Below are 231,748 nucleotides of genomic sequence, written 5' to 3'. Positions count from 1 at the left end.
GCAAATTGATTGCCAGAACTGTAAATCTTTCAATTATTTGAAAGATTGTCTTTGCGTGTAAATGAGCTTACAGCGGTACCAGAAAAAATTCAAGCGCAGCTTGTACATGTGAGGATGGGTAATTCAAGGAGCCTCAGACCCAGTTCTTCCAAAGCATATAGGCGTTTATTTAAAGCAGTCCATCTTTACATGGCAAACAGAAAAGTCCATGGACCTGTTCCTCACACCGTCCTGGCTCAACTAACAACAGAACTGCACTGAACTCCACACTAATTGCTCAGGTGAGCATTTATAGCAGTGAATCCTCCCACAGTCCTTTTCAGGAGTCCTATAAATTCATTAATTTGCTGCTGGTCTGCCTCTATATCCTCAGAGCAGACACCAAACTGCAGCTCCACACGTGCAGGTAAGTACAAACATAATGCATTTTACTCAGAACATTTCTCTTAGCTGTAGTACATGGTTCCCAGGAAAAGAAAAGGATGGATCAAGCATTAGGTGAATGAGAAAAGCAAAGAAGCATTCACACAAGAGTGTTGTATAAGTAAAGGAACGCATGCGTCACAACTAAGGTTATACATGTAATGCTAATAAAACAAAGGAAACCACCTACGTCTTCACAGTACATAAGTATACATCACCGTTGTATACTGTAGTCTTGTACACAGCAGTTACACTACCCAGTTTTCATTGGCTTTCCTTTTGAGATCAGGGCAAAAAAAGAGTTGCCACATTTATGGTTATATTGCAGCACTGCAACATATATAACCACGTGGGCCTAATGTCTTGGAACTCCTAAGGACCAAATGGTTCTCAAGGTTCTTACAGCTGCAAAAGTAGGTTTTCATGCAGCAATCTTGGACAGGACTGAAACTATCTCCACCAATATAACAGTTGCTTTGCATGGCTTATCTTTGTCATAAAACTACACTGAAAGGGGAAAAAAAAATCTTAGTCTCATCTATTTGATCATCTGAACCTTCCCTGCATTTTATGATTATGAGAGCATGCACATATTAAGGCTTAATTCATAGATCTAATAGGACAAACAGACTTGGCAGGCAACTTGTAGGTTTTCTACCTGTGTTAATCCCCACACTTCATTCTTTTGCCTTAACCTCTCCTTACTTGAAGCTTAACCCCTTAGTGACGGCCCCATTGGGAAACTACGTCCTCAGTAAGTGGGCTTTAATCCTAGAGGACGTAGTTTTATGCATCCTCTTTGGATTAATGCCCACTTGTCTGAGGACGTGACAGCTCCATGCGGTCGGTGCCCGCAGGTAGCCGACAGCATGGAGCTGTCATCCCAGGATGCGGGCAGTCACCCCCGGCATTGCGATCGGCGCTATCCAATGGATAGCACCAATTGCAATAAAGTAGTAAAAAAGTTAGATATTCAGCAGTCCTGATGGATCGGATCCATCAGGGCAGCTGAAAATACTCACCCGGCTTGTCCGTGGTGTCCCCCAAAGATCGGGTCCTCCCGGACCCGCCGCCGGGCTTTTGCGCATGCGCGCCAGACGATGACGTCATGCGCAGAAGCCCGGGAGCGCCCGGCAAATTTAAAATCTGGCTCCCGGCTCCTGAAGGTAGCCGGTAACCAGGAGATGTTACCGGGCCCGCGATGGCGATCGTGCAAAAGTTCAAAAAGTAAAAAAAAAAGTGTCAGTTTCACCTCCCCTCATGGATCGGATCCATGAGGGGAGGTGAAAATACTCACCGAAGTCCCCGTCTGCGCATGTGTGCCCGATGTCAATCATCGGGCGCGTGCACAGAGGGGCTCGAGCCCCGGGAAATTTAAAATCCCTCTGCTCCTGGCTGCCATGTGTAGCCAGGAGCAGAGAGCTTTCACCGGAGACATATCACTGCTATCCAATGGATGACAGTGATCATGTAAAGTAAAAAGCAAAAAAAAAAAAGTTAAAGACCTTACCCAAGCTTCTGCGCACGCGCCTGTCGCCACAATGGTAGGCGCAGCGCAAAAGCTGTGGATTGCCAGGACAATTTAAAATCTCCCTGTTCCTGGCTACAAAACTTAGCCGAGAGCCTGGAGATTTCACGGAGAACAGCGGTGAGCGGTTCCTGATCACGTGTTCGCCATTATCCAATGGATAATGGCAATCACGTAAAAGTAAAAATAAGGTGAAGGTTCATCCCCCCCTCACCGATGCGATCGGTGAAAGGAGATGAAACTTTTTACCGGAGGCCTCTGTATTTGCACCCCGACGCGATCTTCCTCCGTGAACTTACCCGGATTCTGCACATGCGACCGCCGGAAAAACACCAGACACATGCGCAGGAGTCGGGGAGCCCAGGAAATTTTAAAATTTCCTTACTCCCAGCGACCAATGGTCGCTGAGAGCCTGGAGCAGTGACAGGTGGCCTTGTTGAGCGGTCCCCAATTACATGATAAAAAGGTAGCTATCTACCTTTGGCCGGTCTCGCATGACTGGATAGGAATTATGGATTCCGCATGCGTCTGATCCGCGGTAATACGCAGACCAATCGCATTGGATTACACAATTCCGCTCACATTAGCGGGTCGGAATTGCGTAATCCACTCGCAGAAAAGACAACGCAGCAGGTTCTATTTTACCGCGGATATCCGCAACGTAGAGCCCATTGTGCTCTATAGTCGTGGATATACCCGCTGCCCATACGCAACTACATTGTATACGGGCTGCGGGTACCCGCGTCATCGCTAAGCGACGGTGCGGGAAATACAAACAACAAAAAATGTACTGCGCATGACCGCTTGTGTGAGTAAGGTGCAATTTTTATTCCGCTCAAAAGAGCAATGCGGCCTGGGATTTATTCAGTTGTGCCCTGCAATCCAGGCATTACAGGCCTTGCCATGTGTCCTTAAAGTAGATTAGGGCCACAAGGGGTATGTTTTTGAACACGGGACAAACGGGGGTATCCATTTTGGGGTGAAAGTCTTCATTCCTATGTGTGCTGTACAAAAAAACAGTTTTTAAATTGATACAATTTTCAAAATGGGGTCACTTGTGGGGGTTCTATTTGGTTTTGGCCGCTCAAGAGCTCTACAAAAGTGCTATGGGGCCTAGAACGCCTTCAAGCAAAATTTATGTTCTGAAAGACACCGACTACTCCTTTCATTTTGGGTCCCGTTGTGCATCCAAGACATAAGATTAGGGCCACAATGGGTATGTTTCTGAACACGGGAGAAACGGGGGTATCCATTTTGGGGTGTAAATCCTCATTTGCATGGGCACTATAGGAAAAAAAAATGTCTTTAAAATGACATATTTGCAAAAATATGAAATTTTATTTTTTCTCCTCTAAATTGAATTAATTCCTGAAAAAAACTGGTGGGGTCAAAATAATCATGACACCCCTCAGTGAATATATTAAGGGGTGTAGTTTTTAAAGTGGGGTCATTTGGGGGGTGGGGGGGATCTATTATTCTGACACTCATGAGCCTTTGCAAACTTGGCTTGGTGGAGGAAAACAAAGGGTTCCTCAAAATGCTGAAAAGTAATGTTAAATTTATACGTCCTCTAAATGGTTAAAAAAAAACAAGTTTTACAAATGTGCATTCAGAATAAAGTAAACAGATGGAAATATATATCCTATCAAAAATGTGTACAGTATGTTTGATCATATTTGAGATATTACAGTTGAAAATGTGAAAAAATGAAATTTTTTTCAAAATTTTTCCAATATTGGTACTTTTAATAAATATACGCAAGTTATATCGGTCTCTTTTTACAACCAATATGTGGTGAAAAACAATGTCAGAATCACTTGGATATGTAAAGCCTTTACGGAGTTATGCTACGTTGAACGACGCATGTCAGATTTCCAAAATTTGGCTCCGTCACTAAGGCGCAAACAGGCTTCGTCACTAAGGGGTTAAGGGCATTACAGCACTGGGCAAACCGACCTTGCTCTACTTCAAATGGCTGTAGCTCCAGTTCTAGCACTGCTACCATAGGTTTATCTCAATTTAAGGTCTCGTTCACACGAATGTGGTTTTATCGCAGTATAGACTTGTTAAAAGATCGTGGCTATACTGCACTTTAAAAAAAAAAAAAAAAAAAGTGTGAATTGATGATTTCCAGCTATTAAGTCTTGAGTTTAATTAGCAATGAGATTGCCCATTTACACGATCGGGAACTGCGTGCCATCCAGCTCCCATAGAAGTCTTTAGGCCTCATGTCTACTTGCACGCACAGATTCCATTTGCTGAATCCCGCAGCGGAATCCAGCTGTACCCGTAGACATGGACAAAGAAAAAAAAAAAATGTACCTGTACAGATTCAGCGCGGGTCTCCTCCGTGGTGGCCGAATCTTCCTTCTTCACAGCGGATGCGTCTGGACTCGCTCGCCAAAGTGGCCCATGAGCAGTGCAATTTTGTTTTTTGTTGCTGTGCCGCAGATTGGGCGGCTTCCATTTACTTCAATGGAAGCCGTCCCTGCGAGTTGCGCAGAAAAATGGAGCATGCTGCGATTTCGTCTTGTGTGTGCAAACCGCACGCCGGGAAAAAATTACATCCGCGTGCTTTTAACTGTGTTGTGGATGCTAATGCATCCCTATGGGTGGCTGGATTTGTGGGTTCTGCAAATCAAATCTGCCTGTGGACATTGGGCCTTAAACTCCTGCGCAGCATGCATCAAAGATAGGTGAGGTCCTATCTTTTCTTGCAGCATGGAGCTTAGATGCAGGCATTGTAGCCACGCATGTCCTGTCTTAGGCTGGATTCACACGAACATATATCGGCTCGGTTTTCACGCCGGGCCAATATACGTCGTCCTCATCTGCAGGGGGGGGGGGGGGGGGTTATGAAAGAGCCAGGAGCAGGAACTGAGCTCCCACCCCCTCTCTACCTCCTCTTTGCCCCTCTGCACTATTTGGAATGGGGGAGAGGTGAGACAGGGGTGGGGCTAATTTGTGAAACTTAGCCCTGCCCCTGTCCCGCCTCCTTTCATTGCAAATAGTGCAGAGGGGGCGGGAGCTCAGTTCCTGCTCCTGGCTCTTCCATCCCCCCCCCCCCCCTGCAGATGTGGACGACGTATATCGGCTTGGCGTGAAAACCGAGCCGATATACGTCCGTGGGAATGCAGCCTAAAACTGATCATTAAAATGGATCTTGGCAGAGGAAATAAACAGAATATAACATGCTATTCTTACTGCAGCTCACAGCAAGAGATGAGTCCAGCTTATTCATGAGGTGCTGCTAATCTGCCCATTCACCCTGATTAGCAGTTTTATCAGTTTGCAGTTAGAAAACTGTCAATCATGACAGGTGGGCAGGGCTAGCAGATGACAATTCATGCACCCGTATTGCAGATTTTGGTCTGTGAATATATTTACCTGCGTAAAAAAACTAACAAAATCACACTGATTTCTTGCATAAAAGCGCAGCAAATACGCAGGTTTCCCGGGCATTTATGCATGCCCATCCACTTTTATTAACTATTTAGTTGCTTAATATGCAATAAGATAGGACAAGCTGCAGAATCAGGAGTACCAATTATTTCTTCTAATTGGGTTGAAACTCCAACCAATTAGGCTGCTTTCACACCCGCATCAGTTCAGAGTTTTGATCTCTCTGCTCTGTTTTTGGAGGATACAAACTAAAGTAAAATGGAAAAAAAACTGATTTCAATGGGTTTTCAAAAACCAGAAAGCAAGTGGCAAGGCTTCTGTTCCCTTAGGTTTCCGTTTTTTGTGGACAGGAAAATAGTGCAGTCTGCAGCGTTATTTTCCATCCCAAAAACGGAAACCTGATGGAATAGAAGCAAACGGAAGCCTTTCCATTTGCTTTCTGTTTTTTAAAATTCCCATTAAATTCAATGGGGAAAAAAAAGTAGTTTATTTCCATTTTACTTCATTTTTTCTGCTCGCATGAGTGAAAAACGTGTGAACGGGAAAAGTTTTATATATGGAATGCATGAAACTGCGCTTTTCCTGGAGCAGCTGCGCTTGGAGAAATGCAGCTGCTCCATGAAGATCGTCTCATCACTGAACACTGTGACAGTAATGTCACAGTGTTCAGTGATGATGGGACTCCCTGTGGGGACGAAAGAATCCCCTGCCACAACTGTGGCAGAGGAGTGCAATGCTATCCCATTGCTTTCAATGGGCCGACGCTGCAGCCGCCCCATTGAAAGCAATGGCATGAAGGCAATCCTGCAGGGATGATTTTTTTTGGGTGTGCTTTGAAAAAATTGATATTTTATTTTATAAGCCTATTCTGTGAAGGGTTATTTTCGGGGTAGGGCTTGTATTTGAAGCCTCTCCCAAAATAGCCACAAATCAGGGTAGGGCTTATTTTTAGTGTAGGTCTAATTTTGGGGGAAACACGGTATGATTGATAGATTATCCCAGGGGAATACGGTGCAGATTGTAGCAAGACGCAGAGCATGTGACTACATTGGTCAGTGTGAAAAATGTGTCAGCCTCAGCAGCTGTTATGGGATTGTGTGCAGTCCATGGAATACATAGAGAGCACATAGCCTGAATATACTGCCATGTGAATAGGCACTAAAACACAAAATAATGTTATTGCAGTCATTGATTTTTTCGTGTCTACAGTATTGCACCATATTTCTCCATTGCAGTTTCTGCAGTCATGTGTCGCTCCGCTTGGGACATTGGGATGACAAATAATATGGCAACAATTACAGCTTCCAAGGAGATTGTCTACAAGCATTCCTAGACTTATCAGTGGCAAATTTGACTAGTTCTACAGTGGGGCGGAGAGGAGGCAGAGAGGGGGCAGGAGCTCAGTTCCTGCTCCTGGTTCTTCCATCCTCCCCCCCACCCCCTGCAGATGGAGAGGACTTATATCGGCTCGGCGTGAAAACCGAGCCGATATACGTTCATGTGAATGCACCCTGAGGGTGCTTTCACAGGAGAAAAAAAAACTGCGCCAAAATCCGCATACCCATAGAATTGCTGTGGATTTAGGCTTAAACAATTTGGCTGGGTTCACACAGGGCGGATTTGTGGCGGTTTTGCCGCAATTTTTCCGTCGTGGTTTTGCCGCAGAAGAAATGCTTCTGCGGCAAAACCGCTTCAAAGGTTAATTTTGGCTTGCGGATTTTCCTTTGTTTTTTTTTGCGGAAAAATCCGCAAGCGTTTTTTTCCGCAGCGTTTTTTGCTTTTTGCCGCAGATTTTGCTGCGTCCATAGAGGTCTATGGACAAAAAAGCGCTGTGGAAAAGACAAGAATGGACATGCTGCATCTTTGAAAACCGCGCCGCAGTTGCATTTCCGCACTGCGGCTGTGCAGAAAACATCCGCCCTGTGAGAACAGCTTTTTTGTAAAACTCATTTGTGCTGCATTGCACTGCAAACGCAGCGGTTTTGCCGCAGTGCGGATATGCAACGGCAATCCACGGCAAAACCGCAGCAAATCCGCCCTGTGTGAACCCAGGCATACACAGGAATTCTGCCGCAAAATCTGCTTGTAAAACATTATTGAGATTTATGAAAAACATCTGAGAGAACGAGCAGTTTTCAGTTTTCAATAGCAGAATATGCAGTGAAACCTGCATTGTGATTGGTCAACAAAGACATATTCTTTTAAAACGTATCATAAATCTGCTATTGTCACGATGGATAAGCCCCGCCTCCTGCATGTTATACTAGCGGTTAAGATTCCATTGCGCATCATTTCCATCTGCCACCCAAGGAGAACAGATCGTCCGCCACTCATCTGTTGCCGTAAATGTGAAGATGAAGAATAAATTCTCGCCAAGGTGAAGGTGCAGTGAAGGTCATACCTACTTGTAGCTGCAGCTAGGATTTCTGTCACCAAGAGCAAACATTTAATTCTCTGCCCCATCTCAGGTGTAAATACCCCGACCGGGGTCTGTTGGTGCCCCTCCTGGCATTCAATACTGGGGGTACTCTATACAATCATGGAAGCCCCCTGCTACACCCGCCTCTGCCCCGACCTACCATCAAGGCCGGAGGCTATACCTCTCTGATCACATATTGCATACTCTAGTCCATCATTCATATCAATGAAGTTATCTCTATTAGGGAATTTTAGTGCTATCGCGCCATTTATATAGACTTGTTTGTTTCTGTGAAAGTAATAGAGATTACCCTGGGCAATAAAGCCCACATATTGGGTAATTGTCTATTGCACTGGAACACCTGCAATTGCCCATGGAGCATTGACATTACTTTATTTAATAAGGAAAGGAGCATCTCTATTTATACGTTTGGGGCTTTGACAAGTCCATGTTCCAGATAGCAGTAGACAATACTTCATATGATATCTTTCCAGGTTAAAGGGGTTGTCTCGCGCCGAAACGTTTTGTTTTTTTTCCCACGTGACAGGGCGGAGCTACGATGACCAGCTCTCCGGCACGAGTGGCCCCATTCACCAGGCAGAAGACCGCACAGCGCAAGCGCGTCTAAAAACGCCAGAAGACAGCGAAATTAGATGGAGCCATGGAGACGGGGACGCTAGCAACGGAGCAGGTAAGTGAATAACTTCTGTATGGCTCATATTTAATGCACGATGTACATTACAAAGTGCATTAATATGGCCATACAGAAGTGTATAACCCCACTTGCTTTCGCGAGACAACCCCTTTAAGTGGTTCACCGCAGTCATCATAACCCAGAAAAGAAAACATAATTTGTCAATTGTATATCCAATCCAAGGGCACTAGAATATGCTTATCTCTTATACATCACGGCTCTCGTTAAAAATACTCCTGATTAACCGCCACACATCAGCGGGGAAACGTGTTGAGTAAAATATAAGATCAAGAGTAAATTAATATCAAAGCTAATAAATATTAGTCGGGTTTACTTACTATCACCCGCTATGAGCAGACACATGGGCTGCATTCACACGAACGTATATCGGCTCGGTTTTCACACCGAGCCGATATACGTCGTCCTCATCTGCAGGGGGGGGCTGGAATGAGCCAGGAGCAGGAACTGAGCTCCCGCCCCCTCTCTGCCTCCTCTCCGCCCCTCTGCACTATTTGCAATGGGGAGAGGCAGGACTGGGCGAGGCTAATACTCGGAGCTTAGCCCCGCCCCGCCCCACCTCCTTTCATTGCAAATAGTGCAGAGGGGGGTGGGAGCTCAGTTCCTGCTCCTGGCTCTTCCATCCTCCCCCCTGCAGATGAGGACGATGTATATCGTCTCGGTGTGAAAACCGAGCCGATATGCGCTCGTGTGAATGCAGTCTAAGAGCGTACTTCAGTGTATCAAGTTTGAATACAACATCCTAGGTTATCACTGAGAAGTTTAATAATATATCAGTCATCACAACCTACAGTATAGTATCGGAGAGTATTGACACCTCTGTGCACACAAAATAAAAGTATCTGGTTATCAGCTGGTTGTTCAATCATAGATTGACAACAGAATTGATACTCATCAGCTGTCGTACACATATGGTTTATGTGTTGCCTGATGGTCCCTAAGATATCAGTTTTTGATTCCATGCACTCGTATGTTCAGGCACTGGAAGGTTGCTATATGTTTACAAATATAACATCAGTCTTTGTATCTCTATGTGCACACAAACAAGAATCCCTTTATTAGCCCAGTCTTTAAGGCCGGCTGCACACGGCCGTGACGGGCTCCACCGCGGAATATTCCGCGGCGAAGCCCGTCACGGCGCCCCCCCAGAGACCCCATACTTACCAGCGGATCCGGTGTTCCCGCTCCCGCATGACGCTTCCCCGCCCACCGCCGCCACATCACGTGACACGCCCACCGCGTCACATGACGCGGCCGGCCGTGTCATATGACGCGGCGGCGGTAGGCGGGGAAGCGTTTTCACGCTATCTTCCGCTGTGCTACAGCGGGAGATAGCGTGAACGGACGGCTTCCATTGACTGCAATGGAAGCCGTCTGCGCGTACACCTGCGGCAAATAGAGCATGCCGCGGGTGAGGACGGGACATTTCACGGTGCGGAATTCCGCGGTGTAATTCCGCACCGTGTGCCCTGAGCTATTAGGTTCAATAGAACCTAATAGCTGCGGGCAACGCAGCGGATTTTCGCCGCAAATTACGCGGTGGAAATCCGTTCGTGGGAAGGAGGCCTAAAGGTAGATTAATAACAGAACTGATACTCATCAGCCTTTGCACATAGCGAGTCTGTGTGTTGTCCTGTGGTATTTTAGATACCATCATTTGTTTCCATGTACTTGTTACTTCTGGTACTGGAAAGTTTTTCTATGTTTGTGCCCCTATTTAATGTATTTTAACGACATATTAATAAAATTGGATTTTTAATTTAGTCCTAACTGTGAAGGGCCCCCTGCTACACCAATTCCAAAGAGTACATGGAAATCTTTGTTGCCCCTAGCAACCAATCACAGCACAGCTTTAATTTTACCTCAGCAGTATAAATAATAAGAGCTGAGCTGTGATTGGTTACAGATTTGATAAATTAGGCCATCAAAGTTAACGACAGCCACACCGCCAAATGTTCTCTATCCAGAGGGGCAGTCAGAGAGCCAGTATGGGCATTGTTACCACAATTACTATGGTTGCACAGCCATTTTGTTACAGTCAGTTACAGTGAGACCTGAATGTAAGCAGAGAGCCGATAAGTCAGAAGTCAGAAAAAGATGGAACATAAAATAAAACACAATAACTGGAGGGTAAGGAGATTTATTATATGAAGTAAATAAAACGTGATTAACCCCTTAGTGACGCCCCCATAGTCTTTTTATGTCCTGCCATTGCAGGACGTGTATGGAGGGAGATAGCGCCGCTATCTCCCTCCATACAGTGCAGTCGTCAGCTGCTTATTACAGATGACACCCGCGGGCAATAGCTGCAATTCTGACAGCGGCATTTAAATCTCCTGATCGATGTTCAGGGTCCTGTATGCCCCCCCACGGTGAGATCGAGGGAGCCGTGCAGGTGTCATGGCAGACGGGACCCTTCTGAAAGGTCTAATGGCTGTTTTGGCAGTATGCCCATCAAGTCATCCACATGGGGTGGCTTGGTAGGCTGCCTGTCAGAATGCAGTATGACGTAATGCTATGCCATTACATCATACTGCAGGAGCGATCAAAGCATCACTGGTTGTTGTCCCCTCCGGGGGCTAAAAGAAAGTGTAAAAGTAAAAACAATAAAGTTGTATTAATTAGTAAAAAAAAAGAAAAAAGAAAAGTAAAAAAAAAAAAAAATTGCCATATTTGCAATAAAAAAAATCTAAATAATAAAGCAAAGATATTTGTATGGTATCTTTGCGTCCGTAAAAGTCCGATCTACCAGAGTAATTCTTTATTTACCCCGCACGGTAAACGACGTCCAAAAAAAAAAAGAAAGAACGCCAGAAATGAGCTTTCTTGGTCATCCTATCTCCAAGAAAAAATGTAATGAAAAGCAATCAAAAAGTGGTTTGTATTCAAAAATGGTACAAACGGAAACGGCAGGACATACTGCACAAAATGAGCCCCAACACAACGATATTGATGGAAAAATAAAAAAGTTATTGTGCTCAGAAAATGGAGAGAGAAAATAATTTTTAAAAATGTTATATTTTTGAAAAAGTAGTACAGAAAAAAAAAACCTAGATACTAGAGATGAGCGAGCGTACTCGGATAAGCACTACTCGCTCGAGTAATTGGCTTTATCCGAGTATCGCTGTGCTCGGGGCTAAAGATTCGGGTGCCGGCACGGAGCGGGGAGCTGCAGGGGAGAGCGGGGAGGAACGGAGGTAAGATCTTTCTCTCTCTCTCTCCCGCCCGCTCTCCCCTGCTCCCCGCTGCGACTCACCTGTCAGCCGCAGTGGCACCCGAATCTTTAGCCCCAAGCACAGCGATACTCGGATAAAGCACATTACTCGAGCGAGTAGTGCTTATCCGAGTACGCTCGCTCATCTCTACTAGATACGTTTGGTATCATAGTAATCGTACTGACTAATAGAATAAAGTTATCAGGTCATTTTTGTTGCAGTTTGTGAAAGCAGGACGCACTGAAAAATGGTGGAATGTCATTTTTTTTCCATTTCTCTCCACTTAAAATTTTTTAAAACTTTTTTAGTACATTATAAGGTGCAATAAGTAGTACCATTGAAAAATACAACTCATCCCGCAAAAAACAAGCCCTCATACAGCGACGTCAATGGATAAATAAAGGAGTTATGATTTTTTAAAAGGGAGGAGGAAAAAAAATGGAAAAAAGCTCCGTTACTAAGGGGTTAATGCAAATTACTGAAACCTCTGGAAAAAGTTAAAATATGAGAAAATGATACAATTCTGATTGTCTATGTAACGACTACTCCGCACTGTACATTGTATAATGGGGCAAATACAGACCGCAATGCCGTATGTTACACATAATCTAAGTAACAGCCTCTTCCGTCAGCCGCAGTAACAGGTCCTCTGGTGGGACTCACAATAAATAGCAAAATATATAATAGAGATGGTACTGCAGTGTAATCAGTGAAAGCTGCGATGTGATTGGCTGCTAGATAAGGTCACAAATCTCCCATTGTCAGTATGGATAAGCCCCGCCCCTGTGTGTTAGATTACATATTACATCCCATAATGCATCATATTCAACTGCCAACCATGGAACACAACAGATCATCCGCCATTTATCTGCCACGGTATAATATGCAGAAACCCGTGTGGACCTGTGAGTACAAAGTGCTGACGGTGTGAAGGTATTGTACGCTCGTACTTGCGCAGAATCGGAATTAGGCTTTGTGTCACCCAGTAAAAAAGATTTTATTTCTTGCCCCACCCCCATGTCTACATCAGGGCCGAGGTTTGTTGGTGCCCCTTCTGGTACCCGATATTAGGGACACATACTATGCAAAGCCCACCAGCTACACCCATTCCCTGGAAGTCACTGTCAGCCATACTACCAAATGTGTTATATCCATAGCAACAGTCAGAGAGCCAGTATGGGCGTTGTCACTGCTGTTGCCATGGTAGCAGCAGCCATTTTGAAAAACGTGCATGCAGCTACTGGGCATAAATAAAGACAGTAAGAGGATAACAGGGTAACTGATAGAAAATGATAGAACATAAAGAGAAACCACCACCTGAGAGGAAGGAGAGAAGTGTTATATAGCAATGTGTAATATGAAAGCGCTCAGCTCCACGCCAGGCAATGTCTCCCTTCCTTCATTTCTCTACGGTAGCGGCTCCTCATGAAAGCATGCTTCTCAGCCCACAACCGGCCTCTTGTATCATGTGTCTAATAATTGTCAGGAGCTTCGGACTTTCATAAAGTGAGTTTCGTGCTTTATTAAATTGTTGTGCAGAGGGACAGTCAGAGAGCCAGTATGGGCCTTGTTACCACGGTTACTATGGTCGCAGCAGCCATTTTGTTACAGTCAGTTGGAGGGAGACCTGAATGTAAACAGAGAGACGATAAGTCAGAAGTCGGAAAAAGACGGAACATAAAATAAAACACAATAACTGGAGGGTAAGGAGATTTATTATATGAAGTAAATAAAACGTGATTAACCCCTTAGTGATGGCCCCATAGTCTTTTTATGTCCTGCCATTGCAGGACGTGTATGGAGGGAGATAGCGCCTCCATACAGTGCGGCCATCAGCTGTTTATTACAGCTGTATCAAGTGTATAATAATTCTCAAGAGCTTCAGACTTTGATAAAAGTAAGTTTCATTCCTTTTTCTAAATTGTTGTGCTCCCCACATCATGGTTTCCAGGTGTTTCTGGAGTACGCGTTTCGATCTATAGTTTAGATCTTGATCACCTCCTATTCCCATGGTGCAATATGTGTCTTTAAAACCCTTCATCTATTAACCTTCACCTGATGTGTTAACCCCTTATCTCTTGCTCCCAGGCAACCAGCACACTTTTCTTTTTTCTAATTTTGGATTCTAATACCGGTAGTTATATATAAATATCTTGTACGTGTCCATAGAGATACTTTGTCCGGCTAAGTAATAATTAATCTGTTGTGGTGTTTTATAATTCATCATATAATTAGTGCAAATCCCATAAAGCAGCGAGAACAGAAGAGAAATATGAGCCGACTATATAATTACTATTATTCTGAAGTTATGAAGCGCCAACATACTACACAGCGCTGTACAAGGGTAAATACAGTAGTACCAAGAGCACAAAGTAAAGGAAAAACAACTATCCGCGCTCCAAGGAATACGGGGCTCCGATGCAGGATAATAACGTCCTTCTTTATTAGTAAACCATCACTAGTTTCGCGAGCAACGCGTTTCGGTAAATATAATACCTTTCTCAAGCTCTATACATTTACAAAAGACTTACAAACATAAATAGGCCCTCACATGTCCTCAGAATTGTCTACAGCACGGTGCAGGGCAGCTCCGTAATTAGAGGGGGCGTAGTACAAGCCTCCCAGGTAGCTCACACGTCATACAGGTAAGATGCTTGGAACGCCCATCCGCGTTCCATGTTCTTCAACAAAAAACTTTATTTGGATTGCTAATGAACAGCAATCTCCATCAAAGCTACGTGCACACCCGCTAAACGCTGGTTATAGAATAGTTAAAATTTCAATAAACATACTCAAATATACACAATATTCATATAAAACCAATGAATAAAATGTGCATAAATAGGTTATCTACAAATAACTTCATTCCATATTATCAATCAGCATAAAAAATGATTGCATATTTACCTACATTTACACGGCACTTCTCTATACATACATTATCAATAAATATCATATATATATATATATATATAAATAAAATTAGTTAACCCTATAATAATCTCTACTAAAAAAAACACAGTAATTTATTTAATATTACATATCATATTTCATATTTTTTCGAGTACTTCATTTAAGCCGTGTGGACATAAGGTGTTGAGTCTGTGAATCCAAAACATTTCATGCTTCCTTAGTTCACTAACTGAATCCGTTTCTAGATATTCTACTGGGGTTACAGACATTTTTTAAAAATCGGCACTATGAACATCATTGAAGTGCCTTGAGGCACTTCAATGATGTTCATAGTGCCGATTTTTTATTTTTATTTATTTTTATTCATTGGTTTTATATGAATATTGTGTATATTTGAGTATGTTTATTGAAATTTTAACTATTCTATAACCAGCGTTTAGCGGGTGTGCACGTAGCTTTGATGGAGATTGCTGTTCATTAGCAATCCAAATAAAGTTTTTTGTTGAAGAACATGGAACGCGGATGGGCGTTCCAAGCGTCTTACCTGTATGACGTGTGAGCTACCTGGGAGGCTTGTACTACGCCCCCTCTAATTACGGAGCTGCCCTGCACCGTGCTGTAGACAATTCTGAGGACATGTGAGTGCCTATTTATGTTTGTAAGTCTTCTGTAAATGTATAGAGCTTGAGAAAGGTATTATATTTACCGAAACGCGTTGCTCGCGAAACTAGTGATGGTTTACTAATAAAGAAGGACGTTATTATCCTGCATCGGAGCCCAGTATTCCTTGGAGCGCGGATAGTTGTTTTTCCTTTACTTTGTGTATCTGTATTAAGCCCCGGTCATCCGGTGTAGCTTATCTGGAACGGTCCTGCGGCTCTCTGATCAAGGTCGGATGGAATAAAGGCTTAACTATAGGCGAACGTGGATCACGATGTCAGCGAGGTGCCTTTTGAAAGGTATCCTCGTCTGGCACCAGGTGAGTTAACACTCATTTTTTGTTACCTTTGTTATATTTATATAACATATCTTGAAAAAAACATTGAGGTGCCTCCTTATAACATATTAGTAGTACCAAGAGATCCTTACAGCAGTGGAGCTTACAATCTATGGCCTGCACCGGCTATAAACGGCCACATACATACAGGCATTTCATAGATCAGGCATTCTGAATTCTCTAACAGCGTATTTCTATTGTGATATTTTCTCATAACTTTTCTGCATTTCTTCCTAGGAGGGCTTTCATTTGCTACAGAAACATACAACACCTGGAAGCAACAAAGTATCAGCCGACAAATGGAGCTCGATGTGAAGATGAAGATGCAATCCTGCCAGTACTTCGTGCCAGGTAAGTCATTAGTAGTTAGGGCTGCCCCAATACCAATAGTGCACCTCCTTAATGACCACAATAGCAATAGTGCGCCCCTCTTAATGCCCCCAATAGCAATAGTGCACCTCCTTAATGATCCCCAATAGCAATAGTGCTCCCCCTTAATGACCACAATAGCAATAGTGCGCCCCCCTTAATGCCCCCAATAGCAATAGTGCGCCCCCTTAATATCCCCAATAGCAATAATACTCCCCCTTAATGGCCACAATAGCAATAGTGCACCCCCTTAATGCCCCCAATAGCAATAGTGCACCCCCTTAATGGCCCCAATAACAATAGTACTCCCCCTTAATGGCCCCAATAGCAATAGTGTTCCCCCTTAATGGGCACAGTAGCAATGCACAGTGCACCCTATTATTGGCCTTAACAACAATAGTGTGCCTCCTTAATGGCCGAAATAGAAATAGTGCGCTCCCTTAATAGACCGAATACCAATAGTGCACCCCCTTAATGGGCCCAATAGCAAAAGTCCGCCTCCTTAATGGCCCCAATAGCAATAGTGCGCCCACTTAATGGCGCCAATAGCAATAGTATGCCCCCTTATTGGCCCCATTAGCAATAGTGCCCCAAATAGTGTCTACAATGGTAATATTGCACTATTATTTTTAGAGGCATTAACTATAGTGGCCTGAATACTAATAGTGCACTCTCTTAGTGGCCTCAATAATAGGGCATCCCCAATAGTAATAGTGTTTCCCCTTAGCGCCCTTGAGCAACAATCATGGCAAGTAGTTTTACTCAATGATGACGATTGTGTATGTTAAATCTGATTTGGCCCGATGCTTATCTAAACTGATTACCCATTACTGACTCCAGGGCTTGTTGTTTTCTTTGTTGCCTGCTTACTCCACCAAAAATGGCAGCTGGAACGTTCAGGTGCAGTAAAACAGGTATCAAAATCTTTATTCCATCTTCAGTAATCACGCAATGTTTCGGCCGTTACAAACAGCCTTTGTCAAGCTGTTTGTAACAGCCGAAACGTTGCGTGATTACTGAAGATGGAATAAAGATTTTGATACCTGTTTTACTGCACCTGAATGTTCCTGCTGCCATTTTTGGATAAAGTTTTGTGATTTTGGAAAACTTGGATCCGCTTCCTGGTTAACGGCTGTGCAGGGAGAGCCTCCCCTTGGATAAGGGTTTGCTGTAGTGCTGCAGGCACTTATGTGTTGTTGGAGTGCTTACTCCACCAGTCAGCGACTACTCTGGAGTTGCAAGCTAGGGATTCATAGCAGCAGAGTCCAGATCCCTGTACAGGGGTTAAAGGGTGAAAACCTGCGGTCCCTAGCCTCTGCTACCCAGAGTAGCCAGTGCCAAGTCTGGCTGTGGTAGTGCAATTGCTGAACAGGCAATTCCGAACACAAAAATGTAAGAGGAATTTAGCATTATAGAAAATGTATTTGTAAAAAATTAAAAGTTAGGTTTGAGAGGTTATATGGGAGAGGGGTGGGGTTTGTGGGATAGGGAGGGAGGTGGTCGGGGTTTGTGGAATAGTGAGGGAGGTGGTGGGGGTTCGTGGGATAGGGAGGGAGGTGGTAGGAGGTAGTGGGGTTTGTGGGATACGGAGGGAGGGAGGGTGTGTATGGGTTATTTATATTTTAAACTTGGCAATGTCTTAAAAGGGTATTCCGTTTCCAACATGTTAGCCCCTAATGGCCCAAATTGCAATAGTGCACCCACTTAATGGTCCCAATAGCAATAGTGCGCCCCCTTATTGGCCTCAATAGCAATAGTGCTCCAATCGTAATATTGCACTATTATTTTTGGAGACATTAACTATAGTGGCCTGAATACTAATAGTGCACTCTCTTAGAGGCCTCAGTAATAGTGTGTCCCCAATAGTAATAATGCTCCCCCTTAGTGCCCTTGAGCAACAATCATGGCAATTAGTTTGACTCACTGATCCTGATTCTGTTTGTTAAATCTGTATTGGCTCACTGCTTATGTAAACTGATTACCCATTACTGACTCCAGGGCTTGTTGTTTTCTTTGTTACCTGCTTACTCCACCAGTCAGCGACTACTCTGGAGTTGCAAGCTAGGGATTCGTAGCAGCGGAGTCCAGATCCCTGTACAGGGGTTAAAGGGTGAAAACCTGCGGTGCCTAGCCTCTGCTACCCAGAGTAGCCAGCGCCAAGTCTGGCTGTGGTAGTGCAATTGCTGAACAGGCAATTCGGAACACAAAAATGTTAGAGGAATTTAGCATTATAGAAAATGTGTTTGTAAAAAATTAAAAGTTAGGTTTGAGAGGTTATATGGGAGAGGGGTGGGGGTTGTGGGATAGGGAGAGAGGTGGTGGGGGCTTGTGGGATAGGGAGGGAGGTGGTGGGGGTTCGTGGGATAGGGAGGGAGGTGGTAGGAGGTAGTGGGGTTTTGTGGGATAGGAAGGGAGGGTGTGTATGGGATATTTATAATTTAAACTTGGCAATGTTTTAAAAGGGTATACCGTTTCCAACATGTTAGCCCCTAATGGCCCCAATTGCAATAGTGCGCCCACTTATTGGCCCCAATAGCAATAGTGCGTCTCCTTAATGTCCCCAATAGCAATAGTGCTCCAATGGTAATATGTCACTATTATTTTTGGAGACATTAACTATAGTGGCCTGAATACTAATAGTGCACTCTCTTAGTGGCCTCAATAATAGCGCTTCCCCTTAGCGCCCTTGAGCAACAATCATGGCAATTAGTTTTAGTCACTGATCCTGTTTTTGTTTGTTAAATCTCATTTGCTCCGATGCTTATCTAAACTGATTACCCATTACTGACTCCAGGACTTGTTGTTTTCTTTGTTGCCTGCTTACTCCACCAGTCAGCGACTACTCTGGAGTTGCAAGCTAGGGATTCGTAGGAGCGGAGTCCAGATCCCTGTACAGGGCTTAAAGGGTGAAAACCTGCGGTCCCTAGCCTCTGCTACCCAGAGTAGCCAGTGCCAAGTCTGTCTGTGGTAGTGCAATTGCTGAACAGGCAATTCCAAACACAAAAATGTTAGAGGAATTTAGCATTATAGGAAATTTGTTTGTTAAAAATTAAAACCTAGGTTTGAGAGGTTATATGGGAGAGGGGTGGGGTTTGTGGGATAGGGAGGGAGGTGGTGGGGGTTTGTGGGATAGGAAGGGAGGTGGTGGGGGTTCTTGGGATAGGGAGGGAGGTGGTAGGAGGTAGTGGGGTTTTGTGGGATAGGGAGGGAGGGTGTGTCTGGGATATTTATATTTTAAACTTGGCAATGTCTTAAAAGGGTATTCCGTTTCCAACAGGTTAGCCCCTAATGGCCCCAATTGCAATAGTGCGCCCACTTATTGGCCCCAATAGCAATAGTGCACCACCTTAATGGCCCCAATAGCAATAGTGCTCCAATGGTAATAATGCACTATTATTTTTGGAGACATTAACTATAGTGGCCTGAATACTAAGGCCTTAGTCAGACGGGCGTTTTTTCGCGCGATTTGCGGATCGCATGACGGATGCGCATCCGCAAATCGCGTGACCGGGGCCCGAAAATCTGCTCCTAGCCACGTTTCATTAGAAACCGGCCGGAGCTGTCCAGCGCATTGCATTCAGTGGAGCCGGCAATATAGCCGGCTCCATTGAAAGCAATGCGCTGCGGGCGAGTGTGGGATGAATTGTCAGGAAGGGCTTAAATATATAAGCCCTTCCCTGCAATTCATCCAGAAATGTGTTAAAATAAAAAAAATATATATACTCACCTTGTCCCGGCAGCCGGAGTTCAGCGCGGCCGGCCTGCAGTGGGTGTGAAGGGGGTGTTAGTCAGGCCTGCCCCTGATTGGCTCAGCGCTGAGTTGGTTGTCGGCGCTTGCTCGATGCCCAATCACAGCCTTTCATTGACTGTCTCAGCCAATCAGAGCTTGCCGGCGCTGATTGGCTGAGACAGTCAATGAAGGGCTGTGATTGGACATCGAGCGCGCCGATAACCAATCACAGCACTCTATTGCTGGAGGCGGGGTTCTTAAACCTGGCCTATGGCAAAAGACTTGGGAGTGTTGGAGAAGCCCGAATCAGCGGCAGAGACCAGCGGCCGCGACCCAGACTGCAGCAGCTAGGTGAGTATTGCTTTTTTTCCCCCCTCTACCTAGCTGGGACTGATTTTCGGGGTAGGGCTTCTATTACAAGCCCTCACCCTGAAAATCGGTGAGCGGTTAACGCTGCCAAAAACGTGGCACCAAGTGTTGCCGCGTTTTCAGCAGTGCTTAAACCGCTGCCCATTCATTTCAATGGGCGACGCAGGGCTGAAAACGCCCCAAAATAGAACATGCATCGCTGTCAAAGCGCAGCGTTGGAAGGCGCTGCGTTTTAAGCCCTGTGTGAGCAGCTCTATTAAAATGAATGGGAGTGTTGTACAGCATTTAGCGCTGGGCTGAAAAGGCAGCGCTAAACGCTGTACAAAACGCCCTGTGTGAGGGAGGCCTTAGAGCCTTTAACATTTCCCAAACTGCTGCTAACTCCTTGTAGTTTGAGGATGTTCCTTGCATACTCGATCCCCACAAGTCCTGTACCATTTTGACTCCTAAATGAATCCCCCATCCGATTTTTCTGGTATTTGTAGTTATCGCCGCAGGATTGGGAAAAAAACATTGAACCCCCAAGGAAGATTCTCCTTCTTTAGCCACTATTTTAGTGATTTCTTCATGGAGGCTGGATCAAATTACCGATTCTTGTTTTTTGTCCCATTTTGAAAGGAGATAGTCTTGAATGGGGGTCGGGAATGAGCCTGAGCCTATTTGACTGCCAGAATGTAGGAAGTAAAGAGACTAAGACAGCTCATAACCTGGCTTATGGAGACAGATGATGTTTTTTTCCTGAACAGCCCTTACTTTGATCTCTGGAAGGAATGATTTTTGAAGAAAAGAGTTTAATTGAATTCCCAAGAAAATGTTCACTTGACCTGATACAAGATGTCATTTTCCCAGATTCAAAATCCAACCCAGAAAGGATATGAATTCTTGAACTTGCTGAACTTGGCTGCTGACTTTTCTAAACAATGAAGAGATCATCCTGCTATGGCACTAACAGAATCTCCTAAGCATGAAGGTACCCAAAACACCTTCGCTATAATCTTTGTGAAGATTCTAGGGGAGGTGGTGAGACCAAAGTGGAGAGTACAAACTAAAAATAACGAGTACTGTCTCTTATTATTACTGCTATATGTACATATTTTTGATCTGACGAAAAAATAGGTGCATGAAAATAGGCATTCTATTAGAAGGCCTATTCTTGGAAGATTTAGGGCTAATGCCCACGGCCGGATTTCTGCCGCAGAAAACGTGGCGGAAATCCGCGGCATTATACCACAGCTATTAGTTTCTATTGAACCTAATAGCTCAATGTTCGCGCTGCGGAATTCTACCGTGAAATTCCACAGAGTGAAAGAAACCGCGGCATGTTCTAATTGCCGCAGAAGAACACATGGCCGGCTTCCATTGTAGTCAATGGAAGCCGTCTGTCACAAAATACTTCCGCTGTGAGCACAGCAGAAGTATCGTGTGATTTCGTGCCACTGCTGGCGTGTCATGCGCTGTACTGCGCCTGACAGGACGTGCCCGGCGGATCCGGCGAGGGGAGTATGGGGTCTTTGGGGACGCCGTAACGGACTCCGTTGCGATATTCCACTGGCAAAGTCTGTCACGGCCATAGGCATGAGGCCTTACTGTTAACATAATAGTTTACATTTTAACTTTTTGCACATAATGTAATAAAATAAGCCCCCACAGATTTATAATGACCTGAAATGTGCAGAGAATGTTATGGGTTGATGGATAAGCCCTCTCCTTCCTTTATTAAAGCTCACTCGACAAGAGCTGTTGAAGGGACTTGGGCTGAAGGTGTGGCAGCCTCTCTAGATCAGATTTGCAGGGTTGCAATCTGATCTAGCCGGAATACTTTCTTTAAGCATTCTAAACTAAATGTTGTTTCAAACCAGGATTTAGCTTTTGGGCTGAAAAGTACTAGCGGCAGTTGTCCCTCCCTAGACTTTTTTGTTACTATACTAATCTTTCTGGTAGTGTTGTTGTGAAGGTGTTAAGAGTAATCATCATCTTTTCCTATTGGTTAAGCTCCATGACAGCAGAGTGTTATTTTCCTATCCGAAGATAGGGTAGTGTTTATCTTTCTTATTGTGGTTTCACTATCTTTTCAGGTTCTTGAGGTACTAAATGAATTACTGGAGAGGATACCTCAGGGTGCCTATTTAAAGGACTTCCATGTTGTTTCCTGTCCCTAAGGTGGCAGTGATATCCTCCCCTGATCCTTGGAATCGTGACCCGGACTTGCTTGAACTCTGCCTGCCCCGACCCTCACCATTGTAACGCGAATGTCGTTTATACACCGCCTGCTCCGACATAAGGTCCGTATCCAGACACTACACTTTGGCCTGTCTCCTGATGCGTTGCACCAGTGTTGCCGACCCCATGGGTCAGCTGCCAACTACACCACGACTATCTCAGGAGGTAGTGGCCTGCTTGGTTCCCTGCAACAAAGGCCAGATCCCTGTACAGGGATTAAAGGGTAAACACTGGGAAACCATCAGGATAACGCCCTTAAGATTAGGCCATGGTCAAACCGGTTAGTTGACACAATGGGTCTACACTTGCTGGTCGTAACAGTTACATTGTATAATTCTGGTATAATTTGAATTATCATTTAAAAAGCAGCATTTTAATAGCAGCACCAAAGGCCTATTTACACTTATTTAAAAAAGGGTTGATCCCCAGATATTCCAGGACTGTTAGAATAGAGCATAGCCTTTCTATGTCCACCAAGAGCAGGTTCTGGCATACCTTCACAGCGTAAACGCTCATCTGAACACCATTACTACTACCACAGCAGCATTGCAGTCCTCCTCTGCAGCAACTCTGGCACTGACCCCGTAGGCAGCCTCCGTAGCAGGAGCTGGTCCTCGTTTATTGACTTCTCTACGTTATGATGGAGATCCTAAGCCCTGCCGTGGGTTCATTAATCAGTGCGCTCTTTCGAACTGTTGTCTCACCTGCTCTCTACTGACCGCACTAAAGTGGCTTTTATAATGTCACACCTCTCTGGACAAGCGCTGACCTGGATAAATCCTCTCTGGGAGGAAGACGATCCAATAGTTAATAGCCTAATTACATTTGTAGAGACATTCCGGAGGGTGTTTGATGAGCCTGGTTGTACTACTTTGGCTATTTCCTCCCTGCTGCATTTACGTCAGTGTAGTCTCACTGTGGGGCAATATGCCATTCCGTTCTGAACCCTGACCTCAGAGTTGGGCTGGAATAATGAGGCCCTGGTAGTGGCATTTTAGGCGGATATGGCATGTCGCATTAAGGACGAGTTGGCAGGTCATGAAATTCTGCCTTCCCTGAACGCTATGATCTCTCTGGCTACGAGAATAGATTTTGGTTTTGAGGAAAAGATCAAAGAGGCAGCCCAGGAAAAGAGATCTATCCGACTGGCACCCAAGTTTCAAAGGCTGCTTTCTTCTTCTCCTCCTACCTCCTTGGCTCCTGGTCCTGAGCCCATGCAGGTCGAAAGGCTCACGTTATTGGAGAAGTGCATGCTCTAACATTCTAAAGATCTGTGTATGTATTGTGGAGGCCAGCAGCATTACACTCTTAGGCTGGGACTTCTGAGCCTAGGGTCAGTAGGAGAGGCTACCCTAGGAGATCAGTACTCTCCAAGAGTGAGTATACCCGTGACTTTGTCCTTCTCTGGTACTCAGTTCACTGGATTATGGTTTGGCAGGGAACTTCTTGCAGCAGGCCGTGGTGGACTGTTACCAAATTGCTTTAAAGCAATGTGCTGCTCACTTCTTGATCTGCCAGAGATCTACTATGGGTTTGCTGATGTCTTCGACAAAAAGTTCGTGGAATGTCTGCCACCACATCGCCCCTATGACTGCCGGATTGATTTGTTGCCAGGTATCCTACTTCCTCGAGGCAGGGAATACCCGCTGTCGCCTCCAGAGACTCAAGCTATGCAGAATATGTCAAACAAAATCTCAACAGGGCATTCATACGCAAGTCTTCTTTCTCTGCTGGAGCCATATTTTTCTTTGTTAAAATTAAAGACGGGTCACTTCAGCCTTGTATAGACTACTCGGGTTTGAACGCAATCACTATTAAAAACAAATATCCGCTACCCTTAATGCCTGAACTGTTTGACCTCTTGCAAGGTGCATGTATCTTCACTAAGATTGACCTATGAGGAGCTTACAATCTCATCCGCATCCACAATGGTGATGAGTTGAAGACTGCCTTTAACACTAGGGATGGACACTATGAGTATTTGGTAATGCCTTTTGGACTGTGTAATGCTCCAGACGTCTTTCAGGAATTTGTGAATTACATCTTCAGGGATCTCCTTTACGAGTGTGTCGTCATGTAACTTGAGGATATTCTGATTTTCTCACCAGATATCCACTCACATTGTAAACAAGTCCATACAGTACTCCAGGGGCTAAAGGAGAACCGACTATGCCAAATTCGAGAAATGCCTCTTTGAAAAAGCTCTCTTCCCTTTCTACAGTACATAGTTTCTAATCTGGGCCTGCAGATTGACCCTGGCAAAGTGTCCACTGTGCTGAACTGGTCTCGTCCTTCCGGTCTTCATGTTATTCAGTGGTTTTTGTACTTCGCAAACTATTACCGGCAGTTTATCCCTCGTTTTTCCACTTTGACGACGCCTATCTCTGCCCTCACCTGTAAAGGGGCAGATGCCAAGCAGTGGCCTCCGGAGTTAGAGGGTGCATTCCAAGCTAAGAAACAAGCCCTTTTTTCAGCACCCGTTTTGCACCTGCCGGAGATTTCGAAACAATTTTTTTTAGAGGTTGATGTATCTTCCTCCAGAGCAGTCCTGATGCAGAAAAGTGCCTCTGGGAGAATGGTAACAGGCAGATTCTTCTCTAAGTCTTTCTCTGCTGCTAAAGGGTATTAGTCCACAGGAGACTGTGAACTCTTGGCTATCAAAATGGCTCTGGACTTTTGGCGTTTCCTACTTGCGGGAACCTCTCAGCCTATTTTTTTTTTTTTAAACTCGTTTTATTGAAAATTAAATAGCATAGAGAAACTTACAATCGCAGGAAGGTGCAGCACGTAGATAATACACATAACTGTATAATTAGGTTGGTATAAAGGTTCAGTCAATGCAGTACAACATAGATAACACATTAATTCTGTAAAACCTGATCAGGTACACAGAAGCCAAATCTCCGAGGCCACAGGTCCCGCTCCAGAACATGTATCCACTATGGGGCACGTCTGAGCTCCAGAATGGATGAAGCCATTAATTGTGGTGAATATAACGTGAGGGGGGAATCGCACCACAGACCCCACACTTTATCAAATTTCTCAGGACACTTGCGTCCCTTGTAGACTATATAATTATATGGCACCACCGAGTTGACCAGCTTCCTCCACATTGAGAGTGAGGGGTTCTTACGATCCATCCACCGCAATGCAATCGTTTTTCTAGCAAGGAACAAAGATTCCCTCAGAAAAATCTTTTTATGGTGTTGCCAGCTTTCTTCATCTAGTATTCCAAATAAGCAGATCTCTGGGCTCGGTGGAACAGGGACTTCCACAAGTTCAGAGAGGAAACCTGTGACCTCCCCCCAGAAACTTTCAATAACAGGACACTCCCACATCATGTGCCAAAAATCTGAATATTCGCAGGAACACCTAATGCAGTTTGTAGACTGTATTCTGCCCATTTTGTACAATCTCGCTGGAGTGAGATAGCACTGATACACTATATACAGCTGGATCATTTTATTATTGGCTGCTGGGGATACATATAGAGGAGATTCCAGGAGCTCTTGGAACGTATCGTCTGTTAGTGTCGGTATCAGTGTCCTCCATTTTGTTAGGGCAGAGGGTATATCCTGAGAGGCTCGTATTGAGATGAGGTGGGAGTATAGTGCCGATATGAGGCCCCGGGGGCCTTGGGAGCGAAGGATGCCTATTAAGGGGTAATGAGAAATAGCAGGTCTGGGTGGCGGGAACTGCGCCTCCAAAGCGTGTCTGACCTGGAGAAATCTATAAAAATGGGAACGGGGCAGATCATATTTATTTTGTAGCTGCTCAAATGAGGACAGGGTGTTCTGTGGATAGAGGTCTGCCAGGGTCCGGATGCCATATTGTTCCCAAATGTGAGCGTCCTCCAGTCGGAGTAATTCTGGGAGCCCATGATTACGCCAAAGGGGAGTGTCAGCTATTATGTCCATAAAATTGCCAATTGACTTGGCCTGCCGCCAGACCTGAGAGGCCAACCTATGAATTGGTAGCATTTTGCCTGTTAGGGTAGAAGGAGATTCCAGCAGGGGCCACAATCTAGGGATTTTAAGATAATGTGCCAGATGCGCCTCAGAGTTGGGGAGAGGGTCATCACTCAGCCAACTTCTCAAGTGAATTAGCTGGCCTGCCACATAGTAAATGAACAAATCTGGCAGGGCAGCGCCCGCGTCTTGCTTCGGCCTCTGAAGCGTAGAGATTCGTAGTTTGGGGCGGGAATTTCCCCAAATAAAGGAAGACATCAGGGACTGCATGGATTTAAAGAAGCGGGACGGGATATGCAGCGACGCATGCTGCATTATGTATAAGCATTTTGGTAATACTATTAGTTTGATAAGATTGATTCGCCCCGCTACCGAGAGCGGTAGGGAGCCCCATATTTTAAACTTAGACCTGAATAAATCTATGAGGGGGTATACATTTAGCTCTAGAGACTTTCCCACATCATTGGTTATCTGTAACCCCAAGTATTTAAACTGGTTTGAGATCCGGAGGCCGCAAAGTGAGTCAATATCGCCCAGACGACTCTCACGAGAAACAGGCATCAGGGCTGATTTAGTCCAGTTGATTTGAAGGCCCGAGAATTCACCAAAAGTATTAATAAGATTTATCACATGGGGGAGGGTTGCCTCAGGGTCCGCCAAGAAAAGCAAGAGATCATCGGCATATAAAGCCACTCAATCTTCCCTATCCCCCACTGTGACACCCCTATATAACTGGGTTTCTCGTAGAATCATTGCCAACGGCTCAATGGCCAGGGCAAATAGTATGGGGGAGAGGGGACACCCCTGTCTAGTTCCTCTATGTAGTCGGAAGTAGGGAGAACAGGATCCATTAATGGAAATAGCTGCTAGGGGGGATTTGTACAGAAGAGTGATCCAGCGTATAAAAGTCTCGCCGAAACCAAATCTCCGTAAAACTTGGAAGAGAAAGGGCCATTCAATGGAATCGAATGCCTTTGCTGCATCTAAGGAGGCCAAGGCCCAATCCTCTTCTCTGGCCGCCCCTATCTGCGTCACCACTTGGGCCCTCCTCAAATTCTCTCTAGTGGATTTTCCGGGCATAAATCCAGTTTGATCCGGGTGGATTAAATCCAGTATTATGGTATTGAGACGATTAGCCAGCATTTTAGTTAGGAGTTTGTAATCAGTATTAAGTAGGGAAATTGGCCTGTAGGAACCACAGTCTAGGGGATCTTTATCCGGTTTTAGAATTAATACTATTGTTGCTTCGTAGAAGGATGGAGGGAGATCTCCGTTCTCATAGGCCGCATTGTATGTTGCAAGTAATGTAGGGAGCAATATGTCTTGGTATTTGGCATATACCTCAATTGGAATGCCATCAGGGCCTGGCGATCTACCGTTGGACATTCCCGAAAGCGCTTCCGTTAATTCAGTCAGGGTAAAGGGTGCATCCATAAATGCTTGTTGGTCCTGTGTGAGTGTCGGGAATGTAGGCTTATTTAGGAAATTGTTCAGGGTGTCCTGAGAATGCTGGAATTTGGTGTTGTACAACTCAGTGTAGAACTGTTGAAATCGCATCCCAATCTGATCCCCGTCAATAAGGACTTCTCCGGAATCAGATTTGATACGTAGTATAGAGGGAGACGCTGAATTCTGATGGACTAACAGAGCCAGCAAGCTGCTGGATTGATTACCTTGTTCATAATATTTTTGCTTAGCAAAGAAAGTAGACCTACGGGCCTTCTCCTGCAGATATATAAGATATTGTCTTCCCTGACTCAACCACCTTGTTCTATTGTCATCTGAGGGGTCTGCGACATAAGTCGCTTCCAATTTGGAATATTCGGATGCCATCTCCTGCTCACATCGGGAAGTATTGCGTTTAATAAATGATATAGAGGAGCGAAGGCAGCCTCTGAGAAAGGCCTTAAGGGTCTCCCAGAGTAGTGCCGGGTCAGTATCAGGGCTATTTATTTCAAGAAAGGTGGCAAGCTGGTCGGGAATACGATCGTGTGGGTCAAATAGACTTAGCCAGAAGGGATGTATTCTCCAACCATGTCTATTAGTCTTACTATTTGCTATAGCAAATTCAGCCCAAAGGGGAGAATGGTCCGACACACCCCTAGGAAGGTATTGTACTTTCGCTACTGTTGAACAAGCACGGGCGTTACCGAAAATGTAATCAATGCGTGACAGAGAGTTGCTGCCGGCTGAGTGGCACGAAAACTCCCGATCCGCTAGATGTTTAGCTCTCCAAACCTCCTGCCAGCCTACCTCCTGAGAAAATGTAGTTAGTGTTGTAGGGTGTGGGTTAATAGAAATTGGCAGAGTAGTGCTAAATTTATCTAATGTTATGTCAAGCAACATGTTAAAATCACCCATACAGACAACAGCAGCGTTTGGGAACTGAGCCGCAAACTGGGCTGCCTGATGAAGGACAGTCAGGTTTGCCGGTGGCGGCAGGTAGACCCCAAGGATAACATATGGATTTGACTCAACCCAGGCCTGTATAAAGACATATCTCCCCTCAGGGTCTCTCAGGGTCCGACCAGGCTCCCATCTAAGTCGCTTGTGTATCAGGATGGATACTCCCCTGGAGTATGAAGTGTGGGTAGCGTGGATGGACCACTGGACCCAGGGCTTACGCAACCATGATATAGACTCTGGAGTCAGATGGGTCTCCTGGAGACATGTAATATGCGGGTTACAGCGCCTCACCTGTGAGAAAACCATAGAGCGTTTTCTGGGAGAGCCCAGCCCCCGGACATTCCAGGACAGCATAGTGAAATTAGACATTAATATTATACTTTACATGTAGTAGTAGGATAATCCCTAAGTTAAAGAAGGTGGACCCCCAGTAGTGGCCCAGGAGCATCCCAACCTCTACAAATCCCCTCCAATCACATATCCATACATTGTGCTGCACCAATCCTTGCAAAACTTGAAAAAAAACATAACTAAACGTTATAAACCAAACTTGAAGTTGCATGTGTGCCCGATTACTTAGAATGAGGAGAACATTGGTATTTAGTTCATGCAACATAGTAAATATAGGGGGAGAGAGTGCACCTTTCAGATGGCAATATATAGGGCACAATCTCACATTTCGCACCAAGCATAAAGTCCGTGGATCCCGGAAAAACATATATAACCGTTATAATGATAATTCCCTGAGGCGTGGGAGAAGAAGTCCCAAAAGGTCTCTGTCATGTAGTACTGCCCAATCCACACAGGGTAGGGGAACAGAAGGGAGTTGAAGGTGTTAAATACGAGGTAGAGAGGGCAGACCTCCGACAGGGTTACAACGCTTAGGTTACCAGTTCCTGAACTCCTGGAGCTCCAGGTCAACGTCTGGGCGATCCCGGGAGTCGCTCCAACCAGGTCTCAGCCTCCGCAGGTGTAGAGAAGAAGATAGTGCGGTCGCCATGAATGACTCGCAGACGGGCAGGATACATCATGGAATACTGGATAGCAGCTTCTCTCAGCCGACGCTTGACGTTGACAAAGGATGCCCTCGTTTTTTGAAGAGTGGCCGAGAAGTCGGGAAAAATGGAGACGGTGGTGTTGTTGAATTTAAGTGCCCCTTTACGTCTAGCAGCTTGTAGGGCGGCGTCTCTGTCCCTGCTACTGAGTAATCGTGCCAGCATCGGTCGCGGTGGGGCACCCGGAGGTGGGGGCCGAGATGGAACTCTATGTGCCCGTTCAATGGCGAAGGCCGAAGAAAAGGCCGCCTCTGGAAGAAGGTCTTTCAGCCACCCCTCCATAAACGCACACGGGTTTTGTCCCTCAACACGCTCCGGCAGGCCTAAGATTCGAAGATTGTTTCTTCTTAGTCTGTTTTCGAGGTCATCAGCTCGTTGAGACCATAGACCGGCCATCTTCTCCACTTCGGTCAATTTAGCTGGTATTGGAGTTAGAGTATCTTCCACCTGTGAGATGCGGGCCTCAGTCTCTCCGACTCGCTCCCTAAGATTCTGCATATCCTGTCGTAGGAGGCCCACGTCAATTTTAACTTCCTCAATTTTGCTCGTTAATGAGGTAGTAGAACCTTTAATGGCATCTAGCAGTTGGGCCGTAACTTGCCGTAGTGTAGGTTCTGAGTCAGAGGGTAGAAGCGTGCTAGAGCCTGGCGAGGGGGGTGGCCGTTTCAGTGGATCAGAGGGTGCGTGGCTAGCATCATCAGGTTGTTCGTGAGCAAATTCACGTAGCCGCTCTGCTATTGGTATATTAGATTTGCGGCTCATTTTTGAGGTTCTACGGCTCCCTCGCCGGCAGGACACCGGTGTCGATATGATTGCGGTCAGCAGGACCCACCACTAAGTCTGATGTCACCCACTCTACTGGGGTACACTAAAGGCATACACAGGTCTTTTTAGGTAGAAAGTGTCACTGGCTCCAGCTGGGTTGTGATCACCAGGAGTGGTAGTACTAGAAAAACTATCTCCAGCTGTGGTATGACCGTTTGGAGTGGTAGTAGTGGTGAAGTGACACTATTTCCAGCTGCGATGCGTCCGCTAGGAGGAGTAGTAGAGTGACTATTTCCAGCTGGGTTGTGTCCTCTAGGAGTGGTGAAGTGTCCCCTCTCCCCAGCCGTGATGTGTCCGTTGGGGGGAGTAGTAGTAGCAGAACAGCTCTCTCTTCCACTGTGTGCGTCCGCTAGGATTAGTAGTAGAATGGCCCTGTTTCTAGTTGTAATGTGTCCGCTAGGAGTAGTAGTAGCAGCAGCAGAGTCACTCTATCTGTAGCTGTAATGCGTCCACTAGGAGTAGTAGTAGCAGAATATCTGTCTCCAGCAGTGACGTGTCCGCTAGGAGCAGTAGTAGTGGTGGCAGAGTGGCTCTATCTGCAGCAGTGACGTGTCCGCTAGGAGCAGTAGTAGTGGTGGCAGAGTGGCTCTATCTGCAGCAGTGACGTGTCCGCTAGGAGCAGTAGTAGTGGTGGCAGAGTGGCTCTATCTGCAGCAGTGACGTGTCCGCTAGGAGCAGTAGTAGTGGTGGCAGAGTGGCTCTATCTCCAGCAGTGACGTGTCCGCTAGGAGCAGTAGTAGTGGTGGCAGAGTGGCTCTATCTGCAGCAGTGACGTGTCCGCTAGGAGCAGTAGTAGTGGTGGCAGAGTGGCTCTATCTGCAGCAGTGACGTGTCCGCTAGGAGCAGTAGTAGTGGTGGCAGAGTGGCTCTATCTGCAGCAGTGACGTGTCCGCTAGGAGCAGTAGTAGTGGTGGCAGAGTGGCTCTATCTCCAGCAGTGACGTGTCCGCTAGGAGCAGTAGTAGTGGTGGTAAAGTGGCTCTATCTGCAGCAGTGACGTGTCCGCTAGGAGCAGTAGTAGTGGTGGCAGAGTGGCTCTATCTCCAGCAGTGACGTGTCCGCTAGGAGCAGTAGTAGTGGTGGCAAAGTGGCTCAATCTGCAGCAGTGACGTGTCCGCTAGGAGCAGTAGTAGTGGTGGCAGAGTGGCTCTATCTCCAGCAGTGACGTGTCCGCTAGGAGCAGTAGTAGTGGTGGCAAAGTGGCTCTATCTGCAGCAGTGACGTGTCCGCTAGGAGCAGTAGTAGTGGTGGCAAAGTGGCTCTATCTGCAGCAGTGACGTGTCCGCTAGGAGCAGTAGTAGTGGTGGCAGAGTGGCTCTATCTGCAGCAGTGACGTGTCCGCTAGGAGCAGTAGTAGTGGTGGCAGAGTGGCTCTATCTCCAGCAGTGACGTGTCCGCTAGGAGCAGTAGTAGTGGTGGCAGAGTGGCTCTATCTGCAGCAGTGACGTGTCCGCTAGGAGCAGTAGTAGTGATGGCAGAGTGGCTCTATCTGCAGCAGTGACGTGTCCGCTAGGAGCAGTAGTAGTGGTGGCAGAGTGGCTCTATCTGCAGCAGTGACGTGTCCGCTAGGAGCAGTAGTAGTGGTGGCAGAGTGGCTCTATCTGCAGCAGTGACGTGTCCGCTAGGAGCAGTAGTAGTGGTGGCAGAGTGGCTCTATCTGCAGCAGTGCGTGTCCGCTAGGAGCAGTAGTAGTGGTGGAAGAGTGGCTCTATCACCAGCAGTGACGTGTCCGCTAGGAGCAGTAGTAGTGGTGGCAGAGTGGCTCTATCTCCAGCAGTGACGTGTCCGCTGGGAGTAGCAATAGTGGCAAAATGACTCTCTAGCTACAAGTGTCCACTGGGAGTAGTAGTAATACAGTGCCTACCTCCAGCTGATGTCTGTCCACTGGGAGTAGTAGTGCAGTAACTTGATTGCTAGCCGTGCTGTGACCTCAGGATGCTGTAAAGCCCCCCACAGAGCTGGTCTGTTTGAAGCTGGAGAGAGCCGGCCCGGGATTCTCAGTCTCCCGCTGTGTGCTGTAGCAGTTTTCCTCCCCCACGCTTCAGCTAAGCAGCAGCCGCCTGTCAGGATGGAGGAGGGGCCGTCTCCTCAGCCTCGGCACCCACTCTCAGCCTCCGCAGCAGTAAGGGACTCCCGAGGAGAATCCCAGCCCCGTCACCGTTCACCTCCCAGCCTCCACGTCAGTGTTCTGCCTGCAGGGCTGGTGAGTGCCCGTCAGCGTCCCCGCGCTCCCCCGCAGCCTCTCAGGCAAAGGTGGGGGAGGTGCCGCACTGCACCCGACACTCAGCTCCCTGTCCGTATCGTGAATCTCACCCACCAGTTGCTTCAGGGATGCTCAGCAGGGAGGGAGCCGCAGCGTTATCTCTCCTGCCGCCGTGTTCCACGTGGGCCGGTCTCCCAGCGCGCGGCACGTGTAGCATGCAGGCCCAGGTCCGGACCTCCCGCCTCTCACTCAAAACAGCCCAGAAGTTGCACCAGGGACCCCGCCAGCACGACCACCGGCACCAGTGCAGTCTCCGGGCGCCAGTACTTAAGTTTAGTGCCTCAGGGAAGGAAGGATGTGACAGGATTAATGGGGTCTCCACGGAGCTGCCTTTAGGTGCGACTGTTCTTCATGGCCGCTTAGCCACGCCCCCCTCTCAGCCTATTTTGATCTATACTGATCACAAGAATTTTTTTTTTTTTTTTTGCTGTTTCAATAGGAAAAATTTTCTTTCAATATATTTTATTGATTTTACAGTATATATATAACTTTACAATGTCAAGAACTGATAGAGTCGTGAATTCCACTTCTCATCTTGTTGTTGTAACCATTAAAAGAGAACTTATGAAAACCACTAAGATATAATTGTTACATTCTATTACTTGACAGACAAGGGCAGGGGGAAGGGTAGGATGTGGGGGTTGGGGTCAAGGGGAGGGGGCGGGGGGGGAGTGCTCCAGGTTGGACCCCCTGGTTAGCTTTACCACTTATGGTGTGGGCCATCACTCATAGTTGCCGATCACAAGAATTTTTAACCTATTTACTGACCGCACAGCGACTCAACCCTTGACAAGCCCGCGGTCCTTATTCTTCACTCGATTTGATTTTGTTTTGTACTTCTGGCCCGCTGATAAGAATGTCAAAGCAGACGCACTGTCAAGATTCTTTGATTCCAGTGATCTTGAGCAGAAGCCGCAATACATTATAGACTCTGCCAAGATAGTAACTATGGCTCCTATTCAAAAAAGAAACATACCTCCTGTGAAGACATACGTACCCAAACCTAAAAGAAGACTAGTTTTGGCCTGGTGACACTGTTCTAAGGTAGCTAGGCACCCACATCAACTTAAAACTACTAAGTTAATTTGTCGTCATTACTGGTGGCCCGGCTATGGTGAAAAACATCCAGAACTTTGTTTCCGCTTGCAACACTTGCACTCAGAATAAGTCCTCAAAACAAAAACCTGCTGATCTCCTTTTGCCCTCAAACCATTGCCGAGGCCGCATGGCAGCACATAGCCATGGACTTTATCATGGATTTGCCCTCATTTAATGGGTGAACAGTCATCTGGGTGGTCATCGATGGGTTTTCCAAGATGACTCACTTTATCCCATTGCCTGGATTAACCTCTGCCTCGGTCACTCTCAATTGTGTCTGGTACACCATACCTGAATACCACCTCAGAGATCAGTTCTTCGCGGTGGCATTGTGAGCGGGTAGGCCTGATTGGCTACTCTGAGAACAGGTCTAAGCAGACCAGAACAAACTCGTACCTGCCCACCCTTGGCAACTGGATGTAGTCTATTTGAAGACGCTGGAATGGGTAGTCGGGACGAGGGGTGCACTGCACGGGAGTCTGTATGGACCTACCCACATTGTTCTGGCCACAAATCAGGCAGCCCTGTGTGTACTTAGCTGCCGTGATGCTAAATCCTGATGCATACCAGTGACTAGCGAGCATGTGTCATAGCTGTCTTTTGACAGGTGTGTATTTCCATGGGAGGCTGGAGTCATGATAGGATAGGGGCCTGTGGAAGACCAGGCTTTTTGGATACCATCCATTTATTTTTAGGCATCTGTCCCTCCCACTGGTTCTCATTGTTCTTTTTTCCCTCTTGGTTACCTGCTTTTGTAACTGTATCAACAGGTCATAATCCACCAGTGTTGACATCTGAGGTACCTCTACTGCCCCAACTCCTGAAGGATCAAGTCTGGGCTTCTGTGTGACTGTCTTCACAGCCTGATCAGTTGGGTGATTTTCGGTTGCCTTTGTGCCATCCTTGGAGTGGCCTTTTGTTATGCTTTCAGGCCACTCTCTCGGACAGCAAGAGGGCTTCCATCAGTGCCTGTACACCTTTACTGTTTTTAATTGCTTTTTCATTTGCTGTCAAGAATGACCTTGCTCTGCAGATGGGGCTGTAGTCATGAACAATGCCAAAGGCATAATGTGAGTCCGTGTAGATGTTAGCCGTGTTCTCTTGAGCATGCTTGCATGCTTCTTCCAAAGTTTGCAATTCGCCTTTCCAAGCTGACATGTGAGATGGAAGGACTTCGGCCTTGACCACATCATATAGGGAGAGCATAACATAACCTGTATAGAACCTGCCTTCTTGACCATACCTCGATCCATCCACAAAGAGTGTAAAATCAGGGTTGTCTAATGACTGATCAACAACAGGACTGAATTCCCTGACGCCTGGGCCATTAGCTAATGTATAATCATGTTAACAGGCTGAAAGGAAAACTATCACATAATTATCCCCCTCCCTCCTTTTCCAGATGCAGGGCTGACACATAGAGTGACATGAACAGAGCGCACGGTAAGCAAAGGTGACGTTTGGTGAAACAAAGTTTGAGCTAAACCTATAATAGTGTTGACCGGAACATCATAGGGCCTAATACTGTCATAGGAAAATTGAAACCAATCTCAAAACTTTTGTCCAGCTGCTGCTACTATTTCTAACACAAGAGGGCACACCACAAGCAACATTGAAGGGCTTGGTATTCCCAGGGCGGAAAGAAAAAAAAAAACAAACTAGAGCTGAATTTACAAGTTGTATAAAATTTTGTGCTTGTTTTTTTTTTCTGCAATGCTTTGTCAGTGAAGCAGAAAGATTTACTGCCTAGGCATTCCTCTACAAAGAGTGCACTTCAGCACGGCATTTATTATTGCTTATCGTGAACTTCTGAGTTCATGAATATCCTCCCAGAACTGCAGAGTACACTGACACGTAAATATGCAAAGGCATAGAAAAAGGAAAACAAAAATGTGGATGAAATTCACATCCCACACTGAGCGGCCAAAGGGAGAGAAAGTTTTATCCCCAGTCAATATCTTCATTAACACTTGTCATGAACTTTCATCGATCCGTGCGGTCAAGTCTTTCTCTCTTATATAAATATTAATAACCAAATAATTCTCTACACACAATGCTTACTGCATAGCATAAAAATTCACGCAACTACTACTGCTCCCCTGTTCTGCAGTCTCTTCTGATCCTCCAACCTAAACAACCTCCCCTTCGGAATTCCTCTTATCAAAGAGAGTATATGAAAGAAAATAAACAAAACTTGAAGGATGATGTCTGATGCTTAGGATGTCAACCAAATCAGGATAATATTTACTCAAATACAAGTTGAAAGCCTGACCGAGAAAATAATGCTTTCTTTCCCTCTTTTTATGCTGTAAAAGTATTCTCAAGTAAATAGCATACTCCATTGTATATTATACAGTGATTTGTGTGTTTAGTATTATTTGTATTTGTTGAGAAGGAAGATGTGTGAAGTAGGGAAGAAAGGGAAAGGTTGTCTTAATACAAAGTTTTTATTTTTGAAAAAAAAAATTTATTGAAAATTTCATACAAATTTGATTTAGTTTTTAAACTATATCAGTGACCTTTCAAACACACTTGTTGTATCTCATATACTTCTTTGGGACATTCAGCTGATAGAATCAAGGGAGACTGTTCTGTGATCACAACATCGTCTTCAATGCGGATTCCTATGCCTCTGTATTTTTCAAGCACTTCTGTGTCATCCTCAGGAATATAAAGGCCTAATATAAAAATAAGTAGCATTAGTTCAACATTAAAAAAAGAATGTGGAATTCCTTAATTGCCCATAACCAATGTGCATAAACCATGAAAAAATAAACTTTGCCATTCTTGTACCTTGATCTTCCCTTTGAACTCTGCTGATATCTATAATGTTTTTAATTATATTTTCGAGAACAGATACAAAGTATAACCCTAAATATTTAAAAACAAAATAGTTCAATTTCTTCAAAATAAATAACTGTTAAATTCGTTTATAAGTTGGCCCTACCCTCATAATGGACACGCACTACACAAAACAAGTAAGCTGTGTCAAGAGTGCTATATGGTGCACTGCAGTATTTACATTTCTATAATCCAAAATCACAGAAGAGCTCAATGAAATAGACCTACAAGGCCTAACCATGCATTCTTGTTATTTTAAATTGCACTAATTTCATTTATGATTGTAAGGCCATAGTTGTAATGGTGGCTTATAGAGCACTGCATATCATGGCCATAATACAATTATTCTCACAGCTTCTCTCATTGGTATACTTGTACCCTCTTGTGTCCCAAGCATTGTGTATAACATTTTTTTATTCTCCCTGCACAGGAAAAGCACCTCCACTTTAGGCCCAGTTCCACCACTGGGTCACATGGTATGAAGTTCTCCTTCCCCCTCTTGCTGTTCATGATGTCATCGCAGTAGACTGTTCAGTTCCCTTCAATAACTAAGCCAGCTCCCTTCTTGGTCTCTGAAAGAGAAAAGGGCTGGTATAGCCATCAAAATGAGCCTAACAGCAAGCTTGCTGTATCGCCAACAATGAGAGGAGGGGTAGAGGAAGACTCTATACCATGTGACTAAATGTTGGAACCTAGCTGAAAGTGGAGTTGCTGGCACTGCTGGACCTGGTCTGGATTGGGTATATTTCTCCCCAGATAATCCCTTGGAGTACTCCTTTCTCATTATTGCATTCCAAGTGCCATGACTCTAACGTCTGTTAATCTAGTTGAGGCCTTGTTTTTAATCCTGTAGTGGACAGTCAAATGTCTTTTTATGGAGGTCAAGAATGAGCCTAATTCTGCATTCTGCATGCATCTTTTACGGGATAGCATTAGAATACTGACATGGATCTCTCTTTCTAGTAGGAGTGGGGACTGTAATGGCTGGGACAGGAGAAACATCCAATCCCAATCGTTTAAACCTTCACATACCACGGTCAATACAACTGTGGCATGTAGGCTGATCGTGTACTGTTGACAGAAAAAAAACATTAGAGGTCTTTAACCCCTTAACGACTGCCCCATCGGGAAAGTACGTCCTCAGTAAGTGGGCTTTAATCCTAGAGGACGTAGTTTTATGCATCCTCTTTGGATTAATGCCCACTTGCCTGAGGACGTGACAGCTCCATGCTGTCGGTGCCCGCAGGTAGCCGACAGCATGGAGCTGTCATCCCAGGATGCGGGCAGTCCCCCCCCGGTATTGCGATCGGCGATATCCAATGGATAGTGCCAATCGCAAAAAAGTAAAACAAAGTGCCTAAAAAGTTAGATATTCAGCTGCCCTGATGGATCGGATCCATCAGAGCAGCTGAAAATTCTTACCTGGCTTGTCGGCGATGTCCCCTGGAGATAGGGTCCTCCCGGACCCGCCGGCGGTCTTCTGCCCATGCGCGCCAGACGATGACGTCAGGCGCATGTGCAGAAGCCCGGGAGCCCCCGGCAAATTTGAAATCTCCTGGCTCCCGGCTCCTGAAGGTAGCCGGGAACCAGGAGGTGTTACCAGGGACCGGTGAGCGGTCCCCGGGCACGTGATCGCTGCTATCCATTGGATAGAGGCGATCGCGAAAAAGTTAAAAAAAAAAAAGTCAGTTTCACCTCCCCTCATGGATCGGATCCATGAAGGGAGGTGAAAATACTCACCTAAGTCCTCCCCGATGTCACGGGACCCGAAAGAGATTATACCGGGGACATGATCACTGTTATCCAATGGATGACAGTGATCATGTAAAGTAAAAAAAAAAGTGTAAAAAGTGAAAAAAAAGGGTAAAAGTAAAAAAAAAAAGTTTTAAAAAAGTTTTTAAAATGTTTTAAAAAGTTTTAAAAAAGTTAAAAAAGCTTGCGTTTCATCTCCCCCCACGGATCATATCCGTGAGGGAGGATGAAATGACGTACCTAAGGCCCGCGGATTTATCCGCGGACCTTATCCCAGCTTCTGCGCACGCGCCCGTCACCAAAATGGCGGACGCATGCGCAAAAGCCGTGGATTGCCAGGATAATTTAAACTCTCCCTGCTCCTGGCTACAAAACTTAGCCGAGAACCTGGAGATTTCACGGGGGCCGCGGTGAGCGGTTCCTCGTCACGTGTTCACCGTTATCCAATGGATAATGGCGATCACGTAAAAGTTAAAAAAAGGTGAAGCTTCATCTCCCCTCACCGATGCGATCGGTGAGAGGAGATGAAACTTTTTACCGGAGGCCTCCGTATTTGCACCCAGACGCGATCTTCCTCCGTGAACTTACCCGGATTCTGTACATGCGACCGCCGGCAAAACAGCGAACACATGCGCAGGAATCGGGGAGCACAGGAAATTTAAAATCTCCTTGCTCCCAGCGACCAACGGTCGCCGAGAGCCTGGAGCAATGACTGGTGGCCTTGTTGAGCGGTCCCCGGTCACGTGATAAAAAGGTAGCGATCTACCTTAGGCTGGTCTCACATGACCAGATAGGAATTACAGATTCCGCATGCGTCTGATCTGCGATAATACGCAGATGAAGCGCATTGGATTACACAATTCCGCTCACATTAGCAGGTCGGAATTGCGTAATCCACTCGCAGAAAAGAGAACGCAGCAGGTTCTATTTTACCGCGGATATCCGCAACATAGAGCCCATTGTGCTCCATAGTCGCTGATATACCCGCAGCCCATACGTAACTACATTGTATACGGGCTGCGAGTACCCGGGTCATCGCTAAGCGACGGTGCGGGAAATACAAATTTTAAAAAAGTACTGTGAATGACCGCCCGTGTGAGTAGGCAGTTATGCGCAGTACAATAGGCAGCCGTACGCAGGGACACAGCCGGGATCTGCTGCAGGCCTCCGCAAGCGGATTCCACCCACGGCCGTGTGAGCCCGGCGTTATTCAGACCGCTACCTGTAATACGCAATTTACAAGAAGCCCCGGGAATGCTCGCCTTCATGCAGTTCCAGGAGCAGCTTGTTGAGTGTCTTCTGTGCGAGACCGCCGCACCTCATCAAGCTTACGGAGACTCACAGAGCGCCACTTTTTACACCCTATACCCACCACTGAGGTCAAGAAATGACCCCCAAAAAGCATGAGAGGAGGGGGGATACACGGTTTTATTGCCCCATGTACCCATCCCAACCAGCCTCCGTAATTACCCCTGTCTTCGGAAATACCACACAGTTCACATTATTACTTTTATCTAAGATTTGGGGAACGCCGAAAAGGGTGCGGAGTGTGTGGGGGAGGGGCGGGGGATTTTTAGGGAGTCAATTTTTATTCCGTACAAATGAACAATGGAGCCTTGAATTTATTCAGTTCTGCCCTGAAATCCAACGGGTGTTCCCTGCATTACAGGCCTAACCATGTGTCCTATAAGTAGATTAGGGCCACAATGGGTATGTTTTTGAACACGGGACAAATGGGGGTATCCATTTTGGGGTGAAGGTCTTCATTCCTATGTAAACTGTACAAAAAAACCAGTTTTTAAATTGACAAAATTGCCAAAAAAATGAAAAACGTTATTTTTTCCTTCTGCTTTGCTTAGATTTATTCAAAAACTGTGGGGTCAAAATATGCAGTACTCCCCTAGATGAATTCATTAAGGGGTCTAGTTTTTAAAATGGGGTCATTTGAGGGCCGTTCTTTATCGTTTTAGACGCTCAATGGCTCTATAAGTGGGGAATGGGGCCTGGAATTTATTCCGTTGTACCCTGAAATCCAATAGGTGCTCCTTCCATTACAGGCCTTGCCATGTGTCCTTTAAGTAGATTAGGGCCACAAGGAGTATGGTTCTGAACACGGGACAAACAGGGGTATCCATTTTGGGGTGAAAGTCTTCATTCCTATGTGTGCTGTACAAAAAAAACTGTTTTTAAATTGATATAAATGGCAAAAAAATGAAAATTGTAATTTTTTTCCTACTGCTTTGCTTAGATTTATTCAAAAATTGTAGGGTAAAAATACACAGTACACCCCTAAATTAATTCGTTAAGGGGTCTAGTTTTCAAAATGGGGTCATTTGTTGGGGTTCTCTGTCGTTTTGGCCGCTCAAGGGCTCTACAAGTGTGCAATGGGGCCTAAATCACCTTCATGCTAAATTTCTGTTCTGAAAGCCACCGACTACTTCTTTCATTTTGGGCCCCGTTGTGCATCCAGACAAAAGATTAGGGCCACAATGGGTATGTCTCTGAACACGGGAGAAACAAGGGTATCCATTTTGGGGTGCAAGTCTTCATTCATATGTGTGCTGTACCAAAAAAGCAGTTTTTAAAACGACAGAATTGCCAAAAAAACGAAAATCACATTTTTTTCCTTTTGCTTTGCTTGAATTCATTCAAAAACTGTGGGGTCAAAATGGGTAGTACACCCCTAGATAAATTCGTTAAGGGGTCTAGTTTTCAAAATGGGGTCACTTGTGGGGGTTCTCTTTGGTTTTGGCCGCTCAAGAGCTCTACAAAAGTGCTATGGGGCCTAAAACGCCTTCAAGGAAAATTTATGTTCTGAAAGACACCGACTACTCCTTTAATTTTGGGTCCCGTTGTGCATCCAGACATAAGATTAGGGCCACAATGGGTATGTTTCTGAACACGGGAGAAATGGGGGTCTCCATTTTGGGGTGTTAATCCTCATTTTCATGGGCAATATAGGAAAAAAATATGTCTTTAAAATGACATATTTGCAAAACTATGAAATTTTATTTTTTCTCCTCTAAATTGAATTAATTCCTGAAAAAAACTGGTGGGTCAAAATACTCATGACACCCCTCAGTGAATACACTAAGGGGTGTAGTTTTTTAAATGGGGTCATTTGGGGGGGTATCTATTATTCTTTCAAAGTATTTTTATTGCTTTTTTGTTAACATCACATATGCGATTATTTCGAATATCATCCAAACATGGATTCTACTATGAAAATACAGCTTGTGGAAGTTAGACTGCGGTTATACTGTATGCATCAACAAATAAACTTCCTTTCGAATTCGATTTCTTTAACTGTATTGTAACTTATAGTTAACTTTAACAGCGGGAGATGGGGTGTGTGAGGTAGGAGGGAGGAGGGGAGACGAACAGGGGGATGCGGGGGATAGTGCCGGGGCACTAGGTTGTGTACGTTGTTTTGTCATAGGTACTCATGATCCATCCTCGTCACTCGCATGAACCTGTGTTTAACCATCTCGAGAATCCAGGTGTATTTCGGATATCTATCCAGGCAGCCCACGTTCGGTAGAACTGGTCGTATCCTGTCACATCCTCTTTTTGCCTGAGTCTCTCCATGCGTTCTATCTCGTCCATCGCCCCTATCCATGCGCTTCTGGGTATATCTAAGCTCTGTTTCCAGAATCTCCGTATCACCTGCCCTGTGGCCATGATAAAAAATCTCAATAGGCCTTTATGAAGCGATGGAACATCACCTGAAGGAATGGATAGGAGCGCCAGCTCGGGTGTTAATGTGAGTGGTTCTCTGGTTACTGTCACATATAGACGTTCCATATCTTGCCAAATGGGTGTCACCATGGGGCATTCCCACCAGATATGTATCATCGATCCCACTCCCGCCCGGCATCGCCAGCATACATTCGGGGATGATGGGAATAACGCGTGTAGTTTCTCTGGGGTCATATACCATCGTGATATGATCTTAAAATTTAGCTCCTGGAGCCTACTGGAGATAGACATTTTATGTGTAAATTGGAACGCTCTGCTCCAGAGCTCCTCGGGGAGCGACCTGCCCAGAGTCTCCTCCCAAGCTCTTATCCACCTGGGTTGGTGATTCTCCAGACTCTCATTCAGTAACTGATTATAAAGTAATGAGACTGTGTGTCTGGGGGTTTCCGAGGCACAGCATAGTTTCTCAAAGGGAGTGTAGCTCATGTTCCATCCCTGATTGGGTCTTATCCTTCCCAGGTAACTACGTATCTGAAGGTACTGTATCCATGAGCCCGGGGGGACCCCTTGTGTTCCTCCCAGGGCGATTAGATCCCGTACACCTCCGGGCTCCACCACCTCTCCCACCTTGGCCTCGGTGCCTGTTGGTGTGAACCCCAAACTGCGTACCGATAATGTTGCCGGGAGTTGCGGGTTCCCAACTAATGGGGTGAGGAGCCCCGGGACTGCGATCCTGCATCCTCCCCTCCACGCGCCCAGCAATGTTCGTACCATGATTGATGTATCTACTCTCTCCTAATTGATGCTTCCCGGAATCCAGAAGACCCCCCTTGTCTCGACGATGTTGTTGGGGGTATCTATTATTCTGACACTCATGAGCCTTTGCAAACTTGGCTTGGTGCGGGAAAACAAAGTGTTCCTCAAAATGCTGAAAAGTAATGTTAAATTTGTACGTCCTATAAATGGTTAAAAAAAACACAAGTTTTTCAAGTGTGCATTCAGAATAAAGTAAACAGATGGAAATATATATCTTATCAAAAATTTGTACAGTAAGTTTGGACATATTTGAGATATTACAGTTGAAAATGTGAAAAAAATGAAAAATTTTTCAACATTTTTCCAATATTGATACTTTTAATAAATATACACAAATGATATCGGTCTCTTTTTACAACCAAAATGAAGTACAACATGTGTCGAAAAAACAATGTCACAATCACTTGGATATGTAAAGCCTTCACGGAGGTATGCTACGTTGAACGACGCATGTCAGATTTCCAAAATTTGGCTCCGTCACTAAGGCGCAAACAGGCTTTGTCACTAAGGGGTTAAATGCAACAATACAAAAAATACATTTTTTTAAAGTGTAAAGGCTGGACGATTATCGCTAAAAATTCGCTAATCGGCGATCGCTGTAGCGATAATCGGTGCGTGTAAATGGGGCGGGGCACCCGCATTTCAGGCACTTTTTGGTGATCGTTAACATCAAGCTCACTTGATTTTATTTATCACTTTTATCAGTCTTCCTCCATGTGGAGAACAAAGGATCTGAGCGCAGATAATAGCCTCAGGCTATTAGCCTGTGCTCAGTGAAGGCTTCATTTACATACATAATTGGTATTTAAGTAGCTGAGTAGTTACTTGAATACCAATAATTTTTTATGCAAAATAATTGCTCAAAGCTGTCGCTTAAACAGTCGTTTGAGCGATTATCTGCTTGTGTAAATGGGCCTTAAGAAAGTAGCAAAAAATAAAAGTTATCTAAATTTGGTGTTGACATAATCATACTGACCCGCAGAATTAATTTAACATAGTATTTATTCTGTGTGGTGAATGCCATTAAAAAAAACCATGCCAGAATTGCAGATTTTGTTAATATTGATCTTATAACATTTTGATCAATTTTTATTTCATTTTTTCTATGTCCTTAAAAATGAGATATATGAAGATTAGACCTAAACTGGCAATAAACAAGCGGTCGTAGAGTTTAGTTGATGGAATAATAAAAACGTTGGAATCTTGGAATGCGGAACGGGATAGATGTAAATATATGCTATGGATATTCCATACCAAGAAGGGTCAAAGTAAAAGTCATAGTATATTGCTTAATAATTTGTAATCAAGGGTACACATTTTTTCAGCCCACGAGTAAGTTTGCTAAAAGAGTATGCACACTTTAAGTTTACTTTAAGTTGAGTCGTAGCAGCATTTCCAACCATTATATGGACTTGTATGTTTCAACAGTTTCCCCTTCTGCAGGCTGTATCTCTGATTCTCAATCTTCCCTCAGCTGATAGGTAGAGATTAGCAGCTATGATGGCTGTCATATACTACACATATAGGAGAGCAGGATATCAGCAAATAGCAGCATATCTGTATGATTTTTCTCTCTTTTACTAAGGAATTACCAAGTGAGAGATACTTTACAATCATGACAAATGTTAAAGCAATATCGTGATCCTTTGTATGCTGTAAATATACTTTTATTACCTGGTTCTATAGTTATTACCATGCCTGGCTGCAGAGGCAAAGATCGGGTCACATCAGGAGTATCATGCACATCCATGCCTAGATAATGGCCAACGTGGTGTGGGCAGTATCGACGTGCAGCCTGCAAATAGAACAACACAATCAGTCAGAATGTTTTTTTTTTTTATTTATTGTACTAGAAAAAATAGATATTCTTCTAAAAGTTTTCTTTTAAAGGGGAACTTGTCAACAGATTGATGCTGCCTGAACCGTGAACCTAAGGCAGGTATGTGCATTGTTGGCATGCATGCCTATTCTGAAATGCTACAGCATTTCAGAATAAACATACTTTGAAGACTTGCGCCGAACAGAGGTTGGAGTCCTGGGGTTGGCACCGTGCTGGTCTCTCCAAGACTACATCATATAGAGTAACCATTCTCTTTCTCTATATACAAACAGGTGTGAGCTGTCACTCTCAGCAATCCAGGCAAGGAGAGGACTACATAGACACTCCCCCATGACTTAAAGCTCCATTCAGAGTGGATCTTCAAAGTTTGATTATCCTGAAAAGTCACAGTGTGGCTTAGAACATATGAAGGCTACTATATTAAAAGGCAAACTTCAAATCTCAATGTCATAGAAGGATTTGTGAGTACAAATTTATAACCATGTTTGATGCTCTCAAGACCGGAATTAACATCACAAGTGGCCTAATGCATCACTGGAAATTATGAGAAACCTATATCTATTTCCTCCCCCACGTAGCATTTTGTCTTTCTGCCTACAGCAGAAAACTGGTATTCATACCTGCCCATGTATCGTTGTATCAGTAAGTATGGCCTCTTTCAGTGATTTGAGTATGGATTTGATCACTTTTTCAGTTATTTTCTCTTTTATTGTTAGTGTAGGAACCCGCAAGATATGACAACCCTTGACATAATGGTCCATGCTGCTGCCTAGGATCAGTGGGCTGCAAGTGCTACCCGCTGATCTTCTGGCTGAATTTAAAGTTAATTGTATCTTCGCCTTTAAGACACCGATACAATTAAGAGGCAGCGCAGGTGTAGGTGGTGATGCAGGTGGCGCAATTATGTGTTCATGTCACCTTTGTCATTTCACTGGATGTCAGAGAAAAGAGTCCAAGAGGTGGACTCTAAAGTGATGGGGGTCTGTTACACTGGATTGGTGTATCGCAAATGTGATGTCAGTTTTTAAAAAGATTTCTAAGACATGCTATCCTGGGAAAATAGCTGTATAACTCTAGATCAAAATGGGTTTATGAGGGGTCACTTCTATAAAACGAAATCTGATCAGCTTCCAATAGGAAGTAAGTTCTAGATTGGACTGGGGAGAGTCATTGGATTGCATATATATATAAATTTTTCCAAAGTGTTTCATACTGTGCCATATAAAACGTTGGTTGCACAAATCAAAGATTTGTCTGATAGGCTATCAAGACTCATTCCTACTAATACACGTAGGGACAAATGACACTGCAAAAAAAGGACTTTGCAACTATCTGCAAAGACTTTGAAGACCTCGGCAGGAAGGTGAAGGAACTAGGAGCATCCTCCCAGTGGATGGCCATGGAATAAGAAGATGGAACAGGATTCTAGAGATGAACAACTTGCTACGTCGATGGTGCCGTCAGCAAAGATTTGGATTTCTAGACCATGGAGTGAATTACCTATATGATGGACTGCTTGCTAGAGACAGGTTGCACCTTACAAAAACAGGTAAGCATATATTTGGTGGGCGCCTTGCTACACTCATCAGGAGAGCTTTAAACTAAAATGTTATGGGAAGGGAAGTGAAATACAATTTATTTATAAGAAACAAACCTAAAAAAAGAGGAGGAGGTATTGCGTTGTATGTTAGGAAGGCATACATATCTACAAAGATTGAAGCTTCAACTGTAGTTCCGTTTGGGTAAGAATACAATGAGAGAACAACAGCTGCCATTGTAGGCATTTACTATAGGCATATAGTATACAAGCCGAAGAAATGGATGAACTTTTTCTACATCAGATGGCCAAGCTCTCAAAAAAGGACAATGTAGTGATCATGGGAGATTATAACTATTTGTTGGGAATCTCTCTCTCAGACAAAAGTAATGGGTCCAACAAATTCTTATCCGCTCTTGCTAATAGAATTAAGTGTCTGCGCTCCAAATATAGAAGGAGTATAATAATGTAATACCAATATAGTCTTGAGAGAAAAGAGGACTTACTTGTTTGCTGTGGAGTCTGTCAACAAGCAGAACTCCACACCATATAGGTCCACTTCAGCCCTAAAAAAGTCACTTAGGTGGTAATCCTAATTAGGAGAGTAGCAGGAACCATAAATCCACGGTGTTCAGCCTTGGGGATGAATAATAGAAAGCAAATAGAAAATGTGCAGGTTCACTTGCACTACAGTACACCAATCTTAAAAGTAAAAAAGTCACAAGAATGTATACACTTACTTCACTTTGGGGACCCGGAGCCAACCATTTCCCCCCATTCCAGTGAAGTAAGTGTATAACTTCTTGTGACTTTTTTACTTTAACCCCTTCCCAATCCAGGACGTACATTTACGTCCTGGAGCGTCGGGGTATTTATCCATTTATCCATATTTAAGGGGGGGGGACGAAAACGGAAAAGGGCCGTGTCATGAAGGGGTTTAAGATTAGTGTAGTGTAGCGTAAGTGAACCAACACATTTTCTATTTGCTTTCTATTATCCGATCTTGCTGACAACTTTGTCTTCTAAATCAGTGTTCTCCAACTCCAGTCCTCAGAGACCACTAACAGGTCATGTTTTCAGGATTTCATCAGTATTGCCCAGGTGATATAATTATTGTTGGTGCCTCAGACATTGTCACAGGTGTTCTTACCATAGGATATCCTGAAAACATGACCTGTTGGTGGTCCCTGAGAACTGGAGTTGGGGACCCCTGTTCTAAAAGGTAGAAGAGAAAACTAACTTGGACTTAACACTTACCAACAGCGAGAAAATGGTTGAGGAAGTATGGGTGGCTGGGATCTTAGGAGGCAGTGATCATGCTATCCTTGAATTGTGGATAGCAAGGGGACGAAGACCTGAGAAGACTCAGACCTCAAGGTTGGATTTCAGAAAGGCAGATTTTAATGGACTCAGAAAAAGGGTAGGAAGGATCCAATGGCTGGATGTTCATAGGGCAGAAATGGTGAAGAAGGTTATGTAATATTGCAAAATTTGATTTTTAAAGCACAATCTTTAACAATCCCTAAAAGAAGGAAGAATGGGAAGCTCACCTCGGAGACCTGTCAGCACTCCCCCCTCCTCCCCCGTGGCGGAATATCGCTAGCGATATTCTGCCTTGGTTGTGAACAGGGGGCCTAAAGCATTTGACAAAGTATCTCATAACCATACTTATTGAAGAAATGACCAAATATGGCAACTGTTAGGTGGATTCACAACTGGCTGAGTGATTGTACTCAAAGAGGAGTTAAATGGCTTTACATCCAATTAGAAGAGTGTGTCAAGTGGGGTACCATAAGGCTCTGTCCTAGGCCCAGTGGTGGTAAACATTTTTGTAAATGATCTATAAGTGGGAATTGAGAGAAAACTGATCAAATTTGCAGACGACACAAAGCTAGGAGGGATATCTAACACTAGGGAAGAGAGAGAGAGGATTCTAAAAGATCTAGAAAGAAAAGCGGAAGGAAGAAACCCAGCAGAATTTTTTGAAACGTGGCTGCCCGAGCTGTTCGGAAGAAACACCCTAACGACGATGTTTGCAATTGAAAGAGCCCATCGTGTACCTACACGACCCCTCCCTCCGGGGGCTCCCGCTAGGCCGATACTCATCAAAATACTGCACTACAGAGACCGAGACATCATACTCCAAAAGGCCCGAGAAAAGGGTGAAATTCAATATAATGGCGCGAAAGTCTCCTTTTTCCCAGACTTCTCTACGGAGATACAAAAGAAGCGCGCAACATTTATAGAAATAAAAAGACGGCTGCGAAACCTGCAAGTGCCTTATGGAATGCTGTACCCAGCCAAATTGAGAGTGGCGGCGCTGGGTACGACGCACTTCTTTGAAAGCCCAAAAGAAGCCAGCGACTGGATAGATGAAAGTAAAGAACAAATTCGGAGGGGAAGATCGCCGCGTAAGTTACCATGAAGAGGCAACGCCAAAAGAAACGCTTATTTGAAGGGAACCCGAAACTTCTGAAAGGCGCTCCTGGGACGACAGGATACATCGCGCAGGAGAATGGAGGACTGGTACCCCGATCCGATCGGAAGACAACGGATCAGTGAGTTACATGTTGGGGGTGTTTGTTGTTTGGTCTCTCTCTCGTATAGTTGGGAAATGTTAAACAAGTTACAGGTAGAAGGGATAATGTTATACGGTAGAAAAATGGTTCAGGGAGGGATAAGGGGAAGAAATGTCAATGTAAATGTACAAATGAAAAGTGTAATGCAAATAACAAAAATATGCTTAGTAAAGGTGGATAAATGTATGTATTGGTGGATACGGGGGGCTAGACCAAAACTTCGCTGGAGAGACTCATTGCTGAGAACTGACAGTAGTACATATACATATGCATATACACGGAGAGACGCGGGCGAGTCACAAATACAGAGATACGGATCCTCCCAGTGCGACTCACTCACAAAAACAAAAAGGGGTGGTGCCGCTCAGAAAATAGTAACCCTGAGGAAGGTAAAAAATAAGGAGAATGAGTAGTAAGGTCAGGATCGTCTCGTGGAATGTGAGAGGTATGAGTGACCAGACAAAAAGGTCAGCAATATTACAAGCCATTAAGGAGCAAGGTCCGGCTATTATTTGTTTGCAGGAGACACATCTATCAAAAGAAAACACGGACACGCTTAAAGTAGGGGGGATGGGGCAGAGCTTCCACTCCACACACACGAGGTATTCCAGGGGGGTCAGCATAGTAGTACACAGAAACATACCGTTTAAATGCCTAACACGAAAAATCGAAGGCCGCTTTATATGCCTACACTGTAGAATCTACAACTATACATGCATTATAGCTTCAGTATATATCCCGCCACCATATAATAACACGATAATGCGGCAAGTAATAGGATTCCCAGCAGATAAACCGGACATTCCAGTCCTTATAATAGGCAACTTTAATTCGGTCATTAACCCTACACAGGACAGACTACGGGCAGGAAATGTAAACGAGGAAAGGGACCTGACATCACTTGGTAAATTAATAAATGAAATATCATTGATAGATATATAAATGGAGAACACGGAACCCCACACATAATCAATACTCCTGCTATTCAACTACACATCAATGTTTATCTAGAATAGATCTAGCAGTGGGGAATATTCAGATATACAGGGATATAACCTCAACAGAATACCTACCAAGAGTTATATCTGACCATTCCATGCTACGTTTGGACCTACAGCACAGTAACACTGATAGTCATCCCCAAAAGAGATGGAACTTGAACCCGCATTGGCTAAATATATTAAACAAGGAAAACGTGAAAACAACACTAGAGGAATACTTTGTCCTAAACAAAGATACTACAAGTATGACAGTCTGCTGGGAGGCCATGAAGGCATATATGAGGGGGGTATACATACAACAAATCACCCAGGCAAGGAAGGGACATAGAGAAAGAGGTCAAAAATTACGGGAAAAATTAAAAGAAACGGAAGAAAACTACATAAAAGAGAAAACTATAATAACACTCAACCTATGGAAACAGGCCCAAGAGGCCCTTAACAAATACTCACTAGACACAGCAGCCACCAAAAATGGGTTCCGGAAGCAGGCATACTACGAAGAGGGAGAAAGAACGGGACATATGCTGGCAGTTATAGCCCGAGCACAAACTAGCCCCACATATATCATTAAACTAAACGACACACAGGGTGAGATTGTTAGAGATGCAACATCCATAAGAGAGACTGCGTGGGAATTCTACTCCTTCCTGTACTCCTCGAGACTGGATAAAACGATAGAACAAATTGAGGAATACCTGGCGGATATAACAACACATAGATTGACGGAGGAACAGAGAGAGTTCCTAGATGCACCAATAGACTTGGAAGAGATGCAAGAGGCGGTAAAAGACATGCAAAATAACAAGGCCCCAGGGGAGGACGGCTTCCCAATAGAATTTTACAAACAACATGCAGATATTCACTGCCACAACTTCTAGAGACAATGACGGAGGCGGAACAGAAAGGGGAACTGCCACGGACAATGCGAAAAGCAAAAATAATAATTCTGTTAAAACCGGAAAAGGACCCCCTGTTGATGGACTCGTATAGGCCAATATCGTTCTTAAATGCGGACGTTAAAATTATAGCTAAAATCCTAGCCAATCGGTTATCAAGAGTGGCATCCACCTTGGTGCACCCGGACCAGAGCGGGTTTATACCAGCAAGGTCAACGGCAACAAATATTCGTAGGGTATTACTAAACCTACAAATACCTGTAGACAACACCGGAGGTAGAATCATATGCTCGTTAGATGCGGCCAAGGCGTTTGATAGCGTCGAGTGGCAATACCTGTGGAAGGTATTAGAAAAAATGGGATGTGGCCCAATATTTGTGAGACGGGTAAAACTTTTATATGCTAGAGTGGAGGCGGACGTGTCCATCAACGGGGGATCCTCAGAGATATTCCCACTACATAGAGGAACGAGGCAGGGGTGCCCATTATCGCCACTCCTGTTCGCGCTAGCAATAGAGCCCCTAGCGTGTAAAATCCGATCACACCAGGGAATAGTGGGATTCCGTAGAGGAAACATGGAGGAGAAAATCGCCTTATATGCGGATGACATGCTATTATTCTTAGGGGATGGGGAAAAATCTTTGAAAACCATGATGCACGTAATAAAAGAATTCGGAGCATTCTCGAGACTCACCATCAATTGGACTAAATCCAAAATACTACCAACAGACACCCCAGAAATGCAAATTGCTAATAGAGAAATAACCCTGAAATGCACCCAAACAATTAAATATCTGGGAGTTAAAATCACAAAAAAGGTTAGTGAGTACAGGAAAATAAACCTAGAACCACTCATGGAAAAATGGAACCAAAAACTTCACATATGGCGCAAACTACCCATGACAATCATAGGAAGAATGAATCTTATAAAAATAATATGGATGCCACAGCTGCTATATTTAATACACAATTCCCCACACTGGATAACACAAAAATTCTTCCACAAGGCCAAGGGACTGTTTAGAGAACTCATATGGGGAGGGAAGGCACCTAGGATAAAACTAGAACTACTATACAACCCAAAGGAAAAAGGCGGACTACCCTTGCCCAACCCGTTCTCATATTTCATGGCGTCCCAGCTGCAACACCTCAGGGGATGGGAGACAGAGGAGACACAAGACGCCAGTTTCAGAATCCTTAAAAATCTTTTCACCGGGTCACATCTGTTCGAAACTCTGGAACGCGGAGCGCTTAAAAAAAACGGTCAAAACGCCCCCACGTTATTATTGACACATAAAGTGTGGTGGAAGACCAGAAACATGTTCGATATAAAAAGCTGCACACAGTATACCCCCATATGGAATAACCCATACCTACCAGAAATCAAAAAACTACAAGGTTTCCAAGAGTGGAAAGACAGGGGAGTTAGGAGAATGGTCCAGATACTGGAGAGGGGAGAGCTGAAAACCCTTGAACAGCTAAAACAGAACTACGACATCCCCAATAGTGACTTCTATAAATATCTACAGCTCAGACACGCCATACAAGCGGAAAAGAACTCGGAGGAAATAACAGTGACAACGAATATAGTAGCGGACATAATAGGGACGGCCACCACCACAGCGGGGAAAATATCTGTAATATACTCCCACATACAGGACACGATTAACGCACGCAACCTGATACCAACAAAAGCAAAATGGGAAGCAGACATAGGGCCCATTGAGGAGTCGCACTGGGAGGAAATCCTACAAATGACACCCAAACCATCTCTGAGTGAGTCACACAGAGTTTCGCAAATATTCCTAATACACAGAGTGTACTGTACCCCGGCCTTCTTGTACAATATAGGAATAAGAACCTCTCCGATATGTGCAAGGTGCAAAACCCACACGGCGGACCTAATCCACATGCTATGGAGGTGTCCGAAATTGCATAGATATTGGGTGGAAATAAGAAACGCAATAAACGCGGCATTTGGCATACGTATGGACTTTACACCATACGTGTGCATTCTGGGATATACACAAGACCTACCGTTAGACGACCATGAAAAACTGGCGGTATCCAGACTATTATACATAGCTAGAAAAACAATAGCACAGAGGTGGTTAGATGAAGAACCACCCACGCTGGGAGAATTCAAAAACAAGGTCAACCAAATTTTACCGTGTGAGAGGAGTATATACACCAAACGCAAGACCAGCCAAAAATACCAGGACATATGGCTGAGATGGATACATGCCCAGAGCCAAACAAATGATGGCGGACCAGGCATATAGGGAGTGGGATGGTGAGCCGTGTGGGGTGACACCTGTAAACCGGGGACTTAATGTATAGAATTAAAAAGTCATAAAGAAACACGTACTTGGTATATATAAAGTTTATTAAACAAAACAGAGTTAATTACAAGTTTGCTATGATGTAAAATAAAGTGGAAAGGTCTAACGGGGTAGGACAGGATAGGAGGGATTAGAGAGAGAGAGACCAGACAATGGACAGAAGGTATATGGCTGCCCCTTGCAAGCAGCAAAAACAACTATCTCTGAACCAAAAAGAAAACAGAAAGAAGACAAGCAACATGAAGACTAAAGAATACATGTTCACCTTAGGAACTGATACTATCGTCTATATTGAAGGACTGTGAACACACAAAGACAAGTCATCTAAAGGACTAAATGTTGGGAGAGAGACCACGGGGGGGAACCAGTTGTATACAAAAATGTTATAAAGATATGTAAAAAAGTGGAAAAGTTTAATAAAAAATACTTTTAATCAAAAAAAATCCATTAAAGGGATGGTAACACAATAAAGTAATTCAACACAAAAACAAACAAAAAAAAGATCTAGAAAGGCTTGAACATTGGGTGGTGACTAAAGAATGGTATTTAACAAAGAGAAATGCAAAGTCCTACATCTGGGCAAGAAAAATGAAAAAAAAAACATACAGAATGGGAGAAATTGGGCTAAGCAGCACATGTGAAAAAGACTTGGGTATACTAATAAATCACAGACTGAACATGATTCAACAATGCGATGCAGCAGTAAAAAAGCAAACACAATTCTGGGATGTATTAAGAAAAGTATGAGTCAAGATTACATGAGGTCATTATCCCCTCTCTACTCTTCCAATGTCAGACCTCATCTGGAATATTGTGTCTAGTTGTGGGCATCCAATTTAAAAAAGACCTCAACAAACAGACAAGTTCAGAGAAAAGTTACCAGAATGATGAGTAGTCTGGCAAATCATGTCCTATTAGGAACGGGTAAAGGATCTGGGAATTTTCAGCTTGCAAAAAAGAAGGTAGAGAGGAGACTTAATAGCTGTCTACAAATATCTGAAGGGTTGTCACAGTGCAGAGGGATCAGCCCTATTCTCAGTTGTACAAGGAAAGACTAGAAGCAATGGGATGAAACTGAAAGGGAGGAGACAGATTAGATATTAGAAAACAACTTTCTGACAGTGAGGGTGATCAATGAGTGGAACAGGTTGCCACTGGAGGTAGTGAGTTCTCCTTCAATGAAAGTCTTCAAACAGAGGCTGGACAGACATCTGTCTGGGATTATTCAGTGAATCCTGCATTGATTAGGGGGTTGGACCAGATGACCCTGTAGGTTCCTTCCAACTCCACGTTTCTATTATATAAAATGAGAATGCTTGGTCTGGGCGAGAATGTGTGCAAGTGGATAAGTAACTGGTCAGTGATAGAAAGCAAAAGAGGGCTATTAATGGTACAAACTCTGATTGGGTTACCATTACTATTGGGGTAACACAGAGGTCAGTATTGGAGGGGTTACCAGTGGGGTACCACTGGGGTCAGTATTTACCCCTATTCATTTAAATATATTTATTAATGACCTTGTAGAAGCATTGTACAGTCAAATATCAATATCTGCAGATGATACAAAAGTATGTAAAGTAATTAACACAAGAGAGGACAGTATATGGCTGCAAGTGATCTGGATAAGACAGAACCTTGGACAGAAAAGTGACAAATGAGGTTTAAGACTGAAAAATGTATAGTTCTGCACATGGGGAGAGGAAATGCATGTCACCATTACACACTAAATGGGAAACCACTGAGTAAAACTGACATGGAAATGAACTTGAGGATTTTAGCTAACGTTTAATATAAAGTAGCTGCTGTCAAGGCAAATAGGACTATGGGAGGCATCAAAAGAGATCTAGGGGAACATGATGAAAACATTGCTCTTACTCTTTAACTCCTTCCCGCTCCTGGACGTACCTGGTACGTCATGGCAGCCTGGTACTTCCCGCAACATGACGTACCTGGTACGTCCTGGGGATAGCGCGGGATCACATAAGATCCCGCGCTATCCTGCAGCGGGAGCCGGCTGTCAGTCACAGCCGGCGTCCCGCTCCAACAGCGGGGGGACATCGGAGATGCGCCCGCTGCTGTTAACCCCTTCCCTGCCGCGATCTAAGTAGATCGCGGCAGGGAAAGAGTTCACAGAGGGATCGCGATCCCTGTGTGTCTCCGGCCGGAACTCGCGATGTTATCGCGAGAGCCCGGCCTGTCACCATGGCAACAGGACGCCAGACACTGGCGTCCTGTATTGCCTGTGCCTATAATCGCTGTACAAGCGATAAGGCATGGCAGAGCAGTAGCTCTGCCATGCCTTATAACAGCGATCATAGGCACAGTGATGTAAGTCCCTCAGAGGGACTCAAATAGTATAAAAAAAAGAAAAGAAAAGTGTAAAAAAAAGAAAAATGTAAAAAAAAAAATGTAAAAAACCCCTTTTTTATGCTTTTTCTAATATTAGCATAAAAAAAGGGAAAAAAAACTAAAACCCCACATATTGGATATTGACGCGTCCGTAACGACGTGTACAAAAAGTTGAACACGCTTTTTATTTTGTACGACAAAAAGCGTAAAAAAACCGCTAAAAAACAGAGGCAAAATGCTAATTTTTAGCATTTTGCCTCACAAAAAATGCAATAAAAGTGATCAAAAAAGCCATACATTTCCCAAAATGGTACCAATAAAAACTACAGCTCGTCTCGCAAAAAAAAAGCCCTTAAAGAGCTCCGTACATAGAAAAATAAAAAAGTTACAGGACTTTGAATGCAGCTATAGAGAAAAAAAAAAGATTTCCAAAAAAAGGGGGTTTTATTGCAAAAAAGTGTAAAAACCTAAAAAAAATATAACAATTTTGGTATTGTTGTAGCCGTACCGACCCGCAGAAAAAATTTAGTGTGTCATTTATGCTGCATGATTAACGCCGTAAAAAAAAAAAAAAAAATCTATGGCAGAATTGATGCGTTTTCTCTCCCTGTTATCATAAAAAAAAAATTTGACGATATTGTCTATGTACCCAAAAGTGGCACCGATAAAAACTACAGATCGCCACGCAAAAAACAAGCCCTTATACGGCCGCGTCCACGGAAAAATAAAAAAGTTATGGCTTTTGAAAAATGGAGATGGAAAAATACCAAAAAATCGCTTGGTCCTCAACGCCAAAATAGGCCGTGTCATTAAGGGGTTAAAAATCACCAGTCAGACCACAAATGGAATACTGTGTAAAGTTTTTGTAAAGAAAAAAAGAATGCAATAATTTGGAAATCTCATATAACCATAATAAATTTACAATAGAATATTAAACCTGTAGAGGAAGAAGGGAGACAATTTTCCATTTCATTTTTAAAAACAGAAGGCAGCAACATATCTCAAAAAAGTTGGGACAGGGTTTACAAAACGGCTGGAAAAGTAAGTGGTACTAATGAAAAACAGTTGAAGGGTGAATTTTCTACTAAGTCACATGACTGTGTATAAAAAGATCTTGTTGAGGGGCGTGGCCTGGCCATGGCGGAGGACAGCAGCAGGCTCTAAGAGCTCCTGACACCGGAGGCGCCGGCAGCCCATAGTGCGGCTACATAATAGGCAGCAGCAGGAAGAGCAGACCCCAGCGGCGCCCTGCAACTCACTCTCGGACCTCCACAGGACGGGGTTTGGAGGCTTTCATCTTCGGTGGGCAGCGGAGAGAGCCCAACAGCGGGAAGCTGCAAGATGGCGGATCGGGGGAGGAGCCGCGGGGACACAGTGCTTCCTCACAACAGCCAGCAGAGAATGGAGGCCCCCTTCTTGCTCCTCCACCGCTGCACCCACGGAAGACTGCGGCAGCGGGGAGAGGGTGGAACAGGGTCAGGGGACCGGCGGCAGCTCACCCGGCCCCAGCACTGGAAACTCCACGTGGCAAGGAGCGGCCATTACAGGAGGGGGAGCGGCACAGCCCACGGGAGGCGCGCAGTGCAGAAGCGAAGGTATGATAGAGGGGACAGGGAGGGGAACACAGCTACCTCTGAACCGTTTTGCCTAGCTCCCTGAGGAACCACCCCAATACCAGGTGGAGATGCAGGCCTCCACCATCATGCGGAAACTGTCCCCACCGATACATGTCAATGCACAAGATGGCGGCCCCCGTTCCCCGCTGCCCTCCACACAAGTAGCCGCTTCCCAGCCCCACAGCCCTGATCCTGCAGTTAAAGGGGCACCCCTCACCTCAGTTGGAGGATCGAAGAGTGAAGTGAGGGGAGCACAAGCAGGCGCTGGACACTTGGAGATTGGACCCCAACCCCTGGCGGAAGTGCAAGCCACTGAGGGCAAAAGAGGACTGTCCCGATTAGCCCACCAAGTTACAAAAGCTGGAGCTGTGGGCCCTGTCTTGGCCCCCAGCGCATGGGCATCGACTCAAAACACAAACATGGGTCTAGAACACAGGCATGGCCTGCCTCCCCCACCTGGAGGTGATCACAGCCCAACACAGGAGGCACAGGTACCAGACGCAAGCAGGCCATTTCTAAACATGGCCATAAGAAGGGGCAGAAGAGCGGAGATGCTACAGAGAGTGGAGAATACAGCATGCAGTTCATATGTTTCCAGCATCTCTCCCCCCCCCAGCAAGGGAGTCATGACTATATGATTATTGAATTCCGTGAGTTACGTGCTCAGTTACAATGTATCCCTACTAGGGAAGATATGGAGGCGTACATCTCACGACTAGAATCAGCATACAAGGCCGAGATCTGCTCCGTCCGCCTAGATGTACACCATCTGGGAGAGAGGGTATCGACGACCGAAAGCGATGTGGCTTCCCTTGCTGATGGAGTAGAGTGCCATGAAAATACCCTAGCCACTGTATCTTACATTTTACACTTTCTAATGGACTCTCTAGACGACATTGAGAACAGGGGTCGCAGGAACAATATCCGAGTTAGGGGTCTCTCTGAGGATATTGAGCCCTCCAGAATAGAGATGACTGTACGGAACATCTTCAATGACCTACGAGAGGTCCCACCCGACACCCCACTGGAGATGGAAAGATGTCACAGGGCCCTTGGTCCACGGTCTAGGGACCCTGACAGACCACGCGACATAGTGTGCAGAATTCACAAATTCCAACTGAAGGAAGCCATAATGAGAGGAGCCCGTGAGCAATGAGACATACAATATGAGGGGGCATGGCTTCAAATATTGCCGGACTTATCCAGATTCACACTGGCTAAACGACGGGCCCTTGGCCCCCCGCTGGAGGAACTCTGTCGCGGAGAAATCGCTTACAGCTAGGGGTTACCCTTTCACCTTCAAGTCCGACACAGAGGAAATATGAGAGAGCTGAGACACCCGGAAGAGGTGCTGGCCTTCTGCGAGATGCTCAACCTCCCGATCCCTGACATTCTAGGTTATCCAACCCTACCCTCGTTGCCTGGGAATGAGCGTTTTCAACAGCCATACAGGGGACCTAGAAGGAGGAAAAGACGCCGAGAGGGACGAGGTGGAGCGCGCTCGCCACCTGACTCCCCACGTGGCTGATCCAGAGTAAAGGAACTCTGCTCATATCCCTGTTTTACAGATTTCATAGGCTGCTAGCATTATGTTCCTGCTGATACTTAGTTAATGGTTTCCCATAAAGTTGCATAACGACCATTGTTGCTGCGCGGTGGGCTGGGGGCGCTTTCCGGGGTGGTCTCTCCGCCAGTGGAAAGCGCTTCCCAGACTGGGGAGCCCAGGACTGACCTTAGGTCGTCCCACGGGCAGTTACTAGTTTTTTTTCCCCTCCCCCACTGTTTTTCTTCTAATTTTTTAGGGGTGCAGGCGTCTTCCCTACTTGAGGGGGGGGGGGGGGGGGATGGCGGGTGCGCTCCAACTGTTTGGCGGAACTTGCCCCACTGAAGGGACTGCCGACACTATAGTTCGGAGAGAACTGCATATTAGTGCTTGAGTTGCTTGATGTTTGTCCCCCCCCCCCTTTTTTTTCTTCTTCTTTCCTTCTTCCTTCTCTAATTGAGACTTGGGTGGTTGATATCTTTTGGTATCTTCCCCTACTCCTGGCTCTTAGAGGCCGAAGCTTATCTGTAAGTGTCTCCCTGAGTCCTATTTCTCCTGCCTTTCTGTGTCTTCTGCCGTGTGCAGGGGGTGACCTCTGTCGTGCCGTCGCTACTGTCTACAACTATGGCCAAACTAAACTTATGTTCCCTAAATGTTAGGGGCCTCAATGTGGTGCAAAAAAGAAGTCAGATATTGTACCAAATGCATAAACTGAAATTGCAAGTCTTATTCCTGCAGGAGAATGAGAGACCAGCGCTTTGCGGCATGGTACCACAGCACGAACCCCACTACTAAATCGAGAGGAGTGTCAATAGCGATACACAGAGCAGTACCACACGAGGTTTTAGACGCAGAGCTGGATCCAGAGGGGTGGTTTGTCTTTCTGAAGGTCCGTATGTAGGGTAAGCTCTTCACTCTTGCGGCGTGGTACCTTCCCAATCGAAGTCCTGCACAAGCGGCGACTTTAACTTCCCACTAGACCCTGAGCGGGATTGCTCATCAGGGAGGGCATCAGTCTCAACTTCACAGCTCCGCATGATCCACAGGGCCCTTAGGCAGCTCCAGTTAGTAGATGTTTGGCGGGTGACTCACCCCACACATAAGGCATCATGCTCTGTCTGGATTGGAACCCAAAGGTATCTATTTGGTCAGCACTCTGGTCAGACCATGCACCGCTTCTCTCTCTGACAGTCCCAGGCGTCCTGGAGAGACCATGGTCGTGGAGGTTGAATGACAACCTTCTGAAAGACACACTGTGCTGTGCAGATATACGAAGCACCATTGAGAATTTCCTCACTGACCACTCTGCTGACGCAACCTCTAAGCCGGTTCAATGGGAAGCACTTAAATGTGTCCTGAGGGGGTTTGTCATCAAACATGGGGCATGTCTGATACGGGACAAAGCGGCCAAAATAATCTCCCTGTTAGATAAAATAGCAAACCTGGAGAAAGTGTTCCGCCAGTCAAGAAACCCATCCACGCAGAATGAGCTACTGAATGCAGGGGAGGAATTGAGACACCTCCTAGACCAAAAATATCTGTGATTTAGGGATAATATGAAACGATACTCCCATGAGCATGCTAATAAAAGTGGACGTTCGCTTGCGGGTTTTCTCCGTAACAAAACTAGTTCCGCATATGTTCCTCATTTGGTGGACGGTACAGGCCAAAAGAAGCACGATCCTAGGGGAATCACAGAAGCCTTTAGGATCTAGTACCATGACCTCTATAATATACAGGGTCAATTGGCTGATATGACCCCTGCCAGTCGGAAAGCTAAGATAGACGCTTATATACAGAAAACAGCCCTCCCGGGTATCCCAAGAGAAATTAGGGAGTCCTTGGACTCTGAGTTCTCGGCGTAAGAAATTAACGAAGCTATTAAGACCTTGCCGGCCGGGAAAGCCCCGGACGGGCTTACCCCCTGATTCTTCAAACAAATTCTCACCCCAATCCTACAAGAGGCGTTTAATCAAATCTCACCCTCAGCTCCTTTCCCCCCTCAGTCATTTATGGCCCACATCACAGTACTTCCCAAACCAGGCAGGGATGCTGGAGTATGCTCCAGTTATCGCCCTATCTTACTTCTTAATATTGATGTTGTTATTTTCCAAAGCATTAGCGGGCAGACTGGCTCCCATACTTCCATTCCATATCCATAATGATCAAGTGGGATTCATAAAAGAACGGGAGGCTAGGGATAATCCCAACAAGACCCTTATCCTGTTGAGTCAGGCCCAACGCTTGCCGCAGCCATTCTGCCTCCTTTCAGTGGACGCTGAGAAGGCCTTTGATCGTGTTAGCTGGGACTTCCTGGGTGCCTCATTGGCACATCTGGGCCTGGGAACGATTCCTGAACTGGACTCTGGCGCTGTATGGGAATCCGTCAGCGTGGATTCGAGTGAACAGCCTCCTGTGTGACCCAATGCCTATTAGGAACGGGACGAGACAGGGATGCCCCGTCCCCTCTCCTGTACGCCATTGTTATGGAGCACTTGGCTGTGGCACTGCGAAGCAATCTGGATGTACGGGGTCTACAGGTTGGGAGCCAGATCTGTAAGACGGCCCTTTATGCAGATGACCTTCTCCTATTTGTATCTCAACCTCGTACCACATTCCCAGCGATCTTGCAAGGGTTTGCTCATTTCGGTCATCTGAGTAACTTCAAGGTCAACCTGCATAAGTCTGAGGCTATGAATGTCTCGCTTCCTCCCAGTGAATTAGCCCACCTTGCAGACCAATTCAATTTCAAATGGCGCTCAACCTCCATCCAATATCTGGGGGTGCATATAGCGACGGATGTTTCATCTTTATACCACCTTAATCATGTTCCCCTATTAGAAAGAGTGACAAAGGAACTGAAGGGGTACGCTACTAAACAGTTAAGTTGGTTGGGGCGGATAAATGTATTAAAAATGGATGTGATCCCAAAGTTCCTCTATCTTTTTCAGACTTTGCCAATTAAGCTACCGGTACAGTATTTTAAACAGATTCACCAACTGTTTTGAGGATTTGTGTGGGGAGGGAGAAATAGCCGTATTAGTTACCGAACCATGTCGCGCTTAAAGCCCAGGGGAGGAGTGGGTCTCCCAGATCTTAAAACATACTACTCTGCGGCTGTTCTCACCAGACTGGTAGACTGCCATCATCATGCAGCCTCAAAACAGTGGGTGGGAATGGAAGCAACACTGATCTGGCCCCACCTGCGGCTGCTACCTTGGATCAAGAGAGAGAACAGGCCCACAGCCTTGCCTCCTACTCTGTTGACGCTGAACTGTTTAGAAGTATGGGACAAATTGATGACCAGAGGGGATGTGGCGATCCGCAGGGGAGCCCTAACTCCGATATTTCATAACCCCGCACTCCCACCAGGGTGGGAGAGACGTAATTTGCTGGGCTGGAGTGAGGAGGAGGATACTCGTTGTTGTCAGATTGTGGGCTCTGGGGGCCTCCCATCATTTAACGAACTGCAGGCGTCCCGACCTGAGCAGAGATTGCTGTGGATGGAATACCTCCAATTGTCCTCATTCTGGAGGACCCAATTGGGGTCATGTACTTTTGGGAACCCCCCTAAGCCCATTGAGGAATTGTTCCTGAGAGCCGATCCCCCGGTTCGGGTACTTTCTCGGATCTATAGATTCTAGAGAAGCTCACGCAGGGCCTGCCGCGTTATGTCAGGGGCTGGGAGAGGGATCTGTCAGTGGAGTTGCAGGACTCTGATTGGGAGAGGGCCTTCACGTTCGTGCACAAGCTACCCCTGGCCTGCGCTGCGCAAGAAGAAAATTTTAAACTTCTCTCCATGTGGTACAGATGCCCTGATGTAATTCATCGCATTTTCCCTTCAGTCCTTGAGAAATGCTGGAGATGCGGGTCCGAGCGGGGTACCATGCTGCACATCTGGTGGGAATGCTCACTTATCCAGCCTTTCTGGAATAAGGTATTTGAATTATACGAGGGGGCATCGCGTTGCGCGGCAGAGGTCACCCCGCAACTGGCACTGCTGTCAATTATTCCTGGCCCATTCGACACCATCAAAAAGGGTCTTCTATGGCATTTCCTTACCGCAGCCAGTGCGGTAATCCCGCGCCACTGGCATAGCAACTCAATCCTGCAATTTGTTCAGGAACTGAACCAGCTAATGTACATGGAGGAGCTGGGTGACGAAGGAGTGGAAGGACCCAGGCTAAGTGATCAGGCTTGGGCATTATGGAACACGTACCGCGACTTAACGCCGTTGACAGTGGGATAGTGATGCGGTGGGCTTCGGGAGGCGATGGGGAGTTGGATTTGCGACACAGACATAGCTGGACGGCTATAAACAGTGTGAACCATGGAGGGTTCCTTCCCTTTACCCCTGAGTAGTCTTCTCTTCCCCTGAGATTTTCTTTTCTTCCTTTTATCTCCAGTTTTCTCCTAGTTACCATGTGTGTCTTTTTGTCTATTTTAATGTTGGTTATCAATTTTTATCTTTGCGGATTCAGATAGTTGAGAGTTGAACCGATTAAGTAGGCATAAGAAGGTGTATGATACGAGGGCCCAGTGTCATGTTTTAATAGTTTTTGAAGGCTACCCTTAAGGCGATATAAGAGGGACTTTCAACTGATGCTATGGTTTGTTCAACTGCTGTGACATTTGTTTTCAAATTCCTCAATCTCATGCTGCGGTCCTGCGTGACCTGCTATAAAATAGATGTTCCCTTTTTCTTCCCATCCTTGGTTTTGTTCTGTATGTGATTAAATATGTAAACATTTTCAATAAAAACATATAAAACATAAAAAGATCATGTTAGAGAGACAGAGTCTCTCAGCAGCAAAGATGGTCAGAGCTTCATCAAATCTTTGAAACACTGTGTCTAAATATTGTGGAACAATTTCAGAAAATTTTCCCCAATATAAAATTGCAAAGACTTTGAATATCCCCCCCATCTATAGTACATAATATCATTAAAAGATTCAGAGAATCTGGAGAAATTCATATGCACAAGGGAAAAGTCCGACGGTCAATAATGGATACTTAAGATCTACGGGTACTCAGGCGTCACTGCATTAAAAACAAGCATGATTCTGTAATACAAATCACTGCATGGGCTCAGGAATACTTCCAGAAATCATTGTCTGTGAACACAGTTCACCGTTCAATTTGCAAATGCAAGTTTGAGCTGTATCATGTAAAGAAGAAGCCATATATCAACACAATCCAGAAATGCCAGCGTGTTTTCTGGGCGAAAGCTCATTGAAAATGGACTAAAGCAAAATGGAAAACTGTTCTGTGGTCTGATGAATCAAAATTTGAAATTCTTTTTGGAAAGCACAGACGTCGTATCCTGCGGACTCAAAAGGAGAGGGACGGTCCAGCTTGTTATCAGTGAACAGTTCAAAAGTCTGTACCACTGATGGTATGGGGTTGCAATAATGTCTATGGCATGGGCAGCTTACACATCTTGAAAGGCACTACCGGTATCAATGCTCAGAAATATATAGAGGTTTTAGAATAATATATGCTCCCATCCAGACATTTTTGCTTTAAAGGAAAGTCTTGCATATTTCAGCAAGACAATGCTAAACCACAGATTGCATCCATTACAGCAGCATGTCTTCGTGGAAGAAGAGTGAAATTACCTGCTGAAATTACCTGCCTGCAGTCCAGACTTTTCACCAAAAGAACACATTTGACACATAATGAAACGAAAAATCCAGCAAAGATGACCCAGGAATGTTGAGCAGCTAAAGTTCTACATCAGACAAGAATAGGACAACATTCCTCTCCCAAACCTCCAGCAATTGGTCTCCTCACTTCCCAGACGTTTATAGACTGTAAAAAGAAGAGGTGATGCCACACAATAGTAGACATGGCCCTGCCCCAACTTTTTGAGATGTGTTGCTGCAACCAATTTCTATATTGCCTAATTTTTTTTAATGAAATGGAAAAATGTCTCACTTACAACTTCTAATATGTGTTCTATTGCGAATAAAAAATGGTTAAATGAGATTTAATTGAAATCATTGCATTCTTTTTTTCTTTCTTCTTATCTACGATTTAGACAGCGCCCCAACTTTTTAAAAATTGGGGTTGTACATCAACATAGAAGTAAGTTCTTTACTGTAAGAGCAGTGAGACTATAGAATTCTCTGCCTGAGGACGAGGGTGATGGCGAAATCGCTAAAAGAGTTCAAGAGGGGCCTGGACACCTTTTTTGAGTGCAACAATATTACATGTTGTGGTCACTAGCTTAATTTAGAAGGATCACTAATCCAGGGAGCGATTCTATATTTTTTATCTGACATACGGAAAATTAGCTTTTATCTCATGGGGAAATTGCCTTCCTATGGATCAACATTGCAGGACAATAGGTTGAACTGAATGGACATGTCTTTTTTCAGCTTTACATACTATATTGCTATGTCACTATGTTAAAAAATCCAAAAATCCAAAAATCATCCAATGAAAGCAACATGGTACCACTGAGTCTAAGGCCTCATGTCCACGGGCAAAACTGAATGGCAGAATCCAAGCGGGTCACTCGCGTGGACAATCCGCAGTTCAATATGCCTATAAACAATCATTGGGCATCCACAGGTAATTAAATACCCATGGATGTCATTTTATCCCAGTGTGCGAATCATACGCGTGGGATAAAAAAAGTGCAGCATGCTCCATTTTCTGCGGATTCCCGCACAGACGGCTTCCAGTGAAGTCAATGGAAGCCATCCGAGCCGCGGCACACCTGCAGCTGACACTGACGCGGGAAAGCAGGAGACTTGAAAGAAAAAAGGAATTGGGCGTGGCACGCCGCAGTGCTAAAGAAAAGATCCGTCCGAGACAAAGAAGACTCAGACCGCATCCGGACAGGTCCATGGCTGCAGGCATGGGTGGAATCCGCTGCTGGATTCTGCACTTGGAATCTGCGCGTGCCCGTGGACATGAGGCCTAAGTCAAGGCTATACACATATTCTTAAACACGTAATTCATCATAGCAGGCCATCTTTGCTAGATGTGTAATCATCTTAACTTCCGGCAATGTGCTGAATATTTTGTGGTGCAGATCTATATTGTAAAACAGTATGACAGAACTTTGGTTACACATCTATAGTACTAGATAAATTAACAGCAAAAGCACATTCATCCATACATTTTCTTAAAATTTAGTCAGAAATGAATATTTAAAAAGAAACACTTAGTAAAATACTGTATACAAGCAACATCAAAACACATATTTCAATGAGTAATCAGTGACTATAACATGTAACACTGCTACAATCAAGAAAGGTATCCAGGACTTAAACCCTTTTCATGAGTTCCCCATCACTACATCCTCAGGTAGAGTTTCATAGTCTCATTGTTCTTACAGTTTAGAACCCCCTTCTATGGGTGTAGAAACCTTCTTTCCTCTAGACGTAGAGGATGCCCTCCTGCTACCGTCACAGTCCTTGCCACAACTAGATCATGGGAGAGATTTCTGTATTGTCCCCCTAAGGCTGTTTTTTTAAAAACTAAATATCCACAATTTTGAATACCTCAAGGAAAACAACGGTATAACTCCTCATCAGCACGGGTTCATGAGGGGTCCATCATGTCAGACCAATTTGATCAGCTTCTACAATGAAGTAAGTTCTAGGCTTGAGCTGAGAGAGTCCACTATTGACTATTGATCTTGTATATCTAAATTTTTCTAAAGCATTTGACACCGTGCCGCAAAATAGGCTGATATATAAAATGAGACAGCTCGGTCTGGGTGAAAACATGTGTATCTAGGTAAAGAACTGGCTCAGAGATAGAAAGCAGAGGGTGGTCATAAATGGATCATACTCTGATTGGGCCACTGTTGCTAGTGGGGTGCCACAGGGTTCAGTATTGGGCCCCATTCTGTTAAATATATTTATCAATGACCTGAAAAGGGGACTGCACAGTAAAATATTAATATTTGCAGATGATACGAAATTATACAAGACTAGCTGATATACCCGGCTTCGCCCGAGTTAATTTGGTACTGGTGTTTAACTGGTGTTCACACGGAAAAACTTATGAAGTCGTGGTTACTTAAGAGATACTGAGGAAAAACATATGTTCACCATTTTGCATAGTTCTCTGCGTTACCCAGGAAACACCACGTGGAGGTAACCATGCGACGTTTCCTTCATATAAAATGACATCAGGAAGTGAGAGAATTAGATTACGTACATAAAATTTGGACACTAATTCTTTTGCGCTTAGAATTGAATAATGGAGTTGGGACCTATTAACTTTTCATATTTATGACACAATCAATGCTTGTGCCAAATTTCATGTTTCTATGACATTGGGAAGTGAGAGATTTGGATTATGTACGTAAAATTTGGACGCCAATTCTTTTGCGCATAGAATTGAATAATGGAGTTGGGACCCATTAGCTTTTCCTATTTATAACATAATCAATGCTCGTGCCAAATTTCCCGTTTCTATGACACCGGAAAGTGAGAAAATTACATTCCGCACGTAAAATTCGGACGCTAATTCTTTTGCGCATAGAATTGAATAATCGAGTTGGGACCCATTAGGTTTTCCTATTTATGACATAATCAATGCTCGTGCCAAATTTCCTGTTTCTATGACACTGGAAAGTGAGAAAATTACATACCGCACGTAAAATTTGGACGCTAATTATTTTGCGCATAGAATTGAATAATGGAGTTGGAACCCATTAGCTTTTCTTATTTATGACACAATCAATGCTCGTGCCACATTTCCCGTTTCTATGACACCGGAAAGTGAGAAAATTAGATTCCGTACGTAAAATTTGGACGCTAATTCTTTTGCGCATGGAATTGAATAATGGAGTTGGGACCCATTAGCTTTTACTATTTATGACATAATCAATGCTCATGCCAAATTTCCCGTTTCTATGACACCGGCAAGTGAGAAAATTACATTCCGCACTTAAACTTTGGACGCTAATTCTTTTGCGCATACAATTGAATAATGGAGTTGGGACCCATTAGCTTTTCCTATTTATGACATAATCAATGCTCGTGCCAAATTTCCTGTTTCTATGACACCGGAATGTGAGAAAATTAGATTCTGTACGTAAAATTTGGACGCTAATTCTTTTGCGCATACAATTGAATAATGGAGTTGGGACCCATTAGCTTTTACTATTTATGACATAATCAATGCTTGTGCCAAATTTCCTGTTTCTATGACACTGGAAAGTGAAGAAATTACATTCCGCACGTAAAATTTTGACGCCAATTCTTTTGCGCTAGAATTGAATAATGGAGTTGGGACCTATTAACTTTTCCTATTTATGACATAATCAATGCTCGTGCCAAATTTCATGTTTCTATGACACCAGAAAGTGAGAAAATTAGATTCCGTATGTAAAATTTGGACGCTAATTCTTTTGCGCATGGAATTGAATAATCGAGTTGGGACCCATTAGCTTTTACTATTTATGACATAATCAATGCTCGTGCCAAATTTCCCGTTTCTATGACACCGGAAAGTGAGAAAATTACATTCCGCACGTAAAATTTTGACGCCAATTCTTTTGCGCTAGAATTGAATATTCAAGTTGGGACCCATTTGCTTTTCCTATTTATGACATAATCAATGCTTGTGCCAAATTTCACGTTTCTATGACACCGGAAAGTGAGAAAATTGCATTCCGCACGTAAAATTTTGACGCTGATTCTTTTGCGCATAGAGTTGAATAATGGAGTTGGGACCCATTAGCTTTTCCTTTTTATGACATAATCAATGCTCCTGCCAAATTTCACGTTTCTATGACATTGGGAAGTGAGAGATTTAGATTATGTACGTAAAATTTTGACGCCAATTCTTTTGCGCATAGAATTGAACAATCGAGTTGGGACCCATTAACTTTTCCTATTTATGACATAATCAATGCTCGTGCCAAATTTCCCGTTTCTATGACATTGGGAAGTGAATGATTTAGATTATGTACGTTAAATTTCTACGCCAATTCTTTTGCGCTAGAATTGAATAATCGAGTTGGGACCCAATTTCTTTTCCTATTTTGGAGATAATCTATGCTTGCGCCAAATTTCATGTTTCTACGACATCGGGAAGTTGGAGAACTTTTGGCGAGTCAGTCAGTCAGTCAGTGAGTGAGTGAGTCAGTGAGTGAGTGAGTCAGTGAGTGAGTGAGTCAGTGAGGGCTTTCAGCTTTATATATATAGATAATACAATGGAGGACAATGTACGGCTGCAAATGGACCTGAATACGCTGGGGGCGTAAGTAGAAAAATGGCAAATGAAGTTCAATATTGATAAATGTAAGGTTATGCACATGAGAAGGAGGAATGGACGTCACCAATATACACTAAATGAAGTACTGCTAGGGAAAAGGGATATGGAAAAAGACCTGGGGTACTAGTTGACTGTAGACTTAACTGCAGCAATCAATGCCAGTCAGCCGCTGCAAAAGCAAATAAAGTCTTGGATTGCATTAAAGAGAGATAGGGGCGAGGGACGAGAACATTATTCTACCACTATATAAGGCACTGTCAGACCTCACATAAAATACTTGTATACAGTTCCGAACAGCGCTGCTCAGGAAAGATGTTGCAGTGCTTGAGGGGGTTCAAAGGCAACTAAATTAATAAACGGAATGAGAGAACTAGAATACCCAGAGAGGCTATCAAAATTGGGATTATTCACCCTGAAAAAAAAGATGATTAAGGGTTAACCAAATAACTATGTATAAATACATAAGGGGAAAATACAAGGATCTCTCCCATGGTCTATTTATACCCAGGACTGAGATGGTAACAAGAGGGCATCTGCTACGTCTAGATGAAAGAAGGTTCCATCACCAGCACAGAATGGGGTTCTTTACTGTAAGAGCAGTGAGACTGTGGAACTCTCTGCCTGAGGACGTGGTGAGGGCAAAATCGATAGAAGAGTTTAAGAGGGAATTAGACTTCTTTTTAGAGTGCTATGATATTACAAGATATTAGACATTAAATAACAAACGGGGTTGTTGTTCCGGGTCATGGAGTCAGGTAGGACCTTTCAAACGTTGATCCAGGGATTATTCTGACTGCCATTATGAAGTTGGGAAGGAATTTGTTCCCCCAAAATGGGCTAAATTGGCTTCTGCCTTATTGGTTTTATTTTTGCCTTTGTCTGGATCAACAAGGGAGGGTGGAAATAGGCTAAATTAGATGGACATTGCCTTCCTTCCCCCTAACATACTATGTTACTATGTAATCGTCTTGTGTAAATGGCGCTTAATGCTACAGGACGTATCTTTATGCCTTCTAACTTCAGGGTATGTATGAATGTTTGCCCCAGGTGCAAGGAAACCTAGCTACACCTCTGGACTGTGCCATCCTGAATGTGTGAAGGCGCAATTATTCTATCAGTGATGAAATGCTACAAGGAAATGCTTTCCATCTGTAATCTGAAAAGACAGCAACCGCAGCAACCATATGCATGTTTCCGATTATGTAAATTCAGAGCAGTTTCTATGCACAAAATATCTCTGTTTATTGTGAAAACAAACTTACTTTGAAATGTTGACTACTGCTGCACCTTTTCTTCACAATGCCCAGGTCTTGGAGTTTATTTCCCAGTTGAGCCAACATATGGCTATAGAGGTTCTCGAGGCTTGTCCCTGGAATGCAAAGATTTAGGCAAGACTTTTGCACCTCCAGTACAGACTCATAAAGTTCTTCTTGTGCAGCAGTAAACCTTTAGAATGAAAAAAAAAACACAAGAAAAAATCTAGTGGATTAACAAGATTTTACAAACATAAAGAGACTCTCAATTTAAAATATGTGCAAAATAGTATGCGGAAGAAATGAGTGACAATTTACACTCTTATTCGCCAGATTTATAGCTTATGGCCTGAGTTTTCAACAAGTTTTTAAAAATATAACAGGTTCTCCTTACACACATTTGCTGCTATTTTGCACCGTTTTATATCTGTGCATTCTGATTTTCTGGTGCTCTAATTTTTCTGCTCTCCTGCTATTTGCCGTCCACTATCAGGCAGGGGGCATGGAGCAAGCCCAGCATTTTGTCAGTAGTTCACTGTCCTCTCTTCTTTGCCTTGACTTTCTATGTTGAATTGCATAGTCTGTGGTCCTATCAGCAGGAGTTCAGAATCTGACTGCCTGCCCCTCTACCCTCCCAGGATGCTTCAAGCATTCTTGCCAAATGGTGAGTAAATGCAGTATAATGTGTACACACACACATAAAAAAGCAGAGATTGTGGGGATGGTTGTCACAGTGTCTGCACATCTGTCAGCCTGTAGCCTGTAAAGCCTCTGTAAAGGCAGCTCCTCTCCCCATTGCCAAGGAAACATCCCTGTGTCTTTGTTGTCCGCGCATATTACCATCCTTTTTGCGTACGCAGAACCAGTTCACAGGCTTGCATGACACACCCTTTCCGTGGATGATTAAAAGGCTAATTAGCCTAATAGGGTCCAGATCTGTTCTTTCCCCCTTGCTTTGTGCAGTGTTGTGCGTATTTTAACACCTCCCATAGACTTTCAGGGGGGCCTTTGCTGTGCAAAACGCAGAAAGATAGAACAGGTCCCAATTTTTTCCTTGTGCACAAAAATGGGTTATATTCTCTGTGTTTTGCGCCTGCAGTTTTTGCATGCGCAAATATCACACAAACACGGCCACATGAAGAAGCCCTAAAGCCTAACTGAAAACATACTATTAGAGATGAGCGAGCATGCTCGGATAAGGCAGTTACTCGAGCGAGTATCGCTCTTCTTTAGTAACTGCATTCTCTACATGCTATAGATTAGACAAATTCAATAAAACTCCCAATTAAAAGAACCTATCTCATATAAACATAAACCAACAAAAATATAATATGGAACCAAAGAAATAGCAATAAAAGCATTATATTTGTTGTAAAAATTAAAAACTGACAGATAAGCAAACAACATTCACAGAACATATAGGAAAACCATGCACATGGAAGTAAACAAGTGGTGGGCAGCCTGAGAATAACCAAACAAATAATACACATACCACCTGCTGTAAGTTGCATGTAGGGCTGAGCGATTAAATGAATTACCTCAATAATTTTAGTGCTCTACAATTTTGATCAAAATCGCAAAATAAAATTTAGTTCTGCCCCCATAGCGGCCCTTATCGCATGGAGGAGAGAACGCTCCAGGAAGAAGTATTGAGCTGCAGAACACAAACAGGCAGATCTGCAATAGTGATCCACATACCTGATGGTTTATTTGTTAGGTTGGTAAGTGAAGTCCTGTACAGCAGTGACAGAGTTAGGGCTCCTACGCACTGGCGAGGGCGATATTGGACTGATTCAATGGGCGATATTGCAAAAACAAAGGACATGCTGCGATTTTTTTTTCCACATAGCATCGCAGGAGTGAAAACATCACAAATGAGAATTAACCATTGAAAATCAGTGCTGCGATTTTCTCACCAGTGTGAAGGCACCCTTAAGGGTACTTTACATGGCACAATAGATGTCAACAATGTTATGAGTTTGTCAGTAGACCTATAGTTGGGCTTGTCCATAATATGGGTGCATATGACAAGGGTGCCATGAATCAACCTGGCTTCATTTTTACATTTTCCATAGAGGAAAGATAAAAAACACAATTTTAGTTTAACATTTAAAGACTTGAGATTAAAATCGAATCTATAGTTATGAAAAAAACTAAATTCTGTACTTGAACCAAAAGAACACAATGATTTTAAAAATGGCTAAAAGCACAAAATGTTTAAAGAATTACAGTGAAGCCAGTCTAATAAAAGGCAGATACAACCAGAAGTCTTTATCTAGATTATTTAAAAATATCACCAGGTACCCAGGGAGTTCCATCACATATAGTATATATCAAAGCATACATAGAAGTAGGATGCGGTGAAGCTCATAAACCCAACGAAGCCCAGTACAAACAATGCTCACCAAAGTGCATAGTAGGAAAAAAAAAAAAAGAGTATTGTGGCATCTAATAAGCGTCAAGTTGTTATAAGTCACAATATCCAAGTAATTGGAATACTACGGGGAGCCAAGGTCACACAAAATAAAGCTCCCAGCTGCAGGAAAAACCTCATGTATATTGCTACAAGCATAGCTACATCAGCGGATAATATACCTAATGTTACGTCTTCCGTTAAATAGCCAAATAACAAGTGATATACCAACCCAAAAAGGCAATGAGTGAGCATCCCGTATGCTGGAAATGAAACACTGAATGAAGGCGGAAGCAGTCTTGTGGATTGCAATGCGATTGCACATTAAACATTAGGTGGCACTGTCAAAAATGGAGAATTGGGTGAGGCATGAAATTAAAAAAATATACAGGTCACCTTCTACATGCTAAATTCATTTTTGAATTATGGGCTGTTATCCAAAAGGATCCTTCTTTAACTGGACTTTTTTAGTAGTTTTCAAATTCTAGAGCAAAAATAGAGTGTTACCGTGCTAGCTAGGCAAATCCTTTAATATTAAATACTCTTGTATAAAAAAGACAAAAGTATTATAGAGGCGATACTTTAATTGGCTAACCAGAAAAATTCTATATGCAAACTTTCGGGGCTACTTAATGCCTATTTAAGCCTATTGAAGGCTTACATTCGGAATAGAAAACCATCTGGTGCTGGGCACAACTCTCCAAGAAGTAGCAGTAAAGTTTAAATGATATTCTTTATTAAAGTTAAAAGCACAGCCTGTTATGCTGGGGTAAAACACCATAGTCAATCATATGAAAGGGAATGGGTTACAAAGCAGAAAAGTGGAAGAAACAGAAAATAAAATAAAGTGAGAAATAAAGAAATAATGTCGGATAACAGCCTGCCACTTGCTCTAACAGCAGGGACTGAACAAACCTCGGATCCCTAGTGTTTAACCCTTTACACGCCGCGATCAGTGTGACACTCTATTTAACCATTGGACCCCTGTTATGTGATCACAGAGTCCCGATGGGTTGCTATGACACACGGAGGCTTGAATATATCTAAGGTGGCCTATAAGCTTCAGCCTCTGGCTGAGTTTCATAGCCTTTATAATACACTACTAAACTGATGTAAAGTAGTGTATTAGAAAAGTCATAAAAGATGCTAATAACATTTTTGTCCTAGTTGAACAAAAATAAAAAGTTTAAAAAAATATAACAAAATAGTAAAAAAAAAAATTAAACGCCAAAAATCACACATGTGGTATCACTACAATTGTAATGATCTAGAGAAAAAGGTTAGCACTAGAGATGAGCGAGCGTACTCGGAAAAGCACTACTCGCTCGAGTAATTTGCTTTATCCGAGTATCGCTGTGCTCGTCCCTGAAGATTCGGGTGCCGCTGCGGCTGACAGGTGAGTCGCAGCGGGGAGCAGGGGAGAGCGGGCGGGAGAGAGGGAGAGAAAGATCTTACCTCCGTTCCTCCCCGCTCTCCCCTGCAGCTCCCCGCTCCGTGCCGGCACCCGAATCTTCAGGGACGAGCACAGCGATACTCGGATAAAGCAAATTACTCGAGCGAGTAGTGTTTTTCCGAGTACGCTCGCTCATCTCTAGTTAGCACATTATTTAACCTGCACGCACGCTCGGCATGAAAAAACAATAAATACATACAACAAAACATGTGAAAATAGCTACATTTTGCCTGTCTTGTCTTACAAAAAAACAGAACAGAAAGTGATCAAAATGCCACATTGATCAATAAATGGTACCATCAAAAAGTACAACTCATTCCGTAAAAAAAAAAAAATTCTTTTACCACACTCTTGACAAAAAAGGAAAATTTTCGGGGTCTTTGAATGCATCGATAAACAAAAATAATAAACAAAATTCAAACCCACATCCCCTGAAAACTATAACAATTTGGTCTTGACTTAGGGCTCAGACGAGCAGATATCCGCACGGAAAAAAAACAGCACCACATGTGTGGGTGCGCATTTTTTTCCGCATGGATCTCCGCTCTTCTGACTGAGCCCATAATCGTACTGGCCTGCAGAATTAATTTAACATATATTGGATAAATGAAGACTGGAGTTAATCCCGTGAAAAACAAGCTCCCTTGATGGAAAATAAAAATGCTGCAGCTCTTGGAATCCATTGACACAAAAGTAAATCTTAATGAAAAAAAGTGTTTTTTACATACAAAAATAGCAATCGTGTTGACGCAGAGATTATCATCATCACATTATTTATGTCAAACACTGAAGCCACAAAAGTGAAAAACAAAAAAATAGCAGAATTTCTTTTTTCCCAATTCCCCTAAAAACAGAATTAATAAAAGTTATAAAATACATTATATATACCCAAAAATGATGCTATTAAAAAATACAACTTGTCCTGCAAAAAATGGCTGTGTCTATGGAAAAACTAAAAGGCTATGGCTCCTGGATTGCAACAATGAAAAATAAAAATATTAGTTGGTCATTAAAGGGGTTGTCCCGCGCCGAAACGGTTTTTTTTTTATTCAATAGGCCCCCCGTTCGGCGCGAGACAAACCCAATGCATGTGTTAAAAAAAACAAACCGTTTAGTACTTACCCGAATCCCCGCGCTGCGGCGACTTCTTCCTTACCTTACTAAGATGGCCGCCGGGATCTTCACCCACGATGCACCGCGGGTCTTCTCCCATGGTGCACCGTGGGCTCTGTGCGGTCCATTGCCGATTCCAGCCTCCTGATTGGCTGAAATCGGCACACGTGACGGGGCGGAGCTACGAGGACCAGCTCTCCGGCACGAGCGGCCCCATTCACCAGGGAGAAGACCGGACTGCGCAAGCGCGTCTAATCGGGCGATTAGACGCTGAAATTAGACGGCACCATGGAGACGAGGACGCTAGCAACGGAACAGGTAAGTGAATAACTTCTGTATGGCTCATAATTAATGCACGATGTACATTACAAAGTGCATTAATATGGCCATACAGAAGTGTATAACCCCACTTGCTTTCGCGGGACAACCCCTTTAAGGCGCAAACAGGCTTCATCACTAAGGGGTTAATGCCTTTATATACCTCATGTGTGCTGGTTTGTAAATGTATGGTGAGTGTGTGTATATGTTTGTGTAACGGTGTATGTAAACAGATAGTGTGTGGCAGTGCTATTGTGTTGTTGAAGGGGTTAAAACAAAGGGCTAAGGGTTCATTCACATAACTGTGATTTCGGCGCGTTTTACGAGTCAATGAAAGTACATGGATTTTCATTGATCTTTTCCCATTTGCATGTAGATACCCATGGTAAAAAGATTGCAGCATTTTCTATTTCTCCTTGTACCACGCAACGTGAGCCATATTCTTTTCTATGGGTAGTGTATGCAATGCTGTCTGTATGCAATACACTGCACATGGACACCGATACATACGCGACCCACTATGGAACAGCGGGGAATAAAAAAAAAACAACAAAAAAGACAAAAGCTCACACTGCGCATGATCTCGTGCATGAGATGCGTTGTCATGTGCAATGCACTCATTACCACTTCGGATTGTGAATTTGCTGTTTTTGTTCTTCGTTTTGCACGATTTCTGTGCAAAACATTATATATTACATTATTATAGCTATGAACAATACAGAAATTAATTATTACTTAAAATAAAATGTTTATTAAGTTAATTTTGACAATATTTGTTTTTTCACTAAAAGATTATATAGGCTAATAACAAATGTATTCTTTTGACCGCGTTTATATAGGAATTCTGGACGGCCAGCTGCCTAGCATACGGCCATATCGCCGATTATTGTAAGAAACTAATCGGATTCCTATTCGGCATCCCCGAATTAGTAAAACTACCAATTTTGACAAATAAATTTGACTTTTGTCCAACTTTTAAGGTATGCTGGCCCACTGTGCTGTGCTTGGATTTGCTGCCACCCGGGGTCTACGGTTGGGATGGTGTTCTTTAGATTGTCTCTCCCTTTTTCCCCCATATGTAGTGATGGTCAGTATGACCAAACAGTTTCATTTTTGTTTCATCAGACTTTTCAGACATTTCTCCAAAAAGTCAGATCTTCTTCCCTATGTGCAATAGCAAACTGTATTTTGGCTTTTTATGGCTATTTTGGAAAAGTGGTTTATTCCTTGCTGGGTAGACTTTAAAGAGAACCTGTCGCCCCATTTAAGCCCCATGGGTGTAACTTCCAGGATGGGTCACTGTTCAATGGTTCAAACACTACTGGTACCTCAGAGGCTCGGCAAAAGTGATATATAGCACCTGAAACGAACCCACCAAATTTGGTATTCTTTTCTTCTGAGCCCTGCTGTGTGCCCAAGCTGCAGACTACAACCACACATAGATAATTGCTGTCCTTGGGAGAAACCCATTAACAATCTACAGGGAGTGTGTCTCCAGTGACACAGGCTAGATTGGGCACTGAAATAATATATCTGTGGAAAAATTGCTATTTTCACTGAGCACCATTGTCTGCATATTAATTTCTGGAGAATACCTGCAGGATCTAAATGCTCCCTAGATAAATATCTTGAGGTGGGGTGTAGTTTCCAAAATAGGGTCATGTTTTGGGGGTTTCTTTTATTCCAACTCAGAGCATTTGCAAATTGTGGGCCAACGCTGTGTAAATCATCAACTTAGCCTCTTCCACTCCAGAGCCTGTTGTATTTGTAGCCAACAGATTAGGGGCGCATGCAGGCTGCTTCTAAAAGCAGGAAAACAACAAAGCTGTTTTTTAACCCTTTCCAATCCAATTTGTATCCTGGTTTTCTTAGGGGGCTTACTCTTTTTCTGCCATTATACAATGGCGCTATATGCTGGCTAAAGCCAGTACTGCACGAGGTGACACATTGGATAGGCTCCAACAGCAGAGAGGCTGGCAATATACAGTAAGAGAACCCCGACGGACGTCTTCCAGCATCGGAGCTGTACAGCCTTAAATCATAATGTCTTCAGAGGTCAGACATTGGATTGGAAAAGGTTAACAGTTGCACAAATGGCATAATTTTGGAAAATTTGTAATTTGCACTTTGTTTCATTCACTGCACATTAAATTCAGGAAAACACATTTTCCTGAAAGACCATAAAAGACCTTGGTGCTGCATTCCTTATGAGCTCTGCGTGTGCTCAAACGACAGATCCAGGCCACATGTGGAGTGTTGCTAAACCTGAGAGCACCGGCATTACAACTTATGGGGTGGGTGTCTCTGATAGTACAACCCTGGCACAACATATTAGTGTTGGAAAATTTGCAATTTACACTCTACATCATCTACGGCATATTGAGGGGTGTAGTTTTCAAAATGGAGTCTTTTGGGGTAGTATTTTTTAGCACTTCCATACCCGAAGAACGCTTCAAACTTGAAGTGGTGCTTGAAAAGCATCCTAGTAAAAAGGAGGACCCAAGATATAAAAAGGTGCTTCTTGTGCATGCTGGGTACAGTTTATTTGTTGAGATTTGTGCAAAAAGTACTCCTTTCACTCTACCGTCTATATGTGAACTTTGTTTAACCCTTTCCAATCCAATTTGTTTCCTGGTTTTCCTAGGGGGCTTACTCTTTTTCTGCCATTATAAAACGGCGCTATCTACTGGCTAAAGCCAGTACTCCATGAGGTGACACGTTAGGTAGACTCCGACAGCAGAGAGGCTGGCAACATACAGTAAGAGAACCCCGACGGATGTCTTCCAAGATCAGAGCTGTACAGCCTTAAATCATAATGTCTTCAGACGTCAGACAGTGGATTGGAAAGGGTTAATCACTTTAATAACACAAACATGGTTTCCTTCTATTTCTGTCTGATGTACTTGACATATATTCAGATACTTTTGTAAAGAAGATTGCAAGACCTTTCCCTCACATAAATGTGTGGCCAGACAGCTTGATGAATATGGACTTTGTCTTAGTATTAGTAAATAGAATTTGTATTAACTGTTATTTACACCTTGACTAAATTTAAGAGTTACATATAGATTACCAATTAATGGTCTCAGACAGCGTGTGACCAAGTGACCAAAAGACCGATGTCACTGCACAAGCTAAAAGGAGTAACAACTTATGCATATGCTGAAACAGGTGACTCTTGGTCACCTGACTTCAATGTATTTTGTCTTAAAGGACTATATATTTTCTGGCTATTTGTCAAATAAACAGAATCATTTGTGATTTACATAAGTGGCGTGTCAATGATTCTGCGAATGGAATATGGAATAGCAAGAATATACATATAGCACTACATTTCGCTAACAGTATATAAGCTTGTTTTGAGCACTATATTTTATAGGTTTTGTGATGACCATTTTGTCACTTCAGCATAATCATAAAGACAAAGTTCTAGCCCCATCTCTTTAATGGCAAAGTGCTATACACAGCAAGAATTATCATTACAGTGGAGGACAAATATATACATTCTAGCTGCACAGCGTATTGACAATTAGGACAAACATACACACACATATTATATATATATATATATATATATATATATATATATATATATATATATATATATATATATATATATATATATACATACAGTTAGGGCCAGAAATATTTGGACAGTAACACAATTTTCGCGAGTTGGGCTCTGCATGCCACCGCATTGGATTTGAAATGAAGACTCTACAACAGAATTCAAGTGCAGATTGTAACGTTTAATTTAAAGGGTTGAACAAAAATATCTGATAGAAAATGTAGGAATTGTACACATTTCTTTACAAACACTCCACATTTTAGGAGCTCAAAAGTAATTGGACAAATAAACATAACCCAAACAAAATATTTTTTTTTCAATATTTTGTTGCGAATCCTTTGGAGGCAATCACTGCCTTAAGTCTGGAACCCATGGACATCACCAAACGCTGGGTTTCCTCCTTCTTAATGCTTTGCCAGGCCTTTACAGCCGCAGCCTTCAGGTCTTGCTTGTTTGTGGGTCTTTCCGTCTGAAGTCTGGATTTGAGCAAGTGAAATGCATGCTCAATTGGGTTAAGATCTGGTGATTGACTTGGCCATTGCAGAATGTTCCACTTTTTTGCACTCATGAACTCCTGGGTAGCTTTGGCTGTATGCTTGGGGTCATTGTCCATCTGTACTGTGAAGCGCCGTCCGATCAACTTTGCAGCATTTGGCTGAATCTGGGCTGAAAGTATATCCCGGTACACTTCAGAATTCATCCGGCTACTCTTGTCTGCTGTTGTGTCATCAATAAACACAAGTGACCCAGTGCCATTGAAAGCCATGCATGCCCATGCCATCACGTTGCCTCCACCATGTTTTACAGAGGATGTGGTGTGCCTTGGATCATGTGCCGTTCCCTTTCTTCTCCAAACTTTTTTCTTCCCATCATTCTGGTACAGGTTGATCTTTGTCTCATCTGTCCATAGAATACTTTTCCAGAACTGGGCTGGCTTCTTGAGGTGTTTTTCGGCAAATTTAACTCTGGCCTGTCTATTTTTGGAATTGATGAATGGTTTGCATCTAGATGTGAACCCTTTGTATTTACTTTCATGGAGTCTTCTCTTTACTGTTGACTTAGAGACAGATACACCTACTTCCCTGAGAGTGTTCTGGACTTCAGTTGATGTTGTGAACGGGTTCTTCTTCACCAAAGAAAGTATGCGGCGATCATCCACCACCGTTGTCTTCCGTGGACGCCCAGGCCTTTTTGAGTTCCCAAGCTCACCAGTGAATTCCTTTTTTCTCAGAATGTACCCGACTGTTGATTTTGCTACTCCAAGCATGTCTGCTATCTCTCTGATGGATTTTTTCTTTTTTTTCAGCCTCAGGATGTTCTGCTTCACCTCAATTGAGAGTTCCTTTGACCGCATGTTGTCTGGTCACAGCAACAGCTTCCAAATCCAAAACCACACACCTGGAATCAACCCCAGACCTTTTAACTACTTAATTGATTACAGGTTAACAAGGGAGATGCCTTCTGAGTTAATTGCAGCCCTTAGAGTCCATTGTCCAATTACTTTTTGTCCCTTGAAAAAGAGGAGGCTATGCATTACAGAGCTATGATTCCTAAACCCTTTCTCCGATTTGGATGTGGAAACTCTCATATTGCAGCTGGGAGTGTGCACTTTCAGCCCATATTATATATAATTGTATTTCTGAACATGTTTTTGTAAACAGCTAAAATAACAAAACTTGTGTCACTGTCCAAATATTTCTGGCCCTAACTGTATATATATATATAAATATATATTCAGTGGACATGAAAGAGTTAAGTTAGATCTCATGAGCATGTTAGTAAATAGCAAAATAGGATACCTTTCTTACTAAACTTAAAGGCAGAAAAATACATGACTCTTTACTTACTTGCCGTTCACAGGCCATGTGCGGGTAATATCACTGACATAGCAGGAGGCTTCACAACCACCGTCCAACAGAACCATCTCCCCTGGCTAAAAATAAATAGTAAGAAGGTTATAAACATACCCTAAGTCAGCTTGAGGTATGCTGCCACGTGCAGTGGCCTCACTAGTTATAATGTCCCCCACAGTGGCCCCAATAGTAATAGTGACCCCCACAGTGGCTTCAATAGTAATAGTGTCCCCTATATCAGCCCCAGTAGTAACAGTGACCCCTATATCAGCCAAAGTAGTAATATTGATCCCCACAGTGGCCCCAGTAGCAATACTGACCTCCACATTGGCCCCAGTAGTAATAGTGACCTTCATAGTGGCCCCAGTAATAATATTAACCCCCCAGTAGTAATATTAAACCCACAGTAGCCCCAGTAGTAATAGCCCCCCAACCCATATACTTGTCTCCTCCTTGTAGTCATCTCCCCTCCTCCTTTTCTCGGCGCTGATCCTAGGGGCTCACACTGATCGCAGAATGCTTCCTCCCTTTTCCTCTTCTGCGGAACTAAGGAGGAGAGGTCAGCGGATGAGGATCCCGGTTGCACACAATGACGTTAGAGTGTGCACCGGGATCAGTGCCGCTGAGTGATTACCAGCCGGGAGCTACGGCACTCCGGATGGTAATCACTATCGTAGTGAGCAGCCGGAGGCACGCGTGCCAGCAGAGAGGGCTCTGTGTGCCCCCTCCAGCATACATGCCATGGGTTCGCCACCACAGGCCTAGGTCATACTCTACAGAGAACAGCTCAGGGAGAATGAAGGAGAAATAAGACCTGATGAGTATGTGTATTCGAACTGCCCCGCTCAGTAAAAGTGTGTGTGCATACTATATATGTGTGAATCACATCAAGTGTGTCTGTCTTTATAGCTTTCAAAGATGCACAAAATACAGTACACACACAGAGAAATGCTATGGAAGGGAAGCACATTTAAGGTATGTCCATCTGGAGTTCCTGCAGTACACCCACACCATTTTGTTGAAAATGTGATTGTGGATTTAGTAATGTAGTATGTTAAGAAAAGACATATGTCTATCCAGCTCAGCCTATTAACCCCCAATGTTGATCCAGAGGAAGGCAAAAAAAAACAATTAGGTAGAAGCCAATTTTCCCCATTTAGGGAAAAAAACTTCCTTCCTGACTCTAATCTGGCACTCGGAATAATCCCGGACCATTGACCCTTCTGAAATTATTAATGATTATAACATAACATTGTATCGCTCAAGAAAGACATCTAGGCCCCTTTTGAACTCTTTTATCGAATTTGCCATCACCAAGTCCTCAGGCAAAGAGTTCCATAGTCTTACTCCTCTTACAGTAAAGAACCTCATTCTATGTTGTGTAGAAATCTTCTTTCCTCTATATGTAGAGGAGGAAAGAAGGTTTCTACACTGACATAGAAGGGGGTTCTTTACTGTAAAAGCAGTGAGACTATGGAAGTCTCTGCCTGAGGATGTGCTAATGGTCAACTCAACTTCTTGTATAGCTCAAGAAAATGCCTTTCTTGAGCTATACAATTTGCGGCTGCAAATCAGTAAAAAAAAAAAGCATACTCACCTTTCCCATCTTCTGCTTGCTCCTGTGAAGCATCTTGCCTTCTTCCCTGCTGATTACCATCCACTCTCCATCTCTGACAACTCCTCATGTTTTTCACCACTTGTACGATGGTGTCTGCAACACTCTTGCACTTTAAATATGTGTCAGGAGTGGGCCAAGCATGATGCAACAAAAAAAGACGAGAAATCTATGCTGATTAGCTAGTAATAGGTAACGACTCACCTGGTGCACGGTGGGATAACCCTGGTCGGGGAAACCCACCGGCACCTGCTGTCCTTGTTAGCGTATAGAAAGTCTTTCATCCACGACCCATAGGTCAGGAGAGACGCAGGAGGACCAAGCGATCCAAATGGGTGCTTGAAAAGTAAACTGGCTGGATAAAAGAAAAAGTTTCCGCACTCATGTAGATCAGACTGACTGGACTCGATTTTCTGGATGTCCATTAACATCAAACTTTTATAAAAAAAAACATTGAGCAACGCGTTTCGGCTGGTGTGCCTTTCTCAAGTTTGTAATTACAATACAAAAAACAACACAGATATATATACACTCACATATTCCATGATATTACTGCTAGAGGACGCCGTGCATGGACCTCTGACGTCACAGTGGGAGGGGAATCCCGCTGTGGAAATTGTCACATGATCTTTTGCTACATGGAGCGCATGTTGCGTTCCATCTTCTAATCCAACTTTATTGCACTTAATCGACGAGACAAAGTGTCCGTGAAATGCCGTTCCTGGGAGCTCTAATCTGTACCCCCCGATATATACTCAATTAGTCACTAAAATCACTAATACTGAAATCACTTTAAATAAATATTTCATTATGAACAAAGACAAGAACTATGAAGAGACTGCAATAGAATTCAATGTGGAGGAACCCATTTCGAAATATTTAAAACCTATTAGTAAATTCTACCCGACAGAAGTTAAAGGACCACATACATATAGAATCATTCAAGATTTCACAATCATGTGTGACAACAATAAAACCAATCCCTTTTCCCAAAACCTAACTTATAAAGAAAAAACTACCCTCAAGGAAATAAGTAGTGAAGATGGGCTAATAATAAAACGTGCTGACAAAGGGGGGGGGGGGGGGGGGAATACTATTAATGGATTCACATCGTTACCATAAAATTAATATGGACATATTAAAAAATGAAAAACGAGGACTTCCGCACAAGACACAGAGGGAGCAGGACGTGCCTCACAGAGCTCCTGCCAGCACTACTCCCAGACCCATCGGGACCCTCCAATGTCCAAAAAAAACAGCAGCTGCAGGGAATAGATATCACCCCCGCTTGCTAGGCAGAAGACCCCCACATCTGAGGGACATCGGAAAGCCCCCAGCGAACCACCCGATCCGACCCGCGGGAAAAAGAAGAACCGGGACGCGGCCGGGAAGAGCAGAGAGACCCTGAGCCCAAAAGCCACCGGGCCCTATCTGCCCAGAACGTCTCTGGTGAGACGCGCCGACTCCTTCCCGACCCGCACCGGGGGCACTTGTGGCACCGCGGCCTAGATTTCCGGCCGCGAGAGCCGCGACCACCGCCGACCAGGCCGCAAGGCAGGAGAGGGCATTGGGGAGCAGCGGAGAGGCACGGGAGCCCCCGCGGGGGTAGCGAGCCACACCGGGAGGACGCCAGAGAGCCGGGACCGGGCGGCGGCAGAGGCTGCGGCCCTGCTCCCCAGCAGAGAAGGCCCCGACTCAGCGCCAGGCAGAAAGTGAAGCCTTGGGAGGTGTCCGGACGGCCCGAGAGACATCCCCGCAACAGCGACCCCGCAGGAGAACGGTCGGAAAGTTGCGGCCTAGCGGCGCCTGAAGCCGCGGCCTAGATTTGCGGCCATGACGTCAGGGACAAGCCCCGCCCACCACAAACGCCAGGGGGAGGAGCCGAACAGAAGCCACAGCAAGGGGAAAACCCCAAACACCTGCACAGGAGACGCAAACCCCCCAAACAAAGGAGATAAAAACTACAGGAAATCATAGCCCTCCCCCCAAAGCCCATCTTAAGCACAAACAATACCCACAAAAAACAAAACAAAAAAAGTACCGGGAAAAAGGGAAATCGAGACAGAATTAACAAAGGAAAAAGCCGAGACCTGACATAAGGACACTAGATAAAAAAGACATGAACAAATAGACCTAGGACAAAAAGCCACATCCACAACAAAAAATAAACCGCAATAAAACACCAAGAATCCGGATACAGGAAACAACTTCTAATACAACAAACTCGCACAAAACACTTGACACCGAGAGGTCATTAAAGAAAAATGGACAAATATCTAAATGAAAGAAGCGCAGGCACCCCAGCACGAGCAACACGCCAGTCAGACATAGACAAAACAACTGCAGGAGGAAAACAAAAAAGTAGACCCGTTAAAAACATCAAGGAAAAAGAAAGCAAGACCGCGCATCAATCTGCATCCCCTCTAAAAAAACACTCCACCACGTGCCGCGGTTTCACCAAACCCTGACCACGAAGCAATGGACACTTCTTCTACACAAACTAACGAACAACAGTGCGGAAATGACGCAGGCAACACTAGTGGCACAAGAGGTCTCAAAAATGCTTCTCCCTTTATTTGACAACAGACTTGAGGCGTTGCACAAATCCATAAACTCAGCAATGTCACAAATAACAGATAACACCCAAAGGCTGACAGAACTAGAAACAAAAAAACAGAACATAGAACAGACTATCACAACGCTAGAAACCGCGCTACAAAGAAGCCAGACAGAAACCGAAATGCTCCGGGAAAAAGTCGACGATCTGGAGAATAGACACCGTCGCAATAACCTACACTTCGTGGGAATACCAGAGACAATATCCAACAGCCAGCTTATAACCTACTTAGCCACGGAACTACCACAAGCGCTCCAGATCGATTTACCCAATGACCCCCTAACAATAGAAAGAGCCCACAGACTCGGCCCACCAGGGGATGGACGTAACAACAGAAGCAGACCTCGCCCAGTGATAGCAAAATACATGCACTGGACAACAAAAGAAGCAATTCTACGAGCCTACAGACGACAAGGAGAACTGATAATACAAGGGGCAAAGATCCTGCTGTTTCAAGACTTCTCGGTGGCGGTGTCACAGAAGCGCAAACTGTTCACCCCGATCTGCCAAATCTTGCATGAACGAAACACACGCTTCCAATTGCTGTATCCAGCAAAACTCCGGATACAAGACGGCAACAAGTCCCTAATATTTAACACTCCGGAGGAAGCAAGAAGACATCTACAGATGGAAGAAAATGAAGAACAGGGTTGAAACAACCAGGAAAAAGGAACTGTTTTGTTGCTCCTCACAACAACCCTGATCCAAACACCGTGGATGTGGCACTTGCCACGTGAAAGGCGAATTTAATGTTAAATGCTTATATGTTTATTATTAAGTTTCACATGTTTCTCATGATGTTTTTTTTCTTGACCCATTTGACCTCTAGAAAAAGGACCAATAGGAAGATCGGAGAGCCCCGCAGGCACGGCACGACCAACACTCAGTCACATCCGCTGGGACCGAGGGATGTGACAACGATAAAGAGGCAAAAGTAACGGTAACTATAACCAACACAAACACACCAACATGCCTATAGACACAGAAACAACCGACTATCAAACACCCACCATAATACAAACACTATCTTGGAATGTAGATGGACTAAACACGCCAATCAAACAAAAAAAGTACTTGCGCACCTCAAACGATACAAACCCAACATAGTGTTTCTACAAGAAACACACTGGAAAAAGGAGAGAAGGGGCGAACTAAGAGCACCATGGATAGAAGCATGCTACACGGTCTCACACACATCGGCGTCACGAGGAGTAGCCACCCTGATCAGGAAAAACATGCCACACACGATACTACAAAACATAGCTGATCCGCAGGGCAGATACCTGATAACAAGAATAAACCTGGACGAGCAAATTTATGCCTTGGTGAACATTTATGCTCCCAACACAAACCAATCAACATTCTACACCACACTAATAGAGCAGCTACAACCGTATCTAAATGACAAAATAATCATGGGAGGAGATTTCAATAGTACACAAGATGAAGCATTGGACAGAACAGGACCATCCACCCAAAGACTAGCAACCACACATGCATTATTAACACTAAAAGAACAACTCAGCGTATGCGATCCATGGCGTCTCCTGAACCCCACCAATAAGGAATACACATGCTGCTCTAACACCTATCACTCATTCTCACACATAGACTTCTTTTTAATCTCAAACAACATCTTTTAATATCACCACGAATCGGTAATACACCCAATATCCCTTAGTGATCATGGGCCAATAGCAATGAGACTGCAAGTGATCGCACCGCGAAGACTAACCAAAATATGGCGCTCCCCCTCATATCTACGGGAGTTAGAAGATTTTAGAACATACATAAAAATTAACCGGAACAACTATGTAGATGACAATAGGGCACACATAGACAATATAAACCTATTTTGGCAAGCCTCAAAGGCAGTAATGAGGGGACACGTCATAAGTTACTTATCTCACAGAAGGAAAAAATTCCAAACCGAATTCGAGACACTACACCACTCCCTTCTGACAGCACAAAAAGAACATATGAACTCACGAGACAATAACTTGTTTCAAACTTTCACCACAGCAAAACACTTACTAAACACGTTCGTACATACCCATGCGCACTGGCAAACCCAATTAACAAAAAACAAATTTTACAGATGGGGAAACAAGACAGGACGTCTGCTAGCTAACCTGACAAAAGAAAGACAACCACACAAACCGTTAATGACTTTAAGACACAACAATGGAGACAACCTCACAACGAGACAGGTCAAGATAGCCCAAATATTACAAGAATATTTCGAAGACCTATATAGAGCAGAGCCAACAGACATACAAGACATAAACAACTTCCTGGACTCCGTAAACTTACCAAAACTAACTGAAGAACAAAAATCCTTACTAGACGCCGACACTCAGGAAGAAGAAGTACGGGAAGCAATAGCGAAGGCACCAGGGGGAAAAACACCGGGCCCTGACGGATTCTCGACAGAATATTATAAAATATTAACAACAGACATCGTGCCAATACTGACTCAACTCTACAACACAATATACACAAACGACACACAAACAGAAGACTTTGGCAACTCCAGAACGATCCTGCTCCCCAAACCAAACAAGGACACAACAGACCCAAAGTCCTACAGGCCAATAGCGCTACTGAATTGCGACTACAAATTCCTATCCAAGATACTAGCAGACAGACTTCAGCAAATTCTTCCGTCCATACTAGACCCGACACAGAAAGGCTTTACACAAGGGCGAAGTGCCATAAAAAACATCAGAGCCGCCATAGCGGCGACGGTCGTAGCACAAAACCCTGAAAGCCAAACGACGATGTTGCTGAGCCTGGACGCAGAAAAAGCTTTTGACAAAATGGCCTGGCCATTCTTAAATTCACTGCTAGAAAGACGGGGCTTCGGACAGACATTTAGGAACTACATAGACACAACACACACAAACGCTACCACGACCCTTACAATTAATGGACTCAACACCCCCAGAATAGATCTATTTAGAGGGGCTAGACAGGGCTGCCCACTCTCTCCGCTATTATTTAATTTATCGATAGACCCATTACTCAGACACTTAGCACAGACATCGCTCTTCACAGGAACAAACTACGGAGACATAAAAATAAAGACAGAGGCATTTGCAGACGACCTGCTCTTGGTGGTAAACAACCCCAGGGAAACACTAACACCTTTAATACAAAATATCGAGAGAATTGGCAAACTCTCGGGATACACTATAAACTTAGACAAAACAGAAGCCCTACTCCTGAGAGGCCCAGTCAAACCCTCATGGGCGACAAAATACCCATTCAAATGGGAAAAACACGCCATACAATACCTGGGAATACAAATTACAAGGAACCCTTCCAAACTATATAACACGAACATAGAACCCCACATTAAAAAGCTAGAGACAACCCTGAATACGTGGAAAAATTTCACGATCTCTTTTCTGGGGAGGGCGAGCCTAATAAAAATGATAGAATTCCCACGTCTATTATATATACTACACTCACTACCCATACTGCTAAAGTCAAAAGACGTAAAAAAAATAAATTATCTATATAGGAAATTCATATGGGGGGGAAAAAGACCGCGTATCGCATTCAAAACGCTGAACAAGCATAGAGAAAACGGAGGAATCAACTTACCCAATATCCGAGACTACAATCTAGCAGCACAGGCGCGAATCATACATGACTGGATTCACTCCAAGTCATATTTCACAAACAAATCTCTTGAGCAGGAAATGGCTGGCTCAATTAGACTCCAGAATATACTACATAGCCCATATACAGAACTCTCAGGAAAAATCAAAAAGAACCCCCTGATATTAATGGCCTGGAAGTCATGGAACAAGCTACGTAAAGACAGTCAAGCTTTACCACAAGTATCATTACACCTGTCACTAATAAATAACCCCAACTTTCAGGACGGTAACCCTCACAACATCTTTGCTGAATGGGAGGCCCAGGGAATAGATTCAATAGAAAAACTACTGCACATAAGGGAACAACGTATAATGACATACAATGAAGTGAAACATAAATACCCGGAACTTCAAATTCCGCTGTTCTCATACCTACAAGTCAGGCACTACATCACGGAACTTATACCAAAACTCTGAGAATTCGACTGGGCACAGACAGGACACACATGGAGAACTAAAAAAAACAGGGCCACGGGGCATGATCTCCAAGCTGTATGGGGCGATAAGAAACATGAGAGAGCAAGATGACATAGACCTGGGGATTGGAAAATGGGCCCTGGATAACCCAGACTTCACCCCAACACTGATAATGCAATCACTGACTTCAGCACACAGATACCTACCATCGGCAAGGTTTCTGGAGATGAGGCTACAAATTGCCCACAGGTCATACATAACCCCAAGCAGGGGATTCCATATAGGAATTTATGCCACTTCAAAATGTTTCAAATGTCAGGCACCTCATGCAAACTTGTACCACAGCCTGTGGACATGCCCCGTAATACAGGCTTTCTGGACACGAATTAGCGAATACACAAAAACACACCTGACGAATTTCTGCCCACAAGAGCCAACATGGGCAATATTTGGGTACTTAGACCCTGAAACATATCGGTGCTCTAGAGGCGTTAGGAAATTATTAAATTTCATAGCAGCGGCAGGTCTAAAAGCCATCTTACAAACATGGATCCAACCAACAGGGCCCCCGTTCAGGCTGTTCCTGGACAAACTAGCGTTCCTGTTCCAGATGGCGTGGGCGGAGACATCACTTTTCAAGGAAAAGATGGTACAAGCCTTTTTTAAAACCTGGGGGAGTTTTATTCAATTACTACCACAAAGGGTAAAAGACAAACTAAGAGACTGCTTTTGTTACACTTGCTGGTTCCAGGAGCAAATGATAACAGGGGACATACCTCTAGGGTGACACACCTAGGTCGTGCCGTAGCCATGTGGGGACTCCACGATTTTGAAGATCTTGAAGGTACAGGTCAGTAGACCAAAAAACATCTGTAGTCATAATGGGTCAAGAGTTTGAGTTAATGTATGTAAATTACCTGTTTTAATGTTTTGTTTGTTATGTTTAACATAAATAATATAAAAAAGGCAGGCTATGACAGCACACCCATGTAAAAAGAAGACACTCAACAAACTCACTGTAATGCCAAGTGTTTGTCATGACCTGTTCAATAAAGACAAAGTTAAAAAAAATAAAAATGAAAAACAGTATATGAAACTTACTCAAGATCAGACCACAGAAATCACTACAACATTAAAGAGCCTCTTTAAAGAAGGGGTCCGACATTACGGATTAACCAAAAGGGAAGGAAATTACATCAGTTCGATAGAACCTGAAATACCTTACATGTATCACTTACCTAAAATTCATAAGGACATTGACAATCCTCCGGGAACACCGATAATCGCAGGGATTAATTCTATCACTAGCCGTCTTGCAGTATATATTGATAAATTGCTCCAGAAGTACGTGGTTACACTGCCCACATGCTTGAAGGATACGGGTCACCTACTCGAGTTAATCAAAGAAGTTGAATGGAAAGAAAACTATACACGGTGCACCCTCGATGTTGAAGCACTTTATTCCAACATTCCTCACGATTTAGGTATTTTAGCTGTACAGACATTTTTAGATGATGATGCTCTTATGCCTTCTAACCAGAAACTTTTTATCCTTAAAGCCATTGATTTTATTTTTTAAAAATATTTTTCGTATAGAAATTTATTTTACCTTCAAATACTAGGTACCGCGATGGTCAGTAAATTTGCACTGTCTTTTGCTAATTTGTACATGGGTAATTTTGAGAAGTTTATTTTTCCTGATCCAAGTATTGTCTTTCATTGTAGATTTATTGATGACATTTTAATTAAATGGGAGGGTTCAGAAGATAGTCTTAAACAATGTATTTATAATCTTAATACTAATATTATGAATCTTAAATTTACTGGCACCATAGATAAAAATCTAATAATCTTTTTAGAACTTGTTCTTACTAATAAAAATAATATTATTACTACTAAAACCCATTTTGAAAAAATAGACAAAAATTGTTACCTGGATTACAGAAGCTGTCACGCTAAACAATGGAAGAATAACATTCTTTATGGACAACTGAAGCGTATTAGAAGAAACTGTACTACCGACAAAGATGAAGAACATGCTGCCCTGATCAAAAAACGCTTCAAAGAAAAAAACTATTTGTTAAAAATAATAGACAGTGCCTATAAAAGAATATCCAAAGAAACAGAAGATAAGAAGAGGAGTGACAAGAGTGATACCATCTCCAAAAACAAAACAGATCACTATAGAAGAGGAGGGAAAAGGGAATCTTTCATTCATTACAAAATATAGTAAGAACAATATACAAATTAAACATATCCTAAAAAAACACTGGTCTATACTTAAAAATGATCCACATTTGGTTGATATTATACAAAAAAAAACTTTGATTAATTTTTAAAAGAAATAAAACCATTCAGAACTTCATTGCCCCCTCTAATCCAAATAAAAAAAGAAAAAGAGAGCATAAACAAATACCCCCATTCGATCCCCTAAAAAATCCTGGAGTGTATAAATGCAAGAAAAAGAAGTGCAACTGTTGCCTATACTTAATGCACAAAAGAACAGTGCTTGATCATGATACTGAGGTGATCAAGATAAGACAACATATGATCTATGAAAAGGAACGGGCAATTTATCTAATTGAGTGTCCATGTGTCTTGAAATACGTGGGAAGAACTAAAAACAAATTAAAAACACACATAAACAGCCACAGGCTAAATATTAAGAAGAACTTTCATTTGCACAGTGTATCAAGACATTTCAATGATCATCATAGTTCAAATCATCGGGACCTAAAAGTGACTCCGCTAGAACACATACCCTCTAAATCCACAATTAGTTTGCGGCGTAAAGAAATGTTTTGTATTTATAGACTGAATACTTTGGCACCTAATGGTTTAAATGAAGTTTTAAAAAAGATTTAAAGTTTTAAATAAGCATCAATTTTTTCTATTATAAGGTTGTTTAAGTAGTTTTTATATTTATATCTAATTGTATATTTATTGATCTGACCTGTCAGTAATATTGTATGCTAATTATATTATTTCATTGATTTATCGCTGCATTCATAAGTTTTATTGGTTTCATCATAATTTTACATTTAATAATGGTATTGTATAGATTAGACATATTCCTTATATTACTCGCTTTTTATTATTATTTAATATGTATGAACATCAATATAACAATTGAATTATCTATAATTATTTATAGACATTATGTTTATTGATGGAAGGTAATATATATTTTAATTCTAATTGAGTATATATTGGGGGTACAGATTAGAGCTCCCCAGGTACGGCATTTCATGGACACTTTGTCTCGTCGACTAAGTGCAATAAAGTTGGATTAGAATATGTAACGGAAAATCACGTGACAATTTCCACAGCGGGATTCCCCTCCCACTGTGACGTCAGAGGTCCATGCACGGCGTCCTCTAGCAGTAATATCATGGAATATGTGAGTGTATATATATCTGTGTTGTTTTTTTGTATTGTAATTAGAAGCTTGAGAAAAGCACACCAGCCGAAACGCGTTGCTCAGCGTTTTAATAAAAGTTTGATGTTAACAGACATCTAGAAGATCGAGTCCAGTCAGTCTGATCCACATGACCGTAGAGACTTTTTCTTTTATCCAGCCAGTTTACTCTTGCACTTTGCTTTTCCACTGGAACAACAACAGTTTGTTTGGGCTGATTGGCCTTTCTTGCTACTTGGGAAATAAAAGAGCGTGACACTCTACATAGAGGCTACATAGAGTAGCCTATTCATAAATTACTTCCTATTCTGTTCCCTTAGGACAGAGGCTCATCTGCTTTTGTTGTCCTTCAATAGGCACAAAACTATGGTTAACATCAAAATGAAGTCATTCTCATCTTTGTCTCTGGTTTGGACAGCAGATCTACTTGGTTGAATATTTGAAAGTGCAAGATTCCAACTATCACGGCTCAAACCCATGAGCTTCTGTACTCTAGTCAGTAGCTCTCCCCAGTGAGCTATCCAGCTTGCTAAGCAAGTTCTGCTGCATACTTCAGCCTTGTTCCCTGATACATAAGTCTTTTAGATACATCTCAGGTTTCATTTTTGGCCGCTAGAGCCAATGAACATTGCTTTCTTTAATACTCAAGCTCTTCTTCTGTTTCTTTTAGTTGTTTCTTCTTGTCTTCACTCTGGTCATCAAATTTTTTGTAGATCTCTCACAAATTCAGGTTAATTTGTGCAACTTGGCAATTTCTGTGGCTTGTAATTCACTTTTAAGTTCCTCCACCCAAATCTTTATTTGCGCTACTTGCTGTCGCAATGCTCTCTTAGACTTTTCCAATTCATGAACATTCTTTTCAGCATCGATATTGGAACTTACCAAGTCTTCTATTTTAGAGTGCAACAGCTTGGTGAACTTTTCGAATTCATCCTTTATTTCAAAGGCCTTTTTTATCCCTATTTTCACCTTGAACAACTCATCTTTAGCTGTTTTTTTTTTTTTGCCTCAGGCAATTAGTCAATTCTATTGCCAGATCAGATTAGTTAGCAAAGGCCTTCCAAGTATTTTTTTAGACTTCATATCTCTTCTTCAGTATTTTGTTTGTATTGAGCAGTCTGCTCTTCCAGTACTTTCTGTTGATAAACTTCATCTTTTGAGATGCTCATTCTTGACTTCTGTCTTCTAATTCAGTCTTGGTCTCAAATCTCCTCTTCTGCTAATAGCCATTGCCTGTTCTGAAAGCATGTGTAAGCAGGCAGATTCTTCTTCTGCTTTGGCTTTTAAAAGAATTTTGATTTCAGCATGTACCTTGATATGTTCTTCCTCAAGTTCTCTTTCCTGATCTGCCTGACGTACGTCATTTTTGAGGTGGAAGAGATCTTCCTCCAGAACAATGTGCTTCATTGCCATGGTGAACACCAAGATCTTCAATGATTTAATCATCTGCCCCCAGAGAACTATTTTTCTTTTTCTTCTTACTTGCCTTATCTTTAGGGATAGCAAAGATTTGGTTGCCAGTAGCAAACACATTACTTTCACAGTCAACTGCACTGGCAATACCATTCCCCGGATTGGCATTAACCACTAGTTATTTTTACCCACTTAAACTACAATGACACTTGAGAAAATTCCTTTGCGTTTTGGCAGCAGTTTCGGTAACAGCTTGTTCACAGTCTGCTACGAATAAAAGGCATTTTATGCACAGAACAGGACATTACAATAACCTCATCACCTAACTATTGAGTAATTTTCATCAAACACTAATGCAGGTAATATATTTTTAACATTTGGTTCATCAGACTTTTAGGTTTATGGTTTGCAACCTCAGCAGACACTAAAATGGCCTCACCACTCTCAGGACTCTTCTCATTGAAATGCAGCACCTCCAAATGAACTTTCAACCCATATAGGTCTAAATTCAGATGGCCAGACAGAGAGACTGCATCCACCGACAGCTCAGACTTTTGCTGTCACTCCCCTTTTAGGCAGCTGAGCAGCACACTACTACATATGGCACAGCAAATCACACATATAGTGCATTTTTAAAACATGACCTAAGCATTCAGTGTCCTTTGCTGAACCAGTCACAAGACCTACTGCTCGCAGCCCAAAAACCTTGTTATTAGGCATGTATTTTACTTTGATGTGCTAGTTCACACAAGCTTTTGGTTTACCCTGCTTTTCCCCCCTACATTAGAAGCATTGTGGCAAGAGTTAACACCTCTCCTGGAACTCACATTAGCAGCCAAAATGCAGGAAACCTCCTTTCCCTGCTGACCAGTTTTCTACACTTTGGCACCCTATTGGCACAAACATGCCACTATAGTGGTCACGCTGCCATGTAAGATAATAATAATAAACTTTATTTGTATAGCGCCAACATATTCCGCAGCGCTTACATAGACAGGGGGGAATACAGAAAGACAAAATACAAACATTACAGAACCACGGTTACATATAGTAATCAGTTGATGGAAACAATAGGGGTGAGGGTCCTGCTCCAACGAGCTTACATTCTACGAATGGTGGGGTGATACAGAAGGTACAGGGCTGGAGATGTGCACGGTGTGGCGAAGTGGAAGAGTGAGCGATGTTATACACATAGACAATGATATATTACAATGTTTCTTATATTTACTTTTACCACGAATTTATGAAAAAAAAATTAAAAGTTTAGTTACTCTTTAATTGTGTAGAATAAAAATCCTATTGACGTGTCAGCTGTGCTTGGCTGTGACCATCAATTCCATAAGCCTTGAATAGACCATCAACACACATTCCCCATTGCAGCTCCATTTAAATTCCTCTTCACATAGGTCATGCAGATGGGGAAGAATAGGGGACTTGAGACCCGTTCTAGATACGGGTCCATGCAGTCCTTTCCCTTCCAGGACTATACTGCTGATGATCTTCGTGGGTCCAACACCCAGTACTCCATTGATTTTCAGTGCCAATCTATGCTGGAACTAGCAAGTCTCCATACACTTAGCAGCCGCCCGGGCAGTCCGAGAAGCTTAGTCTTATTCAAGTGAGCTTGCAGTACCTTTCTTTGCTACTACAGTTTACATAGCTTTGTTGGTTCTAGACCATAAGGTCTCTGGCACTGGCCCCGGGATTACCATACATGAAAAAAATATGCGGCTGTGTTGGGGTCACGGCCGCAAGTCTTTAGGGGCAAAGAATACAAACCATGTGACAGGTGGACTCCCAATAAAGTGGAGCGGAGGCACACGCACGTTCTCTGCTGCGTCACACATTGGTACATGCCGGGGCCGTTTCCAGGTATGAGATGTGGTGAGACAACACCTTTAAATTATAGAAGCACACTAAAGGTGACCATACACATTAGATGTATATCAGACGAACCCACCGATTTCAATGGACCAACTGACCATCAAATGTGTATGGTGGTGTCCAACTTTCCCCCTTCGGCAGTTGTCCCAGGAAAAAAAGGATCAAGGCATTTGCCATAAAACAATTTATGGCCTATCTGGACCACCACTACCAATCAGTGGAATCAAAGCATTATGCCAGTAAACAACACAGCCCCTTTGTTATTCAAGCAGGCACAGTATCTTGTCCATCCATGTGGTGTGGCTGTGCCTGGTACTGTAGATCAGTCAAATTTGGTGAAAATCCTGGGCTTTGGACCCCCCTTTTGAGACACCCTGAACAGGATGAAGGTAAAAAAACGCCCATATAAAATATAAACTGTTTGGTGGATGGTGATCCAATTTTGGACACAAACTGGGGAAACTTGTTAGGCCATGTCACAAACACGATAGTCTTTTTGAGTGCTGCTATCTTAGCTTCAACTCCAGTTTTTCAAATGGAAAGGTAGATGTGTGATATATCAGACTGGAAGAAAATGTTGCCAGAAAAACAACAGTGTGCTTCATATTGACATAACTTTATTTGTTCTGATATGTGACAAGAATAAATCAATACCAATTGTCAGTATAGGTTACATATTTGTTAATGCCAATATATTGAGAGTTTTATATATTCTGTTACTATGCCTATATATGGTGGTTTGACATTTTGCCTATATTGGCCATCATTGAATGTTAATCACATAATCTAACATAAACAAGGTATGTGGAAACATTAGTCTTGGGAATTCAAAGTCCTCTGTATAGTTATAACCAAAACAATCCAATGTGACATAGGGCACTTTTACACGGGACTGTCCGACATCTGTTGCAATCCCAGCGTATTCGTTCCTTTTACACAGGAACAAGCATCACTGGTGAGTTAAAGGGGTTGTCCCGCGAAACAAAGTGGGGTTATACACTTCTGTATGGCCATATTAATGCACTTTGTAATGTACATTGTGCATTAATTATGAGCCATACAGAAGTTATTCACTTACCTGTTCCGTTGCTGGCGTCCCCGTCTCCATGGTGCCGTCTAATCTTCAGCGTCTAATCGCCCGATTAGACGCGCTTGCGCAGTCCGGTCTTCTCCCTTCTGAATGGGGCCGCTCGTGCCAGAGAGCGGCTCCTCGTAGCTCCGCCCCGTCACGTGTGCCGATTCCAGCCAATCAGGAGGCTGGAATCGGCAATGGACCGCACAGAAGACCTGCGGTCCACCGAGAGTGAAGATCCCGGCGGCCATCTTCACAAGGTAAGTAAGAAGTCACCGGAGCGCAGGGATTCGTGTAAGTACTACCCGTTTGTTTTTTTAAATCCCTGCATTGGGTTTGTCTCGCGCCGAACGGGGGGGCTATTGAAAAAAAAACAAAACCCGTTTTGGCGCGGGACAACCCCTTTAAGGTGGACTGGGTCGGGAATCCTTCCAATCAACCACCTCCATTCACAGTAAGCAGGCAGTTGTTCATAAGGTATACTACCTGTTTACACGGAATGATACGTCGTTCAGTTACAGCATGCAGAAACTGAACAATGAACGAGAAATGAACGTCTTCTCCTTTGTCGTTTACTAGGTGCAGCATTTACACTGAACGATAATCTTTCAGATTTTTGCAAGTTTGCAAAAATCCAAACAATAATTGTTGTGTGTAAAAGCAGCTTATAAATATAATAACTTATGAATGACTGGTCAAAAATGGGCCAATCAACATGAGAGGTGGTTTTCTTCTTAAGTACTTTTCATACTCTGAGGAAGTTAATCTTTTGATTTTGTAGTAAAGCCATGCGGACACACAAATATCTGCACGGACTATTTCACCCCCGTGTGAAAGATCACTTATAAGCAATTGCCACAATATGGTGTGTGTGTGTGGGGGGGAAGGGGGGGGGTTATCCTGTAGTGGCCTCTTAGCTGGGATGTTTGTGATCATGTATGTGTCTTATCTCTCGAATTACCTGTACTTATTTATTACTTTATATTTAACCCTTTCCAATCCACTGTCTGACGTCTGAAGACATTATGATTTAAGGCTGTAGGGCTCCGATGTTGGAAGATGTCCGTCGGGGTTCTCTTACTGTATATTGCCAGCCTCTCTGCTGTCGGAGACTATCCAACTGGCTTTAGCCAGCATATAGCGCTGTTGTATAATGACAGAAAAAGAGTAAGCCCCCTAGGAAAACCAGGATATAAATTGGATTGGAAAGGGTTAAGGCCCATTTACATGCAATGATTATCACTCAACATTCCTTCAAACTAATGAATTTGCACGATAATCGTTACATGTAAATGTGAAGCCATTGCGCACTATTCGTTCATTTATCATTGAGTTTCCGCCTGCATAAAAATGGTTGTTAGTTTGTTTGCTTTTCGCTTCATTTGAAGAGTATGAAAGACTGAACAACTTGAGGGGATGGGTGATTGTTTGCCTTTCCAAAACACAATGACTACTTGTTTACTCATGCCATCAGTGCACAATGGCTTATCTTCACATTAATTAAAATCCTCCTGACCATAAATTCCTCGCATAAACACACGCACACCTAATCAAAGAAACATATACAGTGTTTACTTTAGCTAATGAGAAAATGGAGGAGATTTCACAGGATTATCTGTATGTTTAAATGCTGAGCATTTCTATGCTAAAAAAGTCATTAACCCGTTCAGTCTTTGGTTTGTCCAAACGATAATTGCTGTGTGTAAATGGGGCTTAACTTATTCTTTGTAATACATTTTCTAAAATGTTACAGTACATCTTATATTATTACAACTCCCATACGCTCAGGGGATGATTGGGGATGTGTATATGTATATACAGTATACTGTACATGAGATGTACAGGGTTATTAAACAATTGCTATAATTTTTACCCATCACCAAGCTGAATTCAATGTTTAAGCTGTGTTTCCACCCGTCAGAACATATGTCTTGTTTGTTCCTTGCTGCGGAGGATGTAATTCAGCATGACTTTTTATTGGAGGTTCTCTTTCATCTGCAATCATCTGCCTTGGCATTTGGGATACGATGTGGGAGAACAAGGGGTTCCCATATGGAGCCATGTTCTTGCTCCCAGGCTTTTGCTCTGCTACCTGGTTGCTATGTCTCAGATTGTGGCACAAGTCACAAAAGAAGGGAAAATGATAAAGGAAATTCATGATAATAGATTCTCATCTCTGCATCTTATAATGTAAAGTAAATCTGACACATTTCTAATGAGATTCAGGGAATGAAAAGGACCTCCCAGAGTCCCAGGGTTGGATGAGGTTCCAATACATACTGCATGCCACTTCTAAAGGACAGTTGTTGGTTCAGCTAGAATCTTATTAAGGGTGGACACCCACTGGCGATTTTTTTTCTCTCTTGTGCTGCGAGAGCAAGTGAAAACACTCGCCTCGCAGCGCGAGAAAAACGCTGAGGTGAGGCCGGGATATCGCCAGTGTTTTCAATGGGGTCAGCGGCAGCAGCACTAGCCCCATTGAAAAGATTGGGAGAATGAATAGCTAAGCACTAGCTGTAATTGGCTGAGCGATCAGCCAATAGCTAAGCACGAGCTGTAATTGGCTGAGCGCTCAGCCAATCAGCACAGCCCTTTCAGGAGGCGGGGAGTTTTAAATTCCCGCCTGCTGAAAGTGCTGGACAGCAGTGTCGGGGAGCCAGCCGGAGGACGTGTCTGAGCGGCGGAGAAGTGAGTAATTTTTTTTTTTCTTTTTTTAACCAGTTGTGAGGTACTGAGGGGCATGATAGTGGATGGTCGCTACATAGCCCCTAAGTTCCGCTATTATGCCTAGTGGGGCTGGAGGAAGTTCATGTCCCACTGTTTGAGACATGAAAAGCCAGGAGTGCAATGTAATCTCCAGCAAGTACTTGCTGGAGGTCTTTTCTTTAAAAGTATCTGGGCCTGTTTTTTTGGAATGGATGTCAGGTTGGTAGTGGGGCCATCCATTCCACTTCCTCCACTCCAGGGTGTGTGCAAGGTCAATCAGCACAGGTGCTAAGGCTGAGCCAGCAGGAGGTGTGCATATAAATAGCAGTGTGCACTGACACAGGGGGGAATAAGATGGCTGCTGGACCCTGGCAGCCTGTGATACCTGCTAGAGCTGAAAATCCTGCTGTGTGTGCACCTGCTGAGCGTGACCTGTACAGGCAGGGACTGCCTGATATCCGATTGCGGGACTGTTATTTTCTTGCCTGAAGCTAAGGCTGAATTTGTGTTGGTTTTTCTGGACTGAAATAAACGCAGGTCACGCCTGCACTTGGACTTTATCCACTTGTTTCCGTCTTTATCTGCCACCAACCCGCACTCTACCGAGCTGTCCTCCCACACAGTAAATGATGATTTTTCAGGGAAGGGCTTATATTTCAAGCCCTTCCCCGAAAATCATACTGCGGAGTTTGCCACAAACAACTGCTTTCAATGGGACCGGCAGCAGCGCCGATCCCATTGAAAGAAATGGGACCCGCAGCAGCGCCGATCCCATTGAAAGCAATGGGATAGCATGCTGCACTTCTTCCCCGATCCTAGCGGGGATAAAGGAAACTCCTGCCACAGCTGTCACAGCCGTGACATTAAAAAAGTCCCATTGACAATCGCGTGAAAAAAACGCAGCGATATTGCGTGAAAAAGACGTGCAACAAAAACGCAAGTGTGCAGGAGCCCTATGAAACAAAAAGAAGGGATGATTGACCTGATGTAGTACGCACCCAATTTACTTATGCCAATTATATCTGACATGTTAAAAGTTTACCGAAAACCTTGAAAAGCTCCTCTGAAACATTTGCAAAAGTGCTGTATCTACTCCAAAGGCTACACATTTATAAACTGACTTATACAACTACTGAAGTGTGAACTGTATGGATGTGTGCTGTGTCTATGCATGGTTCTCTGATTGTGTGGCTAGTACCAGAGGTAATAGACAGCTGTTTTCACATAGGTTGCTCATGTAAATGTTTCTAAATTTACTTTTGTAGAATATAATTGCTAAGGTTTCAAAAACAGAGTTAAAATGGATGCATTAGACACAACTGTACCAAGCTGGAAGACTATGACATCCAGAGTAGGGTCCTAAGAGACAGATTTATCGAAAAAAGTTACCCATGTAAATTTGTAGATATGGCACAAGAGAAAGCCAGAAATGACCCTTCCACTCCCAAAGCCCAGGACTCTAAAACTGAGAAGGATAAATATAGGCACAATTTTATGACCACATACAATCCACACAACATAATAGTACGGTCTATCCTTCAGAAGCATTGTCTGATTTTATTACAAGATCCGTATCTGCCCAAACATATGCCGCATAAACCATCAATCGCCTTCAGAAGGGGACGCACACTAAAATCTATATTAGCATCAGCAACAAAACCCTCCTGTGCTCATTTCTTACCCTCCCTAATGGGTCTCTACCACAGTCTGCAAGTGATGCACCTATAGTTATAATGGTTGGAAGAGATTTATCAGAAATGTTACCAAAGACATTTTCCCAACTAAATCCTTTCTAAACTGCTCCTCAAACTTTCTTATTTATCTATTGGGATGTCCTAAGTCCTAAGAAGCCGGACCAACAAAATTAGATCCGATTCCACCAACGGCTTCCTGAAACACAGCATCTCCAGACATGCCACTATCTCACACAACAAGGACTTTTCTATTTTCTCCATCACTATATTGGAACTGATTCCATGTAATATAAATACAATATTTTATAACGCTGAGAAACGGAGCTATTTTGGATATTTAAGTTAAATACCATCACCCCCCCCCCCCCCATGGGCCTTAATGAAAGTCTTCTATGAAGGCTAACCCGCCCTGCATCTCCATCACTTGCTTTTCCACCCAATCCCATAGTTGCTGCCGGTTGCCAGCATTAATCCCCGATTCTGCAGACGAGTTTTCATTATATAATATTTCTACCAACTGAATGGATTTTTTCCGTGTAGTATTTTGACCACCAGCACTCCTCTTTTCTAGTTATTATTATTAATTTACTGTTCACCTTAGCAACCTGTAGTTGCATCACTCCATATTCTCATTTCATTCATACACCCTCACATACTCCATAACATCATGCCCTTACTGAAGTCTTTTGTTTTATCTTCAATCATCTTCATTTCCCACCTAGGATTTTCCCTGCTATGCCCGGTCCATCTCCACAATAAGTACCCCCATCCCACTTCATCTCAACCACCCACAGCGCCACTACTTATCGACACCCCCCCTGCACATGCTCCACCCCCGCTCATCACCATCAACATACTGCCCGCCGACTCCCTCGCTCCACACTATGCGTGATCCGTACCTCGGCACAGTTTGATCCTCTTTCCCTACCCAGAGCCTGTGCAATGGTCTCCACTATGCCCATGGCAGTTTGTGCATGTGCCGGCCAGCCATCCAAAAAAATCTAGTACCCCAGGTAATCCACCCACTGCCACTTCTCCTGGTGTTTACTAGTCCTGCATTCCACGCTTCTGGTAAACCATGTCCTGTCCCCTTTTTCTCCCTTTTTTCCCATTTCTCCCTTTTTTTTGCCTGATCATCATTTTTTGTCCTTATAGCTCTGTATTCCTGCAACTCATCTCCTTTTTTTCTCCAGGTACCACCAGTACTTTTGTGTCATATTCCCCAGCTCCGAGAGTGATGGTAAGGCCTATCAATACTTTCTTCTCCCAGTCCAATTTTATACACTTTTTTCCCACTTACCCAATGGTTAGGCTATCTTTTATAGGCATATCTGTATAAATGTCCCCTGTGAATGATCATTCCTTTTTACCTCCCTTTCACATATTTTATTATAAATATTTTATATGTAAACTTATTATTATGCCACATAGCTACTTGTCGCCCATTGTTTTGAAATACTCTGTCAGAAATTAAATAAGTGCACTTTCAATATGCTCATCTTGTTTTTTTTTCATATCTATCATCACCTTATTAAGTGAGTATATATTTTTTGCTATTTTATTGCATTAGCATACATTTTATATATTTTATGCACATACAAATATATTGACGAATATACATAAATATTTTATATATCTTACATAGCTTGCGTACATGTATTAAAAAAAATATTTGAATTGTTCACATGTCAAACAGATGTATTTACAGTATGTGTTTATTGCTCCAGTTTCATGCCATATATCATTTGGACTTCATCAAAAATGCACCATTATTTGCATTTTTACGCTTGCATTTGTTTGTACTACACACTTATTTATCATATCACTCATTTGTCTTCATTATGTTTTTGTTCTTTCTTTGCCTTGTTTTCTCCTAATATGGCAATGCAATAGTTTCAATTACTACCAATTATTTTTGCTTATTTTCTGTAAACTCGCATTTGTGTTCTCTAACACTGGTGGGAGTGGTTTTGGGTGTGTTGCTGTTTGAGTAACACCTGGGGGCTATTTGGGAGGGTTTTTATTTCCTTCTCACCCTGGGCTCTGTGCTATTCAATTGTTTTTGTAGTCTCTTTCTAGGAGTAAGTCCTCGTTTACACGAGCGACAAAGTTACGCAATTTTGTCACATTGCGACAATTATTTCAGACGTGCAATGTTTTGTAGCATGTGACATTCCGACACAAAAACATTGTGGATGCCGCAATATGCACTCAACTCGTGAGGTTTTGTAGCCCATGTTTCCCTATGGAGCCCTCCTCTCTGTTGCATTGCATGAAAATGCGATTTTCGGATTTTCGTGCGGTGCGATGCAACTATGACAGTAGGAAATCCTACTGTCAAAGCCCTAATCTAAGCCCTAGCTGCAGTAAAAAAAAAATTTTTTTTAAAGTATACATCACATTAGAAGTGCTGTCAGCCCGGCCGCATCTTCTCCCTGGTCCCCGACACAATTCTTCTTTCTCTCTTCTGGCTGGGAATTGAAACATTCCCACCTCCTGGAAGCACTGCCCTTGATTGGCTGATGCTCGATGAACCAATCACAGCCATTCATCGAGCGCTGGCTCTGACTGGCTATACGTCAGCCAATCACAGCCAGTGCTTCCAGGAGGCGCAGATTTTTCAATCGCACGACTTTGTAGCACCAGATGCAACTTGTATCACTACAAAATTGTGGTATCACCACAAGAAACAGCAGTGATATTGCACGGACCAGCGATGCGATATTGTTGCAATTTTCTCGCAACAATGCTGTGTCGTCTGTGTGAACGAGGCCTAAAGGAGAACATAGCTGTGTGCAGTGGCTCATCCAGAGTTTTGGCAGTCTAAAGTAAGTTCTGTGTTTTGATTTATACTGGAGTGTGTTCACTGAGATAGTGGCTTTCTTTATCTCTAGGTCAGGGTGAGTACCCCAGGTTCCAGCGTGAGTGCGTTCTTATTGGGACGGTTTACTCGTTTGTTTTCTCATAACAACTTTCTGTTAACTTCCTGGGTTCTGTGATCTGAACAGTACCCAATGTTTATTTCAGGAAAAACAGTTACTGCATGTTGGCAGCTAACGTGACACCCAGCTTCACTGATGAAGGGGCTAACCCTGAAACACGTATCTGATTTTAATTGAATTAATGAAAGAAAAGTTGGATAATTTATCCTACTGTCTCATTCATTGGAGCAGTGCCAAAATACCATTTTTTTATTCTCACTTCCCAAATTGACCACTGTCAGTGGATCTGTCAGGTGGGCAGCACCTCCCTAGTGTATTTCAATCTACATATATACAATTTTTCTTCAGCCCAATTTAAGGTTTCTGACCTCTGGACATTGATCTGGACCTCAGGACCTTGACTCCATTGGGTTTGCTCCACCCATTTTCTGTTTCTCTTCTTAAAATGGACTTAAAGGGGTTGTCCGGCCTTAAACATTAGGTCTCATTACTTCTGTTTGCCCAATACAATGCACTTTGTAATACACATTGTGCATTGTAAATTAGGCAAACAGAAGTTATTCACTTACCTTTTGGGGTCCCCCCCCGTGTTGCTCCTCGGTTGCCATGGGTTCCGACAAGTCTCTTGTCCTCTTCTTGTCGGGACGACGGGGACGCGCTTCTCCAGCCCAGCTCTGCGCATATGCAGAAGAACTTCAGCTGCTGGGAAGCTCAGTTCTGCCTGCAGGGGAGGCGTGGCTGCTGGCTCTTCATCTCCAAGGTAAGAATGAGTGGAGGGGCGGGCTCTCGCAGGGGGGGGTGGGGGTGGAGAGGGAGAGATGGATGGATGGATGGATGTGTGCAAGGGGGGGGGGGGTGCAGTGATGTGTGTGTGTGCTAGTGGTGTCTGGAGACCTGGCTGTCAGAAGTCCCGGGGAAAGGGGGGGGCGGGGGTGCAGTGATGTGTGTGTGTTTGTGCAGGGACCTGGCTGACAGAAGTCGGGGGGGGGGGGGGGGGGAGTCATTGTGAGAGGGGTCGCTGTGGGAGGGGCACTATGAGGGCATGTGTGTGTGGGGAAATGTTTTGTTTTACTTTACTTTAGCAGGGTGGGGGGGCAGTAGGTAGCCTTGCAGTGGGGGGCTGCAGGAGAGTTCTCTCTCGGCTCTCCCCAGCCCCTCTCCATTCACTATACACTCATGCCAGGATTTTATCCTGAACCATGAGTGTATAAGTGTCCCCTGGCTACAACCCCTCTGAGTATAGTATGCAGCAGGGGGTGGGGCCTGGGCGGGGAGAGACTGTAGAGCAGTTCAATAGAGGTGGGCGTGTCGTGGGCGGGGCTAGGACGTGAGCTGAGGGAGGCCATGAAATCCTGCCTTTTCATGCCTCTTACTGCCATCGGGAGCGCGCACACAGAAGAGGGAGAGCACAGAGCATTGTGGGAAGGCAGCACAGAGGCGCCATCTTTGAAAGCTGCAGTGAAGATCAGATTCTAAGGTAAGAAACTGACATTCCAGCTGATCTGCCTGCCGGTTTGAGCCCCTGTATGCTGTGTGTTACTATCCTTACTGAAAGGAAAGCAGCAGCATTATAAAAAATTTTACCCTGTGTGGCCGGACAACCCCTTTAAGCCTTGAGTTTGGCACTAATAACTATAAAACGCGCACTTTTTCTGCTGCCCAAAAGCCGGGCGCCTGAATGGAAACCATCAAGAATCCCACCTCGTTCCACACTTTCGACTACCAAAAGCTCTACCCCTTCTCTGCCAAGAGAGCTCCTGTGATCTGGAGTAAAACGTCTCCTGGATCCCAAATTGATGTGGAGGGTGGGAGGGTGCTGTGGGGTCATAATAATACCCTCTCCTCGGTTTCTCTGCTCAGCCAGCTGCTTATCAACTAAAGATTCAAACTACTTGTCAGCTTTCCAAAATGTGAAGAATGGCTATTTCATTGTGTGTGTAGATTCCTCCAATACTTTCTAAGGCTATATGGATGGACATATTAGGCTTGTATGTTATGTTTTGCCTATTTCTCTCCTTTTTAAAAATTCTGTAAAAGTAGCTATGTAATTCTATGTAATTTATACAGTTATGTGTGTTAAATATTATCAAAAGGGGGAACGGATAACAAAGGGAATATTCAAGATATTACCCTGTTTCCCCGAAAATAAGACGCGTCTTATATTAATTTTTGCTCCCAAATATGCGCTACGTCTTATTTTCAGGGGGTGTCTTATTTTTCAATGAAGAAGAATTCCCATTTATTGTTTAAAAAAAAAAAAAGAACATTTATTACCGCATATAATGCACAGTACCGTAGTTGTCACCACAAACCAATATAGCTAGACAAACTGTGAAAACAAAGCAAAAATTACTCAATGACAGTCATGTCATCATTTTCTGGCACAGAAAATTTGCCTGACTCACATACAGGGCCACAAAAAATAAAAGCTGTAAAGTACCTGGCTCCCACACACTGTCTGGAGACTGTAATGCTCACCCCCTAAGGCTGGAAATACACTCCGTGAGAACCCAGCCTTAAGAATCACACACAGGTTGCCTGACTCACACACCGAGCCATAAAAAAAAATAATCACTGTGACAGTAGGGTTCTTTTTAAACTTAATTATTTACACTTTGTCCACCAACAGAATCTATTGATATTGGAACTACAATGTTGATACTTTACTGATCGTAAATTGATCATTTAGATTGATATATATCTGTGTATGTTTGTCAGTGAGCTCAATTTTTAACAGAGTGAATAAAAGTTATATTTTATGTTTAAAATTAGTTAGTGGGCTCTTCCCAGTGTAAATAAAAAAAAATAAGGGCTGTAATTTAAGTAACGTACCTGTCTGCAGACAGAAGTTCCTGTACCACTTGTAAGCAGGGATGGTATTGCAGCTGCCGGCCACCAGGGGGAGCTCATCACAGCAGACATGTACAGCAGCAACAGAATGACAGTATGGACTTTTCCAGCCAGCAAGGGGAGCTCACAACAGCACACTCGTACAGCACAGGAGGAGGTAGGAGACAACGGGGATGGCAGCAGGGGACAGGCCTCTCGACTTGCCTGCACACTTTAGTATGCCTTATTATTGGGGTGTACCTTATATTTGCGGTTTCTGCAAATTTCTTAATGTGTCTTACTTTCGGGGGTGCCTTATTTTCGGGGAAACACGGTAGTCTTAGAAATTCAAAGACCCCTGTATAGTTATAACCAAAACAATCCAATGTGACTAACAATGTGTTAAAATGATTAACTTACAAATGAGCGGCCAAGAAGGGGCCAATCAATATGAGAGGTGGTTCTTGTTGGCAATTATCCACAACTTCTCCTTATAAGTATATTCTATGATATGGTGTGTGTGTGTGGGGGGGGGGGGGGGGGGGCGTTTGACAGGGGGTAAGTCACTGTTGCTGCCCCTCAGCCAGGATCTCTGTGATCACATATTCTTAATTCTCACTTAAATTACTCGTACTCCTTAGTTTGTATTTATTTATTGTTTGTAATGAACCTTCTTCAAATTTTTACAGTGCAAACAGATTATTGGAAGTATTTCCCACATCAGTTTCCATGTTAAAACAGTGATTTTTCTTCTATCCAGGTAATGTGAATGATTGTGTTATCCCATGCAAAACATGTTAAGCTCATCCTCATTTCTAGTGAAAGAAGCCCATAATTGCAGATGATTTCAATCAACGCCACCCAAACAGACCTCCCATTACCCATAGTGCAGTTGCCAAATTCCAAAAAAAAACAGGTTTGTCATCAATCAACCAAAAGATAGCTGACCAAAAACTGCTAACTGGAAATTGAACGGTCTCAACACGTTCTGCTTTGGATAACGACATCATTCACTGTGCCTGTAGAGAAGAAATATCACTGTTTTAACATAAGAACAGATACATTTATGTTACCATTAAGCACACAGTTGTTTTTCTGGTGAAGTTTTCTCTACCTTTTCACTTAAAAAACAAAAGTTGATTCCAAGATGGCGGCATTCAAGATGGCCATGATGTGGCTGCCATTGCCTAGCAGGTTTCGCCCACAGCCTGTAGCTAAAACTGGATCATCATCTGTAAGTTTTCATTTTATATGGACGTTTGCTAACTTATAAGACACCCTGTATTACCTGGAAAACCCATTTAAGACTCATTGAACTATCCCTGTTAAAACAGAATCTTATATTGTAAGATGTAAGATAAAATAATAAAAACGTAGTCATACAATATGTCATAAGTTTGATACCAACCTTGACTATCTGATTATTGTTCACATAGTGCAGCGTATTCGCTCTATTTCCTCCAGCGACCACTGGTGGGTAAGCAAGAATTTCGGCACCTCTGGTTCGACACTCAAAATCAAACTGTGAAGGAATTAAAGATAGTGATAATGATGGAAGTTTGCACTTTTACAATTATGATTTTGGTAATCTCTGTATCTTCAAAAGCAGAAAAACTACTAAAACGTTTTAAATCCTTGTTAATTTATGCAGTGGATTTTTAATGCGAATTCCCCATTTTCAAATAAGGGGGTGAAATCTGCACAAAACTCTGTGTGTTACATGCAGAATTAGGCATGGATTTTGGTATAGATCCACACCAAAATTCTCAGCATATTTTCGAATGTTCTAACATAGCTTCAGGGCTCCTTCACGCGGGCATATGTGCAATTACAAGCAACTCAGCACAATGTTTTAGCGCTATGAACAAAGTGTTTTTTGTGCACGTATTGCCATATTTCACAGTACTTTTAGCGCCTGCAGAGCATGGATTTTTTGCACACGAGACACAACCGCACCCCAATTCAAATGGCTATTTAACCTAATGAGTTCCAGCTTTGTTCTTTTTCCAGCTCAATTGCGCATCTCCTTGCACATTGCGCACGCAACCTGTATGACTTCTATGGGAAGCCTTGGTACGCAAATGCACAAAATAAATAACTATGAGCGAACCCATAGAAATCAATGGCTTCTATTCTCTGCATGTTGTGCACACAAATTTTTTGCATGCAAAAAAGCATGCAAATATGCCCATATGAATCCGCCCTCTGAGCCTAAGTCTGGGTAACAGTGATGAGATATCCCATTACAGACAATAACCTGTGTGAAAGTCATTTTTCCAAAAAATACTTATAATTATGGACTTTGGCCGGTCTCACATCTGCGCTGTAATCTCTGGCCGGAGGCTCCGTCACAGATCTGGCTCAAAATAGCGAAGGAAAAAAGGCTACAAGCAGCACTTTTTCTTCTGTTAAAAGCCGAGTGCCTGAAAGGAAACGGAACGGACCCGATTATAGTCAATCTGGGTCCATTTGGCGCTGTTCGTTTCCATGCTGAGATGGAACGGTTCGGTTGCACGGATTCCCCTTTCCTGCTCCTTGAACCGAGTGCAGATGTAAAACCACCCTTACATCCAATAAAAATAAAGAGTTTAAAACTAGAGCAGCGTAAATTTAAAAAGTCACATTTTTTTGCGCAAGTAAGGTCTGCGCCAAAATCTGCAATATTTTATATCTGTTTTTACAATGATAAATCTCCATGATAGTAGTTCAGGGTGAAGTTCTTACCTTGGCATATATTAAAGCTTCATCCACAGGAGGCTTACTCCAATGCATAGTTTCTATGAAAGCCTAAACAATAAAAGGCAAGAAAGCGTGTAATAAAGTATCTATGTGCATAAAGACGAAAGCCCTCACTGACTCACTGACTGACTCGCCACTAATTCCCAAACTTCCCAATGTTGTAGAAACATGAAATTTGGCACAAGCATAGATTATGTCCAAAATAGGAAAGTAAAGAGGTATAAAAACTTGAAATTTGTCACGAGCATTGATTATGTCATAAATAGGAAAAATTAATGGGTCCCAACACGATTATTCAATTCTAGCGCAAAAGAATTAGCGTCCAAATTTTACGTACGGAATCTAATTCTCTCACTTCCCGGTGTCATAGAAACATGAAATTTGGCACAAGCATTGATTATGTCATAAATAGGAAAAGTTAATAGGTCCCAACTTGATTATTCAATTCTAAGTGCAAAAGAATTAGCGTCCAAATTTTACGTATGTAATCTAATTCTCTCACTTCCCAGTGTCATAGAAACATGAAATTTACCACAAGCATTGATTATGTCTAGGGATGAGCGAACGTGTCCGTTACGGACACATCCGCACCCGGACACCGGCTTTGCCGAACACTGCAGTGTTCGCGCGTAAGTGTCCGGGTGCCGCCGGGGGGCGGGGAGATGCGCGGCGGCGCGGGCGGCAGTAGCGGGGAACAGGGGGGAGCCCTCTCTCTCTCCCTCTCCCCCCCACTCCCCGCCGCACCCCCCCGCGCTGCCACGGCGGCCCCCGAACTTTTTCGCCCGAACACTGAAGTGTTCGCAAAGTTCGGTGTTCGGGCGAAAAAGGGGCGGAGCCGAACGTGTTCGCTCATCTCTAATTATGTCATAAATAGGAAAAGCTAATGGGTCTTAACTCGATTATTCAATTCTAAGCGCAAAAGAATTAGCGTCCAAATTTTATGTACGTAATCTATTTGTCTCACTTCCCGATGTCATAGAAATTTGAAATTTGGCAAGAGCATTGATTATGTCATAAATAGGAAAAGTAAATAGGTCCCAACTCGATTATTAAATTCTAAGCGCAAAAGAATTAGCGTTTAAATTTTACGTACAAAATCTAATTCTCTCACTTCCCGATGTTAGAGAAACTTGAAATTTGGCACGAGCATTGATTATGTCATAAATAGGAAAAGTTAATAGGTCCCAACTCGATTATTGAATTCTAAGCGCAAAAGAATTAGCGTTTAAATTTTACGTACAAAATTTAATTCTCTCGCTTCCCAATGTTAGAGAAACTTGAAATTTGGCACGAGCATTGATTATGTCATAAATAGCTTTATTTATCTCTCATTGTTTTCCTGATCTCTGAATGTAATTAGCTGCCTACTGAAAAGTGATCCAAGCGAAAAATGAAGCATTAACCTATCATGTCACTCAGTTGAAAATTTATATAATATGGTAGGATTTTTTTGAAATTTAAATAACCAGAATGCTCTAAAAATATGTTTGACATATAATCTTGATTTAAATAATAGTTCATTTCTGACACAGGATTCCATTTAAGCGCTTCCTAGCAAACCACAACAGTGCTACCTAGCAATCAAAAAATTAAAGAAAAACCTGAATACTTTATAACATTCCAGAAAAGATGTTAAAGCAACCCTCTGGTCCTTAACAACAAAGATGGCCAAACCGCTTCTCTGACTACCTGATGCACATTGTGCATTAACCCCTTAGTGACGGAGCTTTTTTGCTTTTTTCCATTTTTGTTTTTTCCTACTCCCTTTTAAAAAATTGTAGCTCCTTTATTTATCCATCGAAGGGGCTTGTTTTTTACGGGATGAGTTGTATTTTTCAATGGCACTATTTATTGTACCATATAATTTACTGAAAAACTCTTTAAAAATTCTAAGCGGAGAGAAATGGGAAAAAAAACGACATTCCACCATCTTTTGGTGCGTCCTGTTTCTACGGCGCACAAACTGCAACAAAAATGACCTGATATTTTTATTCTATGGGTCAGTACGATTACTACGATACCAAACTTATATAGTATTGTTTTTGCTGTAGTACTTGTATTTTTTTTTAAAGATATTTAATTTTTTTCAATTATTTTCTGCGGTCATTTTGTGCGCGCAATAACTTTTTTATTTTTCCGTCGACGTAGTTGAGCAAGGGCTCATTTTTTGCGGGATGTCCTGTAGTTTCCGATAGTATCAATTTGGAATACATACAACTTTTTGATCGCTTTTTATTGCGTTTTTTCCGGGAGACAGGGTAACTAAAAAAATGCATTTCTGGCGTTCTTTATTTTCTTTTTCGGACGACGTTCACCGTGCAGAAAAAATAATGCACTACTTTGATAGATCGGACTTTTATGGACGCGGCGATATCAAACACATATTTTTATTTTATGATTTAGATTTTTTAATAATAGATATGGCAAAAATGGGGTAATTTAAACTTTTAGAACTTTTTTTTTTTTTAACAATTAAAAAAACTTTATTGATTATTTTTTTTACTTTACTTTGAAGTCCTCCTGGGGGACTTTAACATGCGATGCTTTGATCGCTCCTGCAGTATGACGTAATGCTATAGCATTACGTCATACTGCTTTTTGACAGGCAGTCTTTCAAGCCACCCTGTGTGGATGGCTTGATAGGCAGTCTGTTAAGGCAGCCCTGGGGCCATTCATTAGGCCCCCGGCTGCCATGACACCTGCACAGCTCCCCCGATCTCACCGCGGGGGGGCCGTGCGGGACATTTAAACAGCGTTCGGGGCATTTAAAGGGTTAATAGCCACGATCGGCCGAACGGCCGAGCGCGGCTATTGCCCGCGGGTGTCAGCTGTAATAAACAGCTGATGCCCGCGCTGTATGGAGGGAGATTGCGCCGCTACCTCCCTCCATACACGTCCTGCAACAGCAGGACGTAGTTTTACGATAGCACCGTCACTAAGGGGTTAATATGCATTGGTAGTCTAGGACACTACATGCTGCTCTGACTGGCTAGTGCTACTTATGATCAGTACTGGCCAATCAGAGCAGCTAGTAGTGTCTTACCGGATGGTCGCTGTAAACATAAATATATTGTTGTAAAGATTGACTAAAGTTCCATACATGAGAAGAAATATGTCCTGCTTTCTTCATAAGCTTAATTTCAGCTTGAGTCTTTATTAAACGAAGCTGTTGCATGAGTAGTTGCATAGACTTGATCCTATTTTTGAACTTTTGATTTGACTCTAGAAGAGGTTGTATGAAGTTAGAGTGTAAAGAGTGATGAGAAGGTCTGATGTGGTCATACCATAACGTCACTGTTTCATCTGAAATAAGATAAAATACAAAAAAACAACAACACAGTAAAACATACATCACAACTTTAAGACTTTAACATAGCAGTGTCTTGACTCTTTGGTCTATTTGAATTACTTCAAAATAATTAGCCATGGATCATATGAAAACATAATAAAATTAATTTTGGTTAAAGGGACTTGCCGGGCTTTTACTATTGATGACCTCTTATCAGAATAGGTCATCAATTGTTGATTGGTGGGGATCAGCCACTGATCGTCCGGCCTACTGTCATTGATTGCAATAGGAGTGAAGACGGCTACTACACTTACAACTCCGACCTCTATGACGACATCCAACTCTGCTGCACTCCTATGTGCCGAACAATCAGCTGATTAGCGGGGATCCCGTGTGGCAGATTGACATGACTAATAATAAAAGTCCAGAAAACCCTTAATATATCTTAATAACTTTGGATAACATCACAAGCATTTATGATATCAGGACTATTAATGTAAAGTATGGCTTCTTGCCATTTTTTTTCTGGTGCCTCACCAGTAGAAGATTGCATTTGAAAAAAATTGTCCTAAGCACAGTTATACTTATTTTAAGCTAAGTATAGTAAAGTTAATCATTTTATGACTGAGCGTCATTGCTGCTCTTGTGCCCAGATCACTTTCTGCAGTTCTGGAATTCACAGTTTCAAAAAAAATCTTTTTTTTTTATTGATAGGGCTGTGTGAGGGCTCTTTTTTTGTGGGGCGACATTTTGTTTTTATTGGTAATATTTTAGGGTTTATATGATTTTTTAAATTGGTTTTTTACTTAATTTTTTTCTTGAAGACAGGGAGACCAAAAAATGCAATTCTGGCACTGCATTATTTATTTTTTTGACAGGCAGGAGAGATATAGAGGAAAGAGATCCAGCGAGGCTAGTGCTGGACTGGCACAACCCAACAAGTTTGCAAAGTTGGCAGATGAGAGGGATGCCATTACAGGATTAGCACTGCTGTAGCACGACATGGCCTTTGACCGCCAGGCTGTCTGCTCTAATAAGAAGGGGAGCACAGGGCAGGCTGAACAGATCCTGGTAGTGAAGGACTCAATTATTAGGGGGACAGAAAGGGTAATCTGCCACAAAGACTGGGATCATTAAACAGTGTGTTGTCTTCTTGGTGCTCCAGTTCAACAAATCACAGACTGGGTTGACAGATTACTTGGAGGGCCGGTGAGGACCCAGTGGTCATGATGCAAATAGGCACCAGTGACAAAATTAGAGGTAGGTGGAAGGTCCTTAAAAATGATTTCAGGGACCTAAGATGTAAGCTCAGGGTGAAGAACTCCAAAAGTAGTAACTTCTGAAATACTACCTTTACCAGAAAGGCAGCAGAGAATTATGGTGGTAAAAAAGGGGCTCAATAGCTGGTATAGGGGCTGAGGTTTGGATCCCTTGAGACCTGGGCTGTCTTTGCTGTTAAGCTACGGTTCTACTGAAAGGATTGGTGCATCCAAATGGGGAGAGTGCAGCCGTGCTGGGGGAGAAAATGGCTAGAAGGTTGGAGGAGTGTTTGAGCTAGGGACTGGAAGGGAAGGCAACCAGAGAAATAGGAAGGGGGAAGATAAACAGTGACCTGGGACTAAGTAATAAAAATTGGGGCTGAATTGTGGGAGGGCTTAGAATAGTTAATTTGTATACGCTTTAAAATAAAAAATAACCAAAAACCTCTAAACTGCATGGTGACGAATGCTAAAAACGTGATCAATGAACTGGAATAATAATGTTTGAGGAAAACTATGACTTAGTAGGAATAACAGACACCTGCTTTGATAAAAGAAATGCCTGTGTAGTTGATTTACAGGATTTCACAAGGGATTATTATTCAAACACATTTTTTGAAATGCTAATAATCAGAGTATTTTCTAGCTGTCTTTGAAAATGTGTTTTTTTTTCCACAACCACGTTCTTACTTTAACAGTCCTTCAGGGAGATAAATTATAAAAGCTATTGTTGGTCAGGGTCCAACCTTTGTAGCACTGTCCCCTCAGTGTTGCATGGAAGGTAGTGCAAGAAATCCCCATTCTTTAAGTGGGACACAAATGGCCTGTTCTCTACACAAATGGGAGAGTGTGCAGCAAACAGATGAGGAACTGATCTCCACCTAACTTATAACCAGTCATAAAGGTAAAGGAAAGGGGTTGTTGTGGCATGAACGCTATTAATCCCTTCCCTGTCTGTAATGTACACAGGGCTGCGGGTAGGTATCAAGAGGGCGTGGGAGCCAAGTCCGCTGCGTATTTGGTGGGTACCGGCTGTTTGAAACATCTGACATCCACTGAAAACAATCATGATCTGAATTTATTAGCACTCCAAAACAGCAGTCTAGAGAGTACCGTTAGAGACTAGTAAGTCTCCTATTACTAAGTCTTTTATTTCTGTAAAGTATGAACTGTTGATAGTAATTAGGATGCTTTTAAACGTTTCCCATTTTTTGTTTGTACTCTTATTTTTGAGGACATTATCCCAGTCAATAGGGTTAAGGGCATCACTAAACTGAAGTTTAGTATTTTCATAGCTCCCCTATAAAACTCTCTCTTGAGAGACAAGTAGAAATGTATTATATTATGGTTACTATTTCCTAGGTGTTCCCCAAGCTGCACCCGTGTTATTCTATCAGGTCTGTTGGTTTGTATTAAGTCCAAAATGGCTGTCCCTTTTTTTGGGTGAAGGGATTATTTTTATTGACAGAAACTTGTTAGCTTTATGATATCCGCAGGTTTCTGCTTCCCAGTTTATATCCGGATAGTTAAAGCCCCCCATAATAATTACCTCATTGTGATTTTCTGCTTCATCTATTTGCCTCAGTAATAGATTTTCAGTAGCTTCTGTTATATTTGGGGGTCTATAGAAAATCCCCATGAGGATTTTATTGTTGTTACACTCTCCATGTATTTCCACCCATAAACTCCACATGTTCATGTCCCTCCCATACATCTTCCCGTAATGTGGGCTTGAGGCCTTATTCACACAGGCTACAAAATCGCACAACTTTGTAGCGCTACAGAAACGCATGTATGTCAAGCCCATGGTTTCCAATGGGTTCTTTCAGGCTACAAAACATATCTCATGTGAATGAACATTGGGCTTCTCATAAATGCATTTTTGTAGCGCTACAAAATCGCAGAATTTTGTAGGCCGTGTAATAAGGCCTTAAGCAGGATTTTACATAAAGACAAACCCCTCCCCCTTTCCAGTTTTTACGATCCCTTCTGAAGAGACTGTTTCCCTTTAAGTTCACCAGCCAGTCACAGCTTTCATCTAACCAGGTCTCAGTTATTCCCACTATGTTGTAGTTTTCTTCAGACATTATTACTTCTAGTTTGTCAACCTTATTGGTCAGACTTCTAGCATTAGTAACAATACAGTTTAGAAGGTTTGAGTTATTTTGTATTTTAAGTGCATCTCTACTAAGTGTTCTGCCCGTTCTATCTGTACTAACCCCTCCCACCACTGCACCCTCAATTCCATTACTAAATCCCAGATCACTGTCTACGCTATCTTCCCCTCTCTCTCTTTGGTTGCCACCCAGTCCCTAGTTTAAACACTCCTCCAACCTTCTAACCATCTTCCCTCGAGCACAGCTGCACCCTCCCCACTAAGATGCAGCCCATCCCTACGGTAGAGCCTGTAACCAACAGCAAAGTCAGCCCAGTTCTCCAGGAACCCAAACCCCCTCCTTCCTACACCAACTCTAGAGGCACTTATTTATCTTCTGCTGCCTTTCTGGTGTGGCACATGGTACAAGTAGTATTTAAGAAAATACTACTTTTGGAGGTCCTCACGCTAAGTTTATATTCTAGTTCCCTGAAATCATTTTTAAGGACCTTCTATCTGCCTCTATCTTTGTGATTGGCACTAACGTGTAGCATGACCGCTGGATCCTCACCAGCCCCTCCCAGCAATCTGTCAACCCGATCTGCGAAGTGTCGAACTCGAGCACCAGGAAGACAATACACCGTTCAACGATCCCGGATTGCCCTGTCTGTCCCCCTAAAAATTGAATCCCCCACTATCAAGACCTGTCTAGCCTGCTCTGCTCTCCTATTCTCTTTCTTACTGGAGAAGACATCCCCTGGTGGTTGGAGAGCGTGTCGTGCTGCAGGAATGCTAATTTTGAAATGGCATCCCCCTCATTTGCCAACTTTGCAAACTTGTTGGGGTGTACCAGTTCAGGTTAGCCTCAATGGATCTTTCCCCTCTACTGCTCCTCCTGTTGCCAAGATAGCTGCCTGATCATCCTGCTCTCCTAAATTACCATCCACCCCCCACATCTACTCAGTGAGCAGCAAACTACTTTCTAGGTTGTCAATCAATCTCAGTGTTGGAAGCTTTCATTTAGATCCAGAATCTGGGCTTCAAAATGCGCAACACGCTCACATCTCGTAGAGCAGTATGCACCTGGCTGTTTAGGGGCTGCATAGATGTAAAAAGATGGACACTGAACGGTATTGTCAATCATGGAGCACATTGTAAATGGGAATTGTACAGATAAATTAGATAGAAGTGTAATATGCAAGTGAAAATTAAAATATACAGGCAAAAAATAAATATAAATGACGTTTAAAACAGTCCCTGAACTTAGAGCGCAGGGAATGCATGGGAGAGTGGTCAGCTTGGATCCTTTTCTTGGAGATGGCAGAGTTCCAGGAATTCCTAGGGTAGGCAGATCAAGGTAGTCTCAAACATTGATTTAAATGAGCGCCACCAGACAGGATATGTTTTATCCCCATACGTCCTTTTTACTACCACTTTCCCTGGAACCTCTCACCTCCATCTTCCCCCTCTTTCCTTTCACTCCCTCCTTTCTTTTTTCGCTCTCTCTCTTTGAGTCTATTATTTCTTCCATTTTACTATATTAACCCCTTAGTGACCAAGCCTGTTTGCGCCTTAATGACCAGGCCAAATTTTGCAAATCTGACATGTGTCACTTTAACATGGAAAAACACCAGAAAGGTTTTGCATATCCAAGCGATTCTGACATTGTTTTTTCGCCACATGTTGTGCTTCATTTAGGCGGAAAAAATAGACCGATAGAAATTGCGTTTATTTATTAAAAGCGCCAAAATTGGGAAAATTTTGAAAAAATCGTCATTTTTTCACATTTCCAACTGCAATATCTTAAATATGTGCAAACATAATATAGAAATTTTTGCTAAGATTTATATTTCCACCCGTTTACTTTATTTTGGGCGCACATTGGAAAAACTTTCGTTTTTTTTTAACTATTTAGGAGACGTACAAATTTAACATTACTTTTTAGCATTTTGAGGAACACTTTGTTTTCCTATACCAAGCCGAGATTGGAAAGGCTCATGAGTGTCAGAATAATAGATACCCCCCCAAATGACCTCATTTTAAAAACTACACCCCTTAATGTATTCACTGAGGGGTGTCATGAGTATTTTGACCCCACAGTTTTTTTCAGGAATTAATTCAATTTAGAGGAGAAAAAGTAAAATTTCATATTTTTGCAAATCTGTCATTTTAAAGACATATTTTTTTCCTATAGTTTACATGAAAATCAGGATTTACACCCCAAAATGGATACCCCTATTTCTCCCGTGTTCAGAAATATACCCATTGTGGCCCTATTGTTATATCTGAGTCCACAACGGGGCCCAAAATGAAAGGAGTAGTCAGTGTCTTTCAAAACAGAAATTTTGCTTGAAGTCCTTTTAGGCCCCATAGCACACATGTTCTTAAGCGCCCAAAACCATAGAAAACCCCCACAAATGACCCCATTTTGAAAACTAGACCCCTTAAGGAATTTATCTAGGGGTGTACTGCATATTTTGACCCCACAGTTTTTGAATGAATTCAAACCAAGCAAAAGGAAAAAAGTGTGATTTTCGTTTTTTCGGCAATTCTGTCATTTTAAAAACAGCTTTTTTTGTACAGCACACATATGAAGGAAGACTTGCACCCAAAAATGGATACCCCTGTTTGTTCCGTGTTCAGAGACATACCCATTGTGGCCCTAATCTTATGTCTGGATACACAACGGAGCCCAAAATGAAAGGAGCGACCGGTGGCTTTCGGAACACAAATTTTGCTTGAAGTCCTTTTAGGCCCCATTGCCCACTTGTAGAGTTCTTGAGCGCCCAAAACCATAGAGAACCCCCACAAATGACCCCATTTTGAAAACTAGACTCCTTAACGAATTTATCTAGGGGTGTACTGCGTATTTTGACCCCACAGTTTTTGAATAAATTCAAGCAAAGCAAAAGGAAAAAATTTGGATTTTTGTTTTTTTGGCAATTCTGTCATTTTAAAAACAGCTTTTTTTGTACAGCACACATATGAAGGAAGACTTACACCCCAAAATGGATACCCCTGTTTGTGCTGTTTTCAGAAATATACCCATTGTGGCCCTAATCTTATGTCCGCATGCACAACGGGGCCCAAAATAAAAGGAGTAATTGGTGGCTTTCAGAACATAGATTTTGCTTGAAGTCCTTTTAGGCCCCATTGCCCACTTGTAGAGTTATTGAGCGCCCAAAACCATATAGAACCCCCACAAATGACCCCATTTTGAAAACTAGACCCCTTAAGGAATTTATCTAGGGGTGTACTGCATATTTTGACCCCACAGTTTTTGAATGAATTCAAACCAAGCAAAAGGAAAAAAGTGTGATTTTCGTTTTTTCGGCAATTCTGTCATTTTAAAAACAGCTTTTTTTGTACAGCACACATATGAAGGAAGACTTGCACCCAAAAATGGATACCCCTGTTTGTTCCGTGTTCAGAGACATACCCATTGTGGCCCTAATCTTATGTCTGGATACACAACGGAGCCCAAAATGAAAGGAGCGACCGGTGGCTTTCGGAACACAAATTTTGCTTGAAGTCCTTTTAGGCCCCATTGCCCACTTGTAGAGTTATTGAGCGCCCAAAACCATATAGAACCCCCACAAATGACCCCATTTTGAAAACTAGACCCCTTAACGAATTTATCTAGGGATGTACTCTGCATATTTTGACCCCACAGTTTTTGAATAAATTCAAGCAAAGCAAAAGGAAAAAAATAGGATTTTCATTTTTTGGGCTATTGTGTCAATTTAAAAACAGTTTTTTTTGTACAGCACACATATAAATGAAGGCTTTCACCCCAAAATGGATACCCCTGTTTGTCCCGTGTTCAGAAACATACCCATTGTGGCCCTAATAGACTTACAGGACCCATGGCTAGGCCTACAATGAAAGGAATACCCGTTGGATTTCAGGGTACCACTGAATAAATTTCAGGCCCCATTGCCCACTTATAGAGCCATTGAGCGGCCAAAACTATAAAGAACCCCCTCAAATGACCCCATTTTGAAAACTAGACCCCTTAACGAATTCATCTAGGGGTGTACTGTGTATTTTGACCCCACAGTATTTGAATGAATCTAAGCAAAGCAGAAGGAAAAAGTTACGTTTTTCAATTTTTTTGGCAATTTTTTCAATTTAAAAACAGTTTTTTTGTACAGTGCACATAGGAATGAAGACGTTCACCCCAAAATGGATACCCCCGTTTGTCCCGAGTTCAGAAACATACCCATTGTGGCCCTAATCTACTTACAGGACGCATGGCAAGGCCTATAAAGGACGGAACACCTGTTGGATTTTAGGGCACAACTGAATAAATTCCAGGCCCCATTGCTTATTTGTACAGAATAAAGATTGACTCCCTAAAAATTCCCCCCCTCCCCCTCCGCGCCCTTTTTGGCGTTCGCAAATCTTAGATAAAAGTAAAAATGTGAACTGTGTAGTATTTCCGAAGACAGGGGTAATTACGGAGGCTGGTTGGAATGGGCCCATGGGGCAATAAAACCGGGTATCCCCCCCCCTCCTCTCATGCTTTTTGGGGGTATTTCATGACCTCAGTGGCCGGGTATGGGGTGTAAAAAGTGGCGTTCCGTGAGTCTCCGTAAGCTTGATGAGGTGCGGCGGTCTCACACAGAAGGCGCTCAACAAGGTGCTCCTGGAACTGCAGGAAAGCGAGCGTTCCCTGGGGCTTCTTGTAAAATACGTATCACAGGTAGCGGTCTGAATAACGCCGGGCTCACGCGGGTGCAGGCGGAATCCGCTTGCGGAGGCCCACAGCGGATCCCATCTGTGAGCCCGGCTGTGACCCTGCGTACGGCTGCGTAATGTACTGCGCATAACTGCCTACTCACACAGGCGGTCATGCACAGTACACCTTTGTTTGTATTTCCCTCACCGTCGCTTAGCGATGACGCGGGTACCCGCAGCCCGTATACAATGTAGTTGCATATGGACTGCGGGTATATCCGCGACCATGGAGCACAATGGGCTCTATGTTGCCGATATCCGCAGTAAAATAGAACCTGCTGCGTTCTCTTTTCTGCGAGTGGATTACGCAATTCCGACCCACTAATGTGAGCGGAATTGTGTAATCCAATGCGATTGATCTGCGTAATACCGTGGCTCAGAAGCATGCGGAATCCGTAATTCCTATCCGGTCATGTGAGACCGGCCTAAGGTAGATCGCTACCTTTTTATCACGTGACCGCTCAACGAGGCCACCCGTCACTGCTCCAGGCTCTCTGTGACCGTTGGTCGCTGGGAGCAAGGAGATTTTAAGTTTCCTGGGCTCCCTGACTCCTGCGCATGTGTCCGGCTTTTTGCCGGCAATCGCATGTGCAGAATCCTGGAAGGTCCACGGAGGAAGATCGCGTCGGGATTCAAATACGCAGGCCTCCGGTAAAAAGTTTCATCTCCTCTCACCGATCGCATCAGTGAGGGGAGATGAAACTTAAAATTTTTTTTTTTACTTTTACGTGATCGCCAGTATTGGATAATGGCGAACACGTGACCAGGAACCGCTCACCGCGGACCCCCATTAAATCTCCATGCTCTTGGCTACGTTTTGTAGCCAGGAGCAGGGAGAATTTAAATTATCCTGGCAATCCACAGCTTTTGCGCATGCGCCCGCCATTTTGGCAACGGGCGCGTATGCAGAAGCTGTGGTAAGGTCCGCGGATAAATCTGGGGGCCTTAGGTACGTACTTTCATCCTCCCTCACGGATATGATCCATGAGGAGGATGAAACGTACGCTTTTTAAACTTTTAAAAACTTTTTTTTACTTTTTTTTTTTTAACTTTTTTACACTTTTTTTTCACTTTACATGATCACTGTCATCCATTGGATGACAGTGATCATGTCCCCGGTATAATCTCTCTGCTCCTAGCTACACATGGCAGCCAGGAGCAGAGGGATTTTAAATTCCCCGGGGCTCGAGCCCGTCTGTGCACGCGCCCGATGTCAATCATCGGGCGCGCATGCGCAGACGGGGATTCGGGTCCCGGGACATCGGGACACCGCTGAGGACTGGGGGTGAGTATTTTCACCTCCCCTCATGGATCCGATCCATGAGGGGAGGTGAAACTGACTTTTTAAAAACTTTTTTTTAACTTTTTCGCGATCGCCGCTAACCATTGGATAACGGTGATCGCGGTACCGGGGACCGCTCACCGCAGTCCCCGCTGACATCTCCTGCCTCCCGGCTACCTACAGGAGCCGGGAGCCAGGAGATTTTAAATCTCCCGTGCCGCCGGGCCTTCTGCGCATGCGGCTGACGTAATGCCGCCTGGCGCGCATGCGCAGAAGACCGGCTTCGGGCCCCGGAGCGGCAGGAGAGCGGGGAGCAGCGTGCCGGACCTGGGTGAGTAATTTCAGCTGCTCCGATGGATCCGATCCATCAGAGCAGCTGAATCTTTAACTTTTGTGTACTTTTATTTACTTTTTTTGCGATCGGCGCTATCCATTGCATAGCGCCGATCGCAATGCCGGGGGGGGGCTCCGAACAGCCCGGGATGACAGCTCCATGCTGTCAGCTACCTGCGGACACCGACAGTATGGAGCTGTCACGTCCACAGCCCGAGGGGCACTATTCTCTGCAGGAAGCATGTTTTTACGTCCTCAGAGAATAGAGCCCACTTCGGGAGGACGTAAAAACACTATGGGCTGGTCGTTAAGGGGTTAAGAGATTGTTTATTACCTAATGTTTGTTAAAGGTCATATTGTTTATGCTATACTGGCAAATATAAGATTGTTGCTATGGATATGTTTGTGTTTATATCTATTATATGAGCAACCTGGGGATCCTTAAGGGCTTTCTCCTAAGTTTTCAGTTCTAGACAGCTTACAATTACTTGACTGATATCTCATCACATATGGATACCCGATGTGCTGTGTTCAGTATATACGGGTGTTGTATTTATGTGTAGCAAGATAAATCTTTATGCCATATGTTGTATGACTATGTTACCTAATACCAATAAAACAGTTTAAACGTAAAAAAGTCCCTGTATCTAAAGTCAGCATGTACTGACTAAAATATAGCACACTTATAATACATCGCACACATCAGCTCACACACTTGATTTTGTTTGCTTTTATACAGCTCCTCTCTGTAATACTCCTGTTCCTCCTCAGTTTAATGAAAAATACGATGAGTACTGATGAATGCAAAGTAGTAGGCCGCCTGCACACGAATTAGCCTGATTCTGCATGCAGGAGACCATAGCGGAATCCGACCCTGTACCCGGCTTGCGTCCCCGTGTAGCTGTCATTTTGTCTTTTCTTCTGTACTGTGGATTGTCTGCACGGCTCGCCTTCATACATGTGCAGTACAAATTAATTTTTTTTTAAACTCCTGTTTTACATTTCAATTGTGGAAGGGACGCATGTCGGACAGCTTCCCTTGACTTCAATGGAAGCAGTCTGTGCGGAATCCGCGCAAAAATAGAGCATGCTGTAATTTTTTTTTTCCACGAGCAGAGATTTGAAGCAGATGCTCTATTGGTTTGAATTTGTGTGGAATGCCGCAGATCATTCGCACGGGAGGCGATCACGGATCCCGCAGTTCAATCACGGTCGTGTGCAGGCGGCCTTAGTTAATAATTTGGCCAAAATGAGTAAGCTTGCAACACACACCACTGCCAGCGGCTATACTTACTGATATACTTATACAAAGATACACAAAAGCAGGTATAAAGCACAATATATAGGTAAGTATAGTCACCGGAAGTGACATGATTGTAAATGTTAGTTTAGAATCTCGTAAGAGAATGAGGGCCCTTGATATGGGTTGCGAGCTTGTGAAAAAACTGCAGCACAGTATTCTGCTTGTTAAGCCTAAAACTATTTTTATGGTTCCTTAATATTAATTAAAAATTCAAGTTTCACATACCAAGTAACCCAGGTAGTACATGTTTAAAGTCCTCTATAGGGTAGGCTTTGTCTACACCAGTCAGTGCAATAGCTCCATCAGGGCCCGAGCGGGGTCCGTCCCACAATTCCCGGTCAGGGTGTCTTCGTGGTACGAAGAGTGTGGCTGTGTGAGACGGCATAGCATGTCCTGGTGTGCTTTGTAAAAGGAGGATGCTATCTGGCTCCAAGAATCCACACAAGTACAGAAAATCATTGTTCTGATGAAAAGGAAAGGGAATGTCATTTGACATATACATTACAGCACTTGATAAGAAGACTGCAGCATGATCCGTTTCCAGGCCAAGAATGTGAGACTCCTTCTGTATATTAGACATCAGCTTATGACGACGAAGCGCATACTCTGTCTGCGTTAATCCGGGCGTCACCTCCCCTGAAAAGAAACATGCACAATTTACTGTTAACAACTATAGAGTTAGTTAACCATTATGCTTTAGTTTTGGGGTGCTTTGTTCCGACTTTGCATTTTCATACAGTTTTTTTGCATTTAATTTGATGTAGATTTATTAAACATAAAGCTTGTATAAAGGTGACAATGGCCTCAAAGCATGCTCAACCTATTCTCCCACGTATTTTAGAACTCCCGACCGTACTTTGTCAAGAAGAGTGGAATCACCGATTCACAGCGAGGGTTCCAGTGCTGGAATCTTCAATCATAAATTTATGGTATGACATGCTACAAAGGTTCCATGTGGATACATTCACACAGACCTTTTTTTTGTATAGATGTGTACATTTTCTTAATGCACCACAGCTTTTATTTTAAAAATGGCCAAATCAAACTAATATACAGCATTTGAATATTGATATAAATGGAATACGTGTACTTTATCTCTTTGACGCACATCAAGTATTTTACTTCTGCTAAGATTCCGGATAGCCTCTCTGTTGGAATATTACAGCCATCTCTTCCTGACAGATGTGAAATGGAAAGAAGGGGGTAGAAAATAAATAGTCCAAAATGGAGATAAGGGATGTGATGGTTGGAAATGTGCCAGAGGATCTGGATGGGGCTGTCGACCAAAGAACGCACCACCTAAATGGGCGTGAGTGTATAGAGGAGTATAAGTAACAAAAACTGGTGGCTCAGCACCGAACTCCACAAAGTATTCAAATACTTAAAAAAACAAATGGATGAAAATTTCTTCTCTAATTAATATAGCAGACAATCAGCATAAGTAAACTCGTTTCGGGGAAAAACCTCCTTCATTAGTTAAACTGGATTAAACATAGTTGGAGATCTGAGCAGGGATAGGTCCCAACTGTGGGGATGACAGTGGGATACCAGTGGGAAACGCAGGAACAGGGGCGAACAGGAGAAATGACCGAGCTGTGCCACACCACCAGTATGTTTCTTTTTACACTCCTCTATCTCTTCCTGATGTCTATACTTTTCTTGATGATCCATGATCATACCCACCTTCTGAAACTGACTTTTGGGTAGAGCTCTAATCCTGGAATGTGAGTAGAAACTATCATATCGTAATAAGGAATTCCTATCAGTACTTTTTGTAAGAAGATCAGTCAGGAATTTCCCTCCAGAGACATAAACCCTTGAATCTAGAAAATGATATTTCCATTTGAGATTACTGAAGACGCAGGTCAAGTTAATGTGCAATTCAAATTCATTAGTCCGTGGTGTGGGACAGGATTACAATCCTTTATTAACCTCTTAAGGATGCGGCCCAATTTTTTTTTTCATTTTTGATTTTCACTTTCAAAAAATCACAACTTAATTTTTTTATTTACATAACTACATCAGTGATTGTTTTTCCAGATAAATTGTACTGTTCAAAGGTACCATTTAACGTATCACATAATTTACTGGAAAGCTTTTAAAAATTTCCGCATAGGGGACATGAACTTGCATTTTGACAGGGATCTAGTCATGGCAGCCCAGGGGGCCTTCAGAAGGACTACGGCTGATATGGAAACTGAATGGCAGACTGTGATTGCATCATGGAAGGAGGCCATTTAGCACATCCTGAAAAACGATTAAGGCATTTAAATGCCGCTGTCAGAAATGAAAGTGACATTTAGAAAGTTAACAACTGCAATTAGCGTTAGTGCTGATTGAGGCTGCTGTGTCAGCTATTGCAGACAGCCAGCAGCTGCCTTGTATGAAGCAGGATCGGCTCGCAATCTCACTCAATATAAACCCCGCACACCTATAACGTAAATGTGTACCCTGTGGTTTTAAGGACCATCTAACCGTACTAAGAAGGAGCGAGAGGATTTAAATAATCTACTGGTGGATATATCTGTTATTTATATGCCACCGGACAAGGACAGGGCTCTGCTGGTGTTTGAAAAAGATGCCTGTACTGCAGAAATTGACAGACCATGTCAGACAGGGAAATGTATGTTCCCCTATTAAGAGACCCTAAACAGGATATTCTTAAAGAGATTACACTGATTGTTGATAAAACATTACATCTGTTATTGATTCTGAATTAAGGTCTCTTCTGACATAATCTAACCTTGTCACACCTGTACTGTACATGCTATTCAAGATCCACAAGGGGCTGGAAAACCCACCGCCAGGCCCATTGTTGCAGGAATGGAGTCTGTATTCAGCCCCTTGTTGATCTTCCTGGAAACTATGCAAATTATTAAGAGCAGAATCAGTTGCTCAGGATGGATTGGATTTGGGTTACAATATACTATTTATTTGAGGATTATAGGGTTTTGAGTTGGAAGGGACCTCCAGGGTCATCGGGTCCAACCCCCTGCTCAGTGCAGGATCACTAAATCATCCCATACAGATATTTGTCCAGCCTTTGTTTGAACACTTCCATTGAAGGAGAGCTCACAACCCCGAATGGTAACCTGTTCCACTCATTGATCACCCTCACTATCAGAAAGGTTTTTCTAATATCTAATCTGTCTCCCCTCCCTTTCAATTTCATCCCACACATTGTTGATTCATATTCAGATCTATTAGTATACTCAAGTCTTTTTCATATGTGCTGCTGTTTAGCCCAATTCCTCGCATTCTGTATATGGTTTTTTCATTTTTCTTGCCCAGATGTAGGACTTTGCATTTCTCCTTGTTAAAAAGCATTGGGTTAGTCGCCGTCCACTGTTCAAGCTTTTCTATATCTTTTTGAATATCCTCTCTTTCTTCCCTAGTGTTAGCTATCCCTCCTAGCTTTCTGTCATCAGCAAATTTGCTCAGTTTTCCATCAATTCCTTCCTCCAGATCATTTATAAAAATGTTGAACAACACTGGGCCTAGGACAGAGCCTTGTGGTACACCACTTGATACATTCTTTCACTTGAATGTGCAGCTATTTATGACCCTCTGAGTATGATGACTCAGCCAGTTGTGAATCCACCTAACAATTGCTTTGTCAATCCCATATTTGGTCATTTTTTTCAATAAGTATGGTATGAGATACTTTGTCAAATGCTTTACTAAAGTCAAGATATACTATATCCGCCTCATTTTCCTGATCAACCCAGTCAGGGATTCTGTCATAGAAGTAAATTAGATTTGTCTGGCATGACTTGTTTGTTACAAACCCATGCTGGCTCTGGTTAATTACTCCATTGTTATCCAAATACTTGCGTACATGCTGTTTAATAACGTTCCCAGTATAGAAGTCAGGCTCAAAGGCCTATAGTTTCCTGGATCCACCTCCTTTCCTTTTTTGAAAATAGGGACAACATTTGCCCTTTTCCAATCTTCTCGGACTTCTCCTGTTCTCCAGGAATTTTCAAAGATTATGGCGAGTGGCTCAGCAATTACCTCCGCTGCTAATCAAAATATGGCTAATCAGTATTTTATTTCTGGGCCTTACTTGCTCTAAATCTAGGAGCAATAGAGCTACTGCTGGGTTTTTAGGTATCGGGTGCTCTATTAACTTTTCTTTTGCTTTTGACATCCCTCCAAAATCCTTTTCTATTGGTTTTGGCCTCTATTGCAAGCCTCAATTCATTATTAGCTTTAGCTTTTCTGATACTTGCCGTACAGTTTCTGCATACCGCATTATATTCTTTTTTAGATAAACCCCCCTTTTTCCATTTGATAAACATATTTTTCTTCATTTTTAACATGTGTGCAAGTTCTGTGTTCATCCATCCTGGTCTCTTTAAATGCTTCCTTTTTTTAGGGGTTATTAACGATTGTGCTTTGAGAATCTCATTTTGCAATATTTCCTAACCATCTTGGACATTTCTGTCCTTAAGAACATCCAGTCATTGCATTCTTCCTACCCTTTTTCTAAGTCCATTGAAATCTGCCGTTCTGAAATCCAACCTTGAGGTTTGAGTCATCTCAGGTCTTCCTCCCCTTTTTATCCAAAATTCAAGGATAGCATGATCACTGCCTCCAAAGGGCCCAGCCCCTCTTACTTCCTCAACCATTTCCTGCCTGTTGCTAAGAATTAGGTCCAAGATAGCAGATCCCCTTGTTTTCTCTTCTACATTTCGGGAGATGAAGTTCTGAGCAAGAGCGGATAAGAATTTGTTGAATCCATTACATTCACTTGAGAGAGATTCCCAACAAATGTCTGGATAGGTAAAATCTCCCATGATCACTATGTCATGCTTTTTTGAGAGCTTGGCCATGTGATGTACAAAGAGTTCATCAATATCTTTTCCTTGTCCAGATGGCCCATAGTAAATGCCTATAATCGTGTCCTTTCTGTTGTTCTCTCCTTGTATTCTTACCCAAACAGTTTCTATAGAACTACCAAGCTCTGAAGCTTGAATCTCTGTGGAGATGAATATTTTCCTAACATACAATGCAATACCTCCCCCCTCTTATTAGGTCTGTTTCTTATAAATAAGTTGTATCCTTCAAGCATTGTATTCCAATCATGTGTATTATTCCACCAAGTTTCTGTGATGCCTATGACATCATATTTTTCTTCTTGTGCTAGGAGCTCTAATTTGTTCTCCATACTCTGGACATTTGTGTAGAAACATTTTACTTTGTAATCGGTGTCTCTTGCTCCTCTACTTTCCACTTCTACTTTATTTTTCGTCTTTGTTCTTTCTTTCCACTTCTAATAGCAAGATTCTCTTAAATGTATTAATTACCTGTATATTTTTACCTGGCCTTTCACTTCCCTGCCCATATTATTCTGGTTTAACGCATTTGGGTAATTAATGACTGGGTGAGTGTAGGTAAGTATGGTGTTTTGTGGTGGGGCCCCCTCTCTGCTGAGCATTATTGATGGGCTTAGTTCGGCTCATGTGGGATTATTCCCTGCATGACACCGTAGCCCCAATGGTGATGCTAGAGTATCTAACCATAGTATTACTTAGATAGTATGGGCCTGAAATTTGAAGTTTGTTCACTGGATGGATGTGTGCCCATCCATATGCTATTAGGGTGTGTTTGCATATGGCTACCCTGCTGGGTGTTCCATGGTTGGGGGGGCTACATCAGGCGCGCTAGTGTTTACATTTTTTGGTGTTGGCGCAGATCGTAGTACTGTGACGGATTTCACCACTGCAATTGTGATGTGGGGTGTGCTGCGTAACCATACCAGGAGGTGTGGATTTGAGCATGGATCTGTTGGGATTATGTGATGTTCAGCTTTGAGATTAGCCTATATAAACCCAGCTGGGCTAAATGCCTCATATTTGGCAATAATCTTTTCTTGCCCAAGTCTTGGGAATATAATGCGTGATAATGCATGCTGGAGACCTTCTGTGGTGAGGTCGAAGCACAGCTACTACATAGAACGTGAAGCGCTGAGCGAGGAGTCAGCGAGTACCCAGCAGTGACCTGCCCGTCTAAAGGCTCTGCTTGAGCGCTAACAACTAGTGGTGACGTCACCTGCTCATGCAGTCGTCCCATACAAACCCTACATCCGTGCAATCAGATGAAGAGCAACGCTAACAGAGGTAGGGTGAAGTGACCATAATCAACCATATAAACAGTCAATGTCCCCCCACAGGAGGGACGTATTTCTTCTATAAAGACTTGTGAAAAACATTATGAATCCTCCATGTTTCTGGTAACGTCAACTCAAAAGCCACCGGATTAATGACTCTGGTGACAGGGAAGAGTCCCACAAAACGTGGGGCTAATTTCATTGCGGGAACCTTTAACCTCAAATTCTTGGAGGAAAGATACACCAACTGACCAACAGGGAAGGCATCTGAGATGGTGCGTCTGTTGGCACCACCTTTCAACATGTCTCTCCTGGCCTGTTCTAAATTCCGTCGGACCTCACCACAAACATCCTCAAGCTTGGCAATTCTAGCATCCGCTGCCAGATTCTCGGAAACCGAAGATACCCCCAAAGAACATCTGGGGTGAAAACCCACATTACAGAAAAACGGCGATGTACCAGATGCAGAATTGCAATGATTATTAATGGCAAATTCTGCCAACGCCAAAAATTCTGCCCACTGCTGTTGCCGATCGCTCACATAGAGCCTGAGATACTGAATAAGTTCTTGGTTAATGCGTTCCGTCTGCCCATTGGATTCTGGGTGAAAGGCAGTGGAGAACGACAACCCCACTCCAAAGTTCTTACAGAACGCACGCCAAAAGCGGGCCACAAATTGTATCCCATGATCTGACACGACATCATCGGGAATGCCATGCAACTGTACAACTTCCTTAATAAAAATGGATGCCAATTCAGGAGCTGACGGTAACTTCCTCAATGGAACAAAATGAGTCATCTTAGAAAAACGGTCAACTACCACCCATATTACCAAATACCCTTGGGAAACGGGCAAATCAGTAATAAAATCCATGGATAAGTGCGACCATGGTCTAGATGGAACAGGCAGTGGCATTATGGGCCACTTGGGACGTCTCCTAACACTCTTCCCACGAGCGCAGGTGGTACAGGCTTCTACAAAACTCCTGACATCCCAGACCATCCGCGGCCACCAGTACAAATGTTTACATAATTCTAATGTACTGCGGATTACCGGGTGCCCCGCTAAGACCGATGTATGGACCTCCTCCAGTACCTGCAACCACCAGGTACTGGGTACAAAAAGCTTTCCTTCGGGAAGAAAAACTGCAGCATCAGCCTGGGCTGCCAAAATCTGATTAGATACGTTTGACGTCAAGGCCGCCACCACTATCCAAGGCAACAGGATCCCTTCAGAATGGGAATCCTCCGGCTCAGGGGCTCCAAAACTACGGGATAAGGCATCAGCTCTAACATTCTTTGAACCTGGAATATACACTACCGTTCAAAAGTTTGGGGTCACATTGAAATGTCCTTATTTTTGAAGGAAAAGCACTGTACTTTTCAATGAAGATAACTTTAAACTAGTCCTAACTTTAAACAAATGCACTTTATACATTGCTAATGTGGTAAATGACTATTCTAGCTGCAAATGCCTGTTTTTTGTGCAAAATCTACAAAGGTGAATAGAGGTCCATTTCCAGCAACTATCACTCCAGTGTTCTAATGGTACAATGTGTTTGCTCATTGGCTCAGAAGGCTAATTGATTATTAGAAAACCCTTGTGCAATCATGTTCACACATCTGAAAACAGTCTAGCTCGTTACAGAAGCTACAAAACTGACCTTCCTGTGAGCAGATTGAGTTTCTGGAGCATCACATTTGTGGGGTCAATTAAACGCTCAAAATGGCCAGAAAAAGAGAACTTTCATCTGAAACTCGACAGTCTATTCTTGTTCTTAGAAATGAAGGCTATTCCATGCGAGAAATTGCTAAGAAATTGAATATTTCCTACAATGGTGTGTACTACTCCCTTCAGAGGACAGCACAAACAGGCTCTAACCAGAGTAGAAAAAGAAGTGGGAGGCCGCGTTGCACAACTAAGCACGGTTGGCACATTAGAGTCTCTAGTTTGAGAAACAGACGCCTCACAGGTACCCAACTGGCATCTTCATTAAATAGTACCCGCAAAACACCAGTGTCAACATCTACAGTAAAGAGGCGGCTGCGGAATTTTGGGCTTCAGGGCAGAGTGGCAAAGAAAAAGCCATATCTGAGACTGGCCAATAAAAGAAAAAGATTAAGATGGGCAAAAGAACACAGACATTGGACAGAGGAAGACTGGAAAAAAGTGTTGTGGACGGATGAATCCAAGTTTGAGGTGTTTGGATCACAAAGAAGAACGTTTGTGAGACGCAGAACAAATGAAAAGATGCTGGAAGAATGCCTGACGCCATCTGTTAAGCATGGTGGAGGTAATGTGATGGTCTGGGGTTGCTTTGGTGCTGGTAAGGTGGGAGATTTGTACAGGGTAAAAGGGATTCTGAATAAGGAAGGCTATCACTCCATTTTGCAACGCCATGCCATACCCAGTGGACAGCGCTTGATTGGAACCAATTTCATCCTACAACAGGACAATGACCCTAAACACACCTCCAAATTGTGCAAGAACTATTTACAGCAGAAGCAGGCAGCTGGTATTCTATCGGTAATGGAGTGGCCAGCGCAGTCACCAGATCTGAACCCCATTGAGCTGTTGTGGGAGCAGCTTGACCGTATGGTACGCCAGAAGTGCCCATCCAACCAATCCAACTTGTGGGAGATGCTTCTAGAAGCGTGGGGTGCAATTTCTCAAGCTTACCTCAACAAATTAACAGCTAGAATGTCAAAGGTGTGCAATGCTGTAATTGCTTCAAAAGGAGGATTCTTTGACGAAAGCAAAGTTTGATGTAAAAACAATGTTATTTCAAATACAAATCATTATTTCTAACCTTGTCAATGTCTTGACTCTATTTTCTATTCATTTCACAACGCATGGTGGTGAATAAGTGTGACTTTTCATGGAAAACACAAAATTGTTTGGGTGACCCCAAACTTTTGAACGGTAGTGTATGTGACAACAAAATTAAAGCGTGAAAAGAACAAAGCCCACCGGGCCTGTCGCGCGTTTAGACGTTTGGCAGACTCTAAATATATCAGATTTTTATGATCAGTAAATACTGTAACTTGATTCTTAGCCCCTTCCAGAAAATGTCTCCACTCCTCAAACACCCATTTGATAGCCAATAATTCTCTATTGCCAATATCACAGTTTCTCTCTGCAGGACCGAACTTCCTGGAAAAGAAGGCACACGGTTGCAATTTGGCCAGGGAGGCGAAACCCTGCGACAAAACCACCCCCACACCATGTCTGGACGCATCTACCTCCACCACAAAAGGCAAGTTAAGATCAGGTTGTACCAGTACCGGGGCCAACGAGAATGCCTTCTTCAAACTTACAAAAGCCTTTATTGCCTCAGGTGACCAGTTAACCAATTCAGCGCCCTTCTTGGTAAGGTCCGTCAATAGTTTGGCCAAAGTTCCTGATAAATTTACGGTAAAAATTTGCCGCAGTGCCTTGAGACTGGTCGGTTGGCACCATTCAGTTATGGCACGAACCTTTTCTCGGCATCCATCTGTATAGCGGAAGGAGTTATCACATAGCCCAAAAAGACACCTTCTGCACCCCGAACTGACATTTCTCCAATTTGGCAAAAATTTATTGTCTCGAAGGCGCAACAGCACAACATGTAAATGCTTCACATGAGATTCCCAATCGGGAGATAAAATTAATATGTCATCCAAATATACCACCATGAAAACCCCAGAGATATCGTGAAAAATGGCGTTCATGAAGCCCTGGAAAACAGCCGGAGCATTGCATAATCCAAACGGCATTACAAGACATTCAAGATGTCCAAACGGGTAATTAAATGCGGTCTTCCATTCATCCCTTTCACGAATTCTAATCAGGTTGTAGGCTCCCCTGAGATCGAGCTTGGAGAACCAACTAGCCCCCACAAACTGATTAAGTAAATCGGGGATCAGTGGAAGTGAGTATTGATTTTTTTACAGTAATCATATTTAATGCTCGATAATCAATACCAGGCCGGAGACTGCCATCCTACTTCTCCACGAAGAACAGACTGGCCCCAGCAGGAGACTCAGAATGGCGTATATGGCCCTTGGCCAAGTTCTCGGTTACGTACTCCTTCATAGCCTCGTGTTCAGGCACCGTGATATTGTACATACCCCCCTCGGGATCTTACTTCCGGGAAGGAGATTAATCTTGCAATCCCACTGCCTGTGAGGGGGTAAAGCTTCAGAAAGCTGTTTGGAAAATACATCTGCGAATTCTTCTAAATACTTAGGTAGGCCGGCCAATTCACAACCAGAGGAATGCAACTGGACAGTAGTCAAATGGTCCTTGCATCCAGTACCCCACTGTATCAACTCGGAAGTGGCCCAATCAATAACGGGGTTATGTAGTTGCAACCAGGGTAACCCCAACACGACATCAACCGATAGGCCTTCCATCATCAAAAATGTACAGATTTCTGAATGTAAAGCTCCCACTGAGAATCTGAGTTCCGGTGTAACCTTCTTTATCAAATCCGTAGCCAGTGGGGTAGCATCAATTCTAGAGACCTGTAAATGAGGATTTAAATCTAGCAACTTGGAAGCTATCGACTGGACAAACTTGAAATTCACAATATTAACTGCTGCCCCCGAGTCGACAAAAGCATGACCAGAAATGAGGCAGGAACCCAACAGAATGGAACAAGGGAGAAGCAACTTGGAAAAACCCGGAAGTACCTGAGCTCCTAGGCGATCCTTCCGGAGATCGCCTAGGAGCGGAAGTTTTCCTGTTGCCGTCTCAGGTGGTGACAAAATGTCCAGGGTTCCTGCAGTAGAAGCACAACCTGTTTCTTTGGCGAAGGCCTGGCGCTCCGGAGCTGCCATGTATCCCAGTTCTGGGGAGCTGATCTTTACACGCCGAGGTGAGGTTCTCTGGTCTGGTGACCCTTCTAGCCCTCAGATGTTGGTCAGCCCGTACAGATAACATCATTGCCGTCTCTAACGTCTTAGGCTCCGGGTGACCCAACAGCAAGTCCTTTAACCACCCAGAGGGTCCGGTCAAAAAGAGGTCCTTTAAGGCCCGGTCATTCCACCCTGAATCTACACAAAACTGTCGGAATTGTGAACAAAACTCCTCGGCCGTCCTCTTACCCTGACGCAGGCTCAATAATTTAGACACCGCATAATCTGCACGATCAGGCTCATCGTATATCTGACCTAAGCAGAGAAAAAGGCATCCACCGACTGACGAGAAGGGGAATCTGATGGTAATGAAAAAGCCCAATTCTGTGGGTCCCCTTTTAGTCTGGAAATCACAATTCCAACCCTCTGATGTTCTGACCCAGAGGAATGTGGACGCAAACTAAAATATAGTTTACATCCCTCACAGAATGCAAAAAATGCCTTACGGTCACCGGAAAAAAGTCAGGTAAAGTCGCCTTACGTTCATAAATGGGTATGGGCCCCCGTGATACCATTGCTGAAGTCCCCGCCACCGCCTGTTCCTGGTGCGAGAGATGAGCCGACAAGTCCTGTACCACCTCAGTCAAATTCTGGACCTAATTTATGACTGCAGTAACAGCCTCCATAATGCACAGATACTCGGGGTTCACCTTCAGCCCCGAATCTTTGTATGGCCAGTGTTTCTGTCAGGGTTGGTTAGGAACGAAAGACTGGAAGACCCTACAACCAACCCTCTCCCCTGTTCCTACTCTGCACTGATGGGATCCCAAGGAAAAGGACAGGCAAGACCAACTAACCAGAGAGACAGAGTGTAATAAAAATCGATGACTAGAACGCCAAGTAACAAACAAAGGATAACAAAGAAAATGCTAAGGCAAGGTCAGAGCAAAACCGGGTCAGCAGACTGGTAGAGAAACCTGAGCAGGTGACAGCTGGAAAACAAGCAAACACTGGCAGGGACTGACAGTGTCTGCGGAGCTAAATACCAAAAGCCCCACCTAGGTCGGGGTGGGACTTTGTGAAACGCTGGCTGGTAATGCATATAGACCGGCCCTCCTCTGGCCGTGCCCCCTAAAAGGGGAACTCCGAAGCCCCGTCCAGCAGCGCCGCGGACCCCACGCCTGACGCCAAACCGGACGCTAACCCGAGGAGGCGACCCCCGGACGACACCACCACGGCCCCCGACGGTCCCAGGCACGCTGCCGCGCGTCCCCTCCAGCGACCGCAAGTCTCCTCCTGACAGATAAGGTCTTTGCTGCAAAGCCATTAATGATCCAGATAGCCCTGCTACAGTGGATGCTGGTGCTGCACAAGGCCGACAGGCTGTACTTGTGGCGTTTGTGGCGTAGTGGTTAGACAGGTATTTGTCAGGTCTGGAGGCACAGAAGTTAGAATAGTCGGGAGTCAGGCAGGAGTCAAAACTGGAAACACACAATCTTGCTTTCTTGATGAACAATCCAGGGATTAGTTATAGTATCTTGATCCTTCCGTTATCAAGTTTAGAATTTTTTTTTTTAAATATAGGATCATAACAAAAATGCAAAGCATGTACAGAGAAGGAACATGTACGAAGTCCCTTTCTGTCCCAATCAGCTGGTATTCCGCTCTTCCCCGCCTGCTCCCAACTTGTCTCCTGCTGCCCAATCAGCTGCTACTCAGCGCTTTCCCGCCCGCTCCCTACTCCTCTCCTGCCGCCCAATCAGCTGGTGCTCAGCTCTTGCCTGCGCGTTCCCTACTGATCCCTTGCCGCCCAATCAGCTGATACTCAGCTCTTTCCCACCCGCTCCCAACTCGTCTCCTGCCGCCCTCCACTTTGTTGTTGTTTACATTCAGCCTGTGACTTACCTTAAACCTGTGTGCTGCAGCTAATAACAGCGCTTAGCCATGTTTGGAGAGGTCAAGATACAGATTTATTCCATACTCCTACACATTTATAAGTTGTACATAAACGTAAAGAGAAAGAGTCCAGAGCCTCAATGTATGCAAAAATGTCTGCATTTTATCCAGAAATCCCATATTTTAAGGACTTTTGTGTCATTACGGGATTTCCAATGTGCCAGTTTCTCCAATTTGCACAGGTTATGGGATTTACCTACCCAGCAATAACTGGAAGGTGCAATGTTTTCTCTAATAAAGAAAGACCACATAGCGTGCTGCGTCTAACGCAACTGTGAGGAGTCACTTCCATTTTTTGTATGAAGCTTTCCTGCGATTTTGTTTTATTCCATTGATCTTAAAAAGGAGTGGTCCGAGTTATGTAAAGCGGCTTCTAATGAGTCCTCCATGCTGTAAAATAACAATCAGCTAATACTCACCTCTTCCCCTGCTGCTCCCTACTCGTCCCCTGCCGCCCAGTCAGCTGATATTTACCTCTTCTCCGCCCACTACCAACTCATCCACTGCCACCCAATAAGCTGATACTCAGCTCTTCCCCGCCTGCTCGCTACTTGTCCCCTGCCGCCAAATCAGCTGGTACTTTGCTCTACCCTGCCTGCTCCGTACTCGTTCCCTGCCACCCTCCACTCTGTTATTGTTTACATTCAGCCTGTGACTTACCTTAAACCTGTGTGCTGCAGCTAATGACAGCACTCAGCCATGATAGGTTGGGGGCCTCAATAAAAGCCACTTTATATAGCTTGAAACAACCCCTTTAATACAGAAAACATTTTTATGTATATGTTTATATTGTAAGATTCTGAAGACATTCCTAAAATGTTACTGAGTAACTTACCTTGCTGTAAGAGATGTGCGTGGGTAAAAGGACTCGGTTGTCCAAGATACCTTTTAGGTAAGTTCAAAGAAAGCTTTTGTGTTCTTGTAAAAGATCTGTGTATAGTATAAGCAGCAGAAGCTACAAAAAAAACATAATTAGAACTATCAGTGCAATTAGTTACAAAATAATCATCTAGTCCTTTTTCAAATGCTCTCATAGTCTCTGCAATTACTACATCACACTTTTACACAAGCTGAGACTCTCACAATTCTCATTTGCCTGAGCAAACAAACTAGTGACGTCATCACCGGCTCATCCGCCTGTTTAGACTACATGACTCTTGTTGAGAATTGTGCAGTTATCATTCACTGATCATTCAGTGTTTCACATGCTTATGTACAACACTGAATGATGAGGGTCATTCCATGTCAACTGGCCTAATAGTCCCTGCTCGACCACCTTCAATTTAGCTGATGTTTTTACAGAATGTTCATCCACCGCCTGTATGAAGTTCTGCAGTTTCAGCTTGCTGTATAGCTTGGTTGAGGCGCTAGAGCCATTTGCATAAAAGTCACTCTTCCCTCGCAGATCGTTTAAAAAAAACATTCAAGTTTGTGTTACCAATATTACTGATCTAAGCAAGCCAACTCACTGAAACCTGTTGCACTTGGTCAACTTTTTGTGTAGAATTTGAAAATTGTACAAGCGGGTGTCGCTAAGGATTGACTTGGTGTCTATTAAGGCCCAGACGTGGCTGCTGAATGTTGTTGCGACAAAATTGCCCACAAGTTTAGGAACCTACAACTTATTAAGAAATAGTTTAAATAAGCTGGAATTTGGACAAGTGCCAACCAAAGCACTGTCCTGGCTGCGTTTTTGCTTGCATACTTACTGTTTAATACCGCACTGAGATTGATTTTTTTTTAAAAGTTACTTTTGCAATTTTTACCATTTTGTTTTTAAAACGCCAGTAACTTATAGAGGACACTTCCAATTTTATTTTGCTTTGTGCCATTAGAAAGATCAGCTTTTACTCTATCTGTTCCTCTAGTTTCATGATGATATCTATTAACATCTTAGGACGGAGCTTTTTTGCTTTTTTCCATTTTCGTTTTTTCCTCCTCCCTTTTAAAAAATCGTAACTCCTTTATTTATCCACCGACGTCGCTGTATGAGGGCTTGTTTTTTGCGGGAAGAGTTGTATTTTTCAATAGTACCAATTATTGTACCATATAATGTACTGAAAAACTTTTTAAAAATTTCAAGTGGAGAGAAATGGAAAAAAAACAACATACCGACATACTTTTGGTGTGTCCTGTTTCCACGGCGCACAAACTGCAATAAAAATGACCTGATAACTTTATTCTATGGGTCAGTGCAATTACTATGATATGAAACTTATATAGTTTTTTTTTTTTGCTGTACTACTTTTAGTTTTTTTCAAAGATATTAAGGTTTTTAAAATTATTTTCTCTCTCCATTTTCGGCGCACAATAACGTTTTTATTTTTCCATTGACATTGTTATGTGAGGGCTCAGTTTGTGAGGTACGTCCTTTTCATTTCCAATGGTACCATTTTTGAATACAAACACCTTTTTGATCACTTTTTAATACATTTTTTCTTGGAGATAGTGTGATCAAAAGAAGCGCATTTCTGGCGTTTTTTATTTTTTCGGACGTCGTTCACTGTGCGGGTTAAATAATGCATTGCTTTGATAGATCGGACTCTTACGGACACCGCGATACTAAACAAGTATTTTTGCTTTATTTAGATTTTTTTTATTACAAATATGGCAACAGTTTTTTTTTTACTTTTATAACTTTTTTTTAAATTAATAAAACTTTATTGTTTTTACTTTTACACTTTCAGGGGGGACCACAACCAGCGATGCTTTGATCTCTTATGCAGTATGATGTAATGCCTTAGCATTACATCATACTGCATTCTGACAGGCAGCCTAGCAAGCCACCCCACGGGGACGGCTTGATGGGCAGTCTGCCAAGACAGCCATGGGGTCTTTCAGAAGGCCTCTGGCTGCCATGACACCTGCACGGCTCCCCTGATCTCACCACAGGGAGAGGGCGTATGGGACCCCTGAACATTAGTCAGGGGATTCTGACAGCGGCATTTAAAGGGTTAATAGCCGCGATCGGCTGTGCGGACAATTGCAGCTATTGCCCGTGGGTGTCAGCTGTAATAAATAACTGACGCCCGCACTGTATGGAGGGAGATAGCGACGCTATTTCCCTCCATACACGTCCTGCAATGGAGGACGTAAAAAGACTATTGGGCCGTAACTAAGGGGTTAAAATAATGTGAAGAAGTTCGCACAAAATATGTAAAGCCTTGTATTCGCCAATGGTGGAAGTGCCACTACCAATCTGTAAGATTGGAATCACCAACAGGCCACACCCAGTAGCCAGTTAAGGCCAGCCACCGGATAGGTTTCTTTGCCACAGGTTCCCAAGCCTGAATGTGGTTGCCTTTCAAGTTCCCAAGTCTAAGTGTGAGTGTCTACCAGGATCTCAGACCCAATGTAGAGCCTTTACTTAGGATTTCAAGCCTTGGTTGGGTTTCTTCATGGTCCCCAACCCATAATGCTTCCATTTAATGTTTAAAGGCGTGAAATTTGCTGCTGCCAATTGCTATTATTACTTCTGAAAGATGGTATTTTTGACACAACATAATTTATAGCAAATGTTGATCAATGTGCAAAAACGGCCTTTCATTATGTGGCAGACCTCCAACTAGGTCAGTATGTAGCTTGTGTTTATGATGATCAGTGGAGGATTGTGAAATTTTCAGCGAAGAATGTGATACTTTTATAAACTTCCTGCATCCGCATGGGCCGGCCCAGTAATTTTATTGGCCAGCTGGAAAAGACACTTGTTGGATACCAGAACAATATATACTTTCCCGTATTCCTGTTCCTTCAACGACAATTATGGTTCAAAAATACCATTTCCCTTAAGCTAACTTCACACGGGCCAGTGTTATATCGGATCGTGTATTGTGGCCCAATATCGTGCTCTCCAATATGAGATTTCCCAACGCATGCAAATCGTTTTTATGTCAAAACCACTTTGCATCGGGGAAGTCTTGATCCTCGGTTGTGGCTGGGGATCACAGAATGTCTCCCATTCTTTTCGATAAGGAGACCTTGCATTGCGATGCGTGCGCCTAGCACGTGGTGCGTTGCTGCCACCGGCCCCAGTGAAAACAACAGGCGATGTGAGGGCATGACCAAAGATAGGACATGTTGCAATTTGTTTCCTTCATCACATCACGGTGCAATGCGGGATAAAATTGTTTATGTGTATCACCCCATTCAAAAAATAGGGTACATATTTGTGTGAGATTCGTGTTTTTTGGCCGTATGTAAACAGCCTCAAGTGTAAAAGAAACCAACATGAAACTATAGGAACAGAAACAGTAAAAGCTGCTCTTTCTAATGGCACAAAACACAAAGAAAATTACAAGTGTCCTATTTGAGTTACAGGTGTTTAAAAATGGTAAAATTTCCAAAAATAACCTTTTTTTCCCCCATGCTATTTTCAGTGGGGATAAAACTGTAAGTATGCAAACAAAAAAAAAAGCAGGCAGTGTAACAGTGCTTCAGTCGGCACTTGTACTACTCACTGGCCAAATCCCAGCTCATTAAAGTGATTCGTTAATAAGTTATAGGTTCCTAAACTTGTGGACAATTTTGTTGCGATAACATTTGCACCAAGTTTCAGTGAGTTCGCTTGCTTAGATCAGGAATAGGAGCAACACAAACATGGATATTTCTTTGTAACAACTTGCGAGGGAAGAGTGACTTTTATGCAGATTGCCCTAGCGCCTCAACCAAGCTGAAACTGCAGAACTTCATACAGGCGGTGGATGAACATTCTGTAAAAATAGGAGCTAACTTGAAGGTGGTCGAGCAGGGATCATTAGGACAGTTGACATGGTATGACCCTCCTGTGAAGACAGCTCCTTCCACGTAGCGAAGAAAATGTCTTACCATTCCAGTTGTTAGGGAATCTGAGTGCCTAAATAACAGTAGTGGATTGTAGAGGGGCTGCACTTCAGCCATGATTTTTAGCAGTGAAGCAGCCAAAAAAAATTGAATAAAAGTATATCACAAGATTGTTGAGATATCACTGCCAGTGGCCATATTTCCCAATACACTAATCACACAAGGGCAGGTACAGACAGCACTTCCCAGATGAATGTAGAGGGGAAGATTCTTGCACGTTTGAACACTGTACAAGTGCAAGATACTGATGAACAGCCACGCACACGCTTGCCACATATTGGGGAGTGCTGCTTAGTATTATACTCGCACAAAGATAACACATACAAAAGTTTAATTGCTACGTGTAGTGCACAAGGATGCCACAAATGCGCCAGCCGGAAGGGTCTGCCTGCAATTCAGAGTGAGCCGCAGTTTCTGACCCCCCCCCCCCCCCCCCGCCCCTAAAGCCAGACTGCTTACTGCAGGAAGTAAGTATGAGGTCTTAGTTAATATTTTGGCCACAATACACAAGCTTACAACCTGCGACAAGGGCCCTCGTTATCGTGCACGTGCCTACACTACATATACATACTTCCATTTAATTGTTTGCAGCCTGTAGACAAACACTGGAAACAGAGGACCGAGCAGCAACAGGGGCACAGTGGGGAGAGGAGAGGGGAAGCATATGACTGGTGTTTTGTGCTATGTAGGAAAAAGAACATCTTGTACAACCCATTAAATTTTTGAGGGTACAAGGAGTTGATAAACATCAATTCTGCCTTTTTATGGCATTCTCTGTGCAGTATAATACACATGAAAACTTTTTTACAGTATGATTAGGACGATACAAAAAGTAGAATTTAAAAAAAGCAAGCATTCCCACTTTTTTTTTTAATAATTAGTTTTGACAGCATTGCATTGTGACCTGTAATTTTTTTCCCCATTGCCTGGGCTGTATGCAGACTTGTTTTTGGCATGACGGACTGTAGTTTGTATCAGCACCATTTTTTGATCACTTGTGTGTTTTGGAAGATGAAATGAATAGTATTTACAGGCAGGATTAAAAAAAAAAAAAAGGGTGCAGTCTGTTTGTGTTGTTAAGGATCTGGTGGTGCAAAGTTTTTTTTTACTTTGGATAAAAAAAGGGGTTTCGTTTTATTTATTTTTTTACCTTTTTGCGTGCCCCTGCAGGGGATTTGAACCTGCAATCCTAGAACTGTTCTGTTAACACACTATAGTACTTTTGTATAGTAGTCTATTATCTCTTATTTCACAAGACCAGCCATGACGTACGAGCGTTTGACAACATCAGGTTGTTCGTGCAGAATGTTTAGACAGCAGATCATCGTTGATAACACTGTGCAACAAATTTTTTTTAAAGTTTTCATAACAAAGTAGTTATGTTTCTGTAACATTACACCTGCTGATCCCACTGGTAACATTGAATACTAGCAGCACGTCTCACTTCATGTTACAAACCATTTCCTTTATTAACAATGGTAAAAATTTGGACGCGCTGTAATATTGCTATTCAACTGTTTTTGGTGGAAAATGATGCTTGGATCTTCACTTCCGCCTGTAAGACGCATTACTTTCCCTCTGTAAGAAGCAGCAAAAGTCGCCCATCATATTGGGATTGTACCTCCCTTTGTAATGGTCTTCAATGATGGAGATGTCTTGTGTGCGTAATATGCAGTTAATAGAAGCCATTGATTTCAATGGGCTCATTCACGAGTGTATTCTTTCACATCATTTACAATTGCGTGAAAAAATACGCAGCATGACCTTGTTGGGGCGTATTACAGCAGTAAGCCATTGAAGTGAATGGGCAGCACAAATACGCAGTGAGTACGCAGGAAACCTGCTTATTAGCACAGCATTTCAATGAGCCCGTTTACATTCTTTTTGCACGCGCAAATATGCTGTGTATTTGTGGTCTTAAGAACATGTCAGAGCAGGTGAAAAATGTGGGCGTGATTTTTGGTCATGCAAATACATATCACTTTTGCACGACTGAAATGTGCTTACGTCCATGGGAATGAGCCCCAATAGTAGTCCCAGTAATAATAGTGACCCCCATAATGGCCTCATTAGTAATAGTGACACCCAGTGACCCCAGTAGTGACTACCATAGGTACCCCAATAGTAACAGTGAACGTCATAGTCCCAGGGATGCTGCCCAGACAGCCATGTTGTTATTACATTTTGAAAAATAGTCCCAGTCTAACCAATGACCTGTAAAAACACAGTTCATTAATTACAACTTACTGGCGGATGATCCACAGCGTTTCTGCCACGTGGAAACATACCCTATGTGTTACATAAACCTACCCTTATAGTGTTCAGCCAGCACGTGGTGTGTAACGGCGATTGCGAAATAGTTGCACAATCACTTTTGTTCTTTTTATTAAGCAAGGTTAATGGCGAGCCGACTGGATTACCCTTTGCAATCCAATTTTGGATTCAGGGTTTCCTAGGGGGCTTTCTCTTTCTGCCATTTTACAATGGCACCATCTGCTGGCTAGAGCCAGTACTGCAGTATGTGACATGTTGGAGAGGGCTCCGACAACAGAGCGGCCAGTAATATACAGTAAGACCACCCTGCTGGATGTCTTCTGACATCGAAGCTGTACAGCCTTCAATCAGAATGTTGGAAGACATCAGACAGTGGATCGGAAAGGGTTAATTGTACAGGCAGATTTCCAAAAAATACATTACAAAGGCAAATGAATTACATTATTCCCATAACTGGAAAACCTTATGTGGCAGAAAAAAAGGATATCATATTTGAATTCAGTGCACTAAATCTACTATAAGCCAATTATCTGCTATTAGGTTACAAAAATTGTGTTGCACAGTGTAATCCTTCGCTTCTCGTTCAGCGCTCACATTCCTATGTATACACGGAGCGGGGAGCATTTAACCGCAACGAGAAGTGAGCGAGCCGGCGATTATTTTCATGCCGGCTGAAACTGAATGACGAACAAAAAGCGAATGATTCTCGTACGTCTTTCTGTCATTGGCTACATTTAAACCAAACGATTATCTCCCACTTTCGCTCCTTTGGACGATTTTTTTTACAATTGTTACGTATAAACGCAGCATGGTAGCTGTGGCTGCCATGGCAACCCACTGGCCTTCCGTGATTGGATGGTGAAGGGCTGATTATGTCAGAGGATTCACGGGAGGAGATACTGCTGTGGAGAGCTACCTAAACAGAAAAGGGAGTGTGGGAGCTGACGAGGGGGGTTGTTATTAGTGTGCGAGACTTAAATCCGGATGACGTTAGATTCAGGGACTTTAGAAGGGAGTCACCAAGATCTAACTTATTATTAGTAGTGTGTTGTCTTCCTGGTGCTGCAGGTCAACACATCGTGGATCGGGTTTACAGCTTAATGGAAGGGACTGGTGAGGACCCAGCGGTCATGGTCTACATTGGCACAATGACTAAGTTAGAAGCAGGTGGAAGGTCCTTGAAAACTATTTCAGGGACCTGGGATGTAAACTTAGGGAAGGACCTCCAAAGTAGTATTTTTTGAACTACTACCTGTACCACACCAGAAAGGCAGCGGGAGATTATGGAGGTAAACAAGTGGCTCTAGAGTTGGTGTAGGAAGGGGGGGGGGGGTCCAGGTTCCTGGAGAACTGCTCATGTAAGCTGTGGGCAGTAGGGGGTTAAGAAGGCATTGGCATAACACACAAACACAACATGGATGTCGTTAGCCTCACTCATGCATCAAACAGCTCAAGTGTGCAGCAAGAAGGGGTCAGTTCAAGTGCGCCATTGGCAGCAGCAGAATACAGGTGGCCAAGCCACTTTAAAACCCGCGCCGAGCGGTGCGGGTTTTGAAGCTGCCTTTCTGCTGAGGATATGTTGCGGAATTTCCGTACAGTCCCGCTGCAGACATTCTGCAAGATTTCAACTCCATATGACCGCAGCCTAAGGCCGGGTCACACAAACGGGTCTGACTGCTTGTGGATATCTGCAGGAGGGGGTTCCACAGGGTTGGGCTATCACCCAGGCAACATTCTCTTGCACTGTCGCAGTGAGATGTTCTGACGTGACGGGATACGGCTCTCCGGGCTCAGCTGGCTTATTCTTATTCTGGAAGTAGTATAACCCACTTCTTGTGGAGGAAGAGCCCGGAAGAACCAGCGGAGGTGGCAGACAGTCTGGATGGTGTGCTGCTCCCCAGACTACCCTGCATTGTCTGCCCTCAAACTCTTGCTTTCTTTTATTTGTTCCTGGTTTCCTAGCAACGTCTATTGCAATTACATATGCACTGTGGATCGAACGCATCTATAGAGCATCAGGCCTCACCACACGGGCGGTTTAACCCTCCATAGCATGTTATGGAGAAGTGCCCACCAGTGGAAACCAGTTGCAGAGGGAAAAAATAATCTCAGCATGCTCCATATTGGTGTGGATTGAGCTCAGACGGCTTCTATTGAAGCCAATGGAAGCTGTCTAATCCGCGGCCTGTCCACAATTGACATTGCGTAAAGTTTGGAGGATGTGAGAAAAGCAGTTTAAAATATATATATATATATCTGTACAACGCATATTGAACGACTTGTGAGTCGTGCGGCCCATCGGCAGAACAGATTGAAGAAAAGCAGGTAAGCGCGAACGCTGCTGATGCCAGGGCCATATTCCGCATGCAGAATCCACCCAACCCGCGTGCATGCAGCCTAATGGAGTCCACACATGCGGAATCCGCCATTAAAAAACGCCAACATTTTTATTCCGCTCTTGGAATCCGCAATCCCTACCTGCAGCTGTGTGAAAGTCCATATATTTCAATGCCCGCCTATTTCTACATATTATATCGTGCGGCTGGCAATTGCTGAATCCGCAGTTCAAACCCGCTTGTGGGAGACCGAAGGCCTCCTGCACACGGCAGGGTCGGATCCGATCCTGTGCCCAGCCAGTGACCCCGCTCATCTGTCCGGGTTCTTCTTTATCTGTACTGCAGGAGCGCCGTCCATTCCGCATGCGCAGTACAGATAAAGCTGCGCCGTCGCTAGGCGATGACTCGGATCCTGCAGTCTTTAGGAAACCACATAGAAATGGAGCATGCTGAGATTTTTCTGCCATGAGTGGAAGCTGCAGTTGAAACAGGGGCTCTCCATAGGAGGTTACGAGCGGTATTCGCTGTGGAATCCGGGGACAGCCGACGGCAGGAGCCCTAACACAGCTGTCTAAGCCAGAGAAGCGGCCGCCCTAGCTGTTCTACGGACCAGGGGACTCCAGGCCGGGAGCTCGTGGAGCTGCTGCTGCGCGCTAACAACATACTGCAGTAATGAAGAGAAGCCGCTGACCTGCGCCGCGGCCTGACAGACACTTGTGACCACACGGCCACCTCATCCCTGCACGTCCTACACACAGCGCAACAACAGCAGGCGGCGCGGTGAGCGCGTCACACAGGGAGGCCCGCGCTGATGACGTCACGAGCACGTGGCGCATAAAGATGGGCGTGAAACACAGGGTGTTCCCTTCTCATTGTCATCCTTACTACTCCACTCTTCGATCCGACAGCTGTCTGGGGCGGGACTGTACTACCTCACGTGACTATCAGCGGGCCGGCCTGTACTGCCCCACGTGCGAGACTGCACTGCCTCACGTGACCAGAAGGGGCGGGACTAAACTGTCCCACGTAACAAGCAGGGGCAGAAGAGCCTGCCTCACATTACGAAAAGGGCTCTGTGTGCGGCGTACTGTTCGGCTCCCAAGCTTGAGGGAGCTGTTACATGAGGGGGACGAGCAGCCAGAGAGCTCCTCCCTCTGTGGGGCCTTGCAGGCAGTGAGGGGGGGGGGGGGCTCTGGATCCATCAGTTCTACAATACATATAATAGCCCCCTCTAGGAGCGCTGACCCCGTCATGTACACTCTTAGGCCACTCCCACACATGCCGTCAGTAAACGGGATTCATTTTACCGCAATTGCGAGAGGCATTGTTAAACACGTTACGACATTTGACAGCGCTTTTTAACGCACCCCTTCATTGCCACGGGTGATGAGGTGCCTTAAAAAAAGCAAAAACGTGGAAAAAAACAACAGACCTATCAAAAAACTCAGTGTTACAGATGTCACGTTCAAGTGCAGGCCTGACAAGCCCCTTTAAAACCAATGGGAGTGTTGCACAGCGGCTCGGGGCGCTGCGCTAATTGTGGTAAGAAATGGTGTGAGTGAGAACGGCCTTATGCCCAATGTCAACGGGCGGAACTGAATCGCGGAATCTGCGCAGACAATCTGCAGTTCAAGCCGCCCATAGACAATCATGGGCGCCCGCAGCTGAATTTAAGCATGTGGATTATGATTTGCAGAAAACGAATGGCAGCATGCTCCATTTTTCTGCAGTTCCCGCATAAACGGCTTTCATTGAGGTCAATGGAAGCCGTCCGATCCACGGCACACCTGCAGCTGCCACTGTGGACGTGCCGTGGATCCGGGGGAAAGCAGGTGATTAAAAATAACTCCACTGCAGGTATGTGGTGGTGCGCCATCCATCGTGCCCGCCCACATCCGCAGTGGAGAAGATGGAAGACCTGCACAGCCACACAGATGATCCGGACAGGTAAGTAATGTCCTCTTGCCGCAGTCAGGGCTCTTTCTCACGAGTGTATATCGGCCGCCGTTTTCACAGCAGGCCGATATATGCTACGTTGAATGAGATAAAACTGGTGAGCGGGTGCACAAATCAAACATTTGTGCGCCCGTTCAGACAGCATGGGTCCCGACGCATGTATGCCGAGTCTACCATGCTGTCGCCCCTTTCCCCTCCATTCCCCTCGCAGGCTCACCTCTGCTCTCCTCACCGCTGTCTCTTTGCAATGGGAGGGGGCAGAGCTAAACTTGGCCAGCCGGGCGCTTTTATGTCTCAGGAATACGGCCATGTGATCTGATGCATTGGAATCCAATCCATCAGATCACAGCGGATATATTAGCTGGCCGTGAAAATGGCGGCTGATATACGCTCGTGGGAAAGAGCCCTCAGGGTGAGATTCCACTGTGGGCTCCCGCCCGCGGAGTCTGACCCACCTGTGGACATGAGGCCTCTTACACATGGACTGCGATATCGCTGCTAGAAGATCACGGCGATATCACAGCTTTGTACACATGATTTTGTAGCGTCAGCGCCGCTTTTTCTTGATGATCTCGCAACACTGCTGCCCACAATAAAATCACACGATTTTTATCAAAAAAGGCAATAGTAGTTTCTAATGTTAAAAACGTATCAAGCAGGCTCCATTGGGAAACATGGGAGATAAAAATAATTTCACATCGCAGAAAGATAGCGCATACTGGGATTTTGTTTCTCGCCACATCGCTTAAGTGAAAACATCGCTAATGTGAATGAAACTATTGAAAAGCATAGGCTTCACAAACGTATTTTGTAGCACTGTCGCATCGCTGGAAATGTCACATGATTTTGTAGCCCGTGTGAAAGCTGCCTTAATTACAGGACCGCTGTCTATAGAGCTCTGGGGTTCAGTGATGTCACAATGGCAGCCCATTACTCTGCATGTGGTGATGGCAGAGTGCAGGCAGAATAGTGCTGGGTTACATAGGACCCCACTAATCTATCAGTTTTCACCCGTCCAGCGGATATAATTTCATATGTGAACTAGACAACCCCTTAGTGACCAAGCCTGTTTGCACCTTAAAGGGGTTTTCCGTGGAACTACTATTAATGACCTATCATTAGGATAGGTCATTAACAGTTGACCTTCACAGAAAAGACTTATATTAAAATATTAAACTTTATTAAATATCTCTTCAAAAACATTCACAAAACGGGCACAGTAGCCACAGTAACGGATAACCTGTGATTAATGGTGGGCTAGAACAAATATGACATACCACACGCGTACAAGAACACACCGAATTATCGGCCAATAGGGTAGTGTGTCAACGATGAATATTTTGATTATATCTTAGATAAATCTCTGGTATATCAAGAGAAGGTACTGTCGCATGTATGTGATATGGGCTCATTAATAGTGTATAGCAGCCTATATGCTCTGATAAATACACTATTCAGAAGCTCATCCATGTAGTGAACGGCGCTGGTATCTGCAGGCATGGCTCTCATTGATTTCAAATTTTGGAAATCTGACGTGTCACTATAACATAGAATAACTCCGTAAAGGTTTTGCATATCCCAGTGATTCTGACAATGTTTTTTCGCCACATATTGTACTTTATTTAGGTGGTAAAAATAGACCGATAGAACTTGTGTATATTTATTAAAAGTGTCAAATTTGGAAAAAAATTGTAATTTTTTCACATTTCCAACTGCAATATCTCAAATATATGTAAACATACTGAACAAATTTTTGCTAAGATATATATTTCCATCTGTTTACTTTATTCTGCAAACACATTAGAAAATATGGAGAGGAGAAAAAATAAAATTGCATATATTTCCAAATAGGTCATTTTAAAGAGTTTTTTTTCTATAGTGCACATGAAAATGAGGATTTACACCCCAAAATGGATACGCCTGTTTGTCCTGTGTTCAAATACATACCCATTGTGGCCCTAATCTTATGTCTGTATGCACAACGGACCCAAACCGAAGACTGAATGCACACGGTGGAAATTCCGCGGTGAGATTTCACGCAGAATTTCCGCTGTCACGCTGCCATAGGATTATGCAATCCTATGCAGACAGCCACAACTTTGTGTAAAACTCTCGCAGAAACAAAATCGTGGCATGACCTATTTTAATGCGAGCCTCGCACTGCCGCGTTAGTGCCAGCTCTGCACTGCACATGTGCAGCTGTGGGCCAGCCGGCAAATCCGCAGAGCAGAGCGAAGACGCCAGACTGGTAAGCTGTGGGTCACGAGTCGCATCCCGCTGGGAGAATCTCGCAGTAGGAATCCGACCCAGCCGTTGAAGACACGGGTAATTACAGGGGCCTGGTTGTAATGGGCACATGGGGCAATAAAACCGGGTATCCCCCCTCCTCTCATGCTTTTTTGGGGGGTATTTTGTGACCTCAGCGGCAGGGATGGGGTGTAAAAAGTGGCAATGTGTCAGGCTTTGTATTGTTGCTGAGGTGCGGCGGTGTCACACAGAAGGCGCTCAACAAGCTGCTCCTGGAACTGCAGGAAGGCGAGCGTTCCCGGGGCTTCTTGTAAATTACGGATTACAGGTAGCGGTCTGAATAATGCCGGGCTCACACAAAGGAGCGCTGCGTGCGGCCGCGTAATACACTGCGTGTAACTGTGTACCCAGAGGCGGTCATGCGCAGTACAGCTTTGTTTGCTTATTCACAGAATTATCGCACAAATATGAACCCTATTCTTTGGAATAAGGTCACACATGAGCGATGCAGGGAACACATCGCGGCACGTTCTGCTTCCTGTGTGCTCACGTCTCCCATTGTTGTCCGTGGGGCCGGCGACATCACACCATGTGCTCGCAGTGCGAGATCTTCTATTGAAAACAATGGGAGAAACTTCGCGATTGTTACAAAACCGCCTCGCAGCCACAGGGATATGGTATGTTGGTGTGATATCGCACTCAGCTGTGTGAAGTTCGCCTTTACCTCCTACGAAGTCCGGCTTCACACTGGTGGAGCGGATGCCAGCCGTCTGTTAATATTTGTATTTCCTGCACCGTCTCTCAGTGATGATGCAGGTACCTGCGTCCCATGTGCATACTATTTACGTATGGGCTGCAGGTCGGATGCCTGCGGTCATTATCTGTTGCCTGGTCACAAGAATTCAGGTTTTGTCAGGGATTAGGTAAAACAAAATCTCCTTTCACGATGCTGTAAAACAGATTGGTGCTTTACAACCAACTAAGCTGTTTGGGTGTAAGTGGGCGTGGCTGTCCCCCGGCGGGGTGTAGCATCATGGCGGACTTCCGCCGAGCTGTGTGACGGCCGTTAACCACGCCCCGTCACCTTTCACCCCTGCTTCTAGTTCCTTCCAGCGAGCTTGTCCGCGGACGGTCTGTATGAGCGATGGACCCTCAAAAGCTGCGAGAGCTGCGGGAGTTCGTCAGCCTGTGTGAGAGCAACCCGGCGATGCTGCATCGTGCGGAGCTCGGCTTCTTCACGGAGTGGCTGCAGAGGTGAGCGGGCGCCGCGTGGGGTGGCTGTGTGCAGGAGCTCATGTCACACCGCCAGGGGGGATCGTGGGGTCCCCAGGGGGCATTCCGCGTGTTCCTGTCACGCTACGTCTGCTGATCACCCGGACGGACGGATGGAAGATCTGCAGCAGAAGTCTTCACCGACCTCGAGTGCCATTAAAGTCTTCAGTGACCCCCAAATCCGCCTCTCCGCGGAGGTTGCAGAGCCGTGGACAGGCAGCCCCTACTTATGGCAGTCCTCAGTGTTCATGGACATCCTGTGTGGTTCATCTGTCAGACCCCCTAGGCGGCAGTCTAGCAGGCGGCCTGTCGCTGGTTGTGCTATCCGCATGACCACTGATTGCGTGTCCTGTGTTTGTCCGAAGCGCAGATGAAAAATTGGACATGCTGATAAAGTTGGGCAGCACACGGATGGGTGACTGCGCGGGGCAATGCCAGCTGCGCCTGAGCCTCTTGCGTACAATTCGCGCACGGTTCTTAGGACGTGATCACGGGCGTCTTGGGTGTAGATTTGTGCCAAATCTGTGTCTCACATGTCAGTCGGCGGTGCAGTGTCACAGCACGTCTTTTTGGAACACTGGTGTAGAACAGAAGTGACGAGTCAGTTGTGAACGCAAATCCATGTGGAATCTGCGCCAGGAACTCGCACGCTGATTTTGCCTATTTACAAGGACTGAATCCGCATAAAGTTCACGGCGAAATAAAAGACGTAGCCGCCGCGGATTCCTGTTGCAGTTTTAGGGGACGCGGCCTCTAAGAAAAGGTGTTGAATCCCCCTGTGCCAACATACTCCACACTGACAGATGCAGTGCAATACAGAAGTAACGCAGTGTATTGTAAAAACGATCAAGTCCTTGTAGTTCCCAGCTGGGACTAAAAAGATGTTAAAAACATTCAGTCAAGTTTTAGAAGTACATAAAAAAAATTTAAAAAAATTTAAAAAATCCTCACTAAATCGTTTTTTTCTAATGAAAAATCTAATGGCTGTCAGTTTTGCTTCACAAGAAACCTCACAAACTGCGAGCAAAAAGTAGTTGTCCCCCAACGTGGAAGTGATAAAACTAGAAGTTGTCCTGCAGTATGCTGGAACAACATTGAAGGGGAGGCAGGCGGCGACCTGGGGAGCCTCAGGTAGTCCTTGCTGTGTTGTCGTCATGGGCTGTCCGCACGGAGGAGGGGACCAGCAATGTAGAACCAGTCCTAGTCGCGGTCACGCCCCATGGACAAGGGCGCAGCTACAGCCCCTTCCACTTCTCAACACTTGAGAGTTTTACAACCTTGCTGCTACGTTATATAGTATGTAAGGCTGACCAGACACAAGGTCAGCTGCAATGTGGATCCAGAATTAAGAAAAAAACATGATGTAGAAGCCAAATTTCCTCAATTCAGGAAAAATAATTTCTTTCCAACTCCAAATCTGGCTGTTGGCATCAGTCTGTGCTGGGTTGTCAGATACATTCCTGCTGTGTGGGGTGTCAGGCTGCTGCAGCCTCTCAGACCTCAGCATTTGTGCACTGACATCCGCGGTTGGCTGCGGCAGCCCCTGACACCCATTTATAATGTGGCGCATCAGAGCTGCATCGCGTCAGCACTGTACTAGAGAGGAGTATAATACAGAACAGACTGCCAAGCAGAGAGACCGTGAGCAACCGGGGAGGAGCACAAGAAACCCCCGCAGCGCCCCTTATAGGAAGAGTCAAGAGTAGGACTGTAGCAAGTGGGCTCACATACGCCGCTCTCACCAGGCGATATTTACAGTGTTTTAGCAGGTGGGGCGTCTCAGATGAGCGGTTTGGCGCAGCCTTTTTATGGCTGCGCCAAACAAACGCTGTTTTATTTCAGCGCGTTGCAGTGCTTTTTAACGTATCGCATCACCCAGTGCAATGATGGTGTGTGTTAAATAATGGGCCTAGAAAACCACATAAAACCCTTCCCACACCGGAAGAGGAGGGAAACGCACGGGGAAATATACATTACAATAGCAATACAAACTTCGCTAACATAGAACAAAACTCAGGGATTATGCAACCCCCCCTTCTGGCGCAGCCATATTTATTGACTATACCCACTTGACCTCCCTTTGTGCCCTCGCCAGGGGCACACATTGCCCTGAATCTCAGTAGTAATTGGCTCATCTGTGATGGATTTTGGAAGGTTTCGATCAAGTTTATACCTTGGAGAGTTCGGAGTCCTCCGCTGAGCCGCGGCGCAGTACGTGTTCCCTGATACGTTGTCTAAATTTTCCTGTCAGGCCAATATATATAAAGGTAGCGGGCGAACCGCCAAATACACAACCCCGCGATGTCACAATTGTGGCTCCTGTAGATGCAGTTACACGTGTGAAGATCCGCTTCTCTACATGGATGCCGGCGTTATAAATTCTTATTGGATCCATATATTGTGTTAATAAGGGACGTGGACGGATGACACGTGACGCTGGGCTGGCGCTTTCTTCCTACGTACGCCTGAGACTATAGACCCTTCCAAATTAGTACTGAACCTAAGGCCCGGCTCACACGAGTGCCTGCGTAAGATGCTGCTTGTATAAGGCAGCGTCCTCCAGCTGTGAACCGGCGGCGAGCAAGCCATCGCTGCGTAGGCAGGCGACTTTTCTGTCCTGCGCGACTTGTCTTTTTTTAAACATCCTGTTGTTTAGTGACATTGTGTATAAACGCTGCACACATACAATGTAACTATGTATGTACAGTGTTTATTACATACCTACAGAGCACAATAGGGCTGTATCGTGCATACTATGCGGTAAAATAGAACATGCTGCATTCTTTTTTGTGTGTATTAGACACCATAAAGAAAAACCGCTAGTATGGGAGGGTGGATGAAAATCAATGCACTTTCATTGACTCCATTCACCGCGTAATACACAATGAAATTACGCTTGTGAGACATCAAAAAAAAAAACCTGAATAAGCATATTTATGTTAATCTGATGATGTTATTATAATATGTATTTATTTTAAGTGCTCTATAATTCCAGTCCATCTCTGACTCCTGCCGGATGGTGAAGAGATCTATAAAGTGATAACACATTTGTATCATCCCAATTAATAGCATCGGGTCCGTAAAGAAAATCCTTCTCTCCCACAGCGCCAGGAAAAGATTGGCGTAAGAGGTTGCACGGCCGCCTCCATCCCCGTTCCCTGGAGCTGTAGGTAGGATCCGTTAAAACACGACCCCAACAAATCAAAATAAGCTTGCCAAATGGTGTGTCGGACGCACAAGAAGATCTCCATAGCTCCTGGACCCTTGTGCCGTACTGATGTGTATGAAGTGTCGCTACCAGCGAGAATTCGCATCCAGTTACTCCATTCACTTTACCTAAAATATCCGTTGTGTTTCTCAAATCTGATGTCAGCGATTCCACCCATGGCCACAACACATGGTCTTTTAGTTCGCCACTTGGCTCACACAAACTGTTTATCTCGACACGATTGGTCGACCCGGTGGGTTACTTGCATTTTTGTGTATTTTTGTTAACCAATGAAACGGTGGGATAATTCCAAAACCAATTCGTTCTTTCCTAGCAGACCATCATCCTAAGCCTCCCGCAGGATAACCTCCAATTCCTGCCTATACATATTCAGAGGGTTTAACCCTTTCCAATCCAATTTGTATCCTGGTTTTCCTAGGGGGCTTACTCTTTTCTGCCGTTATACAACTGCACTATCTGCTGGCTAAAGCCAGTACTGCATGAGGTGACACGCTGGATTGGCTCCGACAGCAGAGAGGCTGGCAATCTACAGTAAGAGTACCCCGACGGGCGTCTTCCAACATTGGAGCTGTACAGCCTTAAATCATAATGTCTTCAGAGGTCAGACAGTGGATTGGAAAGGGTTAAGGTCAGTTTCGTATAGTTGTTACTTTCACGCAGTTGTCTGAGAGCTTCTTTGCATACATTTTATCGTACGGATAATGGCATCAGACGGCGTGGTTAAAATGTCTTTCATCTGACCCAGTTCATACAAGGCTTTCCTCTGACTTGCTGAACAATTATCATTCAGAATAGTTTTTGGAACTTTCTTGAACTCCTCATTTATAATTTTACAATTAAGTCAGTATTCGGGAATAGTGACAGAAGGAATTTTTTTTTTAACCTAAGGATAAAGATTTTGGAAACTTTACCCGTAAGACTATCCTCCTCCTCCTCATTTAGAAGTGCCATTAGATCTTGTGCCGACATTGCCCGGCCTTAAGAGTGCCATTGATAAAATTCCACCTTCCAGGCAAACATATGCAAATCATTTACCACTAAAAAGCAATAAACAGACAGAAGGGAAAACCCCACTAAACCCCTACTTAATACTTTTAGTTGAGGTGCACTCAAAAGCTTATTGGATAAATGACCCTTAATGGGGACCTCTAGATTTTCATCATCAGCCCGTCTTTTTGTTTGCGTGCATTTTATAGGGTTCAAATTTTCGCTTGTAGCCCCGCGCAGAGCCCCGTTTACATGATGTACTCTACTCCCCTTCTGTATATGCACAGGATGAAACTGACATGGTTTGCTCCTCCCATTACACGCCATTAACTTCCATTGAGATACTTTATTTTCTGGAACATCCTTGCCTTCCCTGCTTTTGTTTCTCCCAATCCTTAAAAGATTCATTCAGCTTTCCTTTCCAAATATCTGATTCAGCCAGACTAAGCAAAGTCAACAATCAATATTTGTCTCCAATATATCCTTAAAGGTCCTTTTACACAGGACGAATGTTGGGCAAACGATACCTGACATCGCCTCTGTGTTTCCTCGCTCCCGTGCTCCTGCACAAGAGCTAGCCGAGCTGTCTCGCCCACAGAGCGGCCAGCAGGGGGGCGGGGCAGTGCAGGAGATTTCTCTCCTCTCGCTCCCCCGCACCTCTCCATTGAGATAACACAGCGGCCGTTTACTACTGAACAGCTGCTCTTTAAACTGAGCCCATTGCTGATCTTTTATGCTGCATAAACAATGAGCTCATCGTTCAGTTTAAACAGCGGCTGTTCAGTAGTGAACGGCCGCTGTGTTATCTCAATGGAGAGGGGCCGGGGAGCGAGAAGAGAGAACTTTCCTGCACTGCCCGGCCCCCTGCTGGATGCTCTGTGAGTGTGACAGCCCTGCTAGCTCCCGTGCAGGAGCATGGGAGTGAGGAAACACAGGGGCGAGTGTCAGGCATCGTTTGCCCAACATTCATCCTATGTAAACGGACCCTAAGTCTCGAATACATTAGTATTATTATGCCCAATGCATTGCACGAGCGCCCATGAGCAATTATTACTGATCTCCTCCCATTTTGCGCAGATGGGAGTCTTTGTTCTCTATAGTTGCCCACGTTGAATTAAAATTTTGCACCAAATATCTCTGGTCTACTTTAAAAAAAAAAATTCTGCTGACCTAAGTATTTTTGCTGATTACGCAAATGAAGTTCAAAAATATGTAGTCCGTCAAACAACGGTTTGATTAGAGGTTAAAAAGTCTAAAATCTAGGATAATAAGTTCTGTAGAAGCAATAGCACGTAATATATTTGTTTCAAGTCAAAAAACGAGTATCGTCTCACCAAGAGAGCAATAGTTGTGTTAATTGTAATTGTCAGGGAGAGACTTTCTTTCTGGGTGCTCTGGAATAGTTCTGTCCAGGATTGTCACACTGTAATCACCAGCCATAGTCTGCCGTTATGTTTGTGTCCAGTCTGCCATGAGATCTATGTTCCAGGGGTTTGATGTCTTGCTGAAAGTGTTCTTGTTTCTCACTCATAGTTCCAAGATTTGAAGGGAAGTAGTTCAGGTGGCTATGAAGGAAATACAATTTGTCCGTCATGTTTGCTCTCAGGCTTTGAAAAGCAATCAACAATTGTTGAACTTGCCGGTTATGGTTTTCGGCCCTAAAGTTGCCAAGAAAATCTGTAACCGTGTCAGAAAAGGCAGACTAAGCATCCTTTTTCTATGGTTTTCATGGTACTAATGAATTCTCTGTCTTTTGATTTAGAAGTCTTATTTGTGGGTCATCAAATATGCCAGTTTTTAACTTCTTGTGTGAAAGAGCAGAACATTTGGTACGGATGTACTTTAAACACTCGCTATTTCGATCCAAAGCCCTTACGAACAGTTTCATAAGTCCCAATTTTATATGCCGTCAGGGATCAACACTTTGAGGATAACAAGTGGTTCATTCTAGATTATTCTTTTCACCAATCGTAAAATTCTCTCTAGCTGGCCATTCTGTCCCTGTATAATGTTCTGCCTCTGCTTAGCTATCCCAAATGGACAAGAAGAAAGGTAATTCTGTGTATTCAGTTTGCTGTCCTTGAAGAATTAATATAACTTTCAGGTCAGCACATAAAATCCAGCAATGATAGAGAGTGTAGCAAACGGGCTGCCCTCGCCTCAGGATCGCTGACCTCTCATGCCAGAAATGGCGCACCACATGTGTAAACACGGCTCAGGAGTTGCGTATCTCTTTGCCTGGCTCCTGCCAGTGTTCATTTCACAGCACATCACACAGTGTCCATATACATGTCTTTCAAATAAGCACCCCAACTTGGGTGGTAGTCCAGGGGCGTTATCACTTTCGGACTCTGGCCTTTGCTAGGCCACCAGCCTGCAGCACCTTTCTATGCTGCACTGGTCCTCTCTCTAATGCTTTTGGCAGGAACTTGCTTTTATCTGGTTCCTGCACCACCCCTTGGTTAACCCTTGCACCAGAAGTCCTGTCTTCGGCCCTCTATCGCCCCTTCTGTGTACTGCACTACTACAAGAGATAGATATAGATATATCTATCTCTGTTTTTTTGTTTTTTCCTGGAGAATAGTTTTCATGGATTCATAAGTTTCTTTCATATTTACCGAGTGAGCAATAGGAATTGAATCCAATATATTGCCATTGTGAAACACACACTTTAGACTGACGATAAAGTCTCTACTCTGCAGGTAGATAACTATCACATCCCATTGACTCAATACGTCCTTTGATGTCAATGCTGTATACAAGCTCCTTGCCCATATGGAAATATTTCAGAAGATCTTTATCTCTGTTATGATACATAAATGTGGAACTGGGAGCCAACAGGTTCTTCTCCTTTAGCTTTGAACCAAGTAACTCTGCCAGGTCATTCAAACTTGGCTTGAGTGAATGGTTGGCACATTCTGCCATCAACTTCTGAGGTCCCGAAATCTTTGTCATTAAAGGGGTTGTCCCGCGGCAGCAAGTGGGTCTATACACTTCTGTATGGCCATATTAATGCACTTTGTAATGTACATTGTGCATTAATTATGAGCCATACAGAAGTTATAAGAAGTTTTTCACTTACCTGCTCCGTTGCTAGCGTCCTCGTTTCCATGGAGCCGACTAATTTTCGCCGTCTAATGGCCAAATTAGCCGCGCTTGCGCAGTCCGGGTCTTCTTCTTTCCTCAATGGGGCTCCGTGTAGCTCCGCCCCGTCACGTGCCGATTCCAGCCAATCAGGAGGCTGGAATCGGCAATGGACCGCACAGAAGCCCTGCGGTCCACTGAGGGTGAAGATCCCGGCGGCCATCTTCAGCAGGTAAGTAAGAAGTCACCGGAGCGCGGGGATTCAGGTAAGCACTCGCCATTGTTCTTTTTTAACCCCTGCATCGGGGTTGTCTCGCGCCGAACGGGGGGCGGGGGGTTGAAAAAAAAAAAACCCGTTTCGGCGCGGGACAACCCCTTTAATGACTTCAGGAAAATCGCAATGACAAAGTTCATAATTGTTGGATATTTCCAAAGTAGTGTAGATGTAGATAATAACAGGAACTTGGTTGCAGCGAGCCTCCAGTCTCAGATCTGAGGAGAGATTTGGGTACTGGATGGAAGATTTTGTCCTTGTGTTGTACATGGTGAATATTAGCAGTCCTCAACATGGTTTTGAGGTTCTTGCCACACCATTAGAACTCCAAAGCTTAGCTGTTTTCTTTGACTCTTAGGCCGGCTTCACACGAGTGTGACGGGCTCCGCCGCGTAATATTCCGCAGTGAAGCCCGTCACGGCGCCCCCCAGAGACCCCATACTTACCAGCGGAAGATAGCGTGAAGACGCTTCCCCGCCGTCGCGTCATGTGACACGCCCACCGCGTCACATGACGCGGCCGGCCGTGTCACATGACTCGGCCGCGTCACATGACTCGGCCGCGTCACATGACGCGGCGGCGGTAGGCGGGAAAGCGTTTTTTTACGCTATCTTCCGCTGGTTACAGCGGGAGATAGCGTGAACGGACGGCTTCCATTGACTGCAATGGAAGCCGTCAGCGCGTACACCCACGGCAAATAGAGCATGCCGCGGGTGAGGACGGGAGATTTCACGGTGCGAAATTCCGCGGTGGAATTCCGCATGGTGAGCATTGAGCTATTAGGTTCAATAGAACCTAATAGCAGGGGGCAACGCAGCGGATTTTTGCCGTGAATTTACGCGGCGTAAATCCGTTCGTGGGAAGGAGGCCTTAGTCCACTGTCTCAGACTTTCAGCGCATCTCCTGCCCTTCGTAGGTTTTCTTGGTCACCCAGTTTAACCCCAAAATATGCGTGATAAGCTTTACACACAAAGTCAGATATAGTTGTCCTTTGTTTTGGTGGTGTTTTACAACCACAAATGTAACAGAACATAGCAGGATCCTTTCTGCACCGTTCACAAACTGTTCGAATGTCGGATGACCTATTCAACAAAAACATTCGTATAGTCTGTTGACTGAATTATTTGAATAATGAATGAACCGGTTCAGCTTATGATACACACAACTGCATGTGCAGGTCAAAAAAGAGCATTTATATCAACTCAAAACTCAACCAGTTTTATAGTATGTTGGAACATCTTACATAGTATAACTTTTGTGGGCAGGAACCACTTTTTAGCCAACACATCTTATTTTTATTTTTTCCACATTTTTACTTGAATTTTTTAAGGCATAAATGAAAATCACAATTATAGTATTGAAGTTTACAATTGCATTGAGAATAGGCATATTAAGCATTTGTGACAACCATAACAATTTGTCTAGCCAACATATTTTAGTCACAGTGTAACATGTGCTCTTGAAGAACATCCCTGTATACATTCCAGATGCGACATGCATACCCATGCAACAATAAATTATAATTTTGCTCACATTACTGTAAGACCTAATGCCCACAGATGGATTTCTGCTGCGTTTCATGGGGCGGAAATCCGCAGCGTTATTCTGCAGCTATTAGGTTCTATTGAACCTAATGGCTTTTTGCCTTGCAATGTTCACACTGCGGAATTCTATCATGGAATTCTGCAGCGTGAAAGAAATCGTGGCATGTTCTATTTGCTGCAAAAAAACTCATGGCCCTCTAGTCAATGGAAGCAGTCCGTCACGCGATACTTCCGCTGTAAGCACAGCGGAAGTATCGCGTGAGTACGTGTCACCGCCGGCGCATCATACGCTGCACTGCGCATGCTCGCAGGACGGCACTCTCGCGGCAGATCCGTAGAGGTGAGTGTGGGGCGCTGTGTCGGACTCCGCTGCGATATTCCACTGGCGGACTCTGACACAGCTGTGAGCATGAGGCCTAACAGTGTATTAGTAAGCAGCGTTTTGCGGAAATGGACATGATTTTTGGATTCAGCACACCAAAATACATAAAGATCACATGTTAGGTGGGACAGCTATCACCCTAAACACATCAAAAAGACTGTCTGAAAACCATACTCCCGGACCCTCCGCTTCTGTGTTCCAGGCAACCTCCAAACTTGAGGAACTTTATTGTCAGGAGTGCATTGACTTCCAATACATAAAAAGGAACGTATCACAGTAATGTAAGGAGCTGCCAGACCTGCTCACATGTACTAACCGCGGACAGGATACAAATCCCCAACACAGAGCAGGACTACAAGATCCCGGAACATTCACATAGTCCACGTCCAATGTTATGTACCTGATCCTGTACAGTGAATGTCCTGTTGGGGGCCTTTATGTTGGAGAAACAAGGCAAAAACTTAAAGCGAGGGTGAGATCTCATCACCACACGATTTAAACAGAGAGAAACAGAATTACCTGTGGGCAAGCATTTCTCTAGTCATGGATACGACATAGAAGATATGAAAGTTATGATACTTAAAGGCAATTTCAAGTCCCAAAGCCATTGAAGAATTTGGGAATATAAAGTTATAACAACTTTTGACACTTTTAATAGAGGGTTAAATTTTTCACGAGGATTCATGTGTGACTGGAAAGTATGAGACATCTATAGCTCAGATAACACTGCTGGCCTGGTGACCCTGCCAACACTAATTCAAGAACCATTAAACCTTCACTCCCTTATCAGTAACTATGCTTTTAAGTGCAAACTATCCACATGCATGTCTGTGCATTGTCCTAAGTATGTGTGTAGAAGTATGCATGCTTCTTCAGATCCATTTCATTTTGCTTTGATGGACTTCAGTAAGTCTGAAAGCTTGCTAGAACATCATGTATTTTTGTTAGTCATTAAAAGGTATCAGATCTACAAGATTACTTGTTTTCTCCTGCTGGAAACAGTCACATGCTAAAGCCGTGATGCCTTGTGCTCGAAAATCCAGTATGATAGATGGATCACACCTCTCTGTGAAGTTTTGTTCAATTTTTGTGATGTTTAGCCAAGTCTGTATTGATATTTTTATGTATATTTGCCCTTGCGTTTCCCTCCTCACCCGGTGTGCGTAGAGTTTTATATGGTTTTCTAGTCTCTAGATGAGTCTTGGGTACCTCATCAGTTGGAAATAGTTCAAATTTTGGATTTAGGTGGCACAATATACAAACAGATGTGGGACTCCTCAGAGTAGAACACTTTACACATTCAACTACATGCATCTTATAAAATAGTTATAAAATTAGTTTTTCTCGTCTGTATCATTGGGGACAAAGATAAAGACGGTGGGTATAGCAACTGCCACTAGGAGGCGGAGACTATGCAGAAAAAGTCAGCGCCTACCACCAGCTGTACTCCTGCAGACCCCAAGCTAATCCATTTGTGTCTGTAGGAGGCAGACCTGTTATTGCCGGTCTTCAACTTCAATTGGATTACAGGGAATACAGGAAGGCATGACTCCCCCTGTTATCCCACCGAAGAGGGCAAACAGAATGGAGTTAACAATTCTGTTGTCTGACCCTGCCGCAAGTGTATTTCCACAGGGGATATCTGGTCTTAGGCCCCCGTGGCCGCTGGCTTATGCATTATTCTTTATCACATCACCTGTCCTTTTCTACAGGAGGGTCTGGATATGGGTTTGAGCCTTAATTCCTTAAAAGGACAAGTATCCATACTTTTCCAACTCCCACTGGCCTCCAAGTCGGTTGTACATACATTCCTACAAGGGATCGCTCATGCCACTCCTCCATACCATTCGCTGTGCTTCCTTGGGATCTTAATCTTGTACTGTATGTGCTAGTCTCATCCATTCCAGTCATTGAGAGAGGTTCTGTCTATTTATTACATTACTTGCACCCTTGGGTTCTAAGGGAATTATGCCATAACAACCAGTCTGTTTTGATCCCTTTTTTTAAAATTTTTTTAAGGCCGCTCGGCACTTCGTCCTTGGTTAGTTTGATGACCTTTAACCTGTTCCAGGCCAGATGCTGTAAATACATGACCCTTGGACCTAGACTTTCAACCCACACCATTGTAAATATATGGCGCAAGTTTACGGATCCTAACATCTAGCAGAAGCAGGCCAAGTGGTCAGCTGTAGGAGATGCAGACTCTGAGGAGAAGGTGGAAGCTTTTTATAATTGCTTCTGTCTTCTCTTTTCCGCTATTGGTCCTAGCAATCACATGGTCGCCAGTGACCCCTGACATGGCAGAGCTGCTAGGTTTTAGCAGACACATCTGAGCTCTGCCAGTGAGTAATGTCTGTCCACTGTCTGTAACGCTATATCCTCTCTCTACCTGAAACTGAATCTCTCAAAAACTGAGCTGCTTATGTTTCTGCCCTCTACTAACCGTCCTCATCCTGACATCTCCATCTCAGTGTGTGGCACCATAACTCCCAGCACAAACCGCTGTCTTGGGGTCATATTCGAGTCTTATCTCTCCTTTACCCCCTATATCCAATCTCTTGTCTGAACATGTCACCTGCACCTCAAGAACATCGTAAGAATCCACCTCTTTCTCACCGTGGACACGCTAAAAACGCTTATTGTTACCCTCATCCACTCTCGGCTGGTTTATTGCAACTCTCTGCTGATTAGTCTCCCCCGCACCAGACTCTCCCCTCTTCAATCCATCCTGAATGGGGCAGCCAGGCTCATCTTCCTGTCCAGCCGCTACTCGGACACCGCTGCCCTGTGCCAGTCACTTCACTGGCTGCCCGTCCAATACAGAATTCAATTTAAACTCACTACCTTCATCTATAAAGATCTCCACAGCGCAGCGCCCCCCCCCCCCCCCCCAGACTGCTTTCCTCATCTCAATCCACCACCCAGCCCGTGCCCTCCTCTCCGCTAATAAAATCAGATTAAGCACCTCTTGAACTCGAACCTCTTTGCTGCCTCCAAGAGTAATCCAGAGCAGCACCAGTCCTCTGGAACGCACTACCCAAACTATCCGGGCAATCCCTGATGCACAAACTTCTGGCAAACTCTAAAAACACCCTTCAGGGAGGCATACCACATCCCCTAAACTAAACCCCTCTGTACTTTGCCCGATAACATGCTCCCTGTCCCACAGACTGCAATCCCTGCTAGCTGCAATCAACTGCCCGCTGCAGTCACACTGATTCAGCCACTATACAGTTTGTCTGACCATTGTCTATGTGTATAGCACCCCTCAGTCTCCACCTCACCATACCGTGCACATCTCCAGCCCCTTTAACTTCTGTATCACCCCATTACTTTCATTGGTTTTTTTTTACCAATGAAAATCAAGTTTGAAGCAGCTGCCACTAGGGGTCTCCTGTCAAACAGTTTTGCAATCTTGTCATTAGGCATTTGGCTTCTCTAGTAACAGGAACATGGGGACACTGCTGGATACGGTCAGCATGAACACAAGGCAAGGATGAATCTTGATCCCTGGGTGGTGGTGGTCTGAAACACTGCGGTGTTTCAGAATAAACAAACTTTGGAATTCCGCTGGAAGGTGAGCCTGAGTCGCGGTGGTGGCTGTGCCAGTCCCTCCATGCCCGCAGCATGCAGAGGGACAACTCTTTTCCTATACAGAAGCAGGGGCAATAGCTTTCAGACTTCATGCCGCCAGTGGGGAGAGGCTGACACAGCTCAGCAAATGTGAATCACAGCTCAGCACACATGGGGGCAAGGAGCATCGTCAACTGGGCTTCATCCTGCCCGAACATGAACTTGATGACAGAATCCCTATAAAGTGGGGTAGCTGCTATATATGACAGTAATAGAACTATGCTCGCTATAATGATATGTTAACGGAACCAAGTCACATAATGGTGCCGTGGCTTCACAATGATTGTATTGCCTTGCATTGTTTGGGCAAGAGTCATAAGTGGCTATGGTTCTAGTAGACTTGAGGTCTTCTATTATATGGGCAACCATTCATCTGACTGTTACCAAGTAATCGCACATTTCCTCTGCAGTGGTTCTGCAAGGCAAACTCCTCGCTGGCATTGCCCCAGTGGGCACATTTTAACCCTCTTAAAACCAGTTTCCCTGCCCCTGCACACTTCCCAGCTCTTATTTGTTTTGGGTGGGAAAACATGTAGTCGATTCCTTGAAATTACTCAACAGAAATGCATAAAAATGATTTTATTAATCTTTTGAAAATTGTGTGTGAGAAATATATAGAACGCCCTGATGACTGACTCGACACTAATTCTCTAACTTCCTTATGTCGTACAAACGTAAAATTTAGCACAAGCATTCTTTAGGTCGTAAATGGGAAATGTAAAGGGGTCCTAATTTGATTATTCAGTTGTAAGTGCTAAAGTAAATGACCCCCTATGTAATGTAATTAATACACATCTGTACCACACAAACGTGAAATTTACCACAACTATTCTTTATGTCCTAAATAGGAAAAGTAAAGCGGTCGCAACTTCAATTTTCAATTCTAAGCGTGAAACCATAAAACCTAGGGAAATGATCTGTATACTGAGGAGAATCTACCTCACCTCTATATGTCTATGCTGAGGAGAATCTACCTCACCTCTGTATGTACACTGAAAGACTGTAAAGTACATAACGAAGTGGCCATGGACTGCAGAGATGGAGCATGTCTTCAAGGCTAAGAAGGGGCTGCAACCTCCAGTCTGGGGGTAAATTTTTATAAAAATAGGCATTACCTTTAGGCTGCCTGTCCACGGGCAATGGTCCAAGGGTGATTTATCGCCTGCGGATCACGCTCTGTGAAGCTTTCCATAGCGCTGCTATGGACAGCGCATCGCTGGCGTCCACAAGCAAAGAATCATGGGGATTCTCCGCTCGCGGGATTTAAATCGCGGCATGCTGCGATTGCCGCGGTTAGCCAATCTATCAGATGGGCTCATCTCGGAGAACTGTCAGCATGCCTCTGCGGTGGAATATCGCTAGCGATATTCTGCCTCTGCCGTGGACAGTGGGCCTTAAAGGTGTAAAATGAGGAGAGTGGGAGGGGTGGCACATTCTGCAGTGGGACATCGGTACATGCAGTCTGAGGAGAATCTAACGCTCCTCTGTGTATACGTATTTTATTCCTTGGTTCCTCTTATGTGACCACGACTTCATAAAATGTTTCGTGTGAGCAACAGGTAAAAACCCGTACCAAATCAACTCGGGCAAAGCCGGGTATATCAACTAGTAATATATAATGTGTGTGTATTTTACAGTATGCAGTTGACAGGTTGTATGTCATAGCTCTCCTTTGCATAGTGTTAGAAATGTGTCAGACCTTGCCTGACATGGGAGCTATGTAGCAAAATCAATGTTGAACGAGGTCCGACACTGGATTGGAAAGGGTTAAAAGGGGTTGTCTTTAACAAGACCAGCTATTTTTGTAATGTTTTGTTGTCATTTTGATATAATTCAGTTATTAAAATCAAATCATGTTTTGTTTATTTGTTCTTTTTTGTTCTGCAGCATGGGGGCATCTATTCCGTCTCCACCTCCCAAGGAATCCCCCGAGGAGCACAGCCAGGTAACAATCACCAGAAAACTGTTGTCTTAGTTTGTCATGTTAAGATTTAAAGATTATGTACACCTTTTGCATTATTTTTTATTCTATCAATGTGTTTTGGGAAATGAATTTTTGATTTCCATTCTTGCATTATTTTGCAAGACACTGCAGTCTGAAGAGCTGAAATCTTATCAGATTCTGTCAGTAAACTGATGGGTTGCTGCTCAGCTCCTTCCATAGTCTGCTCCCCTGTCAGATCAGGAGGACAGAGAGCAGAGCAAACTACTATTACAGAGGGCTGTAAAACCATGCCTGGAGGTGCTGGAGGAGATCAGGAGTTATCAACAGTGAGAGGTAAAGAAACCTGTAGTATGTTGCTGGTTGTGATCAGTTGGGCAACAAAATCAAACAAATTTTTGCAAAATTGGATTGGGTCATCCCAACCCGATTTTTAGCAAAAAAAATCAACTGAAAATTGTTTTATACATAAAATCAAAAGAGGTGCCATGCAATGTCTTATAAGGTCCCATTGCCATGCCATGTCTTAAAACGATCGGCAAGGCATTTGGGAACACCAAAGACAGAATGTGCTGCTATTTTATTATTTCCCCCACAGCATCACTCGTGTGAATGAATCCATTTAAAAGAATGGATTTCATATTCGTGTGAGTTTTGTGTTCATCACATTGCACAAAACTTGCATGAGAATATCGTTCCTGTGATTAAGCCCTTGGTCAGACCTCACCTGGAATATTGTGTCCAGTTCTGGGTACCCCAATTTAAAAAAAGACATCAACAGACAAACTGGAGCAAGTTCAGAGAAGAGTTACCAAGATGGTGAGTGGTCTGTAAATCATGTTCTATGAGGAACGGTTAAAGGATTTGGGAATGTTTATCTTGCAAAAAGAAGGTTTAGAGGAGACTTAATAGTGGACTACAAATATGTGAAGGGTTGTCACAGTGCAGAGGGATCAGCCCTATCATCTGCTCAAGGAAAGACTACGAGCAATGGGATGAAACTGAAAGGGAGGAGACACAAATTAGATATTGGATAGTGAGAGTGATCAATAATTGTAACAGGTTGCCAAAGGAGGCGGTGAGTTCTCCTTCAATGGAAGTCTTCAGAGGCCTTTGAATGGGGTCATATACATGTGCAATGTTTACATGGCACCACGATGTGGAAATCAAATTGCAGCATGTCCTATCTTGCTCTTACATCGCACTGCCCATTGTTTTCAATGGGGCCAGTGGCAGCATCTCACTATGTGCAAAGTGCACACCATACGGGGTCTCTTATTGAAAACAATGGGAGAGACTCCTGCATCCCTGAAGTGTTTCAAGACTGTGTTTTTACATGAAAACGCCTCGCGTCCTCGGGACTTTCACATGGATGGCGAGGCCGATATCGGGCCGTGATTCACCTGTGTGAAGTTAGCCTTAGTAAGATGTGTGGATATTTTTTTTGTGTATGAAGGTTTCCATAGCCTTTAAAGCAGTACTAGGCTGGAACCACAAGTAGTTTTTTTTGTGTTAATGTTTGGTGCAGTCTTTGCCAGGAGTGAGTTCAAGAAGAAGCTGTAAATGGAAATCTAAATGGACTGATGGTTCTCCTCCCACTCTGATCTACTTCTTGCTTTGGCTTACAAAAACTGTTTCCAGCTTTAAACTACAAATTTGGGATGTGTTCCTTTTTAAAAATGCAGGTTAGATATAGCATGTTAAAGAGGAGCTGTCTTCTCACCTGGCATGTCAGTTTTAGTAAATGCCTGCGTTCCTCATAGAGGAATGCATCTTTTCTTAAACTGTATCTGTTCTGTAAATCCTCTTAGAAGCATAAGAACAAAATTGTCAACTAGGTGTTGTCATTCCCTTTGTCAACGGGATGTGTCCCTACAAAGTCTGACCCTATCCAATCACTGCTGACGGGATCTGATGGTATTGAAGTACATCCCCCCCCCCCTCCCCGATGTCAACAACAACAGGAGACAAGGTAAGTATTATGTTTTTATGTTTTAGCAGCCATTAAAACATGGGTTCCCTGTGTCCATTAGGCAGACCAGGGAACAATGGCTGCTGAAGCATAAAAACATTATTCATGTCAGAACCCCTTTAAAGCAATGTAAGATTTAGCACTCAAGTAAATGGAAATAAGCAGCAACACCAGAAAGTGATATGTCACAGGTGAGCAAGGAATGTCCTCAATGCAAACATTTAAACCGCCTGCGACTCATGCCGGCCGACGCTTTTCATAGCATTGCTATGGAAAGCGCCGGCCCCTGTCCACGAGCGGAGAATCATTGCGATTCTATTAGATAGGGCTGACCGGTGGAGATTCGGCGGCGATCTGCCGCAGGACTTCGCAACGCCCGTTGCCAGCCAGCCTTAGAAGACCCCTTTAATAACTGCTGAAGGACAAAAAACCTAATAATTGTTCCGATGTGTTCGTTTTTGTTGTTATTTTGTTAAACTCTTCTCACTCAGCGATGTACTATCACGCTGTGGAGCTGTATTGCTGCTACGTAGGACAATAATAGTAGGTTGTCGTGATTCAGTAAAATTTGATACAAGTTAAGCAATACATTATATGTACCTTAGAGTGCTGCTATTTCAAAAATACAACTTTTTCTACAACACATAAACCCTCATATGGCTATGTTGATGGAAAGATTAAACTAACGTTTTTTGGAATGCAACAATTAAAAATGAAAAATATTGATTTGTCATTAAGGTGAAGAATTGGTCAGTGACTTGGGGGTTAATTTTTAAATGGGAACCTATACATGTCAATATAATGCCTTCAGTGGGTTTTGTAAATAATTCTCTTCCAATATGCCATGAAAATTTGGGTATATTGTGGGGTGAATAGTTTTGTCTCCCGTCGGCATACCTGCCTTTTGTTAGCAGAGAATTATTGAACCAAACATAGTGAGACAAAATTCTATACATTCTGCCTTGTACTTTGTTCCTGTTCTAGAAGCTGATCTTCTATAAGAAAAAAAATGTACACCTTCATTCCCTTTAAACTTTGGAATTACAGATAAAGAATCTTGACTTTAAAACCAGATGAAGATCTCTTCTCTTGGTATGATCTGGCCTGAGATACAGCAATTGAAAGTGAGCAAGCAGATCACTTCGCCCTTCAGGGTGAAGGGGAAGGGGGGAGCTGATGCTGCAGGAAATAAGAGACAAAGACTTAATCCTTTTGCCTCCCTGCACAGTTGTAGATCAACACAAGGGTCAATAGCACCGACTTTCCTTTATTGTAGCTTGTACCATTCTCAATCAGAGAGGGTACAGTTGCAATCACAATTATTGCACTCAACGTCAATTAGATTTATTTGCCAAATTTATGAGCTTTCAGCTGTATGCAAGGAAAAAAAAAATTGAACCCAACTTTTACATTTTTGTTTTTCCTCCTCCCTTTCAAAAAATCATAACTTGTTTTTCGCAGGATGAGTTGTATTTTTTCAATGGTACTATTCAATGTGTCATATAATGTACTGAAACCACAGGGGGCTTGAAATAGTGATTGCTCGATTGTAAATGACTGGCCCATTTCCACACAACGATTATCGCTCACTACGTTCAAGCTATGCTTTATTAGGTGATAATCGTTGAATGTAAATGCTACAAACTGGAGCTTTTCAGTTCAGCATAAAAACCGTCATTCGGCCGGCCAGCTGATAGCAGGGGCTGCACGCTGTGATTCCCTTCAAGAGCGCTCATAACATTGTTTTCAGCTGCTGTCCCGCGGGCGAATAATGAAGTGAAGCTAATAATAGGCATTCGTGTCCATTAGTAGTTTATGCAAAATGATCGCTCAAAACTGTCACTCAAACTGTCTTTTGAGCGATCATCCTTGCGTGTAAATGGGGCTTTACAGTATGTGTTACATTATACCACATTTTGACAGGCAGTCTATGAAGGCATGCCTTAGAATGGTAGAATTGGAAGGAACCACCTGCGTAATTTTCTTAATAGATTTTCTATTTAATTTAAATTTTAGTTTTATGATTTTTTTTTTTTTTTTTTTTTAATTTTTAATGGTCCTCCAGTTCTCCTTCCGTTCTGATAAGTTCAGCTTAGTATGGTATTATAGCAAACATTCACATATTTCAGGGGCAGAACTAAAGCAGGCCGCCCTATCTCTGTAATCTCAGGTTGCCACTTTAACTACATGACTGACCTAAATTCCTGTTCTCACACTTCCTACAGTATTTATGGGACATCTTCACTCTTATCTACTTTTTAAAAATAATTTGCCTTAATTGTACATATTTTACACTTACAGGAAGAGCCTGTGCAGGAGAACAATGTCCCACCTCAGAAGCCTGAAAGTGAAGAAAGTGACTTGGGTAAGCACTTTTGGGTGGCAATTGTGTTGTACAGCTGTAACACTGCTCTAACAGAATTGGAAATAACTAGAGATGAGCGAGCACCAAAATGCTCGGGTGCTCGTTATTCGGGACGAAATTATCGCGATGCTCGAGGGTTCGTTTCGAGTAACGAACCCCATTGAAGTCAATGGGCGACCCGAGCATTTTTGTATATCGCCGATGCTCGCTAAGGTTTTCATTTGTGAAAATCTGGGCAATTCAAGAAAGTGATGGGAACGACACAGCAACGGATAGAGCAGGCGAAGGGCTACATGTTGGGCTGCATCTCAAGTTCCCAGGTCCCACTATTAAGCCACAATAGCGGCAAGAGTGCCCCCCCCCTCCCAACAACTTTTACTTCTGAAAAGCCCTCATTAGCAATGCATACCTTAGCTTAGCACCACACTACCTCCAACAAAGCACAATCACTGCCTGCATGACACTCCGCTGCCACTTCTCCTGGGTTACATGCTGCCCAACCCCCCCCCCCCCCTGCACGACGTAGTGTCCACAGCGCACACCAAAGTGTCCCTGCGCAGCCTTCAGCTGCCCTCATGCCACACCACCCTCATGTCTATTTATAAGTGCGTCTGCCATGAGGAGGAACGCAGGCACACACTGCAGAGGGTTGGCACGGCTAGGCAGCGACCCTCTTTAAAAGGGGCGGGGCGATAGCCCACAATGCTGTACAGAAGCAATGAGAAATATAATCCTGTGCCACCGCCATCAGGAGCTGCACACGTGGGCATAGCAATGGGGAACCTATGTGCCACACACTATTCATTCTGTCAAGGTGTCTGCATGCCCCAGTCAGACCGCGTTTTTTTATAAATAGTCACAGGCAGGTACAACTCCGCAATGGGAATTCCGTGTGCACCCACAGCATGGGTGGCTCCCTGGAACCCACCGGCTGTACATAAATGTATCCCATTGCAGTGCCCATCACAGCTGAGGTAATGTCATGTTTAATGCAGGTGGGCTTCGGCCCACACTGCATGCCCCAGTCAGACTGGGGTTCTTTAGAAGTGGACACATGCAGTTACAACTCCCTGTGGACCCACAGCATGGGTGGGTGCCAGGAAGCCACCGGCGGTACATAAATATATCCCATTGCATTGCCCATCACAGCTGATGTAACGTCAGCTTTAATGCAGGTGGGCAAAAAATTAATTGGATTACACTGTAGGCGAGGGCCCCAAAAAATTGGTGTACCAACAGTACTAATGTACCTCAGAAAAATTGGCCATGCCCAACCAAGAGGGCAGGTGAAACCCATTAATCGCTTTGGTTAATGTGGCTTAATTGGTAACTAGGCCTGGAGGCAGCCCAGTTAAAATAAAAATTGGTTCAGGTGCAAGTTTCAACGCTTTAATGAGCATTGAAACGTATAAAAATTGTTTAGAAAAATTATATGACTGAGCCTTGTGGGCCTAAGAAAAATTGCCCGTTCGGCGTGATTACGTGAGGTTTCAGGAGGAGGAGCAGGAGGAGGAGGATGAATAGAATACACAGATTGATGAAGCAAAAAGGTCCCCTTTTTTGATGGTGAGAGAGAACGATGCTTCCATCCGCGGGTGCAGCCTACGTATTGCTTAGGTATCGCTGCTGTCTGCTGGTGGAGAAGAGAAGTCTGGGGAAATCCAGGCTTTGTTCATCTTGATGAGTGTAAGTCTGTCGGCACTGTCGGTTGACAGGCGGGTACGCTTATCCGTGATGATTCCCCCAGCCGCACTAAACACCCTCTCTGACAAGACGCTAGCCGCAGGACAAGCAAGCACCTCCAGGGCATATAGCGCGAGTTTAGGCCACGTGTCCAGCTTCGACACCCAGTAGTTGTATGGGGCAGAGGCGTCACCGAGGACGGTCGTGCGATCGGCTACGTACTCCCTCACCATCCTTTTACAGTGCTCCCGCCAACTCAGCCTTGACTGGGGAGCGGTGACACAGTCTTGCTGGGGAGCCAGAAAGCTGGCAAAGGCCTTGGAGAATGTTCCCCTGCCTGCGCTGTACATGCTGCCTGATCTCTGCGCCTCCCCTGCTACCTGGCCCTCGGAACTGCACCTTCTGCCACTAGCGCTGTCGGATGGGAATGTTACCATCAGTTTGTCCGCCAGGGTCCTGTGGTATAGCATCACTCTCGAACCCCTTTCCTCTTCGGGTATGAGAGTGGAAAGGTTCTCCTTATACCGTGGGTCGAGCAGTGTGTACACCCAGTAATCCGTAGTGGCCAGAATGCGTGTAACGCGAGGGTCACGAGAAAGGCATCCTAACATGAAGTCAGCCATGTGTGCCAGGGTACCTGTACGCAACACATGACTGTCCTCACTAGGAAGATCACTTTCAGGATCCTCCTCCTCCTCCTCCTCCTCCTCCTCCTCCTCCTCCTCCTGCCATACACGCTGAAAGGATGACAGGCAAGCAGCATGGGTACCCTCAGCAGTGGGCCAAGCTGTCTCTTCTCCCTCCTCCTCATGCTCCTCCCCCTCCTCCTGAACGCGCTGAGATATAGACATGAGGGTGCTCTGACTATCCAGCGACATACTGTCTTCCCCCGCCTCCGTTTCCAAGTGCAAAGCGTCTGCCTTTATGCTTTGCAGGGAACTTCTCAAGAGGCATAGCAGAGGAATGGTGACGCTAATGATTGCAGCATCCCCGCTCACCATCTGGGTAGACTCCTCAAAGTTTCCAAGGACCTGGCAGATGGCTGCCAACCAGGCCCACTCTTCTGAAAAGAATTGAGGAGGCTGACTCCCACTACGCCGCCCATGTTGGAGTTGGTATTCCACTATAGCTCTACACTGCTCATAGAGCCTGGCCAACATGTGGAGCGTAGAGTTCCACCGTTTGGGCACCTCGCAAAGCAGTCGGTGCACTGGCAGATTAAACCGATGTTGCAGGGTCCGCAGGGTGGCAGCGTCCGTCTTGGACTTGCGGAAATGTGCGCTGACCCGGCGCACCTTTCCGAGCAGGCATGACAAGTGTGGGTAGCTTTTTAGAAAACGCTGAACCACCAAATTAAAGACATGGGCCAGGCATGGCACGTGCGTGAGGCTGCCGAGCTGCAGAGCCACCACCAGGTTACGGCCGTTGTCACACACGACCATGCCCGGTTGGAGGCTCAGCGGTGAAAGCCAGTGGTCGGTCTGCTCTGTCAGACCCTGCAGCAGTTCGTGGGCCGTGTGCCTCTTCTCTCCTAAGCTGAGTAGTTTCAGCACGGCCTGCTGACGCTTGCCCACCGCTGTGCTGCCACGCCGCGCGACACCGACTGCTGGTGACGTGCTGCTGCTGCTGACACATCTTGATTGCGAGACAGAGGTTGCGTTGGAGGAGTAGGAGGAGGGTGGTTTAGTGGAGGATGCATACACTGCCGCAGATACCACCACCGAGCTGGGGCCCGCAATTCTGGGGGTGGGTAGGACGTGAGCGGTCCCGGGCTCTGACTCTGTCCCAGCCTCCACTAAATTCACCCAATGTGCCGTCAGGGAGATATAGTGGCCCTGCCCGCCTGTTCTTGTCCACGTGTCCGTTGTTAAGTGGACCTTGGCAGTAACCGCGTTGGTGAGGGCGCGTACAATGTTGCGGGAGACGTGGCCGTGCAGGGCTGGGAAAAGTAGTGGCGACTGGGAACCAAGTAGCGCGGGGCCGCCGCCGCCATCATGCTTTTGAAAGCCTCCGTTTCTACAAGCCTATACGGCAGCATCTCCAGGCTGATCAATTTGGCTATGTGCACGTTTAACGCTTGAGCGTGCGGGTGCGTGGCGGCGTACTTGCGCTTGCGTTTAAACAGTTGCGCTAGCGACGTCTGGACGCTGCGCTGAGAGACATTGCTGGATGGGGCCGAGGACAGCGGAGGTGAGGGTGTGGGTGCAGGCCGGTAGGCACTCGTGCCTGTGTCCTCAGAGGGGGGTTGGATCTCAGTGGCAGGTTGGGGCACAGGGGGAGAGGCAGTGGTGCAAACCGGAGGCGGTGAACGGCCTTCGTCCCACCTTGTGGGGTGCTTGGCCATCATATGCCTGCGCATGCTGGTGGTGGTGGCTCCCCAGCTGATCTTGGCGCGACAAAGGTTGCACACCATTGTTCGTCGGTCGTCAGGCGTGACAAAGGTTGCACACCATTGTTCGTCGGTCGTCAGGCGTCTCTGTGAAAAACTGCCACACCTTAGAGCACCTTGGCCTCTGCAGGGTGGCATGGCTCGAGGGGGCGCTTTGGGAAACAGTTGGTGGATTATTCGGTCTGGCCCTGCCTCTACCCCTGGCCACCGCACTGGCTCGGGCTGTGCCCACACCCTGACTTGGGCCTCCGCGTCCTCGCCCGCGTCCACGTCCTCTAGGCCTACCCCTCAGCATGCTGTATTACCAGTAGTGCAGAAACAGAACGCTGTAATTAAATGTGCCGCTTATTGGCCCTTGGTTGGAGGCTGACTTCGCTTACGGAACGCACAGCAGAGGCAGGAAAGAATTTTGCGCGAGCCTGCTGTGACACTTAGCTGGCTGCGTATGAATTAGGACAACTACCCCCAGCAGAGACCCAGTACACTTGTAGACAGGAATACAGCGGTGATGTAAGAGGCAACACAGAGGCAGAAAAGAATTTTGCGCAAGCCTGCTGTAACACTTAGCTGGCTGCGTATGAATTAGGACAACTACCCCCAGCAGAGACCCAGTACACGGAGGACAGTCACAGGCAGCCCAAATAGATTTTTTTTCCCAAATGTTTTTGGAAAGGCCCACTGCCCATATACACTAAATATGTCTTCTGTCCCTGCCTCACCACTACTGGCCCTGGACAATGAAAAATTAGTGCAGGACGCAATGCTCTGCACGGCCGATATACAAAAAAAAAAAAAAGTGCAACACTGCAAAAAGCAGCCTCCACACTACTGCACACGGTTAGATGTGGCCCTAAGAAGGACCGTTGGGGTTCTTGAAGCCTAAAATAACTCCTAACGCTCTCCCTATAGCAGCTCCGGCACCAGCAGCACTGTCCCTGATCTCTGTCAGAATGCATCTGTGGCGAGCCGCGGGAGGGGTCGATTTATATACTCGGGTGACACCTGATCTCGCCATCCACTCACTGCAGGGGGGTGGTATAGGGCTTGAACGTCGCAGGGGGAAGTTGTAATGCCTTCCCTGTCTTTCTATTGGCCAGAAAAGCGCGCTAACGTCTCAGAGATGAAAGTGAAAGTAACTCGAACATCGCGTGGTACTCGTCTCGAGTAACGAGCATCTCGAACACGCTAATACTCGAACGAGTATCAAGCTCGGACAAGTACGTTCGCTCATCTCTAGAAATAACACTTTGATGCTGCACTCAGTGTGTAATTAGAAAGGGGAAGGGTCCATTCTTGTTCATCAGCTCTCTCCAACAATGCAATCACGTGGTATCTATGGGATGTCCTTGTCCTCTGCAGAAGTATTGCAGTGTATTATGCAGCTGATCAAGTTACCTTATTCAGTATTCTAGTGAAACTTAAGAAAAGAAGAAAAACAGTTTCCTTTTTTTTCCTTGACTGCCTGAACTATATAATTGTCATAGGATTTAGCTTGGGAACAAGGACTCCGGCACTGACCCATTAGTAGCCGCTTACTCTTAAGGGGGTTTTCCCATTTGGGGGCCTCACCTTGTCCTGGCACTCACCCCACCGGCCGCTGCATCCGGACACACTCGGGTCGCTAGATTTTATGAAAGCAGCTTAGCCCAGTGTTATGCTATTACTGTAAGTCTTATAAAGGTGAGTGGGAGTTACAGCGAACACTATTTAAAAAAAAATGTGAGATATGGAAACCTTAGAGCGTGTTGTCCTGTGTTCACATTACTTCCATTTACTTCTATGGGAGTTACGGAAACTGCATAACTGGGTGCTCAGCAGTTTCTCTACAACCTCGCCACCTCTGAGAGCCACCGGCAGGCAGCGGAGGGAGTGGGACGGGGTAAGGTCCTGAAAAGGAAATTCTTCTTTAACCTCTTTATTTCCATCTGCTGTATAACGGTGACAGAGATAACTGGACTTTACATCAAGTTGTGGCTTTTTTTTCCACGTGTCACATCACAGTGAGGGAAAACATCGCTGGTGTGTCTGACTCCATTCACAAGAATGGAGTTTATATTTGTGTGAGTTTTAGGAGTCTTGCAACACATAACTCGCGCAAGATTCTCGGTCATTGGAAACCGGCCTGTAAGTAAAATATTATGGGCCAAAAAACTATATTAAATTGGCATCACTGCATTCATTAGGATCCATACTGTAAACCTATCCCATTATTTATCCTGCATGGGCAGCACTATGTATGGAACACCGTTTCTGAAATGCATTCCACGTCACAAAAAGTTGAATTAAAGGTGATCAAAATGTATTTTCCCCAATATGATAGCAAAAAATCCCCCATGTAGCTCTGTTGATGGAAAAATAGAAGTGGTTCTGGCTCTCAGAATGTGGGGACACAAAAACCAATTATTTAAAATTATTTTATTGCAGACAAGTAGTAAAGCATAAACAATCCACCTTCGGTATTGACGAAACGTTCCCATCCGCAGCTTGTCACCATATTATCTATTCTACAGTGCAAAATGTAAAAATGAAGAGGCATTGCTGCAGTTTTCCCTGCTCCCTCCCAGGAATGATTCAACTGTAGTTAATCATTAGGTTACAAGCACCCCAAAATTATAACTCGTCCTGAAAGATGCGAACTGCTGCGTCAGAGGGAAAGTAAAAAAAGTTCTGCTATTCAGAATGCAGAGATGAAAAACAAAAAACATCTGTGCCCCAAAGTCCAGAATAGTTTTCATCCTTCCTTATAAAGTGGTTAGGCTAACTTCACAGGGGAGAGTGTGCTATTGGGCTGAGAATTACGGCCCGATAACACGCTCGCCAACATGCGTTGCTGCTTTGTTTGTTGTTTTTTTTTAATATTTATTTCCCTTCGGCGAAGTGGAGATCCTTCACTTTGGGGTGGATTGCAGACTTTCTCTCATTGTTCACAGTGGGGAAACCTCACATCGCCTGCACCTAGCACGAGGTGTGTTGCTGCTGCCGACCCCATTTTAACAATGGGCGATGTGAGGGAACACCCAAAAATAGGATGTGCCACAATTTGTTTCCCACATCGCGATGCGGAAAAAAAATCACTCATGTATGACGCCATTGGAAAGAGTGGGGTTCATATTCATGCGAGATTTGTGTTTATGTTCAAATGTCGCACGATTTTCTCGGCCATGGGAAACCGGTTTTATTCAGACATCAAGAACTGATGACCCGTCCTCAGGATGGGCAAGTATGTGATCGGCTTGGTGATTCCTAGCACCCCACCACTTAGCAGTTTGAGGAGGTTTTGGCACTCAGATGAGCCCTGTGACCTCTTCAGGGTTTGCATCGGACTACGGCTTTGTTTGCACACAGAGTGTTTATTAAGCAGATTTTCTGAGTGTTGCAGCATTGTTCCACTGGAGGGAATAGAACCGCACTGCAGTATTTTGCACAACTGCTTTAAAAAGCGCAGTAATCCGTGTACAGACAGGATGGTAATCATTGAAAATGACGCAGTTCTAGCATAAGCCGCCCCCCTTCTATGAGCTGATTGGCTGGAGTGCTGGCAATCTAATGTAATGCAGCATGTTATACTGTTGCAGTAATATATGGTATTGATATAATATTAGACCTGTCGCTGTAAGGTCCCTGCAGCCATCCATGCACCTCAGCTCAATGTATCTGCAGCTTCAGCACTTTGTCTTTGGGCCAGGGAAGATTCTAGAGCCTTAAAGATTTCCTCGCTCTCCGGCCTGAAGACTCTGGTGAAGGAGAAGGTGGCCGCCTAGAGTGGAGTGCTGTAAGTGCAGTGTGAGTAGAAGTCCAGCCAGGAAGACCATACAGGTCAGGGCCCCTAAAGCTCTGCTGTAGGCACTGGCCTATGTGGCGTAGCCCACCCCTGTGCACATTGATGACCATTGTTTTTGGTCACCTGGCAAATAATGGAATAAATAGTGATCAAAAAGTCATGTGTGCAGTAAAATGGTACCAACGCGGCTGTTGGCTCATCCCTCAGCATACAAACACTCTCTCAATCTGTCAACAGAAAAATACATTTGTGAATTTCCGTATATGGCGACAAAATTGAATGACTTTAAAAACTAAATGTGTCTATTGTGCCCAAGTATTAACAGACAAAAATCACATAGATTTGAGATCAATGTAGTCTTACTGACACATAGATGAAAGGTAACGCGTTACTCATGCCTGTGGTTGGGCAGAGCAACATTAAACCCCTTCCCGCAACAGGGCGTAAACGTACGTAATACATAAATAAAATGAATAAAGAAAAATGTAAAAAAAAAGTTTAAAAACCCCTTTTTAATGCTTTTTCTTATATTAGCATAAAAATGGTAAAGAAAAATTAAAACCCCACATATTTGGTTTCGACGTGTCCGTAACAACGCGTACAATACGCTTCACATGCTTTTTTGATTGTGCAGGGAAAAAAGCGTTAAAAAAAACACTAAAAACTGATGCAAAATGCTAATTTTTAGCATTTTGCCTCCTTAAAAACGCAATAAAAATGATCCAAAAAGCCGTATGTACCCCAGAATGGTACCAATAAAAACTACAGCTCGTCGCGCAAAAAATAAGCCCTCATAGAGCTCTGTACATAAAAAAAATAAAAAGTTACAGGACTTTGAATGCAGCGATAGAGAAAACAAAAATTTCCAAAAAAGGGTGTTTACTAGAGATGAGCGAGTACCAAAATGCTCGGGTGCTCGTTACTCGAGTCGAACTTTCAGTAATGCTCGAGAGTTCGTTTCGAGTAACGAACCCCATTGAAGTCAATGGGCAACTTGAGCATTTTTGTATATCGCCGATGCTCGCTAAGGTTTTCATTTGTGAAAACCTGGGAAATTCAAGAAAGTGATGGGAACGACACAGAAACGGATAGGGCAGGCGAGGGGCTACATGTTGGGCTGCATCTCAAGTTCCCAGGTCCCACTATTAAGCCACAATAGTGGCAAGAGTGAGACCCCCCTGCACTGTCAGCATCAAGATCGTTCTCCTCTGCCACAGCTGTAACAGCTGTGGCAGAGAAGAATGATGTTAGCCCATTGAATTCAATGGAGCCGGCAATACAGCCGGCTCCATTGAAAGCGATGGGCTGCCAGCGATCGCAGGATGAATTGTCAGGAAGGGCTTAAATATATAAGCCCTTCCCTGCAATTCATCCAGAAATGTGTAAAAATAAAAAAAAAATATACTTACCTTGTCTCGGCAGAACGATGTTAGCCCATTGAATTCAATGGAGCCAGCAATACAGCCGGCTCCATTGAAAGCGATGGGCTGCCAGCGATCGCAGGATGAATTGTCAGGAAGGGCTTAAATATATAAGCCCTTCCCTGCAATTCATCCAGAAATGTGTAAAAATAAAAAAAAAATATACTTACCTTGTCTCGGCAGAACGATGTTAGCCCATTGAATTGAATGGAGCCAGCAATACAGCCGGCTCCATTGAAAGCAATGGGCTGCCGGCGTGCGCGGGATGAATTGTCGGGAAGGGCTTAAATATATAAGCCCTTCCCTGCAATTCATCCAGAAATGTGTAAAAAAATAAAATAAAAAAAAAATAAAAAAATAAATTTTTATATTTATATATTTTTTTTTTTTTTTTTTTTTTTACACATTTCTGGATGAATTGCAGGGAAGGGCTTATATATTTAAGCCCTTCCCGACAATTCATCCCGCGCACGCCGGCAGCCCATTGCTTTCAATGGAGCCGGCTGTATTGCCGGCTCCATTGAATTCAATGGTCAGTGCTCATTTAATCGAGACGAGTACCGCGTGGTGCTCGTCTCGAGTAACGAGCATCTCGAGCACCCTAATACTCAAACGAGCATCAAGCTCGGACAAGTATGCTCGCTCATCTCTAGTGTTTATTGCAGAAAAGTGGAAAAACCTAAAAACAAAATAAGAATTTTGGTATCTTTGTAATCGTACCGACCCGCAGAAAAAAAGGATTGTCATTTATGCTGCATGATTAACGCTGTAAAAAAAAAACTATGGCAGAATTGATGCGTTTTCTCTCCCTACGATCATAAAAAAAATAATAAAAGTTTTACATTATAGTGAATGTACCCAAAAATGGCACTCATAAAAACTACAGTTCGCCACGCAAAAAACAAGCCCTTATACGGCCGCATCGACGGAAAAATAAAAAAGTTATGACTTTTGAAAAATGGAGAAGAAAATCCGCCAAAAATCGTTGCGTCCTTAAGCCCAAAATAGGCCATGTCCTTAAGGGGTTAAACAGTGGAATTGTTTTTATTTTCTTTCCCATTCTGACCCAAAGAGATAATTTAACCCCTTGAGTGGCACGCCCAGAAATGACGTAATTCTGTATGATTGCAGTTATTGCCCGCGGGTTTCAGCTGTAATAAACAGCTGACGCGCACGCTGTAGGAAGAGAGGTTTCACCAGGATCTCTCTTCATACATGTAAATGATGTAAATGTACGTCCTGGAGCGGGAAGAAGTTAGTCTGCAGGGTGCACAGCATGGGAAAAAAATTTAAACATGGCAAAAATACAAAAAAATGAATAGAAAGTGATCAAAATTCTGCACAGATCAATAAATAGTACTAATAAAAAGTACAACTCCTCCCGCAAAATGAAAACCCGGTAAAAAAAAAATAAAAAATTTAAATGCTATTAAACTTTGAATGCAGTGGTAGAAAACATTTTTTTTTTTTGAACTGTGAAAAAGTAGTGAAAAAAAAAAAAAAAACTATTATAATTTGGTATTGGCATAATCGTACTGGCCTGTAGAATTACTATTTATACTGCTCAGAGAATGCAGTGAAAAATAAAAATAAGACATGCCAGAATTACAGACTTTGTAATTCTGCCCCTAAAAAAAAAAATGGAATAAAAAGTGATCAAAATTTTACATGTTCCTAAAAATTAGATAAATGAAGACTAGAGCTCATCCCGCAAAAAACAGGCCCTTCTAGAGCTCTGGCAAAAATAAAATTAATACGGCTCTTGGAATGTGGCGACACAAAAGCAAACCTTAAGAAAAAAAATGTATTAAATGTACAAAAATAGCAAAACATAAAAAAACTGTATGAACTTGGTATTGCCAGAATCGTGCTGACTTAGAGAATAATGTTATCACACTATTTATTCTGCACACTGAACGCTATAAAAAATGAAATCTGAAAAACAAATGGCAGAATTTCCCCACCCACCAATCTCCCTACAAATCTTTTTTACAAAAGTTATGCAATACACTATATATACCGGCGTATAAGGCGACGGGGCGTATAAGACGACCCCCCCAGCTTTCGCCTTATACGCCGGTAATATAGTGTAAAAAAAAAAAAAAATCATTACTCACCTCCCCCGGCGTTCTGTCGTGCTCCGGCAGGATGTCGCTCGCTCCTCGTCCCCGGCGCAGCATTGCTTTCTGAATGCGAGGCTTGGAATCCCCGCCTCCAGAAAGCTAATACACACGCCGTCAGCCAGTTACAGCCATTCAATGACAGCATTGAATGGCTGTGATTGGCTGAAGGCGCACGTGGCTTCAGCCAATCACACTATTCAATGACATCATTGAATGGCTGTAACTGGCTGCTCTTCTTTTGTACAAATTACAAGTGGGCGGACATTTTTCTTGCAGCCACAAATTAACTGAAGTAACACGTTCAACCTGCACAGCAGTGACTGGGAAGACAACGACTACAACGGAAAGCGTTGATAAGACGGTGCAATCGGCAGAAGTTTTAATCTAACTGGAGTGCAGATAACGCGATTCACCCCCGTGTATGTAATTTTTGTGATAATTGTTAATAATAATGTGTGATATTCATTTTGTTCTAGAAATTGATGAGGAAGGAGTGGTCCCTCCTGATGATGAAGCCCCTCAAGAAATGGGAAACGATGACATAGAGGTGACAGTATTAATTATTGATTGTATTTCTTATAGTTGTACTAACTTGTATACACCAGTCATGACTAGCATATTGTATCTTTACGCTAGTTGTTCGTTTTTTTTAAATTTCAGGTTACAGAAGAAATGATTGACCAGGCAAATGAAAAGAAAGTGGAGGCAATTAATGCTTTGGGAGATGGTAAAAAATTTTTTTTTCTGCACGTACCTTTGCCCTGTGAACATGTTTATTAATATATATGTGTACTTTTTATCACCACTTTTTAGATTTTACTGAAAACATTACGTTTCTCCCCCCCCCCCCCCCCCCTACGGATCTTTAACCCTTTCCAATCCACTGTCAGACGTTTTCCTACATTCTGATTGAAGATTATACAGCTCTAATGATAGAAGACGTCCAACAGGGTATTCTTACCATCTATTGCTCTCTGGCACACACACACTGGCTTTAGCCAGCAGATATCACCATTATATAACAGCAAAAAGAGAGAGCCTTTTAGGAAACCCTGAATTCAAAATTGGATTAGAAAGGGTTAAAGGGTTGTCTGGTTACTTTTTGACTTGCTGGATTTGTAATGTTCCTCACCAGTGGGATAGATGGTCAATGTAAACTGCGTCTCCAAAATGAGTCTTTCCTCCTGAAAACGCCCTGGTCACAGGACATTCCTAGTTTATAGATTAACAGCTATTAATACAAAAAAGTTTCCGCGCTCATGGGACTGTTTCAGTTCAGTAATCAATCAATTACTGAACTGAAAAGGACTTACACTTACTCGAAAGGAGGGGGGTATGATGACCAGAAATCCCCCTCCTTGAAGTGATGCCTCCTTACTGTCAAATAAACGCCATACGAGTCACGTAACTGACGTAGTGATGTCAGCATAACCGCGACATTGCAGATGGAACGCATCGCGCGCTCCACCGGAAACATGAACGTCACACGCCGATCATGTGACGGTCATGATGATGTTTGAAACGCCTGACACGCCCCCGATGTCCCTGTAACCGCTGACATCTGCGGAGGGTTCCTAATGTAAGTTGATTTTTATGATTATATATATATGTGCTGTTTTATCTTATGATGATTGGCTTGAAGAAGGTGCCTGAGAGCACAGAAACGCGTTGCCTATATTTCATCATCAACCGGAATAAAGGTGACATTGTATTAATGCGATTAGAACGTGGCGTTTATTTGACAGTAAGGAGGCATCACTTCAAGGAGAGGGATTTCTGGTCATCATACCCTCCCTCCTTTCGAGTAAGTGGAAGTGCTTTTCAGTTTGGAATTGATTGATTACTGAACTGAAACAGTCCCACGAGCGCGGAAACATTTTTGTATTAATAGCTGTTTCTCTATCAATTTTCCGCTTGGGGACACTCTCATACAAGAGAGACCCCAACTGTCTCCGCAGCTCTCCCCCTTTTGGAGGATTGGAACTGTCATGTTCATATCAACTGCTTGACGATTCTGAGGCGCTTTCTGGGCATTTTCTGTGTAGTTTATAGATTGGGTAATGAGTAAAGATGCCATTTTGTTTATTTTTTTTTAGGGGCGGGGGGGGGGTTGAGGCGGGGAGGGGGGTTTAGCCAATTTTAAACAATACCTCTTTTAAATAATTACACTTGAGATGGGTGTCTAGATAGTAGACGTAACTCGATGACTCTAAGTTGATCTAAGTTTGTGTTTGCAATTAAAAGTATGACTCTTTGATTTTTCATTCTTTTTGGCGTTCAGGTGATCTCGAGAATGCTGTTACTTTATTTACAGAAGCTATTAAACTTAACCCACGGGTTGCTATACTGTACGCAAAACGAGCAAGGTGAGGAAAGAAACCAGTGTTCATTCTGTAATGAATTTAATAGTAGTGTATGTATGCTTATGGTGTGTATTTTGTCTATATATAATTGATGTTATACTGCTAAAAAAATTTAAGGGAACGTGAAGGTTATGTGACGGTGGATTCCTCCTCTAAACGTGCCGCAGGTTAGCTGGGATTCAGTCCTTGTAAATGGGCAAAAGCCATGTGTGGAATATCCAAAGCGAATCCTTGTAAGAAGTAACAAGTGACTTTTTTTCCCCCCCTGGGGAACAGGTATCAAATCCATGGTGGTAAAATCCGTGTTGTGATGACCGTAACATGGATTCTCATTCAAATAAATGAGATGCAGATTTGGTGTGGATCTTATTGCAGAATTCGCACCAAAGTCCACCATGTGAGTATACCTTAAGCATCGCAGTATAATCCCATAGTCACTTAGGCTGGCGCTTGGTGTTATACTGGTGCGTCACCTTTAAAAGTCAATCGACTAAAGACTGCTTCGCAAAACTGTGACATTTCAGTGTAAAAACACGTGCAGTTTTCAGCCATGTTGTTGATGTGTAATCCTCATGCACATCATAAGCATCATAGAAACGTCATACAAGTGCCATGTGGGAACGCAACCTTAAAGTTCAGGGATAATAGACTATCTACTTAGTAAAGCGTAAGAGATTGGGAATCCATTTAACCTGCTTAGGTGCTAATTAAAGTGGCAACAGGTGCTCTGGAGAGGCAACAACAAGTCCACCTACAAAATGGGAATGGTTTCTGTTGGACAGACAATTATTCTCTCTATCCTTCCTGACTGATTTTTCTCTAGTTTTGTTAGTGTGCTTGTCACTGCCAGTAGGTGGAACCTGCAATTTAATTGGGTTGCACAGGTAGTCCTGCACTTCCCGGATGGTGCTTCCATGCATGTCGTTGCAAGAATCATAGAGCTAGAAAGAACCTCCAGGGTCATCTGGTCCAACCCCCTGCTCAGTGCAGGATTCACTAAATCATCCCAGACAGATGTCTGTCCAGCCTCTGAAGACTTCCATTGAAGGAGAACTCGCTACCTCCCGTGGCAACCAGTTCCACTCATTTATCACCCTCACTGTCTAATATCTAATCTATGTCTCCTCCCTTTCAGCTTCATCCCATTGCTTCTAGTCTTTCCTTGTACAGATGAGAATAGGGCTGATCTCTCTGCACTGTGATAGCCCTTCAGATATTTGTAGATGGCTATTAAGTCTCCTCTCAGCCTTCTGTTTGGCATGCTAAACATTCCCAGATGCTTGAACGGTTCCTCATAGGACATGATTTGCAGACCGCTCACCATCTTGGTAACTCTTCTCTGACTGTGCTCCAGTTTGTTGTGTTTTTTTTTTTTTTTAAACCTGGTTGCTCTATACTGGACACAGCATTTCAGATGAGGTCTGACTAAGGAGTAGAGGGGGATAATAACCTCACGTGATCTAGACTCTGTTTTTTCTTAATACATCCTAGACTTGTTTGCCTTTTTGGGTGCTGCATCACTGTTGACTCATGTTCAGTCTGTGATCTAGTAGTATACCCAAGTCTTTTTGACATGTTCTATTGCTTAGCCCAATTTCCCCCATTCTGTATATTCTTTTCATTTTTCTTGCCCAGATGTAGGACTTTGCATTTCTCCTCGTTAAATACCAGTCTGTTAGTCAACGCCCACTGTTCAAGCTTGTCTACATCTTTTTTCGATCTGTTTTAGCTTTGTATAGTCTGCATCACCATGGACAATGCACTTTGGCAACAGATACAAGTGTGCCATCCAGATCATTTTTCTTAAATTAACCCTCCCTACTGCTGACAGGGAAAGTTTACACATCTATTTAAATTTTAGCAATAGCAGTCTAGATTTAATTTAGTATAATCCAAAATAGTTCATGATATATTTACCTGCAAGTACTTAACCCCTTAACTTTAAAGGATGTACGTTTACGTCCTGCAGCTTTGGCGTATGTATGGAGAGGGATCTCAGGTTGTGATTGATTGATCGAGCGCTGGTTCTGATTGGCTGAGTATCACAGCACTCAGTCAATCAGAGGCAGCGCTTTCTGGAGACTGGGATTTCCAATCCCCAGCCAGAAAAGATGCTGATGGCCAGAGCCGGACAGCGCCGCTTAGGTGATGTATGTGGTGTTTTTGTTTGTTTGTTTGTTTGTTTTGTTTGTTGTAGGTAGGTGGGATATATAAGGAAATGAGAAGACAAGTGTAGTTGTATAGTCTACAATGTAGACAGAGTGGAACTTCTGCAAGAAGCACTGGAATGGAATTGAGTAATGTATCAGTATACTAACCCACCTTGAATACTTCATATGCAGAGAGTGAAAACTTTTCCCCACCCACTGCGCTCTTACCATGGGGAGGTTCTCTTTGGACAAATGCATCTTTTGTGGGCAGAGTATAAGCGGCTGGTATCACTTTATCAAAGTGAAATATTGCCTGGTGTTTGGTGGATCACTCATTCCACACATGTTCCATGAATCTACTGTGAATTTCTCAGCCAACTAAATATATTTGAGTACACAGTACCTATCCGAATAACTGTCTCCAGTGTATCACATCGCAGAACCCAATAAACTTAGCTAGTATACATGTAAGAGACTGAGGAAAGAACAAACCTCTTGAAAATGCAAAAAAAAACTTATTGTCCCAAGAAAACCCTCCCAGGTTTTTAACTGTTTGCAGCTGTCAACTGCTTCCTGGGAACTTTGCTTTCAATTTCAAATTGGGTTCTCGTTCTTTTTTTCTTCCCAGCTCTTTGTTACCCACATGTCAGTTATTGTCAGGAATCTCTGGTCTGTGCGGTGAACGTGTTCCGCTACGTAGCTGGTTTTCTTTTTTGTCTAACCCAACTTCAACTGCCCTGAGATTTTCAAAGAAATGCATCGCTCCCATTTAATGGGGTATTACACTTGTTAACTGCTCTTAGAATATCCTTAAATGTGGACTCTGCCTTCTGTACTGTGGATGAATGCCCTGGGAATCAATGTGATCTGTAATCCTCTGTGCTAGCCATGCCTTCTCCCCTCTATGTTCCAGTGTCCCCTCTAGACACCTAGCCTATGGGCTCACCGCTGCCAAGTTAGAGGCGTCCTGTGCAGGGATGATTCCTGGCTGGATGGAAGTGCTGATTGGGAATTTACACTGGCAAACTTTGCCAGTCTTGCCACTAGGTTTCTGCTGCTGCGTGCATGCTGTTGTCTTCACTCTGCATGCTGGCACCATTTTTGATTTCACTGCTGTTGGCTTTTACCAGCTGGTGGTACGGTTTGCGGCGCATCATGGCTACCTGGAGCTGTGGGGAAGATACTGGGTCCCTTGCTGGGTAACTGAACTGCACTTTGCATTCTGATAGTCATGGGTACAAGACTATAAGCAGGATGTGTAGCGGGAGCTCTCATTCGCTGTGACTGCTGACATCCTCTTATAGGTTCCACCCCCGGTATCTCCTAATAATTTTCCAAAGTTCTGACGTTTTTATATTGCCGGGTAAACGTAGGGGCCAGATCCTGAGAAAAAGATACTAAGTAGGTAATATAGCATTGTGGTTCTCGACTGAGTGTCACAAAAAAGTTGTCCAAAAGCATTAGAAGAGGGAAAGAAGAATAAGGAAAGAGAAGAGGAAGAAAGGAGAGAGGAAAAATAGAGTGGGGATTAAATTATGGGAGAGGATAAGAGTTCAGGGAAAGTGGTGAAGTGACAATTGGACCATTAGGGATTTCGTAATGGGGGCCCCTGTTTCTCTAGAAAATATAGAATAATCTCATAAGGAGCTCACATGCAGGCGTCTAGAACAGGCTTCAAAACTAAGGAGTAGATTCATAATCCATAATGGCCACACTGAAAAGAATTTTCAGTATCTCTCTCGTGTTCCGCATACAATTCCTCCATGCAACATTGTCAGAGTGGCAGCATGAGATGTCCCAACTAAGAGGGGGACATGTGCGGTTCACCAGTGACCTGGAATAACAGTCCTAGCAACGGCTGGGCAGAAGCGGAACAAGCCCTTTTTCTGCGCACCAATCAAGCCCAATAGTATGAAAAGCAGAGCCGTTGGGGGGAGTATTGTCTGTCTTTTGCTGGCTTATTAGATTGTATGTGGAGAACACCTTATCCCAAAAATGTCTAAGCAAGTCACAGCCCCACCAGACATGTAGCATGGTGCCCCTATCAGTTCCACAGCACCAACACATCTCGGACACCAAGAGGAACATGGCATGGAGACTAGCTGAATATCTGTACCATCTCGTTAAAATGTAAATTTTTTTCCTTTCCTGAGCCGCATAGGCTCTGGATAATTTGTGTGACGATAAATGCCTTTTGCTAATCATTTTGAGAAACTAACTCCCAATTCCTGTTCCCAGGCCCATTTAAGACTAGGATTTGTAGTGCAAGTCTCTCAAAGCAACAAGCTGTTAATCAGGCAAACCACATGTGTTGGAGGGGACTGTTGGGGAAAACAGCCTCTCAAAGGGTGCAAGCCCTGATCCAAAAGAGTTTCCATCTCCCTGGGTGACAAGGAAAGAATGCAGTTGGAAAGATTCCAACCAAGAGTAGACTTTCTTCCACAAATGTATTCCTCAAATCTTGGCGTGATGGGAATGGTGAGCCATTAAAAAACATGGTGAACCCGTATGGCCTCCCAACCTAGAAACTGTTCTCAGGAATTACCTGGAAGGAATGCTGGGTGGAAAATAGTGTTGTAAGGGGACCGTTTTGCCTTGATAGAATCCGGTTTCTTATTTTTAAAACCCAGAGCATGGGCGTTCATTTTAATAATTAGTTGGGGGGGGAAAGGACTGTAATTAGGTCAGATCCATGGGAGAAGTCTTAATAAGTAATTATAAAGCAGCCAGACTGCTCGATTTTTTTTAATTTTTTTTAAAATTTATTTATTTATTTTTTTTCCCCTCCTATTTGGCATCACCATTTTGCCTAAAATCTAAAAGGTGTGTAAAAACCGCAGCTGCATGAAGTCTCTGATTTAGTAAACTGACTGGTTTTAGAACGGAATGGAGTATGAATTCCCAGCCTTTGCCTTATATGGCTCCATACAAATTTGTTCAAACGCATTGAGTTAAAAAGATATGCATGGGGAACGATGGGAACAGCTTGTATAATATATAAGCACCTAAGCAGTGTGTCCATTTTCAGATTGTTCATCCGCCCAAACCTGGTTTCATATTTTCAAATCTCAGAGCCTGAACGTTCCTTCAATAAGTAGGTGGGGGGTGGAGGAAGAGACTGAACCCTGTCATTGGGTTGGATTCACGGGAGAAGTCTTAGGGGAGGTCAAGCAATAGGGGTTAGGGCCCTGTTTCAACAAGTTTACATACTACAAGTAATGGGATGATACAGAAGGTAAAGGGGCTGGAGATGTGCATGGTATGGCGTGGTGGAGAGTGAGGGATGCTATACACATAGACAATGGTCAGACTTGAGCCTTGTGGTGGCTTAATCAGTATGACTGCAGGGGGCGGTTGATTACGGCTAGCTGGGATTGCAGTCGGTAGGACGTGGAGCATGTTATCGGGAGTAAAGAGGGATTTGGTTAAGGGGATATGGTATGCCTCCTTGAAGAGGTGTGTTTTTGGAGCACGCCTGAAGTTTTGTGTGTCACTGATTACTTCAGAAGGGTCAGTGATCAGGTGATTCATCCTGATTGTCAGATTGGAGTTGGGAAGGTTTGTTTGTTTTTATTGTCTATAAAATGACTTGCCTTATTTGGGTTTCTTGCCGCCTTCTGGATCAACATTGGGAGGTAATGGGCTAAACTATATGAACATGTCTCTCTTTTCAGGCTAACGCACTATTACTTTTGCTTTGATAAGTGTACAATTTTTAATGTGATCTTGAGTCTCTTTTTGTCACTAAATGTAAACTTTTATATGCATCATTTTAAACTAAACTAATATTTCTCTTGTAGTGTTTACGTGAAGCTACAAAAGCCAAATGCAGCCATCCGTGACTGTGATAAAGCGATCACCATCAACCCTGATTCAGCTCAGCCATACAAGTGGAGAGGGAAAGCACATAGGTAAGTCATTTAACACAGTGTATGGATTTAAGAGGGCCTTGTGTTATGGCGAAAAATTGCTAATGTGGGCTTTGTACATATGGAAACCTCCTCCCTTTTTTTTTTTGGTATAAAGGAAACCATCCTTTTTATAAATGGTAGCACTGTCATAGTAAGAGTTCTAGTTGGTTTAATTCAGTGTGCTTAAAAAAAAAAAAAAGTTACAGCACTACCTCACAATACAAACATGCATCCCCCGTTTAGATAGGAGACCTGGCACCTGCTCTAACAGAGACCAGAGAAACTGCAGTTCCCTGGTTTTTTTTAACCCACAAATTATTGTGGCCAATGTCACTATGGCATGTAAAAGGCTGATAGAGGTAGGGGGCTCCCTCTGTCACCCATTGGAACTCCGCAGGCTTCAACATGGTTTCCATGTCTGCAAATCATGTCCTATGAGGAACAGTTAAAGGATCTGGGAATGTTTAGCTTATACTTATTGAAAAAAATGACCAAACGTGGGATTAACAAGGCAACTGTTAAGTGGATTCACAACGTACTCGGAGTGGTCATAAATGGATGAACATCCAAGTGGAAGAATGTATCAAGTGGGGTACCACAAGGCTCTGTCCTAGGCCCAGTGTTCAACATTTTTATAAAATGAGGAATTGATGGAAAACCGATCAAATTTGCCGATGACACAAAGTTAAGAGGGATAGCTGACACTAGGGAAGAGAGGGTATTCAAAAAGATCTGGAAAATCTTGATAGTGACTAACAGAATGGTATTTAACAAGGAGAAATGCAGTAGGTACACCTGGGCAAGAAAAATGGAAGGAAAAAAAAGCACATACAGAATGGGAGAAATTGGGCTAAACAGCAGCTCATGTGAAAAAGACTTCGGTATACTAATAGATCCTAGACTAAACATGAGTTAACAATGTGATGCAGCAGCAAAAAAGGCAAACAGACTTCTGGAATGTTTAAAGAGAAGCATAGAGTCTAGATCACATGAGGTAATTATCCCCCTTTACTCTTCCTTAGTCAGACCTCATCTGGAATACTGTGTCCAGTTCTGGGAACAGCACTTTAAAAAAAGACAGACAAACTGGATCAAGTTCAGAGAAGTGTCTTATGAGGAACGGTTAAAGCATCCGGGAATGTTTAGATTGCAAAAAAGAAGGCTGAGAGCAGACTTAATAGCTGTCTGCAAATATCTGGAGGGCTGTCACAGTGCAGAGGGATCAACCCTATTCTCACAAGGAAAGACTAGAAGCAATGGGATGAAACTAAAAGGGAGGAGACGCAAATAAGATATTAGAAAAAACTGACAGTGAGGGTGATTAATGAGTACAACAGGTTGCCACGGGAGGTGGTGAGTTCTCCTTCAGTGGAAGTGTTCAAACAAAGGCTGGACAGACATCTGTCTAAGATGATTTAGTGAATCCTGCTCTGAGCAGGGAGTTAGACGGGACCTCCAGGGTCATCCACCATTCTATGATTCATTTATGGTAGCCAGAAGCGAAATGTCATATAACCATATAATACACTGTAATAATGAAGTATTGCACTGTATTATATAAGACCGATCAAAAGTGTAGACATTCAAGTCCTTAGTGGAACAAAAATAAAAGTTAGTGTAAAAATTTTTTAGATCTTTGTCTCCATCTCCTCACCTTTCCATCTTAGTAAATTTTAAAAATAACCCACGTACAAAAATCACATCAAATTTGATATCTCCACATTCCTAATGATCCACATAAAAGTTAGTACATTATTTAACCTGCACGTTGTGAAAAGAAAATATTTTTAAAAATGGTGAAAAACAAAGTTATATGGATAATTAAATGGTACTATTAACCTCCTCCTGCTCCAGGACGTACATTTACATCCTGGAGTGTCGGGGTATGTATAAGAAGAGGTCGCGGGGCGACCCCTCTCCATACAGCGGCCGTCAGCTGTTTATTACGGCTGACACCCGCGGGCAATAGCAGTAATCGGTCAATTGTATACATCACCAAAAAAGTGCCTACATGTATTGCACATGTGTCGAACTGAAGGTCTGCCAGCAGAATCCGGACAGCCATGTCACTTTGTGGCCGCCGATGAGTTCCAACCGCAGGACTGGCTCTCCACTTTCCCTGGAGGATGCAACCAGTGCTTGGAAGAGGGGGGCGTCACCAGCACATGAAGAAAGTGTCATCTTGGTCTCTGAACTCACTCATCCACATGGCTCTGTTCAGTAACTGACAGGTGGTAGCACAGCTCCTACAGCCCTACCCAGCCTCCAAGGTTGGAAACATTGTAGTGCATAGAGCTTCATAGCCCTGTTAAGTAGTTAAATCTAGGGTTCATTCTCACTTGCAGTTTCACAGACTGACAACGGCATTTAAATCCCCCGAATGATGTTTGGGGGTCCCGCACGGCCCCCCCCCCCGCGGTGAGATCGGAGGAGCCGTGTTGGTGTCATGGCAGCCGGGGGCCTAATGAAAGGCCCCAGGGCTGCCTTAAAGGGGTTACCCGCGCCGAAACGGGGTTTTTTTTTTTTTTTTTAACACCCCCCGCCCCCGCCCCCCCCCCCCCCCGTTCGGCGCGAGACAACCCCGATGCAGGGGTTAAAAAAACAAACCGGAGAGTGCTTACCTGAATCCCGGCGGTCCGGCGTCTTCATACTCACCTGCTGAAGATGGCCGCCGGGGTCTGCTCCCTCCGTGGACCGCAGCTCTTCTGTGCGGTCCATTGCCGATTCCAGCCTCCTGATTGGCTGGAATCGGCACGTGACGGGGCGGAGCTACACGGAGCCGGCATTCTGCACGAGCGGCCCCATTGAAGACAGCAGAAGACCCGGACTGCGCAAGCGCGGCTAATTTGGCCATCAGAGGCCGAAAATTAGTCGGCACCATGGAAACGAGGACGCCAGCAACGGAGCAGGTAAGTATAAAACTTTTGATAACTTCTGTATGGCTCATAATTAATGCACAATGTACATTACAAAGTGCATTAATATGGCCATACAGAAGTGTATAGACCCACTTGCTGCCGCGGGACAACCCCTTTAACAGACTGCCTATGAAGCCATCCCCGTGGGGAGGCTTGATAGACTGCCTGTCAAAAAGCAGTATGACGTAATGCTATAGCATTATGTCATACTGCAGGAGCGATCAAAGCATCGCATCTTAAAGTCCCCCAGGGGGACTTCAAAGTAATGTAAAAAAAAAAAATCTATAAAGTTTTTTTTAATTGAAAAAAAAAAAAAAAAAGTTGCAAGTTTAAATAACCCCCCCTTTTGCCATATCTATTATTAAAAAATCTAAATAATAAATTAAAAATATGTATTTGGTATCGCCGCGTCCGTAAAAGTCCGAACTATCAAAGTAGCGCATTATTTTTCCCGCATGGTGAACGTAGTCCGAAAAAAATAAAATAAAATAAAGAACTCCAGGAATGCACTTTTTTAGTTACCCTGTCTCCCAGAAAAACCGCAATAAAAAGCGATCAAAAAGTCATATGTATTCCAAATTGGTACTGTAAGAAACTACAGGACATTATGCAAAAAATGAGACCTTGCTCAACTACGTCGACGAAAAAATAAAAGTTATCGCGCGCACAAAATGACTGCAGAACGTAATTGAAAAAAATTTCATGTCTTTGAAAAAAAAAAAGATTATAGTAAAAAATAAACTATACAAGTTTGGTATCGTAGTAATCGTACCGACCCATAGAATAAAGTTATCATGACGTTATTGTTGCCGTTTGTGCGCCGTAGAAACAAGACGCACTAAAAGATGGCGAAATGTCGTTTTGTTTTTTTTTCATTTTACTCCACTTAGAATTTTTTAAAGTTTTTCAGTACATTATAAGGTACTTTAAATAGCACCATTGAAAAATACAACTCGTCCCGCAAAAAACAAGCCCTCATACAGCGACGTCGATGGATAAATAAAGGAGTTACGATTTTTTTTAAAAGGGGGGAGGAAAAAACGAAAATGGAAAAAGAAAAAAGGCCGCTTCATTAAGGGGTTAATGGGCAATTTTGGTCAGTAATATGGATCAAAATGGGACATGCTGTGATTAAAGCAGACATAGTACTGATGTGGCCCTTGCTGGCACCCCTGGTATTACATTGCAACAAAGTAGTGCAAATTTATTTATTTCAAAGACTTTTGTTTTTATCTATACCAATGGCCTGATTGCTCATGGCTCCAATTCACTGATTTAAAGACCACCTGAGCTGAACTCCTCAGTTAGTCATCACAGTTCACTTATGATATGTTTTTTTAAACAGACGAGGAGGAATATTACAGATAAGTGCTGTAAAAAGCGAACATAATTGAACATGTGAGCTGTATTCTAAGTGTGCTGCTTCTTAAGTGAGTGATTTGGGATTAGTGACATTGAATTTAGGGAGTTTAGAAAAGTCACTTGTATTTATTTACTGCTCATATCAATTTTAATTTTTGCATATAATACTATTATCCAATCTATCTGTACAATCCCTATTTAGAATGTGCACCATGACTGATGGTGCCGTCCAGTGTACAACTTGTGCCATGTATGCAGTCCTTGGACAGCCATTCGAGGGTGCATACTGCTGTAAGAGATGTGAGCGTGTTACACATTTGGAAGCCCAGATCCTGGATCGAAAGGCACCGCTTGCAACACTGAGATCCATTGTCACCGTGGAAAGGGGTGGATGGTAGTATGGCTGAACAGGCAGCTGGCAGGGTGACCAGAAGGACGGGTAGAGGGAAAAGATCCAGGGAGGCTAGTCCTGAAATGGCACACCCCAACAAGTTTGTAATGTTGGCAGATCAGGCGACATGGCCTCTGATTGCCAGGTTGATGTCTGCTCCAGGCTAGACAGGTCCTGGTAGTGGGAGACTCAATTGTTGGGAGAAAGGGGGAGGGGGGGGGGGGTAGTGCAGACAAGACAATCTGTCGCAAAGACTGGGATAGTTAAATGGCGTGTTGTCTTTCTGGCACTTGAGTTTGACACATTGCAGATTGGGTTGACAGATTACTTGGAGAGGTTGGTGAGGCTCCCGCGGTTATGATACACATTGGCACCAATGACAAAGTTAGAGGTAGGTGGAAGGTCCTTAAAAACCATTTTGGGGAATTAGGATGAAAATTTAGGGCAAAGACCTCCAAAGTAGTAGTTTCTCTGCAGAACGTTCTGCTTGCAGACATAGCTGAAATTAGACTGGTAATCTGATGGACGTTCTCTTATTTGATTTTAGTTTTGTAATTCAATGAGTAAAAGTAACCGTAAACTGTTCCTCAATTATATAAATAGTAAAAAGATTAATACTAAAAGTGCTAGCCCTGTTTAACCCCTTCCCGCCCCATGAGGTAAGGGTCCGTCATGGGAGCGAGGTACTTCCCGCAAAATGACGTACCCTTACGTCATGGGGATAGCGCGTGATCATAGCAGATCTCGCGCTATCCCGCAGTGGGAGCTGGCTGTCACTAGTAGCCGGCGTGCCGCTGCGACAGCGGGGGGCATCAGAGATGCGGCCCCCCCCCACGCTGTAAACCCCTTCCCTTCCCCTTTAAGTAGATCGCGGCAGGGAAAGGGTTCACAGAGGGAGCGCGCTCCCTCTGACTCCAGCCGGCTCTCGCGATAACATCGCGAGAGCCCGGCTGGTTGCTATGGCAACAGGACGCCAGATACTGGCGTCCTGTATTGCCATAGCCTGTGATCGCTATAGTAAGCGATAAGGCATGGCTGGAGAGAAGTCCTGCCATGCCTTATCGTAGCGATCTGCAGTGCTGCAGTAAAAGTCCCTCAGAGGGACACATTGTGTTAAAAAAAAAAAAAAAACTCTTTTCCTCATATTAGCATACAAAATTTTTTTTTAACTTTAAAATCCCACATATTTGGTATCGACGCTTCCGTAACAACACGTACAATACATTGAACGCGCTTATTATCTTGCACGGCAAAAAGCGTAAATTTCTGCCTGTCAAAAAACGCAATAAAAGTGATTAAAAAAAAACGTGTGTACCCCAAAATGGTACCAATAAAAACTACTGCTCGTCTCGCAAAAAATAAGCCCTCAGAGAGCTTCGTACATGGAAAAATAAAAGTTACAGCACTTTGAATGCAGTGAGTTTAGAAAAAAATATTTCCAAAAAAAGGGTTTTTATTGTGGAAAAGTGGAAAAACATAAAAAAAAAAAAAAAGACTTTTGGTATCGTTGTAACCATACCGTCCCGCAGAAAGAATGTAGTTGTGTCGTTTATGCTGCATGATTAATGCTTTGAAAAAAAATAATCTATGGCAGAATTGATGCGTTTTCTCTCCCTACGATCATGAAAAAAATAAGTTTTACAATGTAGTCTATGTAACCAAAAATGGCACCAATAAAAACTACAGTTCGCCACGAAAAAAACAAGCCCTTTTATGGCCGCGTTGATGGAAAAATAAAAAAGTTATGGCTTTTGAAAAAATGGAGATTAAGATCCGCCAAAAATAGTTTGGTCATCAATACCAAAATAGGCCATGTCCTTAAGGGGTTAATAAATGTCGGAAAATTTGTAGAGTGATGAGGAGAAAGCAAATATATTAAAAAGTATATTCTACGGTGTATTCACTGAGAAAAATGAAATGTCAGATGAGATGCAGAGTGACAAAGTAAACTCTCCACAAAATGTCACCAGTTTAACCCAGGAAGAAGTACAGAGCTGCCTTAAAAAGATTGAAATGGATAAACTGCTGATTCTCGATGGCATACACCCCCGGGTTCTAAGGGAATTAAGTAATGTAATAGACAGACCGTTGTTTCTTATATTTAAGGGCACAATTGTGAATGGGGTCTATTCCACTAGATTGATGCATCACTAATGTGTTGCCAAAACGTTAGCCTGGAAACTGTGTCGGTAAGTCTTACTTTCATTGTGGGTAAAATGTTTGAAGGATTTCTAGGAGATGCTATCCTGGAGTACCTCAAGGAAAATAGCTGTATAACTCCATATCAGGATGGCTTTATGAGGGGTCGCTCCTGTCAAACCAACTTGAGAAGTTTATTCGAGGAGGTAAGTTCTAGACTGGACCAGGGAGACTCACTGGATCTTGTATATCTGGACTTTTCCAAAGCATTTGATACTGTGCCGCATAAAAGGTTGTAACCACAGGGGACAGTTTGGGGCTCTTTTTTTTTTTTTAATACTTTTTTTTAATGACCTGGTAGAAACATTGAACAGTTAAATATCAATATGTGCAGATGATACAAAACCATGTTAAGTAATTAACACCAGAGGATAGAATGTGGTTGCAAATATATCTGGATAGTTGGGGGCAGAAAATAGACAAATGGAGGTTAACACTGATAAATGTAAGATTCTGCACATGGGCAGGGAAATGCACATTACCATTACACACTAGATGGGAAACCACTGGGGAACACTTACATGGAAAAGGGCCTGGGATTTTAGTTCACTGTAAACTTAACTGTAGTAAATAGGATCATGGGGTGCATCAAACATTGTTCTTCCTCTCTACAAGTCACTGGTCAGACGACACATGGAATATTGTGTACAATTTTTGGCACCGATACTCAGACATATCGAAGGTTGATTAGGTACAAAGGCAAGTAATAAACAGAATGGGTGGACTACAATACCCAGAGAGGTGATCAAAATTGGGATGATTATTTAGTTAAGAAAAAAGATGGATGGGGGGCGTCCTAATAACTATGTATTATATATGGACTTCATTGGAAGCCGTCCATGTGGACACCGCAGGAAAATCTCTCAGAGCTTGCTGCGTTTTTGTTTTTTTCTCTCCTCTGTGAGCGGAAACTAAGTTGTTTCCACTTGTGTGCAGGGAGGAATCCCTTTCCCATAGCATGCTATGGACGGTATTTGCCGTGGAACCCCCGAGGCGGACATCTTCCGCAGCAAAAATTCACGCATGTGCAGGTGACTCAAGAGTTTAAGAGGGATCTGGACACTTGAGTGTAATATTACATGTTATAGTCCCTGATTACTTCAGAAAGGTTGGTAATCAGTGGATTTATCCTGATTCTCAGATTAGATTTAAATGGATAAAATTGGCTTATACCTCATTTGGTTTTTTACCTTCCTCTGGATCAACATTGGAGGACAATAGACTGAACTAGATGGACATTTGTCTCTTAAAGGGGTTGTCTCGCGGCAGCAAGTGGGGTTATACACTTCTATATGGCCATATTAATGCACTTTGTAATGTACATCGTGCATTAAATATGAGCCATACAGAAGTTATTCACTTACCTGCTCCGTTGCTAGCGTCCCCGTCGCCATGGATCCGTCTAATTTCGCTTTCTTCTGGCGTTTTTAGACGCGCTTGCGCTGTGCGGTCTTCTTCCTGGTGAATGGGGCCGCTCGTGCCGGAGAGCTGGTCATCGTAGCTCCGCCCCGTCACGTGTGCCGATTCCAGCCAATCAGGAGGCTGAAATCGGCAATGGACCGCACAGAGCCCATGGTGCACCATGGGAGAAGACCCGTGGTGCATCGTGGGTGAAGATCCCGGCGGCCGTCTTGGTGAAGGAAGAAGGAAGACGTCACAGAGTGGGGATTCGGGTAAGTTATATATTTATATATATATATATACCCGAACGGGGGGGCCTAGGGGGGAAAAAAAAACCAGTTTCGGCGCGAGACAACCCCTTTAAGCCTGACCTACTCGACTCCTATGTCACTCTGCCAGATACCAGCACTGGCCACACCACCACAGTCAGTGGTGGTCCATCTGGATCAGTCACACTTGTGGAGACCCTTTCCACCTGAGCTTCTTCTAACCTGTTCTGCAATTTGGTACATTCATCTGTACGTTTTATTATATTTTGTTTTTTAATTAAAATATAACTGGCTCTCAAGACATCTAATTTTTTTGATTGAAGAGCAACATGCATCATGCGAATAACAAATTTAAGTAGTATTGAATTCTCTGACTTGGGTATTTTCCTGATTTTTGTATAGTGAGACCTGCCCATCTGGGCATGGAGAAGCTTGTGGGGAGCTGCCATGACTACTCCCTTCCCAGTTCACCTCTCCATTGTCTACTATGCTTTCTCTGAAATACCACAGTGATTCAGAAAAAAACTTGGTTCTCTGTTAATTTGGGGGACTATCTGGGCTACATGCTGTCTGTGGATCAGGCAAAAAGTTTCTGACAGGCTCTCTTTTTAATTTACTTTCTACAAGGAATTGCTATTTAATTTCATGACTGTATGATCTACTAAAATAGATTGTGTCTTTGTATCATCCCAAAGGCTTCTGGGACACTGGGAAGAAGCAGCATGTGACTTGGCAATGGCTTGCAAATTGGATTATGATGATGAAGCAAGTGCTATGCTAAAGGAAGTACAGCCACGTGTAAGTAATATGCATTATAATAAGATAACACACAGATTTTTCGCATAGTCAAAACTGTATGAATGCCCAAATATCAAGTCCCTGGGAAACCCTGAATTAAGATATTCAGTAGCTACAAAGTGTTCTCCGCGGAGCCCTTGGGGCTCCGCTAGAGCTTCTCAGGGGCTCCAATGGAGTGTCTAAGTCCCTGCACTACTCACTCCTGTAGCGGTGTCTGGAAAGTCCATATCGAAGAAACACGCCTGCAGGACCTGCGGTCGGCATAGCAACACGGATCATGTGATAGGTTCCGGTCAAGTGATTCACATTACTATGCCGACCGCAGATCCTGCATGCTGATTTCTTTGGTACAGGCTGTCAGGACAACGCTACAGGGGTGAGAAGAACTGGGACCAATGGCGGATTATAATAGGAGTGATTGGGGTGACCGCACCGGGTCCGAGAGTCTAAGGGAGCTCACAGCTGTCCCAATGGCCCCTATTGTAATCCGCACTGCTAAACCTTTTTCATACATCTGAAGAGCATAGCAGCAATGGGTGACCCTATCACTAGTGGGGCGGCAATGGGGGAGCCTGTCACTAGTGGGGCCAATATAGAGGAATTACTACTGAGGCCGCATTAGACGACGCTATTACTACTGGGGCGACCAATATATAGTGGGTCACTTTTGCTACACGGGGCGGATTTGCTGTGGAATTTACAGTAGTAGCAAAGTGGATGAGATTTTGAAAATCTCATCCACACTCTGAGGAAAAAAATCTGCACAAAACCCATGTGGATATTGGCATGTGGTGTTGGATTTAATTCCACAGCATGTTCATTTTAAATATAACATTAATAGCCCATCTAGTGCTCCAACGGTCCTCCGTTTTTTGTTTTAAACGCACCTGTCAAAATACTAATGACTAGCTGTCTGGGTGACTGTGTGAGTTACATGTGGTGATATCACAGTCGTGATCAGTCACCAGGGCTCTGAGCTCCACCCCTTATCACATGACGGTGATGTCATCACAGGTCCTAAAACATGCAGAACCTATCATAGAATTGTAGAGTTGGAAGGGACCACCAGGGTCATCGGGTCCAATCCCCTGCTTAGTGCAGGATTCACTAAATCATTCCAGACAGATATTTGTCCAGCCTTTGTTTGAAGACGTCCATTGAAGGAGAACTCGCCACTTCCTGTGGCAACCTGTTCCACTCATTGATCACCCTAACTGTCAGAAAGTTTATTCTTATATCTAATGTGTCTCCTCCCTTTCAGCTTCATCCCATTGCTTCTCGTCTTTCCTTGTGCAAATGAGAATAGGGCTGATCCCTCTGCACTGTGACAGCCCTTCAGATATTTGTAGACAGCTATTAAGTCTCCTCTCAGCCTTTTTTGCAATCTAAACATTCTCAGATGCTTTAACCGTTCCTCATAAGACACTTCTCTGAACTTGCTCCAGTTTGTCTGTCTTTTTTTAAAGTGCTGTTCCCAGAACTGGACACAGTATTCCAGATGAGGTCTGACTAAGGAAGAGTAAAGGGGGATAATTACCTCATGTGATCTAGACTATATGCTTCTCTTAATACATCCCAGAATTGTGTTTGCCTTTTTGGCTGCTGCATCACATTGTTAACTCATATTTAGTCTATGATCTATTAGTATACCCAAGTCTTTTTCACATGAGCTGCTGTTTAGCCCAATTCCTCCCATTCTGTATGTGCTTTTTTTTCCTTCCATTTTTCTTGCCCAGGTGTACCTACTGCCTTTCTCCTTGTTAAATACCATTCTGTTAGTCACTATCAAGCTTTTCTAGATCTTTTTGAATACCCTCTCTTCCCTAATGTCAGCTATCGCTATTAATTTTGTGTCATCGGCAAATTTGATCAGTTTTCCATCAATTCCTCATTTTATAAAAATGTTGAACAACACTGGGCCTAGGACAGATCCTTGTGGTACCCCACTTGATACATTCTACTACTTGGATGTGCAGCCATTTATGACTCAGCCAGTTGTGTGTCCACCTAACAGTTGCCTTGTCAATCCCATGTTTGGTCATTTTTTTCAATAAGTATGGTATGAGATACTTTGTCAATTGCTTTACTAAAGTCAAGATATACTATATCCACCGCATTTTCCTGATCAACCCAGTCGGTGATTCTGTCATAGAAGGTAATTGGATTCGTCTGGCATGACTTGTTTGTTAAAAACCCATCTGGCTCTGGTTAATTACTCCATTTTTATCCAAGTACTTGCAGTTTTGCTGTTTAATAATTTGTTCAAAGATCTTTCCTGGTATAGAAGTCAGGCTCACAGGCCTGTAGTTTCCTGGATCCACCTTCTTCCCTTTTTTGAAGATAGGGACAACATTTGCCCTTTTCCACTCTTCTGGGACTTCTCCTGTTGTCTAGGTATTTTCAAAGATTATGGCGAGTGGCTCAGCAATTACCTCTGCTGCTTCCTTTAGTATCCTAGGATGTAATTCATCTGGACCTTGAGACTTGAATATATTTAAGTTAGTTAAGTGTTCCCTCACCATTTCTGCTTATAGATAGCCTGCATTTTTTTATTCCCCCAATAGCAAAGGGAAGATCAGTTGATGTTCCATCTACTTTCTGAGAGAAAGCATACCTAATATGAATTTTAAAGTTCAGCCTGCTCAACATCATTCTTAACCAATTCACCATTTTCATTTTGTAAGCATCGAATAGCATCTTTGACTTTTCTTTTGCTTATGACATACCCCCAAAACTTTTTTTTTTTTTATTTGCTTTTGGCCTCACTTCATTATTAGCTTTAGCTTTTCTGACACTTGCCCTACAGTTTCTGCAGACCGCATTATATTCTTCTTTTAGATATTTCCCCCCACTTTCCATTTGATAAACTTATATTTTTTTCCTTTTTAACATGTATGCAAGTTCTGTGTTCATCCATGCTGGTCTCTCTTTAAATGCTACCTATTCTTCCTTCTTTTAGGGATTGTTAACGATTGCGCTTTGAGAATCTCATTTCACCATATTTTCCAATCTTCTTGGACATTTCTGTCTTTAAAAAAATCCAGCCATTGGATTCTTCCTACCCTCTCTGTAAGTTCATTAAAATTTGTCTTTCTGAAAGCCAACCTTGAGGTTTGAGTCTTCTCAGGTCTTCCTTCTCTTTTTATCCAAAATTCAAGGATGGCATGATCACTGCCTCCTAAGGTCCCAGCCATCCTTATTTCATCAACCATTTCCTTCCTGTCGGTAAGAATTAGGTCCAAGATAGAAGATCCCCTTGTTTTATCTTCTATTTTTTGGAAGATTAAAGTGATCAACAAGAGTGAATAAGAATTTGTTGGACCCATTACTTTTACCTGAGAGAGATTCCCACCAATTCCTGGATAGGTGAAATCTCCCATAATCACTGTGTCATGCTTTTTTGAGAGCTTGGCCATCTGATGTAGAAAAAGTTCATCAATATCTTCTGTTTGTCCAGACAGCTTATAGTGAATGCCTACAATAGTGTCCTTTCTGTTGTTCACTCCTTGTATTCTTACCCAAACAGTTTCTACAGAATTACCATGTTCTGAAGCTTGAATCTCTGTGGAGATGATTTCCTAACATACAACACAACACCACCTCCCCCTTTTTTAGGTCTGTTGCTTATAAACAAGTTGTATCTTTCAAGCATTGTATTCCAATTATGTGTATCATTCCACCAAGTTTCTGTGATGGCCATGACATTCTATTTCTCTTTCTGTGTTAGGAGCTCCAATTCTCTGTTTGTGTACCATGCTCTGTGCATTTGTGTAAAAACATTTTAGTTTGTGATCGGAGTCTCTTGCTCCTCTGCTTTCCTTCAGAATTTTTCGTCTTTGTTCTTTCTTCCCACGTCTAATAGCAAGGTTCTCAAACATATTAGCTGTGTATTTTTACCTGGCCTTTCACTTCCCTTCTCTTGTAAGCAGTGTGCTTACAGGAGCTGTGATGTCACAATCATGTGATCAGGGGCGGAGCTCAGAACCCTGATGATCACATGCCGCTGACATCGCAGGTCCTGTAAGCACACTGCTGCTGTACGACTTTGCTGGTTTAGGACCTGTAACCAATGCCAATCCCTTTCACTATATATATTTATAATGACTGAGGTAAAAATCATATGTTGTGATTAGCCCCACCCCTAACTCCTTTCCTGACCACACTTTGGGGCTCCACGAAAATTTTTTGCTTCAAAAAGGGCTCCATGCCTGCAAAACTTTGAGAACCACTGACCTAATTCAATCACCAAAAAACTTGATTTCGCGTTAAGTCAGTCACAAGACCATTACTTGAAACACTAACCAACATGAATCATAATAGCTAGAAGTAAGCTAAATGAGTATCATACAGATAGATTAGGTAAAAGTAATATATGCAAAAATTCAAATAAATTAATGGTAATTGAATGTTACTCCTCCAAAGTCACTAATCTCAAGTCACACACTTAGAATACAGCACACTCACTCAGCTCACCTGCTCAGTTATGTTTTTATTTATAGAGCACTTATCTGTTGTACAGATGCATAAAATGAACCATATTGCTATGTAATGTTAGTGATTGGCACACATGAAATGGTTAAATTCAGGGCTCCTTTACACAACTATGTGGTGATAGCGTATTATGCACACGGGTTGGATCCCGTGTTGCCCTCGCACACATTGTGAGAAATACGCACGCAAAAAGATCTCAGCATGTACTATCTTGGCGCACGTTACAAGTGCATACACACCAACATAGTGCATGGCGACTGGTGGCCTGCAGCAAGTATACAATGCCATTGTGTACTTGCCGTGTGTGTCTTTTTCTCATGCGGCACGTAGCAAACTTCACTCGTGTTAAGTCGCCCTCAATCATTTGAAGGGTTGTCTATTTGTAAAGCTATCTATACACCCTACATGTTTATCTGTAGAACACTGGCAGACCTAATTTGTTATCACTTGCTGTTTCTTTTGTGTGTATAATCACCACGGACATCAGATTATCAGCAAATGTCATGAAAGTGATCATCAGAAAGTCACCTATTTATAGAAACTTACATTTTTGTGTTTTAAACATATTCTTGTTCTGTAGAGAACACTTTGCAGCAGTTTTCTCACTAACCTCACAGGTCGATTACATAGGATCCACCGTTCACAATTGGTATATGTTGGTATATACTGTGACTATCTACTCCCCGTCCCTGCTCAGAGCATGTCTAGAACAGTCTCCCATACATGTCAATGGGTCCTCTCCTCTCGATTGTGTGAATGGCCCACGAAGCTGCTGTAAAGCATATATCTAAATGCTGTTAAATGTAGCTCAAGAAAGATGGCCGCAGCTATAGTCATGTATAGATAACACAATAACAAAATCTACAACCAGAGAATAAAAACAGCATAAAAATGGAATGGTCTTTTGCCCCAGCTTTCATACCCAAATCTGCACCATTTTATAGAATGATCTAAAAATCTGCAGAGAAATTCATACAACATAGATTTTTATGAATGTGACTTGTCATGTCTTGGTGCAGCTGCTGCACGCGGATTTGTCTTGCTGAGTTGGGTTAAATCCAGATGCAGATCTGCAAGAAAATCCACAGCAGAGCTTCCTGGGCTCGGCTCATGAGTTTTTTGCATTGGATTGAACTGTCAGATCCACGTAGTAAAAATCCTGTGTGAATCATCTGACAGTTAAATACCCATGTGAATAAGGTCTTTGGCTGATGGCTATTCCCCCACATCTATACACATGCATGCTCAGGTAAATGTGCATGTGTTCACAGCGGGGAGCAAGGAATAAGTCACTCCCGGAAACCTTTTGGCAGCCGTTCATCTACCATGAAACAGAAGATCAACATATTGAAATCCAACCTACTGTAGCTGATCCTTCTTTTGCCCTATGTCTGCTGGCAGAAGAGAGTTGGGACACCCCTATGCGCATTAGATCGTTGGTCCTGCCTAAATCAGCAGGCTCGTTTGACAGTCCTCTACTTTGCATGAGGGACACTTTAGATCTGCCTAACGTCTTGTCATTTTGTCAATGTAAGCCATGTGTTGTATGCAATGCTGATGGGTTTTATGCAAATATAATCTAAAAACAAAAATGTTCACCTAGGCTCAGAAAATAATAGACCACAAACGAAAATATGAACGTAAGCGACAAGAAAAGGAAGTTACTGAACGCAAGGAGAGGCTGAGAAAAGCCAAAGAAGAACATGAGAGGGCACAGAGGGTGAGTGACCATTACATTATAACAGAGTAAGTGAAAGCTATATTAAGCTGATGAATCACTTGTCTGTTGAGTACAGGAGTTCCTAGCAGTGCTGCACAGTTAAAAACACCCACACTTAGGCCTCATGTCCACGGTAAAAAGAAGATTTAAAATCTGCAACGTTTTTCCCGCACACGGATCCGCGCCCCCATAGGGATGCATTGGACACCCGCAGATAGTTAAATACCTGCGGATGTCGTTTTCCCCTTGAGGCGCGGATTGTGTGTGCGGGGAAAAAAACGCGGCATGCTCCATTTTAGTGCGGGTGTCCCGCAGGGACGGCTCCCGCAGGCTTCTATAGAAGCCGTCCGGATCCGCGGCACACCCGCGCCTGAATTCAAAAACGCTGTGCACAGCGTTCTACTATGTTTTTGACAAAATTGAAACCTCTCCCCATTGATTTCAATGGGTGGCACATTGAGTTTAAAAATGCTTAAACACCCGAAAATGGAACACTCCGTGCTTGAAAAAATGCGCCATTAGAAACGAGATGCGTTCAAATGCTAGTCTGAGACACCCCATTTTAGAACACAGCACGAAATGCTGTAAAGCAGGCTGTGCAAGATCAGCCTAATACGATTTAAAACCAGCTTAACCCTATGCAATCCAATTTTGAATTCAGGGTTTTCTAGGGGGCTTATTCTTTCTGCCATTATACAATGGCGCCATCTGCTGGCTAGAGCAAGTAGTGTGGTATCTGACATGCTGGAGAGGCCCCCGACATCAGAGCAGCCAGTAATGTACAATAAGAATACCCTGTCGGACATCTTCCGACATCGGAGCTGTACAGCCTTCAATCAGATTGTCTTTATACGTAAGACAGTGGATTGGAACGGGTTAAAGTTGATGCTCTGTTTGATCTACAGGACTGAGATACGTCCTTTCACTGAAGTTCCATCCTGCATGGAATCTCCCTTTGGCACGGTTGAGGACCCTTAGGCAGTTAGTATGTGAACACTCCATTCCTTGAACGCCTGAATACATTGCTGACTTGTTTGTACAATATAGACAACCTTTTACGCTTTTTCTTCCTCTCTAGAAATCTAAAACTATGTTTCTACTTTCTATGTAAACAGGAAGAAGAGGCAAGACGTCAGACTGGAGCCCCGTTTGGAGGTTTCCCAGGTATGTAAATCTGTTGGTTGTTGCATTTAGTATTTCATTAGATTCATGACTGTGTATAAATCAATAGATGAATGATATAATCTGAGGATATACCATCAATATATATCCTCACGTGATCCTTTTTGAATTGAGAGTGTGTGTGTGTTAAAAATAATTTACATTATCATGGATGATTGATTTTAAGGTCTCGCTTATTAGATTGCGTAGCATTCAGAAAGCAAATCCAAGATATTGCTCCATAGTGCACTTCCATAGCTGGTCTTGTTTCTGCTGCTTATATGACCAGGATCAGCCTTTAAAGGAAATACATCAATCGGACATAACAATAATCTATGCTAATATCTTGCAGAATGTTGTTTGAGGTCGCGGCTTGTGGTCCTTGGTCACGTGATCGCCGTTATCCAATGCGTAGCAGCGATCATGTAAATGTTTAAAAAAAAAAAAGCTAAATCCCCCTCCCTTCCCCTGCCACCACTGATCCAAATCATGAAAGAAGGTGAAATTACTTACCAAAGGCCTCCGGTGATGTACCCCAACAAGATCCTTATCCGCGGCCATCTCCCCAGCGTTTTGCTGTCCTCCATCTTAGACTTACACATACAAAATATAGAACACCTCCGTCATCTCCCCAGGTGTGATGCTTGAAATTTAGCTCTAGAGGCCTTACATTTCTAATGATGATCATTGAGATGTTTCTGCCCCTTGTTTGAAGTCACCTGTGGTAAATTCAGTTGATTGGACATAACTTTAATAAAAGGAAAAAAACAAACAACACCCCTGTCTGGCTAAGCTCACAATGCATATCAGAGCCGAAACAAAGCCATGAGGACAGAAAAAAACCGTAGAGCCCAGAGACAGCTGAGAAGGCACAGATCTAGAGAAGGCTGCAAAAAATATTCTGCTGCACTGAAGGTTCCCAAAAGCCCAGCAGCCTCCATAATTCTTACATAGAAGTTTGAAACAACTATAACTCTTCCTAGAGCTGGTTGACCCACCAAACACACGGGGTGTCTTGAAAGTGTGGAAAACCTCATATAGAATTAAACTGGAAGACAGTAATACAATTTTGCATACAAGTTGCGGAAGAAGGGGGAAACCCATTAGATCATGTCGCAAACATGATTACCGTTTGAATGCTGGATTTAACTTTATTTTTTCCAAACGGAAGGTGGATGTGTGATATGTCAAACTGGCAGAGGCTTTCACTAGAAAAATAAGAGTATGCTTTGTTTTAACATAACTTTATTTGTTCTCATGTTACCACAGTGATTTTTCTTCATTGCAAGCAATGTGAATAATGGCACTATCTCAAGCTGTAATAATGTATATAGATGCAGCACACTGACACTCCACCGTCTACCCACAAGGGAGCACTTCCGGGCACTGATGAGGACTTGTCATCCGATGTCCATACAATATTAATCAATAATAAAGCAGCATCCGGGGGACAAAACTTCACAGGCAACGTGATGTTCACACAAGGTTCCTTTTTATTGCCACAGCTTAGCATACAACACAGCAACGTTTAGACTGACTGCTTTCAGTCTTTCTCAAGCCAATGAAAAACACAATGCACATATATCGCTTATATACAAAACTAATACATGCCCCCACCAATCATGAAGAACTAAAAATCAACAAACAAATTACCCCCAGGTGAAGAGCATCCAAACGGGTAAACTGCCGATCACAGCTGCAGCTTGAATTCTTCACGGGTGCATCAGGAGCATAATGGAGACTGTTTCCTCCAGCGTCTACATTGGTTCAATGCGCCTGCGCAAACTCCGCATGACACTCTCAGCTCCTGCGCGACATTACATCAATTCATGTGATTGTGAGCTAGCGGAAACCGCCGACAACCACCGCCAGACCTGTCCCGCGTCCCTTTCGGTCCCTCGTACTACACTCACATGATTGCTCCATTGCGTCACCTGATCATTCGAACCTACGCAGGCTTTACATGGTGCTCCATCTATTTCGGCATCACCTCAACACCGCATGCGCCCAAGTCTCTCCCATCCAATAACGATACCGGAGCTATAGGGCTTCCTATTAAGTCCAAATATGGACCAAAACTAACCAATGACCTTTGGCACTATATTATATATACCCATATTAGGAGAACCAGAATATGTTGAGACATCCGTATGTCAGGTAAGCAAAGAATGTGTCATCGGTGCAGATTTCAGTCAATGCCACCCAACCAGACCTCCCATGACCTACAGTGCAGTTGCCAAACTTCTTTCCAAATGCTTCATCAGTAATGTTTTTTTTTCTCATCCAGATTTTATTTTATCAGCGACAGAACCTGGTTCTTGGAAGTTGGAAAGAAATTTGGTAACTGCACTGTGGGTAATAGGAGGTCTGGTCTGGGTGGTAGTGTTTGACATGTACCGGGATGACACATGTGCTTCATCTATCTGCTATTAAGATGATCTCAACATGTTCTACTTGAAATAACGCCATTATTCACATCACCTGTAATGAAGAAAATCGCTGTTAATTTGAGAATGAATAAAGTTATGTTAAAATGAAGCACACCATTATTTTCTGGTGAAGTTCTCTCCCAGTTTGACATATCGCACATATACTTTCCGTTTGGAGAAAAAGTTGAATCCAAGATGGCAGCATTCAAAATGGCTGTCATGTTGGTGACATGATCAAATAGGATTCCCCCTTCTGCATCTTGTATGCAAAACTGGATGATTGGCTGGCCAACGGTTTTCATTCTATATAGGCATTTCCACATCTTTGAGACACTATGTGTATGTACTGTATATTTATCGTGTGTATGTGTGTATATATACCCAAAACACAATTTGACATTTTCTTCCTCCGACCATCACCATGTAGGATGAAAAAGGATATATTTTAAATTTTTGGACTTTTACAGATGCGATGATTCAAATTCCTTTTATTTTTTAATATGGGAAGGGAGGGGGTTAAATGGTTTAACATTTTAGTCTTTTTTGTTTTTTTCTTACTTGTAAGAGTTTGATCCAATATACCGTACACTGTAGAAGTTATTTGTCACAATAGTCTTAAGCTTTGCCACAAGCAGAGTATAATGGCCTGCAATACATGGCAGCCATTGGAAGCCTTCACTAGTCTCCGTGTTGCCATTTAAACCCATTGATGCCGAAGAGGTCTTTCTCCAACCCTTCCAGCTGGCTGCATAGATGCGCTGTCAACTTTTGGTTAAAGGCACGGATGAGAGCTAGCTCCAATTGTTGCCGTTGAAAGGAGTATCAACTGTCAGAAACAGTTGGCACCCACTGGGTATGGAGCAGGCTCTGCTCCCTAGCCCGCTCCACATCCCATCCATGACCGTGGGTGGTTGTTATGGGGTTTATAAGGATTTTCTTTTAATGCTGTGACACTATCAGTGTGAAGAGTCTGATCACTAGGACCAATGCAGATCAGGTGAAGATGCTTCATTGAAATAACTGTTTCCATGCACTGCGGTTTCATTCTAGTAATCAATCAAGCTTTCGTCCGTCTGCATACTTAAAGTTCTTTTTCATCACATCCTAAAACATCACATAATCCTTTTTTCTTTGTGATGTTACTTCTAGTTTTATCCACCTTTTGTGCTTTATAGGAGGATTCCCAGGTGGTATGCCAGGTATGGCTGGAGGCTTCCCTGGTGGCATGGCTGGAATGCCAGGAGTGAGTGAAATCCTCTCTGACCCAGAAGTCTTGACTGCTATGCAGGTAGGTGCTAGATTTGAAGCAATGTTCTGGGTCCTTCTAAGTAATAGGTTTAGTAGATCACATTCATAAGTGTTCCCAATATGCATCATTTTATCTGTCTCTTGCTGCCTCTGAAGATTAAAAGAAAAACAAACCATCATATGTGATAGCGATACTATACATCTTTAGGGGTAGAGGTGCCAAGCGGTATAATTTTTCATCCCATACTGTTGTAGGGGCAGCAATCCTCACTCCAATTTACAACTCAGTATTTGCCAGTATAGTATAAGAAGAGCATAGTTTTATTTCTTTTTGCGCTTTGCTGTCCTTTTTACTATATTACTTCATAATCAAGTGTTTTTCATGTATTTGATACTGTCCAACGAAAAAAATGAAGCACTTTCACAGCACTGTTGACTAAAAAGAAACATGCTACAGGTCTTTTGAATGCAGCAATAAATTAAAAAAAAAAAGTTTTTGACGTTGCAAAAAAAAAAAAAAAAAATCTATTAAAATTTGCTATTGGCATAATCGTACTGTCTGTAAAGAACAAGGAAGTGATGATATGGTCCCACAGAGCCCTGATCTCACATCATCCAGTCTGTCTGGGATTACATGAGGAGACAGAAGGATTGGAGCGTGCCAACATGCATAGAAGATCTGTGCTTAGTTCTCCACGATGTTTTGAACAACCTCCCTGCCGAGTTCCTTCAAAAATTGTGTACACGTGTACCGAGTAGAACTGATGCTGTTTTTGATTTGATCTGTATATTTGTCTGCTGTTCACTCAGTTTGCATTTTGCTAAAGGGGTTTTCTGATTATACTGACCTTCAAGACCGTGCGGGGAAGGGAGGACTTAGTACCAAAAAAAAAAAAAACCTCCCCGTTTGCTGAACTGCTCCCCTGCAGACACTGCAGATCTCCAGTGCGTTGTTTACCTGCTTCTGCAGCGCTCATATGGGAGGTTTACCTACTTTACCACTGCAGCCAATAGGAGGCCAGACAGGGACCTCATCAGTGATGCCCCATAAACCTGTTGGCGGGAGGAGCTTCTACATTAGAAGCCCATGTAACCGTTTTACGGGATGTGACTGGGTCTTCTGGCCTTGCGAGATGTCATGGCGCTGAATCACTAAAACCACTCCGATGCCACTGTGAGCATATTGATTTTATATAGTTATGGCATTGGGGGCCTAAAGCTTTTTTTTTTTTTTTTAAAACAACTTTGGGGAGGGCAGACCCTTTAATTGATAAAAAAATAAACTTTTTAACATTTATTTTTGAAGGCATTCTTACTTTGCAGCATCCTGTTTTTCTTTCTTATCTTCTCCTTAAGGCCACTTTCACACGGGTGACAAAATTGCCCAATTTTCTCGTGATGCTTTGGTGCTCCAAATCACATGTATATGAAAGCCTTGCTTTCCTGTGAGTTCTTTGCATCTGCAATGTTTTGTAGGCTGCTACATTGCAGCAATAATTGCGGCATGCTTTATACAGCCGCAGTTTGCAAATTTTTTTTTGCACATTTCTCCATGGAGCCTTTGTTTTATTAGCATTACATCATACAAAATTGCAGTTTTCATGCGATGCAACTTTAACATAAGAGATTTCTACCCTAATGTGTCAGGATTTGTTTTGCTTCCAATGTATGCATTCAATTTAAATGGTTTCTCACAAAGTTACGTGAAGGTGGAAATTATATTATTTTACTTTTCAAGGTGGGTCCGTTCCTGTGTTTTTAAAGGCTGCTACTTAAACCTTTCCAGCTTGAAACTAGATTTTTGATCTTTCCCATTCTGGGGGTTCTCTAAAGATATGTGCATGTAGACAAAAGCTTAACAGTTTATTCCCAGGAACAAGATTATTGGAGTTTTGTGCAGTGCGATGCACACAAAACTCGCACTATGAAATCCATTCTTTTGAATAGATTTATACACACAAGTGAGGATAAAAAAAGCACAGCATGTTCTATACTTGGGCGTTCCCTTGTTTCCAATGGGACCTTGAAAGAAATCTCCTAGCACTCGCATGCTGTGCCATGTGCTTGCGAATGCGATGCAATTTTAAAAAATTAGTTGAAGACCATGGAAAGCCGTTGCTATCTCTTCATGCGTGGCGATGCAAATTTTAGCAAAAAATGCATCACTGGGGGACAAAAATCGTTCATTCGTAAGCGCAATATTGGGCCAAAGTTTCTCTGCCAGATATCGCGCTCGCCTGTGTGAATGTAACCCAAGTGCTATATTTGAACTCGACACATGCTGAACTTTTCTTTTTAGGATGTATAATGCACAAAATTGTGTTTTTGACTCAACCTTTTGGCCACAAATATCAATTTGTATGTATTTATTATTTTTTTAAAGTATATACTTTGATGAAAACTTGCATGAGGGTGGCTGTGTGTACATAGTACTGAGCGGTATTTTGGCAGTATTCCGGGTGCCTACATTGAAAAAAAAACATGGGCATGATTGTTCACTGATTTTTTTTTTTTTTTCTCCTCCCGAAAAATAACTGACATGATTTTCTTTCTCCCCCCCTCCCAAAGGATCCAGAGGTGATGGCTGCATTCCAAGATGTAGCCCAGAACCCAGCCAACATATCAAAATATCAGAGCAACCCAAAAGTGATGAATCTGATAAGTAAATTATCTAGTAAATTCGGAGCCAGCGCATAGCTTACAGGAAATACTCAAGACAGAATTGCGGTGAAGAAACATAAAGTGATCACGAACAGCTTTGTATTCTGATGACTGTTGTTCCCTAATCTTTTTTTCTTCCTTTTGAAATGATATAAATATTGTATTACAGATCACATTTGTTATATTTCTTTCATAAACAAGTTTTTAAATTTCAAAGAATACAAATTCTGACCTTTTTCCTTCTTCAGCATTACTGAACTACTGTAAATTGCTACAAATGGACATATTCACAAATAAGTCATTCTTCTTGGCAATATCTGATTAGCAATATAATAAAACTCCAAAATGCTGTTATTTTGTATGTGTACTGTCATAAATGGCCTACAGAAAAGAAAAAGCAGACCTTTTCAGAAATCCCTTTTCACATCATGCAATGTTTTTCAAGGCATGAGTTATAATTAGAGCGAGCGAGCGTACTCGGATAAGCACTACTCGCTCGAGTAATTGGCTTTATCCGAGTATCGCTGTGCTCGGGTCTGAAGATTCGGGTGCCGGCACAGAGTGGGGAGCTGCAGGGGAGAGCGGGGAGGAACGGAGGTAAGATCTTTCTCTCCTTCTCTCCCACCCGCTCTCCCCTGCTCCCCGCTGCGACTCACCTGTCAGCCGCAGCGGCACCCGAATCTTTAGACCCGAGCACAGCGATACTCGGATAAAGCCAATTACTCGAGTGAGTAGTGCTTATCAGAGTACGCTCGATTATCTCTAGTTATAATCCTTGTTTTTTCGGTCAGATCATTTTTAGTGAAAAATGTAGAATTGACCCTCGACTCCTACATATTTATACATGAACATGGTGTACATATTATTTTCTCGAACAAATACATTCAACCCCTTAAGGACGCGGCCCTTTTTTTCCCAATTTTCCTATTTTTCCTCTCCCCCTTTTTAAAAAATAAAATAAAATTGTTCTTTTATTTATGCATTAACATAGATGTCTGAGGGCTTGTTTTCTGCAGGACGAGTTGTGTTTTTCAATAATACTACCAGGTTTCCCCCCAAAATAAGACCAAACCCGGTAAGCCCTACTATCGGGTTTTTTTTGGGGTGGGAGTGGGGGGGCAAATTACCACTCCCCCCTCTCTAAAATAAGCCCTAATTACACTAGATTAAGAAAAAAAAAACAGCAATGCTCACATAGCTGGTGGCATCCTGGTCCCTCGCGCTGGACTCTGGTGCTGCGGCAGGCTGCTGTGTCCTCCACATTGACAGCATTCTCTTCTTGGTAACAGGGCTTTGAATACTCCAGCGAGTGAGTGCTGTGATTGCATCACGATCACCACTGGCTCAGCCAATCTAAGCCAGCGCTCAATCATTCACATCCATTCAGTGAATGACTTCACTGAAAGGCTGTGATTGGTTCATCGAGCACCGGCTCTGATTTGGCTGAGCCACGGCGCTCGTGATCCAATCACAGCACTCGCTTGCTGGAGGCGGGGTATTTAAAGCCCTGTTACCAGGAACAGAATGCTGTCAGTGCGGAGGACACAGCAGCCTGATGGAGTCCAGCGCAAGGCATCGGGATGCCATTGGCTAGGTAAGTATAAGACACTGTGCCTCTCTTAGGGGAAAAATTAATATATCATCTTTGGGGAAATACAGTGTTTTATGTACCATATAATGTACTGAAAAACTTTTTAAAAATTCTAAGACTTTTTGAGCTTTTTATTGCATTTTTTTCTTGGAGCCAGCTTTGATTGCTCCTGCAGCATGACATAATGCCATAGCATTATGTCATACTGCGATTGGACAGACATTCTATCAAGCCACCACATGGGGATGGCTTCATAGGCATTCTGCTATGACAACCCTGTGGCCTTTCAGAAGGCTTCCAGCTGCCATGACACCCACACGGCTCCCTGCAGTCGCAGGTGGCCGTTTGGGACCCCTGAAAATTGGCTGGGGGATTTAAAGGCCGCTGTCAGAATAGGTGGCATTTAAAAGATGAGCGGCTCCAGGCAGATTACCCTAGCCCTTTTCCATCCAGGTCAGCGTCTGCAGCGCTATAAGTAGGACCGACCGCAGTAAGTAGGACATCGTACCTACCTCACCAGAGACGGTGACACTGCTGCCCAGGATTCACCGCTGTGGGGCTACCGACTGGGGTGGGGGGGCTCCCTGCACATCGGGCACCCGCCATGTGAAATGCGAGCACTAACAAGCAGGCTCTCCCCTGCAGCTGCAGAGGAAAGCAGTGAGCAGAGGGGAAGTACAACTGAAGAGGCAAGGACTTCTTGTCATCCCAACATGAATAAATCCACAGCTCTTCTCTCTCCCCAAGCCTGGGCAGATCCATCTACTTTACAGTAGATTAAACAACCCAAAGCCTCCATTTTTTCGATTACATAACAGGGCTGCTTCCCTGGAGTTGCATTCTCCCAATGCACTTAGAGGTAATTTCCAAGTTCTTCAGACTGGTATAGGCATGCTAGGAAAGACCACATTCTTGTTTTCCTTTGAGTGTCCCTACCTGAAGGGATATGGTGATTGGGGCATGATCTGTTATTTCAATAGGTAGTATAGTGGTGTCTACAAGTTTTCCAAAGAGCAACGCAGATAGCAAAAGGTAGTCTATCATTTAAAAACTTTGGTGGGCCGAGGAGTAATGTGTGTACTCCCTTGAGTCTGCGTTTATTATGCACCAGGGGTCGCAGAGTGATTGTGTCTGGGTGCTGTTTTGTGTTGACCTGTTCAGGGGAGGGTGCATAGCAGTGTTTAGGTCTCCACCCAGTATCAGGTTGGGATTTTGGCTCTGCAACAGTAAAGTTTAATTTAGCAAAAAAAAAAAAAAGGTGCTTGATTTGGGGTAGAGACGTTAAGTAGAGTGTAGTCTATGTTGTGCATTCGTGCCCTAAGTAGTAAGAATCTGCCTTTCTTCCTCTATTGAGTATGTCAGGCCCTTTCAGAAAAGAATGGCTACCCCCCCCCTGTTCTCGGATGTGTAACTTGATCTATAGCAGGAGTCAAGCCAGGGGGCTTTTAATGTGGCCTCAGAGTCTTGTTTTACAATGTGGCTATTGGAAATATATGATATCAGGGCAAAAACGCCTCAGGTGTGTTAGAATTTTTTTTCCTCTTGATTGGAGTGTTGAGGCCTGTCACGTTCCATGACATTACTTTGATGTGTGCAGGTGTGAGGTATTCCTGTCCTATCTCAAGGTTTGTCATGGTGCGGGACTTTGTCGTGAGTTGTGTGGTTTTGCTGTACCTTTCTCCCTTGCGAGCAGTCAGGTGGGCCATTGCGAGAGGTCTGTGCATTGACGCAGCAGGTCTAAGTGTTGACAGAGGAGAGAAGCATAGTGGTGGCAACATTAATAGTCTAGATGAAAACACAAATTAAAACCAGTGTCCCTTCTAGGAAATTTAAGTTCTCACAAAAGCATTGTAACCCATGTGTTTCCACACCGTGGCGCATCAAAGCCTTCTGATGTTTGCTGCATCTAATCGTTGGCTGCAAGATGAAAGTGTTGGGCTGCTGTGTGAGGGTCATCAAAAAATAGTTGTCGACCATTTTCTTGTATCCTCAGTTTCGCTGGGAATAGCAGCTGGAATCTAATAGAATTTTTCATGGAGGTGGTGACATACTGGAGTAAAGGCCTTTTGCTTCTGGGTAACTGATGGCAATAAATCATGGAATATGAAAATTCTGAATCCCCTGACTTTTAGGGTCTGCTGGCGTTGATATTGTCGTAGGATACTTTCTTTCACTGCCCAGTTTAGGTATTTAGCAATCACTTGTCTGGGTCGCTGGTCTGGACCTGATGGTTTGTTGGGTCCCACTCAGTGTGCCCGCTTTATACACAGTCGGTTGTTGTTTCTGAGAATAGGGCATTGGGGAGGTCTACCGTTAGCGGGGTCATTAGGTCTTCTCCTGTCACATTCTCCGGAATGCCCACGAATCTGAGATTATTTCTGTAATCGCGGCTTTCCAAGTCCGCAAATTTTTCCGAGGGCCTGTTCATTCTCCTGGCACCTGGCTATGGTGTGCTCCATGCTGGAGATTTTTGTTGCTTGGGAGGTTTGTTTGTTTTCCAGGTCTGCGATCGTTTGGGCATTTGTGGTGATAAGAGTTAAAGCACAGTTGATTGAAGTGTGCAGAACTTCTAATCTCCTGTACATCATGGGCATGAGCTTGATGCCTCGTGCACTGTTAGGGCAGAGTGAAGAGCTCCCCGTCTGTTACTTGTGACGTACTATGATACGGAGAAGTGTGCAATGAAGCCATGCCTTGTTCTGCATCTGGCTCCTGAGTCAAGTCTTGCTCTTGGCCCGATTTGGGGGGAGCTAGCAAAAATGTATGTACACCCTTAGATATATGTTTAATCCCTTAGTGAGGGCCTCATTGCCTTTTTATGTCCTAGCTAAGTGGGCTTTAATCCTCAGGGACGTAAATACATGCATCTGCTGAGGATTAAAGCCATGTGGGCTATGGCCGCTGACGGAGGTAGACGACAACGTGGAGCTATCTTGGGCGGCTGGTATATCCGACCCTCGGTAATGTGATCGGCGCTCTCTCCGAAGGCCAGGGCCGATCGCATGAAAGTAAACGAAAAGTGAGAAAGTTAGTTTTAGCTTCCCTCACGAATCGGATCCATGAGGGCAACTGAATCTAATCACGAAAATCCTCTGCAATGTCCCATGATGATGTGGTCCGAGAACAAGCTTCGTCAGTCTTCTGCGCATGTGTGCTTAAGTAAAAATGGTGATTCACGGGCAGAAGACCAGATCGGCCCAGGAGATTTCAGTGGCCCCTGGCTAATGAAGTTAGCTGGGAGGCAGGAGATGTCACCGGGCAGGTGATAGCCGCTATCCAATGGATAACAGAGATGTCAGAAAAGTTCAAATAAGTAAATAAAGGTAAAGATGCAGCTCCCCTCATGGATCAAAATCCATGAGAGAAGGTGAAAATACTCAGCCCCATCCTCTGTGATGTCCCGTGACTCAAAGTGTAGATCGGGGTGAAGGCGGCAGGGGGGGGTGTTGATGTCAATGTATTGGCCGGGAGGGGGGGGGTCACATAGACTTGTCACTGTTGGGTGCTGTTACACAGACTTCTTTCTGGGGGTGGGGGTGCTGTCACACAGACTTGTCGCCGCGGGGTGTGCTGTCACACAGACTTGTCGCCGCGGGGTGTGCTGTCACACAGACTTGTCGCCGGGGAAAGAGTGGGGGGGTGTTGTCACAGTAATTTGTCGTGTGGGGTAGGAGGGGGGCTGTGACAGTAATTTGTTGCGCTGGGGGGGGAGGGGTCTGTCACAGTAATTTATCACATGGTGTAGTAAAATCCTGCCTGTGCGGGGAGGGGAGGAGGGGAGCTGTGTGTGTGTGTGTGTGTGTGTGTGTGTGTGTGTGTGTGTGTGTGTGTGTGTGGAGTGGCACTTTGGGGGGGCCGGGGTGCACTGTGGGGGAGATGTGTTACTTTCGATGGCAGAGGATCGCGATCCTCTGCCATTCAAAGCAATGGGTGAGCAGGGAGATCTCCTGCTACTGCTCTGACAGCTGTAGCAGGAGATTCCTTCATCTCCCCTGCATGTACCCTAATCACTGGACACTGGGACAGCAGTGTCCAGTGATGAGGGGACATGCTGGGGAGATGAAGGAATCTCCTGCTACAGCTGTCAGATCAGTAGCAGGAGATCTCCTTGCTCTTCCATTGCTTTGAATGGGGCCGGGAGGCTGCGGCTCCATTCCAAGCAGTGAAGGGACTTGCGGAGGGAGAGAGCTATATCAGGCTGTCACTCACAGCTCGATATCGCTCTCCCCATGACAGCCTGCGTCTCCATAATGACACCGGTCTTCCGGTCATGTGACCGGCGTCATCGGGAGCGCACATGCTGAGGAGAGAGAGACAGCAGTGCATCATGGGAATTTCCTAGCGGCACCATCTTTATAAAGCTGGCCTGAAGAATTTTTCAAAGGGAAGATAAGGAATAAAAAGGTCAGTAGAATATCGATTTTTATGTGTAAAGCTGTTGTGTATGATGCTTTTACTCTACAGGGCATTCATGGGAAAAAAAAACTTAGTTTGTGCGGCGGGACAACCCTTTTAATGCACTCTTCAAAGGGGTTTTACGGGAAATCGATGATTATTTTCAGATAGGACATCAATAATTGATCAGCTAGGGTCTGTTGCTCAGGAGCCCAACCAATCAGCTGATTTGTGCGCCAGCTGACAGCGCTGCAATTACAGAGGGTGGAGCTGAAGTAGCTTGAAGTGCAATTCTGGCATTTTATTTATATTTTTATTGTAAATATGGCAGAAAGGGGAAAATGAATCTTATTACCTTTTTATTTTAATTAGTAAATGCTTTTTTTAAACTGTCTTTACTAACATTAAACTGATTTTTCTTTTGTTTTTTTAGTCCCTATGGGGAAAAGAACGTGCAATGATTTGATCGCTCCTTCAGTATGTTGTATGCCATTACATGGTATCGCAATATGACAGGCATTCTATCAAGCCACACCACAAGCATTGCTTGATAAGCACTCTGCAATGGCAACTGGATCGCAACCCCAGACCTCATCACAGGGGGCTGTACAGGACCCCTGAACCTCCGCCAGGGCATTTAAAGGACCAATAGCGCGGATGAGTAGTGCGGCTTATCGGAGCTGTTGTGGCTGGGTGCTGGCTATAAGAAACAGCCGTCACCCACATTGTATGGATCAGGATTAGAGATGAGCGAACGTACTCGGTAAAGCACTACTCGTCCGAGTAATGTGCTTTATCCGAGTATCTCCCCGCTCGTCCTGAAAGATTCGGGGAGCGCCGCGGAGCGGGGAGCTGCAGGGGAGAGCGGGGAGGAACGGAGGGGAGATCTCTCTCTCCCGCCCGCTCTCCCCTGCTCCCCGCCGCAACTCACCTGTCAGCAGCGGCGCTCCCCGAATCTTTCAGCACGAGCGGGGAGGTACTCGGATAAAGCACATTACTCGGACGAGTAGTGCTTTACCGAGTACGTTCGCTCATCTCTAATCAGGATCAAGCCGCGATCTCCCTACACACAGACTCTGAAGCTGCAGGACGTAACTTTATGCCCTGTGTGTCGTTAAGGGTTTAAAAGGAACAAGTGGCTAAACCGGAGAAATAGAAACATGGTATTACATAGGGAAAGAATTTTGATTTACCAGATGCAGCTTTTTCTATTTTAGAAAGTGAGGCCATGTCCTAGTGATATAAGATACCCCTTTAAGAATGAGTAGAATAACTGGAGGCCTGTAATGCCATGAAGCAGATTTATCGGTGTCTCCTGCTGCGGTGTTTGGCCTTGATTGGTTTATTCAAGCTGGAGTGATCCACTCTGCAGATAAACACTACATCTTTATCTGTCAATAGGGATTTCTTCAGAGACAGACAAGGAGTCTTCATGAAAGTTTCCTCGTCTTTCACCCTGTTCAATATTTCTCCTATTCTGACGTTTCTATAAACTCCGGGCAATTTTTCTTCTGAAACCACTTGACAGTCAGAGCATCAGGAAAGTAATCTCACAGCAAGGACTTGAAAAGAATTTGATCATCCTGGACACCACCTTTATATAGAATCTCCGATTGGGGACGCTAAGGGAGATCTCCAATACGAAAAAATGTGTAATTGCAGAGGGCGTGGCCTAGTCAGCTGAGAGGACACAGCAGTCCAAGCTCCAGGGCCTGCAGAAATTCTCCGCATTCTCCTGTGACTCCAGACATTCAGCGATACCATAAAACCCCACCACAGACTACCCCAGAGCAAGGGTAACAGATCAGGACCATCCGCAGAGATTGCAGCCTATCTGACCGGCTGCATCCTCGGGCTAGAGTCCCAAATGCGGGTTCCCAGAAGTGGTGGAGGGTGCTTGTCTGCGCCAGGCTTCTGTGATCATCAGCGCAGTGCTCCTAGCTGGAAAAGGGAGGTGGATAAGACACCGATTGTGGGGGAGGGGAGCAGGCTCAGTCAACCCTGGAAGTTCACAGGCCAAGGCGCAGCAGCATTGGGGCCTGAAGGAGGGAGCACCACTTCACTCAGCTAACAGGGCCCATGAGAGCAAGCCCGGAGTGCAAGGAGCAGTAGGGGAAATGTGGGGCCTTAGCTGGCCTGGAAGTCACTGCAGTGGGGGCCTAGAAAGACCCATGGAAAAGGGAGAGGGTTGGGGGTGGGTCATCCTCCACTACTAGATTGTAGCCAGAGACAAGCTTGCCATATAGGTGCCCCCAATTTACAACTTTCAGTGAAGGAGGGGGGGGGGTGAAAAGGGAATCCCAAGTATATGTCACAGCAAAGCTTCCCTGCAACACCATATCTATCTGCTGGACATTAAGAAGCAAGCTGCTTATATATTTCCAGAGCTATTGTAGCTGTCACTGAGACTCTGCTGCCACCTACTGTCAAGACAGGAAGGGGCAGATTTTTGGCTGTACTTTGGGATTCTGGTGTCACCTACTGTCAAGACGGGGTATGGCAGCAGTTTGGCCCTGTTGCTAACAAGCGAAGCACTCCTATGGTGCTTGTGTGGATCAGGATGCATTAGAGAAGGCGTCCCTAAACTCTGCTCTTTCTGGATAATAGCATTCTGATATGTCCTAACATTCAATCCAACACAGATCAGCACCTTGTGACGCATCTCCTGATTTTTATGCAACTATGGTTAAGAACAAAGGAAGAACACCACAGTTGTCTCAGATACCGTCTCAAGCTACTTTACCTGAAATGTTTGCATCTCAGTCTCAGACAGAACCTCCCTCCCCGACACACTCAAAGCCCATCAGAATCGGAGGCTTCTGCTTTGGGATCTCAACAGGCATCGGCCTCAGCAGCAAGTCACATGACAAATAAGCATTCTCTACTGCACAAAATGAAGGCGATCTTTAAATCCGAGCTATCAGCTGCAGTACAGGAATTTTTGGAGCAGATCCGGGACTTGGGTCAGAGAACTAACAAATTGGGAAAAAGGGTAGATTATATAGTTGACACTATAGAGGCAGACCGAAGCCATGTAGTGGAGCTGGAAGCTAAAATTTAACTTTTAAAAACCAAATTTGAGGACTTGGAAAACAGGTCCCTGTGCTCTAATATTTGCATAACAGGTCTGCAATTAATCTATTTCAAGCACTGTTACCACAAATTGATCCAACTTCCCTGTGGATAGACCGGATTCACATAGCATTGGTTCGCCCACCTAATCCTGACATTCCGAGAGACAATCTTAAAAATTGCACTATAACATGGACCGGGACCTGCTTTTGTCTGTGGCTAGGAATCTCTCGGCACTGCCAGGTCTGCCCTCCTTGGTCCAACTGCATGTGGCTATAGCCCAATCTTATTACACAGGCTCTAGGAGCAGCCAATATTAGGTATAAGTGGGGTTTTTTATTTGGCCTACATTTTCAACACCTCAGTAGGTCACATACAGTTCCATCGCTGTATAAGGCCTATGGGGCTCTTTATAGGGTTCAAATCCAAGTGGAGAGGCCCCAGATAGCTGGGCCTGTACGACCTCATTCCAGACATAACTGGAACATGGCACATTCTCAGTGGAATTTAACTAAACCCTTGACACAGGACTCTAGGGCAGGACAGTCCAGCCCATCATAAAGTTAAAAGTGCTAGTCCAGGTATAGATAGCTGCCTAGAAGATGGACAGCACCAGGAAAGAGCAGAGGTTCCAGGAAGAGGGGCTAAATTATGTGCAAGTCCAAAATCCCACGGTCGGTTTACTTTCCCATAATGTAAGGGGGTTCAACTTACCAAATAAAAGGGCTTTCCTGACATACTTAAAACATAAGCCGGATATGGTCTGTATTCAGGAGACCCATTTTTCCTCACAATTCTGTCCCTACGTTTCCACCAACACTAGTCTAGATATTTTAGAGCTACGGCCACTAAAAAACAGAGCTGTCCTGACCCTGTTGCATAATTCATTCCCTTTCAGGTAGAGCAGACAGTGATCAGGAGGGAAGATTTTGTATTCTTCTGGGCAAATTACATAATTATTGGCCATAAATAATATGTATGCCCCATCGAAAATCCCTGGCCCACTATGCGATTGATTGTTAAAAACACTCCACGCATCCACAGCATAAGGTATTATGGGCAGGAGACTTTAATCTCCCCTTTAACCCAGCCTTTGATAGGTTAACAACCCAGATATATTCTCGTATTCACAACAAAGGGAGTAGGAGAGTAGATGGTCTCAGCTGACATTAGCAGACAGCTGGAAAGATTTATGGAAATGAGGATACACCTTTTTCTCACCAGTGAGTCAGGCCTACTTGAGACTGCATTATATATTGCTTTTCACATCCCTCCTACCCCACCTAGCTACTAAAAGACATTATCCTTGTCTTTTCAGAGATTAGCTGTAACAGTTTCCAGATAAGTACTAAGATGGTGGCTGATTGAAGCCCTTATCCAGGATCCTAATATTTCCAGCCAAATTTTTAGTCCGATCTGATTTCTTTGGTCATAACACTAACATCAACACACAGCCTCAATGAGTATGGTTGTCTCATAAGGCATATATTTGAGAACAACTCATACGCTTGTCTTCTCAAAAGAAAGAAAGCAAAATCACAAGCTTTCCTGGCTCTAGAAAGAAGGCTGTTTTTGTTAGGAAATTATAACCAACACTTTCCCGCGAGAGCAACAACCAAGGAGATCAGAGAGGTTAAGCTACAACTCAACGCCCTTCTGCTGATGGAAACGGTGGAACGAGCTCTCCAGTGGACTAAATAGAATTATAAATATAAAAATAATCCAAACAGGTTGCTAGCATCAAAACTGCGGGAGACAAGGAAAATACATACAGTCCAGGCAGCAGGAGATGAAATAAAAACTGGAATACTTTATTCCTCCATAGTAAAAGAAACACCAGCGATGTTTCGACCCGTCAATGGGTCGTAATCATGCTTAGTGAATACAAACAATATGGCATATATATATATATATATATATATATATATATATATATATATATATATATATAAATTTAAAATCACAAATTCAAAATACCTGTGCAAAGGTGAAGTGCTAATGACCAACCCCAATGATGTTTAACCATTTCCATGTCATAATAATACTTTAATATAGATCAGGGCAAACTTCCATTTATGCCAAGATGGGAGACTGATTTGAAAATAAGTAGGACAGAAGATTATCACTGCTGTGAAACTATCTCTAAAAGGTAGCCACCAGGTCACCTGGTGGAAACCTCCGTAAAAATTCTACATCGTACCCATTTGGTACCTGTCAGATTAAATAAATTCTATCCAACATCTTAACCCTTTTGTATAAGGGAATGTATGGAGAGGGGCACTCAACTACACATTTGGTGGACCTGCCCAGAAGCATTCCAACTCTGGTCCCAGGTACACAGGTTACTCCACAGACTCTTCATAGGCCAGTTCCAGAAATATCTAATGAGGTTTCTCCTAAGAGATTGTTCGCCAAGCGTTAAATACCAGGCGCATAAGTTGATTCAAAATATTTCCATGGCAGCTAGGATCCATATTGCAGCCAGATGGAAACAACCACATCTGTTCCTTCAAGAGGTACTGAATAAAATCTCACAGATAGCACTGTATGAAAGATTACATGGCATAGGGTCAGATACGTTGGAAAGGTACAGAGTAGTATGGGAACCTTAAATAGAGTGGATGAGTAGTCAGGGTTTCCGTCATATGCTCCCTTCGACCTAAACTGCTCGGTGGATGGTCTATAGAGAGATATACCATAAGCCTGAAAAGAATGCGTATCCAGTTAAAAGCTGAATGACCTTAGATTTGTTTAGTTATGTTTGAATGTTGAAGTTTATAATGAGACATAGGAGCATTTATATAATAAAGGTCAAGAAATTGAAAAAAAAAATTATATATTAGAATTGCTTAACCCCTTAACGACCAAGGATGGAAGGGTACGTCCTGGAGCGTCGGGATACGTATGAAGAGAGGTCGCGGGGCGACCTCTCTTCATACAGCACAGGCGCCAGCTTTTTATTACAACTGATACTCGAGGGCAATAGCAGCAATTGACCGTGCGGCTGATCGCGGCTATTAGCCCTTTAAATGCTGCTGTCAATTCTGAGGGCAGCATTTAAATCCCCCGAGCAATGTTGGGGGGTCCCGTATGGCCCCCCCACAGTAAGATCGGGGAAGCCGTGAAGGTGTCATGGCTGCCTTACTAGACTTACTAGCCCCAGGGCTGCCTTACTAGACTGCCTATCAAGCCATCCCTGTGGGGTGGTTTGATAGACTGCCTGTCAAATCGCAGTATGACGTAATGCTATAGCATTACGTCATACTGGAGGAGCAATCAAAGCATCGCATGTTGTAGTCTCCCAGGGGGGCTCAAAAGAAAAGTGGAAGAACAATAAAGTTTTATTAATTGTAAAAAGAAAAAGAAATGTTACAGTACTAGTAGTGTGCACAGGTACGCATGCGCGCGGGACTTGCTGACCCTCACCCACGCCAATGTTCCTTTCTTGAGGTAGCCCCAAAGGTGGACAGGTCAAGGCCACCAACACTGACCTTATGCTGCCTAGTGGCAGGACAGGAAGGAACCGCTGTAGTGATGCAGATGACAACTTACTAGTACTGACAGGCTAGCCAGATAAATAAACCAACATGACAGGAAACCCACAGAACACAGGCAGAGCTGGATTGAGAAAAGGTAACATCCAGTGGAGCAGGACCGAAGTCAAACACACAGGGAACGGAACCAATAACTGGTAACTGCTATCAGCAGCTGCCAGACTATATTCAGACCAATCAAGCCGGCTGACCTGAGCTCTCAGTCAGCCACTATAACTCACAGAGATAGAGCACACGAGCATGACGCCATCGCTCGCCGACCCGAACGTGGGCGCAACACCATTCCAGAACATCGCGGCAAACTGCGCCACTTCCACCCGGGGTCCCTGACCGGTCTCATGGTAACATTACCCCCCCCCCCCTCTGACAGGAGACCTCCAGGCCACCGGAGGCAGACTCTGGCTTATCAGGATTGAGACGATGAAAGCGCCAAACGAGAATGGGAGCATGGACCCCCCGCGCGGGCATCCAGGAATGTTCCTCAGGACCAAAGCCTGTCTAAGCAACCAAGTACTGCAGGGAGCCCCCGCACCAACCGAGAATCCAAAATATCTTCAACCTCATACTCGAATTCACTCTGCACGAGGGTGGGTGGAGGGGGCCCGAAGGGATAAACAACTTCAAAAGGGATTTATGAAACACCCTATGCACCCTCCAAGAACCCGGTAAATCCCACTCATAAGCTAGAGGAGACCGATAAAATGCGGTGCAAGCTTTACCGGGGGGAGCTTCAATTTTAAATTCTTCGTGGACAAATGGAGCCATTTGAGGTCAGTCAAAAGGTCTAACAAAGTGGACCTTTTACAACTACGTAGTTGCATACGACCACTTGCTTCCTCCAGATTCTTGTGCACACCATTCTAGACCTCCTGCAACTACTACTAACAACATCAACAGAGGGACAAACTGTAGGTACTAGAATGGAAATCGGGAACCAGGGATGTCGACCGAACACACAGAAGAAAGGTGACACCCCCGTCGCCGAACTGATACGATTATTTATGGCAAATTCAGCCAAAGGTAAAAACTATACCCACCGACTGACACTCTCGCCCACAAAAAGACGCAAGTATTGTACTAGGTCTTGATTTTTACATTCCGTTTGCCCATTCGTCTGCGGATGAAACGCTGATGAGAAAGACAGAGATGTTCCCAAGTTTTTACAGATGGGCCTCCAAAATTGGGCCACGAATTGCAACCCGCGATCCGAAACTATATTGACCGGTATTCCGTGCAATCTTATAATCACTCTAATGAAAATCCCCACTAATTCAGTGGCAGACCGTGGCAAAGCAACAAAATGGGCAATTTTCGAGACCTGTCAACAACTACCAAAATGGTGGAACAACCTTGTGACAGAGGCAGGTCAGTGACAAAATCCATCTACGCGTGCGACCATGGACTACCAGGTACTGACTACTCTTGCTATAGACATGTTACAGGGGTCCGCCTATACTTTTGCTATATAAATGTTATTTTGGTCCGCCTATACTCTTGCTAGAGAAATGTTAAAGGGGTCCGCCTATACTCTTGCTACAGAAATGTTACAGTGGTCCGCCTATAGTCTTGCTACAGACATGTTACAGGGGCCCGCCTATACTCTTGCTACAGAAATGTTACAGGGGTCCGCCTATACTCTTGCCGCATAAATGTTATTGGGGTCCGCGTATACTCTTGCTACAGAAATGTTACAGGGGTCCGCCTATACTTTTGCTATATAAATGTGATTGGGGTCTGCCTATACTCTTGCTACAGACATGTTACAGGGGTCCGCCTATACTCTTGCTACATAAATGTTATTGGGGTCTGCCTATACTCTTGCTTCAGAAATGTTACAGGGGTCTGCCTATACTCTTGCTACAGAAATGTTATTGGGGTCCGCCTATACTCTTGCTACAGAAATGTTACTGGGGTCCGCCTATGCACTTGGTACTGAAAGGTTTGAAGGGTTCACCTATACTCTTGCTACAGAAATGTTACTGCGGTCCGCCTATACACTTGCTACATAAATGTTATTGGGGTCCACCTATTCTCTTGCTACATCAATGTTACTGGGGTCCGCCTATACTCTTGCTACATCAATGTTACTGGGGTCCGCCTATACTCTTGCTACAGAAATGTAACTGGGGTCCGCCTATACTCTTGCTACATCAATGTTACTGGGGTCCGCCTATACTCTTGCTACATCAATGTTACTGGGGTCCGCCTATACTCTTGCTACATCAATGTTACTGGGGTCCGCCTATACTCTTGCTACAGAAATGTTACTGGGGTTCGCCTATACACTTGGTACTGAAAGGTTTGAGGGGTTCACCTGTACTCTTGCTACATAAATGTTACTGGGGTCCGCCTATACTCTTGCTACATCAATGTTACTGGGGTCCACCTATACACTTGCTACTGAAAGATTTGAGGGGTTCGCCTATACTCTTGCTACAGAAATGTTACTGGGGTCCGCTTATACTGTGGGTGCACAAACGTTTCCCATTGCGGTGTTCAGCTGCCTGACACATACACAGAATGAAGTGTGTGGGGACACATGGATTTCCCTTAGCTATTTAACTCACGACACCTTGGGTCACACAAGGGGGGTAATAGGCTGAACTGGATGGACATAAGTCTTTTTCAGCCTTAAATACTATGTTGCTAAGTAAATTTATAACTTGAATGCCCAACTACAACTAAAGTCAAAGAAATCTTACTTTTCTGCAAAGTTGCCGCTCAGTGTGTTCTGGGTATTTCAACGGCGCAATCTATTCCATGCCTTCTATACAATGAAATTTAGGGGGTTATTTCTAACAGTTTCTGGTAGTTCTGTATGGGGAGGTAAAGGGTATTTTGGTAGTGATATTGTGAAGGACATCCTTTGTTCTAAAACTACATTGAAGTGTTGAATTCTAAGTGTGAAATTCGATAGTGAATATGACAAGTCCTGAATGTTGCAGGCTTGCGATGTTAAAGGAGTTGTCCCGCGAAACAAAGTGGGGTTATACACTTCTGTATGGCCATATTAATGCACTTTGTAATGTACATTGTGCATTAATTATGAGCCATACAGAAGTTATTCACTTACCTGTTCCGTTGCTGGCGTCCCCGTCTCCATGGTGCCGTCTAATCTTCAGCGTCTAATCGCCCGATTAGACGCGCTTGCGCAGTCCAGTCTTCTCCCTTCTGAATGGGGCCGCTCGTGCCAGAGAGCGGCTCCTCGTAGCTCCGCCCCGTCATGTGTGCCGATTCCAGCCAATCAGGAGGCTGGAATCGGCAATGGACCGCACAGAAGACCTGCGGTCCACCGAGGGTGAAGATCCCGGCGGCCATCTTCACAAGGTAAGTAAGAAGTCACCGGAGCGCGGGGATTCGGGTAAGTACTACCCGTTTTTTTTTTTATCCCTGCATCGGGTTTGTCTCGCGCCGAACGGGGGGGCTATTGAAAAAAAAACAAACCCGTTTCGGCGCGGCACAACCCCTTTAAGTTATAGTCCTTGATATGGAAGAAATTAATACCTCCATTGGGGATTTAGTTTTAAAAGCTATGTGCGGTCTTTTCCCACCCCATATGAAAGTACTACATATATAGTTGATCCTTTTCTCATCTTGTGGTTTTAAAAGTATGGGTACAGAGTAAGGCCTTAGTCAGACAGGCGTTTTTAGCCGCGATTTGCGCATGCGTCCGGCGATTTTATAAAACCATTGCTTTGCAATGGTATCGGACACATGAGCGCTTTTTATGCGCTCGTCCGATAAATTATAGAACAGAAATCGCAGATCGCACCTATCTGCGATCTGCGATTCCTGTTCTCTTCTCTATATGCGCTCAATGGGGCCGGCGGCAGCAGCGCCGACCCCATTGAGAACATATAGAAGACAAATCATTCTTCTCTGCCACAGCTGTAACAGCTGTGACAGAGAAGAACGATGTTTGCCCATTGAATTCAATGGAGCCGGCAATACAGCCGCTCCATTGAAAGCAATGGGCTGCCGGCGTGCGCGGGGTGAATTGTCGGGAAGGGCTTAAATATATCAGCCCTTCCCTGCAATTCATCCTAAAATGTGTTAAAATAAAAAAAAATTGTATACTCACCTTTCCGCTGCAGCCGGAGTCCAGCCGCGGCCGCTGTCAGTTCTCCTGAACTGCTTCTCGGCACTATTCAGCCGGCGGGGCTTTAAAATCCCCGCCTGCTGAATAATCTGTCTCTGATTGGTCACAGCCCTGACCAATCAGAGGCAGGTTTCACTCACACACCCATTCATGAATTCATGAATGGGTGAGTGACTGCTGCCTCTCAGCGCTGAGCCAATCAGGGGCAGGTCTGACTCACATCCATTCATGAATTCATGAATGGGTGTGAGTGAGACATGCCTCTGATTGGCTCAGCGCTGAGCCAATCAGGGGGCAGGTCTGACTCACACCCCCTTCACACCCACTGCAGGACGGCCGCGCGGAGCTCCGGCTGCCGGGAGAAGGTGAGTATATATATATTTTTTATTTTTACACATTTTAGGATGAATTGCAGGGAAGGGCTTATATATTTAAGCCCTTCCCGACAATTCATCCCGGGCGCGCCCGCAGCACATTGCTTTAAATGGAGCCGGCTCTATTGCCGTCTCCATTGAATGCAATGCGCTGGACAGCTCCGGCCCGTTTCTAATGAAATGCGGCTAGGAGCAGATTTTTGGGCGATTTGCGGGCGACTTGCGCGCACCGGTCACGCGATTTGCGGATGCGCATCCGTCATGCGATCCGCAAATCGCGTGAAAAAACGCCCGTGTG

At 43.8% G+C, this 231,748-nt stretch overlaps 2 protein-coding genes across 4 annotated transcripts; one reads left to right on the top strand and one right to left on the bottom strand.

Moving 5' to 3' along the window:
• Positions 1 to 36,348: 36,348 nt before the first annotated feature.
• Positions 36,349 to 147,420, bottom strand: XPNPEP3 (X-prolyl aminopeptidase 3). Of its 3 annotated transcripts, none has more exons than XM_066596194.1 (10): positions 147,301 to 147,420; positions 137,996 to 138,115; positions 124,479 to 124,889; positions 113,053 to 113,255; positions 109,938 to 110,000; positions 108,622 to 108,735; positions 80,933 to 81,018; positions 70,230 to 70,413; positions 44,694 to 44,814; positions 36,349 to 36,589 (listed from the first exon to the last, which is right to left on the bottom strand). In XM_066596194.1, exons 1-10 carry the CDS (start codon positions 147,344 to 147,346, stop codon positions 36,423 to 36,425), a joined length of 1,515 nt encoding a protein of 504 aa, XP_066452291.1. In that variant the 5' UTR covers positions 147,347 to 147,420; the 3' UTR covers positions 36,349 to 36,422. The 3 variants fall into 3 exon arrangements, with proteins under 3 accessions (XP_066452291.1, XP_066452290.1, XP_066452292.1); XM_066596193.1 differs by lacking the exon at positions 147,301 to 147,420 and adding an exon at positions 146,752 to 146,995; XM_066596195.1 differs by lacking the exons at positions 137,996 to 138,115; positions 147,301 to 147,420 and adding an exon at positions 126,385 to 126,485.
• A 4,469-nt stretch (positions 147,421 to 151,889) lies between these two features.
• ST13 (ST13 Hsp70 interacting protein) lies at positions 151,890 to 214,719 on the top strand. The gene is made up of 12 exons (XM_066596191.1): positions 151,890 to 152,066; positions 167,105 to 167,162; positions 171,433 to 171,496; positions 183,370 to 183,440; positions 183,554 to 183,620; positions 185,175 to 185,259; positions 191,207 to 191,317; positions 200,553 to 200,655; positions 206,750 to 206,866; positions 207,982 to 208,030; positions 211,632 to 211,744; positions 214,273 to 214,719. Exons 1-12 carry the CDS (start codon positions 151,957 to 151,959, stop codon positions 214,399 to 214,401), a joined length of 1,077 nt encoding a protein of 358 aa, XP_066452288.1. The 5' UTR covers positions 151,890 to 151,956; the 3' UTR covers positions 214,402 to 214,719.
• Positions 214,720 to 231,748: the final 17,029 nt, after the last annotated feature.

Source organism: Eleutherodactylus coqui, chromosome 3 (genome assembly GCF_035609145.1).
Source record: "Eleutherodactylus coqui strain aEleCoq1 chromosome 3, aEleCoq1.hap1, whole genome shotgun sequence".
NCBI classification, from domain to species: domain Eukaryota; kingdom Metazoa; phylum Chordata; class Amphibia; order Anura; family Eleutherodactylidae; genus Eleutherodactylus; species Eleutherodactylus coqui.
Note: the sequence above shows the minus strand (reverse complement) of the source record. Positions and strands in the feature narration are given on the sequence as shown.

Excerpts from the sequence above, each read along its gene's own strand:
- XPNPEP3 (XM_066596193.1), bottom strand. The coding sequence starts at position 146,974 with ATGCGGAATGGACGGCGCTCCTGCAGTACAGATAAAGAAGAACCCGGA. Across the intron at positions 110,001-113,052 it reads CAGGACATATTTCTTCTCAT|GCTTTCATAGAAACTATGCA; the intron begins GTATGGAACTTT and ends TTTATTGTTTAG. Across the intron at positions 81,019-108,621 it reads ACAATAATCAGATAGTCAAG|CCAGGGGAGATGGTTCTGTT; the intron begins GTTGGTATCAAA and ends ATTTATTTTTAG.
- ST13 (XM_066596191.1), top strand. The coding sequence starts at position 151,957 with ATGGACCCTCAAAAGCTGCGAGAGCTGCGGGAGTTCGTCAGCCTGTGT. Across the intron at positions 185,260-191,206 it reads CTGTACGCAAAACGAGCAAG|TGTTTACGTGAAGCTACAAA; the intron begins GTGAGGAAAGAA and ends TTTCTCTTGTAG. Across the intron at positions 211,745-214,272 it reads AAGTCTTGACTGCTATGCAG|GATCCAGAGGTGATGGCTGC; the intron begins GTAGGTGCTAGA and ends CCCCTCCCAAAG.